The sequence below is a fragment of the Pleuronectes platessa genome, chromosome 13 (genome assembly GCF_947347685.1).
Source record: "Pleuronectes platessa chromosome 13, fPlePla1.1, whole genome shotgun sequence".
Lineage (NCBI taxonomy): Eukaryota > Metazoa > Chordata > Actinopteri > Pleuronectiformes > Pleuronectidae > Pleuronectes > Pleuronectes platessa.
The window spans coordinates 15,114,311-15,402,668 of record NC_070638.1 but is presented as its reverse complement, the minus strand read 5'-3'; the positions used below and the strand labels follow the sequence as shown (position 1 = coordinate 15,402,668).

At 42.2% G+C, this 288,358-nt stretch overlaps 15 protein-coding genes, 1 long non-coding RNA gene and 1 other non-coding gene across 33 annotated transcripts in view; 6 read left to right on the top strand and 11 right to left on the bottom strand.

Moving 5' to 3' along the window:
• nsun4 (NOP2/Sun RNA methyltransferase 4) overlaps positions 1-1,239 on the bottom strand; it is a 5,022-nt gene extending 3,783 nt beyond the window's left edge. Inside the window, exons 1-2 of the mRNA XM_053438733.1 lie at positions 1,104-1,239; positions 311-530 (exon numbers count right to left, since the gene is read on the bottom strand). Of these exons, the coding sequence (XP_053294708.1) occupies positions 311-530; positions 1,104-1,196 (313 nt within the window). The 5' untranslated portion in view covers positions 1,197-1,239. The remainder of the gene's footprint in view (positions 1-310; positions 531-1,103) is intronic.
• Positions 1,240-1,376: 137 nt separating this feature from the next.
• LOC128455097 (cytochrome b-c1 complex subunit 6, mitochondrial) lies at positions 1,377-3,008 on the top strand. Its single transcript, XM_053438735.1, has 4 exons — positions 1,377-1,538; positions 1,967-2,035; positions 2,354-2,515; positions 2,639-3,008. Exons 1-4 carry the CDS (start codon positions 1,491-1,493, stop codon positions 2,669-2,671), a joined length of 312 nt encoding a protein of 103 aa, XP_053294710.1. The 5' UTR covers positions 1,377-1,490; the 3' UTR covers positions 2,672-3,008.
• A 622-nt stretch (positions 3,009-3,630) lies between these two features.
• Positions 3,631-11,502, bottom strand: pif1 (PIF1 5'-to-3' DNA helicase homolog (S. cerevisiae)). The gene is made up of 12 exons (XM_053438423.1): positions 10,957-11,502; positions 10,468-10,591; positions 10,122-10,247; positions 9,334-9,487; positions 8,703-8,817; positions 8,101-8,207; positions 7,741-7,880; positions 6,829-6,935; positions 6,631-6,718; positions 5,562-5,707; positions 4,065-4,256; positions 3,631-3,855 (listed from the first exon to the last, which is right to left on the bottom strand). Exons 1-12 carry the CDS (start codon positions 11,500-11,502, stop codon positions 3,808-3,810), a joined length of 1,893 nt encoding a protein of 630 aa, XP_053294398.1. The 3' UTR covers positions 3,631-3,807.
• Positions 11,503-30,622: 19,120 nt separating this feature from the next.
• On the top strand, positions 30,623-33,079 carry ptger4c (prostaglandin E receptor 4 (subtype EP4) c). Its single transcript, XM_053438320.1, has 2 exons — positions 30,623-31,628; positions 31,751-33,079. The coding sequence occupies exons 1-2, from the start codon at positions 30,774-30,776 to the stop codon at positions 32,345-32,347; spliced, it is 1,452 nt and encodes a 483-aa protein (XP_053294295.1). The 5' UTR covers positions 30,623-30,773; the 3' UTR covers positions 32,348-33,079.
• A 571-nt stretch (positions 33,080-33,650) lies between these two features.
• Positions 33,651-39,138, bottom strand: LOC128454582 (artemin). Its single transcript, XM_053438001.1, has 3 exons — positions 39,109-39,138; positions 35,705-35,918; positions 33,651-35,236 (listed from the first exon to the last, which is right to left on the bottom strand). Exons 1-3 carry the CDS (start codon positions 39,136-39,138, stop codon positions 34,734-34,736), a joined length of 747 nt encoding a protein of 248 aa, XP_053293976.1. The 3' UTR covers positions 33,651-34,733.
• A 17,628-nt stretch (positions 39,139-56,766) lies between these two features.
• st3gal3b (ST3 beta-galactoside alpha-2,3-sialyltransferase 3b) lies at positions 56,767-106,805 on the bottom strand. 8 transcript variants are annotated; one of them, XM_053438236.1, is made up of 14 exons: positions 106,721-106,805; positions 102,913-102,976; positions 93,548-93,695; positions 88,336-88,398; positions 87,801-87,842; positions 86,519-86,561; positions 84,256-84,348; positions 80,825-80,919; positions 75,490-75,553; positions 75,272-75,367; positions 74,908-75,094; positions 63,429-63,575; positions 61,755-61,901; positions 56,767-59,621 (listed from the first exon to the last, which is right to left on the bottom strand). In XM_053438236.1, the coding sequence occupies exons 3-14, from the start codon at positions 93,654-93,656 to the stop codon at positions 59,532-59,534; spliced, it is 1,176 nt and encodes a 391-aa protein (XP_053294211.1). In that variant the 5' UTR covers positions 93,657-93,695; positions 102,913-102,976; positions 106,721-106,805; the 3' UTR covers positions 56,767-59,531. The 8 variants fall into 8 exon arrangements, with proteins under 8 accessions (XP_053294211.1, XP_053294212.1, XP_053294207.1 ...); XM_053438237.1 differs by lacking the exon at positions 106,721-106,805 and adding an exon at positions 103,262-103,280; XM_053438232.1 differs by lacking the exons at positions 102,913-102,976; positions 106,721-106,805 and adding exons at positions 96,811-97,015; positions 97,185-97,380.
• LOC128454731 (uncharacterized) lies at positions 97,903-107,626 on the top strand. The gene is made up of 2 exons (XR_008341641.1): positions 97,903-103,357; positions 105,282-107,626. It is a non-coding gene; the product is annotated as an uncharacterized LOC128454731 (long non-coding RNA).
• A 240-nt stretch (positions 107,627-107,866) lies between these two features.
• kdm4ab (lysine (K)-specific demethylase 4A, genome duplicate b) lies at positions 107,867-126,059 on the bottom strand. 3 transcript variants are annotated; one of them, XM_053438228.1, is made up of 23 exons: positions 125,894-126,059; positions 124,459-124,620; positions 123,992-124,167; positions 123,542-123,656; positions 123,177-123,370; positions 122,442-122,491; positions 122,226-122,329; positions 121,982-122,119; positions 121,665-121,882; positions 120,860-121,026; positions 119,934-120,601; positions 119,453-119,560; positions 119,138-119,261; positions 118,146-118,315; positions 117,731-117,944; positions 116,934-117,013; positions 115,440-115,495; positions 112,769-112,877; positions 111,780-111,971; positions 110,531-110,701; positions 110,257-110,376; positions 109,863-109,955; positions 107,867-109,227 (listed from the first exon to the last, which is right to left on the bottom strand). In XM_053438228.1, the coding sequence occupies exons 2-23, from the start codon at positions 124,597-124,599 to the stop codon at positions 109,090-109,092; spliced, it is 3,546 nt and encodes a 1,181-aa protein (XP_053294203.1). In that variant the 5' UTR covers positions 124,600-124,620; positions 125,894-126,059; the 3' UTR covers positions 107,867-109,089. The 3 variants fall into 3 exon arrangements, with proteins under 3 accessions (XP_053294203.1, XP_053294204.1, XP_053294205.1); XM_053438229.1 differs by lacking the exon at positions 125,894-126,059 and adding an exon at positions 125,414-125,746; XM_053438230.1 differs by lacking the exon at positions 119,453-119,560.
• A 1,035-nt stretch (positions 126,060-127,094) lies between these two features.
• LOC128455158 (protein ABHD8) lies at positions 127,095-133,843 on the bottom strand. 2 transcript variants are annotated; one of them, XM_053438834.1, is made up of 5 exons: positions 133,481-133,843; positions 130,139-130,965; positions 129,866-130,036; positions 129,521-129,737; positions 127,095-129,415 (listed from the first exon to the last, which is right to left on the bottom strand). In XM_053438834.1, the coding sequence occupies exons 2-5, from the start codon at positions 130,954-130,956 to the stop codon at positions 129,203-129,205; spliced, it is 1,419 nt and encodes a 472-aa protein (XP_053294809.1). In that variant the 5' UTR covers positions 130,957-130,965; positions 133,481-133,843; the 3' UTR covers positions 127,095-129,202. The 2 variants fall into 2 exon arrangements, with proteins under 2 accessions (XP_053294809.1, XP_053294810.1); XM_053438835.1 differs by lacking the exon at positions 133,481-133,843 and adding an exon at positions 131,433-132,444.
• A 2,566-nt stretch (positions 133,844-136,409) lies between these two features.
• Positions 136,410-137,656, top strand: mrpl34 (mitochondrial ribosomal protein L34). 2 transcript variants are annotated; one of them, XM_053437920.1, is made up of 2 exons: positions 136,410-136,556; positions 136,967-137,656. In XM_053437920.1, the coding sequence occupies exons 1-2, from the start codon at positions 136,507-136,509 to the stop codon at positions 137,283-137,285; spliced, it is 369 nt and encodes a 122-aa protein (XP_053293895.1). In that variant the 5' UTR covers positions 136,410-136,506; the 3' UTR covers positions 137,286-137,656. The 2 variants fall into 2 exon arrangements, with proteins under 2 accessions (XP_053293895.1, XP_053293893.1); XM_053437918.1 differs by having other exon boundaries at positions 136,964-137,656.
• Positions 137,657-138,967: 1,311 nt separating this feature from the next.
• Positions 138,968-142,694, top strand: LOC128454156 (DET1- and DDB1-associated protein 1). Its single transcript, XM_053437426.1, has 5 exons — positions 138,968-139,295; positions 139,542-139,622; positions 140,606-140,657; positions 140,974-141,035; positions 141,126-142,694. Exons 1-5 carry the CDS (start codon positions 139,287-139,289, stop codon positions 141,228-141,230), a joined length of 309 nt encoding a protein of 102 aa, XP_053293401.1. The 5' UTR covers positions 138,968-139,286; the 3' UTR covers positions 141,231-142,694.
• Positions 142,695-143,618: 924 nt separating this feature from the next.
• ano8a (anoctamin 8a) lies at positions 143,619-159,774 on the bottom strand. The gene is made up of 18 exons (XM_053438952.1): positions 159,540-159,774; positions 156,457-156,567; positions 154,734-154,866; positions 153,534-153,672; positions 153,268-153,364; positions 152,541-152,657; positions 152,259-152,386; positions 151,639-151,800; positions 150,192-150,344; positions 149,816-149,942; positions 149,058-149,113; positions 148,885-148,959; positions 147,773-148,270; positions 147,269-147,439; positions 146,992-147,183; positions 146,771-146,902; positions 146,363-146,473; positions 143,619-144,934 (listed from the first exon to the last, which is right to left on the bottom strand). Exons 1-18 carry the CDS (start codon positions 159,730-159,732, stop codon positions 144,284-144,286), a joined length of 3,246 nt encoding a protein of 1,081 aa, XP_053294927.1. The 5' UTR covers positions 159,733-159,774; the 3' UTR covers positions 143,619-144,283.
• On the bottom strand, positions 151,188-151,260 carry trnak-cuu (transfer RNA lysine (anticodon CUU)). Its single transcript has one exon. It is a non-coding gene; the product is annotated as a tRNA-Lys (tRNA).
• Positions 159,775-163,194: 3,420 nt separating the features above from the next.
• nr2f6a (nuclear receptor subfamily 2, group F, member 6a) lies at positions 163,195-191,188 on the top strand. 4 transcript variants are annotated; one of them, XM_053437087.1, is made up of 8 exons: positions 163,195-163,377; positions 172,213-172,406; positions 182,412-182,818; positions 183,157-183,915; positions 185,156-185,250; positions 186,548-186,879; positions 187,094-187,340; positions 188,735-191,188. In XM_053437087.1, the coding sequence occupies exons 4-8, from the start codon at positions 183,647-183,649 to the stop codon at positions 189,007-189,009; spliced, it is 1,218 nt and encodes a 405-aa protein (XP_053293062.1). In that variant the 5' UTR covers positions 163,195-163,377; positions 172,213-172,406; positions 182,412-182,818; positions 183,157-183,646; the 3' UTR covers positions 189,010-191,188. The 4 variants fall into 4 exon arrangements, with proteins under 4 accessions (XP_053293062.1, XP_053293063.1, XP_053293065.1 ...); XM_053437088.1 differs by lacking the exon at positions 163,195-163,377 and adding an exon at positions 171,374-171,610; XM_053437090.1 differs by lacking the exons at positions 163,195-163,377; positions 172,213-172,406; positions 182,412-182,818 and adding an exon at positions 182,832-183,042 and having other exon boundaries at positions 186,551-186,879.
• Positions 166,527-171,611, bottom strand: plvapa (plasmalemma vesicle associated protein a). Of its 2 annotated transcripts, none has more exons than XM_053437084.1 (6): positions 170,945-171,611; positions 170,552-170,621; positions 169,717-170,429; positions 167,594-169,004; positions 167,222-167,279; positions 166,527-166,874 (listed from the first exon to the last, which is right to left on the bottom strand). In XM_053437084.1, exons 1-6 carry the CDS (start codon positions 171,338-171,340, stop codon positions 166,841-166,843), a joined length of 2,682 nt encoding a protein of 893 aa, XP_053293059.1. In that variant the 5' UTR covers positions 171,341-171,611; the 3' UTR covers positions 166,527-166,840. The 2 variants fall into 2 exon arrangements, with proteins under 2 accessions (XP_053293059.1, XP_053293060.1); XM_053437085.1 differs by having other exon boundaries at positions 169,717-170,426.
• An 8-nt stretch (positions 191,189-191,196) lies between the features above and the next one.
• LOC128453975 (uncharacterized) lies at positions 191,197-208,487 on the bottom strand. Its single transcript, XM_053437091.1, has 15 exons — positions 208,272-208,487; positions 205,887-207,068; positions 204,123-204,331; positions 203,388-203,559; positions 203,132-203,182; positions 202,655-202,758; positions 201,897-201,898; positions 198,719-199,275; positions 197,628-197,831; positions 197,382-197,543; positions 193,585-193,739; positions 192,682-192,951; positions 192,236-192,407; positions 191,947-191,988; positions 191,197-191,716 (listed from the first exon to the last, which is right to left on the bottom strand). The coding sequence occupies exons 2-15, from the start codon at positions 206,997-206,999 to the stop codon at positions 191,615-191,617; spliced, it is 3,315 nt and encodes a 1,104-aa protein (XP_053293066.1). The 5' UTR covers positions 207,000-207,068; positions 208,272-208,487; the 3' UTR covers positions 191,197-191,614.
• Positions 208,488-216,726: 8,239 nt separating this feature from the next.
• kcnn1a (potassium intermediate/small conductance calcium-activated channel, subfamily N, member 1a) lies at positions 216,727-287,781 on the bottom strand. Of its 2 annotated transcripts, XM_053439006.1 has the most exons (11): positions 287,660-287,781; positions 284,973-285,097; positions 272,552-272,680; positions 242,061-242,534; positions 238,766-238,861; positions 237,486-237,904; positions 225,727-225,868; positions 224,511-224,621; positions 223,534-223,661; positions 220,824-220,893; positions 216,727-218,731 (listed from the first exon to the last, which is right to left on the bottom strand). In XM_053439006.1, exons 3-11 carry the CDS (start codon positions 272,612-272,614, stop codon positions 218,426-218,428), a joined length of 1,809 nt encoding a protein of 602 aa, XP_053294981.1. In that variant the 5' UTR covers positions 272,615-272,680; positions 284,973-285,097; positions 287,660-287,781; the 3' UTR covers positions 216,727-218,425. The 2 variants fall into 2 exon arrangements, with proteins under 2 accessions (XP_053294981.1, XP_053294982.1); XM_053439007.1 differs by lacking the exons at positions 272,552-272,680; positions 284,973-285,097; positions 287,660-287,781 and adding an exon at positions 256,932-256,997.
• Positions 287,782-288,358: the final 577 nt, after the last annotated feature.

Here is a 288,358-nt window from a genome sequence, read left to right as displayed (position 1 = left end):
TGAGACTCCAAGACTTATCCCAGAGCAAGAGATAAAAAAAGACACATGCATTAAATCAGGATTCAAAATCAGTGCTTAAAGAGAATGAGTATTTAATGTGTAATTATGTATGATTAAAGAACACAACAGTAAAATTCATGTAGTAAATTATAACGTAAAATTACTTTCGACGAACTCAACTTAAATGAATTCTGATCTTGATCTGAAAGATTCCTAAGCTCTCAGTAACAAAAACTGAAATCACAACCCTTCTTAAAAATCTCTTAAACTAATGTCAGGTTTACTGTGAACTCTGGCAACACACGCCTACCCTCTGTATCTGTGTCGTTGATGAAGTCTCTGCATCCCCTGGCTTGAAGGTCTGCCAGGACGTCCTCATGGGAGAAATTGTTGAGCAGGGCTCCGTATTTCCTCTCCGACAGCAAGGCCACTCGGACCGACGGCCACAGCTCTCCCAGATGGGCACTGTAGTTGGCATCAAAGTACTGCAGGGCCAGGGAGGAAGCTGGGCACTTGGCACGTGTAGTAGCCTGTGAACAAATTATTAAACATTGATTTTAAATGTTTTTTAGGCCTGGATGACATGGCCAACATTTTATTATATATCAATATCGATAATTATCTCGATAAATTCCACATTATTATTCATTTTTAAGTTTTAAGACTGATTTTGCTCCTAAATGAAGGTTGTGGTTTTAAATAATTGTTGTATTTATTGTCTTTTGTAAGAAAATGTACAATGAAGAGTTGAAGTTCGATTTATAATCTTCAATAAGATTAAAACAGTATATACATTATATTTTGATGAATCAGAGTAACAGTAGAAACACAACAGAGTTACTTTATGTCTTGTACTATTTCATGAATATATTGTGTCATATATTATATTCAGCTGCAGAAGTCACCGTCATTTGTTTCAACAGAGATAATAAGTATTTACATTTCAGGGGCATTTTAGTCCAGTTCTCTCTGACCATGGGGCACCATCACTGTCAAAAGGACCTTTGGCAGAGATTCACTTCATGTAGCTATATGGCTATTAAGAACTAACAGATACAAAATATGGTGGTATCGCTGTTTCATCCAATGTGCTAACAACGTACCCATTTCTCTTTCACTCGGTGTCTTCTGGGCGTTAAACTCCTCAAATCTTTCACTTTCCTCAGCAGCAGTCTGGTGTCCATGAGCAGCGCCATTACGCTGTGCTACAGTTAATTGGGTCCGACTCCGGTCCGACAGCCCAAAACTAAAGTTCCCCCACGGACGAACTATCACGAGGGGGTGGGCCTTAGACGAAAAGCAAGTTGATGATTGGACTAAAGCCACGTCAGTACTCTTTGTCCACCAATGGGAGGATACTTCCGGTGTTCCTACTCTCCGTTTCCTCTGTGTGAAAGACGCTCCGACCTCACGTCCTCACCGAGCAGCAGCAGCTCAGCTCAGCTCCGCGGCTCCAGCTCTCGTTCTCTGCGGATTCCACAGCAGCAATCATGGTGTTCGAGAGGAAGATGATCACGTACGACGACCCCGACGAAGAGGTAATGAAAACACAGCTTCATGTCCCTTAAATCATCATTTTACTCAGCGTATAAAGCCAAGTTACACAACCGCAGTAGCGTCAGCCCGACTCCGGGTCAGTTCTGTCAGTTCAGTGTCAGCTCTATGGAAGAAGCTCAGTTAAGTGTGAAGAGTCACATGTTGGAGATCGGTGAAAAAGTCAAATCAGCTTCTAGTTTCAGTCACCAGATGAAGTGGGCTCGTTTTTATGATGACTGCTCGAGAGCGCCCCCCTCTGTTACATATATATCACGTCAGCGAATAGTTCCTGTCACTATGTTGGTTTTAAATATCTAGTCAACAACAGTTAAACCCATGAGTATTATGTCTGTAATTTTAGCTGCATCATTACATTTTAAATTTCACATCCAACTAACTTAACATATTTGTATCTGTTGCCACTGAACAGGAGGAAGATCCACCTGCAGAGGAAGAGGAGGAGGAGGAGGAGGAAGAGGAGGAGGAGGAAGACATGGTGGTAAGTTTATTTTCTGTGTATTTCATTAATCTTCATTGGGTATGAACATTAACTAATCTCTCATCATACACACAAAGCTCCCTAAGGAGAAACTATGAATGTATGAACTTCAGTAGACACATACACAGAAGCACTGCTTTATGTATAGCTTTTTATGTATAAAAAAAAATTGTACTTTTAACACATGGCAGTTTGGCCCTAGTTCACTCAAGTTATATTTATATCTGCATACTGCTATGGGACTAAATAGTTGAAGTCGTGGCCTAATTTCCCCCGATATATATAATATCCAGCACATTTCTCTCTTTTCCGTCTCAGGACCCTTTAGAAACGTTACGAACCAAGTGCGAGCAGACTGAGCACTGTGTGCATCTCAAGGAGCGGCTGGAGGTCTGCGAAACGCGGGTCGGCTCCAAGTCCAGCACGACGGAGGAATGCACAGAAGAGCTCTTTGACTTCCTCCATGCACGGGACCATTGTGTAAGTGAGGGTGGACACTAAGAGCCACTATTCATTTAGATTATAAATGCAGATAACTTGTTTTGTGAAGAGCTCAATCGGTGCCGCACTGATAATGTGAAATGTTCTGCTTTCTCACTACAGGTAGCACACAAGCTGTTCCACATTGTGAAATGACCGGCCTGCCCACTTCCCAACCATTTGCAGAAACTATTTATCTGATCAAATTGTAAAATCTCCTGTTTATTAATGTAAAAGAGTTTGCTTGGGTCCCTGCAATAAAGACATGTCACATTTTCTATACAGCTTTCAGATTTCCAGACAGTGTCATAAACTGTTAGTAATTTATGAATCACTGCTTGTATGGATGATGGACTCACTCGTGTTGAATCATCACCCATAATGTAGTTGCTTCATATGCAAAAGTAAATTTGCTGCTCCGGTAATGGAGTTTACCTCATGTTTGGTCATAATTCAAAATTCTGACTAGAAAATAAAAAGGTGTTTGTTGGTTCCCAGTTTGTCCGAGTTCCTCTTCATCGTTTTTCCACACACCTTTGGTGAAGGTGATTGACTGTAATTTCAGTTTACAGAGCTACTAAATATATTAAGATTTCATTTTACAAAATCACTAGGGTAATAGATAAATTCAGAATAATCACAGCGATACGTGTTGTGGTTTTAAAACAATACTCCAATCTTATGAATTTCCCTGTTGTATGAATTTGGTGTCAAGTTTATTGAACAAACTTAACTATATTTCATAATGAGAATTACCTTGAAATGATGTGAGGATGGAAAAACTATTCACATGTTCCCCCAGCACTGTTAATATATTATCAAATGTATGGCTCACTTCAGAGAAAGCCTTTCACTTGACCCAACTAACATCTACATGATATAACCACATAAGGTGCCGCACCAAAAAGGCCCTCACACACTGATGTATGTTCCCTTTACTTGATGACCATTTACTGAAGGAATACATTTAACTTTACAACTCATGCAAAGCCAAGTATAATATCATTTTGTTCTTGTCAACTTAATAAAACCAGAGGCAATGATAAAATAAATACAGTTATGTTGATTAAAGTTTTATTTGTTTCCAAAAATCATAAATTAAAAATCAAGGCATTATAAAAATAAGTTCTTTAAAAACAAAAGTGTCAGTACTGAACACATGGTGGCAGTGTGACTTCAAGTTAAAACAAACAGTGAGGGACATGGTGAATGAAAACCATGATATCACCAGTAGAAGGACAAAGCTCATGCACACAGTGCACAAAATTAGAGACGATGAGGAGTTCTCCTTTTCACCAAGAGTTTTCTTTGTTGTTGTCAACAAAATCATCCATGGAGGCCTGTAGACAAAAGACGAGACAGTCATTTTATAAGATATAGAACAATAAGTTGAAGATCCCCCATGTAATATTCTGCTACAATTTCAAAATGAGGATATGTCCCAAATGCTTTGTGCTAAATTTGACACTTTAAAGTCATTGTCTTTTAAAAAAATATAATAGTCTATCCACGTAGAGTTTTGGTAAAAAATGTGAGCAGCTGTACCAACCTGCATGAGCAGCCTCTCCTTCCTCAGTTTCTTGTAGAAGACGAGAACATCTGGATCCGCACGCACCACACGGGGGTCAAAGTCCATGACCCTCAGGCCCTCCAGGCTCCGAGCACGGGACAACGCCACGTACGCCTGGCCGCTCTCAAAGACGCGTGCCAGAGAGATTTCCACACAGTCCAGTGTCATTCCCTGAGAAGACAGGAGACTTGTTCACAGACCAGAACAATATACAAACACGGAAAATTATTTAAAAACGAAGAATTGGATGGATTATTCAGCATTTAACCGGAACCCCCGACTCCAGGATTTATTCACATCTCATTCTTATATATAAATACGTAGCACATGTATAAGCTTTTAGTTAAAACCTGTCACCTTCATCTACCAAAGACAGAGCTTTTTGCAGGCCCATTTATAAATTACAAATTTGTGTGGGACTTCTGTGTACTGTCCCACTGCGTCGGCTTCTCTACTGCAGATCAAACCCTTGAGACACATTGGTCGCGATCAATGAACTCAGTTACCCACAGGGCCCCCTATACTCTCCTCTATAACCAATTTCCGAGTGTGAGGCCGGGATCTCGGAGTCTGGTGTGATATCAGAGTGGGAGGTACTGGTGTGACTGGCGATGATGCAGATGCAGCTCATGTAAGGGGAACAGTAGTGCTGGGTTAGTGATCAGGGTCTCTGTCCTTCAACACATAGCATTGTTACTCCTAAACTGCTTTCAGAAATGCACCGAAGTCGGGACATTTTCCTGACATTTTCTGGAGGGTTTTTATGTGAGAACAAAAACGCCAAAGTCAGTTGCTTTGGACATTTTCCAGAGCTTTTCTTGCCAGCCCCTGGTGATATACACGATGGGTAAGAAACAGAAGGAGAAGTTGACTTAAAGACTGATTCAGAGCTTTCGGTGATTAAGGGCTCTCGATGTGCATTCTCTACCCAGACTCCACCACTTGTCTGAATGTTTTGGACATTTTCCTGTTGTGAACACTTCGGACCCAGAGTTCATGTCTGCTCTAAACTCATCTAGCCGGAGTTTCTGTAATCATGTTACAGACTGATGAAAGATATTACAGCTCACCTTGTGGGCTACGTGAACGTCTGTTCCAAAGTGACTGAAGACGCAGTGACCTAATGCTTGTAGGATTCCTGTTCCTACTACTGTGCTGCCATTAGAAATGAGTTATTGAAAACAGACTATAACGACATTTGTCAGGAGAAGATCAGATTATCTTTATCTGATCACGGTCTACATTTCTGACCTCTCATTTCACCTTCACTGTATCTGAGCCCTGCACGACAATCTGAAAAGGACTGATCGTGCTCAGATAAAATAAAAGAAATGAATCAAGTGAGTCATTCTTTCAATATAATCACACCACCCAACCCGGGTGCTCCATGGCAAGGTCCTCCTCTAAAGCACAGTAAGGTTGTCATAGTGATGAGCAGTTTCTTCTTTGTATCACTGGTACTGAACCAGTACTCACCTGGCTCTTGTGGATGGAGATGGCCCAGGCAAGTTTGAGTGGCAGCTGCTGTCGACTCAGGTGGATCCCACCGCCGGACTTAAACACCCAGCGCTCTTGTTTAAGCACCTCTGTAACGCCGCACAGGAAACGCACACGTGGGAGACCTGTTGAAAAAGGAGGGAGTCAGTCGACGACACTAAAAGCACTACAAATTATTTTCTATTCTGTTCATCCTGAACGGACAATCCACATGAAAGACATTGAACTATGAAGCAATTAACATCCTCCAGTGACGTTTTTCGTGTGAATGGAAGGAGACTGGGACGAGGCAGCTCTAAGTTGTTGGTGTTTAAATTAGCATTAAGACAGATGGTTGTATTTTCTGGTGGGGGCTTAGGTATGACCTTGGAGTGGCCATGATCATGATTAACAGATAAGACTGTGCACATAACAACTCTGGTGTGAGGAACAATGGGTGTTGAGGTGGAGTACATCCTAAAACCCCCCACACAAAATGACAAACAAAATAAAATGGTGGCACATAAAAAGAAAATCAGCAGAGACAAACAAATAATATGGAGCTGCTCTGGGAACACTGGTAGAAAAAGTATAATTGCATGGGCAACAGTCAATAATGGAACCATATTTATATATAAAACGTTCCACTAACGTCGCCACGTGGCTCCATGGTCTAGAAAAATACACTTTGACATTTTGAAGGGAAATATTCTTGCAGTGGGTTCAGTTTGAGCACTGTTTCCACTCCTGTGTTTGCACATTACATATGAAGCTTGAGCCAGGAGTCAGTTAGCTTAGCTTAGCATAAAGACTGAAAACACAGGGGAAACGGCTAGCCTGGTTCTGTCAAATATTTTTCTAAGCCAGTAATCCTGTCAGTATTATTTATTGTGTACTGATTGAGCATATCGATTAAGCAAATTATATAATGTTTAAAGTCAGAATCTAGAAGGTACCAATATGAACCTCAGAATGTCACATCATTCCTTTAAGTAATCCTCTGTGATTCTCTCGCCATTCTAGACATGATTTCTCGCAGAGTTAAATACGTGATCAGATAATTACTGACCATGTTTTCCGGACTCAAAAGCCAGAACCACACCTCTGGCTCCGTTCACCAGACCTCGACTGACATCCAGGTTCTTTGTCAGCATGACCTAAGAAAGAAAAACATTTTTAAAGCATCTCGTCACTCAAACAGAAAAAAATGCAGGATTGTATGTGGCAACTAGTGCGACAGAGATTATTTTATGGATTGTGGTCAAACCTGAGCTCCCACTTTGAGTTGGATGAGTCTGTTGACTGGGCTGTGGATGTCTATAGTCTTCACCAGGCTTGGATCACTGTCGAGTGCCTCAAACACACACACTGAACCTGACAGATGGATAGAAATTCATTAAACAGGCTGGTGGGGACAATATAGTGAATGTAGACCGATTCATATACATAATATCATGGGATACAGACAAATATTCATGTAAAGAACCTAAAGATACCCACATTTTCTCGAGTTTGGATTATTTGCTAAAAAAAAAAACTGGAAAATGTAAATTGCTGCCACACTGGGCCACACGTATTGCCCAGAGTTCCCTGAAACAATTATAAAGTTATTATAAAAAGTGTTTTAAGTCAGAGTAAAATAGAATGACTCTCAGATGAGCACATATCTCCACACTGGCCCAGCAGTCCCCTAATAAAACCGCATTTAAACTAGCTCCATCTGGATTTTTATTTGAATCTTCACCAAATTACACTCACTCAAAAATGGTCCCCCCCCCCCATCAAGATCCATGAATTATTCTCTGTGAAATCAAAAAAATTATCACACATCTCACAATTGTGAAGACATTTTTTTAAATTCTGGACCCAGACTCTGATTTGGATCCAAACCAAAACCTTTCAAGTTCTTCCTTTGGTGATGCCTCACCCTCCCAAAAATGTCATGGAAGGTTTTTGCTTGTTTCATCAAAACTAAAACTCCATTGCGGAGGTAACCAGAACAGGAAACTGCAGTCTGAGAACAATTAGCGTCCAACAGAGAGTGAAGAATAGGAAACAGTTACCACACATGATTCAAACCCTGGAATCATGTTTTTCACCTGGTACCAAGCCACGTGAAGTAACAGCTATTTCAAGTAGAAAACAAAAATTAAAAATGATTGGATGGAACAGTTCAGACCTGGCAGCTGCTGGAGTTTGTTCTCATTCGTGAGCTCCACGTCATCCTTGTGTGTGCACAGCCTGGTGGCTAGAATACCGTCCCTCTCAATGTTATGATAGGCGCTTTTTAACAGCTTTGCAGTGACTTCCTCCGTCACCCTGTAGGGTGTAAGATTAAGATGCAACGCAAAAGTTATGTTGGGCTAAAAAAAAAAAAAAAAAGAATGTACCATTAACAGCTCTAAATGCATCGACCATTTATATATAAAATGTATAACACATCACCCTGCGCATTTGACATTAATCTATTAAAAATAATTGGTGCCTGGTGGCCACATTAGCTGGAAAATGGACAGTGATTATTGTATTATTATGTCACCTGCCCACTCTCACTGCCTGCAGCAGGGAGATGAAGGTCTGGTCCGTTTGCCTCCGCACTTCTGTTAGCTCCATGTTGACCTGGATGACCTTACGCCAGCACCTGGCCTGAGGGTTCACGGATGAGAAGCTCTTTTTCAAAAACAGCCATGAACGCTCTTTTAGGCAATAACCAGTCTGTAGAGTAGGTCCTTACTCAAGGCAACTGCAAAGACAATCATTGAATGTCTGAATGACTCACTGACTCCAAGTGATGTTTTCACTAGTGTGTTTTTTCTAAGTTGTACAAATTGTTGTTTTCTTTATCCTAGAATGAATCGTTTACGTTTAAATACCTTATATGTACTCTGGAAGGAGTCCTTTTATGTTTCTATGACAACCCAAGGGTACCAAAAGTTATCTTTCATGTGAGGTGAGGCATTCAGCTGCAATATGCAACTTCACCACTAGAGTTCACTAAACTCTGCTCAATGAACATTTAGGGAAAAAACTAGACCTATTTCAGGGCACTTCATCACACATCACAGTATTTATTCGTAATGCAAAATGCTCATAACAATATGACACAAATATAGAAAGCATAAATTTCCATGACGTTCTGACCTGGAAACAGAAGATGGCTTTCTCCTTTCCTTTGGAAACAGGAGGAAGCTGAAGGAAGTCACCACATATGATCATCTGGATTCCTCCGAACGGCTCAGTCGACCTCTTCACTGACCTAAAGGGGAACAGTGAAAAGTTGTAAATCACGAAAGATGAATTTGAGAATTTATATCCCGAAAGTGTAAAATGTGTCACACAAAACAAAGAAATGTTGAGTATCGTGTCAAGAGTTATTGGTTATCAAGGTCTGCGGAGGGTCAATTGTGATCATTGACACAGTTTCCTCTACATGATGAAATAATATCAGGAAAGCTTTAAATAAAAACAAAATTTTACCGTCATAATGAATTGATCAAGATCTTTTTAGATTTTCTATGAATTAAGGCTATTAGTTCTCTTAGAGTGTAAGTATCATAATTAAATTCAACAGTTACAGCCACCTCTGTAGCAAATCTCTGTTCTGTAGCCACAATAGAAGAAAAAGGCACAGAGGAAAAGCTCAAACAAAAAAAAAAACAGGAGTTTTACTGTATACAATTTATGCAAACATATAATATAGCACCATTGAAATGTGTTAATTTACACTTCAGCCAGATGTAGTGTCAACGTTCAGCTTTGACTCTCCTCTCACCTGGCGACTGACTCGAGCTTGTCAAAGAACTGAGCCTGCACCATGGAGACCTCATCGATGATGAGGTGTCGACAGGTGGTCCAGTGCGGCAGCACCCCGGGCCGCTGAGCCAGCTCGATACACTGCTCCAGAGGGGCCGAGCCCGAGCCGATACCTGGACGGATGGCCAGAGGGGACACAAACTAATAACACCATTCAGATACATAATTCACACCCTCTACTGTATATTCAGATTGAATCTAAAACATCTGTTAACGTGGAGAGACGGTCAACAGCAACACATCAATAATATTAAAGAGTCTTAATCTAAAATACACCCACACACATTGTTACACAAGTCAAATAATTTTGTTTTAAAAAAAGACTTTAAAAACAATATTGAATGGACGTGGGATGGATTAAATAGGTATATATTTATTCTGATTGGTTCAACGTGCGATTCTAGTATGATGCAACAGAGGTAGGTCTCTGACATTAACCTGTTGTTTTGGACAAACAAAACCCGAAGGTTAAAAGATGGACTCTGAAAATAAGATTGAATTATAAATAAATACATTTTAATCTGCAGCTCTATTGATGAAGATGCTGACTCATTTTCTTTTTTAGGACAAGAAAGAAAGAAAAAAAAGAGAAAAGGAAGCAGATGATTGCTCATCCTAATTGAGTTTTTGTGACATGCCCTTGTGGAAACCAGCAAATTTAACAATCACCTGTACAAGCGTTATTACATCTAAATGTATAAATAGATACACTTCTATTTAATTTCTATTTAGTTGACAATAACAAACCTGCAAAGTTGTGCAGCGTTGTTCCTCCAATGTGTGATGCAGCCACTCCTGTACTGGCTGTGGCAAAGGTACTCTTTGGAGGAAGAGATCCCATGATCCTCTTTAACAAGAACGACTTCCCTGTGCCTGAAAAACACAAAAAGTCAAACTATCTCAGAACTGACAATTAGTCAAAAGGACATATACACTTACACCTGGTGGTAGGACACCATAAATGTGCCATGGAAGCAGATTTACACCAGGTTTGGTGAGATGTTAACATGAATGAAAGAAAACATTGTGACCACATGACACCTGGGAAAGATTTGGTTGACGTACAGTTCATGCTATGAAAATGTCACATTACCAGCACTTCCAGTAAAGAAGACGTTCTTTCCGCTCAGCACTGCACTGAGAACAGCTGCCTGCTCTTTATTCAGCTTACGTGAGGGCAGAGACAGGATGGGCTTCTTACTGGGATTTGTCTTCACCTGAAAGAGTCAACTTTAAGTTAGTGACGCATCATCTTCAAGGACAACTCATGTAAAGTGCTGCATTCAAAGTTGACAATCAAGGCTTGTGTATTGAAAACATGTTGAATTCGCATAAAGATGTTTATGTCAAGCACTTAAAAAAAGCATTTACAACACTGATGAGTGTCTATAAGATAAATGGAGAGGTGTATTAATAGAACAGAGTCAGACAGAATTGAAGGACGCAGTGTTATTGCTAATAATGATAGTTATTGGCAAACATATAAAACCTATAGATGTAAAGGGTTCAATAACACATTAAAACCAGTTAAATTAGCCAGATTTGAAAGGGATCAGATCCAGTGAGCGAGTGTAGAACTCACAGGACTGAAGTTGCTGTCAGGCCTCGACCTCTTGACCTGGCGTCCAGCAGCCGTCACCTGGTTGGTGCGCTCCATGAGGCCTGTGGGAGCCTCTTTGCTCCTCATCTCGTTGACCTTCTGGATGTCTTTCTGCTGCAGGGGGCTGATGGACTCGAAGCTGCGGGGTCGACCCGCCTGTAGCTTCTCCCTGTGGCTCAGGGGCTTGCTGCTCTGCCAGGCCTGGTGCTTGATGCTCAGGGTCTTGAGGAAGAGGCAGAGCCGGTCGGGGGGACAGTTGGAGATGAGCAGCTGGATGTTCTCCTGCAGCAGCTTCACGGTGCACTTGCCCTCTCTGGCGAACTTGGTGAAGAGCTTGAAGTCTTTCAGGTGGAAGCTCTGCGGGACTTTGCCGTCGTGCAGCCGCAGGATGATCTCCTGGAACTCGTTGCGGCCCAGGGTGACGGAGGCTCTGCGGAGGAGCTGCCTGCGGGAGACCTGACCGGCGGAGTTGAGCTGCTCCACGGTCACACAGCACTGCAGTTGGGCTCCGTCCTCTCCGGCCAACATGGCTGCAGCTCTCTGATGATCCGACAGGGAATATTCACAAACGCACGTTATTCTGATGGTGCGAGAGAAATGTTTGTATGAAACAGGAATCAGTGTTTTGTTTGCTCAGACTGAACTGAGTCAACGTAACGCTACCACAGCTGCGCCCCATTCCAACAACACAAACATCACACATGTGGTCAGAAAACACATTTTGACTTTACTCCGTGAATCTGAAACCTTCTCCAGATCAACTCCCACCTCTTACCTTTGTGTTTTTAAAGTAAACTCAGCCCGGATCTCTGACTCGCTCCTTCCTCTTGTCTCCGCACAGCTGCTCTGAAGGAGAAGCCACCGATTTGAAATTGTCAGTGCGTGAGATCAGCCAATGGCAGCGCGACGCTTCCGGCCAATCAGAGGGAGGATATTTAACAAAGCGCCCAATGAGCGACAAGCAAAGATTCCCCCCTCATCGTCCTGACCAATAGAAAAGATAATGACTGGGGGCGTCATATCTGTGGATCCTTATGGATCCCTATGGAGGAAACACATGGCTATCCGGAAATGGAAACGATAACAGTGCTACTCCAGCCTAGATAACGGATTAATTTATTATAATGTGAATTATGATTAGTTATTTATTAATGTATATAGCTTAAATTTTGCAGATGCCAACTGGGAGATTATTTCATGATTATATTTTGCATCATTTATCTGAATCTGTAGAGTCACTTGTGACTAGAGATATAATACTACTACTATATGGAAAGCTATTATTATATATTTATTTATAGAGCACTTTCAACTCAAAGTACACAGTGTTACACAAATAAAACGAGAAAAAGGAAGTGCATATTTAATAATGATAATAATAGTAATAATTATAGAGATAAAAGACCATTAATAGCCCTTCACCCCAAATAATCCAGGGATATACTTTCCAAAATAGTTTTAGCTGAGGCTTAAACTGAAACTGTTTTACTTCCTCAGGCAATTAATTCCAGTGCTCAGGTCACTGGTGGCAAATGTTCTGCAGCCCCTTGTTTTCAGCCCATATTCAGAAATAGACAGCAGGACCTTGCCTGAAGATCGCAAGCTGCACAGAGGTCAACGGGGAAGTAAAAGATCGGAGATATAGCCTGGTGCTAGGCCATGAAGAGCTTTACAAGTAATCAACAGCATTTTAAAATCAGTCCTAAACCAGACTGGGAGCCAATGTTAAAACATGAGAAGAGGTGTGATGTGATCATATCCCTTGGTTCTAGTTAATAACCTTGCAAATAGCTGTGATTGATTAAAAAGTAATATGTGACAGGCAGGGTGAGGGTGTTTGATTAGTATCTGTAGAAATCAGTTTCACTTACACTTTGATTATCAGCCTGGCTCTAGTCAAAGTCTCAAGTAAAATGTTCGTAAGAAGAAAATAAGAAAACAAAGCAAATATCATGATCAACCTGTTTTTTTGTTTTTTTTTTATAATTTTTTTATTGAGCAACAATGATACAAAGTGAGAACATAAAATAGATATTGTACAATGCTCACATTTTTCAAATTTTTTACATTTTACATTAACAGCCCTTCTCCCGCATACCCACCCACACCTCCTTCTCCTGTAGAGGTCCCACCCCTATCTGCCTCTAGGTAAAGGGAAAAGAGAAAAGAGAAAAAGAAACAAAAATAAAAACTAGGAACAAAACAATAAACACAGAGAGTAAACTAAAGAAAAGGGAATGCAAATTTCAGTGGTACGTCAGCAGAACTCAGATATCCGACTCCTCAGGTGTAATATCCAATGAGTCTATAATGGACAACAAGGGGTTCCAAATTTTGCCAAATTTCCCCAGAGAGCCCTTGAGGGAGAATCTTAACTTCTCCAACTTTAAGTTGTGTAGAATTTCCTTAACCCATCGAGTGTAGGATGGGGGGAAGCTGTGCTTCCAGTTCAACAAAATTAAGCGCCTAGCCAACAGAGTGCAAAAGGCCATAGAATGTCGAGCCTCAGCCGTTAAAATGCCGTTGTGCGGAATACCAAAGAGGGCAGAGACGGGATGCGGGTCGGCCACAAAATGGTAAGCAATTTGGAAAACCCTTGAAAATCCCTTGTGCAATTATGTTAGCACAGCTGAAAACTGTTTAGCTGGTGAGAGAAGCTATAAAACTGGGCTTCCTTTGAGATAGTTGAGTATCTGGAGCATCACATTTGTGCGTTCGATTATACTCTCAAAATGGCCAGAAAATGAGAACTTTCATGTGAAACTCGCCAGTCTATACTTGTTCTTAGAAATGAAGGCTATTCAATGCAAGAAATCGCGAAGAAACTGAACATTTTCTACAACGGTGTGAACTACTCCCTTCAGAGAACAGAACAAACGGGCTCTAACCAGAGTAGAACGAGAAGTGGGAGTCCCCGGTGCACAACTCAGCAAGAAGACAAGTATATTAGAGTCTCTAGTTTGAGAAATTGTCACCTCACACACAGGTCCTCAACTGGCAGCTTCTTTAAATGGTACCCGCAAAACGCCAGTGTCAACGTCTACAGTCAAGAGGCGACTCCGGGATGCTGGTCTTCTAGGCAGAGTGGCAAAGAATAAGCCATATCTGAGACTGGCCAATACAAATAAAAGATTGATATGGTCAAGGAACACAGACATAGACAGAGGAAGATTGGAAAAAAGTGTTATGGACGAATCAAAGTTTGAGGTGTTTGGATCACACAGAAGAACATTTGTGAGACGCAGAACTGGTGAAAAGATGCTTGAAGAGTCCTGACGCCATCTGTCCAGCATGATGGAGGTCATGTGATGGTCTGGGGCTGCTTTGGCGCTGGTAAAGTGGGAGATTTGTAGAGGTAAAAGGGATTTTAAATAAGGAAGGCTATCACTCCATTTTGCAACGCCATGCCATACCCTTTGGACAGCGCTTGATTGGAGCCAATTTTCTCCTACAACAGGACAATGACCCAGCGCACACCTCCAAATTATGCAAGAACTATTTAGGGAAGAAGCAGGCAGCTGGTATGCTGTCTGTAATGGAGTTGCCAGCGCAGTCACCAGATCTCAACCATTGAGCTGTTGTGGGAGCGGCTTGACCGTATGGTACGCAAGAAGTACCCATCAAGCCAATCAAACTTATGGGATGTGCTTCAGGAAGCGTGGGGTGAAATTTCTACAGATTACGTCAACAAATGAACAGCTAGAAGGCCAAAGGTGTGCAATGCTGTAATCACTGCAAATGGAGCATTCTTTGACGAAAGCACAATTTGAAGAACAAAATTAATATTTCAAATAAAGATTATTATTTCTGACCTTGTCAATGTCTTGACTATATTTTCTATTCATTTTGCAACTCATTCAATAAATAAAAGTGTGACTTTTCATGGAAAACACGAAATTGTCTGGGTGACCCCAAACTTTTGAAAGGTAGTGTGTGTCTATATATATATATATATGCACTCCTGATCAAAATCTTAAGACCAGTTAAAAAATTGCATGAATTTGCATTTTGCACTGTTGGATCTTAGGAAGGTTCTAAGTAGAGCTTCAAAAAGAAGAAATGGGAACAAGAGACCAAAAGTTGTGAGCAGGCAATTTATTGAAAACAACAATTTAACTCAAATAGGCTGTTCATCAGCTGATCAAAAGTTTAAGACCACAGCCTTTAAAAGCCAAAATCTGTGCAAAAATTTGGATTCCATGTCATTTCCTGTCAAGTAATCACACTGTGAAGATCTCTTGATGGCAAAGGCAAAAAAGCTCACCGTCTTTGAACGTGGTAGGATTGTTGAACTGCATAAACAAGGCCTCTCACAACGTGCAATCGCTGCTGAGGTTGGACGCAGTAAGACAGTCATTTTGCATTTCTTGAAAGATCCTCAGGGTTATGGAACAAAAAAATCAAGTGGTAAACCAAAAAAAATCTCACCGGCGCTGAGCCGGAGGATCCGAATGGCTGTCTGTCAAGACACGGGACGATCCTCGTCCCAAATTAAGGCCATTACTGGTGCTGACTGCAGCCCAACAACCATCAGACGGCATCTGCGAAGGAAGGGCTTCAAAAACAAGAAACGTCTTCAAAGGCCACAAAACTGCCCGTTTAGACTTTGCAAGGGAGCACCAAACATGGGACATTCAAAGGTGGAAGAAAGTTTTATTCTCTGACGAGAAAAAATGTAACCTTGATGGTCCTGATGGCTTCCAACGTTACTGGCATGACAAGGAGATGCCACCTGAGATGTTTTCTACGCGGCACAGTGGAGGGGGCGCCATCATGATCTGGGGTGCTTTTTCCTTCAATGGAACAATGGAGCTCCAGGTTGTGCAGGGGCGTCAAACAGCAGCTGGCTATGTGGAGATGTTGCAGCGGGCATCCCTCATGACTGAGGGCCCTCGTCTGTGTGGTAACGACTGGGTTTTTCAGCAGGACAACGCTCCAATTCACAATGCCCGTCTGACCAAGACTTTTTTCCAGGAGAATAACATCACTCTTTTGGACCATCCTGCTTGTGTCCCCTGATCTTAATCCAATTGAGAACATTTGGGGATGGATGGCAAGGGAAGTTTACAAAAAAGGACTTCAGTTCCAGACAGTGGATGCCCTTCGTGAAGCCATCTTCACCACTTGGCGCAACATTCGCACTAGCCTTTTGGAAACACTTGCATCAAGCATGCCAAAACGAATTTTTGAAGTGATCAACAATAATGGTGGAGCTACTCATTACTGAGTCAGTTTTTGACACTTTAATTTCTGTTTTAGGAGATTTTTTTTTTAGCTGTGGTCTTAAACTTTTGATCAGCTGATGAACAGCCTACCTCCAGTTAAATTGTTGTTTTCAATAAATTGCCTGCTCACAACTTTTGGTCTCTTGTTCCCATTTCTTCTTTTTGCATTTTGAAACTCTACTTAGAACCTTCCTAAGATTCAACAGTGCAAAATGCAAATTCATGCAATTTTTTAACTGGTCTTAAGATTTTGATCAGGAGTGTATATATATATATATATATATACATTTCCACAGGTTTTTAACTATAAAGATTCTAGAATCAAACAAATATAATGAGGATATAAGCACAATTTATGGTGTTATATTCATTGTAATGTGTGGATATTATATTTTAAACTTACCATTGAGTTTGTCTTGCAAAGTCCATGACTGTTTATGTTTTCACCATTCAGGAGGCAGGCACATTATCTCATATAGAGCTGGATTCAAATGCGATTTAAAAGCGGTCACCTTCTTTGTTTTTGTATCTTAAAGCATTAGAAATTATAACTTCTAATTGTAGTGTTTGTTATTTCTTTCTTATTTCTCATCTTAAACAGTAAATGGTCCTTTCAATCTTTGCAGGACACACTTATATAAGTGCCAGCACTTCACTGCTCGTCCAAAAACAGGACAAGATGATGACCTGCAGTGCTCGCCATCTCCATGATACCGTTAAAGACCCCTGATGACCCCAGGACAACAGGGATGACGCACCCCAGTGCATCCTAGAGAGGTTCAGGTTCTCCTGATCTGTTTGGATGCTGCAGTCAGGTCCTCCAACCAGCCGCCGCATCCAGCTTCACCTCAGAACAGCAGCCGAAAGTATGGACAAGGACCATTATAATGGGATACTCAATATTCTATAGCTTCTGTTCTTTTGCCTATGTTTCTTTATAGAATAATAATGAAGAGCATTGGCCGAGCCTCCTTATCAGATACATGTAGAGTCTGAGTACTTCCACTTTAACATAACAATGTAAAAAAATCGGCTCTAACTTCAAAACGTTTTTTGTGAGTTTTAATACTGGTGATAGTCCGAAGAGGGGATAGATAATTTCCATTGAAATCACCTCACTGCAGGCAAGATGTTAATCAGTGCTCTTTGAAGGCCGACCTCCAGCCTCCAAAAAATTCCAGTGGATTAAAATGCGTCCAGCAGAATGAGGGGACATTTTTAAAACACTAAAAAGTTTTCCATTTTGGGGATTAATCATGAGGAATGACTTGTTCCTGTTATGAAAAACAACACTCTCTGCGTCAAGTGGATTAAGTCGGTATGTTACCGTAACAGCTGCTTGTTGTGGATTCAAGCCTGCAGGGTTTAAGGTGACTGTGCTGCAGCCGTGGAACATTTATAGTAAACACCGGGCTCTGATGTGACTGCACATATTACGGCCCATGAGTTATAAAGATGAGCACAGCAACATCACTCAAAACCGGTCCAGACCACAACAACTTTTAATTATTTGTGTTCCAGCTAAACAGAAGAGCAACAGTGATTTCCCGACATTATGTGAAAATGGAAAGATACCTCTAATGGGGAAATATTTAAAAGCCTTAAGTAATGAGTGCACAGCCTTCTTTGAGAGGCATTTTGAGCACACAGAGCCAATTATCATCAGCAGTAAGATGCATTAGAGCACATTTTCATTAGAATATGATGGCTCTTATCTTGTAGCCTATATTGAAATGGCAGAGAAGGAAGCTCTTTGCCACTTAAATTCTGACCACAGTCTGATCATTAATAGACAAATGGTGAATACTGGTGGATCTCAACTCCCATAATCCTCCAGTGACATTATGGGACATGTGATTGTATCAAATTATAAAGGGGATAACTTAATAAATGTGAGTTTTTCTTACACTGCGGCAGCGAAAGAGCTGGTTTTGTCATTGTGCTGGTCCATCTGTAATAAGCTTATTAAGGTCTGGACACAAAAACACAGAGCAAAGGTGCTGGTTTGTTTTTATATGAGGTTTGGGGTTGGGCAATTATCCCTAAATATCCTTGGGGATATTTGCATAATTTCTTTCTCAGTAATCTCTGCTCTGCCCCCCCAGCCTTTACCATGATGTCTGTCTGTACAGTAACAGATCTGCAGACGGAGGCAGAGACCTCATTGTATTCTGCCAAAGTAAAGGGCACATCCATTACCATCCCCATATCCATCCGCACACACATACACACGCACACGCACACGCACACGCACACGCACACGCACACGCACACACACACACACACACACACACACACACACACACACACACACACACACACACACACACACACATATTGTTACTCCAGAGCAACCTGAAGGTGCAGATCTTCTTCCCAGCTCAACAGCCAATTATGTCTAGCTTTTGAATATGAAGTCAAAGGTGGTATAAAGCGCAAGTACAGCTTTGCACGGCTTCTATTTTCACATCTTTGCCATATGTAGTTTGCATGTGGTTGATTCCTTCAAACCCTTCATGCTATAATAGGGGATTAAGAGAAGACGGGATTTGTTGAATGATCTGAACCTTTTTGTTGCCTTGCTCTGTTTTGTTGTGGGCAAGGAAAGGAAGGAGAGAATAATACAAATATTTTAATATAAAGACATCTTTTATGAAAGAGTTAGCTTTACACATCATAACATTTATCTTTTAATCTCCTAGTAATGATTTCAATAAATCATGAACACTTTCACTTCTGTAATAGGTGACATTATGGAATAACTTGGCATAATTGATAGTAATACTTTTTCACAGGAGTACTTTTACATGTTGGTTTATTTACTTAAACTTAAGTTTCCATTTATGGATTTCTGACTAAACTTGTACCTGAGCATGAGATATATCCACAAGATATTTGTGTTATGGAAGTGGAGGTTTAGTGAGAAAACTAAGTTCCTTGTACAAAATTAAAATCAAATAATATATGTGTTTTTCATCTTGACTCTGCATGTCAATGTTGTGATTGAAACGTAAACCCCACACACCTACAATTTGCATTGCACTATACAAACAGACAAACATGTGCATTTGCATTTTTAAATAAGCAGACAAAGTGGTCCAAACCAAACAGAAAATCTGAATCATGTTTTGCACATTAAATATACCTCATTCCAATTGCCCGCATTGCATTTACATGTAAGATGTTGATATTTCTAGACAAAGAGCCGAATCTTTTTCTGCAAGCATTCAAATCCAGCCCACTGCTTTGAGACAAGTAGCACCCTAAAGACTCATTATTTCTGGAGTGGAGCAATCCGGCCTATGACTCAACCTGGTGTTTCTAAGAACGCAAACGTAGTCTGTGACAGTGAGTCCAGTACAGCAATAACCCAATCCTTTACTAAGATATCGAGCTGGCTCTGGAAATTGGTCCCTTTGATGAAAAGGAAAATGCCTTGAAAGAGACGGAGGACATACAATAGGATGAATGAGAGGATCCTTCATCATTAACTACAAAAAATACAGGACGAGCAGCAGACTCCAAGTGAGATATATTTATCTGACATTTGCTGCATCAACAAAAATGCAGTCCAAACCAGACTGAAACCAACCATCAACCATCAAGCAAGTGAGTTTGTAATAAAGAGCAAATTTCTTCATTATTTTTTTATTTTTCAATCGTAAAGTTTGATTTCATCACAGACAACACATATGAAGATTTGATCAATAAGATTAAACACATTAAAATGCGCAAAGACATACATTAAGTATACATTGGAATTCAATCCCATTTGAAAGAGACTGTGACTGTGGTAAGTATCAGTCTAAAATAGTTATAATTATCAGTGAAAAATTTAATTTTAAACATGTATTGTTATATGGTTTGTTAAAATTAATCGACCCCTGATTTCATCAAGATTGTGTTTGACTCTTCTGTTGTCTTCATTTAATTGCAGCCTTGAGTAATCCTACACAATTATCAAGATGTTATCGCACACATCTAGTGCGATAACAGCTTCCTCCTTTCATTTGGCAATTGTAGAGCTTAAAAAAATCTGCAGTGACACAAGATAATATATACATATACAATGTAATACTGCTGGTGACTGACACAAAAATGTAAATGAGTTCATTAAAATCTGCTTATTAAACTATGGCTCAAGCAGATCATTAAAGGCTGTGAAATGATCATTTTGAAACCGTGTCTTTATCACATCAGTTTATCTAATATATTCTGTCCTTTCCTCCTCATGGCGTCCTGATGACAGGTGAGACTGTGACTTTGCATGTTCAGCAGACATTAATAAGTCAGAGGTGCTGGCAGAGAACTGACACTCAGTCTACAGTAATGAGGCTGCTGAGTTGTCACATTTGTGCGGCTGGAACACAACTGTGACACGTTTAAAACAATTACAGGCAAAATGGCCCCCTGTAGATGGCAGAACTCCGCCAAGGCTCAACGGACCCCTTAGATTCAGCATCGCAGACATCATGTTCGTTTGATAGAGTCCTGAGGCCGCAATTGTTTTAGAATGTAGGACAAGATGTTGAATGTCCCTTGTGTGTTTGAAGGTCTTCTGCACAATTAACCAAATACCAGTAGATGTTAGCAGATGTTAGCGTATACTAGCAGATGTTAGGGACATCAGTTGTGAGCCATAGCGTCATTTAGTGTTTTGGCCTTGTAATCAAGGATACAGGCTGAACGCGAGGGTACTCTGAGGCTAAAGATAAATCTGATTGGCTACTGCTATGTATGGCAGTTCTATGAAAGCCATGTGGCCCCGCTCAGTAGATCAGACATCCACTGACTAATATTGTAGGTTGATCAAACCTGGGTGTATGTCCCTTGCCTCTTGGAGCCTAGTTGGGATCTCACCTCCATTTGCTGCAGCGTTCTGCGGTGTGATATGTTTCTTTCACGGTCTGGTGCAAGGCTTGCCCGTGGATCCACAGATCTTTGAGCAACCTGATTGTGTGATGTTGCAATGAAACCCCTGCAGCCATGCACAGCAAGGTCAACTTTTGCTTTCCAGCCACTTCGCCTCAATCAGTCTCTAATTTCACAAGCATCCTGGTAATTTCAATTCTACAAAGTAGACGACATGCAGGGTGCTGGACCAGAGTACCAGGTTTTAGGCTTGTAGTGACTACATGTGATGGGACTGCAAGCCGCTGGCCCATGTCCACCGACATTTTCATCAAGATCCAGAAATGATTCCCTGAGGAAATCTGTGAAAAAAATCTGCCCTATCTCACAATGTCAAAGAAGGTGAAAAACAACCTGGATCTGCCCATTAGTCCGGATCCGTCCCCAAGTTTAACGGGTATTTTTTTGGCCCATGTCGCATCATTCAACTAAGTTTCGTTGAAATCCGTTTAGTAGTTTTTGTGTAATCCTGTAAAAAATCCATCCAACTAACAAACAGACCACGATCGACAGAGTTAAAATTATAACTTCAGCGTAGGTAATTAACATTCTGTTTGAGGAAAACAGAGACAGTAAACACCCTCCCATAGAAGAGAGAAGACACCTTCAGCGTCACCTCTCAGTGGTTTGTGTCCTCTGGTGGCAGAGATGATGACAACTGATAAATGACAAATTTTTCTATCAATTAATTACTTTGCCTGTGACTCCATGCTCTGTTTAACAGATGTCTCAAACTGCTTTTAAATGCCCGTGAAAATGATTTGCCTCATATTCATTCTTTTTAATTAGGTAGTCGATTTATTACCTTTGCAATGTGAATGCTGTTTTGTTGGTGTTTTGTTTCTTTCGATCTTTTCAGCAAAGGTATATATATTGTAGTTTGGCCAAATACATTGTCCTCTGTTTTTTCGGTAAAAATGATGTTTAGAGAGGCTGCAAACATCATAATAACAAATAATAAAAATATAGAAGACAGGAAATGATGGGAGACGGGTAAAGCAAATATAGTTAACAGACGTTGAGGTGGAGGCTTTTCACATAAAGAAATGTGTTGTTAAACGACTCGTTTTAAGACCAAAGATCACAGACTCGCGAGCTGAAACAGTTTAATAAATTATTTATTGTCATTGTCTTTTGGTTTGAGGGATGGATTTGATTTATTCATGGCCATTGGGAAAGGAAGAGGAACAACCATACTTTAAACCATAATACATGCATAACCTAAAGTCCTTAACATCTAACCTTAACCAGGACCTCAGAGGCTAGTATTGAGCTTTGGTCCACATTAGGTCTACTGATCCTGACAAGGTCAGTGTTTATACTGGAAAATGTCCCCAAAAAAACACACACACATAGGCACACGCAAACGCACACAACACACACACACACACACACACACACATTTTGGCTGGTCTGTACTTTCTGACTGTTTTGCTTTCGGGGAACAATTGTGGTTAGTTATTTAGTTTTGATGGTTAGGGGACAAATTATGTCAGTGAGAGTAAAAGCGAAAACGAGTACATTTCATTGTTTCATTATAGTGATAATACAAAAAACATATTATTGTTTTCATTTCACACAATGAAAGACGATGATACATTTTCTCTATTACAGAGATATGAAACCTGACACTCATCCCTCTTGGGGCAGGTTTCATTATGCCTCCTGGTTTCTCTGAACTCTCTGCAAATTCTGTGGATAATGTGGCTTTTTTTCAAGGTAAAACTAAAATCCTGAAAAATTAGTTCATGCCAGATGTGCAAAAAACATTTAATCGATCAGTTATAAATAAATGTATTGTCTTTGAATTGACAAACATTCATGGGAATATAAACAGCTAATTTGTTGCCTGAATATTGATCACAGTTCAGACAGACAGGGTGAACAAACTGATTACCCTGAACTTTTTAATTAGACTAATTAGTATGCACCGACATGTTGAACATTGGATCTGTTTTTTCAGAAAGTTGGTACAGATTTGTCGGCAGTTAATGGGGGGGGGGAATGGTGGTGGTGAGAGTGTGTGTGTGGTTGTCTTAGCAGTGGCTCATGATAAAAATGTTTAATAACCTACAGCAATCTGACCCATGAAGTGAAAGCCCATGATGGAGGACCATTAGCACTGATCGCGGCTCTCTGGCTGAGCATGGTGAGCCAGTTATCGTCTCCAGAGAGAGGGGGGGAGAGAGAGCACGAGAGACAGAGAAAGAGAGAGCGAGAGTGAGGGGTCTTCCCTAAGTGACGATAAAAATGTTGAAATTTCTCTTTGCAGAAAAACTAGAGGACAACGTCGTAACCAGAAGCATTTATTGAAACTCATTCGAGGAGAATCGAGATGTGCGATAAAAGTTAACACTGTAATATCTGCCTACTCTGAAAATTGTTTTTCATGCAGAGCTTGACACCTCCTGTCATATCCAAATAAGATCATTCTGATATGTCCAATGTTGCAATTCAGGACACAAAACCCAGTCAGACATAGAGGTGTTGTAAAAGTTCAAGTTGATTGGAAAACATTGTCTGAGAGTGGAGCAGGTGGAGGTCTGATCCATTTCACATTGGTTTTAACTGTTAAATACTATTAGTAGGAGACGACTACTGAATCTATAGGAAAATGAACTGTGGTGTTCGTACTGTGTGCATAGACTGATTGATCTGAATTGAAGGACCAGGGATTTTATCACGAATGAAGGAGAGATACTGTCTATCTGTGACCACAGCATTTACTAACACATCTGTGAGGATTACCAAAGCTTTAACAATGAATTCAACTGACCAGGTCAAATTTTATATTATAGTGTAAATATTGTATAATAATACCCCTATATCCTCTAAAGGAAAGAATGTTTACCTTTTGACCCTGAGGTTTACATGTATGATTGTTTATTCCCTCAACCGGAGGCTCGGTCCATCATATCTTATGACCTTGGTTGCTATGGCAACTGCAGATGGGCAGTGGACCAGTTGGATGGTTTCAGTTTCTTCACATTTATCCTTGAAACAGAAAATGAACTATGGCACAGCTTTAAGGACACCCTCTACAACATCCTGATACAAAAAAGCCTAAATAAAAATGTTGAACATATTTGAATTATATAATAATATTTGACCCGTACAATGCTCCTGGTAGACCGTAAGAAGTTGTGTGGGGCACCAGGCAAATGAAAGTGTATAGATATCCGTAAATCTGTGGCCACAACGGGACATGAGGCTACTCTTTAATTAAATGTTGCCGGTTTTCCACTGGTCACAGCTATTTGAGCCAGGGACACTCCCACCTTTATTTACAGCCAATTGCATTGATTTACCTTTTTTAACACATCTAATGTGATTGGTCGACCCTCAGGTACATCCGCCGTCACTGAGTTACTACCGCTGCGAGATGACCGGCAAAGATACGGCGACTCTAAGTGGAACTGCAGCAAGTGCACAGACCCAATCAACAGATTCAGCAGCAAGTGATGAGGACGAGCTCAAACCCGGAGCTTCTCCCGCTCTCGTTATGAGTGAGGTGGCTGACTGGATGTGGTGTAAGTAAAGCCTTTCATGTCTTCCCCTGTTGGCTGTTTCAAAGTGTGACGATGGGGGTGCGAGACCTAAAACTTCTCCCTGAAAAATGCAAACCGCATGACAGCTGCCACAGTGACTTAGACACAATGATGCTGCACTTTTGCAGAAGGCTTAGCATTGCACAGCAGCTCAATGAAGGCTACAGGATTGGCCCATTGTGTGGTGTGTTGTTTCAGTTGAGTCTGGCTTCAGTTTTTTGCCCCCCCCACCAAAAAATAATTAAACTGGAACCACCCCAAAACATTTTATCACCAGCCGCCACTGCTCACTGGTATCTCTAAAATCCCAAATACAACTCCACAGACAGTTTTTAGGTTGACATCTGATGTATTTTCATTCATTCTATGTGCAGCTTAATGTCAGAACCGTTTTTCAGCGATATTGTTGCCAATTGATTCAGTTTGACACAACTCAAATACCTTTTGAAGACATTTTGCAAAGTGGCAGTCAATGAATTTACCACTTACACTGCACTCTGTGTAATGACAATAAAGTGAATCTACATAGATCCAGGCTGAGGAGAAGAGACGAGGTGAACAATGGAGATGTGTGGGATGCACACACATGCATGGCATATACACAAACGGAAGGCTGACCTACACTGACATGTAGCAGGACATGTGTGGGATGTTAGCACGCAGAAGTACATGAGAAAACAACTGTCAAGTGATTGTGTCTTTGTGTGTGTATGTGTGTGTGTGTGTGTGTGTGTGTGTGTGTGTGTGTGTGTGTGTGTGCGTTTGTGAATGTGGGAGCAACAGATATATATTGCTCCTGGGGTGTATCACACCAGTACTGTTTAATAAACCCCAGAGCAGGCCTACAAAAACAGATGTTATTCATTTGTAACGTACCAGCTGGAAAAATAAATAACAGCCTTATAAACAAGCTGATAACACTAAACATAATTTTTAAAAAGAAAAGAGAGAAAATTAAGTCATATATTAAATGGAAGGACAAGAGACAAAAGAGAGAAGCCCAAGGAGGAAAAGGAAAGATTGAAGGCGAGGGTAGAGGGTCTAAATGAGCTTTAGCCTCCCCAGTGTAATGAGCTTGGCAGCCTGCAGCAGGAGCCGCGGTGTGATTGGAAGAAACAGTGGTGGAAGTAGAAAGATCATTTAGAGCTGGATGATGACATCGGAGAGACGCAATGCCCCCCCGCCACTGAGCAGCGTGATGACATAAAGACAGTAGCATCACCATCGAATTACAGCGGGTACGCAGACGTCACTGACGCACCTCATTCCGTCACTCTACCCAGGAAGTAAACTCACCGTCAATAGCTTACTCCCTCAGGAGTGTGTGTGTGACTGAATGATGGGAGTGTAACTACTATAAATACTATGGGGAGGTTGAATGCTTCCGCCCATTCAGCTGCAATGTACATCCATGTCTGTCCAGACACAATGAAATGAAGACTTTGAAAGATGTTTTCAATAGGAGAAGAGATGTAGCAATGTAGCTGTAATTTGAACTGAGGGATAGACAACTTTAAAACATAATGCTCCTGGCCACAGCTCTCACACTAAGACATAAAAACACCAAAAACTTAAATAAGGACTCTCCCGGTGCACCTTCCTCTAGTTTTGGTCTGCTACTCTGTTCTTGTGATTCTATACATGGGCTTCCAAACAAGCTCTTAATCCTTCAGGCGCTCACATATTTCTTCAGAAGAGAATCAACAGTTTATATGCAGGCCGAGAGAAGTCCAAGCCTTTTTAAAACATGTGACGTTCAACTGGGACTTCTCTGCTGTGACTAACTGCAGGTCTGTTAAAACAGCGGTGATGCAAAGCGTGGGCGTCCAAGAGGAGGGTTTCAGTCTTCAGGCAGTCACCACATCCAACCATGGACTGTAACATGACTACTTCCCCAATTTAAAGCATAAGAATCTCGATCGTCTCTTACAAGCAGTATACATAAAATATCTCACTTCCGCCATGTAAATGGATGGTAGACCTAAATTTGTTTTGTTCAAGGGCTCATATTTTCTGGTAAATTTGGTCATAATTCAAATCAAACTCTTGGCACAAAAGCAAATAACTGTAATTACCAAATTGTTTAAACCATAACCGTAACGCCTGTGTAAATACTAGACAGAAAGCATGTTGCTGTATTGGTTTGGGATAAGCTTTGCAAACACGTGCCTTTAATTTTAACTCTGAAGGTCATCGCTGGGATCATTTTCATCCAGATCACTTGATATCTAATTAACATGAAGCAAAATAATTGTTTTAATTGCGTGTCAGCAGTCAGGCCGGTATAATAATGCTTGTGACCTGATTACCTGCTGATCAATACCTAACTTATATTAATTTCCCTCAAGACCGAAAAATCAATAAATGGTGTTTTGTACATATTAAGCAGTGAGAATCTTGCAAAGCTCCTGTTCCAACCACAGCTAAGGAGGCACTTAAATAGCAGGATGAGACTTATGGCTCAGGCCATTAAATTTGACTCTGGATCCAGTTAAAAGGTCACATCCTGGGATTTCTTCACTTTCTTTGACAATTGCATTACCAAGCCATTTAACCTTTCTCTTCATTTCCCGGGAAAAATTTGTGGATTTTAATGTAAAATATATTTAAGGTTTTAAGAAATGTGACTCTGTACAATTGCTGCAGATGTAGGAATGTTTGGAGCCCTCTAAAAGTGAGTGTATCAGCACACATCAGTATTTCTCCTGACACCACATTCCTACAAGGACACTTGATTAAAGGCTCCAAGAAAAGTTCTGTTATATGACTGGAGAGTCCCTAAAGATCAGATTGCTCAATATAGGTGAGAAGAACAATTACAGTCACACACGAGAAATCCACATTAAACCCCCTTTGTATTACTATGTGGGTGGCCTTTCAAAAGAGAGAGAGAGAGAGAGAGAGAGAGAGAGAGAGAGAGAGAGAGAGAGAGAGAGAGAGAGAGAGAGAGAGAGAGGAAGATGGGTGTAGTGCAGCTAATAATAATGCTGTCGGGACCACAATCTGTTTACATCATGGGGACTTATCCTCTTTAAGAAAAATACAAGTCCTCATCTTAAAACAACGATTGGGATTTAGGTTTAGCTTTGAATTTAGGTTTAGGCTCAGGATTAGGTTCAGTCTAAGGACTAGGTCAGGATGAGTAAAGTAGTAGTTATATAAAAGCTAGAGTAAGTCTCCAGGAGTTGAATGTAAGTCAACGTAATGTCCTCTGAAGTCATAAAGACACTACTATGTGTGTATGTGTGTTCGTGTGTGTGTGGAAAGAGAGAGAGAGAGAGAGAGAGAGAGAGAGAGAGAGAGAGAGAGCATTTCTATGTGTGGGCATCAGAGCCACTGACGTCTGAATGCTTATTGTGTTACAGTGCATTGGGCAGACTGAGCTGCAAACACACACGTACCCAGGAGGCATCAGTCCACGAGAGGAGGAGAAGAATCTACTTACTCAGACAGAGACGGAGAACCCCAGCCTCCCACAGGCAGTATACAATTAGACAGAGCTTTCCCCCCAAGGTTATGATGAATTCTTTCATATCCACTGAGTAGATTATGCTGCTGCTGTGTGTGTGTGTGTGTGTGTGTGGGGGGGGGGGGGGGGGGGGTAGTATATTAGTGTACAGTTAAGATATATAGTGGCACACCTGTGGCCTATATGAAGACGCTACTCTATATTGTATTGTACTACTGATTATAGAATACTAAATAAATTGTGTAAATGTTCAATATGACTTCATGCTATGCATTAATCCATAATCCATGAACATCCAAATGAATGTGTTGTTCATTTGTGTGAAACCATCAGTTATACACATATCACAACAACACTACAACAGACAACATGGCACATACAACCGCCTGAGAGCAGTCAACTGTGGGACGCGCAGCTCACAACCATACATGTAACAAAGCTACATAAGATATACTAGAAACATGTATCTCTGAGATAGCCATTTTATGCTACTTCATACATGAGATGTATTGTGTTTTTAACTCTACTTAATTTATAGTTAACAGGCTACTTAGTTTGTTTCAGATTTATACGACTTACACAACAAGAGGCCAAAGTGAAAAAGTTTAACATTATTTGAGTATTTAGTAATATCTAATCAACAATAATATTTATTATTACAGTAAAATGTTGAATAAACATGAATGCATTTGTTATAATGATCTAATTAAATATGTGAATTGTCACAGGGAAGTTTTTACAGTGTATTGTTACTTTTAATTGAGTAGCTAAAAGGCTCTACTTCCACTGTACACCATTAACAGCTGTAACACATGCTGTGGGTTATACTCTAAATAAATCCCCAAGGAGAATTTCAACTGGACACTTTATTGTTCATTCCGTGACTCATCTTCACAATACACTGAGAACAAATCGATGCTGTTGAGACTCCTGAGGCACAGGCAGCAGATACAGGTATGATGTTATTTATTTTTTTATTTCATCCGTGCTTTCAGTTTGTGCGTAATCAGCACCACCTTAACTCAGGAGGCACAGAATCTGTCAGAGATTAAAGTGGAGTTTAAACAATCTTCAAAACAAAATCATGCCTCTGTTAAATTTCTTCTAACAATTCCTGAATTATTGATAAGAATACTCATTAAATTATAATCAGCTTCATGGACCGGAAAACACATGAAAGGAACTCTAGTGGAATTGAAAAAAAAAGAAATGGAAAGGCATCATGAAACCCAGAGAGGTGTAGAGCTTATGAAAAATATATATATATATGAAGTGAGAGAAAAGGATGAATGAAGCAATAGAGGTGTAGATGGTTATGAGGCTCATTTCACATTTCATTTAATTGAAATTAGACACTCCCAGTTTGTCTAAATATTGGACATTAACCGATCAATTCCTGTTTTGCTCCCCTGCTCCACTGCCACAGTCAGTTATGGATGACATGTGAATACAGGGTTTATAGCAGCAGTGTCCACTGCCTCTGTTCATGGTGCTGATTGTGGTGAAGGCGTTGACCTTGGTGCTGAAGTTGTGACACGATTTGTGACATCAATCCCATGGTTTTGCCTTTAATGCTGGGTCACATAAGGTTCCAGAAACTGATTTTATTTCTATCTGATCAACTTTGCCATGTTATGATCCACTTAGGATAGCTTACCTTATCTTAATCACCTCTACCAGTGAAGATATGTTTTCATCTACACTTTTTTTTTGTTAGCTAGTAGGATTAGGCAAAAGCTTCTGTACAGATTACCATGAAATTTGGAGGAAGGGTGCGTTGTGCGACAGAGAATAAGCCACTGAATTTTGGTGTGGATCTTTTTTGACTTACTTTTACATTGTGAGGGTGTTAACATTTGTACAGATATGGATAATGATCCAGCTTTTGTGAATCAAACAGGTATATTTAGGGGCTCATCTTTATTTAGTAACTGTATGGTAACAAATATCTATTTCATTTCTATCAGAGAATGATTATTTCACTGATTTTAATCTGAGAAGTTAACAGATCATTACAGTGTAAATGGTAAATGTATCTGATCTGATACTTAGGGCAATATTGTGATAAAGTGGCCAAATAGCCTTGGTGGAGGAGTGTCCTTCCTTAGCTCTATCAATCCAGAATACACTTTGTGGTTATTCATTATGGAAATGTAATGTTGGGCAAATCCAAAGCAACTCTGGGCTCATTAGCGCTTGGGGGTTTTGTGCTGATGATCCCAGATGTAGGAGTTTGGATCTTTGGGTTTTATTGAGCTGTTGGTATTTTACCCCCGAGGCTGCGACGTGGCGTGCACTGAGAAGTGTTGAGCATTGACACTTACAGGCTAAACATACGTGATCCTGGGAAACCTCGGTGACCGCGCTCACAGCCCGCACGTCACTGCCCTGACATCAGCACGCCGCTTAAAAACCCCGCAGCACCGTGCGGTGTAAACACAAGCTGCAGACACACCTTCATGTGGGCGCATCGAGGCACAGAGACGCTTCTGGCAACAAGAGAAGGACAAGATTCACTCCAGTGTGGATCACTTTAGGATTGTTTTCATGGTGGTTCAGTTTGTGTCACTGGGCATTTCTACAACGCGTTTGCTTTCCTTGTAAAGTTCTTGCACTTTCACCCATTGCGCGTTGTTGATTGTAATAATGAACAACGACTCTCTAGCGTTTGGAGAACTGGACGCGAATGTTTCTGAGCCGCTGCAGCCTTCTCTCGGTCTCAGCCACAACCACAGTGCGCTCCGGCTCGACTCTAAGTCTCTGGTCACTTCAGCCACGATGTTCTCAGTGGGGGTGCTGGGGAACCTCATCGCCATAGCCGTGCTGTGCATCTCCAAAAAGGAACAGAAGGAAACCACTTTCTACACGCTGGTCTGCGGGATGGCCATCACGGACCTGTTGGGCACATGCTTCACCAGCCCGGTGGTGATCGCCACATACGTCGCCAACCGCTGGCCTGGAGGTGCGCTGCTCTGCCACTTCTTCTCCTTCTCCATGCTCTTCTTCGGCTCAGCCGGTATGTCCATCCTGTGTGCCATGGCCGTGGAGCGGTACCTGGCCATAAACCATGCGTATTTCTACTCCCAGCACATAGACCGGACGATGGCGCGTTTCGCGCTCCTGGTCGTCTACCTAGCTAACATCGTCTTGTGCATTATGCCCAGTTTTGGCTTCGGGCAGCATGTCAGACACTTTCCCGGGACTTGGTGCTTTCTGAACTGGAGGGCGATGGACCCACTGGCAGCCTGCTACTCCTTCCTGTATGGCGGCGTGATGCTGTTGCTGATCGCAGTGACAGTGTTTTGCAACTTGGCGGTGTGCAGGTCGCTGGTGGGGATGAACCAGAGGACGGGGATAGTCCGGACGGAGTCGTGTGATCAAGGAGGTTCACGTCGCCTCTTCCCCCGGCTGCCGTCGGTCACCTCAGCGGCGGAGATCCAAATGTTCGGGCTGCTGATCTTCATGACCATCGTTTTCTTGGTCTGCTCCATCCCTTTAGTGGTGAGAACCATAATCCAACTGTCTTTACGCACGACGTATGTGTCAAACAAGTTGAGTTATTCTTTCATTTGATATTATACCATAATCTTTAACTTTCTCTTCCCTCGTGTTTTAACTGACAGGTGCGAATCTTCGTCAACCAGCTGTTTGACCCTGCCTATATTTCTGCTGGGGGGGAGCCTGACTACCGAAGCGACTTGTTGGCGATCCGCTTCGCTTCATTCAACCCCATATTAGACCCCTGGGTTTACATTCTGTGCCGGAAAAACCTGCTGCTGAAGGGCTGCGAGGGGCTGAAGAGGACGGTGGCGCACGTCAGGGATGGTCGCAGAAGCAACACGGGCTGGGTAGAAGGTCAACACTCCCCTCCGACTTTAAACAGCAACGACACCAGTTACGCGTCATTACGCACGGCCAGCTACAGGAACGACTTGGAGCACCAGGCGTCCATCAAGAATCAAAACTTTACAGACTTCGCAATGAGACAAGCGTGGGAGTACGATACCGCCCGGGTCAACTTTCACCCGTTCAGCGTGGAGTCGACCACCATCCTCGGGTGTGATGAGGAAGTAGCGGCTGATCCTCAACAGGAGGTGGCGGCCAAGTCTTCTCCAGGACGCAGCTCGACACAGCTGCTTTCCGGGCAAGTTATGAGAGTGGACATTGTAACGTGCACATTCAGCACACCGAGCTCCTGTCAGTCACAGAAGTGTCTCTGATGGACATTTGTCAACCCATGTTCTCAACAGCAAAGTGGTTCTTATTCATTTAACTGAGAAATATCAATGCTCTGTGATAAACTCTAAACTACACATCTATTGTATGATTTAATGCTGCAGAAAGGCCTGTGCATTTCATTTGAATGTTTTAAAGGAACATTTAACACAGCTTATTGTGCAGGATGACACATCTAGTTTTATATTTCCAGAAACAATCGTTGTTCACATGAGGCCAAGGAAACCGCAGGATTCCGCCTCAACTTAACTTGTGTCATTATGTTTACAGTTAACTTAGTAGATATCAAAAGTGGCAAAGAATCACTGGTAGCTGTAGAAAGATCTGTTTTGTAACTTCTACTGAAAGTCCACAGTCACCATTAGATGAAGCCTGTGGTGACCATTTCCAACCATGGGAATTTATGCTCAGTATAATCATCATACCCTGTGGGTACAAATGTGACTCTAGTAAGAGTTTGATACACTGTATGAATTCATATGTGCCATTTGGAAAACATGTTTTTTCCTGATGTGTGGTCGTTACACTGAATCTCATACTTTTTTTAAATGCTGCTAATTTGCTCGATGCCATTCCACAGTGTTGCATGTTGCAGGGACAACTGAATGTAGACCTCCTGAAACCATGTCAAATTTAGATTTATATTTCCCATTTCCATATGATGTTTTGATATGTGCACTTGTAAACAGCCAAATTAAACACATCAGTTTTTTTTAATAACAAAAATATGTATACATACATATATAGATTTATTGTTGGTTTAATTGATGGTGTTTAGGTGATTGCTGGATTTGTTGGTGGGTCTGTGCAGAGAATAAAGTGACACTAAAGACATAACCTGCTCTGTTGGCTGGAGATGAATGATCTGTTTTGAACCTGTTTGACAGACAGGTGGCAGGAGAGCCACACTCACTTCACTTCAAACTTGCGACCACAGGAGCAAATTTGACTTATTACGCCAAAAGGTGGCGCTATGACATAAAATGTCTCATGTGAGTTGACCGGGGAAAAGAAAAGCAGAGTTGTTGATACCACAAAAGTCACTGTAAAGGTCAGTTGGATTAAACACTTTGAATCTGCAATGGATAAAGTAGCAGTGATAACAAGATGTAAATATAAAAAACTTTATTCCCTTGGAGGATAATGCCATACAAAAATAAAGGAAACTTCATATAATAATAATAATAATAATAATAATAATAATAATAATAACAATAATAATAATAATAATAATGTGACACAACTGTAAAATGAGACACGTTGAGGTACTGTAGTATACATGTTTGACTTGTTTGCTGTACATACATTCTAGATGTGAAGCTGATTTTCTTTTCTATTTCTCTGTGGGAAAAACTATGTTATTATCCAGAAGTAACCACAAAACCTGAGCTTTGCTCTCAAGTATGTGAGATGGTCTCAAGGGGAAATATTCCTTGAGTTTACCACATCGTTTCAATGCAGGTCAATTTGTTTCTGATGTCACATATTAGACAATATCTGCACTTTTGGACACTTTGTCCAGAAACGTAAAGTGTATCCAATCATTAGAATCTAAAATCAGCCATTCAGCTCGGTCTCGAACGGTGTTAACAAAGGTGAAAATCAGCATTTTTAACAGATATGCACGTACTGTCTGTGAGCAGAAGTAACTGTCGACAAGAAAATCTGAGGCAATAAATAGATATTTATCTACAATATAGAGTTCATAAAAACAGCTCACATATGAAGCTATAATAAATAAATAATTTATCAGAAATAAATATATTTTACTTTTATACAGTAATACATGAAGATGCATGGCATCCATTTGGCTGAGTTCACCTGAACATAGAAACGGCCCAACGTAATGTCCCCGTCTTTGTGTGGGAAGAAAAGAAATATTGAACTTCTGGCGTTACTGTGAGTTATTGTGAACATCACATCAGTCTTTTCAGTTTATAAACACAGTGTCAGTCCTTTAACTGCGTCCTTTCTCTGGGTCTCTTGAGCTTTGTCTCGCCCATGTTACATCAAAACATGTTCCCATAAAGCGTCTCCTCTCTGAGTAATGACTGGTCTGCTGCATCCTGCCAGAACCAGTAACAATTATTCTTTGATGAGACGACTGTAAATCCAGCCTGTGATTCTCTGCTGACCTCCCCCTCAATCTCTGATTCTGACCTTCGCCCTCTATCATGCAGCTGCACCCACTCCTCCTTATCCTCATCTGGCAATGCACCACAGGAAGCCATAGAGCAGCCATCAGTATTTCCTCTGCTCTGTGAATAGGACAGTGCGCCCCTCTTGCTGCTTCCTACACCCAGGTCTCGACACCTCTCCCGTCAGGATGGATGACACCGGCTCTCATCAGCCTCTCCCTTGTTTGTATCTTCAGCCCATACACATGCAGCTGGCAGCAGATAAAGACTGGATAGTCCTCCATGTGGTCTGGGCGTCCATGAAGGAAACTGACTCGTACCGGTCGGGCCGGCAGCAGGGGTGGCTGCTGACTTTGCGCCGGGGCACCGACCCGTTTTCCAGCAGTGCCTTCAGGGCCAGGTCGTAATTTGTTCTTGAGGACTGACAGGAGCCCACACAGAACTTAAAGAGGACAATCTCATCCGAGTCAAACCCGAGGCCCAGGTCCCGAACCTTCATCTCTCTCTTCTCCACCCGGCAGTCCCTGCTGCTCTGCTTTGGCCGCCTGTTTTTACCTCTGCCCTTTTTATCTCTTTTCCCCGTCTCTTCCACTTCCTCCTTGTCTTTCCTCTTCCTCTTCTTCTTTTTCTTCTGTGATCCTGTGGGTTGAGGCTCTGTGGGGTCAGAGGAGCGTGGAGAGCGCCCCGCCCAACGACTACTGGGATGGTCATCCACCTCTTCTATTACAAATGGGTCTGGAACAGAGAGGAAATAGAACCGGTAAACAGAGAGTTGGCATGAAAGCATTTATTCAATAATAATAACAGGCAATGAGACTCAATTTCTCCTGCACTTTACCTTAAAGGGTTAGTTCTCCAAAAAATGAAAATTCACTCGTAATATATAAAGACACGTGTTAAAGACACAGTTTTGAGGAGCTGGATGGAGGCATTTGTATCTATTTTTCTGAATTTTTTTTCTGTTTGAAGAATCGGTCACCATTCACTTCAATTGTATTGGATTGGCTGCAACGTAGTTTAGCCCTGAAACTCCAAAAGTGTTTTGTGGACTCAAACACTTCACCACCCCTCCATAATGTGTCGCCTTTTAACTCACATACATATTTAGATGACTGAGATATAGAGCAGATCTCCAGCCACATGCTAATACTGCGTGGTGAAGCAGACGTGCTGTAAATGTCGCCTTCAGAAGAGCTTCAGTACCATATAGAGCGTGCCAAGTAGTGTAAGGGTCAATGTCGTCTTCCTGCTTCTCGTCCTCCACCACCTCTGGTAACGTCACAGGAGGCTCTCGCTCCTCCTGCCCTCCCAGCAGGCCCACAGCGTTGCCCGAGTCTGATGCCACACTGGCAGCACCAGCTTTCATATGAGCTCCTTCCACTAGAGGCAGCAGAGAGAGGAGCACCCAGAGCAGCACCTACAGGACACAGATGAGAGCGTTTATTTATCTGACTTTCTTCTGTGTCAATGTTGTATAAGCTAGGGATTTAAAAAAAAGAAACTATTTTCTGCCACTAGGGCATAGAAAGCAAAGCAGCAATGATTGATTTCTAAATTTTGGCCCAAATGTTTGTGGGCGGAGCAACATTGTCAGCTATCGTTTTGTAAAGTTGTTAAGATGAACCTGTTGCCCATTTACATCTTGACCAGATAAAGATCACATTGTATATTTGGTATTTTTCTGACAAAAGATATTTTTAATTATACCTCTGTTCACCTGCTGAAAGAAGGTCCAACGTTCATTTTAGTTTTATCTCTGTTTTGGTCTCCCTGCGGTATCAGCTGCGCTAGTTATCTGCTAACAATGTGTGTATGCTAACTGTTGCTGAACAGGTAGTGTAGCTGAAAACAGCTGCTTACTGTGGCTGATAAATCTGTGAGGCAAACAGTTAACACAATGTAAAACTGCAGAGTTTGGTGCAACTTCATAAAGCAAAATTAAACTATTCAGTCCATGTGCATCTTTTAGCAGAGACAGGCTAACTCTTTCCCCCCTGATTTCAGTGTTTATGCTAAGCTAAGCTAACCAGCTGATGTCAGTAGACGATGGTATCAAGCTTCTCAACTAACACTCAGCAACACTCAATTTTTTTTGATCTGTATTAAATTACTTGATTATGTGCAAAGAGGTACAAAGCATTTTAAATAGTAGCAATCGTGGTAATAAAATAAAAAATGTGACAAAGAGCTTTATAGATAAAGACAATGAGATAACACTTATAAAAAGCACATCAAAACCCATATCTCTGTCTTAGGCCTATTTCCTCAGAAGTGATCTCACTTAAACTTCAGCAATACTTGAGTCAAATAACTCTGCTTTTCTTTTTTTGCCCTGGATCAAGCTCTGTCCATTGGCTCATAATTTAGCGATCAAAAAGCATCTGTACCAACATGGTTTTAATGGAAAGCTTAAGTCTGAACCTTGTGGGGATGGGTTTCATTAACAATTCAGACTCACACATAACTCACCACCTGGTTTACAGAGGTCAGTACAGTGAAAATGAAAAATAAGCAGGCTTGCGGTTATTTGCAGTGATGGTGAAATGGATGGCAAATAGGAAGAGTGATGAAAAGAGATGGATAGAGAATAGAAGAAGCAACAGAAGATAAGAGGAAGAAAAATGCGGAGGAAGAGGAGAGTTTCATGGATCTCTTTTGGCATCAAGGTGTGTTTCTGACAAACCTTGGCCTTAGCTGACATTACAGAGGTAACCTCCTGTCTATCTTTCCTCCGAGCCCTGCATCTGGTCCCACCTGGAGAGAGAGAGAGAGAGAGAGAACAAGCGAGAGAGGAATGTAAGAACAAGAACAAGCCTTCACTGTGTCAACCTTCTTCCTCCCAGCACTTTGAAAGGACTAACATAAACTAAAAGGCACAACATGCGGGCAATATGAAGTCTATACATTCACAATTGTCCAGATACTGTAAAACAAAAACAAAAAATACAGCGCCGCGGGCCCCTGAGCACACTGACGGGTCACATAAATCACGTCTTCTATGCCCGAGGACTGTGTTTGTTGCTGCTCCAGTCAAAGACCAGTGTTTTCTGCCAGCCAGTGTGGCCAGTGGTGGCTTGTCGACTCATCGACCATGCAAACAGCCGCAGACCAGCAACAAAAGCCAGCGCCTGCAATAGACTCGTCAAAGGCATTCTTCAAGGTTATTGCAGTGGCTCACGTACAAGCAGGGGGAACCAGGCATAGCGGGAGCACTTCGCGGAGGTCCCAGACAAAAACCACAAAGATGCAGGACAGGTGATAAGAGGTGTCATGGATGCAGATGTTTATATATAGTACGTGCAGGGTGGAGGATTGTTCCGGCTGCCGAGAGGCCACAACGTGAGGTAATCTGGTTCTTTTGTGGCTTCGTAAATGTGAGAATGAGCAATGGGTAGAGCGTCAAAAACATAGGAACCTCATGTCCTGTTCCTCGTATGACCTGCATCAAGTCATTAGTCATCAAGTCATCCTCTGGATACTAAGAACATTTTAATGAAATAAGTCCAGTGGTTGAGATACTTCAGTGTAGACTGAAGTGGAACAACCAACCAATAGAATGTCAGGGCCATGCACAAAGATATGCGTCTCGCGTGGCTAAAGATAAAAAACATAAAATCTAAATTCAGTATTTATTCACTGTAACTTTTGTACCAAAAACAATGTCTTACATAGTAGTATCAGAGGGTGGTTCCAATATTTGTTTTCAACATTTCCTTTGATTTCACAGAAAATTGTTCATGAATCTTGATGAAAATAATCAGACATGTTGAGAGGACTGATATAAATTAGTGTGTATATTTTGGTTCAGATCCAAATAAAACTTTGGCCATAAAGAACTAACAAATTTAGCTTGATTTAACTTTAGAGGTCTGTATGGTAAAACAAAGAAATTCACCTGAAAAAATACAAGAATTTCGTGAAAAATTTGCATAAATTTGTGTAACAGATCCTTTGTCCTAGGACCAGCTCTTGTGGTCAACGAGAAATGACCATTACAATTTATCAGGGCCCAGTAGCTTATCTTCAAAAACTGCTCATGAAAGTGAGAATGACTGCTAATTGTTCATCTTGGAAACAGCAGTTGAAGAAACAGCACCGCGGCTCATTAGCATCGGTTCTGGAGATGTTGATCATATCAGAGAATCCTCTGCAGCGGGGACAGTTGCCACGTCCACATGGATTTAAAGGTGCTCAAACAGGTGCTCTACTTGCCATTTAAGGACGTCTCGTCTATAGATTATGTTACATTCATATATTTACATTGTACATCATTCTAACTTTAATATAAATGATGTGCTACATTTTAAAAGACTTAAAATATAGTAGGATGGTAGCAAAACCCCTGACTTTAAAGCTTTCTGATGGTTCAATAGTTAAAGTTAAAAAGGTTGTTACTTTGGTGCAGCCTCCTGCAGAGTCTCACATCAGCCAAATTAGTCCGAAAATACCACTTTCCTCTTGTGTTTCTTTTGGAACTTTAACTTCCAGGGTTGTGTTCTGTCTTTTTCTGCCCTTTTTAATTCCCCTCTTTACTTTTCTCTCTCTTGTAAAATACTTTTCACCCAGCTTAGTCAAAGGTTAGTCGGGGGGAAACAACCGTCTGATACCTCCAGCACCTTTGAAACCACATCTGCCATCTCTAAGAAGCTTTGTACAACCTCGGCAGTGAACTACAGCGATGCTGAGCGCACATAGCAGCGTCTTTGAGCATGTGCCGTTCGTAGATCTCACTGATATGTAGCGTGCCATGTTTATTTAACAGTCAAAGCAGCTCTGTCTGCGCTGCGAGATGGAAGACTGACAAAAAGTTCAGGATCACAGGTCGTGATAAGACCCGTTGATTCATTTATGCAATCGTGCATGTTCCAGCTGTGGTGATCCAGACACAGAGGGGTGGGAGAGGGAACAAGAGGACAGGGAGAGACAGACTGAGCATAATTCAGACCGACAGACGGAGTGCAAGCCACCCCTGCAACCTAAAACCAAACTGTGTCGACTTCTCGCTCCCTCTGACTCGGAGCTGATTTAAGACCTGGTGTGAGGTGGGACGCAGGGTTACAGATCCTCGCCGGCTCTCAGGAGAGGTGCCATTCTGAGTCACTAATACCACAGCTGGGAGTGTTTAGCCCCACTTAGATTAGCGAGCCGGGAGTCTACATATAGGCCCGTCTGCTGGTTCCTTTCACCTCGGTACTCTGGAGCCGTTTACAGCCCGATGCCTGCAGCCTTTTCAGGGGATGAGGTGCTTTGGGGAGCTGAGGTGTGGAGAGAGGATTACAAGAAGGAGGGGGACACTGGTCCTGAGGAGCACCAGACCGACCCAAGCTCACTGATGGTGTGTGTGCGAACAGTTTCAGATCCAATGCCGCATATGTGCACATTTCCAATGCGTGTTTAGAAAGGCATGAGATCCTTCCTTGTTTGCCTGATTAAAGCCTTTGATTTGTCCATCAGTCTGCACGTCTGCAGCAGAGAGAAGCAGAGGTCTTGTCACCTTCCATTTTCATTGTTGGTCCCCTGCGCCCCAGTGGTTCACATTCAGCTAAGTGAGTAAACCCTCCTGAAGCAGGTTCAGCCCTTAGAGCCCAGAGTCAGCTACTCTTTCCTTCTGCTTATTCTGCTGCTATAAGCTGTTGCTAATATGTCTTTTATGAGGTAAAGAAACAGAGGCTGCCACTACAGAAGTCAGGTCTCTTAATATAACATGCATTGAACATGCTTGTGCCCTTAAGCAGGGACAATATGAGAGTTTTTATTCATTATTGTCGGTACTTAACAATGAAAATATGACATACAACTTCTTCATTAGACCACCATGAAGCCAGAACAGAGTAAATACATATTCGTTAAAATTTCCTGTTATCAAAAAGACTTAAAGAGTTTTTTAATCCACATGAATCTAATTATAAACTAGAAAGTTCTGTTGCTCATTAATCTTGACTCTAGTGGAATTTACATGACTTCATGTGGTTAAGCAACATTTGTTTTACATTAAAAGATTAGTTGTTAAACGGGCTCAGTTACTTTGAACAGACGAGAGCAAGAACATTGTAGATAACTGTACTTCACTTCCATCCATCCAATCATCCATCCATCCATCCATCCATCCATACATCCATACGAGCCTTCAATTTTTCTCTCAAATGCTTAACATCAGCATCATTACACCACCTTGGCTTCGTAAGGCCAAATAAATAATACAATAATTATCTGTGTATTACTTTAAAAGACGTTATTATTGTTATTTTCTTAAAGCAGACACGGAAAAGAACCAGGGCAACATGAATGTGTTTCTGATTAGTGATCTACGTGCCTACTGTATACTATTACACCCTCAGACCTGAGCTGTGCCCGCAGAGCCTCCATAAACCTCTCAACATGTTAAAAAAAAAAATCTCCTGTTGTTTCACCTCCCTCTAAAAGCCAAACCTCTCTGATAATGACCACCTATTAGAGACGCACTCTGCTCTCTGCTGTAAGCGCGTGCGTGAAATGTTCTGACCTGGAGCTTTAACCTGTCACTGAGGCGGTGCCTGATTGCAGCGGCGAGGAGGAAACCTGGAGTACAGTAAATCACGGCTGGCTCAATAAAAGACACCTGTGGTGTAAGGGGAGATGCAGGGGAGAGAGGCAGAACACCAGGAGAGCCGTTTGATCACTACCAGACACTCAGAGATCGGTGGAGGTCCCACAAAAAAACGAGGCATGATGATGATATCTGCTGTACATGCATGTGCCCCAGAGCTCTGCATATATTCATCCAGAGCGGTGTGAAAATGGGTTTTGTAACTTTGCTTTAATCTGGCTTGTGGCGTTGACAGAGTTTAATATCTTTTCATGATGTCAATGAAGGGGCTTCAGGGTGCAACACCGAGTGCTCACATTCTGACTGGATGGCTGTTTTTAATCTAAATCAGTAGTCTAGGAAAAAGGATAAAAATGTGATCTAAAGCTATAAACTGAAAAAGGGAAATAGTTGAAGCAACTTTAACAAATAACTTCAATTGGCTTCACACAGATAAAATATATATATATTTTTTGAAGTAACAATTGTGAATTTCACGTCATGTTAATTTCATGTTTAATAAACATTAAAGTATTTTTCTCTAAACCAGATATTCTCCACTTTTCCTCTAAACCAATTTCACTCTTCAGCAGTTAACGTCTTAACTAGGCAGGGCAGCCGCAAAGTCAAAGGAAGAAAAAAGCCGGAGGAGGAGCGGTGGAGGGAATGAGATGTGAAAGAATCACATGATAAGAGTTACGGAGAATTAAAAACCTGAGAATGGGTTATCGTCCGGGGACAAATGGGAAAAAGATAATTGAGCGACCGAATGGGAGGGAAAGGTCTGACAGGAGAGACAAGTTGAGCACAGGGAAGAGAGGGAGAGTGCAGACAGAGAGAGAGAGAGAGAGAGAGAGAGGCAGAGAGAGAGAGAGGCAGAGAGAGAGAGAGAGAGAGCGAGCAGACTGAAGCCCGGTCAGCCTGTAATCCCATAATCCCTGGCAGGCAGGCAGGATGTAATTGCTCGTTAGTGCCAGTTTCCACTCTGAGGCCTGTCACTGCTGGAAAACCACAGAGCGCCGCCGAAAATGAGAAACAGATAGCAGGTCCCATGCCTCAGTTCAGATAGGTAGGCAGCCCCCCCAACCCCTCAATTTAAACCCCCAGAAAGTACACACATATGTGCACACACACCGGAGCACACAGCCATTCTCTCTGCTGCTCTGAACTCTCATTTTCTGCCACAAAGACACAGAGGTATTGAGCCTTTGTAAAACTCACACATATGTTTGCTTACGCACACACACAAATGTGCACACAGTCAGAAGTGAAGACTTTACAGAGCGTGGAGGAGGATGGTCAGGAGATGAGTGAATCTGTATGACCTCAGTCGTTTTATCAAGCGACTGACAACAACACGTGAGCCTGTAGGTGTTTGAGATTCTTTCAGGCCAGTATCACACTGCAAAGCATGAGAGAGAGAATAAAACGTGGTGTTCTGAGAGGACTGATCAGTCAGGAGCAGAGTGACTGACTGTGAATAACATGAGCTGCAGGGCCGGGCACCACCAGGACGGTGGGGACAGGTGATCCTCACTGACTGTTTAGTGCTGAGACAAATAATCGATTGATCAGTCAACAAATTAGATAAACAGATATATAAGATCATTATATTGCTTCTAAGAAAGAGAGAATATACATGTTATAGTAGATCATTAATATCCATAGAAAATTGTATGTACAAAATAAAAAATCCTGCATAGTAATGATGTCACATCAATAGTAAGTTCTTCATCAAGTGTTTGTCATTCAACGACAAGTTTAAAACCACATCCTTCACTCAGGAGCAGAAATGTGTCCTTAAACTATAGATAAATAATAATTAGATTAGATTAGATTAGATTCAACTGTTAATCCTGTTAATCTGGAAATATACTGGTATGGTATTTTAATCTCTTCATCATTTCTAGCCATATTAAGTTCTATATTGCTGATATGTTTAAACTAACTGGCCCTGGAGTTGAGGAATTACAGGTAGTTTTTCACTTGTTTCTAACATTTGTTAGTTTGAGGAATTAATCAATAATTGAACAATATAACTTGTTCATATTGAAGCCATGGATTTTGATTAATTGTTAATACTAGATTCAACTAATACCAATATTTAAAGCTGCTCAAAGTATATTTTTTTCTATAAACAACTGCTTAAATTATATTTCCAGGCTTAAGAATTATCAACTGTTTCTACAGTTCCTCTCAGGTCCTCAGAGCATTGGAGCATTCTTTGCTCATGTTTTCGGTTTCAATGCTACTTAAATGTTTTCGTTTAGTCTCATCACTCCCATTGGACTTCAATCGACACCTTTTTTTTATTATTAAACCCACTGCACACAACTTGCTCATCAAAGTTTACATAGCAGCTACGGAGCCAAATACTTCCCTCCAAAAAAGGTGAAGACCAAAAACAGAGCAGAAAGGAGAGGACATATTAAACTTGTGTTCATCAGGTGCAAAGAAACAGAAGCAGGCGACTGTCTGCTTACATGTTATCATAAAATCAACTTGATAACATGATGTGTCAGTTTTTCTGCAAAAAAAAGTAATAGATGCAGCTTTGAGATTCATGTTGAATATAATACTGAATATTTTGCATATCATCAGCATGTGCAGGGTTAACTCTTAGAGACAACAGTACCTATTTAAAGCCTTGCCTGTAGGGTCAGACATCCCACCTGGTCCATATTAAAATAACCTATTAGAGGAAAAACTTATTGGTTTGTTGATGACAAACCTGAGTGATTAGTGATTTACCTCACTGGCCCTGCAGCCTTCTCTCCACACCAAAGAGAAGAACTGCACAGGAACGTGTCTAATGGTGCTTTACTGGGATAAACGAAGCCCATTCAGCAGGGAGCTTTTTGTTTGAAGAGTAACAGTTCTGGATTAACAACGTCACACGTGCGGGTTCAAATTGCCAGAGGTGCTGCAGAGGGTTAGTGCGGGTCATCAAAGTGCTGGGATCAGCGGGTCACAACAAGCACTGCAAAACGCACATTTCCACGGGTTTTAAAAGTGTTATCCATGACCAGCACATTAACCCCGAGCTGCAGCCCTGATGGCATTACTACAACAGACAGAGAAGAAGAAGGACCTGCTGGGATCATCTTAACCACCGGAGCCACCTGACTCCACAAAAGGAAACATACTCTCACTGTGAAGAGTTTCTAACCTGATCATGTGTACAGGAATAACTGGAGCCCTCTCTGTCCTGTAACTGCTGATTCAGCTGCTCAGATGTTCAGACTCTCCCTTGAGGCATCCAGGCTGCAGGTTTCACATATGCCAATCAAATTTTTTCTTTTGTGTTGACATATGTTTGTTCTCCTTGCCAGACTGCGTGTTTGGTAAAATTGGTATTTAATAGCTGCCAATGTTCTGCTAGGATGTCTGGCTTCCTTCTAATCACGTCACTGTTTTCATCTGTCTGTCAATAGCATTACAAACTTGAAATAATTCCTCAGTAGGTGATAATTAGATTTGCAAGTTTCCTGACGCCAGTTGTGAGATAAATACAATCATTGAATAAAATAATCCACTAAGAGTTAGTTATCAAAGTTGATAGTAGTTTATTCATAAACTGTAAAACTTAAAAATTCTGTTCGATGAATAGTCAGGGTAATACTTTTCTTGTTTACTGCCTTAATTTTCTATTTTAAAAATGTTAAATTTAGCCTTAAGATTTGGGAATTGGTTCAATATTGTACTAATTCATAATTTTATGTTAACCATAGTTTAAAAACTCTGAAACTAAAAAGGTTTTTTTTCTTGTGACAAAATCTCAGAAAATCATCGCTGGACTCTGCTGTTCCTCATTTGCTGGAACATTTTATCATATTTGATTGAAATGTTTTGTTTTTCAGACTCAAAATCTGACTGTTTTATTTAAATCGTACATCAGGATTTATGACCTGTACTGCAGCCAGCCACCAGGTGGTGACTGAGATACTTTGGCTTCACTTTTGGGCAGCTGTCATGTCGTCCATCTTTGTATACAGTCTATGTTAAAAACACAATTGAAAGAAGGCAAATGTGTAGGCCAGACCTTTTTTTATATGTTTGTAATGGTCATTGTGTCCTGTTTGTTCTGCTGCCCCCAGGTGGCCAAACAAAATCAAGAAGTGCAGCTTTAAAAATGATGGGTGTTGGGTGACTGCTTGTGTTGCTGAACTTCTACTAAGTAATGTTGACATGTTCCCAGGTCTGAGCAATTAAACTGATGAATACAGGGTTATTATTAGAAGCTGGAATGGTGGCCAATAAGACTAAGTTGTAATCAAGCATAATTACCCGTTAACACACCATCATCATCATCAGCTTCAGTTACTGCAAAGCAGGGAGAGAGAAGAGTTTTTACATCAGCTGTAACTTCCATGTTGTACAAAGGCCTCTACAGGATTAAGTGTGCAGGGTCACTGGGAAGCTTAGTTGTTAGCACTAATTTTCCACAATGCAACGGACGAATATGCATCTTACTACCCCATCGGTAAATTAGTTGGGACACCATCCTCTCCGGGCCTATCTTTCCAATGAGCCCTGAGATAAAGACAGCCTCCATGATGTGACACATCTGTGTCCTCACCTTCTCGCTCTCCTTCACTTCGTTCCTCGGTCAGGCAACTTCCCAGTGTCCCTGACCCTATAACCCAAATTCCTGCCTGATTAAGTTGGTTTTAAAAGGAAGCCACACAGAGAGCGGTTGGGTGAGCCTCACCTTAAATGGGAACACATTTTAGCAGCAGTGTCGGAACGATGATCAGGGGGCTAGCTTTCACTTTCCGGTGTTTGTGAGGACGACGGTAAAAAAGGGTCCGTTAGAAGGACAAAGGAGAAAATAATTGAGAAGGATAATGAGGAACCGAGGAACCGAAAACACACAAACACATTCAGTTATATGCACACAGGACCCGTCACCTTTCATAGAAAGCCACACACACACACACACACAAAAATCCCCTTTATCGCTCCCTTAGCCCCCACCTCCACCCTCATGACCTTTTCTTGCTCCCATCTCATGTTGTTATTTCTCCAAATTAAGCCCACGCTGAGCCTGAGAGTAACATTGTGAAAAGTGGCCATCAGTTACACACACACACACACAAACACAACCTTGTACTTGTATCTTAGTGAGTCACTCACTGGCATAATGCATTCTCTTGCCCGTTACCCTAACCTTAACCATCACAACTAATTGCCTAACCCTAACCCTAACATCAATTCTACCTCCTCAAAGTAGCTTTTGAAAGTCGTGCCAAAAAGTCGTCACTTTGTAAGGTCAAGTCTCAAAATGGTCCTCACAAAGATATCTGTACAACTACTCACATACACACATACACACACAGTCACACTGACTTACATTGATTTACTGGAGCATTATTCTAACCTTAACCATGGTTAGTACTTGCCTTAACCTATCCTAAACCTAAGCCAGTCTTAACCGAAACCTAAGCCAGTCTTAACCGAAACCTAAACCAAACCTCGACCTAAGTTTACGAACTTTGTTACAGGGACTTGCTTTTTGTCCCAGTAATGAAGACAAGTTCCCATAATGCGACTTTGTAAACAGATTTAGGTTCCCACAACATAACAGTAATACCTGGGCCGCCTCAACACACACACTGGTCATTAATAGTGTGTCCCGGGTCTGGGTGAACCAGCGCTCTCCAAAGTGTTTCCGTGTCGCCCGCTCCCGCGCCCCAGACAGGCTGGGTTTAATGACCTGGCCTGATAGTTCAAAGCGGTGCTCAGACGCTATGATTAATGAATGTGACCTGCTAATTTCAGAAGAATACAGCTTATTGTATCAAAAAACTCTCCCACAAACACTAGTTAACATTCTTCTGTATTTTTGAAAAGAGAAAGTTGTTTCAAGGAGGGAGATTTGCTGATAAGGACAGGAGTTAGCTTTACGTTTCATCAGTGGCTCCGAACGTATTAACTGCTGCTTTGTTCTGAATAATCTCAGCTGTTTGAACTGGAAGAAGCCAAAGTGCTCGACAACAACAACAAAACATTTCAACATCAGACAGAAATCATTCCCCCAGCGCACTCACATCTACACGAGAGAACGTGTGATGAAAGAACCCATCCAACAAATTGAAACTTCTTTCTGTCAGATCATGCCTCCTTCAATTTGCCCCGGAGGAATCACTGTGGGTCGCTGCGTACTTTAAGCACTTCCAGATTGAAGTTGCCCTGTGGCACTCCAGGTTGCATAATCAATCTCTCTCTCTCTCTCTCTCTCTCTCGCTGCACTCTCTCCATTAGCGGCGGGACAAAACAAGCAGAGTAACGTTACACACTGAGGCGGGGACACGTCTGAAGACAGCGCTCACTGCACACAGCACACATCCATCTTTCTGTGACAGATTTCCACTAATCTGAAAAGACTGTGCTCTGCTTTAATTTCCCTGCCTCGACGCAAAGAGAAAAAACGTTGAGAAGTTGCCACAGGCTTGATGATGGTTTTTATAGTAATAGGCCTTTAGAGCAGTTTGCAAATTCCACCTTTTGAGTTCTAAAGAAAAAGGCTTTATTAATTAGTCCTAAACGCTTTTTTTCAAAGCGTTCAAAATATTTATTGAGCTCCAGAAGTGAATGAAGGTTTTCAGGTGACTCAGTCCTTATATGTTTCTCGATAAAACGAACGATAAAAAAATCCTTCATAGAATTACATTTACTTAGATTTATGGATTTTCTGTTCCTCAAATTTGTTTCTGATTGTTAAATTAAATAAATAAAACATGATATTTAAAAAATCAGGCTCTGGATTTTTAAGGACTTTCTGTGTCAGAGTGTGTTTGCAGCCCCAGTGGCTCATATTTTGATGAGGATGCTTCCATAAATCAGTGGTGATGATGATTATTATATGAGCATATAATTGGCTTGCTTTGTTGTTGTAATGCTGTGTGTTTAAGTGGCGTCTCAGTGAGCTTAAGGAGGAGCAAGAAAGAGTTAAACCCATAACACCAACCTACTGCACGCTAGCTCTCGTAAAGCTGCATGCTAGTTAAAACAAACCAGACCACACAACAGGAGGCTCCTGGTAAAGGGAACGCGCCGGGCCACAGTGCCTGACCCTCGGTGGAGCCGCTGACCTTGTGACCTTTGACTGGAGGAAGTGAAAGGCATGGCAGCGTGACGGGGGAGTGTGAGATGCATGAAGCGGAGGGCGACGCTCTCATGTTCGGCCTGAGAACAAACCGGAGATTTCAAAAGACACGAGCGAAGAAAAACAAGGTTGTTTCACGACATGTTTACGTGTTCACATTTTACAGGCATGCCGTGGGGGATGTGCGACATGTGTCAGGGGGTGCCAACGCTTGAGCACAACAGCCTGGAAAAGCAATGAGGAGACAAGAAAACACCAAAGTAAGATCCAACTCCAAGCAGCCGAGGCCTGCTGTCCTCAGACTGAGCCACTTGACTGTGTGAGTCAGTGGGTCACTGAGTCAGGGAGTAAGTATGAAAGTTCATCTCTGGATGCATGAGTCAGTGATGCATCACGTTTTTACATCAGCATCTCTGAATGGACAAATCCAGATCGTTTGCACAATGAGGGACCAAATCAACCACAAGCTGAAACCCTGAGAGTGTGATGAAGAAAAGAAACCACGTCTCCGTCACAGAGGTGAGTGACACAGTTTGATCTGAAGCTGAACAGGAACATGTTTGACTTCCAGCACGTCAAAACACCTGAAGCTTAAAGGACTTTATCTGCCCCTGATCCGCTCAGAGGAGGGAAATGGATACAGCTCTCTGTGTGTGTGTGTGAGACCAGTACTTTGATATTTAGATTTGCAGCCCATCACAGTTGACGGTCTCACTGGAAGACTTCCTGGCTGCCACTGTTTCCTCCTCAGCCACACACACAGTCATTTGATTTACATGTTTCCACCGCTCAACGTCACCTCCTCACACCTTGTAAACACTTGAGAACATAAATCATAAAACTTCTACTTCATAAAACGCAGAGAACCAATGGCCCCACCATTCTCCTCCAGGCTTACATTTCACCGACACTCCCAGTAACCACTATATTAAAGCACCTCACTGGATCCAGGTCCCAGTGACCCTGGGAGTCAGAGGGACCTGCAGCGGTTGGCAGGTGCGTGCAGGGAGGTTTGGAGCAAAAAAAGAAATCGAACATCAAACGGTGTTGTCAGAGCAAACACGAGAGACAAGAGCGCAGGTCCACAGTAAGTCTTCTACATGACCGAGACATTGTTTTAAAAACCACTACAGAGGGAATCTGAGCTGCGCCTTACCAGCTGTCCTGTGCGCAGTGCCCCGCTCCAAGTGCGCACCGGGGAGGGGAGGAGAGACGCTTCTTCCGAGCTGCGGGCAACCCATGTTTGTGGAAATCCATACGCCGCCGCGGTGCGTCATGTTTCACACCTCGCTGTCACAGCAGGTCGCGGGTGTTCAGGGCAGGCCGACTCCTCTGAGGCAGAAGCGAACGCGAAGGATCCATCTATAAGCGCGGGTCCGCTTCAGCACGAGAGGCGCCTCCTTCTCCCTTTTTTCTCTTTCACGCGGCCAAAAATTCCCTTTTCTCCCTGGCCGGTGTCCTGTCCGGGCTCAGCACCTCTGAACAAGAGGAGGAGGAGAGTGAGGAGAGACAGTTAACGGGGGAGCCAGAGTCACAACATCTTAGAAACTCCAGATGTTTAATGATGGAAAGTTAGATTTGACCTTTGGGTTGAAATACCCCAACTTAAATTTCTCAATCTTTCTGAAGCAAATGTTCTACAAAAGCTGCTGCACTCTCATGGCTCATTTTCTTCTTACGCACCAGTCACCTCCTGCTTATGTCTTGTTTCTAGTAAAGCAAAATCGTAATTGGCGATAGGTGATTTTATCCCAATCGTATTTTTAGTGGTTTATATTGCAGGCGGCACAGCTAGCCAGTTCAAGGAAAAATAAACTTTACAGCTGACTGGTTTCAAGCACTGCAAAGCCTATATAAAATACAATTATGTAGGAGTTTGTTTGGGGCGACACAAACACTCATGGTATAAGCAAGAGAGAGAGAGAGACAGAGAGAGAGAGAGAGAGAGAGAGAGTGAGAGAGGCACACAGGGAAAGAGACACAGGAGGACAGTCAAACAGACAGAAGTGTAAAAACTAAATGTCCTCAATTTGCTCTGCTCGTGCTGTCTCCCTGCTGACTCACGTCCAACCATGAACCTTAATGAAATGAAGCCAGTTTTTCAGGCACGGCTCTCCTCTCCTTACCTCCAGTAACCTGTTCGGTCTTGCCTCCAAACAGCTCATATAGTTAATAAGCAAATAACACCGCGGGAAATCTCTCACAAAATGTTCTGCGCCTCTTTCAAAAGTCAAGGTCGACACGGGATCGAGAGGACGTCCACGGCGAGGCTCCGCGCGGGCATCTTCTTCTCCCACGCGTCAATTGATCTGAAGTTGGCTCTGAATGCGAAGTTCAAGTGAAAAACTAAAAACAAAAACAAAAACTCCGCTGTCTCGGTTGTAATATCTTTCTTAAATATTACAAGTCCATGCGTCACGCCATTTACACGGCGACAGTCCGCGCGTCCCTCAAGCGAGCGCTTCTCCTGTTTTCTTTTTAAAGCTCGCTCTTAGTTCGGACTCAGGTATCCAGGCTATCACAGACCGTGCCGCTCCGGTGTCTTCTCAGGAGTCTACTACACAGCGACAATGTGTACAATGCCCCGCAGGACTGGAGGCTGTGCGTAAAAACAGCGCGCCCCGCTCCTCCGCCTGTCACTGGCTCTGTGAAACCGGAGCGCGGTGGCCTGCTGTACAAGTGCTGTGATTTTTCTTCCCCATCCACATAGCTCAGATGTCTTTTTGTTCCTGCGCTGGGAGGAGAGAGAGAGGGAGGGAGGCAGGCAGGGAGGGAGGGAGGGAGGGAGGGAGGACAGGGGGGGGTGATTGTCACAGAGGACGGTCATGGATCGTTCCTGGAAACGTGCTCCTGTGGAAGAAGGAGATGTGACATGTGTCCTTCAGTGTTGACACAGAGTGTGTCACTATGTTCCACTTGTACTCGCACACACTTGGACAGAGAAGCATGGAGAGACTCAAATGCATGGATCGTGAGGCAATGCACCCCCAGGCACAGACATGTAAAAGCACCGTCCCTATGAGAGCAAGATACCCATACTGGAAGGGTTTTTGCATTTCACTTTGGATGCCACGTATCTTTTCGTAGTGGTTTTGACTCTCTTTGTGGTCTTTTTCCTTTTCTTTGTTTTCGATTGGTTTAGGTTCCAACAAGAAATATTAACAGTCCTGTCAGATTTGCCCTCCTGACCCCTGATCCTCTGGGTCTGTGCCCAGTGGTCCAGTTAAGAAATCCTTCCGTCCACACATGCATGGCTGACTGTGAACACCTGTAGGCCTTCACTCTGTACACACATACACACACTTGGGGCGTGTTTGCTTCTGTACTTCGCGTGTTTGCTCAGTCGGTCGTTCCCTGGCCTCTTCAGTGTGAGGTACCACGCCAATGCTCCAGCTCGCTGCACCCCAAACACACTCTCTACTTATGGAGCCCCCAGATCTCGCAGGATTGTCCCGTGCTGTCCTGCCACCCCACTCCACTCACCCACCCACCCACCCTCCGACACACAGAAGGGCCCTCCAGCTGGGGCACTCCCTGCAGGGCAAACACTGAGGCCTGACGAGCACAAAGGCTGGGTAAACAGCTCCTTAGCTTTCCTCTCCGGGCCCACTCTCTGTGCAGAGGCAGAGACAAATGCAGGGAGGATCCTGGTCTCTGCCACGACGCTATTTATAGTAGCAACCAACAAGGCAACAATGCAAACAGCCGAGGTGCATGACATGTAGGAATGTACCGTGAGATAGTAAAGATGAGCTCAATAACTGCCGGAGGGAAGGGAACATCTGCTGGGATCATATAAATTGAATATTTGTGATCAGGATTATAAAAACTGAAGGCTCCTATACTCCTCGAGACACACTTGAAAGATTAACACACACATCCCGCTGCCTCTGCTGCCAAGGCCTGACACTGTTCTTCATAAAAAGATGAGATAAAAACCTCCATAGGGAAATAAGATCCTCCATAAAACGAACCATTGTGTAATCTTAGAGTCAACAACCGTTTCAGCAGAGGGCTCCACAACTTCAAGAAGTGTGTGTCTGTTTCAGAAGTGTGTGTTTCGTCATCCATCACAGTGTGCGCTGGTGATTAACCTGTTCAGCTTTGTGAGAGGGATTTGCACCATGACACTGTTTGTACACCCACAGTTAAACCCCATACAAGCACAACAGACATGTCACCAGCACACACACACAGACACACACACGCGCACAGGTCTTTAGCGAGCCACAGGAACATGATGTTTGAATTTTTAACCTCCTTGCAAGAATATAAGACAGATAACATTTTTTAAACATGAAAATATGACAGAAAAATAAAGTCAACTCTCTGTTCTCCAAAACATACTGGTGTCCCTTTGGGATGGATTGTGGTTGCCATGGATATAAGCCATTGGTCTGGGCCATTATTGTCCAAGTCCAGAGGGACGGGGAAGCGGGTGGGTGGTTTGGATTTTGGGTGGTGATGCTAAAGGGAAACCGAGAGGAAAAGAGGAGAGCGACTGTTCCAGATGTTAAAGACAGTTAAACTTTTTATACATTTTTTATTCCCAGTTTCTCTGGTTTCTCCTAGCGGCAGAGGTCACCGCTTTCCCCACTTGACCTTTCTCTCCGTCTCTTTGTGCTCTCGCTCTACCCCAAAGGTGACTTTCTTTTCTTGGGCCTCCTCCAGGTTTTGAAGTTTGTTTTTACGTTTTCAAGTGGGAACTCCCCTCATCCAGCACACTGTCCAAAGTCCCCCCGCCCCCCTCACCACACCACACCCCCAGCCAAATGTGCTGAACAGAGTTGTACTGTAGCAGGAGGAGCAAAACACCGAACTGCATAACTGTGTGTTTCCACATTAGCTCAGCGAGTGAATGTAGCACAAATAAATCTGCAGTAATTTATAATTCATCAGCGCATTTCAAAGCTGCGTTTCAAAACTGCATTCCTGCAGGCGTCCTCCAGGTTTGTTCTATCACTGAGCATACAAACAAATCCAACAGCATGGTGTCGGCACATGGGTTTATGATTAGAAGCCTGATTCTGTGGATAGATGAAGAGAATGCACACACCAGGGGAGCTGCAGAGGGCAGCAGTGCTGGAGCTTCACAGAGGCCCTGTGGTCTGAATTGATCAAAAATCAAACGGCGACAACTCCGATAGTCAATTCATTCTTCTTCTTTTTTTAAAGCAACAAGAGTAAGAGATTACAACCAAGCTAAGAGCTCTGTGAGGCGGTAGCCACATTTTTAACAGCATTGCTCTAAGCTAAATGCTAATGGTAGCATTGTAACAGGCAGCAGGTATAAAGTTGACCATGCTCACTATTTTTGTCTAAAATGTTAGCATGCCTATGCTATCAAACTAGCGCTTAATTTAAAGCTTCGGCTAAATTGGAATGTCATCGGTTTTCCATTGGAGTCGGTAGTGACGCCTGTTGATACATGCACAGTGGTGAGTCACTCTCAGGTGTCAATCATATTTCACCCTTTTTTATATCATCAAAAAAACTGATTAAAACCAAAACGAGCGCTGGACCAGACTTCTGCGTTATAAGAACGTCAGACACATCCAAAAATAATTTCACATGTATTTTGACATTTTATTTTAGTCTGCGTCCTGTCCACTGACATGGAGGAGGCAGGGTTTATGACCTGTACTGCAGCAGGCCACCAGGGGGTGACTGAGACGCTTTGGGGAGCGGCCATGTTGTCCATCTTTATTTACAGCCTATGGTTAGACCAGATAAAGGTCTGAACTGATGATGGTGCAAGAAAATTTAAGGCATTTCCAAACGTATTACCTCAGGGTGTGATACGGGCCAAGGAAAAACCACTAAACTTTTGGAGGGGTTTAGATAAAGGACTTTTCTCCCACTTTATGGCGTTTGCCTTGGCGGAGAGACGCACTCATACTCTACACTTCAAGTTGAAATTCAAAACTCAAAACTGTCAGTGGATCCACAAATTCATTATTCACAATTCGTAAAACAAGACTTGACAAAATAAAATGTCAAATCCAAGTCTTTCTAAATACCAGTCTTTTTTTTGTTCAGTCACTTGATCACAGTACAAAATAGTTTCCGACATCACCGAAGTGTCTGTTAAGGAGCTGCCTGGAGCTTTTTATCATCCTGCATGATCTTCATCAGCAGATGGAGATGCCTAGAGCTTCACATTTTTCATCCACGTTGGCTTTAAATAGATTTTTAAACTCGACTCTTGAGCTTGGAAGCAGTAGCTGCAAACAATCCCACCGCAGGGTCAGTTTAGTAGCAAACTTCATCCGCGGTTGAAGATCATGTGACATGATTGAACGCTCCAGAGACGGCCACCTCCCCAGATGAAGAAGTGATTTGAATCTCAACCTTCAACATCACCGACAAGAAGTCGTTAAAGGGAACCGCTACGGTTTCATAACAATGAAACTCCATCTGCTCATAAAGACGATGGGATATGACTGAAAACTCCTCAACAGCTGCACAGTGGAGCTTGTGGTGGTATTATTTTGTCAAACCAAATTTTCCGGGGGTTTTAGACTTTGCCCTCTGAGAGATTTCAATGGACACTTCCTTATTATTTCTTGATATTTTGCAGACTAAACTATCAATCAAATTTATTGGCTAATCAACAAAATAAAGGACAGATGAATGAAAAATATGAAACAGCTGTTGGAGACCCTAGAAATCCTTCTGCCATGTGGCTGAAAATTCAGGGAGTATTGACATTAATGAGCAGAATATTGTCATATCCGGACAGGACTCCAACTATGAGCAAGGGGTTCCAACATGCACCATATATCAAATTTTTTTGAAATGCATCTGCACCGTCTCCTCGTACTTCATTCTCAAGATCCCAAAGTTGACTGAGTAGTGTAATTTCTTTTTTGGGACGTACAGAAGTTTGAATTCACAGATGTTTTCGATTTTTTTTCTCTTGTCCGGGCGCTTTTTTGTAACAACCAGAAACTTCGAACACAGGGACTTGCTGACCTTTAAAATTAAAAGGAAATTTTGAATAAAGGTTTCTGAAACCATCTATGTTGATAATCACTAATGAGCCAGAAAGGATCATTGCTACACGACAAGTTCAGAGTGTGACAGGACAAGCAGAAACACTCTGCAGTGATATAGGTACATGACAGCCTGTAGGTGTGTCCCATCCTCACACACAAAGGCAGATTGACAGAATGTGGGACACGGTGCGGGGAAGGGAATGTTGTTTTCCCTGATCTCAGCTGACCCGGCATTAAGTAAACACAGGAAAAAAATGCCTGTCTGAATGGGTGTTTTCTCTCCCCATTCTAACTCTTTTTACGAGGAGTTTAGATTTCTGGCCCGGAGGTCGTGGCCTCTCCGTTCCAACCCTACTGAGAGGAGGTGGGGCGGAGAACCTGTCGCCAAGAATAAAAGGCCCATCGGCTGAAGAGGTGCAGGCATGCTCATACCCCTGTCCGCCGGACAAACAGGAACGGCCGCCTCCAGCAGGCCAGCTGCCTCGGGGGGAGATCCCCAGTGGCAAATATTCTCCTGCTGTGGGGAGTGAGCATTCGATCCCACCCTGCGGAGGTCAGGAAATCTGTCGAGTCAGAGTAGCCAGAGCTTGGTGGTTTTGGCCACCAGTGAGGCGTGACTAGTGGGGCCCGAAAAGGTTTCTGGCAGCCCATCAGCAGCAGGATGGGACCGTCCAGCGGTGCTTCAAGGGCCCTCAGGATTTTGTCCTCTCTCACCTCACACCAGCAGTGACCTACAGCAGCTGGACGGCCAGCTCTCCCTGGGCCTCATCAGAACTCCTCTGGTTTATGGTGATGTTGCGGTCTGTCAAAGTGAGTGAGAGTTTCACGGCTGCAGCTGAGTAGTCTGTGTTTTGTGGGTCTGTGTGTGTGTGCGCACGTGCACAACAGGTTTTGAATGGGTCCCTGTGGGCTTCAACAATGAAACGAGATCCAGCTCAGAGTTGAGCAGGTGAAGAGAAAGAAATGTGTGGTAAAGAGATGGGAACAGACGTCAAAATAGAGAGAAACGAGGGAAGGAAAGAAGAGGAGTGGGCGAGGGAAGAAAAGCAAGAGTCAGAAAGGGACACCGAGCGAGACAGACATAAACACACAGGAGAGAAAGAGATTACATTAGAGAGGAAGTCCAGTGGATGGAGGATTGAAAAATGATTTCATCTGGCTCTGCAGGTAGGAGATACAGAGTACAGAGCAGCAGAGGAAATCCCCTTCTCTCCCACACTCCTCCGCTCCATCCCTCCTTCATCTTTACTGTGCGCTTCCTGCAGTTGTTCACCTCTGAATGTGACTGGAGAACATCTGATGCACACTGGATTAACGCGAGGGCCCGTGACCCTGAGGGACACGCATCGTTCAGCAAAGATCCCCAGGTGATTCACATTATGACACTGGTGAAAAGGGAACGCCCGTCAGACGAGATAAAAACAGAAAGTCGTCTCAATACATCAAAAAATATTTACTATATAAACTGAAAATTCACAGTGTACAGAAAAAGGTTTATACAACAAGACAGAAATCTCAGTTGAGCTGTCCATATATCCAAATATATCCAAGTTGCTCAACAGAATCGAAAGATGCAAACATGCACAGGCAAATATCCATTACAAACGTATTTATTGAGTTGAAGATGCAGAAAGCCATATATATATATATTTATGTTTATATATATAAAAACAAACAGTAATACTTTTGATCACTGACTTTCCCCACTGATGGTGAAATGTAAAATGAAATTAAGGACAATCAAAAGTATATAAATACGATGAGCTAATACATTCTGCTTTATTATGAACAGATTATTAGAAGAGGCGATTCGGGTCCAATCTATTTGAACTCCTCCAGCATTCATTTAAAATTTCAAAACCTACTGCAAGAATAATACAAAAAAAAAAAAAAAACAAGGATCTGCTTAGTCTCAAAGCTTCAAAGAGCATACAGGTGGCTTGGTTCCTGTATGCTTCGATTATGGGCTTAAACACACAGAACCACCAGTATTAATATAGTACAGATATGAAATGGACTGGTCCCACATGAGATATGAGAAGTGACCCGTCCTGACCTGGAGCTGATACCCTATCAGCTGCGGTTACTTTTCTTGCCTCAGACTCGCTACAGTTTCCAGGTGATGAGGTGTAAGGCACTGAGAGCGCCTCGTGATAGTGCAATGGTCAGCTGTACTGTTACGCTCCAAAACACCCACACACACACACAAAAGGAATAATCCCAAACAGGGTCTAGTTTTCCAAAAATAATGATCCATTCCTTCAAACCCCGTGGGAACTGTTCTGCAGGGACTGGGTCGGACACGCGGCTCAACGGTCCCAGCAGTGTTTGTGGAAACGCAATCAAGTAAAGGAAGACGTGATGGAGCAATGCAACAGATGTACCAACAGCAGCTTTCTGATTGACAGTATTGGAAGCGAACCTGTGTGAGTACGATGTACAGTAAATATGCACTTCCAAAGGCAAAGTAGAAACAGAACAAAAAAGAAGATCAAAACCCTCTTTGACTCCAAATTTGACCAGAATGAGAAAATGCAACATCACCGTGTAAAGCTGACTTTCTGATCCATATGATAAAATGTGATTCTCACACTTTTTGAAGGAAATAACTAAATGTTTGTGTAATACTGAATGTTTTCTGTGTGTAAATGCAATTAATAAATACTGAAAAGCCTGATCAGGACACAATGAGGTTTGCGCTCAAGCTCGGCTATTATGACCTCATTCATGAAAATGTAAAGAACTATATTAACGTGAGCTGAACGTCAGACAGACAAAGAGCTGTGGACATCTAACACTGAACCAATAAAAAAACTGATTCAAATCTGTGGATTTAATCACAACACAGCTTTTGCCACAAAACCTTTAAGATGCAGTCAGAGGAAGCGCATGGTGGTGAAATCAAAAACACAAATTCAAACCTCTTGAGTTATTTCTGAACAAAATCAATGGAAAGCAGGCCTGCCTGTGACCAACACACATTGGGACTTTGTAACAAAATAAATTATCAAAATTAACCCTAAAAACAAGAGATATATATATTTTTTATATTCTACAATCCAAGATTTCACCATTTACTGAAGAACAAAAACAGTCTGCAGCAACAGGAGGTTTGGGAGAGGGGTCCTCCTCGACCGGGACACAACGTACGTTACCGTGCTGCACGTCTCCGCTGAGGCTCGAAGCCTCGCAGCTGATGAAGTGATGGGGACAGTACCGTGGCGTTAATGAACAGAAAGAGGAGGAGAAGAGAGATGCAGTGGCCAAATTGACTTCATGGCTCACCTGCCAGAGCTGGCTGCCTTTAAATAATTATGAGTAAAATAATTAACACATGCATTAGTCCTATCAATTGTAGTGAAAAACACTATAAAAGCTCAGATCTAAATAAAGATGAAGCAAATGGTTTATTAATTGAATACTTTCAAGTGATATATCTCCGTTATTCCTACTTTTAACCTCACATCTAAACCAAGCGGCCACATGAGACCTCAGGGAGCCACACAGAGCGGCTCTGTGCGGAGTCAACTGAACAAGCACCTGGTTATTGAGTCACGAACACAATCTCTCTACAGAAAACACTTCAGGAACTCAAGTCTGTACATTAATTTAACACTATGTCAATGAGTCAAAGTGACACCAGTCTGTGTGGCAGGTGCCCCTCACTGATTTATCTGCTGTTGGCAAGAAGGTGAATGAATGAATGGTTGAATGGACAAATGGCAGATGTGGGGCGGGGGGCTGCTGCAGCTCATTAAAAAGCACAGTACAAATCTTTGATATTTACACTGAGGAAAGTGAATACATTCAGGCGGCAACAAGGAGAGTAGAACGACCTCTCCCCTGTACGAGGTACATTTGGCACTGCTAATACTCAACCCATCTCCGTCACAGTCCTCTTTTTCATTCCTTTCTCCTCAGTCCCTTCGTCAAATTAGCCAGTAAGTCAAGCTGAACTTCTGACATCTGCTTTGTCAACATGTCACCTCCGCTCTTACTAGTGAATTAAGTGATGTGAAGTGGTAAACGTTGGAGCGCGGGGGCCGGTGGAGCTTCTCTGCGGCTGTCTTATGGTGAGACAGGAACAAGGCAGATCCAGTCCTCCCCGGGACCCCTCGCCACCCCCGCTTCAATCAGCAGGAGTCTTTGGTTCAGAAGGCACATGTGTGCATCTCTCCACAGAAACCCTCCTGTATCTTTTGATTTTATAATATTCTCCTTTGATATAAAAACCCCGGCAGTGTGCAGGCCACCCAAATACGGGTTGTTTTCTCTCTCCCTGGGTTGATCCTTTTCCCAGCTTCCTGATCTGAAAGTCCTTTGGGAAAGGTCGAGGGAGACTGTAGGAGGGTTGTAAACTCAGATACCATTGGTCAGGTCTGTGACGACGTTGGCCTTAACCAGTTTGCGAAGGAAGTCTTTCTCCTTGGATATGTTGTGTGTCCATGACTGTGGGAGAACCAGAGGAGAAGAGAAAAAATTAGTCGTACAACATCAGAGCAGAAGTAGGAAGACAACTATACAGACCACACTAAGCAGCATAACAAATGCATTGTTATATGCACTGAGACACAAGCGTGTGTTAGTTTGGGGTTTTCATATTCCCAGTATCTATATGTGTAGGTGTACATTTGAAAGTGTAAAGCCGTTTTTTCCTCCCTGCTGTGCTATGAGGACTCTGTCCAGTGGGTCAACATGTAACCTAAGCTCCTGGTTCCTGTGTGGTGCTTTGGGAGTGACGTTTGAAGAACGACAGACAGCAAAGGAAGGAGGTAAATGGTAGAGGAAGAAATATACAGGAGGGAATAAGAGTAAAACAAAGAATGAAGAAAAGAAAAAAGAAACTGCAGAAAGCTAGGCCTGGCCCTGCAAGAGTCAGACCCAGTTTAAGGCTCTTCTACAGGCTCAGACTCAAACCTCCAACCACATCCCTGTGTGATGGGTCACACACGGAACAATGAGCCAGTGTGATTGTAAATTAGCATCAGTTTTCAACTTAAAATCAACCTTTTCTCAGTCGCAATGAATTACAAATGTATACCTTCTTAATTTTTTGAGGTCAGGAAAGATGTGTTTGGAAACCTTTCTGCAAAATGGTTCTCTAGCCTTTAGCTTCTCTATGCAAGCAGGCCAAGTCAAGGACAGAGGTGAAATGTGAATGCGTGTTAAAAAACTGAGAGCTGGCACTATTTAGCATTTACATTAGGGCTTGAAGTTGTAGAATGTAAAACTAAGTAAATAAGTGTCAAGAACTGCAGGAATTACCAAGATTTAGAGTAAGATGATTTTGTCATTTGATCCATTATTATTATAAACGATAATGATAGCTGCATTATTAAATAAATTAAAAGCTTGTTTAGCTGTGAGATAACAGAACTTAAGATATACCACAGCAGGTGTTACAGGATTTGTGTTGCGCTTTGGCTTTTCTCCATCCAGATAGGAAACAAGCTCTTTCTCAAAGTAGTGGAATAAAAGTGGAGGATTTCACTGTTCAGCGACCGCATGGTCCCAGAAATTTAAACAACCCGAGGCACTGGCAGCGGTCAAAGTGTTCCCCTTAATTAGCCATGTGTGGCTGATGATGACAATGTTGATGATGAAGATGATAATAAATACCAAAGGTTCAGGGGGAGTTTAGACAAAGGTTATCATCATACTGAGCTCATGGTTTACACACGTCAGCACACGGGTGACATCTTTGATTCCACTGGGTTTTAGTGTAAACACAGAGAGGAACTTGACTGATGGAGCAGAGAGGGGTCCGTAATGAGAGCGTTTAGAAAATGCTAGTTCAAAACGTGCGCTAACAGCATTTTAATAAGTGACTGATAAATGAGCAGTAGTGCTTCAATCCAGGGATATTAGTTTCCATTTTTCTAAATGCGTTTACCTCTTATAATCCCATTTAGTTTAGTTTTTATAGTGTTAAAGGTTCAGTGTGTATAATTTAGTGACATCAAGTGGTGTAGTTGCATGTTGCAGCTGAGTACTAATAATTCATAATTTAAATGTAAATGGCCCATTTTAACACACAGTAGTGAAAACCTATTTTAAATTCAATTTCTGTCAATAAATCCCTTTCACCTAAATCTAACGCACTGAACCTTTAACAGTTGAAGTTTTTATTACATGGGCTATTTGGGAACATAGTCCCCACCATGATTTAAGTGCCCTTAAAGCAAAAGAATAAAGCAAACTTTAAGAATGTTTAATTTATCATTATGTGCCTCATTTAAACATAAGAAATATGACTATGCAGGCTGCACAGAGGCAATGTTGCGAACACTGAAATATCTTTGCAATAGCAGAGATTAATTGAAATCATGCATCATCATTCTTGGACCAATATTACATCAGCCCAAATAGAAAGTGAGTGAACTTTGGCTCCAGGCCTTTTCAATTCCCCCTCAACCTCCACAGGACTGGTGGTCCATCTTCAACAAAGATTAGTTTCTAAACATTTTCTTCATTAAACACACACGTTGTTCTCATTAGAATGTCGCACCACGTTATATTGAAAAATCGGACAATTTAAGAATATCTGCAATAAGGTCTGTTCTCAGATGTTCAGACACTCACCTCTTTAATGGCAGACATCTTGACAGTCTCGTAGTAGTGGAGAGGTGCATGGGGCGTGTTCATGTCATAGCCGAAACCGGCCACGGCCACCTCATCACAGTTATGCAGTGCCATCGTTATAGCCACTGTTCCTAGAGTTGGAATGTTCTATAGTGAAAGCAGAGACACATTCTGTCAGATCATTAAAATACAGACGCACACGGATGTTAACGCATTTTAACTAACACAGGCATCAATATGGACTAAACATATATGCAGTATTAACATGTCCAGCTAATTCTGAGACAGATGTCCACTCGCGCTAGTGTATCTGCTTCCCTTCCTCATTTATGCCTCTGTCTTTGTTCTGCTGCATCGCTGCTAACTGACTTTGAGCACTTGGTGATTAACTATTACCTTTAAGACACGACCCCTACAGACCCCTGCTACGACAGTGATCTACAGGGTTGAACTGTGCTTCCTAACTGCCCTGGGCTGCCAGAGATCTGGGGGGTATAGTGAATGTGTGTGTGTGTGTGTTTGTGTAATTATGTGTGTGGATGTTGGCGAACGAGAGAGAGAAAAAATGAGTGTGTTGGAAGAAAAAAAAAAAAAAAGCGGGTCCAGAAGAAAGAGTGGAGGGAGGCCCCATTTAAAACCATTACCCTGATTTGCAGCCCTCAGGGTAGGTGGAGCTGAACTAGCAGCTGGCTAACCCCCTACTGCGTGTTCTAATACAGATTAATTTACACACAGACTCACATTCACACTTGACATAAACACTTATATGATAAATAGACCTCCTCATTCATTTTCATGTACATAAACATACCCTCTGATGGTCACAAGAAAGACAGGAGGGTGTTGTATTGAGAGAACGCACCAAATCATACAACTCGGCAGCTTGTATGGTATGAGACAGCACTGCACGCAGTCACAACACACACACACACACACACACACACACACACACACACACACACACACACACACACACACACACACACACACACACACACACACACACACACACACACACACACACACACACACACACACACACACACACACACACACACGCACACACACACACGCACGCATACACACACACATGCCAGATGCCCACATGCTGAACACATGTTGCAGGGGGGAGTTCATGCAGGGGTGTTCTGGTGGCCCCAGAGGGCAGAGCTGCAGTGATACACTCATTTCTTTAATAATATTCCCTCCCTACCTCCCGACAGATCACTGCACTCTGTGGTGTTGAGTTTGTATTTTTCTGCTGTCTGCCCTGGTTGGTGGCCACAGACTGAAACTTCTATATCCAAATGTTCTTGTGTGTCTCAGGTCCGTAAAAACATGACTCATGAGCAAAATGCATAGATCAACTTCTAACAGTGTATTAAAACAACTTAAATGCTTGGTGGTGCTTATCATCGTCCTGCCAAGGCCACAGACACCGACTTTTATTTATGTATTTATTGATGGCTATCGAGATGTGAAGAGGATTTTAACGAATAAGATATAAAGTGTTTCAGAAACAACTTAACCCTAGCTTTAAATGACTCCAGAAAAACCTTTGTAGTCTTCCTGCCATTAATTTACGAAAAGAGGCTACTGTTCAAATCACGGTGCTGTTGCCATCTAACATTGCAGTACTCATATGTGTGTAGAATATTATGGCTGTTGTCTTACCCCTTTGCCCATGATGCCATTGTTGAAGGGCAGGCCAATGAACTGGAAGGCAGCTTCCTGGATGAAGTAGGGGTTCAGGATTCTAATCTCGGACGCCTCTCGAGGTACATAGTGAGCCACCGACTTCCAGAAACCCTCTGTGCCCCTCTGAGGAAACACAAAGAGAAGGCAGGAAAAACAGAAAAATTGTACATTAGTCGAAAGCACAGCACTGTTTTTCCCCTCTATAAGATCAAAGTCATGTACATAAAACACATTCACACGCTCACATGATGACACCTCCACAATTTACCAAGTCAACATCAAAGTGAGATTATCCTCTGTAACACTGACATAAAACACAGGAGCCAACCAGAAGCCAGACCCCTTCTAGCACTGATTAGGGAAATGGCTTTTTGGTCTCTTAATGGATGAAGTCAGGGTGAGGGGCTTGCAGGACATCGATAATTACGACCCCTAGGAGGGGGAGTCTAGCAGTGGGTGAGGGGCGCAGCCGGCCTGGAGTGCTCACAAGATTCGGCTTTGCATTCCCTCTTTTCCCCAAATTATATGTGTGCAGAGGAAGAGGTTTCTGAGGTAAAATATTCAAATAACATCTTGTGTATTATTCTTCTCAAATCAATCTCATTCTGTTGAACTTACATTACAACATAATACAATTGTTTATGTTATTACTATATATGTTCTTGTCCTGTTGATTTAGTGAGTCAGTCAGAAAAGTAACTAATATCAAGGTGACAATATCAATGATGATGTTGGCGATCAAATTTTAGAAAGTTCATGATGTCACACCCAGTGACACAGGAGCAGGATTTTTTCCCCTTTCTTCCCTAAATACCCTGATACTCTCAGAACCTGCTGCATTTTCAGTTTTACAGAGTGCAACAGTTGTACACTGCATTAATGATTAGGCTTGATGGATATATCAGTGGATTGCGTGATTTTAAGGTAAACCCTGAATGTTGTTGCAGTTGGGAAATCAAAAACCCTCAAAACGGGTTTGCCAGCCAACATCCAAGGTTAAATGTGGCATTTGACAGGAAATGGTCCAAATCGCACCTTGACCCGAGGCTGTTCTGCGAGACCTCAGGTCTTTATACAAAATGGCAATCATCATCAGTCGCTAGGGCAACCTGTCAGACAGGCCCACGTCTCCAGCTGAATAAAATTATGTAACTCTAATGAAACACACTTGGTCATCTCAGTCACACCAGAACAGGACCTGAGTCATATTCTGTCATATATGATATTTATTTTTAATTTAAAAAAAAAAAAGCGAATTTTGAACAAATCTAATCCTAATGTAGCGCCTATCAAGTCAAGCAGCGTTGAAGTATTACTTCAAATGATAAACAACATTATAGTGTAACAAACTAGCAGTGCGTGATTGACTTGACTGACCGTGTGAGTTCCTAAAAGGAAAGAATCCACAGGGTCAGAAGATGTGAAGAGGAATCACCTGTTCAAATAGTGAAGCACCCGCCCGTTCGCCTTTAATACAGCAATGCATGACCGTGTGTGTGTGTTTGTGTGTAAGTGAACGTGTGTGTATGTGTGTGCGTGTTGGCAGAGGCAGTAGCAACAAGTCTGCTGGCTTTGTGGCTTCAACAGTGGCGGCTCTTTTTGAACGCAGACCCAGCTCTGTGCCTTCGGCAAGCTGCAACAGGAACAGCAGCTCATCTCTCCTGTCAACACAGCTTGTGTTTGCCAGGAATCTATTTAGCAGCGCTGTTTGGATGTGTGCGCGGCTGTGTACGCTGAATAAAGAAAGTAATGCATTTTTTTCTTTATTTCTAGGAAGGGGAGAAGCTAATGACACACAACACACACCCCTCGCTTTACACAGCTTATGACCCGACCTGTACATAGACACGCATGTGATGGGGTGGGGTGGGGATCTCTTTCAAGATATTTCAGACCAGTACAGGTGGCTTTGACAAATGTTGAGAGCAATTAGTATGTAAGGATTCAGGTCTGCAGAGAGGCAGGGGGTGGAGGCGGCTGTTATGAGTTAAGGAATGTAAAACGTTGCTTACATTCAAACATCTCTAGCTCAGACTACTTGTTGTTGCAATGGTCAGGGAGAGTTAATGATAAATCTCAACCCTCCTTAGACGGCACATTTGGATCTCAAGCCACAGGAAGGAAGACTGTTGGTGGCTACTGGGTATGAATATTCAAATATGCAACATGGCAAGTTTTAATTAGCCTCATCTGGGTAAACTAGAATTCTTGCTTTGTGGTTTAAACCTTTGCCAACCATTTGAAGTGGAGTTTACAACCATGTCCGTCCAGACTCCGACAATAAATGTAGTGGAGACTCTGAAGTCATCACACAGAGAAAAGCATACAACAGTAGGGTTGCAAAATTCCGGGAATTTTCAAAGTTGGAAACTTTCCATGGGAATTAACGGGAATATACAGGAATGAACGGGAATAATGGGAATTAACGGGAATAAACTGGAAATTTGTGGGTAACTGTATTTACCTTGTCATATACAGACATAAATATAAACATTTTGTTTTGTCATAAGCTGATTTGAGCCCTGAGGAAACTTTGGGCACTTGACTATATGCTTCTGCGTCTTTGTGTAATTCCTAACATAGGTCTTTGCACAGTATTTGCAAATGAACATAGCCTTTCCTTCTACATTGGCTGGGGTGAAATGTCTCCACACATGAGAGTGCACGTGGCATTGTTCTGTAGAATCAGATGAGAAAAAATCTTGTAAAAAAACACTAATGCAATGCCAGAGATATAAATAGTTGGAATCGTCTTTAAAAATATTTTACAATTGATGGATAAATGAATAGAAATAGGCTAGATGAACAGATGAACACTCCTCAATCAGCATGCTAATATATTTTCCCCAGTAATATCATTAAAACTTACTTGACTAGTCCCGCACACTGCAGCAGGGCTATTGAGGCAATTATCTGGAGGGTTGAAATTCAACGTGCAGCGTGTGCTGCATTCCATACATCTTTAAAATAGAGTTTTGAATGATGTTTTTATTGCTCAGCGTTTAATTTGCGTATTTTTATTTTTTCAAAATTCCCGAGCTTGATATTCCCATGGAAAGTTTCTGGAAATTTTTCGCCCCTTTGCAACCTTATACAACAGTCAAATTCCTTCCTTAATGTTCATATCTGACAGATAAAACTGATTCTGGTAGAGTTGTACAGTTGCAGCCGTGACATCAGACAATGCTTCAAACATGCATGTTGCTGGAGAGAAGCAACTATTTATCATTCTTCAACCAGACAGTTAAGAAGTTCTATACAATCAGTTTTTAAATGGTGGGCACAAAGTTTGGTGTCACCGATTCAGAATGCGAACTAATGTGAACCATCTCCCCTTCGGTTCCTGAGTTCGGGCGTTGAATAATCGCTTGAAACGTGTTTGGCAGAACATCGTGATGTCACAGTGGAGTCAACCTTTGACGTTCTGGATACAACATTTCATAAGTTCATCCAAGTGGGACACAGAATTGTGTCATAATTAGGGTACACATTCTTGAGATATATATAATCTATTTAGGTATCTCGAGAATTGTTCATCGGATCAGCTTCACACTTGGCTTGATATTTGATGGACACCTAATGAAATGCACTATTGAATTTGGTGCGATTTGGAAACTGGATACATTCAATATTATACACTCTGATTAAAGAGACGACAGGCACTCTGTAGCAGCAGTGGCTTGGACTCATCAACGAAAGTGACATTGTTGATCAGGACAACAGCAAAGACACAGATTTTCCAGTTCCGGTTGAGTAATAGTTATCAGTGGTGGATCAAGCTGCAAGACTGCTCAAAGCTTTGGCAAATAACCTCCAGGGAACAGGATGTTGCTTCCACTGTGGACTAGTTTGTTTGCCTTAGTTTAGAGAAACAGCAATACGTTGGAAGCATTCGAACATGGACCGAACAGGAAGCCACAGAATGGTATACCGCTTACTCACCAGGCCCTGACACACACATGCTCAAAGGTGAACAGAAGTGTGCAGCTGACTGGTTGGCAGTGGTCAGAGAGGAAATGGCTGTTTCCCTTCTCCTGCACCAGCTTTATGGTTAAATTGGTCTGGATTATTAGATTTAAGTGTGTGCACAAGGCTGTGTGCTCCAATAAGGCACCTGTGAAAACAACCTTGAACTTGGAGACTTAATTGTTCACAAAGCGATGAGTTGGACGGTAGAGGGGTCGGCTTCACATAACCAGAAGGTAAAGTAGGGCAAACCAATTCTCCTCGTATCAACATTAGTAACGTTTTCATCCAAATTTAGAGAACATTTTTGACACTAATAAAAGAAAAATTATAAATAAGAAAATAGTAACATAGGCAAGTTTTAATCCAAATACAGAAAAATAGATGGCACAAATTTGACGATTAATTGCATAGGACGAGGACGCAATAAGATGCATTGAGAACGCCAGCAAAACTTCAAATGAAGAAAAACAATATGAAAAACATGTTAAAACGAGTGGAGGACAGCGTTTTCTTTGTAGTAGGCATCTTGATTCACGAGTATTCAGGAGCCATGAATAAACGGTTATAAGCTTATAAGGCACAAAATATTTCTAGAGAAAAAACATTATGCATTATCATGACAATCTATTGTAGCCTACTTTAAACCGGCTATTGGAATCATTGTTTATCTCTGAGCCTTAATTTGTGCCAAACCGAGAATTCATACTTTAACACACAAGACGATTAATCTTGACACTGCACAACACTGGACCAAGTGGGGTTTAAAGAGTTGGTCTGGAGATGAGTCTGTTGCCATAATTGCAGAGGCACCCTTAGTAAAAGCCTGGTGTTGTCAGAATACTGACAGATCTTGGCAGTGCTTCTGAGATTATGAGTCAATGAGGAGGAAAAATAGTTCTGATGAATGACACGGCACAAGAAAGGAACTGTCACAACCCTTTGCTTCACATGATGTTTCACAGAACCAGGTAGGCCACAGTGACAACTTGTGAAAACTTGTATCTGGATGTGACTGTTGTCCAAGAAAAGGCCCCACACCTCTGAATCATCGGAGCATACAAATCTGACAGCTTTAGAACAAATCCAGACACAGAGATCCTGGTTGAGTGGAATCAAAGTGGACAGTGGAAAATGGACGGGAAGACAAATTTGTACAATTAATCCTAACTTCACTTAATGCCTGAGTGACTGGCGGCTGCTACATTAGAGTACATCGGCTACAGCAGTAACTGAAACATTTGATTCCCGCAGATAACTAATAGCGAGGATACTTGGTTCTACATTTACGCTCGTGCATGAGTGTAATGTATGAACAGCTCTTCAGCACTGATTCTTCAATAGATGGGAGGTTAAGACGGTACTTCAAATGTATCAGACAATTACCTTAAAAGCACTGCCTCTTAATGTCACGTGTGTAAAATATGCCCACGGCTTTAAAAAGGTTAAGTGTATTTGTCTTGTGATTTTGCACCTGTAGGAGAATTCCAGCTACACACAGACCAACACCAAAGTAGCTAAACACCGGATTAGAAGGACAATGTCAGCAGGTGAGGACATGAGCTACTGTAGGCCGAGAGAAGTGACGGATCAAACGGACGGAAAAAGGGAGAGATTAAGATTCTTCAGAACAATGACCAGTGCCAAAATGGAAAAAGCACGACATATTTAAAATATGTGAAAATTACTAACCAACGCTGTTCCTACGCAACCGTTTTCAAAACATGCAGGCAGAACAAAAGATGAAAATATACCCAAGTTGCACGTCATTCCAAAAAAGCCCAATTAAGAAACAGCGTGTTTTAAAGCCTTCGGTTTATAGTTTTGTGTCAGTTTATGGCTCCTGAGGGACTGAGTGAAATGTGGAGCACTTTGTAGGAGAGCACTAAGAGGGGGAAAGAGGAGAAGAACATATCTGAAATCGAGATGACCTGCTGTCGAGTGTTGCCCACAACAATCTCATGGCTGGAATGATGCATCCCAGCTTCCTTGATAAGCAACCATCATATAAATTTGACTGTATCTCGGCTCTTCAGTCCTGTAAGTAGCTGTGTGAGGATGTGGTTTGTGCGTTTGATGTTTATAGAGAGGACGACTCGAGGTGGACTGGATTCCGGAAGGTAGACTTTAAGCAATTTAAAAACAAAAACGGCAGCCCCCAAACTGCTAACAATCACAATTAAGTTTGTCTGGAGGTCGTTAGCACTGTGTACATGTCGGACCTTTGAGTTTACAAGTTGCAGTGTCTCACCACATAAGTGCTCCACTGAGGAGGAACCGTTTCGGAAAAAATGTTTGAAGGGAAGAGAGGTTTTTCCAGAGTAGGTGGTAAATGGCTAGGAGCACAGTAGAGGGGATTACGACTATTTTTATATCCACAGAGGTAATATTTCTAACAGCTTTGGTTCATTTTTTCACTTTCAAATCGGAATCTGAACCATTCCCCAGTCTGCTTGTGCTTTGGCTTTTCTTGATGCATACCACGACCTCTGACCTCAGTCAGCGCTTTCTCTTTTACCCCGAGGTTATCCGCTGTGTGAAACTCTCGTCTCCACAGTCCCATGACGACAAAGGTAAAGACGGTGCCAACCCTTGACGACATAGTGACCTTGAGGACTTAAATGTGCAGCCTTGTCTCTAGCTACCAACAGGTGACAGGTAGGAAGATCACACAGCCATTGCTGCTGGCAGGACCTGCTGGTATCAGACTATAAAAGAAACAAATTTGTCTTTCTTTTGACTTATTTTGACAAGTCAGAGTCCTCCTTGAACTTGAATAAATACGGAGTTGCTGAACAGCCATCACACGACAACACACTACCAGAGGATCCCTGTGTGGGTGTGAGTGTTAATCATTGCAGGCTAGGTAGGTGACTCATTTTTGAAACACAACACTCATGGTAATCAGTGACATCCGGACACTATGTTAGTCACTTCATGTTCAGAATCTATGTTTACAGGTATGTAAATGTTTATGAATGCATGTATGCATGCTACTTTGGGCTTCTGCACAGATGTTGGGACTTTAAAAAGGGCCCATATAGCGGTTACTTCTGTCCCATAGAGCATCTGTGATGGTTACATTAAAGCTTTCTGGCTAAAATGACATGTCTATAAAGTGATTAAACTGGGTGTACAGAGTTAAACAAAAGAAGTGTTTCCTAACAATATTCCAGCCAGAAGCTGATTTGAAAATCTGTCAGTGATATTATTTAAACAAGCTATATTAGGAGTACCTCGCAGACTTGATTGTTTGGCAAGATGTTTTCAAAAAGATTGGCTTTATAACAATAGTTTGAAACCTCTACATAAGAACCCCTGGGTGTATTTCTCTTAACGAAGGAAAAACTCTTTTCTCAAGTTGTCTCCATCCATCATTTATCTCTCTGGCCTCTAGAGAGGTAGGGAAAGCTCCTGTAAACAAACAGAAGAGATAGAACACCGACACTCCACCTTCGAACTCTGTGTTTACCACCGGCTGTATATCCTTCACTGGCTCTGTTTGAAAATATCCCTGCATATACAAACAACTGTGGCTGTGTGTGCATGGACCGCGAATTTGCGCTGTGCATCGCGGCAAAAATCGAAACTGGTGTCATAGGAAAAAAGGAAATATCGACAATCGTGGAAATCATGTTTGAGCACAGTTGTAAACAGCATGTAATCAACCAGGCTGCTGCATACGTGGGGTCAGACTTTAAAGAGTGTCTAAGCCAAGTTGTAATCACGTTTACCTGCGGTAATGAGGGATTAGGGAAGTTGGAAGTCTTGTGATGCTACGGCACTCTAATTGCAGATGTAGCAGCGGGCCACACTGATCTAAAATGCGAAACATATTCAGAGAAAGACGTGTTCGCAAGCTGAGGACGTGATCAAGGTCAAAGTTTCAAATCTGGACTCTGCATGTGAGAGTGAGTGGGAGGCTGTGTGTTTGTGAGAGTGTACAAAACACCAAATAACAGATTGGGAAATTGCCTTGCTAATTTGTATTCGCTTCAGCCGTCCAAGACTGTGCTGGAGGCATCTGAAAAGCCAAAATAGCGCAGGACATTGAAGCAGACCACAGGGTCACCAGCAGCTGGACTACAACTGCGTACCACCCACTACCCTTTTCAAGAAGAAGGCAAAGAAAGACGCCCGCTTTCATAACCGCAGAAGGATGGTGAAAGGGGTTTTGCATCCCTTGCAGCTGTGAGTGTGCAGGTTGCACAAAGAAATCCGCTGCTCGACCAACAGATATAAAAGCTCCAGCAGGACAGTCGTCCGTAGTTACATTATGTCTCACTCGGGGACTGAATGGATGGAGCAGAGAGAGGGAAGCTTGCTGCTACTTCCTATCCCGACAGTATGCGGCTCCACTCTGTGAACCAGTCAGCAACATTTTATTGATTCACAAAATAGTTTACTTACGGACGCATTTGTAAAAACCAACAAAAAACAAATTTATGAGTCAATGTTTTGTGGAACTGTGTCCGCGAGTTCACAGAAGGCACATGTACATACACACATAAACACCTATTCATGTTTATGTTTCCACTGCATAGGCCAATGTGGGTGGATGTCAGATACAATGAAGCTACGATAACAGTCTTTTAACAGGACTTCAGTTCCTTTCATGTTGTTGCCCAGACTAACGATCCTCTAGTAAACATATCTTTCTCTGGAAACACGAGGCGCTTGACGGTATGTTAGAATAGACATGCCACTTATTTTACTGAGAAAAATGTACCTGGGAAGTTTGTGAGTTCTCCTGAAGTGATCGTTTTCAGTAAGTGGGAAGGCAAAATGGCTAAAGAGCCTGACGTAAACGACATAAATGCTTCTGTATCTTGCCAGGGGACTTCAAACTTCCAATTAACACTGAGGAGATATAGAGTGGGTCAAGATCCTCTAAAATGTTTACAGAACTCAACTCTGGCAAACGTATGGAACATTGGGAAGGACATTTTCCGATGTTTGCCATATTTCAGGTGCAAGGGATTGTCTGGCTTGTATTCGTTCACAACAAAAGGACTGCCGCCTGTTCAGAGAATGCAGAAGGCTAGACATGACGTGTGAATTCTATGCGTTTTCCTTTATCAACACTACTGTTGGCATCATCAGCCGAAGCTCTCAAATTTCTCACATTTTACAAGGGCGGCTGGCACGAAACGTTCCAGGAAATGTACCGAGCAACTGACTCCAGACATTTGCGTTCTCACATACAGGCCATAAGCAGCTCTAGATAAACACACAATTTACTGTGATAACGGCTAACAACACCAAAAGTCAGCACAATTGTGGATGCCAGCCAACAAGCTCGGACAAGTAAGGCTGAAATAGATTTTGGGTCTTTTGGAAACAAAGTCCATGCTACTTGAGACCAAGTCAACTTCAGTGCCATAAACTATTAAACTGGAATAAATTGGCAAGGACACATTTATATAGGGTGAAATACAGTATTTATATGGTAGTAAATCATCGTCTGAAAATGTATAAAACCAGAGTAAAAACCAAGGACTTTCCAGAGGTCAAACATGGGTCTCTGCACATCTGTCAGTTCTCTTCTTCTATATTATCATCAAGGCTTGAACCAAAAGACAATGATTTTCTTTTCTTTTTTGTTCCCCGATTTTTAACCCATGGGAAACATTCTTCACTCCTCAGCAGATCAAAGAGGGCTGAGTCAGATGCCAGGGGCCAGATCAATTATCCCAGGCAGCCATTTGCACTGTCCTCTCCCTCTGACACACCAGAAAAACCTGGGCTCTATCAAAGGCTGAAGGGGCCATCAGCCAGCCAAGCAAACTATTTTCCTCATTTGACTTTACCTTCCACTGCTCATTTTCTCTTCCTCCGCTATTATCCCTTTACCCTATTTAACTTCATCCTTTCCCATCTATCCTCCCTCTAATCTATCATCCTATAATCCAGCTTCACACCACTACTTCATTCAGCTTGCCCTTTCCATCCCCTACCATAAATGTATCCTTCTCTCGCTTTATTTTTTTATCCGTGTGTTTTCTCACTCCTTTTTATTTTTATTTTTTTAGGATAAACCTCCACTGCTCTCTGAAAGGCAGACATCTGTGGAGGAAAATAAGCTTTTAGCTATGAGGTACCTAATAAGAGGGAGGCATCCTGCCTCAAAACTTCTTTTTTTTTTTAAAAGGGAGTTTAGCTCATCAGCCTGTGTATGATAGGTTTAGTCCATTTCTACAATCAATGTACAGTATCTCGAATATAACCAGCAACATTTTTAAGTATACAATGTTATTTTACAAGGGACTGGAGTACTGTTCAAAAGCGGAATTCCTGAGTGCCTGTGAAACATATTAAAAATTCAGATTCAAAGGCTTTTATTGGCATGACCATATTGTGATAAAGTATCTCCAAAATGATATATAAAATTAAATGAAGTCAAATATCCTACTGTATTTATTTTGTATATCACATTTAGTATATTACTTCTGCTTTATATGTCCTTGTTTATATCTTGCATGTTTACGAAATACTTTTACTCGCCTCCTTGCTGGTTTAACAGTGAATTTCCCCGTTTTGTGACTATTACTGGATTAACGTAAATTATCAATTTTATCATTAATATGCAGTTATTTGCAAAATGCTAAGCAAAGATATAAAAGAATAAGAATTTGTATCAAATAGGCTAAAACATGTTGTAACAATGGTATGGTCCTTTGAATAGCACTACCTTTCTTTTGAAAGACTCTGGGATGATCCCTTACTAAGTGTCTCATTGTCCCGCAGTTGAAAGGACTCTCACACTGATACAAAACTGAAGTGAATGAAAGTGCTTATGAGAGCAATTTCTATGACAAAGGTTTTAATATGGAGGCGCAGGGGGCATTCAAAAATGAATACCTTCAGTAATACCTAAAACAGATAAGGGACAACCTGTTCCTTCATTCAGTTTGACCCCTGTGATTAAGTGGCCAGGTCACATCCTGTCATTTAACTGTTCCAATCATAACATTTCAAAGGACACCCAAAAGATAAGCTAAATTGTAAATGAATTCATAATTATAAGTGTGGCTGAATCCAAATGTGAATGAACAGGTTAACAGGAGAGCAGCTTACCTCCAGGGGAAATGGCAATGTAGCATTAAAGAGAAATCTCTTATTCGGAAACAGAGGAAATAAGTTGTCTAATGTTGCTTGGTTTTTCTCAACTGTCCTTTCCACATTTAGCATTTTAACCATCTGAAACATCCACATTATAAAGTAGAGATTCATGTTGTCCTCCTAATCCATTTTACTAGAAAGGTTCACATTTCCACAGAAAGGAATGTAGAGAATGTGATCACAGGTTAAACGGAAACTAAAAATAACCCATAACTCAGATATTCAGCCACATTCCAACACTCTGAAGTAAACATTCTACTTCTAAGTCTAATTTTGTTGTGCACCAGACTTCTGCTGTGAGTTGTCATCCGGGTTATCTTTCGGTGTGTGTTAAATATGTTAAAGGAAATGATTTTAATGTCCTTACCAGTTTCTCCTTGAAGACCATCTGTCTGAGCCACTTGAAGTCCAGTGGTTTGAAAGCAGAAAAAACAAAAAGTGAGTCTTTTTCATAGTTTTCAGGTTTCTGGATTGCTCCCTCGGGATAGGTAATCCTGACGGTGGTTTTGGTTCCAACGTCTTTGCCGTAACCACTAACTGGTGCCTCATTCAACCTATCGACACACAAAAATGACTCAGTCAATGGAATTCATGCCTCAAAGTTTCTTTCAGGTTCATGACGCAGAGATTGTAGTATTCAACATGATGCAATTTTCAATAATACATCTACGAATTAAAAAGTTCATCCAGTCATTATCATGGTGTCTTTTTTTTTTTAAAGGAGTTCTCACCTCACTACGACATCATAGTCATCGATTCGGGAGCCCAAAGACTTATTGGACAGGATGCCCCCATTACCCACAATGATGCATCTTTTACAGCTGAGACTGAAAGGCAGGAGGGTCATGGGTTAGTAATAATAAGAAATATAATATATAAAATAATTAATTTCAAGAAAAGATGTTGTAAAACAGGACTTCATGCTGATGTAGGTGAGTAGCAGAATTACCTGTCCAGCTCCTCTCCAAGTCCATAATTTTTCGTGATAGTTAAAATGCTGTCTATGATTCTCTCTGCATTGGAAAAAACAAAAAAACATCATGAGGAGGACATTTAAAACGTACAGTAAGTTGTTACACTGCAGTTCAAAACTAGAATGGCACTAAGGAGTGCATACCTCCCTAAAGACCCCTTATAAAAGCACATTTTAATTCATAGGTCTGCGTTTTTATCTGGATCTGCAGCATGTTCTCACAATGCTCAAGTGGAAAAAAGTAAACTTGGATCATGCCCTTTGTCCAGATCAATAAAAATGTATTGCGTTCTTCCCTGACCCAAAACACAACTAACAGACAAACGCCAACATCCGATGCTGGCCACTAACACCTGCTAACATCTACTGGTAGTTGGCAACTTGAAATTGTGCAGAAGACCCTCCAACGTAGGGATTTTCACCATTTTGTCCTAAATTTTAAACAATGTGAAGGTTTTTTCATTTACCTGAGCAGTTTGTGTAATACATCGGTGGATAATTGTTTTCCTAATGCTGAAGGTAGACGAGTGTCAAATTCTCCCCATTTAAAATACCGTATGAGATAATGCGATAATCTGGCAGGAGGTCAATAGTCCGGAAAGAGCTCAGTCTTTATGGAATAGAAGTTAAACATCACAGATTAGATGTTCTTTTATAGGGAAAAGAACTTGAGAACTGAGGGAACCGCTCCTTAAGAAGATATATAAGCTGCTGAAAGCTCCGACATACCATGAGAGATACGGCAATCTAGGTGGTCTCATGGACAGTTGGAGGAGAGAACACCTCTCTCCGTTTATTCAGTCATAGATAAGGAGTGACCAATCAGCCCTCAGGAGCAGCGGTGATGGGATGAAACGGAGAGGAGTGAATCTTGGAGAAACAGACATACAGGGTTCCGGATGGTATGTGTGTGTATGTAGAAACTCTCCCATAAAAGCACTCAGAGAGGAATGCTGTTTTCAAACAAGCACATTCTCCTGGTTAAGTGGGCGATGTTGAGCTCGTCTCCCTGCGTGGCCAGCACCCCTCTGGTCGCAGGGCGAGAAATGTGGATGTTTAGCCATAGCGCGCATTCCTGCCATGTTCTACAGGGCATTCTGGTGGAGTCATGCTTCCATTGTTAGATATTACATATATTTCCTTGCTCCTCTTGACCATTTTTAGGCCTCTCATACTTGGAATGCACCCATCATAACATCCCAAATGAACCAGATCCCATTTCCGTTGCTACTATCTATGATCAGAGGTACAACTGTAGTAATGCTAGCGCACCACAGAGGGACAACATGGATAACAGTACTATGATACCAAGTCTTACTTTCTGGTAATTGTTTCCCACATGAAAACAAAAACAAAAAACCAGTCGACCTGCAATAAATTGTTAAAAAATTAGTTTTTTCATTTCCTCCACTTCTTAACGTGATTCATTCACCATATAGCACATAGTCAACAGAGTAGGGGCAAGAGCAACACCAAACTAAAAGCGAGAGTAAGGGGAAGAGTGAGAAGAGGAGAGTTTAGACTGGGGCCTCAAAGCTGTTTGTAAGACATATTACAGCCTCATTCAGCAGACTAACGACCCTAATGATTAACCCGCTGAGGAGAGGCGAGCAGAGGAACAGCCCATTGTTTGGATGTGGTGTCGATGTCTGGCGTCAAGCATCACCCCGTGCAGCATAAACACAAGAGAGCGGACCACACCTGGATCCAAGCGGGTGAAAAGTGAAAAATCACAATGGGCAGGACTCTCTTCCAGAGGATGACATGGAAGCTAATTGTTGTAAGTACCCGGGGTAAACATTTCAGCAAACTATGTCTCGTGGCAGAGTCGGAGACAAATGGCTGTAGGCAGAGACGTTAGTCCGACTTGGAACCCTTGAAATGACAAAAATCTTACTGGCAACAAAGACGAACGACGGAAGCGTCGCATAATATGTAAACACAGACACATTGTTGGGAAAAGTGTAGCCTAAACAACATAATAGATCATGTGATAACAGAGGTATTTGTTGGGCCGGCATTTAAAATAGTCTGCCAGGGTGAAAAACATATAATTTGAGTGTAATATGAAAACGTATTCGAGGTTATTGGTCTGATCTGTGTTCAAGTTCAATAAGTCTCTGGATGAATCCTGTTTCTTCCAGCATGGGTAAAGTTGCATAACGGTCCGAGTGCCCTCATTAACTGAGCATGCTGAGAATGTACCAGTGATGATTTCATTTATTAGCTTATTAAACTTATACCTACAGAAGTTTCATTCCACCAAATATTTGCTTTACTTGGGTCAATAAAGGCAAAAGGACAGAATGGATTTAAATATAAATATGCATCTGGACTTGTCTACTTTCTTGTTGTGTCAAATTATCTCCCTAATTTATATGCACATTATAAGTGTGATCACATGATCTCTGGATATGTGAATGAGAGTATATTACTATACAAAGTAAATAAACCAGCATAGTCTGCAATCAGCTAAATTAAAAGCTGAATCAATCACATAATACAATCTATTTTATTCTCTTGATTTGAGTATTAATTGGTTTTATTAAATTTATTAGATTATATTTATATTTTAATTATTTGTAAACTTGTGTTGATATGTAAATCATGTTAAATGCAATCAGAAGACTTAATGACAGACAGTGGCAAACATGGGGACGTATTAATGAAGGCAGAGAGAACTCATGTCTTTTAGCATCATCAAGTCTATTCTTAATTTCTTTATCTAAAGTTTAAATCTCTCAATTTCCCAGAGGACTGAGTGAGATTTAGGAAAAAAGGAAAACAACAACATGCGGACAACGTCAGTAAGTTCACTTTGGACTGCAGAGAAGAGAGAATTTCATTTACAGTGTAGAATTTAACAATTAATGCAAAAAAACTAGAAACACATGTTGACCGTTAAGTAGCTGACTGGCATCCTGACAAGAGGCTTTTCTCTGAGACCGAATCAACACAGCTTTACTGTTCTCAGGCCACGGTTCATGTGTTCCAGTAGATACCTCCTAGAAGAATGAAAAAAGTAAAAATAAAACTCCCGCCCACCACCACCGCTCTATGTTCCCAATTTGGAATCCTTTGTGTCGTTCTATTCAAGATACACACGTATCATCTCTCCACATGGGTACCACTAAAAGGGAAACCCTGCAGCCGTCGCAGTGCGTGGAGAAAACAGAAACCAGGTGTAGCACTCACACAGGGAGTGTTCTTTTGATAGCAGCTGAGTCACGGTGTGTATGTATGTGTGTTAGTATGACAGCAGAGAACTTGCCAGGACACAAAGATAAAACTCAGTGGACCGTCAGCTCGGAGTCCTGGAAAATATGTGACAGCATGTGACTGAAGGCAGGTTCATGTTATCTCTTCACTTCCCATGCTATTATGTGCTGGTTTGATATCTGAAGTGTGTTAAGGTCAGAGAACAAGCAGAGTGTGTGAAGCCTTACAGTTGGAATGTGTGCAGACATGAGATTTGCCTGGTCCCAATATATGGATTATAAATAAATAAATATAAAATATTCTGACTTATAGGCATTTAATGAAAGAGTTTCAGGAGCTAATGATGACGACAGATGTCAAATGTCTCGTTGGATCCTTGGCTGGGACCAACAAGACATCACTGCATCTTGCCACAATGTTAACTTTAAGGATTGCCAATTTTTGGAGAGCAGGAATTATTTGCGATTACACATGCACCTCCAAATCGTCCTTTCTGAAATATCCTCAGGGATTGATAATGTGTTATTGATGTTCAGGAACTTGTTGTCAAAGAGCATTATGAGCTATGAATAAAACGAAATGACCAAGTGTGGACACTGTAAGATGAGATTTATTAATTGCTTGCATTAATAGCTGATGCTCGGGAACTTCGCCAGATGTATTGCTAAACAGTCCATGAATAAACTACTAGCTATAGTTTTCAAAAACACACCTACCACCTACATATGAAGAGCCAACTGATACCTGGTGAATAGAGAGTTGGCAGCCCTTCCTTGTAATTTCATCATCTGTATTTAGTGTAATGTTAGCAAAGCGGAAGAAAACCATGAAGAAAAAAAAACCTGCGCAATCAGATGGTTTATTACTGTGAGGAGTTGCCACAAAAGGTACTCAACCATGTACCCAATGTCCTGCCTCGAAACAGCATCTAAACCCCATAACAATCACTTCACTGAGAACACAGGATCGTTACGGATGTTACAAAGGGACCCTCCACAGATATTACACATAAAGCTAGGCTTAGTAATCACAACAAACACTACACCACATGAGAAAACAGGAGAATGTATTCTGTGTCTCTGGATGAAGCTTTTTAATAGGTTAATACCTCCACAGAGGAGGATGTATTTTAATCCGTCTTTGTTTATTCAACAATAATCTTTAACACTGTGATAAAGGGTGATTTGAAATTTTCACAGTATTTTCAGAGAACAATCCATGCGATCTCCATGGTGGTGCAGTGGTTCACTATGGTCTCACATCAAGACAGTTATGGCATTAAATCTTTGTGTGGAGATTGTGTGTGGAGTTTGTATGTGCCCCCCCAGTGTATCTCACCTAGAATTTGCTTTAGCCCCCCCATTAACCTTAAAGGATAAGCCATATAGATAATGGGTGAATGGAGTTTATTACATACACAGTTGTCATTATCCAGGTGTCATGTGCTCTGCTTGTTACACACAGCCGATCTACTCGTGCAGAACATGAAACGGTTTCTGAGAAGTGTTCTGTCTTGCCACCTGGCAAATCCACTATTATAATAGAAATCTGCCAAGATGCAAGCACACCTGGCTTTTAAAAAGAATGGAAGATGCCACTCTAATTGTTATATTACACATAGCACCCAAGGCACACCCACGATTAAGAGAGTAAGTACAACCTTTTAAAACATGTGCCCGGTGTAGCAACCTTTTTTCCCCTCCCACTAAACTAGCTAAATTAGATTTGGAAACACCACACAAGGACTTGTGCCAGGCACTTTAGACCATCCACTTAGAACGTTTAAATAGAGCCCAAGGTGTGGAGTAGGAGTAAAATAGGTATTTTGGAGGCAGGAGGTCTAAGGAAATATACAAGGGAATTGTATTAAGGGAAATGGAGTAATCAATGGCCTTGGAGCTTCATCTATATTTAGCACTACAGGGCTTCTCTGCTCCTGCTGATGAATTAACCTTTTTTTGTGGCTTGTTGTGTATCCTCCATATTAACTGTTGGCACACTCCTTTAATGCAAGCATGTATAGTCAAAAAGTTGTAATCGAAGCTGTTGTGTTTTTATAGACAAAAGGGTAAGTGACATGAGTATTTCTTACCTTGTGTTTTAAAGCCAAATGGGGGTAAGTAACTGCCAACTTTTGCAAGACGTTTGAAGTTCCGATCAAGAAACATGGGCGCTGGTTTCATGAACCTGCAAGGGAGGGAACAGAAAGAAAGAAGGTGAGAGAGAGAAACGGTTCATAAGCAGGGTAAGCACATCATATTGTAATATTAACTTTCCGCCATAGATTGGTCATCGAGAACTTTTCATCTTTTTGTGATTTCCCCCAGCACACTTTTTCTCCTCTCCAAAAACTCTTTGGATTCCCGTAAAATCTTCTCCACTTGTGACTACAGTGTTAATATCCTGGGCAGATTTAAGCCACCAAGAGATAAGAACAAAATTCACTTGTTCCGCTGTCATTATTCTAATAGCTTTCAAAGCTCCTGTGGCCTGGGAGAGTTTCCCAAAACAAGCACATTGGCATGGTAGATAAAAACTAAGAAGGCAAAACAAGCTGAGAGGCAGGGAGAGACACAACAGGCAGCTGCAGTGTGTAACCCCATCAACACAACCCCTCCACCAAAGTCTAAATCACAGCTGACACACAGTTTGGATAAATCTGCAGAGACAACATACTCCTGCCAGAATGCTAATCCTCAAACGATCTTCGGCAAGACTGTTCCTACAACCTAAATGAGAAGGAAGAAGAACCGTCTCAGAGGCTTGAGCCTGAAATATGAAAGGTCTGAATTCTCCCAAGATGGAGAACACGGCTTGAAATTATATCAAGCGAGAAGCCAGCCTCCCACAATTTTAAAACAAATTTAGCCGAATCTTCAAAAATACACCTGTGATCAATGTTTGAAATGCCCCATGAACTCCTGCTTCTGGCATCACCTCTTCCTCATCCTGTGTCTGTACGAGTGTGTGTGCGCGCTGGTCCCTCTTTGATTAATTGCTGCACTGAAATCAAAAGAAGCCATTTCCTCTTAGTCACGCCTGCGACCCGAGTGCTGGGCTACGTGTCACCCCATGCGAGTGTGGCTGCAGGATGGATGTGTGTTTTCATGACCCGCTGTCAGGCCTGGGAGGGGGCACAAGTGGAGAGCATTGTCTCTTTTCTGACATAGACATTCATAGATCATCTTTGATATACTTCTACAACTTGGATGAAAGAACTAAATGAACTTTCAGGACAGAGAAAACAATGATGGGCAGGGATCGATAGAAATGGTGTGTCTTATTGTGCTGATGATAAAAGACAGTTACAGGGATCGTTGTACAGTTGCATTAACTGGAACGAAAACTAATGAGAACAAGACCAGTGCATCTTGCTAAAGAGCTGATGGTTGGCTGCACAAAACACACCAATGGTTTATCATTCACATCAACCATGAATTATGTGTGAGACAGCATGTACTCGTTAGTTATTCAACGCAACGCTGCCGTTGGTTCACAAGGACGATGTGGAGATTTGAGGCACAGTGACCAAACATGGATGACATTATTGTGAGGCCCTCCGGACAACCTCTTCCAAGCACCCTAATAAGTCTTTGATCCCCTCATTATCCCCCCAGCTTTACAGCAGCAAAGCAGAGACTCAAGCGGAGAAGTATGTATGGCTCTCTGGTCTCCTCATATCACCTGATACACACACACACACATCAATCCTGCCAAAACAAATGGAGATTCATTAAAGCCAAGACCGAGGCCGTGAGGGGCTATAAATAACACAGGATCACTGAACCCTGACTGACAGTCAGTCACTGACATCCTGATAAAGTAGAGAGACAGGGGGCTGCTTGTTGTTAAATAAAAAGTGAGGGCTCCCAAAACAGCCAACAGGCTGGGATGCATTGTGCTCGCTTCCTTTGCCGGGCCAATCTCTCACTGGCAATATTTTTATAACCGTGCTGCTTCAAGTTCACTGTCAAGACTTGATTTAGGGCTCCAATGCAAACAGTTTTGGGTAAAGCAGAGGGGAGGTGTGGAAAATAAATTGGACTCCAAGGGGGCAGGGGGCTTCGGAGAAGGCGAACACGGAGGAAGCAGGAGATGATTAGAGGGGGGGAGCTATAGGACCTCACTGTGAGAGGTTAAGTAGGTTTTCTCTAACAGCTGAACTGTAGACCACTCCTATTTAGATAAACTGCTAACAGGAACATTTTCACAGATTTGTTTTTGTCTAGTAAAAATAAAAAGTGGGTTGAGATGACAAAAAACAAGTTGTTAATTGTTTGACTCCTCGCAAATAGGACAATAAATCACAATTACGCATTCTGCATGGCTGTGTACATTCTAACACACACTCGTGCATACAAATACATACACATGCACAGCGTGGAGCAGTGTGCGGCATTAATTGTCCTCATTGACCTGCGTGTGACTGAGTTGAAGGTGGTAGTAATCACAAGGATCCCATTGGGGGTTCTGTGTTGTACAGAACTTTGATCCGACACGTGCGGCTGATTAGAGGAAGTTGTTATGAGGGAGGACATTGTTAACATGTAGCCTCTCAGATATAGGGAGAGGGCAATGCTACGAAAAACTGCTTTGTCCGTCTCGTTATGCAGCGCTGCAATTTACCGCCAAAAGTGCTGCTTATGTTTGTAAAACATGCACAATTAAGTCCTTCCATACTGTGCATCACATGTGTGTTGAGGTGTATATTGTTATTTATTGTGAAACGTTTTCCTCATCAAATGCTTCGGTTTGCATCTTAAGTCAAGAGATAAATCAGATTCAATATTTGAAATTCTAATTTCCCAAGTAACTAGGTCAAGAGCTGCATTGAAGTGCAAGTGGATATTGTTCAGCAATGCGGGAAATTGCCCCTCTATTAGCTTAGCTCCAAGAGTGCTAATGGGACAATGTCCTATACATGGAGCTGAGATGGGCAACAAATGGAGGCATGGAGGAAAATCAAAAGAGTTGATGACATCAGAGAGGCCCGTGGAGGACTGTGTTAATTGTGTGGGCCGGGTACGAGAAAACTCATGATGAGTCAGGACAGGAAGTTAGTCGGTGCTGTTCATAGAGGACGCCTCTTGCGCTCTAGGATATGACAGAGGAAAGATGTGAGACCTTGTACTCGAGCGACAAAGGTCCTTTTGTGAGAAGGGGGAGGAGATCACAAGGACACAGTTGAGTTTTTGTGGTGGAGGAGAAGATGATAGAAACATGACTGAAACTGGGGGAGATTGTACTGGAATGTGGAGGCTTCTCGACTTCTGACTCAAAACCCCTGAAGGCCCAGTTGGCTTGAGAAATGACATCATGCATCTTGGTATGCTTGAGTCAAAGTTTTAGCTTTTCTCGTCCTGACGTGCAAATAAAATGATTTGTTTGTGCAGCTCGATGGTTGTGTATGTTCTTTTATTTCAAAAAGGAGTCTAGGTTTAGAGAATGTACACTTGTGGACAATCAATGAATTTCCACCCCATTTATCTGAGATAGTGTGAAAGAGCAGGCGATCCTCCTCACTTAGGATAGATGGTGGTCATCTTGGCTGCTGCGTATCCTGGCTTGCACACTCCTTCGCTGAGGTTACCATACTTGTACGCCAACTCCAGCGGCCTGCACATTCACAGAACAGAGAGAGAGAGAAATGAATCAGATGCATCATGATTAACTGATTATCAATCAAGCTGACACATTTCAAAGCCTCAAACGCTGAGCTTGTCAAACAATCCGCTTATGGAGATAGGGAAACGGGTTGCTGAGGAAGTTGGAGAACTCAGCAACAGCTCAGAATATCACCTGTGTGTGGCGAGACAAGGCAGAGAGGCCTTGTTCAAATAATCACACTGGCAGTGCTTAAACTCGAACCTCCCGATTACTAGTGTGATCATTAATAACCTGATGAATGCCATGGATCTAGTTCAAATAAACAGGGAGAAGGGAGAGAGGCCCTGTCTTTGCACTATGAGAGGCCCAAAACCAAAGATGGCACATGAACAATCTTGACTGGGGCCTGCTCATGCACAGTTTGAAGTGGTACATGGACAGCATTGATGTTACTCTTGTTGACCAATAAAAGCTCTTTAAACTGCAGGTCACAGTCATACAACACTTCACTAAAGCCGTTTTCAGACATGAACCCTGGAAAACGTGGGCGGATGTTTCTCGACAGTTTGCCTTCCACATATGAAGAACATCAGATGCGTTTACAAATACAGAAAATTCTCATGAGTGTACAGGCGAGTGGTGGCACAGAATACAGGAGGCAATACATAAATTCTGCTGGAGGGATCCCGTGCTTCTGTTTCCAGCACATCAACACCTTCATTGGCCAGTATCACCAAAAGCTATTAAACCTTGTTTTACCCAGTTGACAATTTCTTTTGCGTCTTCTATTTGTAGGACAACTCCGTTTTATCCCGAGACATTTGTATTCTTTGTGTCTTTTCTTCATCCGTTGCATGTCAGAAACATAATCAACACGCCCCCTCGCTCACAAAAAATCCTCCAAAGAATTTCCGGTTGTGTTCTCGCACGCGCTCAATTAGAAATAAACTGGACATTTACCAAGTTTTTACTTGGGGGGGGGGGGGGGGCTGACAGGAGAATGTCGGGAGCAACTGACTCAAAGCAGCTTAACGCACACAAACACTGTGTCTATCTTAGTGAGGACACTCATTAATATATTGCTATCCCTGGTTCCTAACCCTCACATCTAAATCCCTCACCCTTACTTAAAACTAATTCTAACCCTAATACTTAAAGCAAGTTGAAAATGGGTCAAAGTGAGAACTGCCCAAAATGTCCTCACTCCATAGGTTTTAGGCTCAAAATGGTCCTCAAAGATATCTGTACAAGTACACACACACACGGGCCAGTTTGCTGTTCCCATGCTAATTGGAGGAGCTGCGAGTGGAACTATGACCTCTCGATGAGTGAACCACCCTCAGTACCTCCTCTCCCACAGCCACATTTCAATCCTGCCAATGGTTTTCACTTTCAGCTTTACTGGTTTCAAGGTGGTAAACAGTTTGGTGAGAAAGAAATATATGGGGCACTTTTATATCAGTCAGTCACAAAACTAATTACTGTATATAAGATGAATTGTATGCATGTGCAGTAATGGTGTAATTAATGACACTGTAGACCTGTAGGGAGCTGTATTAGATAAACTCAACCCATGTGAAAACCACCATAAGTGTGTAGTGACATAGTGCTTACACTGTGTGTGCAGAGTGTGGACAGACATGCCCTCCGAGAGCCGGGGTGGTGATGGCAGCGTATGATTATTAAGAGTGTCAAACCAATTCAGGGAATTATACACATATCAAGAGACATGCTGACACAATGACGGCTACACAATGACTCAAGGTAGCATGTTCTTACTCTGACAAACCACAGCCGCTCTGGGAAAGAACTACACCAACTAAATCACAATTCAAACTAAATTCGAAATGTATTACTCAGACCACCAATCACATTTGAGCATTTGTTGCCAGGCTATGGTTAGGACTCCAGATAGATGCTGCATGTTTATAAAAAAAACTCAAGTGAGATGAAACGGCTGAAGGTTTACATCTTCATATTTCATGTTTTCCCATTGATCAACCTGAGATTGTATAAAATAAGTGTTTAGCTGTAAAACATATGTTAACTAATGGGAGTTCAAGTCTAACTGGGGATTCAGCTGGTCAATATATAACACGTATCCCACACAGTACAGGATGGAGCTAAATGTTTTAAATTAAACAGAAGATGTATTTATTAGAAAAGAATATATACTCACAATTTTGTGTCCAGCTGCAGCAGAAAGCCCTGCTTATCATACACTGGAGAAGAAAGCAGACACAGAAACACACAGTTACCACACACGTCTAAAAGGGAAGTACATCGAGAAATAAATGGCACCTTTGGGGTGGAACACTTGATGTAGTTGGTTCATGAGCATGGGTCATCCAGGCTACCCAATTTCAACTATCAGCTCATTAGCTGTAGTTAACAAATCTGTGCATCTTTCACAGAGGAAAACAAAATGGCAAATGTCAAAAGTAAAAGCATTAGAAGTTGTGACAAACGAGACAAGCGGAGGTTAGGGAGAAGCCAGCCAAAACAATCTGTTGAGTTTAAAATAAAGTTAGAAAAGAAGTTAAAGAGATCACCTATGGTCAACCAAAGGGGCAGCCAATAGGTGCCTGGTGAAGCACGGAGGTAGAAGACAGAGAAGCACAGAAAACTAGGAGATAAATATTGAAATGTTCAATTACATAATTTAAGCATCTGCAGAAGTCTTTACAATGATGAGTACATTGTCAAAAGAAAACGCTTAACAAGTACTATTATATTAATTTCCATCTATAAACTGCTGTAATAGCATTAGTATGACTAGGTTTAACATGAGTATTAGTTGAAAGTAGGAATAGACCCGGTATTACTCCTGTGGTTGCGGATCTCGTCTTCACAGAGAAGCTGGAGGAGAAAGATAAAGAAAAAGGACAATGGGAATGCATGAAGGCTGGTTAGGGAGGGATCCAAGCACTGCCCTGGATGACGGGGACTTTGCCATAGCAGCCAAGATGAGTGCGTGACTGTGTGCGTCTGTGTGCATGCGAGTGTGTGTGTGCATTATGTGTCTGTTGAGAAGCATAAGGCAGCCAGAGGGGGGCTGAATCAAGGAAAACAGTGTAGGAAAAATTAAAGGGGCTGCGGTCCTTACAGTAAGAAAGATTTCGGCCTTTGGAACCTTACAGAATTATCGCATCAAAACTCCTGCAAACTGCTTCATGTGCCAGAGATTTGTTACTGAGCTGAGACAACAGAGGGCAGTGGTGTATCACACACCGCAGCATCAAAAGGAGGACGATGACTGAGCAGAAGATCGACCCCTCACTTGTTGTCATATTCAGCATTTGAGGAATTGACTCAGCTTTCCATGTTAGGAAAGTATGAGAATGTCACCCCATTCCAAATGTGGCAGCTGAAGTATTGCAGGGTTTTAAAATACTGTAATTTTCTTTCGAATGGCAGAGGGACAACAAAGATGAGTTAGGTTGGTGGGGCTGCCGAAGTACCTGAGCCTACTATTCGTCCCACGCTGATGTCTGGTTCCACCTCTGCAACACAAAAGCGCCAGTTAGCACCGTTTGAGGTCTGTCTGTTATGGCAGCACCAGTGGAGTTGAGAATTAAGCCAACCGCAGATGTGAGACATTACGGAGCCAGAAGAGGACGAGGAGGAGCAGAGGTTAGTAGCTTAATCCTAGTAGGTTAAATTATAATGCTGCCACCCAATCTTTATTCAAAGATGAAAAGCCCAATGAAGTGGAAAATTAACTGCAGAAAGCCCCCGTTGTGATTTTGCGATTATTATGGTGGTACACCGAGTTACCCATAAGGATTAAATGAGTGACCGAGCACAAACATTTTGTAAAATTAAACAAAAGGTACAAATGATGATAGGCAGGTGAAAGTGGAAAAATGGGAAAGCGTTCATTGTTGAGTTAGCAGGGATTGTAATTCCATAGGACAAAATATCTCAGCAGCCCAGTTTAAATCACCCTCTTCAAAGAAGTCAACCAGTACATGAAGGCAACCTCATTGCCTCTACCTGTAATTCTTTTCACTTCAGCCCCTTTAGTCAGGACTACAGTTGTCTCTTCTGCATCATAGTCTGTAAACAAAAGGGGGTTAAGACACTGAAGTAAGATTGTCATCACTGTAGAAGATTGGAAGCCACTATTAATGATAACCATACAACTATTAAACAACACCAAGTACTCAAAATATAACAAATTCAATAAACGTTTTCAACATCAGCTTCAGCAAAACACAGACAGTGGCTGTGCACAAAAACAGATGCATACAAACAGCAGGCGCACACACAAACAAAAAAAGCCAAAAGTAACGATATCATATCAGAATATGATTAGAGGTGTGTTTGTTATGCTGAGACATTTGAAACTGTCGTCTATTCCTTTTTATATTATCATTTATTTGCCTAAAAGGATATGACAAAGGACCTTTGATTAATGTTTTTCGCTTCAAACAATAACCCACACAGATTTCACAGGACAGCTGCACTGTCACTTCCCAAATACCAACAAATGTGTATGACGAAACCACTGAGCCCTCTTCAAAACAGATCAAGAATGAAAAGTTCTCTTTTAAAAAAAAAAAAAAAAAAATCCTAACAGTCTCTCCATGTGAGGGTTTCTGGCAGCTCATAATTCCCCAGTCACAGTAAACCTGCCTCAGGTAATTCTGTGAAGACTCATAGCTACAGTTCAAAGACAAGGGAAGGCAATGATCAATGCTTAAACCAAGCAGAAGATATTCACAGTAGCGCACTCTCCTTGAGCCATTGCTGACATTTCTGCTAAAGAGGAACTGAAAATGATTGATGAAAAGATTGTTTTGATCATAATTCCCATGAAGCTATTTTGGAAAAATGACATACTCAGAATCGGTGACTAGGTTTACATGGACACCAATATTCATTGACCTTGTTCTGAATGAAACATTATGTTAACTTGAGTTTCAAATTATATAATAATATAATTATATATATTTAATTCCTATTCCAGTTTACATGTTGAAGTCTGATTATGACTCACATCAGCATTGTGTACTTCTTGTTTACGACTGAACCCAGAGCATTCAGTTTCCAGCAGTCGGTAACTGATGTGTCGATGTCACAAAATGTTGAGAAAACTCGCATAGTTGTCTACGCAATGCGACTAAGGTCAGAACCACCACATGTCTTAATTTGATTATTACTTATTCTGAGTGGGATCTTAGACTATTGTTTGTACTGATTTCTGTTAAGACAATTAAACTGTTATAAAATAGTGATGCATCCCATAAATGCTTCATTTAATAATAATTATTATAAACAGGGATGATATAAAGTTTGCTTCATAAACAACCTGATCATGTTTGTCATTTTAACGCAGTGACAGATGATTGTGTGAATGTATTTTGTCAGAGCTGACCAGGCTTTAGTTGTATTTTATTAGAATTGAACGAGACTGAAAGAAAGAAGAAATAAAAATAATAGTACAACCAGAGAGAAGTGGCAGGTAATCACATTAACTGAGAACTCTACTGGAGCCGCGACTTAATGAGTACAACTTTAAAAACATAACAGGTGGAAAAAAAGAAGTCTGTTGAAAGGACACAGGTAAAGTGGACATGAGCCCCTCATCACTCGAGCACTACACGGTTCAAATATCCACTCCAGCTGACAAAGGAATGACAACTGTCACATGAAACCGCTGTGCAACTGACAGAGGGGGGCAAGGCAGTGTCAAAACAAAGTGTGACACAAATAGCCACAGGACTACCTCTGGTTAGACAACAGACAAAAAACCACAACAATTAAAAGACCACCTGGGAAAGCCAATTCAGCCCTGATCAGATCAAGACTTCAGGCGTTGTACCATAGGGGTTTTCTCTGTCCCAGAAAGAGGCTTCTTCCATCTACAACGACTAGAGTGACTTGCTATCATAAAGTGACAAGACAGACTGCAACTATGGGTAAAAGCTACTTGTCTAAATTTAACCCAATCATGGTAGGCCCAGGCTTTTACACACCTCGGTTGAGAAAACAAAATATCACTCGACAAAACCACTGAAGCCCTAATCCTGACCAATGCAGAAGGGGGGCAAGGTTTGATCTAAACTGGTAAGAGGAAAAAAAGAGAAAGAGGAAAGATAGAGGCTGTCACACCGGGGCTAGTTAGCACACTAACTCGCGAAGAAGAAAAGAACATGTGACACGGAAAAAAGACAACAGATAACATTGATGTTCATCTTGTTGGGTAAAAAAAGTTAAATTTTATGCTTAAGTCATATTTCTGCTGGACTGGTCAGGAAACAGGTCTTAATGCCAACATTGGCGTCGGTAATCGCAAAAACTTAAATACAGCCACTTTAAACCAGTCTGGATTTATCATGGAGACTGGGGTTACAGAAGAAGAACAGGACAGGGAACAACTCCTGTCTTGTGGTGACCAGCTGGTGGATACAGCAGCTGGTTAAACCCAGCTCCTGTCACATCACATGTTTACAAGCACAACACACACATTTTCCACAGTTCAGCTTATCATGACAAGGGCTCGTTGACAATAAAATTAACACGTGATTAAAGACTCCGTCCTAATATGGCTCATCATTCAACCAGTACGAAGATAATTCCACCAACATAACTGCAGGGGTACTCATTATGATGTATATGGTGAGCAGGGTGTAAGCCTCTATATGATCCATTGAGCAGCGACTTATTCTAGAGCACTATAAATCAAGAATGCGGATAAGAGATTATCCACATTTGATCCCCTCACAGAAACGGCGTAGTTTAGCCGACCAGGGGCGGAGGGCAGGAGAGACTGTCCACATGCTCATCTTTCCACTTTGACCCTCTTAAAGCCAAACATCTGGCACCACTGTACTGCAGAAAGCCAATATTTCACACTGCAATCAAAGCTGCTCTCCTTTCTGCGCCGCTGGACCGAGGGCTGGGGAGAAAACACGGCACATTCTTTTGGCTCTCTTCACATCAAAGGGTATCATGCGGTTATTAAAATAAACTGATAGCAAAGCATTTCCATCCGATGACAGTACAAGGTTGAAAGCATTTCACTGCCCTCCTTTAGAATTGTGAGCACGAACACTGACTTTAGAGAAGTTGTTGCAACAGAAACACTCTTGTCATAAACTGCTGTGTCGTGGAACACAGCCAAGGTCTTTTTGTTGATCAGGGGTTGTCAGTGAAAAACTGGGACTTTCTTCTTCTTCTTTTTTAGGGAATTTTGAAGAAAACTATTTCCCAGTAACGGAGGGGACACCAGAAAATGAATTCAAATCACATACAGTATACAAACTGTGTACTCTAACATTACTGTTTGGGGGCGGTTTGTTACAGACACTAAAATTGGACAGTATTATGAATAGTATGTCACACTCTGTGCTTGGCCGATCAAAGTCAAGTACAATACAGACAGTTTGAAACACTTAAGTTGACAGAGATGCATGTACACTGACTGAGAGCCTACATGTCAAGAGACCACAAACAGGCATGGGTGGGTTAAAATGATGGAGGTCATGTGTAGGAAATAGGTTGTAGTGCTTGGAGAAGCTGGAAATAAATAAGTATTAGTTGACACTGGACATGGTTCATCACATACATGTAAAGGCTTCTCTCTTCTGGATGATCAGCCCTGTCCTAATGTCACAGAAGTTTACACAGGTCAGTCATGAATTGTGTTGTTTTGCTTTACAGTTTTTCGCCATGACTTACACAGGGGTGAGTTAAATGTCTGAATGGAGTTTACAACCAATATTCGTGGTACAACAGCCGAAGCCCAGTCAGTTGTTGATGTGAGGTACTTGGTGTGAAGTGAAGGAACTACACCTGAGCGTCCTGGCCTCAACAAGCTATATAAAATCAATACATTGCCAAAACAGAAAAATAATCCCACCAAAGCATTTGTAATAAACATGACTGTTTTGGAGTCGGGTGAACTAAGACAGAAATAGGTGCATTACTCATCCAGAGCAAGACTGTTCCAAACAGGGGAGGTGGACTCTGATTACAAAGTTTCCTTGGCTATTTTCTTTACAGCAAAGCCAGTGTGAGGATATCAAAGTCAGAGCACTAAGAGGTTGTGATGGGGAGAATGCCCGTTGATGTTGGTTACCACCCGCAAATAAACCCAGCAAAGAAGAGGAGGATAAACATTTCCCCCCAAGCTTCACCCTTAAGACAGTGTTGTTCCTATCAGTCTTGTTCTAAACAGTAACATTTTAGTTTTCTGTGCCAAATACTGCCCCCTGAGATTTTTCATAGAAAATAAAGAAGGCAGACGCACAAAAAGTTTCACAAATCTTCCAGCCCCCTCTGCTGGACTTTAACAGCTATTTTTTTCCAGGGTGCCCACAAAGTATGACATAACCCCCCCAGCCCACAAACATCATCAGTTTGTAGAAAAGGACTCTGATCATCTGTTTTTCATATAATAATTCCAACTGAGCCAAATAGCAAAAATATGTAAACGTCCAGGTCCCATATAACTACCTTTCTTAATATGGAATAAAAAGCTCAGGATATTCAGCGTTAATTGGAACATTTAGTCATGTCCTACGCCGGAACATACAATTCATGTTTTAAGTTAGAAAGTGCAGGACCTGCATGCTCGTGTTATAAAGGGCCTTGTGAAACTGCATTTCCAGTTTAGTGCATTGGGTTTCATTTTGTGGGAGAAGAAATTTCACAATACCATTTCCTCCCATCTACAAAAGCAGATGAGAGAATAAGTAAGATGTTAAAGATTGAGTAAGAAAAAGCTTTAATCTAATCGGTTATCTGCATTCTATGGTAATCACTTTGGTTTTTATACAGTAAATTGAAGCTGTCAGATTTCTCTGTCAGGCAACATACTCGAGTGTATCCCCTCATTTAAAGTGGCAGAGATGGAGTAACTAATGTTGGATGCACAAGGGAATCAGATTAGGCTCTCCACACAACATCCGGTGGTCTGGTGAAGTGGAAGAAAAACTCATTAAATATCGGACGCAAGCAGGTTTTGCGGCATCAACACAGACTGATATCCTAACAGTTTAGCAGAGAGGCTACAAATGCTCTAAATGAAAACACGGAAATAGATGGACGGGTGACTGGCAGTCAGCACAGAGAGGCAGACGGCAAAACGGAGACAAACAGACATGCTCAAAACAAACAGAGAAAACAGTCTACATTTCATAGGGGCTATGACAGCTGGATGATCAGGTGATGAATGAATCAGACTGGTGATGTCACTTACGAGGCTTCTGGCCCCACACGTGTAGATGTAGCTTCCCAGAAGAGTAGTAAATAAAGCCCAGGACCAGCATGGGGCACAGGATGAACAGCACCTTGTGTGTGGGCTTCATGGTCTTCAGTCATTCACATCGCACCATCCAGGTCATCACCTGAAACGAGGAGAGCAGGAAGTGGCATTAGCACATCCCCAAAGATCAATCCATCTGTCAACAGCACAAATCTAACTAAATCATTGGTGCAATGATAGAGAAAAACATTAGGATACAGGTAAGAGGGAAAAAGGTATAGTCAGAATTGAAGACAGCTTGTGGATAAAGGGATTACTAATGTAGTAAGAGGAAAATATGATGCGTGTAAACCACGAGGACTGAAAGGCAGCGTTAGGAATTGTGGTCGGACTCCATCTTGGTTGAATTTGGACTCTCTTCCTTTAGCTAGATCCTCTCGCCTTGAGAAATAGGTGGAGTTTGGAGAATAGACTATAAACACGGTTAAAAAGTACAACCAGAAAACAAATATGTATTTTTCACATTTTTGTGTGACATGTGGATAAACTTCTAAAGCAGGAGAAGCAGAAAGAAAGACTCCATGTCTGTGGTTATTTTGGTCAAACAGTGGACGATACACTGAGTGGAGATAAGTGCTGCACATATATCAGTAGTGGACGTTGTGTCTGTTGCACACGTCTCAAAAACAGTAATGTCCTGACTAGGTTACAGAAAACCACACCCTCACTGCTTCAAAAAACATGACATGACAACATGATAGCATGTGCAACACCTAGCCTTTTTTTAATCCAAACATGATCTGCAGCTTCAACATGGCCAGTTATGACACAGCATGCTTTGCAGAATTTCCTCAGATGAAATTATATGAAACACATTCCAACTGGGCCATCTTTTTTCTATCCTGAGGACTGCTAGGTGCAGACGAAGGACTGTAAGAGCTTTGGCAAAGGGAGGTGTCTGAGCCGAGTTGAGCTCAGATAAGACCGCTGCAAACCCTTGCATATTTAAAAAGCTACAGAGGATTGATCCTCTCAGATGAAATGCAAATTGTCGATGATACTCTGCTCTATATGAAATCAAACATCAACCAATAATTCAATAGGTAAACTAATAAGACAGTAAATTGTTAATACTGTATAAGTTACCTGCTAAACAGTAAGGCATTTATAATAATCAATCTAGACTAATGAAATATTGTCCCCCTATTGCACGTCTCTCTTCCTCTCCCCTCTCCAGTCACCCAAACCAGTTGAGGCAGGTGACCAACGAGTCTGGTTCTGCTGGAGCTTTTTCTCCCCCCAGTCGCCAAGTGTTTGGTCACCTTGGGGAAACTGTTGGGTTCCTCTATATAATTGTAAGGCCTCCACGATATGATGGGCCTCGAGAAACTGTGTGTTGCCATATGGCATGATACAAATTCAATATATATTTAGTCAGGGATGAGGGATATGGCCAAAAATTATCAGGATAAAATTGTTTCTGGTTTCGTTTATATATGTTGATATCAGTAATATCCCAATAAAAGTCACGTGATGGTTGTGGTTTTAAAATCTTCATTAATGTCAGTAAATGACGAGCACTTCTTAAACAGCTAAACGCTTTACAAAACTGTTGTAGACTTGTTATGCGTTATACCTCTTCACTGTGCTTACACATTACATTACATCACATGTCATTTGGCAGTAGCTTTTATCCAAAGCGCCTTACAATTAGTGCATTCAACATCTACGGGGGCCCATTTTAGGGGTTCAGTGTCTTGCCCAAGGACACTTCGGCATGCAGATGGGGAAGAGTGAGGATTGAACCGCAAACCTTCTTGTTGGACGACCACTCTACCCCTAGGACACACCGCTCCTACACAATGCATAAGAGTGTATGCATGCATTTCGATGCATTATTCATTGCTTATTTTGTTTTTTTACCTTCTTTATCTCTTGACTGTTTTTTCACTGTCGATCCACTGGTATTTATATCGCAGTTTTTCTAAAGTTAGTACTTTGACAGACAGGGAGCCAAAGTCACGATCTGAGGCCTGCACTGATACAAGCCACTCTCTCGGTGTTAGTGAGGACTCCAAGAGCAGGGATCAAAATAAGCTGCAGCTTACAGATCGATTTTTGGAGAGAGTTCTGTAAACACAGCAGTCCACTCCACTGAAGAAAATGAATACATGACCAAGTTTTTCCAAATCCTCATGAAATACAAGTCCTGTAATCCTCGATACGTCCTTTGTAATTGTGTTAAAGGTCTACACCATATTTGTATGCATCGTTCCTTGCATTACGTATCCCTTATTGCGTCTTTTTTAATCTTCTCTATCTATTTAGAAACATTAAAATCATTGGCTCCTTGATATATTTGGGACTTATGGTAATAACTGTTGCTGCTGTTTATAGTTTAAATGTTCAGTAAACAAACCTGAAGTTACAGTCAACACATGAACAGTTAGAGCGAACGTGACATTATTAGGTTACTTGTGACATGTTACATTACATTAAATGTCATAATCGAGTTAAAATTACAGACTAATTTAGCAACAGATGACAAATGGATAAGTCGCTAAACTCACCACATCGTTGTGGTTGGAGCAGTCCCCTCCACAACACACCGTTACTCGTGGTGGTTGTGTAGAAAATGTCGTGTTTGTTTTACATCTGAGTTTTTAACGTGTGGGTCGTTGACTGAAAGTTGGGCGTCTTCTAATCAAAACAAACATAACGGAACTTTGCGGTCTCGCAAATCAACACAGACAAACAATGGCTTCTCGCCGCTAACACCCTGGTTCATGACTTTAACCCTTAGAAAAACGCTGCGTTTGAGTTTTTTTTTTTACAGCCACATAGCGAGCAGAGCTAAGGGCTAACCCCGGGTTAGCATCGCAGCGTTGACGCCAGATAAACATCAAACAGCTAACCGTTAGCTTTGTGTTAGCAGGCGCTAGGCTAGCAGCGCTACGTTGGCATAGGGGAGAGTTCTCCATCGACAGGCCCCCAGCCCCGGAGCCAAAGCGGGGTCTGTGGAGACATGTCACCCCTCATACATGAGCTCGTGTGCCGCAGTCAGAGCTGTGAAATGCCTGGACCTGTCCACACATGCACGGTTAATGATGGTGTGCCACCACGGCGAGGGGGGGCGAAGTCTGACGAGGTGTTGATTCAGCGGTAACCCCGCGGCTGGTGGACCACCGGTTCGCCTCTAAACCAAATAAAAGAAATTAAATAAACCAGCAGCCAATGTGCACCATTCTACACGTTACCTTGTCTTCTCCCCTGAGTCCTCGGGTCAGAGACGGCAGCAGCAGAAGCCTCAGTTCAAACCACGGACTCGTCGATAACACAACCGTGTGCTCCCCACTCTCCAAGCCATCTTGGTTCAGAAAAAAAAGGAAAAAAGATCCGTGGAAGTAGCAGAGCCCGACTGAGTGCGAGTTTCTCCCCCTGCCTCAGCAGCTACACACACGGCTGGCAGAACGAGAAGGCAGACCCTCCATCAACACCTCCATCATCACCAGCAGTCACATGAGATATTTCGGTGAGTTACGATGCACCCCCCCCACTTCTCGCCCCCCCACTCCCTCCTCCTCCAGCAAAACTGAATGCATCCTTTTTTCTTTTTTCCCCCTCTGCTCACCCTCACGTGGTGTTCCTCCTCTCTGCTAGTCAGCTGTTAACATCCCTTTCGTATGCGGGGTTTGCATATATTAGTATTTGACTCTCATTGAGTCTAATTGAAACAGTATCTTCCATATCAAAGCACTTATAAAAAATATGGCAGCACGTCTTTAATCCATTGAGCACTTGCCGTCCTGTGTATAGACTCTAGTATCAAACGGTCAATATTTGTCCAAATCAATACAGACCTTGAACATTGCTGACAGTGATTGGCTGTGTGTAGTCTTTGGAGTGTTTACTGACATGTTTCTAGTGGTACCCAAGTAAATAATTATTACCCTGTTAATCTGTTTCTTTAGGATACATCACAGGACGATGATGTTCCTCTCTGCAAACCTTTAAAGTTTTGGTTAAAGTGATGAAATGGAATCATGGCTGCACACTCACTGCAACGTCCCAAAAAAGAATATGACTTTAGCTGGTGATTTAAATTACGATAATGGAAAACCACAGGGTGTCACCCATTTAAGGTTTGAATGAGTCAATTGTTCAAAGTGGGATAGTTTGGAATATTCCACCCATGCACATTCAGTACTGACGGCACAGAACATTTTTCCTTTTAAAAGTGGTAAAAAAGGACAACAGTGATGTATGAAGTCATTTATCCAAGATAAATATTTGGAAAGCAACTTACACTTACATCATTCACCCATTTATCTACACACAGACACACACACACGGAGTAGTGTCTCCGTCAATTCAGAGGACATTATATATACTTACATTGATTTGCTGTAGATTTACTCAAACCTTAACCATAATTACTACCATAACCCCTACCCTATGCTAACCTTAGCATAAGCCTATTGACCTTAGCCTTAACTTAACTCAAACCTTAACCTAACCCGAGTCAAAACTTCAAAGACAAAGCCTAAACTTAGACCTAATTTTATCCTTAGCCTAAACGTAACCCAGGCCTAAACTTAGCACCAACATTAACCTAACCTTATCCTAACCTTTACCCAAACCTAAACATAACCCTTAAAATGTGATGTTTTTTTTAAATCGGATTTTGCTTTTTGTCCCCGTAATATGCTTGTGTAAATAGATTAAAGTCCCCACATTGTGAGTAATACCTAGACCACACATACACAACACAATTGCAGTATGACATCACTTATATTATTTTAAGGGCAACACTCTGTCAGTGTGCAATAAATACCAGCCGCCAGCTCATGTTCCTGAGTACACATGTACTGTACAGTCGAGCTCGGGTCTGGTTGGCTCCGCCTTTTTAAAGCTGCTTCCGTTAATCCTATGTTTCATTCACATTGTGAAACTCAAAGCACTAAAACAAAGAGCAGCATTAAGCGTGTGAGACGGTCACACACCGACACCTTGTTTATCAAGCGTCTAAGAAGGGACTTAAGGGTTTAAACCCTGATTCTTTACTCCGATGCTAAGTAAACATGTTCCCTGCAGACCTTGTATGTCATCCGCGATAGCAATTGGGTTTTTAGCCTATCATGTGTCAGCTCACAGGAGATTGTTTTATGGCAGCAGATCCATAGTGCTGTCCTTCACACCTGCTCGTGTTACGTGTTAATTCAGTTTTCCCCTCGTAATATGCATCTTCTTTGTGCCCTGACATTCACAAAGTCTCACATCCTCTGTAAGCAGTTGTAGGGCTGAGAGCCAAGGTAAGGGAGGGTGGCCGTGTGTGTGTGTGTGTGTATGTGTGTATGTGTGTGTGTGTGTGTGCGTGTGTGTGTGTGTGTGTGTGTGTGTGTGATCCCTGCAAAGAGTGTGGCAGAGTAGCATAGAGATCTATTAATATTGAATCAAGCAGGAAACCCCCCCGGAGACTGGTGGTGGGCTGGTAGCACCTCTTGGTCTGTGGTGCACAGATCACAGGTTTACAACGCTCTTACAAGAGGGAGTGATCAATGGCCAAGAGAAAACAATGCAAGGAGCTGGAATGTTCCATTCTCTAAACATGTCTGGGAAACACACCATTATTTATTTGTCTGCCAGTGAGTAGCCATGTTCCTGAAGGGGAAAGCCTTGTTTCCTTTAAACGTCCACATATTGTTGTGCGGTTGCTTTACATCCTCAACTGACAGCATGCAGCCACATCCATCTTCAGCAGAAGGGACACAGTGTGGTTTTCTTACTTCTGCTTCGTCGTGCCCCAATGAGCTAATTATTTTGGAACGGGCATGGAGTGAGTGACAGATGTGAGTAGTCTTGAGTGACACTTCTGTCATGATAATAAAATAGACTTCAAAACAAACTCCTTCAGCCTGGGCGTACTGCTGAATCAGTGCCGCTAACAGTGATACCATCGCGCCAACTGCAGGAATTAATATTCCATCTTCTTCGAGTCTAGTCAGACAGTTTCCACTGTGCACAAGCTACCTCCTCCAGGAACTTAAAGGGATAACAGGTCAGTGGGTGACGGAGACAGTCTTGGGCTTGTATTAATTGAGGCTTTAAAATAGAATACAGTTTCTTCTAATATACGTTAAAGACCTGTTTGTAAAAGGAAAATAGGTGCATTACAAAACTTCTCTCAGACCTGCACTGTCTCTGGTTATCATTAAGAAGGGAGTCTCGTCTTTGTGGGTATTTACCAAGGGAAGTTGCTCCGAGTGCTGCCTCCTTGTGAAATAGTTTTGAAAAGGAATTACGAGCCGTTGGACCGAAAAGCGACTTGCATGTAACCCGGCTTAATTTATTTATCATTTTATCTTTGATGTTTTTTTTTAAACGTGTTATTTTTATGGAATTGTGAATGATGTATTTATTCATTGATAGAGAGGATTTTATTGTATTTCGACCCTGAAACGTCGTCTTATTCTGAGGTTGTTTTTTTTTCTTATGGGAAGAAGCTCACCAGAGATTGTCAACCACATGATAAAATCTGTGCTTACTTTAACCTTTCACACTTATTTTGCTTATGCTGACCTTAATTCAGGTTTTTATTTTTTCCAACTCTCCTCAAACACTAATTCCCATAAAAGACCAATAGGGAGTGGGTCCTGCCATTACCAGTGTATCTTTTTGTGTCTCCATCTTAATTAAAAGCGCTTCCACTTCCGCATTTACTTTATTTAAAACACTGTCTTATTCAGCAGTTCCCCAAGCAGAAGAAAACCCCCCCACAAACACTCATGCCTTCCTCAATCAGGAGTTTACTCTTAGTGTTGCAATAATTCTGTTCAGTCGAGTTTGTTGTCGAGTTTGCATTTGCTCTCTGTGTCTGTGTGGGTTTTCTTTTGGTTCCCCCCACAGTTCACAGACTGGGGTTAGGTTGATATAGACTAAATGGACTGCATGTGTTTGAGTGCTACATATGTAACCAAACATATGCTGTGTGGACAACGAATAGGTAATTCCTACATTTCCCTAAGTGTACTTTTACACAACATGAATTGAAACTGAATATTTTCACCAGGACGTAACTGTCAATTGAGCTAACTTAGAAAGTTGTCCCACAAGCTGCTGTGAAGTGCATATTGATGCACTTCACACTTTTTTTGAACTGTCACACCACTTTTCTTTCATTGTACTGTGGTCTATGTGGCTTTGGGTGTGACTCCTTTAGAGGTAATACATAAAGAGGAAGTTCTGTAACATTTTGTTTCAGTAATTTCCTCAAGATATAAAATACAAAAATAATGCTGACTAATTGAACGTTTTTCCTTAAAGACCTTTGGGTAGAAACAGACACTAACTTTTTTTCAGAACGGCTGAATGACTCAACGCTCAAACACTGATGCACAATATTTCATGGGCAAAACCAAAGGCACAGTAAAGTTTTAACAGTGTTGTCTGCAAACATTTGCTAACCAGTTACAAGAAGGGTTGCTAATCTATAGGAATGTGTGACACTTTAAAAAAGCAGCAAGCTATTCTAACGTATTAAGTTATGGTCTAACGGCTGCCTGGCTGTCCAGTTATTTCATAAAGGGGTCTGTGAATCCGATGCACTGTGGTGGAAAACAAAGAGATAAAAGGATGAACAAAGACTTAAGATATTTTGAGGAATTTGGATCCTTGGTGCAGTGACTAGCATATATATCTAAACAGCAGGATTTATGGAAAAACACAATATTATAAAACTATATTCAGGGAATTAACCCTCATATAGCATAAGACTGTAAAATGCCCAATACAAGTCCTGTGTATATACAGTATTTACATATTTAATGGTATTTGCACACAATATGTTGGTTATACATACCAGGCAAATATTATTCAAACCGATCTTCAATCTGAGCTACTGAATGTCAAACTCTATTCAAAACTTTTTTTTTTCAGTCAAGCTCTTCAAAAGCGTTCCATACACTGACATAGTCATACCACGCATTCCGTTACAAGGCGTTTAACTCTCGCAGAAAAAGCACGTGCTGATTTTTAGGACATTTGCATTATGGCAACTACCTTCACCTCGCAGCTATGACTCCAATACCCACAACGCACAGTGGCAAACATAAGGTCATGCAGACCGCACATTCAACCACAGGAGTTTCCCACGACCATTTCGAATCAGTGAATGAAAACCCCTCGAAACATCAAACGAGATCTTCAGAAATTCCAGTTTTGTCTTTTCGCTGGGGCGAGAGCGGGCACAAGATTGCATGCTGGCAGACACAAGATTGCTTTGACGGTTATGGGCTCGATCCGTCATGTGAGATCTCGGGGCCAAAGTAGAGCCTCTGGGAAACCTATAGGCTTAGAACGCTGCAGGCTGCTGCTTAATGAAGGGGCAACAAGGGCTGGTCCCATTAGAGAAACAGAGATAGAGCTGTGTGTGACCTCAATAGCAGAGTGATGCATTTAATGTATGGTAGTACAGCAAAGGTTTTTGGCCAAAAGACTTAAGATGAACAAGCAACACAGCAGAACATCCTCAAAAAGCACAATATATTATATATTGTGCTTTTTGAAATACGTTCTAGAAAACAAATGGCAGCCTGAACAGCTTGTGAGTCAACTTGGGAAACAGTTACTCTGTCTCTCGGCAGGGTCACACACAGAACCACTCATCTCTCGATGTGTTAATCTACAAACCAACTTGGGCTTTCACGCCCTCACACATAGACTTTCTGTCTCCGTCGAACTCATAAGCAGTTCTTCACCCCTGTGTGTGCTCATGCATGTACTTGGCGTCTGATGTCTCCCTGCAGCGCGGCCGGGTGCTGCAGGAGATCAGCAGAGCAGCTCAAGAAGTGCTGCAAAGGTTTCGATTGTGTGTGAGGGGGTTTGCAAGCAGGAGGAAGTGGAGCAGCCACAGACACACCGTTTCAAATAGTGATTACATATAAAGGCCATTTTTATGGCTCTGTCACCACAAGACATTCAGCTTCACACATGAACTCAATACTTCTATTGTGTTAGGGTTGTCATAGTGGTATGAACCAGTCTTGATGGTATTGCAGATGTATTTGAAGATCTTATGAGCGATAATTGTGCCAAGCAAATTGATTATTTTGGTCGTCTGCTTCACCTAAAGCCGATTTAGAGATTGTGTTAGCGAGGTGGCTTTAGCTCAGCTTTCTAGAAACTCTTCAATTATGCAAGACTGGAATACATTAGAGATAAAATTAGATTTTCCACCCCTGTTTACTTAGAACGGCATTTGCCGTGTGGATTTTCTGTTAGAATCACCCGTCAATGCAGGATTAAAATTGTGACAGACAAACTGCAGACACTGATAACACATAAGAGTTGCGTTTACTCACTGAGGTTGACGGAAATCTCTGACTGTGATCTCGTAGCTCTGAATCCAGCACAGCAGCCTGCAGCCTGAAATGTTGAAGCATACAAACAACTGTATTCCACTGTTAATGGACAAGTGGCTTTCGTACGACCTTCATGAGGGGCTGTGGGTAGAAAAGTCCACTGTCTCTGACACGGTAATGATTAATGTGAGTGCGAGCAGTTTTGACAAGCACAGGCACCAGATCCAAATCCTGAGAGATAATATCAGCGGACTTATAGATTTGAGATTCAGATTCAGCAGATACAGCAGACAGAAACTGTTGCAGGAAACTACCTAGCATCCTACAGCAGTTTGTGAGTTATACCAACCAAACCACAAGCCTCTGTCATGAGGCTGCTTTGCCACCGGGATGATGTGTTTCACTAAAACCGAGAGGGCTTTGCCAGCAAAACAGCCCCTGACAGGTCTGTATCACGGCTCAAAACCTCTTGGTAGTCTTTAATGTGGTAAAGATTTTAAGTTTGTGAATGGGCAGAAAATGAACTTTTCTGTGATTAAAACCTTAGACCAAGAGGCTCTCCCTGATAAAGCCTGGTAATTATTATTTTAAATGTATATATTAGCTAGTTCGTGGCTATATTTTAGTTCTAACATTTAGCAGATGTAGTAAACAGTAATATATGTATATATTTATATAACTATAGTAATATATTAAGTAATACGGGTCATGTAGTGAGGGAGAATCGTGATAAACACTTTAAACACTACAACCTTGTTAAAAGCACTATAATATATAGTAATTAAGTAAATAATAATGTGTTGACTTTACTTAAAAACACATGCAAACTCATAACCTTAAAATAGGTAAAGTAAACTTAAGATCGTGATATAGAAATAATTTATTGTTTTTTAACAATGTAAGCACTTAATGTATTTTAATGTGGTCGACTTCAATTTAAAAAACGATATATATATACTATAGGAAAGTGAAACAATTTTAACTTTAAATAAAGTTCAGTTATATAGCTAGATGAGGGTCTACTGAGCTAAGCAGAGGAGCTGTATGACTTCACTGGTTCGACATCACTGGCTATATTCATTCTGTCCTTGAACACACAGGTATGTCGACAGGACAGGACAGGACCAAACATGCTAAGAACCTAATACTGCAACATTCTCTTTTTATCTCAGGCAACTTTAAACTATTTGATGGAAGATAAGAATAATGGCCATGCACCAAGTAACAAATGTGTTGAAACACGTTGCCTCAGAACATTCTAGGAAGCTCAGCTCGGAAATTCCGAAAACTCCCTTACTTATTAATGAAACCAGTGTGTGCCCTTAGCCTTAAGTGTATGCACGGTGTACGCAAGTAGAATAAATATATAAATAGAATTTAAGCAATGACATTGTTTGCTGATACGATGTGTGTTTGGGAAACAAGCTCAGTAAATTATTGGTTAGGAATAATCTCTGACATCCACAGCACAAAGTAACCTGAGCTGTGTCACTTGACTATCATGTGACTGGCCTCTGAGGCGATGGCGGACAATAATACTTGACTGACAGAGAGACCTGAGGGAGCCACAGCTGCCGGGTCACAGACGACGCATGGGAACTAGTGGGAGGGTTTAGTTATGGCGGCATGCTGAGAGAAACTGAGAAAAAACATTATTAACTGAGCCATTCACACCATTCTTATCATTGTAGTAACATTTGGAATCAAAAGAATTGCGCATTTCTTAAGCCTCATATATATAGCACAGAAAAGATTTATTGATATATCAATATGGCTTGTTTTATCACATTAAATTATGAGCATGATAAGATCTAAAGTGAGCTTCTGTACAGGCCAAACTGAACAGGCTGTATCGAGGCAAGGATCGAACTCTCCGTTGGATTCACATGGTCCTGGTGTGTTTGGTCATGATTCATCACCCTTTAAAAATCCCTTTGTTCCTTGTGATGATCCACTTCAGCGCATCACATTGGTTGAGTAGTGCTTAACCACACAGTGGCTCTTTTATTTAATTTGAACTCTCACAGACTCTTTCAGCACACCCACTGCTGCAGAAAACATTAGAACAGCAAACCAAGATACAGCAGCTGATCAAATATTCCAACATTCAGCCTTGAGTCTTGGGTTTCTGCACTGTACCACAAATAATAAACCAATGACAAAGACTTTTTTTTTTTATCTAAATGATGAAAACAGTATATCTGTGTTGAGCACCTCTTTTCTATCTGGTAAGGCAAATCCTCATTTAGCATGTAACATCCTGACTATAATGACCAGCCCAAATGTGAGGGAAATGGAGCGGCTGCATGTTCTTTTTATAGCTTTTACAACTTTGTACACGTAACCACTGACTTCTAAGCACTTGGCAGGAGGCTCAGGGACGAACAAAGCAGCTCCAGCTGCCACATCTGTCAGCAGATGCAGCCAGAGGCAGGATTGGCTCCAGGCAGATGGCGTAATCCTGTGTGGATGTGAAGCAGGGGAGGGAGAGGACACACATCCAGCAGGCGTCTGCTGCAGGTGGCTTACTGACAGTCTTTGTTATTAAAGTGTTAAAGTGGTAGCTTCGCATCCGGCTCTCTCTCACCACACAGAGGTTTCTGCTTTCGTACCACCTTTCTGTCAAGTGATGGGTCTTTTTCACTGACGTCAATTTAGTTCGGTATGGAAGCTCATTTCTACCGGGAAATAATTTTTCAAAAGAATGAAAAGATGACATTTTCTCGTCATAAGGAGGAAGTGAGATTGAGGGCAACATTAAAGCACAAACGTAAAGCTGGCAGGATGTTGATAGTCCTTTCTTACAACCTGCCCACATGTTAAGGACCACACTCAAATTTGTATTGAAATCAAGTCGACTTTCAAGGTTAAGTTATTTAAGGGGAACTGAAATGGCACTTGGGGCATTTCCCTATTCTAACAGTGCCCTTGAGTCATTTCCCTAAAGTGGAACAGACACAACTGCAACTTGATTCCTTTCAATAGAATTTCAGAGAAATGTTTACGTCCTCAGGGTAAACGAAAGCAAACCCACAACGCTTATACCCACTGTTCCTGTGTGATGCCTCCATGCTTACCTGTAAATGTGGACAGAATTAGAAAAAATGTTTTCAACCTTAATGTTTGGAATCAAATCTGAGATTATGTTCATAAACCAAAAATTGGTTGTTACTCTGCGATTATGTAGATGGGAATACGGCATATTAAGTCAATTTAACTAATTTAACTTATTTAGAATTTATGTTATTTAATTTCTTTATTTCTTTATTATCATCATCATTGCTATATGTCAGCAACTTGTGACTGCTCTTGTGAAATTGCTGTAATAGATAGGCAATGATTAACAATAAAACACAGGTGTAACCATATATTCCTATTTAGGACAAAATATGACCTTTATAAATGTTCATTTTATTTGAATAAGTTCTCAACAAATCTATAAATAGTGTTTACTGTTTTCAACGTGAAAGCCCTACCAAGGTCAGAGTGTCCTCATTAGGTTTTGAACACTTTTATAAACCTTTATTTCACACTCCGGTACATGTTTAAAACATTTGTATAAAACTGCAACTAAACGTTGTATAACCTGATGTTATAGATTGTGTGTATCATTACATGTTATTACAGCTATATTATTTCTTCCTATCAAATAATTATTTGCCAGTTATTGCTGAAAACTGGCTGATATGGTTTCAGAGGAAAAGTTAACAAAAAATGAAATCGTCTGTATCTGTTTACAAATGTGTTTTGTTGTATGTTCCACACAGTCATATTATCTAGAGTGTCATCCACAGCAGAGATTACATACCTGTGGTCTTATCCTGTGACTTTAGTCCTTCCCGTCCATGTGATCTGATGTATACTCAGGAAATAGGACTGAAGCTATGATGTTTTTTGTATGTGGGAGTTGAAATTATTATATAATTATTAAAAGGAGCTCAGTTATCTCATGTGACTGGAAAGTTGGAAATTTCACTTCTGTTAATTTTTACAAGAACTAAATTCCCCTTCTTGTGATGATTTTGCACAAATGTGATACTTAGTTTTTTGTATTTGCTAAACTACTTTATATATTGTTTAGATGAATGGCCTCCTAAGTGATGCTTAGCTGTCAACCAGTGTTTAATATAGTATGCCTTCATACATTTTACACAACATTTGAAACTCTTGTGAATTTTACAAAATTTGTATGAAATATTTATATTAAAATGCAAGAAATGATTTGTGTATCACTACATATTATTACAGATGTTTATTCTTATTATAACTAACTAAACACCAGCTATGGGCGCTTTATAGGAAAAGTTCATCTCAAGAATAAGAGTTATCCCGATGACTTCGCACAGACGTGATATTTGATCACCTCAAGCTTAAGTGCATTTGTAAGGCTGGAAGTTTTGATAAATCATGAAGTGATTATTATGACAGTGCGGTTCACAGAGGTTATAAAGTGTGCAGAGATGCTAAGAACCATCCATCTTATCAAATTCCAGCAGTGGCCCCCGCAAGACTAATCCTTCCCTGGCACAGCTGCAGGCCCTCTGGCTCCCACATCCAACATCAACACCGTTCAAAACGTGAGAACAGTTGCAAAGTGCTGTTCTCGGATGCTGATAAAATGGCTCCAATAGAAATTCTGCCTGAATGTTGATGCTTTCGTCTGCTTGTTTTTAAGTGTTTGGTAGTTGCAGAGAAAATAAATTCTACAAGGGTCTTTTCTGAGCTCAAACTTTACTCAAAGAGTTGCTTTTTACAAAGAGTACACAGATGTAACGCCGCCTTGGACATAAGCCCAAATGAAACCAAATACACAACAGTCACCATGACATGGACAGAAGCAGCCAGGTGTCGCCTGCAGCCAGCATCTTTTCATAAAACACTAAAGACTATTTCAAAGAAGATACAAGGGACTGGACATGAAAGAAAAACTTGCATCAATGAAATCTGAAAGTCATCCTGTTACAGTGGGGTTGTTTATTTGGGATCAAACTATGACCTGGTAACATTTGTCTCTAAGCTGAAGTTGATCAAAAACACACACAATCTAAACTCAGGAGTTCAAATGTCAAGAAATAAAATGCATCCCACAGCAGCAGGTTACAAGAAGTGCTTTTGCTTAAAGAGGGACTTGAGTCAGATTATTCACACCTTCAATTCCAGTTAAGGAAAGGCGAGCCTACAAATTTAAACAGAAACCAATCAATATAATAAATATAAATACATCTCAGGTTTTCTACAGATCGTGAAAAGGACATGACAAAAATAGTTTTGTTCTCAAATGTAATGCACTCGCATAAATAAAGTATAATAACAATAATTACAAGTCTTAGATAAACCTAGAGCTTTAGGAAAACCAAAGTACGCTTGACCCTTTCAAATGTAAGGCTCGGGCCACTAACGCACATCTAGTTCTCTTCACAGTAGATGCACACTGAAGTTCCTATGAGAAGAAAGGCTTGTGAATCATGTTAATGTGATGCATGAAGAGACTGGTACAATCTACAGATGCCTCAGCATGGGACCTGAATGCATCACTTCATTTCTTTGGGGTCAAAACAGAATCGAATTGATCAGTTATATTGTTTTATTGTAGGTGGTAGTCAACAGCTGATTGGCTAAAATTGTACAGTTATGACTTTTGTCTTCGATGAAAAAAAAACAAAAAAACTGACCCATTATCGCACTTCCTTTAAAGCCACATTACCAAGCACTGGAAATGACAATAATTATGAAAATAAAATGAGTCTTAGTCAAGAGCAGAAGAAATATCTGTACTAGGAAAACTGTCCATTGTCAACCATGTGTTTACTTCTAAATTTGGTGGTGGAGAAAAAGTAAACATCCTGCCTCAGGTAGGTAGCACAACACTTTCCATATTTAATTATCACTGCATGGCTTCATCCTGAGAAAAAGAATAAATCTAAATGAGAGGGAGTTCGATGTAAAACAGGGGTCTTACAGGTATGTATACAATGCAAACAAAAGTCATCTAAAGTCCCAGCCGTAGTTTATAACTATGTAGCCAGACAGGCTGTGGAAGAGGAGGTTGAGGATGGAGTGGCCGTTCCTATCAGCAATATCCAGAAGCAGGGAGGACTTCTAGCTCTCCGTGGTGAGTTGATGAGGTGGAAGAGAAGAAGCGGTGCTGATGGAAAGCAGGAGGTGAGAGAAATGCCATTACTCCATGATGGTTCTGTAAATGACGGGCTCAATGTAGTCCCCTCTATATCGAGAGCTGATGACCCGTTGCCTTTTGGAGTTCTGCTTGACGCCGCTCTGTGAGAAGAGCTCAAAACGCATGTCTGACGCCACGGACTGAGGAACAAACACAACAGGTAGAGAAAATCAGCGCTTATTATTGTTACAGATCTCAATCACATAATTGCCTAATTCAACCCAATAAGACCTGAGGCATGAAATAAAATTGTACCACTTGAGCGTTAACAGAAAAACTTGAGTTTCTCTGTCTCCTAAGCAGATAGGCATGCAATTAAAAACATTTGGCTTTCATTGTAAATTCATTTGTTTTTTCTAAATGAAAAAAAGCCAGGAACATCGCTGAGCTCTCGCTCTCTCCTTCCTCCTCAAACATGTCTCCTTCATGTGTCTGAATCTTCTTCATTGTTATCATCTTTTCGTCACTGAAGAACAGCTACTATATGTTGCATAGACAGTCAGCCAATGTCTGAAATGCATCTTTCACAAACTTTATTTCTTATAATGCCTTTCCCAAGAGCATTTCATTGAGTCTCAATGCACTTCATTAGTCACATCTTGAATACTATGACATCATAGAGAAAACAGACATTTAATCCGGCTCTAGTTGGAGAATCATGCAACCAGTCATAAAAGTGACTGTATATACATGCACCAGTTGCCTCAGGTATATAAATGTTAAGATTCCAACATCATTGAACTTCTTCTTTGCCAAAAATGAGATTTAAATTTACCATTCGTGACTTGACTCGTTTAGGCAGATCCTCATCCAAAGAGTAGATGTCCTCTCGCTTGACAGAGATTTGTGATCCATCCTCAAACTCGACCTTAATGTACACAAAAGGTACAAAAAAGTACAAGTTATCCATTGACATTCAAATGATGTGCATTCAAATTCAACCACATGTATTTGCATCTATGCTGCTTTAAAAGACTCATTCTATCTGACTGGAACTTCAGCCCTTAATACACATGCTCCCAACAGTTAATTTTTAAAACACAAAGGCCACCCACAGATTTAGATTGAGGAACATAACCCAGTTCCTGTGATATGGTTTTGACAAACTGAGTAACCCTGTTAGATACAGTATATGCAAGTCAGAGACTCAGAGGGAGGGGAGAGTTTACCAGGTACATAGGGATGGAGTGTGATGCTACAAATTTGGCTCCGTATATCAGCCCATCTGTCCATCGCACTTGAACAGGATCACCTTCAGTGGGTGGACCGAGACGGACGCAGTCACGGTTCTGTAAACGCATCACAGCAAGCGGTGAACTCAGGCTGTACATTAGATATATGGAAAATGATCTGAGGAAACTTTAGCTGCTGTGGCTTATATCCGGCACTTGAATTTCTGTGATCCACTACCCATAGTTACTAAAAAAGGTTATTTTTACTAACCTCGATGTCCTCAGGGAAAAGGTTATCGCTGTAAGACCCGTCATCGAAAACAACCTCATAGAAGGAGGCTGTGGTCAGTTCCACCACGTCACTGTGGTAGTAGCGGGTATTTCTGTATTTACAGATCACCTTCTGTCCTACAGTCAACTCCCTCATTGATGCCTTGTTGCGCTAAAGGACAGAAACAGAATGTTTGTATGAAATGTTCATGATCACAAATGGGTTTATGTCACAGGAAAGACAAGACAGTGTTTATAGAGTATTAAACATCACAGGTCTACAAAGATTAGATTACTATAGTGGCTAAAACAACATTTAGTCAGTCATTTGTAAATGAAAATATGCTGCTCTCTCTGCTTCATGGAACAAAGTTCATGGAACGAGTGCCTCTGATAGGAGCAACCGGATCTGTCTCCCTCCAAGAATGAACCAAGGTAACTATTACTACTACTATTTGTTCGAAAAGTACCCATAACTTTTAGTCACAGGAACCTTTATCAAGGTATCTTAGAAGGGGACATGAGGCAACCTGATGATGTATCAACAAGCTCCAGTCCACCAGCTGGCAGTAATGCAGAAGACGATACAACAAGAATGAAGCTTTATCAAGCAACACAACAAAAACAGTAAAATTGTCAAGTTGAGCGGTTGTTTGTCATGATTACAATGATAAGAGCCCTTCTATCAAAACATATTAGAAAATGCCCAAAACGCTCTTAAAGACACAGATTTTTATAAGCTATTGCTGTGATGGATCGGCTGAAATGAAAGACTAAAGGAGTACTCGACCAATCAGGCATCTTCAGCAGTGTGAGCTGTAAAGGTTCCTTTTAAACTAGTCCCTCAAGCAGGGACTTTTGGTGGGTAAAAGATTTCCCATGATCTTAACTAAGATGCCGGTCCTTGTTCCTGCAGAGGTTCCCATTTCCCTGGGAAATTTCCTAAAGTGGAAATGCTGCGATTTGTACTCCCAGAAGTAAACACAGAATAAGCATGGATAAACTTGGGCATTTCCTACAACATGAACGCCGGGTCTCGAAACAGAGAAAGGGCATATGATCATTACATTACTAATTTGCCAGCTTCCCTTTCAGCTAAACATCTCATTGTGACTTGTGCACAGAGTTCAGACACAGAGCAACAGCTTGTAATCAAATTGGCACAACTACATGAAGTAATGCAAATGTTAAGTTAGCTTTGCATCTAATAAATAAGTATTGGCTTTTAAGTATTTTTTTTACTATGTTACCTCAGGTATGACAGGCGTTTTGTGTCTGTTGCAGGTGATGAAGACTACGAAGGGCCAGTCATCTGGGTGCATGAGGACCCCGGCTGCCTGAGCACATGTGGGGTGAAATGCTGTGGAGCAGCGCCCGTGGGAGCACTGGACACAGCAGCCCATCACTTCCCTCTTTATCCGTTTCCTGCAGTACACACACTTCTACCAGGGTGACAAAGACACAGGCGAGAAGGGTGAATGGAGGTCAGGAGGAGGAGATAGCAGGTTGAAGTTAAAGGATGTACGGAGGAAGTCAAGGAGGAGAAAGGAAGCAAGCCCAGTGGGGAGGAGGATGAGACCAAAAAAAACTAAATATCAAGGGAATTAAAAGATGCAGACAGACGTAAACTGGAGGACAGATATGTTGGAAGGAAATTACACAGCTTCCTTTTGATTGGCTCCTCACATCCTATGTACTTATTTAGAAGTGGACCCACTGAGATCGAGGCCTAAAACAATGGAAACAAAGCCGACTATTGTGAGTCAAGTTAGTTCGTTTTGGTGAGAAGCGGAACTGTAAGGATAGCCTTATGACTGGATATCAGTTTCACTTTGGAGATGTGCTTGTCCTCACGGAGCATCACAACCAGACGCACACACAGTACACCCTTGTTTACTAAGAATCGCATTTATGTATTGGCCTGAAGTGTTTGGCAGTAGCAAATGGGAATTAACTAATCATGCCAAAAGAAAAAGCAGAAATTATATGAATGATAAGAGTGGAATGCAACAAAAACAAGTTAATAGGCTTGGTTGCAACCACATTAAATCAATGTAGTATTTGCTGACAGTCAATATATGTATCAAAGAACTTTTTTAATGAGAAACAGAGCTAAAAAGCAAGGTCGCCGTTTAATTCCAATATTTTGGTTATAAAACAAAAATCAACAGGAAGTACCCCATGCAGGAACCTATTAACCTCAGATCAAACATACAACCCAAACTATTAGGGGACCTACCAGTCTGAACCGTGGCAGTGGTATTGTAGAGAGGTCGATGGGGCTCCGCTCAGTGATGTTGACAAAGCATGCTTCCAGCACAGTGATGGCACACAGCACATGAACCCACCTGTGTAAAAGACAAACATGAAGTCAATTCAGGACAAATAGTTCAACGTCCAGGGCCAAGTGTTTCTGCACACACACAGCTGCACCACAATCATTTAGTAGCCAAGTGCCAAATGAGGCTTGAACCCATTTGGTTCTATTTGAAGAGCAAGATCTCCCACACTTTTTTTCTACATTGATGTAACCTATATTAAAGCTGAGACACCAGTGTAGTATCCATTAATTTACTTATTTCAAAATGAATGTACAACATAAAGCCTGAGATAAAAACATCTTTGTAACTGTCCAAATACTTCTGGCCTTGGTTGTATACACCGTAAGAATCTATTACTACAAGGACCACGTTGGAACTTCGAGAATTAGACTTTTTACAAAGTGACAAATATATATTTACAAATAATATAATCAATGCCAATTTTATTCTAAATTAAAATCAGCAAAATTGTTGAGTAAATAATCAAGAAGCTTCAAACACAAATTCCCTCAATTCATGACTACCAGAGTGTAAGAACCTTCTTGACCTTTTGAAGAGTAAATTCAACTCCCACACTTTCCGCCCTGTCTACCTCAGCAGTTTTCTCAGAGACAGTTTTCAGCATGATAGCTACTTTGGTCAACATGAGATAGTAAAAAATACACATCTGTCTATACAGTGGATATAAAAAGTCTACACACCCCTGTTCAATTTCAAGGTTTTTGTGATGTAAACAAATGAGACAAAGATAAAGCCTGTCCAAACTTTTTCCACCTTTAATGTGACCAATTCAGTTGAAAAACAATCTATTTTAGGAGGAAAAATTAAAAATATAAAACTTACCATAACCTGGTTGCATAAGTGTGCACACCCTTAACCTAATACTTTGTTGAGGCACCTTTTAATTTTATTACAGCCCTCAGTCTTTTGGGGTAGGAGTCTAATAGCATGGCACATCTTGGCAATATTTTCCCACTCTTCTTTGCAAAAGGGCTCCAAATCTGTTAAATTACGAGCACATCTCCTGTGCACAGCCCTCTTCCGATCACCCCACAGATGTTCAATTGGAATCAGGTCTGGGGTCTGGCTGGGTCATTCCAAAACATGAATCTTCTTCTAGTGAAGCCATGCTTTTGTTGATTTGGATGTATGCTTTGGGTCATTGTCATGTCGATAGGTGAAATTCCTCTTCATCTTCAGCTTTCTAACAGAAGCCTGAAGGTTTTGTACCAAAACTGACTGGTTTTTCTTAACTGTTCATAATTTCCTCCACCTTGACTAAGGCCCCTGTTCCAGCTGAAGTAAAACAGCCCCAAAGCATGATGCTGCCACCACCATGCTTCACTGTGGGTAGGGTGTTCTTTGGGTGAATGTGCAGTGTTGTTTATGCGCCAAACATACCTTTTGGAATTATGGCCGAAAAGTTGAACATCGGTTTCATAAGACCATAACACATTTCCCCACATGCTTTTGGAGACTTCATGTATGTTTTTGCAAAAATTTAGCCGGACTTGGATGTTTTTCTTGGTAAGAAAAGCTTCTGTCTTGCCACCCTGCCCCATAGCCCAAACATATGAAGACTACGGAAGATTGTTGTCACATGTAGTACACAGCCAGTCCTTGCCAGAAATTCCTGCAGCTCCTTTAATGTTGCTGTCGGCCTCTTGGAAGCCTCCCTGACCGGTTTTCATCTGGTCTTTTCATCAATTTTGGAGGGATGTCCAGTTCTTGGTAATGTCAATGTTGTGCCATATTTTCGCCACTTGATGATGGCTGTCTTCACTGTGTTTCGTGGTATATCTAATACCTTGGAAATTATTTTGTACCCTTCTCCTGACCGATGCCTTTCAATAATGAGATCCCTTTAATGCTTAGGAAGCTCTCTGCGAACCAAGGCTCTTGCTGTAAGTTGCAACTAAGAGAATGTCAGGAAAATCCTACTAGAACAGCTGAACTTTATTTAGGATTAATCAGAGTCACTGTAAATGATGGTAGGTGTGTACAGACTACTATTTAACATGAGTTTGAATGTGATTGGTTAACTTTAAATACAGCCACATCCCCAGTTATAAGAGGGTGTGCACACTTATGCAACCACATTATTTTCGTTTTTTATTTGTATTGTTCCCTCTAAAAGATTTCAGTTTGTTTTTTCAATTGAAATGTTCACGTAAAAGGTCACATTAAAGGTGAAAAAGTTCAGACAGGATTTATCTTCGTCTCATTTGTTTACGTCACAAAAACCTTGCATTTTAACAGGGGTGTGTAGACTTTTTATATCCTATGCGTGTTGTTTGTGTGTGTGCATTTAGCTTGGGGTGCTTGATCCAGCAGATGGACCTCGGCAGTAAACGACTGAAGAAACAGGCGGAGTTACTCCGGTCAAACTAAATGAAAAGAGGCCCCTGGTAGAAATCTGCAGTTTTTTTATATATTCTACTTCTTCCAAATGAAGCATTATCAACAAGATATGATAGCAGCTTAGTATCACAGACATCTTTAGAGTGCCCTCATGTTGCAATCCTGAAAATAATAATGGAGCCAATTCTTCTCTATGGTGGTTGCACTATTACCTGCTGTATTACTTACTTGTCATTGTTGGCTCTCTGCAGAGCTCCACCTCTGAGGGAACACAGACAGCAGTCCTAAGGGAAGAAACACACAACAATGAAAATGTATGTTTAATAGCTTAAACGGTGATAACCGACTGAGATATACCGGCTATATAACGCTAAATTATTAGCTTTCTCCATCTCAGCCCCAAAACTCTGGAACCCTCCCATCATCTGATTCTCCTCCTCAATAGAAATTTTCAAAAGTAATCTAAAAGCACATTTTTATTCTTTAGCCTTTCAATGTGTCCAAGTTGTTGTGTTGTGTAGTATTATGATTGTTGTAAAAGTAAGTGAACCGACTCAGTAATGAGTGGCCAGGTTCAGAGAGGGGGTTCGAGAGAGATGAACGCTGATGTCGCTACTGGTGGGCAAGTGTTTGTGTCACTACTTGGCCATATTCCCAGAATGTGTGTCTATTTTTCAGAGCAGACAGAAATGCTAAAGGCAAAGGAAATGTAAAAGATACATTTTACAAACAAGGTTGGGAAAAACAAATCCCCCCCCCCCCCCCCCCCAACCAATGACACCCAAAGGAATGGAACAACCTCAGAACAAAGGAGCCATGTTTCCAACATGAGACAAACAGCATTGTAGCAATACAATTGAATGGATGTTGACTAATTCTTCAAACTCAAAAACGGCGTCATTTCCAGCATGTTTTTAGCCTAAATGTCTGCTGCTATCCTCTTCCAGAGCCACATTTGTGTGTGGATCACAGAGGACATTTAGACAAAACCGTGGTGTAAATGTACTTGGTGGCCTCTGGACACTTGTATGACACCACAGGAGCAGTATTGAGGGATTTTACATTTCTTTCTGTTTTTATTTATCTTTGAAGGAGTGGTTGACATTTACTTAAATTATATTGGATTTTGCTGCAATGCTGTTTAATCCTAAAAAGTGTTTTGTGGACACTTCACCCACCCCTCCACCACACAAGTGGTGACCACATGAGTGAAGTTTCATTTTTGGGTGAATTATCCTTGAAGCTTTTTTTTTTACTGTGGAAATCAGAAAAACAGACCGGCAGACTTCAGTCACAGGATGCAATTTTCTGTTAGAGCCTGAGAGAAAACTAGCTGAGCCTGTCTCAAACCCAATGTTTCCCCTGTTACAGTGTAAGAGAATCAGGTAAGCAGCCCTGCCAACATAATCAAAACTAACTGAAACCCAAACATAATTTACATCAAAATTTTGCACTACTGTAGATATTGCACATCTAAGGCCAGTACATTATATTCATCAGGAAAAGGTTTATTTTTGACTGAAACTTAATTAAAACACAGATGTACCATTAACATCTCTTGGCTTTTCAAAGTAATTTTTTTCTGTTTACGCCTTTTCATGATTTCATGACAGTGGAATGGGAAAAACCAACTCTACCGTTGTATTTATGAATGTGTCTCTTCTCAATATGACAAACAGTGAAAAAAAAATTTGTGTAGACATTTGGGACCAATGAACTGACCTCGGTGATGGCATTAGCCTCACAGCGAGCACACAGCCAATCGTCCAGCTCTGTTGCATCACCAGACACACCATAGCAACCTGAACAGGAAGAGAAATGTACAAGTCACACACTAAGTCCTCTGGTGCTTGATTTCTCAGCTTGTTATCATGTTGGGCTGAGTATTTTTCAAGAGCAAGATTTATTAAATATTTTTCAAGCGGCATGATTAAAGTAAGAAAGAATTGCAAAGAAAGCTCAACTTTAACTTAACTACCAACACCACTTTATTCAGCAAAACAACAAATTTGTGCTGTGTGTGCAAGAGCTGTTTGCACTGATTGCTGAATAATTTAATGTTCCACAGTTGTGTTTATGTATTCATCCATAATGCACATATGGCCTTTAATGCTGTTTTTGATACAACTGTAACAGTACTTTTCAGAGTAACTGAATGTGTTGTATTTACAATATATTTCATAAAACCTCAACGCAAGAAATTCAACAATGTATGGGAGAAGTGTAAGGCAGCTAAAATCCACTAGGGATTTCACCACCCATCTCGCTTCAGGAAAACGTCTGTTTTAGGTAGTTGCCTAGGTATGTTGGAGTTAATGTTTTAGTTTCTTTTGCTCTTACAAAATTTAAACCATTTACATTCTTGAATTTGTTCTTCTTTGACATACGTTCCTGAATCCTTGTCCATTGCTTAAAAGGGACATTTCCTTATTTTGCCTTTATGTGAATGCAGCCACTGTAATGTGTACATATTCGCTCCTTAAACCCCGCCCCCAAAAGATACAAAAAACTGAGCTTACTGGTGTGCACACGGACGTAGCACTTAGCACAACTGACTAGCAGGCTGGTCCCGTCCTCTCCCATGTGAGGGTTCGACAGCTGTCCCTCCTCAATCTCATTGGTCTTGCTGGTTTGGGTGTTGAAACACATTTCAGGGATGAGCGGTTTGGACCATTGGCGGCCACCTCGGCGGTTCACTAACTTGATAGTAGAACTCCCACTACTGGACTCAGACTTGAGCGGGAAAAAAAGAAAACATCCAGGTGCTTGTTTATTTATGATTTCCAACAGCCATTGCATTATTTTCTATTGGTTTTTTAACATAAATGCCAGTATTGATAAACTATGAATAAATACAGATGGAAAAGGGTGTGAATAACAATTATGATTAAACAGAAGTAGTTTTATGACCACATGACATTTTTTAGTTCTCACTTGATGGTGAGTGTGGAAGATTAGGCAAATGGAGCAGTAGGGGGCCTGCTGCCCCATGCTCTTGTTGTACTCCTTCTCTGCCTCATGGTTATAAGGCCGACACTGCCACAGCTGGGTTAGTGGCTTCGCCCACTCCTCCTCTTGTTCGAACTCCACATCTACAAACAATTCTACATATGAGAGAAGGGGGAAAAAACATTATCAACATTAGAAATCATACAAGATAGGGTCAGAACTTGATATTTTAGTCCTCTACCAGGTCAGTCACAGAGGGGTAACTCTCAAAAAAGTTCTGATTGGTAAAAAATATCTAAATAAATTCTCAAAATTTTTTACGGCAACTTAAATATCTATATTTTCTGGAGAAATGGCAAATTTTAAACATTGCGTGATATTTAACATCTAAATTAGCTAATGTGGAACCTAGTCATCCACAAGGGTTTATTTTATTGTGAAAGCCGATTACAGCACCTCTGACCACTTAACTTCAGCTCAATTAACTGTCACAACTAGCACCAAACTAGCCAGTGCATTTTAATGGTGCTGGCTAGTTATAAGACAGAAACAGCCAGTAGTGAATATGTTCTCAATGGCTTTGTTGCCACAACAAAGTATTAGCTTTGTGATAGCCACAAGCTAGACACATTGTCTCGGCAGGAACAGACAGCTGCAGGATAAGAGGTGCTGCAACAATAGACAGATACTTTCACAAGAACACAACTCAGCCACTGCAGACGATGCGAGTGTCTGTAACATGTGTTTTAATCATGGGTGACGGATGGGTTGCATGTCATATGTTAACTGGTCAGGGACTGTCCATATTTGACTTGGAGCTAACGGGTTAGGTCCAGTTTGGGCTTTGTGGGTGTAAGATTTAAAAAATGTATCCAAGCCGGACTCAGCCTGATATCATGAGATAATTTTTCAGTAAATTCAAGGTACTATTAATGAACTATAGACAATAAACTAACTAGGATCAATGTTGTGCTCACCATCATCACTGTGCACCTCTTTGATTAGAGGGTGGTGGCGAGGCAGCTTACAGAGCTGTTCCTGTGGCTGCTTCGCCACTGGCTTGCAGTACGACTGCTCCTCTGACACCTGCTGGAGCAATAACTGTAGAACAAAACACAAATTAAAAACAAGAACAATACAGTATCAAAAACAGTCTACTTAAACATCAGCTGCTATGAAGTTTCCCTATTTGAGGCATGTTGAGAGCTCTGTACTGTATGCATTCATTTCCTGGTAATCATTAGGTCTAATCATCCTTTTTGAGATCTTGATCACAGCAGACAGCTACTTACTTGATGATTCTGAGGGACCACCTTCGTCTCTTTGTAATCTGGTTCCTGGAGAGGAATGGTGTCTCTCAGGATGGTAATGCCAGAATCAGCAAGCGGGCATTGGTTACTCTGTAGTTTGAACAGCATTATTAACATCCAAACTTTGTGGTGTATTGCAGAATAATGCCTGATAAACAGTTTTCTGCGACCACCAGATAAAATCATCCAAAATTATTTTGTTAGTGGTCAACTGAGCTGGAAGAGATTAGTATGCAAAACACCATGCAAGGAAATTGCATCAGTACAGAGCTTTCAAAAAGTGTAGCTGTATTTTCCCTTAATGCAGACTTAAACATCTGTATTGCAAAGTAAGAAGAGGGTGAACCGCAGACAGTGAATGCACTATACACCATGATCTGTGCTAAAACATGCATATGCCACTCATGCACACAGACTATGTCAGATCCTTCCATGAGTCTGTAAGAAATATACGAACACAAACCTTTCGCTTGTTTTGGGGAAATTCTTTCCCCACGTTGCTCAGCGGTGGTGGTGGGTGAACCTGAGGGGAAGCAGACTCGGGCTCAACTTCTGGCTCCTCCACTTTAGGCTGAGCCTCAACGGACGTAGATATTTCGGGTGTGTCCTCCTCCTGGTCCTGCTTCTCAGGACTCTGTGCCTCCAATTTAGTTGGTGCCATTTTGATAAAAATGATTTTAGATTCCTGCTGTTGCTCTGCTGCTTCACAGCTCGGGGACTGAAATGAAGACTGTACCTGTGTGTGAGACTGTGTGTAGGACTTGTGCTGTAGATGACGTGGCTGATGCTCTCTGGCATAGCTGTGCACCTGGAGCTGTGTGTGAGGTTGCCGCTGCTTTTCTAGAGTGTAGCTGTGAACCTGGAGAGCGTCTTTTGGACTCAAAGTCCTGTGGAAGAGCAGGCTGGCGACCCCCATTTTGCGAGAAGGCTGTGCTGACGCTTCTCTCCATACAGGAGGTGCTGATGTAGATAGATGTCCGTTTCTGGTGTGGGACTGAGAGGAGATGGCAGGTGCTCGAGTCTTGGTGTAATGAGGCGTACGGCCTGCATCACTGTTACTTTGGGTCAAGCATCTGTGAAACGGATCCATTAAAGTGAGCTTGGTCGGCGTGACAACCAATTTTGGTGGACCTGTAAATTAAAGTCAGAAGTCTTTTCATGAAGTCAGGATAAAATATGAACTCGCATTTCTTTCTCCAAAAAGCAAAGCGGTGTCTGAAACTTTCTATGAGACTGACGCAAAATTTAGACATTCAAAATAAAATAGTACATCACTAAATCTAGAGATTTGTTTATTAAATAGGAGGGAATATTTGATAAATCCTTAATATAATGGTAATACCCGGTCCCTATAAGGAACTAGTAAAATGAAGAAACAGATAATAATACCTTTATTTCTCCTGCCATCTTGTGGAGTAGTACGTGGAGGTATGAGGCTTAGCCTCGGACGTTTCCCATACTGCTCCTCTTCTTCCTCATCTTCATCCTTGGGAGCAACCTCCTTAGGAACCTCCAGGCACACCCTGTGTCTCTTGGTCTCTATCCTCTGTGTCATACTGAGAACAGACCAGGTACAGACATTGGGCAGAGAACAGAAAAGCTTTTCATTAGCAAAGTACGGTACATGCTCACTTACAAATGAATCAGTAGGGGACATACAGGATGTAACCATTATGTTTTGTTCATCTATTATAAATACCGATTAAAACAAATATTTAACACTAAAACCCCAAGATGTATTCCTTTTACAGAATAGATAATAAGATGAACATGCATATCACTGAAGCAATAAAAGTTGAGAATCGAAATTAATAACATAGAGAGAGGATCTTGGTGACATGTCAGGCTGTGAGGACTCAAAGACCACTTGACGAGTTGTTACTGCCATCTGCTGGATATCAAGGAAAGTGAAACTGGACTTCAGCTATGTGTGCCTCAGTTAAAGCTCTTGCACACACACATAATATTTGAGGTTGCGTCCCTAAAATTTCAAAAAATAAGTTGATGTCAAAAACAGAATTAAAAAAAATTCTAAATAATTTAATTATCAAAACTATTTAGGTTGCTTAAGACTGACGCACCCAGAAGTATATCCAAAAGGAAGTGCAAAACAAGAACTAAATCTCACAGGATAATCCATCAAAAAGACACATTCATACACAAGGATACTCTTTATCAGCTGCAACTGACTCACCTCTTCCGCTCTCCTTCCTCTCCAGAGTTCTCCACTGAGCAACTATTGCTGGGGATGTCACTGAAAGAGTCCCCCAGGAACTCCTTAGCCTCCGGGGTGGGTCGCGAGTGGTCGATGGGTACATTTCGTCCTGCCAGCCACTGTTCGTAACGATCCGGCTGGAACTTCTTCACAAATACATCCATGGAAATCTTCACCATGTCCTTACGGCAGGAGCACTAAAGATTCAAATGATGTAAATTCAATCTTAAAAATACGTATTCCATTTTTACTTGAAAGATAACAAGTCTCTTATGCTTCCGTTTGGCAGTTCTCACCAAAACTGCTTGTTTGCCATATTCAATCCATCTCTCGGTGGCAAAGTTGGTGGACTCGGCACAGTTGAAGCCGTGGTTGAAACCAGCATGATAGGCATAGGGGAAAGTAACCATGAACTCGCCAGCCTCCTGAGTTATCTGAGGATTAAGTAACAAAACATTTACTATGGTTTAAACATTTGGCTTTTAGCCATAGGGACAGATCCCTGTTGGAGATGCAAACAAACAGTTACTCTTCACCTACCTTTTCAAACGGAATGCCATATTTCTTCAGGATAGAGGGTGAGAGGAGTGTCATCTTGTGCCGGAGAAAGGCCTCACAATTTTGGGCACTACCAGGAAAGAAGCCTTAAAGAAAAAATTGCAGATGGATTTTGAACTGACATTAGATCACTTTGAGGTTCAGGAGCTTCGTACAGTTAAAAGATTTATAAAAGAAAATATTCCACTGCTCTCCTACCTTGAGCCAGACGCTCCAATCGTTTCCCATGCTCTGGGGGTACACAGTACCTGAAGACAGTCAAATAGAGTTCTTATTAAACTGACAGATAGATCTTAGATCAAATACAACAAAGACATCATCCACTACAACACTGTTTATATGACAGACGGTAAGTTGGTGGTGCCCCTATAGTAGCTGATTGGCTAACTGCTTGGTCTACTTATTAAATGCTATGTCAGGCCATTAAATTAAGTAAATTTCCTTTAAGTGTGCAAGGTTTGAGCTCTTTCAATGTAGCTGGGACAGTTGCTGGCTTGGTTTAGGCAACTTCAAACATAACATCATCAAACAGTTCAACTCAATATTTGGATTTTATTGGTTAGTGTGGTGTTTTGATGTTCTAATAAACAAGTAGAAAAGGAGTAGGAGCCAAATGTAAAAATGTATTTTTAAACCCAATGCATTCTGGGATAGGACACCCTGCTGCTTTAATGATGTACTGTCATTGATGTGAAACAGGAAGCCTGTCTTCTGGTTGTGAAAGGGTCTTTACTTATGTAAATTACACATTTCCATGTGGAAGATAAGGTTTAGTTCAGAGCTAAAAGCAGACATCCTGCCACAGGTTTCAAGCAGAGGTACGAAAACAACTTCATAACATTTTTGAGGAATATGAGAATTCTATAAGCATGTGGAAAGATTCAAATATTTCATTATGCATCTTATCAAGTAGAAAACTCTTTGTATTTTTACCATGATTTGGGCTGTCCAAAGTGCAAGTAGTTAATACTGTAGAGGTCCATGTCCTCAGTATGCCATGCAAAGGTGGTCTTCCACATGCCAAAATACAAGTAGGGTGTATTAACCCCCTCGATGGTGATGCCACTTTCATGTTCAACAGTATCCAAGATGGTGTCCAGATGGCAAATGTTCCAATCTTTGACATCCTACAGAAAGACAACAACAACACCTGATCAACACATGACAAATAAAGGTGATAAAACCCAATTTGATCGGTAACATAATCAGCGCCCTAGGTTTATCAGGTCAACACAGAGAACCCATCACTGCTGATAAATATTCAATACATCAAGAACTCTCAAAGGATGGTAACTCACAGGGTCATACAGGCTTCCATTAACATCTGCTCCATAGATTGGAGGATTAAATGTCACATTCTTCCAGTACTTCCTTTCCAGCTCCTCAAAGTCATCATAATGTGGACTACAGAACCTAGACAAGGAATTAGCAACAGTTAATTAGTCACAACACCATAAATGCACTTCAGTGTCAGAAGATGTTAAACAGTGGAAAGTATCAACGACAGATTATCTAGTACAGTGGCATAAAAAAACATTTGAGGACTGAAGGCTTAAATAGATTTTACTGGGAACAGACAGCTAAGTGAGTAAATCATGACCTGATTTCTAAAAAGCATAAATGTGAAAATTATATTTTCTTGAATATTTGTTTCATTTTAATCTTCTAAAGTTAAAAAGTTAAAAAATTGTTATTTAAACTGTAAATAAAAAAAATCATTAAAATTATAAAAAATCTGCACTTCTTACTTGTCACTGTTGGCAATCTTGCGGAACTCTCTGACGGTCATTGACTTCTTCTGAATGTTGTACTGAGTGAAAAGGCCCGACTGGCCTGTCACCACCTGCTGGATGGGTGCTGGTATCACCAGGTCATCTATGTTATCATAAGATTGTCGAGGTTTCCATTCCTTTGGTGGAACAATCTTTCAGGGGGGGAAGTTAACAGTGAATCACTCTGTTTTCTAAACACTATTTCAAGATCATCTACAAGCACACGTTGGAGCATTACATTTCCATGACAAGTACTGGTATATGACAAGCAAGTGTTGACATGTTCATGAAATAGAATATAACGAAACGTCAAACAGATGATACGGATATTGTGCTATTCTAAGTTTTTAGTTTTACATTTGAGGAATTACTTTTTGTACTAACACATACAATCCTATTAACTCCACAATGGAGTGACCATAAATATGCACTTCAGTACTCACTTTAGCCATGCCTGCTTTATGTGCTCCCTGGGACTCAATATAAGCAATGTAGCGGCTGAAGTTCTTGAATTGCTCAGGAGTCGGGTAGAAAGTCATGATCCCCTTGGAACCATGGTTTTGGGAAACCACGTCAGACGCCATCCCAAACTTCAGTGGCCAAGCCTGTACATTGTAAATGGAGAAACTGTGATTTCATGATATGCCATCCTTATATATTTATGTTTTGAATATACTATTCCATCATAACCTCAGCGAGGGAGGTTATGTTTTCGTCTGTGTTTATTTTATGTTCTTTAGAAGGATTGACCCAAACCTAGTGGAGGGATTACCACAAAATGTAGTGGAGAGATGGGGCATTGGTCAGGGAAGAACCCATTAAATATAGCATTTCAGAGCCGGATCAGGGGGCGGACACAGTTTTTTTTTTTCACTTTCCTTAATTTATCAGAGAATAATTGATTATCGATGAAAACAAATCAACCATGTTTGTAGAACTAATATTTACGAGTGTGTGCAATTTGATGCTGCTTCAACCCACATATAGTGATTTGAAACGTAAATAACAGAGCCAAACAACTTTAATAGCTTAGCGTCAGAATGTGACCTGCATCTTTGTGGCTTAATTAAATAATACAAACTAATTCTGTGCGTCTGTAGTGAGTAACATGTCCGTGGGGGTCTCCTCGGATTAGCGGGGGACGGGCTGGCCTGCACGGGGCAGGGAGAAGCTTTCACTGGCCCTGATTGGTTAAACCTGCGGCTCTTTAATTCGGCCTGAGGTGCAGAAGCTAACATTAGCTCCTCTGCTCACCAGCTACAGAAACATGAGCTACGGGTAGCGAATATCCACTGACACATAGCACATCATTAGCTATCCTGCTAGCATAGCAACGGTGCTCAAATCCCATTTAGTTGCAGCCACGTACATGACATCACAAATAAACGTTTACATTACCACCGTGCGTCTGTCAACGTGTATTCACGACGCCTCCAAGAAGAACAGCAGCCACAGCTAGCGTTAGCTCGCTAGTTCACGTTAGAATCAGGACGGGATGGGACTACTTCCTGCGTTACATATTCCACCTAGGCTTGATTACGTGCCGTCCAACTCAGTCGCTCAGTGAGCTGTTCGCAAACTTGCACAGAAACCGCAGCCACGTCCTTGTCAATACACTTTATCAGTTACACAATGTCATCTTAAGTATTAATACACGCTCAGTTCGACAGTTGTTGGGTTTGGTAGAAGATACAAACAGTGAAACCACCATTGGCCAAGTCAAGCGAGACTGTGCCAGGAAATAGACTCCGCCCGACCCCTTGCACCGACATTAGCTGTAGAGCAGTTCCGGCTAGTTTAGCCACCGGGCTAGCATTGTGAGTTGAGAAGCTAACAGTGCGCGGCGGCCGTGACATAACTCGACATGGGGACACTCACCACCTGCTCTCGGTTGATTCAGAAGTTGTACCCGGCGGTGCAGTCGCCTCGCGGTCAGTGAAAAAGCAGAAGTGAGGAGAGGGGACAGAAGACAGCTCGCTAACTCAGCCCCCTGAGAGGATCCTCCATTAGCACGTCTACGCCAGCATACGCTCCTCGGATCTTGTTTACCACAACACGCATGGGACACGCTCAGCCAATCACAGCGTGGCTCTCATGGCTCCACAGTTCAAATCAAAGTTATTTGTAATGAATGAAATTGTCGAATTAATTAACCAAAATAATAAATAGTCAACTATTTTCTATAAACATTTAGAATAGAAAACCTTAAAGAAACAGAAATACAATAAATACGGTACAGTGAGTCTGAAGTTGTGACCATTTGAGGTCAAAATACTAGAGTAGTAACATCCAAGACATACAAGAGCAACATAAGGCTGACAGAAGATGGAGATGCTTCTCTTTTCCATGGATTCGCTGTATCTGTGTTAGTCAGTAGAACATTTTTCAAATGAACTAAACAGAGGATGTGACGCATCTTTATATATATATATATATATATCATGATATATATTCCGGAATCGATATTGTGTTGCTTTATACACTGTAGATCACTATGTAACTGTTCTCAATCAGCACTAGATTATCTGTTTTATTTTAGTGTTAAGGCTAATGTTGATATAACCTGGATCTGTCCTTAGGTGTTGTGCTTTCCCCTGCAGTCCATGTGTAATAATAACAACAAATAATCTTGTCTAACTACTTTTATCTCCAAAGGTGCCTGTATTGTGTGTGTGCTTGCTTTTGTTAATGTTTTAGGACTTATTCCAGTACACACACTGATCTTGTCAAGACCAGTGGACCTCATGGGGTCTAAAGGTCAGCCCCCATGAGGCAACCATAATTTCTGAGGTCCTGGTGAAGGACACAGGTCATATATGAATTATGGTTAGGTAAAGGTTAGGCATGAACTGGTCATAACTAAGGTCAGTGATGCGGTTCTGCTTAGGCTCTCTACAATGAATAGAAGCCCATGCTGTACCCTACAAGTATAGCAGTGCAAACATGTTGTTGTGTGTTGAATGTAAATGCAAACGTGTATCATTTTTGAATTTGGTACAAGATTATTATAATGCTTTTACTCACTGAAGAGAAACAGACCATACTAGTGCAAATAAACAAGTAAGCAACACCACCAGTAGACTGTGAACATCTGTTTTATTTTGAATGGTACATTCATACACTGACTCCAACTGTTTTCACAGGATATATAATGTTATATGCATCTGTACGGAGGTAGTGCATATAATATGAACTCCATGAATAAATGCAACAACAACATTAGCACATTTTAACGACAAAAAGATATAGCACATATGAGCACTGACAATTTGTATATGCACACTTTTAGCATAAGAGGAAGTAGATGTGCACCCTGTAGTCCATACAGTTTTACTGATCAATCCCACCAAAGAAAACATACAGTACTTTGCATCAGCAGCATTTGTTGGTTTCTGTAGAGAACAGATAATGTTTTAGAAGTGTCAGGGCCGGGCCAGTTTATTTCCATTCTATCTCTCTTTGTGCCATTTGCATAGGAGCAATCACATTGCATCCGCATTCTGTCAAAATGCATATATTACAACCTGCATGGTCAGAGCAAATGTCCCTCAGAAGGGGACTTTCTCCTTTGCATGATTCATAATAGATTTTTTAGCATCATTTGACCCAGTTTCAAATCCACCACTTTGCACCGTCTGCAATTCCAAACAGTATAAACCATCCAGTCAGCAGATAAAGAGTAACAGGGGAGAGAAATACACTGTCATTTTACTCGCACCTTACTGTCCCACTATGAGACAAAGCAGCACCCATAAATGAATGTCTTTCAGTGAGCATAATTCGTTCAGTCTGACACTATTAGATAAATAGGGTGGACTGCAGAGTAATAGGAGAACACACACTTGGTTTGCATTTATCAGCTTCGAGATACAACAGCATAAAGCGGTCAATACAACCACAATTTGTTATGGCAGTTGCTGTTATTTCAGAATAAAGGCAAAAATAATACTTACACACTTAGAATAACACTCATTTGATTAGAGAGGAGTGCACTGGGAAATCTTTTTTTTTTTTCAATATGAGAATATACTGCAGCTGTCTGAAGCCATACCTTTTCCTACTCTGAAATCATTCAGGGCCTCAGTACTTTGTATCCTTAGGATATTATATAGTTCTGTTGAAATGGCTGCTAGATTAAGGAGGAGAATCATTATTTGGCATCCATGTTTGTTTACATCTGTCAACATCTCCTGTTGAATATTATTTAATTTCCATGCAACTATGAATGTATGAATTGATTACATTGTGCTTAGTCACATGTATTTCTTTCTGGATTTAGTTTTGATATAAATTCAATATATGGAAAGTAAAGTGCTGTTGTTTAGATCAGATGAGTCAATGTCCCTTACACTTTGTGTAATTGTGAGTCTTCATGTTGGAGATGGTGCAGACAGTGAAAGGGGCTGGTTAAAAGGTTCACAGGTGATCATTGAGTTTTTGTTTTTCTTCCAGGAATAATGTTATTTATTTATAAAGGTGATGCAATTAATAATTGCATTTTGCACGTATATCAGCATATTAATGTTATTATCTATTTTATTATTATCATATCTATTATTTTACACTCCAGTCAATATTTTAAAATAAATTAATATTATCAACAGTGTAATCCTATTGTGAGCCATCATCCTGGCATCTGTAATTCCTCAATTCAATACATTTGCCAGGTTCTCACTCAAATCAGATGTAAGATGGGCCCAATGATAAAATAATATCTGTTCAACAAGGGCAGAACAGAAGCTCGACAGTACTTTACAGAGTATTTAAGATGAAGGTGAGGAGCTTCAGACACCATTTCATGGATCATATGCCTTATGCATCTTGCCATAGTCAGTTCTTCACAAGAAACATTTCAAACACACATCACAAGTGGACATAGTCCTTTTGTTTTCCAGATATTGTCACATTTTGCAAACGTAACGTGATGGAGCACAGACTTGTATCAAAAAGCAAAGCAGACACCGACTTTGAATTTGCATCTGTTCCTCTCGTCTTAATGTTTGTCCCATCGTACTCTTGTTGGCACCACGCCCTAAGTCCTGCTTTATCTTGAAGCACCAGCGGCCGCCCACATCCTTAAGATGTGGCCCTGTATATAACAGCTCTCAGCCTGGCAGCAGCCTTAAGAACACACGCCAACATGCCATAAAAGGCCTTCTGCTTGATTAAACTAGACGTCCTTGTTGGTTATTTATCCATCGACTTGTTGATTTTCAGCGTGTGGAGAGTGTCACTGGCAGCCACTGTCTTCCCTGTGTCTGTCTTGCTGCTGTCTTTCTTGGACATGTCGGGTTCCCACAAGAAGAACTCATGGAGGAGAGTGTTGACAGTGTCGGGACACTCCATCATAACCATGTGACTGCCTTCCTCAATGACTTTTAAGAAGGCAAATAGGAGGATCTAAGAAAATGAAAGCAGATCATTATATTATATAATACCGCAGCAGAAACAGGACATTTTGTATCAAAAATTATGATACATCAGCATAAGGAAGATGTGCTATACCTCTGCCATGCGCTGATCCTCATCCATGGGCACAAACTTGTCACACATGCCATGAACCAGAAGGATGGGAACGGTGAGTTCAGCATGGTAGACCTCATCCCCCTCTGGCCAGTACTGGCCGCTCATCATGGCTCGCAGGACGAACGGTGACACGTTGAAGGCATTGCCCTGCTTCAGCAGCTGCTTTTCTTTTGTGCCCTGACGAGCAAATCCCGCTCTAGAAGGTGTAAGAGAGAGATAAAAACAATTGTGTTAAATGATATGACATTTAAATACACAAAATGTTTAGCCTGCAATCAGAGAAGTTGGTGACAGTTTTCTGCACCACACCAGTGCAGCTCTTACTTGAGGAAGCTCCAGGCCAGACAGGGTGACAGACAGTGAAGGACGCAGGATGGCAGCTGGAATATGGAGCAGAGGCTGGGCTCCAGAGCTGTGGGACCTCCTCCATTGATCATCACCACCTTATGGACTAAATCGGGATATTCATGGGCCAGGAAGGTGCAAAATGACACCCTGGAAAAGATGGAGACAGCATGTTACCAGGATGTTGTCAAAACGACTACAAAAGTTACTGGTGGTTAAAGATTTGAAATAAAGCATCTTGCAAAGACTCACCCATATGAGTGGCCGATGAGAATGTTGCGTTTCCGAGCGTATCTCTTGAAGATGGCGCGTAGATCCTCAGCCAGGGCATAAAAAGTATAAGCTGCTGCAATCTGTGGGGCAGTGCTGGCGCCGTGCCCCGCCAGATCCGGCGCAATGACCTCATAGCCCAGCCGAGAGAAGAAGTCCAGCTGGCTGCCCCAAATGTCCAGAGAGCCTCCCACGCCATGCACAAAGAACAACGCCACGTCTGAGTGCGTCCCTTTGCAGCTAGCGATCACCCTATTTGAGTCTATAGCCACTGTGCGCTTTGGCTTGCGACGGCGGCGGCGAGGAGGCGGAGCAGGCTTCTGTTCCCCATGAGGCGGAGGAACTGGAGGAGGAACAGGTTTGGGGTCTGGAGAGGAGGCTATTTCTTTGTAGTCTGCCAGCTCCACCTCCACTGTGCTGCATGGCTCCAGATCCCCATCCTGACACTGCAGGATCTCAGAGTGCAAAACGTCACCGAGATTCTCAATTACCAACTGGCCGTTGCGGTAGACAGTGATCTTCCTCTTGCAGTGGACACTGCTGCCAGTGTTGCTCTCATTACAGCGAGGAGAGCCTTCATCAGCGCGGTTCCCGTCTGTTTTCTCTTTGTCTGCAACTTGGTCCTCTGTTACTATGGGCTGACGCTCAGGGACGATGTGCCGCACTCGCAGGACTCTTCCAGGTTTCACCTCCACAAACTCAAACCCATCAGAGGGTTCTGACGACTCCAGGGGTAAGACCAGACTGGCAGCCTTCCCAGTCAGGCAGCAGAGGATCCCCTCAGTGATGCTGGTCAGCATGACGCTCACCTGCAGAAACAACCACACAGATACAGCAAAGCAGATCATGAGTCAGATGCTCGATTTGAAACATAGCACAAAAGCCGAATATCGAATGTACAAGATGTATGAACAGATGTGTGGGTCAGTGAAGTTTTTTTCTCTTCTCCTACAAGCATCATTTTTTTTCACTAGGATTCAAACTTTAGATTATTATACAGTGTATAGAGTCCAGGTTTGCAGTGTTTGCAAAATGTCAACAGCTCACCAGGATGAGATTTGGTCCCAGCTGGATTCCTATTAGATTGGGCCCAAGCTGTTTCCTAGCAACAGTTACAATGAAACCATCCCCTTTATCCTCTCATTGGACCACACACGGTGATGAGTGAAACGCAACACACCGAGATGCTTTCAGTTTAACAGACTGGGAACCACTATGCAAATTCAAAACACCACAGACAGTGCAAGTCCAGCTAACGCTCCACTGACACACTCACCTGGGTGACGAAGCATTAAGCACTCATGGATCCACATCGACAAACAGAACAGCATGAAAGTAAAACTTGTTCCCTATGTCAAGCCGGCCTCCATGTTTTCTATTAATAACCTGTCCTTTTCACATGGGCAGAGTCAGGATATATAAATAGAAAACAACCAGTCATCTGGCATGACCGTAAACATGCCTGCATACAGCATGTCTCCTCGCAGTGTGATGGCAGTTTTCCAGGATATCACCATTTCCAGTGGAGAGTAGACGAATAAAACTCTCGGATATCTTCCAGTCACAGCTAAACTACAGTATGTCATGTTGTGTAAGTGAAGCATCACTAGTCCTCAGTTTTAGTACAACCACAGGCTGGTTATCTCCAGGAAACAGAGTGGTAAGAGTCACACTGTAAGGCTTTACTGTTTCCTCTTAAGCTGAGCTCAGTGTGCACCTCACCGCCTGCAGGGCTGATAGTCACATCAATGCTCAAAATATTCCATGTTACATGTTCTGTAGATCATGCCTGTGTTCCAACTACATATCGACACAAGACAAAATGTAATACCTTACGAGTTTGAACACACACATAACTGAAACTAGAGGAGATTCAATCACCTTATCACAAATACAAGGATTCCATGTTTGTGTTTGTTAAAATTTTGCTCCATATTTCAGTCAATTGTTGAGAAACATCCAATTTATAACCACTAACCACACAGGGGGGGGGGGGTTCATGTGTGCATGTGTCTGTGTTCTCTGCAGGATTGTCTGAAGGTCAGTGCATCAAGGGCTCTCCAATTACATCCTGCTGGAGCTGGGTGAATGTCAACCGACTGTCCCTTTTCCACAAACATCAACATGGAGCGCTGGCACAAGAGACACATGAGCTGCGAGTCTGATTGAAACTACTGCAGGCCTAAATGTATCTGACTATTTGTGAAGGTTTTTAAATGTCAGCTCAGCTGCAAGTAGAGCCCGACCAATATCTGTTGTTACATTGTCCTTTCCCTATCACAAAATAAATCAGTATCTGTATATAAGGCAGATAAAGAGAAAAATAATTAAGAAATGTCATCATTATTTTTCCTCGAGAAGAATGATAGTATTTTACAGGTGAACAGTTCAACACAAATCAAAACATATGATCTGCATTACAAATGCAACATCAACCTATGCCAATCTTTATAGCGTAAGATTATCTGTGGATTCCTCCAGTATCCTTTGCTCTGTATAGCTACAAGTGGTACATGATAAGACATGGTCACTTACAGTAGATAGGATGTCCCTGACATAAAGCTGCAGGTCATTAATAGAAAACAAACTAGAGCTGTATCAGGCAGCTCTGTTTAGTTTATTAAATCATGGACTCTCCTCCTGACCTACTCTCCCACACTCTACCTCCAACCACGATTTAAATTTGGCATCAGAGATCCACAAACCCTGACAACCAACAGGCTGAAGGTTACTCAGCCATGTTCAAATGTTGGTCTGCACTGCAGAATATCTGGGTTGATGTGTCTTTACACTAATATTTGGAACACCGTGTGCTGCTCCATTTCCAAAAGCTAGACTTTTACGCACAGTACAGTAGAGCGACAACATGTGACATAATGTGATCACATTAAATATTTGCAAAAAAACAGACCATTATAACCCACTGCAAGGCCTAATGCAAAGATGTCCTATGTTGTGGCTAGTTGTGGGAGCCTGTGACCACAAAACATGAAAGCCATACACTGCAATAATAGGCTGCAGGGGTCAAATATTTGACATAAATCAATAAGTATCATGTTTCATACGTAGCAAAAAATTGTTTTGCAATTCTCATATAGATTTACGCAGGGTATATTTGCAAGATTCAAAGTATAGCAGTCTTTTGCAGCATGCCATACCTGCAAACTGTATATTATTGATAGACAGATAGCTGATGGATGGATTGTTTGTGCGCTGTCACAGGACAAATGCATGAAGCAATGGTGCAGCGGTTGTAGTGATGCTGGTTGCACAATAAACATCAGCTACTTAGACAGAATAAAGCAATTAAAATCCATCCCTTACCTGCAGAATTACTGGTGATTCAGGTGATTAGAAATCTGCAGCAAACGGCTCAAGTCCAGGGCTGACGACGGTGACATGAAAGAAACGTTGAATTTGGTGCAACAATTTGTCTACGCTGGAGATTCTGCTGCAAAAGAGTCAACGTTTCTTAATGGCCTCATCACACTGCGATCACAGGGGTTTGCATTGCTGGAAATGGCGCATGCTTCCTTAAAAATACGCCACATGCATTTCAATGAGACACCCATTACGTTTCAAGGGAAAAAAAACATCAACACACACACTGTTGTGTTGTTCTCCCCAAGCATCCACTGCGCATCCAGGCCGAGCCCTACCCTGCTGCCCTTGTATCTGCAGCACACACAGCGGTCTCTCTCCGAGTGGCAGCGCGGAGGGCGAATAGAGGAGCAGCGTGTTCAGAGAGGAGGCCAATGGCAGAGGCTCGTTCCCCTGTTGCTAAGGCTGACAGAATAGCAAACTGTGCGCGTGCGTGTGCGTGCAGTCAGGTAGAGAGTGATGGAGAAGATGAACCGAGGCTCCAGCTATTTTTCTAAATGAGCTGACACATCACAATGTGTGGTCCCATTTCAAATTCAGAGTTTTTTGTATATAATCAGAATCTGGTTATTTTGCCAAGCAGGGCTACACATACAAGGGAATTGTTTTGGTGTATATGTGCAAGATTACATATAAGAAAGAAAATATAAAACAAAAACTTAATATAAACTACGGCTGCTAGCAGCACTTTGTGGGCCCGAGCACTTGCGAACTCAGGAACTGATACGTTGCAGGAGAGAGCTGTCGGGGACCGGTGTAAACCGGCATCACGTCAGCTAATCACGTATTACGTTCCACAAAATCTAATGCAGACCGCACAATGACATTTTTATGTAAATCTAATTTAAAGGGCCCATATTGTGTTAAATAAATTTTCCGGGCTTTAATGACTTGAAGGGGGTCAGTAGGTACTCTCAAAGTATGAAAACGTTTTTTTTTCGACTTTAAACCACTGATGTATCATCTGAGGAGTACCAATAACTCAAATTAAATCCCAGAAGGTTGTAAAATACCGGCCCTTTAAGTTGCAAAATGAGGCTGACTTCCTGTTACCAGTAGGTGGTGCTATCACTGCATACAGTCTTATTAGATCTGTTCAGGTCAAAAACCCTCTTGTATCTCTTCAGATCGTATAAATCTAAGACATCATAGACGAATATATGTCCACTGAAACTGACATCATACATATACAACGACCTCGTGATTTGATAGCGTGTAATCAAAATCTAAAATATGAAAAAAAACAAAAGCACTAGGAGAGGAATCGTGCAATATGTGCAATATGTTGTTCATAAAAACCAACATTTGTCTTTCAACAACATGATCTGACACCTGGAAACCTTCCTGTCAGCAGAAATGACCTTTGTTGGATGAAGATTTGCTGTTTTTTCTCTGTTACCCTTGAGCTCACATCCACCAGTCTGGTGCTGCACTGGGAGCAGTGCCTGTCACCGCACAGCTATGACAGTGATGCGGTGGGGGGAGCCTGTGAGCCAACAGTTGTGTACTTACTGTTATTGTGTTACAGCCACAGTTAATAACAAGTGTCTTTATGCTACTGGTTATCGCACTGGCGTTTTTTAAGTAAATGACTCAAAAGCCAGTTAGGCCAATTACCATACCAGCATATAGCTTATGTGGGAAATACCGCTCTCAAATTCTCTAGGAAAACAAATTAGTTTGTGCAATCCAGATGGGCTCTGATTATCAGAGAGCAACAAACAACTTCCATACAAACACATACAGCATGTGCATCTTGTATTGCACTGTGACTAGACAGACCCTTTGATTTCACATCCTTATATGACAAAAACATTACATTTTCTCATACAAACCTACAACCTCTGTGTTTAAATATACACTTCTGTAACATACACTGTTAGGGCATTTGCTGGAATCTTTAAATCAACTAAAGCTCTATTTGATTTTTTTCCATGTATGTAGAAACCAAAGACGGTAGTGGTGGATACTCCTCACCAGACTCACGCCATACTACGGAATATCATTGTGACCAACACAGAGTCTAGACGGACAAATTTGTCTTAATCAGAATATGATTAAGAATATAGGTCGTACCAGACCTCAGTGTGCATGGACACAATAACATTTTGGGGTTCAAGAAGAGCGGGAGATGTGCATTCCGTTCACAAGTAATTCTTTATTTGAAAATTGAATGACTGGAATGGAGCACCCAAGAAATAAAAAAGATAGGAGGATTATAATTAAAAGTCAATAACTTTTATTTTGCTGATAATTATAAAAGCTTAATAACTGAATGCCAGAGACCACAGAGAAACAACACACTTTAAAATAAATAGCGTACACAATTATGTAGCTAGCATATTTACCAAGGGAAGATTGTGTCGCAAACCCCAATAGACACAGCCCGGTGATCACTACCACTGCAATTTTCACTGCAAGGACAAACAACAATACCCTGTTGAAATGACCAACCACCCATCAGGCCTACCACACTGCATGCAAAGATGTGTGCATTCCAAGGCTCCTCCCCGCAGGTCGTCCAGCTGACAAAAAACAGGAAAAGAGAAAGAGTGTCCAGTCAGTGAGACTCAGTTGTAGATATTATTTGAGGTGTTGTTGTTTTTATATACTGTATTTGTTACGATTTTATTCCTTGGGTAAAATCTGTCAGACAGAGCCTCATCTCAGGCTTTATACTGGTGGAAATCTAGACCTTTACTATCTAATTTTCATCAAACACTAACCTCAAACCAGGACCTGAAAAAACAAACAAGTGATGCTTCTTTCAAAAAACGTGTTGTCAGTGAATGAAGGTGGTCGGTTCACTGCCTGAAAGACAACACTCAGGGAGGAGTTACTGCAGTAAGAAGCGTTTCAATTGGGTAAAACGTCTAAGCCAATCGTTGTTCTTCATATTTGCAGGTTGTCTGGCAGACCTGTGACATTCACTGATCTCATGTCAGTGGCAACTGTCTAAAATTCTCAAAATGAATACTTTACTGTCGTCTATCTCCAGACTGAGTGGAATAACTCGCAGGTAACAGGAGTTCTACGTGTGTGTGTGAGAAGCAAACGGCAAAGCTTACGCTGTTTGTTTACGATGCTAACACTGGCTAACTAGCTTTAGCAGTACGTTAGCAGCGTGGCTAGTCAAACCTTTCTGGCACCTCTACATGTTTTGTGTTTATATTGACCTTACGTGTTCGTGCTCTACAACATTATCTTTAATCTGATTTCACGCAATTGTGATTATAGGTATTACGTGTTAGCATGTTATAAATCAAAGTAACTGTTAAATATGCTCAGTTTATACATGAATGAATCGGATTATTATGGTGAAAAGCATGACATTTGATGTGTAGCACCGTTACTTCACTACAATGCGAGTGTAATCGCAGCAGAGGCATGATATTAAAGAGTAACATGTAATCTGTGCTCTTTCAGCAGCATCCCTTCAGGGAGCCTTGCAACATCGGGCATCCCCCATCTCAGATTATTTAGCAGCTGGATTACGGCACGAGCAACTTCAGCACCTCTGATTTCCAGATGCGGACCAATTTCTTCACAAGCTGAGGGTTCGGGAATTTTCCAGCAGCTTCCCTGCCAGTACCAGCAGATTCGGACAAAGAAAAGAGGCACAGAGTATCAACCCAAGAACATCAAGCGCAAGAGAACCCACGGGTGGATCAAGAGGGTCAGCTCTCGAGGAGGCATAGAAGTTATTCTGCGGCGCATGCTGAAAGGACGGAAATCCCTTTCACACTAAAGGTTCCTGTTGGAAAACCTGGTGGGACTGTCAAGAAATAAAAGACATTTGTTCTGAAATGATGGAGCTGCTCAGCAAATGGGAAAGAAACTCTATAATGTGTGACCTGGTGATACTGGTTGTGGTTTAGGTTTGGCTTTCCCGCTACATTGATAATAGGTGGGAGAGTTGAAACTGGCCCTCGACAAACAAGAAACAAGTCAGGCAGTTTCACCCAATTAGCGTTGATGGACCTGATTCCACCCATATCAAATAATACTCAAAATCTCTGTAAAGTTATAATATCTAATGTAGCAGATTTATTAATTTGGCTTGTGATGTGAATTGAAGAACAAAAAAGCATCTTTAATAAAAATGCTCTTGTAAAACCACTGTCATTGCTAGTTTTTAATGTAAACACCACATTCTGGTTAAGATACAAATCAAGTCGGCAGAATTTATGGTATTTTCCATGTGATCTTAAACAAGTGTGTTGCAGTCATAAATCTTGACCTTCAAATTTAACTGCCATATATATTGGTGGAAAAGATAGTTTTATTCACCTAAAGGAAGTATAGTAGTATAATGTATTAAAGTAGAGCGTTAACTGGGTATTTGAGGAGCAGGAGGAGAGGACTACTTTCAGTGAGCCAGGTCCTTGTGGTCCTGTGTTACATCAGGTATTCTAATTCAGACGTCATCAGTAGAGGTTCGATTATAGACTCAGATAGAGTGGGAAATGAGAAGTTGTGACAAATAAAAATGTTATGCAAAGAGACACTTGCATTTCCTTACAATTATATACATGCCAGCAAATGGCCCATAGAAGTAACAGAAATATATTGCAGTATCTCTTAAGGTGCCTGGTATTAAAACAATTATACACAACTAAACTACAGATTTAAGAGACACATTTTTCAGTAGCTAGTTTAGTTTGGAATGGACATGGTTTGTTCTTTGTCTATAAAACCTTTTATTTGTCAGTTTTTTAATTTAGCTTTTGTACACATGGTTAACTCAGGTTGAAAAAATAATAGGCCACCTTATTAGAAATCCTGAGTCGTGACATATATAGTTTCAGAGGAGAGCTGCGATTGCTCTTATTCAACATTTTGCATAAATTCAGTATTTTCACGCTGTTCAACATAAATGTAAATAAAGTACATGGAGTTCGACATAACAGAGCATTCAGGTGGTGTTGGAATAATCGGAAAACGAGTTGTTGAATGGGAAAATTGGAAATAAATGTCACATGTTACACTTTGTTTTTTTCTGCAAACTAGATGAGTTTTACCATCTCTCATAAGTAACTTACATCAGACTATTTGGTCCATACAAACGCATTTATAAATATTATTTATACTTCTGTCACACCTGGATCATTTTTATTTGCTCTTTGTTATTATGTTTAGAATTTTAAGAGTTGTCAAATGTTGTTTGAAAGATTTAAAAAGATAAATATAACACATTTGTTTTATTAGCTTCCTTTTGTCCCCTCATTCCCCCCCACGTCAATACACCGAAGAAACAAAAGAGCACGTGAACGCAGCACCAAGGACTTGCGCTGTGTTCGCTAAATCTGACGTCACAAACCCCCTGTGCTCGAGGATTGGTCTGTTACATAATCACATTCAGCCAATCATCGCGTCGCCCTATCCTCTGTCGACACACATCCGCCATAGCCCATCCTATCGGAAACGTGGAAACAATGAGTTTACCCGCCCCCTAAGATCCGAACAACAAAGATGGAGTCGTGAGTTACTTGCGTTAAAACCCCGAGGAACGTCAAGTTTCAGCCTTTGTATCATCAGCTTTACACGACGGGAACTTTCTGACTGACTGAAGCAACACGATGAAATCAGTTCACACGTAGCTTATATCCAGCGACCATTGGTAGAAGCTGTCGAGCGGGGTAAACAAACTGGCCGAGACAACAACATCAAGCTCCAGCAGCTAGCTACTAGCAGCTAACAGACTAGCATCTGATCGGTTTCACTGTGACTGAGCTGATCATCAGACGAAATGGAGAAGGTGGGTGGATACATCGTATTATCTTTAATAGTTGTGTAAACTACCTGTTGCTTACGGGGCGACCGACATGACACAGTACAAGTCGTTACCAATAAGATGTTTTGCTAAATGAGAGGAGTAAGGTTTGTTTTATGGCAGCTCGTATTAAATGGCTGTGGTAGCTGCCGACACCACGCGTCACACAGGGACTTCTCTCGAGTTGGTTAAACGTTGTGTTTATATGTCTCTGCTGTGTTCTGTCCACAGGGGGACTTTCTGAAGGGACTGCCGGTCTACAACAAGAGCAACTTCAGCAGGTTCCATGCGGACTCAGTATGCAAAGCATCGGTAAGTGATCCCGTCTGTCGTCCACCAACGATTACATCAAGATTAAACCAGGCCACTTCAAGGTGGAACTTAGTCGAGACAGATTAGTTTATATAGCACATAACATATAGAATATCTTGACCAAAAGGTATTTGCAATCATGACAAAGGAAGGCAACACAAGCATCGATAAACAGATGAGATGTACAATCTTGATAATAGTGAAATAGAGAAAGTAAATTAGATTTAGTGCCACTCAGTAGCAGAAAAACTCTCCAGCAATGTTAGGGAAATTGATGAAGAAGTCCCTGATCTGCCCCCGAATCCGGATCAGCACCACATTTAATGGGCTCTTCCCTGACCCATACCACATCCTTCTACTAAGTTTTGTTGTAATCTGTCTAATAGTTTTCTGGCTTTCAAACCAATCGTTACACAAACAGACAGAAAACATAAGCCTGGGCAGAGGTAATAATAACTATTGATAGTTGGGTGGACCTGATATCAACTGGGAGAATGCTCCAGAGCTTGTGGGCAGCAACAGAGATTGGAAAAGGGGACAGAGAGAAGTTGGTGTGAAGATGACACAAGTAACATGGGGGTAGAATATGGAACCTCGAGATTAGTGCAGTCAGTAGCAGTAACAACAATCAGGGTTTTGTTAAACGAAAAGTAACATTTTCATATCAATTCTATATTTAACTGGAAACCAGTGTAGTTCTGTCAGAGTAGGAGTGATATGTTGCCTGTTTAATGTCAAGCAGCTGCGTTTTGAACCAATTGTAATTGGGACAGGATGGATTTAGACAGCCCCATATAAAGGGAGTTGCAGTAGTCAAGCTGAGAGATGGCAAAAGCCTGCATTACCTATTCTAGGCCTATAGAAGAGCTATGTTTTAATTTGGCTTGGGTCTCAAATTCAACCATGTCAGGTCCCGTGGTACGTATCAATTTGTATGTGTTGGGTGCATTAACACACTAATGTGGATCTTCATACTCTTTCAGAATCGTCGACCATCTGTGTATCTACCAACACGAGAATATCCATCGGAGCAGAGTAAGTACATTGAGTGAGAGGATGTTCTCTGAGCAGGAGGAACTATAATTGTCAGTCAAATAAAATGTCTATCATTGGTTATGTGTAGTTATTTCTGAGTTAAGCAAGATTCTCCAAAAACACAACAATGTGTTTGTTTATGTATGTCTTCAATTGCAGTTTTCAATTCGAGCAAATGATCTTTACTTCTCAGTTGATGTTTAGAAATCACGGCTTGATTTTTACTCTCTGTGAGAGTAGCTGATTTCAAATCACTTGTGCACCTTATAACTGTGTCTTTCATAATCTAATACGTTTCTGTGTTGTCTGTCGTCAGTCATCGTCACAGAGAAGACAAACATCTTGTTGCGATATCTTCATCAACAGTGGGACAAAAAGGTAAAGATACTTATTATCACTGTCAGTAGATATCATGTTTATTAGCGTTACTTGTTGTTAATAGTCTTCTTTCTTCCCTTGCGTTATCAGATTGCAGCAAAAAAGCGAGAGCAGGAACCCACAGACGGGGACAATGCGGCACCGCCGAGAAAAATAGCCAGAACTGACAGTCGAGAGCTGAGCGAGGATTCATAAAGCAACATGCTGCCCGTGTTCACCAAGCAGAGACTGACCCACTGAAATGCACAGATTCAGGATGTGTGTTTGTCAACCCAGGCCTGGACACTGATGCACAGAAGGATCAATACATTTCAAACCACAGTAACCCCAATGTTCAATTAAAATTCAGACAGATTTCCTTGCTACTTCCTTTACTTCCAAGAAGCTATGCCTCAGACTTTACTCTTTGTAGTTTAGAAAAATAACATACATCTACCTCCTTTTACCTCAACTCTTCTGGTTTTCAGTCACTCACGCTCACAGTTTTCTTCTCAATGTGCAGGGAGGGAAGTCATCGCTCCTCTGCTGCCATGTAAAGCTTTGAAGTTGACGTCATTCGTACCATCTCTGAGATATGCATATCTTAAGTTAAGTCTGTTTATGGGATTAGTGGCATGTCATCCTTTTTAGGTCTTACTCCAATATATAGATAAACATTTTTTTTTCAGTTTTAAATTTAAAATCTTATTTTAGCTCATCCTTTACATGATCACTGTCAGCACAGTGAAATTAAAACTGCACTGTGGTCCTTGCTTAGATTGATTATTCAGGGTTTTGTTATTGAAGAAGAAAAGTGTTTAAAAGAGATACGTCTATTTTGTTCCGGACAAGTAACTGCTTTGCCTTAATTGGAAATAAGTGTGTTTTCACTGTTTTTTTTGTAATTGTCCCTTTTGTCAATGTTGTTTCAGGAAGAAATTAACCACTGCTGAACACAGTGGATATTAGTATCAGTGAGGACACATTAAAGCCAACACAGTCATACTAGATGACGTAAACAAAAATGTCTTTGTATTCTGTAGCTGCTTTCTAAGTTCGATGTTCAATATTTGTTTAATTGCACGATCGGCACAATATTTAATGAAAGGGGTCATTTGTTGGATAGCAGGGCTACGTAAACATTCTGTCAGCTGCTCGTAAAGATGTTGCATTACGCTCCACACGTTTTGTACATTTGTAATGTGTGAATATCGTGATTGTTTTGACCCTTTTTATCAGGTTATAAGACAACTTAATTCTCTATCTTCCCCAGGTCAGCCTCGTTGTATTTTCACTTCGTTTAGCCAAAGAACAAACGGAAGCATTTGACCTAATTAGCTTTGCACCTTTTTTGCAAATGTATACAAGCAATCTGTTGCTAATTGTATTAACCATATAGTCAATGTCTGGCACATCTTACCATCTATCCATGTACATTTTTACATGTTACAGTTGTTCAGCTGTTCAAAGGTTTACATAGCATGTGTTTTAACTCCGCTAGTTCTGAAAGTCAATCCAAGTAGAACCAACACTTTAATTTTCTCGAGTAAGACATAAAACTAGAGACATGCAGTGATTTAATTCCCCCGTCTCTTCATAGAAAAGTGTGTTTATTTTACTTTTGTGATAAGATTTGTATCACATCACCTGATAAAGTTCTGAATGTGTTTATTGTATAAATGTGTTGTCGATTTCAGATCTTGTTCTGGCATGTGTACTCTGTAAAATACAGTCAAGTCTAAAACTCAGTAAATCTAAAAAAATTCAGGGGAAGCGAAGAAGATCTCATCCTTCCTATAAAATGATTGAAGCCGCTTCATCGTATTGAATGAAATGTAATTTGAAACTATAATTACTGCACCTTGGTCGCACACCAGCCACCGACCGGTGCAGTTTCAGTCAATCTATTTCTAGGCTTCTATGAGTTCACCGTGTCCTTTGACCTTTTAACCACGAAAATCTAATCTGTCAATCCATGTGGCAATTGGTCAAGATGTGAAGAAATTCTGCGCAGGCAGACTTGAAACATCACGTGAGGTCAACATTACCTTTTACAACCACAATCTCATTAGTTCATCTGTGTCTTAAGTGAAAATGTGAACCAACATAAAAGTATCCCTTTGAGACGTGAAACACGTTCATGAGGCAAAGGGGTTTTGTGAGGTCAAAGTGACCTTTGACCTAAACTTTTCCACATTCTAGTTCTATAGTCTAAGTAAATGTTTGTACCTAAAGTAATTAATTCCCCTTGGGTGCTCCAGATTATCACCACCGCAAGAATGTCACCTTGACCTTTGAGCACCACTATCCAACAGTTCATCCGTGAGTCGAGTGTGAACAGTTGCACCAATTTGAAGAAATTCCTTCGGAGTGAAAACATGGGGCAGACAGACAACCTAAAAACAGAATTCCTCTCGCGACTGAATGTTGTTGGCACGGAGCCATAATTATCTCCATAGGAGTCGGTTTCAAACCAAAGGAGTTTGATTTCATAGGTTACAATTCTCCAATGAAATTCACATTCAGTAAACCCAGCAACAAATCAACCCAGTAACACGCTCTATCATCCAGTGGTGTTTATGAACAAAATCAGCTGATACATCGTCATTTGATGGACGTTTATTCAAGTGAGATTTGTTTTGCATCTTAGAAGTACATTCGCTAATTTATGTAGTAAAATAATTCATAGAAAATCAAAGTTAAGAAAAATAGAATATTTTTTCGTGGTCACAGTGAATATAATCGGACCTATTGCGGAGGAATAGAATGGCTTTGAAAGTGCACAACTCAAAAACACATGGTGGACATGCACATGACGTAACATGCATTCAAACACAGGCATCGGAAGGAGACGGACGTGGAATGGGAAGCTGCTGTTCGTGTCCTTCTGACAAAACGAGGTCATCGACGATAAAGTTCTTTATATGTTTCGATTTAGATTTTTAAAAAGATCCTAGACAGCAACATCATCTGTTCTGGCGCTGTTGGAAAACCAGGCAGTCATGCAGTATTTCAGCTGTACGTCAAGAGGTTTCTCAATCCTCCATTCAAACACTTACTGTACATAGTTAATGTGGAAGCTAGATAATCAAGTGTTAGTGTTGTACTTTGTGCGGAGTAAGTTGCATCCAGACGGGAAATCTAACGCTCACTGACTTTACATGTGGTCCGTGTGAGTGATATGTTCTCCTACAGTACCGTGAATGTCGCCTGAACATTTGTACATTGCTCTCGGTTAGTAATGTTACATTGGCACGGCTGAAAGTTCATTAGCTTTTCGAGCCAGAGTTTTCTAAATCAGTCTGTTGTCTGATTGATTCTCCTTTATCGGACTCGTTAGAGGCTAGTTCCTCCAGCGACGTGTTTAAGTCATACTTGTTGGGCTGAGTCGCTGGTTGTGTCCCGTTGGCACACACAATGGTACCCTCCGATTTGCTGAAACTGAACAGCTTCCCAGGACTGAATGTCCTGTTGGGGGACTGTGACCTCTCCTGGCCACCAGGGAGAACTGAAGAGGTGACTGTTGAGCCTGGTGCTGCTCCTGCTACCACCGCTGGCTCCTTTTTCATCTCGGGCGACTTCAGGAACTTCAGAAATCCAGGCAGCTTGGCCTCACCTCCTGTCGGGGACTGAGCCGGTGAGCGTGAGGTGCCAGAGGAGAACTTCCCCTGGAGAGGGATGATTTGTTTCAGCTTCATCACGTTGTTGTTTCCCAGCAGAGAGCTGGGTCTCTTGGGCTTGTCCCCCGACTTGCCCCCCGACGATTTGTCGTGGTGATGCTGGTGCTGGCTTTCGGCCTTGTGATACTCGCTCTCCTGACGGGCCTCTGCCTGCAGCTCGGCCTGGCGCTGAAGATCCTCCTCCTCACGCCGGCGTCTGAGCTGCTGTTGGAAGTGTTGCTGGGCCTGCAGCTCATGTTTCTAAAAGGGGGGAGGGCACGTTAAACAGAAGATACGGAGGAGGAGATAGAAAGGGTTATAGTAAGAAAGACACCTTGAAATAGAGAACGATGAGGGAGATAAAGAAAAGCATGAATACATGTGTGGTGAACAGAGCACACAGCTGGAGTAGAAGTCAGAGTTCACACCAGAAAGCTGTTTGGTTGTTGTTCACACTAAAAATGCTGACATTTGGTCCTAACTGTTAACTGCAGACTCTGTCTTTTACACGTCAACAAGTGCAAAACAAGAATCTTACATCGTTTTAGAACAACACAGTCATTTTGACGTCAGTGGCTCAGTGAGTTTGCTGTTTTATTCTGGGCGCATTTTCAAAAACACTAAAGTTTCCCTACAAAGGTTGGTGCACAACCCACACGCACTTGGCCTATTAGACTTAGGTCTGGCTTCTGTGCAAAGTGAAACCATTTCCTCTGCAGAAAAGGTCTCTCATTTCATACCTGGTGTTATTATAGTAATCTGCACCTAAAAGGGACTGTGAAGCTGCTTTCAGACATCACTTAACATTGGAGATTCTTTGCACTTTTTTAGGGAGGGGGTGCATGTGTGAATACAAATGTCAGATTGAGAGCCTCTGGATTATCTTCAGACTTTCTCCACCTGGAGAATTCGATGTGAGAACACAGCAGGAGATCCCCCCGGTGGACTCACCCCTCATCAGAGCTATGGCTTTCAGGACGTAAAGCGGATTGCAACAAATAAGATAAAAAGTGTTTCAGAAACTTATTACTAACCCTATATCTAAGTAAATAAATACAACCCCTTTACTACCCATGCTTGGTGCAGCAACCTTTTTTCAGCCATTACTCTAGCAAAGTTAGAATGGAACACATGCTTAACACACTTAGATTTTTAAAGTCCCCCTCCCGTAGCTTATTTAACAACCTAAAACTCTTCTTTGAGTTACACATTAAAAATAAAAAACAAAATATCCCGTAATGGCTTTAAAATGACTTAAATGTAACGCTACGCATTTCCTGACTTGGATCTATGAATATGCTAATATGGCCCTGTTCGCCACCCTCACAGCGCCACCTGCAGCCGAGGAGCTTTTTCCAGGTACTGAGCCCAACCCACATGTCTACAGTATTGGTTGCTTAAGTTTGTGACATCACAAATCTGGGCTGTTTAGCTCAAAATCTGTCTTTTTCATGTAAAAGTCCCAATGTTCTAAAATATGATTTTCTTCAGCAGAGGGCCACTGATGTGATACAACACTATGCAGACAATCACTTTTTTCTCATGGAGAGTCAAAAAAGAATTGCTCTAGTGTACATCTTTGGACGATGCACACAAACAGACCAGAGGACACAAGGAGGTAAATATAATACATATATACAGCAGGCGTAAAGTTGACCGAAGGTCTTTCAAGCTATGACACGACTATACCTTGAAAGCTTCCCTTCGTCGGTACTCTAGCTTGGCCATCTCTTCTGCTACCCAGCCAGGGATATCAGGGATGGCAACATGGATGACGTACTTTAGGAGGATTGCAAAGTGCTGTAAACCACCAAGACCACAGAGGGACAGACTCAACACACGGTTACATAAAGACACAATCACGTTTCCCATTCTGTATTTTTCCTCTACAGAAAAAACATCTAATCTCATACACACACCACAAACTCTTACGAGGTTTGTTGTTCATTAATGAATCTGACTGATAAAATTAAAAATATTTGTATTAAATCAAAACAACAAAAATTAGCAGGCCATGCACATTTGTTTTTTTTAAATCATAATTTTGGGAATAAAACAGCCTTTTCTTAAACTTCGAAACTACAGAGCATGCAGTACCTCCAGTAAGACAATGGAGATGATGGTCATCTCAGGACTCAGCCAGGGGAACAGACGCTGCAGCTGCCCACACTGACCAATCAGGTAACAGTTAACTATGATGGCTATCAAGCCCATAGCCTCCATAGCAGTCTGGTGTTGAGAGAAAGAGACACAGAAACATTAACAGGCTCCGTCATCAGACGGTTTATCTCACATCCTCCGAAACAAGACACACTGACCTGCCACTGTCCAATGTTCTCCACTCTCTGGCCAAATGGCCTCTGAAGGCCGGAACAGAGTTTTAGGCCGTCACTGCGGATCTCGATGATGTTATTGATGAGAGCGCACATGGCTGCCAGGGGAAACGCAGAGGAGAAGAGCACCACATAACCAAACTGAATGAACATCTCCTGGTAGTCCTGAAGCGTGTCCTGCCGGATACAAACATCGTGAATTTTGATGAACTTTGGCTTTATTAGTCAAATGGTAATTTCTCTGACTGGATCATAGTCCCACCTCATACGTCTGCATACAGCTCTCAATCTCAGCCTGGGTCAGAGTCACAGTTTTGGTTTCCTCTGGAGGATCGATCCACGACTTATTGTCCTCTTTCTCTTCAGCTACATTCTTCCTTCTATGGCAAAGGTTGTCATTCGGAGAGGGCACAGTGGCGTTCTCCTTCGTATCCTGCAGAAGCAAACCAACATGTAAATGTTAAAATTAGTCTATAAAATACTTTCTCTGGTGAGACGGTGAAACATCGGATTTGCAGTGGATAGTCTCTCATCTATTGGTGAGAAGTTGAGGTGTGCTTTCAGAGAGATTGTCACTTGAAGCTACACTTTTTTCAGAAACTAAGTACCAACCATTCCTTTAATACATATAACTACATGAAACACATTCATCTGTGTGGAGATTATTCAAACATAATGAGGCAGGCAAGGATTGTTGAACAAATTTAGACTGAATAGCATAAAGCTGCAGTGTGGGATGATACATTCTAATAAGAAGACAACATACCTGAGACAGCAGCTCACAATCACTGTCCTCGTCACAACTGTCAAAAATACTCGATCGTTCCATCCCTTCCTCTACCATTGTGGGACTGTCCTCCAGGGAGCTGCGGTCCCGCGCCTGCATCTCCGCTGTGACGTCCTGGTAGTCAACCTTCTCCGTGAAACTGACTTTACGTTGTTTCAGAGCACTGTCATTCATGTCCCACTCTTCTTCTGTCAGCCTGAATCCGGCTTTCAGGTCCCCTCTTCTCTTCGGCTCTGGGTTACCGTTAGCGCTGGGACTGACCGACAGCCCTTTGGGACCCAGGAAGGAGTATGCTGTCATTGAGGCTTGAGCCTTCCCAAGAGCCAGTCGGCCGTATTTGAGCGTGATGGCTTGGATCAGCTCCCAGAGCACCTTCGGGGTGAAGACACCCAGCTTGTTCTGCTCATAGAGATATGGCTGGAGGACCTCTTTGATGTTCTGCAGGAACTGGCGAAAGATCAGCAGGGTGGCGAGCATCTGTAAGAAATGCAAAAAGTAAAACACATGCTCATTTTCGAAAGTGTTGGCAGAGAGACACAGCTGTAATTAAACATGCTTCCTTTTTTGTTCAGCTTCATAATTTTGAGGACACTTCATAATGGAGTTATTATGTTTACTACCCACAGTAGAAGAAGACTGAGCATTTATTCAAAAGCCAAGAAGCATATTATGAAATAAACTACATATGACCTTTCCATGTTATATCGTATTGCTTGAGATGGTGTTAAAGGTTCAGTGTGTACAATTTAGTGACATCTAGTGGTGAAGTTTCATGTTGCAGCTGAATACCCCTCCCCCCTTCCAAACATGAAGGAGAACCTGTGGTATCCTTCAGTTGTCATAAAAACTCAAAAGGTGTTTAGTTTGTCCAGTTTGTAAAAAACATGGCGGCCTCCTTAGAGAGGACCCGCTCCTGATGTTAATATAGAGTTTTTAGTTATAAAGGGCCTATTCTAGGGGAAAGAAGAAAACAATTTGTACAATTTAGATGAAAAAAAATAGTGAAAACATCACTAGGATTATTTTTATTATAGCCAATAGATCCCTTTCAACAAAATCTTACACACTGAACCTTGTACAGTTGTTGGTACCTCTTTCAGCCGCTCCATGTCCTTGAGGTAGAATCCGATGTAAAAAAGGCTAAGGTAAGAATTGATGAATTCAAACTGTAAAACAAACAGAAAATATTGCAGGAAGTCAAACGCTTATCGGTCAATCAGAATGGATCATCTCTATTCCAGCGTCAAACTAAAGCAGGACTCACAAAAACCATCTTGATGATGAGATTATTCTCGTAGGCACTCTGAAGTCTGTAGTTCTCTGGGTGGAGAAAGAAGAGACACATTACTCCATGTCCAGATGAATCACAGCAGAAAGTAGAGCCTGACCGATATAGATTTTTGGGCACTGATAGTGATATTAGGTAGGATTTTTTTTTGCTTTTACCAATATTTCGCCCAATATATATATTTATAAAAAATGGCAATGATTCCTAAGAAGTCGTTAATGAGTCCCTTACTACAAAGAAATGTAATTGAAGTTTTATATTTTACAGTTAAACCATTAACTTTATTATTAATACTATAAATGAAAGATCAAATACAACCAAACCTACACAACATGAAGAGGAATAACCAGGAAAATAACTAAATGAAAAAATAAAAAAAATTCACATATTGCGGCATTGTTTATTCTGAAAAATAAAAGTTTTCATATCAATAAATATAAATACCAATACCAAAATGTATGTGAAAGGCTCATATTGGCCAAATTTGTATTAGTAAATCATTCAGGCTCTATTGGAAATGCTCTTCCTTCCTGTTTAACCTTTAATTGCCCCATAGAGCTATTTTGTGATCTGTATCATTATAAATATAAAAACCCCATGAAGGTACCTGGACTAAATTACAAATCATGCCTACATTACATTTAAATACAATTTATTATAGAGTAATTTCCTCAATTACATTGTCTGTGACAGAGAAAATAATTTGCCCAGAGAGTAAAAGTTGTGCTTCTCACCCATGTCATTGAGCCAATAGGCGATCTTCTTATACACCTCATCACATATGGATACAGTGATGGCCAGAAGTATCTTAGGAATGAATCTTGTAATACTAGGTAGCTCCTGAATCTCCATCACCACTTCCTGCAAGGTCAATCAACATGATCAATTAGCATGATACGTATCTAATAGAGTCCCATTTATTTGTTGCTAATCTGTGTTGGAAAATGTCTTCTGACTGAAATTAATCTATGGTATGATGCAACATTTTAATTGAATGCACCTAAGAAACAAAATTGAGACGTGCAGTATTATCCTCATTTATCATCAATAGGATACATCAACTACATTTGTTTGTAACCAGTGATTTCTGGCTGTGTTATCTGTTCGGACCTGCAGTTCCAGGCAGAGGAGCATGGCGATGAAGACGAAACAGAGGCAGAGGAGGCAGATGGGCAGGCTGACCAGCCACCTGAACAGGGCTCTCTTCCAGGGCGGATAGTAGAACTCCTCACAGCCGGTTACGGGGCTGCAGCGCTTCACGCCCTGCAGAGACGGCAGCAACAGAGGACAAAACAAAAAAGAGAGTGTTAGAGACCTTTGTTTTGATCTTTGCAATCATACTCAGTGGAACATTGACTGAAAACGTTTGTGCATAAGAATGTGCCTAATGAATGTTTGCTTGATAATCGCCAGCAAGGATGTTAAGTTTTCACTCCTGTCCACTTGTTTTTCGGTTGGTTTGGTTGTAAGATTACACAAAAACAACAGAACGGATTATAATAAATGCATATTTTCGATTAACTACTGTTGAGCTAGTTTATTGTGGAAACAAATAAAACAGACACAGTACAATAAAGCACTAATTTACAGTATAACTAGATCAAAGTTGCTCTACAACTCTCTAACATCTGTGATCAGGCTCTGGTAAATGCCACATAGTGTTTTTAGTCTAAATCTTCTTAAAGGGATAGTTCACCCAAAAATGAAAATTCACTCATTATCTACTCTCCACTATGGCGATAGAGGGATGGGTAGGTTAAGTGTTTGAGTGCACAAAACACTTTTGGAGTTTCAGGGGTAAACAGCGTTGCAGCAGAATCCAATACAATTGAAGTGGATGGTGACCAAAGATTCAGACGTAAAGAGACAACAGAAAAATTTAATTAACATGCCTTCTTTCTGATCCTGAGGTTTCCTACGAGTGTCAGGAAGCCCGACATTCAAATTCGACTCGAAACGGCGTCATTTACACCAAGTATTAATCCTAAAGGTCCACTGATATCTTCTGATGTGGTGCATTCAGGGACTGTTGGAAATGTGAAAACTATCCCATTAACTGTTCGGCCACTACTGGAAGTTCCTTCATCCTTAGGTAAAAAGATTGATAGCCCAACGTGGGGCTCGAACCCACGACCCTGAGATTAAGAGTCTCATGCTCTACCGACTGAGCTAGCCGGGCTTACTTCCAGCACCCTGCATTCCTCTATAAAGCAACAGGCCTACCCAGAGCCCACTCCCCTCGTTACCAACCCCCCATCCCATTCACTGCACTCAACATGTCACAGTTCCCACAGGCCCCACCCCCGCTCCCTCTTCCGAGGCCACGCGGGGCATGAAAAACACCACTCTTCCTTGAAACTTGAAACTTGAAACACTTCCTGGTATTGTTTCCTAATATGGTATCTGCAGAGTTGCGCAAGTTCTCAGAAACAGCCGTAAACTACAGCCTGATATGACGTGAGTGTGACTGACTCATGGAGATTTAGGTTTTCACTGTTTTCACACAACTATACCACACTGGTAACTCGGCATTTTCCGCTCAGGCAACAATCCTCACCCTGAACTGTGGCCTGGGCTCCTCCAAGGACTCGGTGGGGGTGTCCAGAGTGCCCCACCTGTAGGCCAGCTCGGCCTCCCGCCTCTTCCAGCGCTCCAGAAACAACGTGGCCCAGACAACGTTGAAGAGGGCGAATACCACGCAGCAGATATCCTGACTGGTCTGTGCAGAACATGAGAGAATCAACGATTAATTCCATGTCAAGGTTTTCAGTTTTAAGAAGCAAAAGGAAACATGACATATGAGAAAACAGGCAGAGCTGATGACGTTTCTAACTCAGGAAGGAAGCATAAATGAAATAACTAATATCTCAGGATGAAAAAGCCTTGCCACACATGTAGAAGACACAGAAAAAGATGTCAAGAGAGTTTGTGGTGATACGAGCTGACGCCGGCGTCGACATGCTGAAAATAAATCATGTGATCTCCGCAGCAGAATTAAGTCTTTACTTACTACCTCTGCCAGAGGATTTTTGCTGTTGTGAACGCATCTGAGCAGAGAACCCCCCCCGCTGCATTGTGCATGTGTGAAAGGCAAACTGCAGAGAAAAGTCCGATCCCAAATCTCCAGAGATCCTCTGCAGGACATGTCTGAAAAAGGCGTTTAGAACTTTCAGGTACCTGGTCGGCCTCTGCTAGTATCCAGAGCAGGAAGCCGATGACAGCAGGGTACAGCATGGAGTTGGTGTAGAAGCCCAGCCAAGCAAAATACATCCCGATCTTCACTCCAAAGTAGTCACAGATATCATCTACAGGGAAGAGGACATTGTAATTAGGTAACACTGGGGCTCTGGCGAGAATAGGATAATTTGCATGACAAACAGATAAGTGTCAGTTAATGTGACTGCATAACTCAGACCTGCTGTCTACAGTTTGATTTTCTTCAAAACTGATACTTCCTACCCAGCGGCTGTCTTTCACATACGGCCTGGACCCAAGACGTCATCAGCTGGTTGAGGATCCTCTGTTCGTGGAGAGGAAACATTTGATGGATCACCCCCCGAGCTACGAGCTCTGGAACTGGAAATAAAGGGTTTACTTAAAAAAAACATATTTTAAACAAAGGCCGCTCATCACCACGTCTTGTTAAAGGGATTCTTGGTAAAAACCATAGACTAAATATAAAAAGTGAAGCCAAAGCGTTTAGATCACCACCTGGAGAGTGGCTGCAGTACAGGTCATAAACCTCCATGTTAGTGGATGAGACGTGGACCAAAAAGGTCAAAGTACACATCCAGTACATTTGCTTTTTATCATTTTAGGTCACTTTTATCACACCTGTGTTTCTTCAAATGCTGATAATTTTGCATTATGTTATTTAATGATAAATAAATGGGCTGAAATATGATTGACAGCTGAGACAGACTCGGGATTGATTGAGCGCATTTAATCGTTAGGACCTCGACACCACGGCTCGATCCCCCGATCACTACTGCCCATCTTTATTTCCAGTCTATGGTAAAAACACTGTAATCACTGTTTCAAACACCGCAAGTGGAATCCACTGCACATGGTAACGATGCTATATCAAAGGCCACATTAAGGATTAAAGGTTTTAGAAATTAGAGCAAGAAGAAAAAGAGACATAGAACAGCAAGAAAAAGTTCCCTCATAATAACCAGGAGCATACTGATTGGCTGTCCCTCCAGGAAGTGAATGTTGTGAAGGACCTCCCCCTGTTTGGCTCGCAGGTTATCCAGCCAATACTTGATGATGCTCTGACGCTCCTGAGCACAGTGACAGAAAGAGGGAGGGAAAAATAAGGAATGATGTGTTTCAATTGATAAAGAGACTATTACTATTTTTTGAATATAAAAATGAGTAACCCCTGTTATTTAATATCAGGAATATTCACAGCTATACTGACTCACACGGGCCAGAGTTCGGTCGTCTAACCTGTGAGGTAAAGAAGCACAGCTCGCTCTCGATGTTCTCGTAGATGTTGTCCTCCTCACAGGAGAAGCGCCGCATCCCGCCACCAAACTGAGGTTTGACCGCCTTGTACATGCCCATCTGCTCGGCACCGCGCAGTAAGCTGAGGGTAAATGAACAGCAGGATTAAAGCTGATGGAGCACTAACTCCGTGCAGAGGCCGGGCCGCACATGCTGGATAAATTAAGAGCATTAGGGGCATATAACAACAACATACTGTCACACACAATATATACTGCAATAAGTACGACAGCGAAACAGAAAGGACTTTGTGTGATTTCTCTCCGCAAGAAGGCAAATAAGTGCATCATCCGAAATGCACAACATTAGAGGCACTAAGTGTACTCACTCCCGCTGTTGCCTATCTTTGCTGTTCAGTTTTAATCTTAATAGATTCAAAGTTTAATTCATGATCCCAGTGAGTCACGATAATGTCTCACTCGGAAACCTCCTCAGATCCAGTTACATCTGGACTAGACGTGATGAGGACAACACAAGTGCTGCGATGATAACTTGACCGAATGTCTCCTTGTGAAGCCACATTTAAATTGACTAGATCTGGATTTTATTAGTTTTTGTTTCACAAATCAAGATCTACGAAATATTAAGTGATGGGAAATGATGATCAACGCCCCATCTCACTTTCTTAAAGACAGTGACAATAATTCCTGGATCTGAGCCCTATTTGGGATCCAAACCGAAAATCCACAGGTTCTTCTGACGCATGCCTCAACCTTCCACTAAGTTTGTGTCCAGTACTTTTTGCGTAAACCTGCTAACAAACTAACAAAGGGCGGGGAGAATTAGTGCTTTAGACAATTGGACAACAAGGTTATAGTTGCCAGTTGCTGCTAAAATGAGACTAAATGTTTTTAAGAATCTTTTTTTAGTATGGGATTTTAAATGGTTTTATAAACACACTTAAACCATACAGGAATATGAGCAGGCAAGGTACTTGTTGCTGCTAGTGTTGCCTTAACATGTTGCAGGATCCTGTGTATATGCAGTTAAATAATGGAGAAATGTTACTAAACCAAGAACTCATCAGCTGTTTGGAAAAGTACGAATCAGGTTGTTCTCATTTAAAACAGCTCAGACAGAAACGGGCCCACGTGTGCATGCAAACAGACGGACAAACATGTACACACACATTCAGAGTCTTACTTCTCAAACGTTGTGGTGATGAAGAAGGCGTGGGCCTGGGTGTGTTTATGTTGTCGAATCTGAATGCTGATTTGAGGGATTCCAACACGGATCTGGTTCAGGAGCCACAGCAGTGTGTGGTCATCGATCGTATCTGGGGGGAGATTTGTTTAATCAATCAAATTTTATTTGTATAGCCCATATTCACAACTCACAATTTGTCTCATAGACATCCTCTGTCCTTAACCCTCAGCAAGAGGAATGAAAAACTACTAAAAACCCTTTTAACAGGGTAAAATTACGTAGAAACCTCAGAGAGAGCCACATGTGAGGGATCCCTCTCCCAGGACGGACAGACGTGCAATAGATGTCAAGTGTAGGAAAACATCATCAAGATAAGGGTTTTAGCAGCAATGAAGCATAGATTTAAAATCTATGCTAAGTTTGATAGCACACCTGAGACGAACTCACACTCCAACATTTGCTTTTGGTCCTCGCATGTTTGTCAAAGGCAGTAACGGATTTGTTTACTGCACAAAGAGGCTGAACCAAACCACTGCTCACCACCAAAAGGCCAAGCAGCATCAGCAGGAGGGTGGTGACAGTAAACGGCCAATCCACTTAAATACAGACAAAATGGCATCATCGCAACCTCTGTTTTAACTGCTGCCTTCACCATGGGTCTGCCACAGCTCTTTGAAGGAGCGAGTGACAGAACGACACAAAGAGAGTCCTGTGACCTCGCAGGGTTCCAAACCCACACCCAACGAGCTTTGGTGAATTATATCCTCATTGTGTTCACTACAAACCTATTTAATCACGTCTCCATTTGATATCATGGTTTCTTAAGGACTTCTTTCCTTGCATGACCTCAGCGGCTGCACTCTCCATCTCTGCGAGGGGTGTTTGGCCCCAAGCTGTCTTCCTGGTGTATAGTTTCTTGACATGATGGCTTTTCAAAAATGATTATGACATTAAAAATAAAACATATATAATGTAATATTACACTAAAATCTGTTTAAGACTAAACTTAACTTGTGCTTCATGGTGGGGTAAAGTGAGACAGTGTCCCACTTTACCCCACAGCATTTGTCCCACTTTACCCCACAGCCACCGTCTTAGAAAAAACAACATCTCCTAGCAATTCAGGCTAATCTTAAGCTAGCATCAATCACATGGTTTTATATGTTGGAAGTTCACCAACATGTATGATATAAGTTTTTCTACCTGATTCAATTTGTTTTGACACAACAGTGGATTAAGTTCAAAGCAAGAAAATGTACTTTTACATGCAAAAAACACATTTTTCTCCTTCATGGCAAGGGGGGAATGGGAGGGGCTTGAAAACTTAAGGGTCACATGACCACAAATGTGTTCCATTGCCTAGATACAGGGGGTGTCTCACATTACCCGATGTCTCACATTACCCCGCTCTCCCTTCTTGTAGTATTTTTCTAGATTTATTAGCCATGCAGACTGGAGGAGGGGGTATCAAACCGCAGACTTTCTGGCCATGACTATTCCAAATGTGATTGAAGTTTGTCGGACTCAAACTGCGGCTAAATGCTTCCCGTTCACATACCATACCCACAATGGCAGCTTCCTTAAAAGATCCCTAATAGATAGTACTGTAAATGGATACCCTCTAAATACATTTAATGAGGATGCAGCATCTTCTTGGTGGTGATTGATTCATCACCGGGCGAAGAGGGCGACCAGGAAGGATGAGCGGAGCTGACCGTACCTGGGAATGCCATCAGGATATCACAGTTTTCGGTTGGCACCATCTTCAGCCAGGACCTCCGAGACATGATGTAGTGTCTGGCCTGGAGGAGGCGCTTACCAAACAGTTTGTCTGAAAGGAGGAGAAAACTGGGATTAATAATGTTGAAAGTGATTACAGAGAATAAATGAAGAGGACAGTGTGTGTGTGAGAGAGAAAGGGGAACAGGCAGATGGTGACAATTCCTCATCTGGTGACAGGTTATTCTTTGCATCACTGATGTTACTGCTTCACCATATTTTCTGCCCTTGTTTTCTGCTCCGGTCGCAGAGACAAGAAGACAGAAATGTCCAGAGCATTTATCAAGACAGCGTGAAGGTTGACTGTGCAGCACTGGGTCATATGACTCTGCGCAAATAAACGCTATGTGCAGCAAACAGATGGAGGATCTGGAAACTGGCTCTTGTGTTCATAGACAAAGACAAACCAGCTTTTCAAGTCTGTCACCAAAACCCCTGATTGTGGAAAAAACTCAAGAAGCAGCAGTTTAAAATGTGAAATCATCATTTTTTTTCTTCTTCTCCTTTCACATGTTGGTTCTTATTCTGCAGTCAAACCCACACTCGTGCAGGCACACAGGCCACAGTGGCCGAGCGACCTCCTCACTGTTCACTGAATCGTAGCATCAGGCTCTCTCTCATTACTGTGATCAGATCCTGCAGTGAACAGTGACTGTATTATCACAACAGCTTCCACCACCACGTCTCCTCCCTCCTCACCGCTGCGGTCATCTCCACGTTCTACAGAATTACGTTTAACACGTGCACACCAACACAGTGACTGTAAGGAACACTTGATGAACTGTAATACATGAAAGAAAAACAGGAAAAACAGGGTCGTGATCTTGTTATCATGGAGGAGAGCTGCACTGCTGATGAAGGAGTGTTTTTCCAGAGATATTATTGGAAATGGAAGTCACTGAGCGGTTCTGTTGATTGAACTGTGTGCATATGTGTATGAAACAATGAGGCAATTCAAGCCAAATTACTGACACCGAGGGGCCTTTTCTCTTCAACTTGCCGGCTCTTCAGACTGATGGACCCTCTGACTGTCACTGACATAATAGCTCATTGAGGCTGGATACTCAGGACACGTAGCTCCATCTGACATGTTCATCTCTCTGCCAGGCTGCAGCTCTGTATCTACTTAGAGCCACATTATCATGTCTGATGAGAACATTCAATGCCTGGGTGCCGGTTGACGTTGCAGAACTGTATATATATACTGTATTTTCTCTATATTTTACTTTTGTTTAACAGTTGAGAGGGAAGCCATGCAAAAAAAACATACAATTTCTTATAAATAAACATAACAATAACATTATTGGCAGAGGCTTACATATAGATATTCAGGCAGTTTTTTTTTCATCTGCTGGATGATGTGTTTTGCAAAAGTTAATGGTTAATCACTATAATGACTATATGATTTAATTTTCTGACTTCTTAGTGATGTCATGAGGACACCAGGATGATGTAACTATTAACAAACTATGCACAAAGATCCTGACTTTTGTCACTTCTACATGACATCATTGACTGATTAATGTAGCTTTACATTGTCTCTCTGTTTCAGCTATTATTTTACATATGATATGTAGGGAAACCGTATTTTGTTGACCTTGACCTCTGGCCTTTGACAAATCAGCTCCAATATGTTGATATCCCACCAAATTTTGTGTAAATTCATCCATTTGTACACACACACACACACACACACACACACACACACACACACACACACACACACACACATTTACATCTTGAGAATATACGTGTAGTTAAAATCTGTTACCCTAACAGACCAAGCGGATGTGGCCATCAGCAAAATTGTAATTCATAACTCAAAGCATAGGTTAGATAGATTTTTATATTTATTTTCAATAGCTTTTTGTTGGCTTGAAGATTAGATGCAAAATAAAGCAACAGCAAAGTGCAATGCAGTGACACTGTTCATGCTTAAGAGTATAACGGTTATATGGTCACATGCAGAAGGCCCCACTAATACCTGACTCTCTTCTCTCAACCAGAACAACCCACACTCTGGGATCCCTGTACACTTTACACTATGCACCGGGTAAAGTAAAATCAGATAAAACTGCTAAAACCACTGGGCCTCCCTGTCTCCAGGGGGGGCACCAGGGGGGGACGTGCCCCAGCTGAAATCGTATTGTCCCCTTAATTGCACCTAGCCGTTTCAGAAGTATTTTTCTTTGAAAGAGATAAGTCTAACCTCTTTTTGAAGAGCACATTGTCCTTGTACAATAAATAAATTTCAAAATATATCCAAGGATGTGTGGACTTTGCTAAAAGCTTGAGCGCTAACAGTAAAAATAAGGAATGAAACTAATGTGCACCGTACTGAATCAGGAGTTGTGCATGGATGTTGGTCATATAAATGGCCCCTCTGTGTAAATGATGGCCCCTGATTTAAGAAAAACCTAGATCCACCCCTGGCCCAGAGTGGCACAGGCCCAGGACCATGGCATGGTGAAGCCAATAAAAAGGGTTGCAATGCACAGTGATGCCTTATATCCCTCATATTGTAATTCCAGAAATAACCATAACATGTATTTTGCTTACTCACCAACGAGACGAGTCTCCTCTTAAACCCTCAAGTTTCCACCAACCTTCGACTAGGACTGACATCGGAGCCTGCATCATAGTGTTGACTCTTCTCAAACTACAATGTGCCACAGCCCGCCGGGACGTGCACGTCCGCTGCGTAAAAACATACCCGCTGCATGCACCTGTGGACCACAGAGACCGACCGGACCGACCGACGGTTCACGGGCCTGCCTCAGCCCGACTGCGCACAATAAGAAGCGGGTCAAGGAAAGACGCACCGACACCACCCAGCACCGCCGATCCTCCCTGCCTCCAGCCAGTGGAGTGTGTTAATTTATCAGCGAATGCACCATGTTGCTTATGCACAGGAGCACAGGCAGCGTGCACATTAACACGCACATAAACACGCTCACACAAACACACTCGGATTCCACACGCAGGACACCGACTGTTTGCATCGTTTTTGTCTGAGGTACCCACCGAGCACACCGGACGGGCTTAAGGACATCTGCTGCTGCTGGGTGTTGTTGGTCCTGTGCTGCTGCTGCTGCTGCTGCTCGCTTGGCACCGTCCTCTCCATCCTCTCCTCTGCCCCGTCTGTGCCGTCGACGTCTGTGCTGCTACTGGTCACAGCAGCGTCGGTATCAGCTGCTCCCGAGCCCGCAGCCTGCATGGTGCTATGCAAACACTCCCGCTGGCGAAGGGGCTACCAGAAAAAGACAACACTTAGTGCATGTGAGAGGGAAAAGCCTGTAGCGTGTGTGACAGAGGAAGAGGAGGAGGAGGAGGAGGAGGAGGAGGAGGAGGGGGTTGAACATGATCATGGCATCTTCACGCTACGCGCACCAGTCGTGACTGAGTAGTGACGACAGAGTTTAGGGGGAAACACCGCGCTACAGGCTGCAGATCTGTTTACATGCGGAGCTGAAGGTGCATCTATAATGTTTCATAACAAATATTTAGATAGATACTCATCTCCCTCGCTTATCTCCCGCTTTTTCACTCATGCTTGCCCAACCGGTCGAGGCACATGGAGTCTGCTTCGAGAGGTTTCTTCCCATGTGAGTTTTTTTTTCAACTTTTGGGATTCTCTATTATATTGTTAAGTGCCCTGAGATAATGCATTTTGGGAATTGGCACAATATAAATAAAACTGTATTGAATTTTCTATTTGACACCAACAGGACACTGTTAGAAACATTTGTTTTGAAATATCTTTGGTTCTTATGGAGGATATCATTGCAAGAACAGCCTGAATTCAAAAGCACACGATAGATGTCTCGCATATCCTAAAGTTCATAATGCTTTTCATGTCAAGTGATTGACTGTGTCAGACTTGATGGCTGCATTCTCCAGATAGGATCTGGCTCCTGGGCAAACATTTGTTGACCACCCACTTCCACCCTTTGTGTTCATTGATTGCCTCCAAGTTCCTTAACAGAACAAACAAGGTTAGACAGTATTTGCTGGATAATGTTACCAGGCTAGCTTGGCTTTGTTTAAAAGTAACATTATCTGTCTCCCAAACGCCTCTTAGGCCGGCTCACTTACATGCAAATGTCAAGTGAGGATGCCAGAGAAGTAGTTAATTGCGGCTCACTCCATCCAGCTATGAAAAAGTTCATCGCAAACACCTCATGAAACCACAAACTGCCTTCACACCTGTTTAGATTAAATAAACTTGATATGTTAATTGGTTGCCTAAGATTTGGAAATGCTGGTTGGCTCATTTCATTCTGAGTGAGCCACATTAATGCTCTTAGCCCTAAGCCAAGCTAACCTGCCTTCTTTTTAATGTCACATACAGACCTAGGTGGTATCAACCTACTGACTGGCTGCAACAAAGATGATTTCAAAAGTAAACCTGTCTTGGTTGATGACTGGTTGAAGAGTATTTTAGGGCTATTGTCATAGGTCCTAGATAGTGTTGCTCACTTGCACTTTCAGATTTACTCAAAACAAAGAGTTATAGATATTTTGCATATATCAGTCAGCACTTGAACGATAATGAAATCAAATTTAGCCAACAAACTGATGAACCTGACTCGTCAGATTTTCCATAACTGCATCCTTAAAACCGCTGTGAGAAATATTGTAGACTTATTTCTTTATACATTATATAGAGTGATTAACTTGTAACTCTCTGAACCCTTCAAACCTGAAAGAATTATGTTTTCAGATCAATTTCCCTCCAATTCCACTAGAGAAATACACTACCATGGCCACTAGATGGAGGCAGCTGACTGCTTAAGGCGTGAAGCCACCATGGAACGTCCCGGCTGCTGCTACATAAAGGAAAAGTGTACCTGAAATCACTCAATTATAACATAAACGCTTAAATCAAAACATTAGCAGGGTTTATTCCTTTTTTTGTATTTTTTCAAAGGCTGAAGTGGATCCTCAGGTTTGCTTACCCTCCAGGTTTCCAGTCAATTAGAGTCTCAATATGTATTATTGAAATATGATTGGAAATGGAGAAATCAAAATCTGTGTAACCTTCTGGGAAAATTCTATGCCTTTGCATTACAAGTATCTTCCCTTAATGTTGACAACATGTAGCTGTAACACACTTCTTCAAGAGCTTTGTTCAACGACTGATGTGTCTCTCAGTGGATTTAAGGGCTCAAACCCCAATGACTGCAGTGGCTCTGGCTCAGTTACTCTTGCTTGGCACAATTGACGACCAGGAATCTTCTCTCGATTGCCTGTGGTGTAGCCCCAGTTAAGGTTGACAGAGTGTGATGGATAATCAATGGGATAGATAAACAATGCTAGTCTGGGCTCACAGCAGCTCAGCCCAAGACGGACACTAAATGACTTTGGAGGAAATATTCATTTGTTTCTTAATAAAGATCTTGTTTCTAGTTTTGTATAGAACACAGACAGACCAATGGATAACAAAATAATACTGTGAGCATGTTAGCTACTGATGTTTTCACATAGTGTGAGATATTGCTATGCCTATATATGGCTCATAAAGTGCAGCATGTGATGCCTTAGAGCCGACAGCATGGCTGTAGACTCGTAGGTCCAAACTAAATATCAACATATTATCAATTTAATGTTATCCCCACACATGCTGGTTTAGAAATTGAAGAACTAGAGAGTCTGTTGAATCTGGTGAATAAGTTGTGTGTTTAATGCTGTGTCCCGGACAACTCGGATGTTTGATATTCTGACTTCCAAGCATTCCAATGCAAGTTGATGGCATGCAATCACATGTAAACAAACATGGCTGACCGTGAGAAGCTGATGTTTATCTGGCTCGGGATGAGATGGTTCAACTGTGACCAGTGCAGCCTCCGTTCATACTTAAACAAAGCAGAGGAGGGAAAACGACTCATCATTGTACATTGTACATTTACTTTACGGAACTTTTATACTTGGAAACACATTACAATACATAAGATGGAGAGAACACGCACACATGCACTGTCACAAACAAGGAAACATAGAGTCCGACAGAGGGTAGACGGGCCTCAGCGCTACAGTATCTATGTCTTTATGAGTGTCGCGATTGATGTGTGATGTCAGACATCTGTTTCTCCGTGAAGTCCGGATAGATCGTTTTATCCAGCTCACAAGTCCAAACTCCGACTTTGAGTGGTGTTCGACTTCACATTTTCAGGTGGGAGGTTGGAAAATTCCAACATCCGAGTTGTCTGGAATGCAGCATTAGTCACAAGTGTGCAGCTGACTACAAACTGTTGTGAACTCAGCTTTAGAGTCACATACATATTTTACGGTTCCAATTAAGGTTTGTATTGTAATTTTTGTTAAGGTAATTATATTCAGTAAATAAATTGTATTGTTGAGTTTTGTTGAAACTTTTCTTCACATGCAACATAATGCTTGCAAACATTAGAGCTTCACTTTGATTGATGCCAATCTGTTTGTGGTATTACAGTAACCACAGGAAAAGATTTGTCCATAAATCTGAGGATATGCTGTAGCTTAAGGTTACAAAGTCAAACCCATCCTCTTGGAAACAATCGAATAGACCAATGTTTTCCTTTCCATCACTCAAAGAGGTCAAGGTGAAGGTCAGGGTAGCGCTCAAGGACTATGAAAACAAAAGGACGCCCAGAGCTGGGGGATATTTTGCCTCCCAGCTGTTTCCAGGATTTACTCACTCCCCTGCTTCTACGCTGCGCCGTCTGCAAAAGGGAAGGGGTTTTACCCCATGATGTCTTTACCAGCCTGAGCAGCCATGGGGCCGCGAGGGAGCCCAAGCGGATCGGATACGCAATCAGAAGTCACAGTGAAAAGGGGACATTAGCAGCAACGGACAAAAGAGGTCACAGTCCTGCAACCCCAGGTGAGGAAGGAGGTCGTAATCATTAATTACAGTTCCCTTTCCTGCGTAGGGAGAAGGAGGAGGGGGGGAGGGAGAATTGATTTTAATGACTTGTAATGGGAATTTACCTCATAACCACTCTGCTTATGCCTACAGCAGAAGGTTCCATCTAGTGTGCGGCTTGATATGAACTTTATACATTTGTTCATAAACATATTTTGCAGAAGTAGTTAAACTGTCCTGGATTTTGAGGAGCCCAGTTAGTTTCAGTTTGACACCTTTTGGGCGTAGGCCCTGTTCTACATGATAAAACCCAGTTTGTATCACTGATTCTACATCACATGCCTCCCAAGCTTGTGGCGTCTGGTTGTGCTTCGATCCTTTCTCGAGAAAGCTCGGCAATGACACTTACAAAGACAACTTGTCTCAGAACCTCATTTCAAGATTTCCACAACACACTACACAGGCTCATTATATTTGTGAATTATTGTGTCCACTGCACACGGTGAGATCTTTATGGTCTACTGACCAAGGGCTTCTAGTCATACCGAATTGTAGATCAAAAACTAAAGGTGACCAGGCATTTTCTGTCAGGGCTCCCACCCTCTGGAACCATCTTCCCTTTGTCATAAAAAATGCAGAGTCTGTCACAGTATTAATAGGTTCTTAAAAACTCACCTATTCTGCAAATATTTGAGCTTGGTCTAGCTCTTATGTCTCCATTGATTTTGCTTGCCCTCTGTATAGTTCTGATTCTTCTATTGTTTGTGTGATACTCTGTGATTTCCTGTTTTTATCCTAATATTTGTTCTGTACAGCACTTTGTAGCTTTGGTTTTGAAAGGTGCTTTATAAATAAAATGGACTTTCCTAGTTTTTTCCCGCTCATATTATGGATTCATATTAATTTTATATATATTTCTGCACTATAACTAATTATTATTGTCACTGCACTGTAGTTGTTGAAATGTTTTCCTATTTGGTGTGTACTACAGTCAAAAGTACAACTGAAAAAATACTTAATTCCCGCTGTGTCAGTTGGAACATTGGTCAACTGTGTCACTTTCGGTACGGGTAAAATACAAATGACATGAGTTGACAGGAAAGCTTGTTGAGATTACAGGAAACATATTTGCACAAAGGAACAGCATCATGATGAGTTTTCAGTATTTCAACACATCCTGTGTCTCAGTTAGTCTGATGAAGTGATTCCCAAAGATACCCAGGCAACTGACCCTCAATATCCTCACAACTACTCCTGCAGTACGCTGCATCCCAAATGTGGAAAAACATTTGATGTTAAACAAAGGATATCCTTTAGGCGGGAAAGACCTCTCCCCTCGCTCAGGTTTAAGTGCTGTATTTATTGATTGGCACCGACACAAGACACTTTTGGGTCATGAATTAACCGCGTGTTCCTGTCCTTTCTCAGGACAACGAACAGGATGTTTGTCTGCTCTCATGATGGTTTGCTTCCCTGCCTCCATTTTGGCTGCATAGCAATATTGTCCTGCTCTAAATCACATTAAAGGTTAAGTGTTTAGAATTTAGTGACGTCTAGAGGTGACTTTTCATATTAGAGCTGAATACCTCATCTCACCCTTTCCTTCCAAATATGAAACTGAACCTCAGTTGTAGTAAAATCTCAAAAGGTGTTTAGTTTGTCCAGTTTGGACGATTGTCAATAACATGGTGGCCTCCATAGAGAGGACCCTCTCTCGTTGTATATATAAAGTATTTAAAATATAAATGGCACAATCTAGGGCAGGGGTCTTCAACGTTTTTCAGGCCAAGGTCCCCCAAACTGATGGCGAGATGGAGCAGGGACCCCCTACTATATAAATTGCATAAAATAGTGTTTATATTATTCTGGGCTTAGTGCCATGTATAAACATAGCTACCCTGTTTTTTGTGCATTCAATACTACCCTTGTGGGTAGTAGCATGCTAACATTAGAAAGGTGGCTCAGACACCTCGCAAATCCTCTCAGACTTATTTTTCAGTTACAGTAATGTTTTTTTTACATTGTAGAGCGTCTATTTCTCAGTAAATTAAAAAAAAAACTAAGCAAAAAAAGGTCAAACTAACAACTTTTAGGTACAAATACGACCATCTACGGAGTTTTGTCCGCCATCTTTTATCTTTGAGCTTAGCGCTCTTTAGACGTGAGCATAAACGCGATCTGTTTGGCTAGTGCCTGTGCTGTCGTATTTGCATGAAAGGTGCTGTGAACCGGTGCCCAGCTTGAGAGAGCTCCTGTGTGTAGCTGAATGTGTGCATTGCTGACTGAAAGATAACGTCTTCTGCCTCAATTTATCTGTTCGCTACAATATGTTGGATTCATGTCAATGTGTATCTAAAGACAATATATACAATTCTGGTTCTGAAGACATGAATTATGTGGGGGGGGGAATTAAAAAAAAGAAAAAAAATTGTCTTATCCTCCAAAAATTTTGCGACCCCCCCTGCAGTACCCCCGCGGACCCCCTGTTGAAGACCACTGATCTAGGGTAAAGAAAACAACAATTCTTACAATTTATATAAGCCACACTAATGAAAACACGGCCCATATCCCTTTCACCTTAATCTTGCACTAAACCTTTAAATTAATTGAGTGATTCTATTATCCAACATGTAAATACATACTGTAAAACTCAATTCAAGTATTATAAGGAAAATATTTTCAATTCATATCTCATAAATGGTATTTATTTCTTAACATAAACAAACAGCCCCGTTAAATTTAGTCTGATTAGAATGTCAGAGCTGTCATCAGATACAATACAATATCCATACCCCCCCCATCTCCATGTGTTTTTCCTAAGATGTCTGAAGTTTTATTGTAGGCAATGGATATCCGTGTTCTCCACAGTTAAGAGATGCAACATTGTTCTAGCAGCATGTATACAAGAACATTTCCAAAGGTTCCGCCCATCTGCCTCTGCCGGCCTGCTGACAGGTTGACAGGTAAACATAAACATGGTGGATGGATTAAAAGGCGGTGCCAGCAAATCTCAGTGGACACATCACAGGAGGGGTCGATAAACTCACTTGTGGACAATTAGCCACACAATAGGTGACGCACATAAGGGACAAACAGTCATTTCCGGATCTGAATAGGATAATATCTTGAATAGCTTTGTTTTTCAAAGAAGAGATAGGCTCAGCTGATGTGCTTACATTAAAACAAAGATTTTATTTTCATATATTTACATTGCAAAAGTACTAATTATTCTTGATAAAGTTGCTAACTGTGTGGATACAAATCATTGAGAGACACATTTTCACATTTAACATTCAAAAGGGCAAAAGTTATTTAAAACTTTTTCTTTAATAAATGCATATTGAAGTATAAACAGTCATTAACTGTATATTATATGGTACATTTATTTAATATCCAATGTATGAACATGATATGCTGTGTGTAATAGAATGGAGTATACACCTCTTGATTTGTTTTGTTTGGCTCATCAAGAGAAGATGATTCAACCCAACATCCTGGAGAGATCCTGCTTCTCCCTGGAGACAGAAAAAAAGATAGAAACAAAGAAGACAATTATTGTTTTCTTCCTATAATGCTTTGAAACGTGAATGCATCACAGTTCTTCGGTAGGCTACAGATTATGTGATTCTCTATGTGACTCTTGTCGTTTGTAACAAATCCCATGAAATGACCGAACTCTTCAAGGAAAAAAGTGCACACAAAGCTTGATATTACTTATTATACAAATTAGTGTGAGGCTCCATATGTCCATTGTGTCAGATGAGAGCCATAAAGAGGACGTTTTTAGACAAACAACATATAGAATATCAGCACTGAGCATGCTCTGACTGAAATAAAAGAGCCAAGAATACTTTATACTCACTCTTGACCAGAGGGGTTGATGAGGCGCTGCAGATCTTGAAGGTGCTGAGCGACATTAACTGTAAAATAAGTAAGTAAGGACAGGGATTAGATCATACGTACTTCCATAGATCTACAGACATCACAAATCAGAGCTATTGATTAACAGTTTGATTGATTACATCATTATCGATAACCAATCCATTTATCGTGAATGTAATTTTATTTAAAAAAAGATCTGCATCACTGGATTCCACTTGAGGTATGTGAGCAACTAGTTTTTTAATCTGGGTAAACCAAACCTATAGTTAAAAGAATGTGATTGAATGGAACTTAACTAAAACTAAAAACTATAGATAACCCCACTCCAGCTACTACATTTTTAAATTCTTACCTGAGCCACCTCCCAGTCCACTTGACCGTCCTGCACCAAGAGCGGAGCCAGTTCCACCATTACTGTTCCCACTTGTTGGTCCTTTCCCTGTTTCACTTCCTGTTTTACTTTGTCCTGCATTATTATTCCCAAACCCAAACCAGGAAAATGCATTTGGCGCAGTTTTGCTTGTTGATCCAGTTGACCCGGAGGATGACCCAATGCCTGAGGAGCTCCTCACACTTGATGTTGGCTTATTTGAGCCGATCCCACTTGAGCCAAGACTCGAACTTGACCCAGTAGACCCAGAGGACGCCCCAAGGCCTGAGGAGCTCCTCACACTTGATGTTTGCTTATTTGAGCCGATCCCACTTAAGCTAAGACTTGAACTTGAGCCTGCTGATCCTAAGTTTGATGAAGCTCCCCCAGTTGATCCTGGCTTATTGAGTCCTGACCCTGTGGAGCCATGGCTTGAACTCGACCCAAATGATGAGTGTGATGAGCTTGAAGAGCCGGTGCCAGTTGATCCTTGCTTATTGAACAAGGATCCAGAGGAGCCAAGGCTCGAACTAGACCCAGATGATGAGTGTGATGAGCTTGAAGAGCCAGTGCCAGTTGATCCTTGCTTATTGAACAAGGATCCAGAGGAGCCAAGGCTTGAACTAGACCCAGATGATGAGTGTGATGAGCTTGAAGAGCCAGTGCCAGTTGATCCTTGCTTATTGAACAAGGATCCAGACGAGCCAAGGCTTGAACTAGACCCAGATGATGAAAGTGATGAGCTTGAAGAGCTCTTCCCAGATGATCCAAACCTATTGAGGCCTGACCCGGTGGAGCCAAGGCTTGAACTTGACCCAGACGAGCTTGAGGAGCCAGTCCCAGTAGATCCTAGCTTATTGAATATTGATCCAGAGGAGCCAAGGCTTGAACTCGACCCAGGTGACAAGAAAGATGAGCTTGAGGAGCCCGTTCCAGTAGATCCTGGCTTATTGAACAATGATCCAGAGGAGCCAAGGCTTGAACTCGACCCAGGTGACAAGAAAGATGAGCTTGAGGAGCCCGTTCCAGTAGATCCTGGCTTATTGAACAATGATCCAGAGGAGCCAAGGCTTGAACTCGACCCAGGTGACAAGAAAGATGAGCTTGCGGAGCCTGTTCCTGTTGATCCTTGCTTATTGAATATTGATCCAGAGGAGCCAAGGCTTGAACTCGACCCAGGTGACAAGAAAGATGAGCTTGAGGAGCCCGTCCCAGTTGATCCTTGCTTATTGAAGATTGAGCCAGAGGAGCCAAGGCTTAAGCCCAACCCACCTGACCCTGTCCTACTAAGCTGAGCCCCATTAGCAGAGCTGGATCCACCACCACCATACCCACCCCACGCAGGCTGACTTAATATGCCTGTCCGAGAGTTCGACCCAGCGGCAAACCCTGGCTGAAATTAAAGGAGAGCACTGTTAAAATAGGAAAAACAAATCCATGGACAGAACATCTCACCAGGCAACATGTTTTGAATTGACACATAAATTACTATATTGAGTCAGTTTAATCATGTAAACCTGATTCCTAAAAGAAACATCATAGGGCTAAATCTAAATCTAAATCTAGGCTCTTAATAATTCCTTTAACACAGCAACTGACAGTAAACATAACAACAGACCCTGCTCTCCTCTTGTTCTCTACAGGCAGACATGCTCCCTCATCCGCCTCCTACTCTGCACTTGGATCTGGATCATTTCCATTAATCTGTCAGGCTGCTTCGATCTGTTACGTGTGATCTTGAGAGCATAAGTCTGATATGGGCTTTGTTTGTATTTATGTATTTCAATAGGTGTTATACATTCACATTTTGACCCTGCAATCTAAACATTGCACACAAAATGACAATATTTCAACCCAAATGTAAGAAGATAATTACATATAACAGGGTGGGTTATAATAGAATTTCCACCAGCATGCAATATGTGCTGCAGCAGCCTAAAGCTTGTTGTTGGTGAAAATGTGAATATTAGTTTAAGATATGACTAAAGAATGTTAAAGAGCTCAGAAAGCCCAGCTTGAATACCCTACAGGTCATGCTGCTCCTTACACCCTGAAGAGCTAAAACATGTTCATATCTTTAGTCATGGCTGGTTTTTTTTTCTTACCTTAGACATGCAGGACATGTTGAGATGGTTGATTTGCTGTGTGAGGTGATCCACTTCCTTAATTTTGAATTTGACATTGTTTACCAGGACTTCCATTTCTCCATTTAACCTCATCTTGTCCATCAGGAGTCTCTCCTTTTCCTGGTCGTGTTTCTGCTGAAGCCTGTCTAACTTCTCTCTGTGCTCCTTGATCAGGCCCGTGCGGTTCTGGGTGCACACGCGGTAGTCACTGGACAGGCGCCAGTTCTCTGCCTTCAGGCGGCTGTTCTCAGCCTGGATGTCCGACAGCTGGCCTCCCACACTGTTCAAGTAACGCTGGAACTTGTCCTCCACTTCTCTGGACAGGCTGGTGCAGTTGGTCTGGATCTGCTCCAGGTAATCCCTCTGTTTCGTGCAGGTGAGCTGGAAGGCAAGGTGTGTGGGGAAGAGGGATTCAATCTTCATGAGGAAAGCCTTGGAGACGTTGGAGACGCCACTCAAGGACTGGAAGAAGTCACCTTTACATTTTTCCTTGTTGATCTGCAACTCTTTTTCCTGTATGGATTTTTCCCTCCTCAGACGGATGGCCTCCAGGTTAATGTAGTCCCTCTCTTTGGCGGTCTGCTCCACTTCTATCCTCATCCTCTGTCTCGTTTGGGTGAAGTTGGACTCCACTAACTCAAGCCGAGCTTTCAGCCGCTCAACCAGCAAGCCACAGTTACAGTTATCTGATTCTGATTTTAAAAAAAAAGAAGGTGTATTAAAAAGTTTTTTACAGGAAAGACAAAACAAGTGAGACAAGTGAAATCATTTATTTGTCGCTTTAATATTTTGGGATTTGGATTATCACACTTACGTCTTGTTGAGCAGTCACAAGGAAAACGGGGCGAGGCGTTGCACATGAAGAAATCATGTTTGCACTGTTGCTGTTCATATTAAGAAAAGAAAAGTCATCAGTGTTTTAGTAATTAGTTCTAGACATGTTGGGAAATATAAACAAACATTGAACTTTTTTCAAAGTTTAACACTGTCTTGTCTTACAAATATGTTTTGAGTGGTTCTTTAACTCATATAAAATATAATCAAAGATGTATTTGAAATAACAATTAGTAAACCAGGCTGACTCGGATATAATCACATCTGAATTTCTATAGTGGTCGAATAATGATAAAGGGAATAAAATGACACAAGACAGGAACTTGCATATTAGATTTACAATGGGGAAAAAAAGCTTGATTTAGTTTCTCACCAGTTTCCTTTCAAAGTCTTGGATGATGAATGTTGAGATGTTGGTGTAGTGGCGGAACCTTTCCAGGTCCCAGTCGTTGCGAGCCTTGAGAGTCAGGGTCGTGTTGAGTAAGTTGGTCAGGTTCTTCCTCTGTTGCCTGAGGGCCACGTTCTCTATGGAGAGTCGGCTGAAGCTCTCCTCCAGGTCATGAATGCGCTCTGTGGACGCCGAGTCCTGCGTCTTACCGTAGACCAGAAAGAGCACCAGGCTGACTATGATCAGGGACTGAATGAGCGAAGAGAAGAAGAAGACAATGCGCATGTAGTAGCCACAGCTCTTGCCCTTGGAGCGGTACTGCGTCCTCTTCAGGGCGCCTGGGCCGTGCTTGGAGACCTGGGAGTAGCCGCTGCTGTACATGGTTGCTGAAAGCCAAGGAGGGTCGATGAAGAAATAGTCTCGTACAGTCCGAGGCTTGAGGATAACACTGAGCAGCTAGCAAAGTTTAAATGAGGTCCATCACTCTATCAGAGGATGGACACGTTCCTGCTCAGCACTCCAAATGAACAGAAGCTTGTGTTGCTTCCTCTACAGAAAACCCAACACGATGCACATGTGGGCTACACCTTTTCTCTCAGCAGTGTTGACAGCATGAGAACTGATCAGATTGTGACCAAGGTGTAGATATGGGTGAGGATTTATAAACTCTCCATGCCTCACACAAGTGCCTCAATCTCCTCCCTTCATCAGCTGCCCTCCCCTGCTCTCTCTCTCTCACACACACACTCACACACACACACACACACACACACACACAAACACACACACACACATTTCTCTCCCTCCCATTTTGTCTCTCACATACACACACTCAGTTGGGTTTCCATTACATTAGTTTAACTTAATACATTTTATTAAAAAACTGCAACTATAACCAATACTTTACCTCACACCAACCCAGACCTTACATTCAACATTTCTTCACCTTAAGATGTACGTGGACTTGCTCTTTGTCCCAATCAGTCCCCGTAACAAACATATACTTAAGGTTGAGTTTGTGTTCGAAACATTAAGACATTTCACTGTTGGTATATCAAGTTTCATGCGCCTCGTAAAAACAAAAAAAGCAATTTAGATTTATATTATTTCCCTACCATAAAATCTGATTTCATTTACATTTCAAAAAGTGTTATGCAGCTTTAAAACACAGGTGCATATTTGAAACGTATGTTTTGTCATTGATCACAAGACCTTAAGGTTGACAACACCTTCCTTTTCCTTTGTGCCCACAGTTCCACGAAGAGCCCACCAGAAGAGCTGTGCGTAACACCTCCACTAACGTGCCAAAAACATTTTTTTATGGGATCATGGACAGTGTTTTCCGGTGCACAGCGGGCCAGGAGGACAATGGCTCATTTTGTTCTCCTGACGTTCTCATCCAGTGGCCCTTTGATGCTGCAAGTCTCAGTCCAACATGATGACGTGGGTAAGTTGCCCTCTGTCTCAGAGGACACACACATACACACACACACACACACACAATATAAAGTGAAATTCAAGAGTTTGACAGTTACAGTCGCAACTTTTTCCTGCCAGGCGTCGTTGACGTGCCAGGTCTCATCTTGACAGGAAGCAGTAATTCATAGAGGAACTGTTGACGGCCAAACACGAAGCAACTTTTAGGATGAGATTTCAGATAAAAGGCGCCAACAAACGCAGGATATCAGAGACAAATAGGAGCCATAAACAGCCTGAGTGTTGATTTAATTGAGATTGAAGTGGGTTGTTTATATCTTCATATCTATAAAAAGGGTAAGGGAGTTTTTTTTTGTTCAATAGCTATATTTGTATTTTGGATCTATTCGTGGGATGTTGCCAACATAGCTAACACAGCAAACTGAAATTATTAAGAAAGGCTATTGAATCATTTATAACGCTCTTATTTTATCAATTTATATTTTGAAGCAATACGAATATTATTGCTGTTAAAATGTATCTAGTGTTTTTCCCTGAGTGTTGTATTAAATATACGTAGATTTGACTGAAAACCAAATACTGAAATAGACGATCTATTGATTCACAATCTTTACCTCTGTTTCTGTAAAGGTCACAGTCGGGCTGGAGCTAATCCCAGTTACCGTGAGTTGTCTGACTTGATATTCGATTTCTAGGGGCGCTGAGGTTTAGTGATAGTTCTTCAAGTTAAAATGAAGGTTCATTGTGTTTGTGTTGCTCAAACCACTGAAAAACGACATGTGGAAAACTCAACAGCGAAATGCCTTCCCAGTGACAGTGCTCTAATTAACTACTAGAATTACTGGTCTGTAGCTATGCCTCCCCCAACCATAAATACATACATACATACATACTTCTACATACTTCTAAATACTTTTACCTTTGACCACCGAAACATAATCACTTTACTGGAATGGGACGGACAACCCCAAAACATGTCTGCCTCTGGCTGTCGCCGGCATGGAGGCATAACAATATGGATAATCACAGATACCATTTTAAACTATGCTCATTAGGACATATAAGGGTTGATAATTATAGAAACTCTATTTTAAAGATGAATTTTAGCTGGATATGGTTTATTTCTCAACTGTAGAAAGTGTCCATGTGGTTTTGAGACGGCCTCATTTCAAAGCATTTCACAGGTGAACCAGCCACTCCCACACACCACCGGCCGCTGCTTCTTTAAAAACCTTACCCGAACCCTTTCAAGAGGTTTTGGAGGGGGCTCTGGGCGTCACCCTTCATGGGATCAAGTATTGCGGGAACAGAGCCCTATTGTGTCTGCGGTGTTTAGATCTGAAATGTTCTGGTAGACACAAAACAAACTGAAGAGTGTTTACAGGGATGGTTTCCTGTCCGGTTTGCTTGCCCTGGTTTGGGAACTCTGTTTTGAGCAGGAACTGTGTCCCTGATATTGCTATTTCCCATTGTACATTGTGCTGGAGAACATTACAGTGCTTAAGGAGAATCTACAATACAAATAATCACAAATTATTACACAACCATAAAATGTAATTCATCAGGTCATTCAGTTTTGTTATATTGAAACTTGGAAGAAAACACCTGACTTCAAAGTCAGTGAACATTCCACTCCATTCTGCTCAGGGTATGATCCTGGTATGTGAATAAAACAAACACCAACACAACACACACTGAGGTTCCAGTGAGATCAGCCTGTGTTAGCTTTAAATGTAAAATAATATGGCTTTAAATGGCAAGCCTGAGACTTCAGTTCTAAAACTCATTAACCCTAAGAAACAATAGTGGCACACTGAACTTAGCCTTCCGATAAACAACTCTGTTCTTAATTCATCAGAATTTTACTGAGAACTCCATTATAACAAATTCTGTGAATTGAAAGACACTGTTGAGACATAGGAAAAGAGAAACAAACACATCAAGTAATGTTGCTCCACACACACACACACACACACACACACACACACACACACACACACACACACACACACACACACACACACACACACACACCCACACACACACACACACACACACACAAACACACACACACACACACACACAAACACACACACACAGAAACTGACCTTAACTTTGGTTAAGGCAGGAAACTACTTTATTTAATCATCAATTGCAGCCTTGTAACTGTAAAGCTCATGTTTAAATGCTCATCAGAAATTTTGTTTATTGAAATAACATCCTCAAAGTAAACATACACATTTTTTCCCTCTGTTTTCACTTGTACTGATAGTATAGTTAGACAACAGCCTCAATGCAATATTCAACACGCACGAACAAACAAACACAGAGTAATTGTCATGGAACATGCTGCCACCTAGTGGGGAAATATTGCTTCAGCAGCTGAACACTGATGAAGATATGTAAATAATCTTCATAATTTCAGAAATAAATGAACCAAGTAAAACAGAGAGAATATCAAAACATGGTGGAAGACAGGGGACGATGTATTTTACATATTGATGGCCTTTACTTTTTTGATCTGATATTTGTATTTAATATTTGATGGACTGAGTCTCTCTCACACAGTGTATGCTCCTGAATTGTTAAACTTACAACTGTACTACAAGTAAATATGTGACATAGACATATGTCTGAAATGTGCATTCAGTGCTGCAGATTTTTCTCACTAAAGCATATAACCGTATATTTGATTTTTTTTTTTCATATTAATTGTAGGAGTATTTCAAGCTGCAGGCTGAGGTTGAAGAGTGCTTAACGTAAAATATATTCTCAAAATTCAACACTTAGGAAATTAAATTAACCACACCACAGGCCACTTTATTAATATGGTGCATGTACTGAAATAAGACACTTATATGAACACAGAAATCCTGCAAAGATCCTATATTAAACACAGGCAAAATATCCATTCTCTGATATAGTTGAAATCATTATTTGTTACCCTTCTCTAAAGCTGATTTCAGATATGGAATGAACTCCAGATATTAACTTGACTTTTTCTGGAGGGTCTGTATGTGATAACACAAATGTCAGTCGCTCAGGACATTTTTCTGCCGCCTCCTAGTAAAATGTTGATGGATGCCGATGTCAAGTTGGAAAGAAAAGGAGTCAGACCCAACAGCTTAACTGAAAAAAAAGCACTCTCATGAAAATACTTATTTTGATCAAGGAAAATCCGTATTGTAGCCAGATCTGCACAAAATGTCACCACTTCATGCTTCAAACGTTGGTGTTTCTTTTTCTGTTTTAAGAAAATTGGTTCATTTGTTTATTGCATAATTCTGCTAAACGACAGACAAGTAGCAGTGCAAATGTTACCTCCTGTAAAGCTGAGAAATTAACATGATATATGTCATCAAAAAACGAATTTTATTTCAAATATTCAATTATGTGCCACTGTTTTTTTCTTCATTTGTTCGTAACAACCTTTTTCTTTCCTGCTCTTATGCTTAGCCTGGCTACAGCCCCATATAAGCATCTGGTGACAAATAAGCCCATTGCTCTTCTCATCCAACATTTGGCTATCACCAATTACCACATTTATTTTTTCCATAAGACGTAAAAATGACAATTGGTCTTCTTCTTCGTGGTGAAGCCTAAACGACACACTCCAGAGATGCTTATAGCTCTGAAAGATCTGGTTACTCATATCACATCCGTGTACGATATCAGAGGCCCGACCAGAAGAAAGAGCTCTCTGTTAGGGGGTGAGGGGGGGGCAGAGGGGAAGTGGTAAATGCCTGAGCTGACCACCAGACTGGACAGACACAAATAAACAACACGGTGCTAAATAACTGCACGTGTGTTAAGTAGAGAAAGGAGAGGAACGCTTTCTTTGTTATCTTCGCTCCAGCTACTGAGTGGGCAGCGTCCCGTCAGCCTGAATTTAAATGATACTGTACTGCTTCAGAGGGGGTTTAAAAAATAAATGCTCAGACACTCATTTATCATGACAATGCATGATGATATCAAAGCCAGAAATGGTTCACATGAATTTTTCTCAACAGCCCCTGTGATGTGCAATCGTCTCAGATCATTCATTCGGGCTCGCATTTAATTTGAAATTGAAAGACTGGCTGTGACCAGTGGCTCCTGTGGTGATGTGATAAGAGGCGAAGAAAAAATTCCCCCTCACATTACATTTATCTGCATTTTCTTTTTAATCAATTTCTGCCGCTGAGCCAAGGAGGCAGCTGGGGCATTAATGGGTGAAATAAGGAGGATTTGCGTCGTAATCATGTGATGTACAGTGGCTTCCGGCGTGTTCCCATCAGCCACCTCTCATCGGAGGTGGCTAAAAGACCAAATGGTGAATGCCCGAGAGTTAACCCCCCTCTTCTCTCTGTGTCCTCAGCCCAGCAGATGTTTTTCCTTTGAGCCAGACAAAAGGCTTCTGTTTTTGTTTGCAGCCTTGTCCATTCCTCGGAGGTCACAGGTCACCCTGGTCTCCGGGTGAAGCTGTCACAGCAAGTCTCAACATTTGACGGCCATCGGAGCGTGATGGAAACATCGTCCCCGCAAGAAGGCTGCACTAACGCCTCATGATTACTTTAAGTAAAGACCTACTTTCCATATGCTGATGCGCTTGAGAGCACGCTGCTAACACCCTGATATTGAATTACAGTGGTTGCTGGGGATGCCTCGGGGAGGGGGCCGGACTAGCTTAAGAGATGCAGACGTGTGGGTGGTGGGGGTGTGTGGGAGAAAGGGGCGAAATAGTATTTGTTATGGGATGATCCTCTGTAACGGACCTTAAAGGTTAACTTCAGTGGTGGAAATGTTAACTGAATCAATGGCCGGGTGGCTCGTGTTTGGGCCTGCCTGAAAATGCCAAAGGGTGGGGCTTGATGACCCACCTTATAATCATAGCTTTGAAAGAACGTCCTACAATTTAATGCCAAAGGGAAATTTAGGTTGAATTTAAATTTGAGTTATAGGGCAACTGACAAGTTCACCAAAAGGTCCATTGTACACAACATCACAAAACACAGGCACTCAAGATTTTGGATCATTAAAAGGTGTGATTCACATTTGAGCAAAACTGGGATGTGCTCCAATAAACCGATTTACTCAGTTATCTGGATTACCATAAGACCCTGAGCCCCCTTTAATCTGGCAGAGAGGCTGATGCAAAAATATTCTTATATGTTGAAACAAAGTATTGATCGGGAGGAAACTTTGAATTAAACATGAGAAGTCTATGCCAAATGTGTAGCTCTCAGCTAAGAGCACACACTTGCCCGCATATAACAGTCTGAAAAATGTGAGGGATGAAAGTAAGAAATCAGTCAAAATGTATTTATATAGCACCTTCCAAGCATTTGAAAAATAAAATAATCAATGTAACAAAGGATGATAAATAAAACTTGCATGAAGGCTTAGTTGTGACATCTTCAGGGTTAGATGTTAACAAAAGGCCACTGAACTTTCACACACTGCGATAGAACAGTAGCTCACATGCTATGATCCCAATCAGCTCAACCTCAAAGAACGGTTTCAAATTACATCCATGACTAGTTAATTATGTTCCTCCGGTTACACAACACACTCGGGGACCTTTCACCCCAGTAAAGACCTGAACAAAGACAGTTTGGACAATGGACCAAGCGGTATCTTTTGTGTGATCAGAATGCATTGGCAAAAGAAAAATAAGGAAACACCAGTAGTAACCTTCTGTACAAGACAAACATGGCGGAGCCCGGAATCGTGTCTACTTGATGCTACGCAGACGAGCAGGAGCTCTAAAAGTGTGTGTCACCAAAATTTGACCTGGGAATTTTCTGGAGTTTGCCATCCACATACTGTGTGTAGAATGAAGCAGCTGTTTGCCTGAGTCAGACAAGTTCAGAGCAACAGTAAAGTGCGATGTGCGTTTTTGTTTACATCTAATCGACAGCATCGTCAGGCCTCATCACCAAAAGCTCTTGAATCTCATCATCCTTCCAAGTGGACATCTACAGAGAACGTAGACCGCTCTTTTTTTCATCCCGAGATATTTTTGGTCTTTTGGATTTTTTCTTTAGTTTAGCATCCTTCTCCTGTTAGAGATATCATTAACACGCCCACTCGCTCGCTGTGCATTTTCTAGACTCCTGCTGTATTGTCATGTGGGCTCATGCCCGGGAGTAACTGACTGATTTGCGTTCTTACGTACATCCTCTTTACAGGCTTTTGATTGGTCATCAAAATAGCTCAAGTTCAACACATTGAAGTGGTTCAATATCTTATATTTCTTTAAAAAAAATTGCTCAACATGTTCACGTAAAAATAAAGATACAAAAAATATGAACCCATCTGTCAGTAAAGACAATCTTCTAACAATAATAGAACTGATTTAACATAACCATAAAGTAGTAGATATATTTATACAGGTAAAGGAGAAATCCGCCCCTCTTATTGTGGGCGCACATGGACTATCCCACCCTGTTTATATACAGTCTATGATCCCAGACAATACCAGGTCACTCAATGCATGGGGGGAGGGGGGGGGGGGCTGTTGGCTGGAATATTAAACCACAATATAACACACAACTGTTTGCAGGATGCATAGCAATGGGTAAATGAATATTGAATCTGACAATTCATGTATCATTTTTGCTAGTGGACAATTGTGGTACTGCAGCAAATGTGAAAACAAACATTTACACAAACCTTTTGATTAGTTTGATCTGAAGACTGTTTCGATGAGACTGTTGAGCTTCAGTATTTGCCCTCTCTCCTCTGTATCTACGTCAGTGAGATCAGATGTGTGTGTCAGGTTGGCAGCTTGGCCGAACATCTTTTGCTGTCTTTGCTGGATTCCTCACTCCGGGCAACCAGATTCTTGACTGTCGGTTCAAAGGTCACATCACTCGTGCCCCCAGTGGTATCTCTCAAACAAACACACACACCCCCACACACACACAAAGGCTGAAATTACAAGATATTCACAGCATCCCTTTCATCTCTCTCTCTCTCTCTCTCTCCAATCCAAAGTGTACCATACTTTTCCCTCTCTGACTCCGTCTGTCGAATGCTATTTAAGAAATCTGATTAAATAATTGCCAATATTGTTGCAGTTTGTTCTGCTTTTGCATTTACAAATCTTTTTAAAAAAGTGTTATTTTCGTCCGCAATAGCGAACAATCAACTATTGAAAACTTTCCATTTTACATCTACTAAATGAATGTGTCACTGTCAGGATGATAACCTGTTGTCAAACTGCTGCAGTTTGTTGAGCCCCAGCTAAATGACATTGACAGAGGCACAGGAAGTGAGATAGAGTCGGACGTGATTGTGCGAGAGGGCGACTATAACTCTCTGATAGTGATCGTTTCTGACACAGAAGTCCTTTTCAAACAGAGGCCCTGCTGTTTTGTCATTAAGAAGAGCCCCTGGTAATACTGGCTTTACTTGTTTACACTGAACTAAAAACAATCAGACGTAATGCTGATGGCTTATTGCAGGAACAATGCTCCCCCATTCGGTGTATCTAGCTTTTTACACTGTACGCCTTGTCTACACTAGTACCAATATTTTGCAGAATCAAGTTTTTCTTCTGCATTTCTCTTTTACACACACACACACACACACACACACACACACACACACACACACACACACACACACACACACACACACACACACACACACACACACACACACACACACACACACACACACACACACAAACACAAACACACACAGTTGCTTTGTGTAGAACAACACTTTGGGCCCTGTACCAGGAAGGTCTTAGATTAGCTGATGAAACCAATGTTATATAATTATAAGGAAAGACAGACATTTAAAAAAAGATGAGCTGCTCTCAATGTTCTTCTCTGGTATTTTATAATAAGAACTTTATTAGTATAGCACTGACTGCAGCCGGCTCACTCCCGTGATGTTTTAAGGTCACGCGACCTGGGGATGTTTTGCAGCCCTGAATAAAGTCGGACAAAAATTCTAACCAGCATGCATTGTGTTAGGACCAGCATGCATCACTATAAGTCAGCGCTGCACAGCGCCGCATTACGTCGAGCGCACCTATTAACTACTTGAGTAGGCTGTGGAGGAGCGGCCGAGCTTGCTGACACCAGTGACTGTGCTCAAATTAATTTACATTACAGAAGATCTAAATGTTAGAATAAACACTGAAATTAGGTTTACAGATAATCAACCAGACAAAAATGGCCTCCGGCGCTCTAATTAGAACATGCCACTTTTCAGATATTTACTCTAAAGCAACAACAAATAGAATCAATTAACATAAATATGCTGATTTTCGGATACACAACAGTTGGATATCTCATCTTGTTACACACACACACACACACTGAGGCACACAGGGCTTTACAAGGCCCCTTTATTTGACAAGCCTAATCTTTCCCAACACAAGAAGTGACAATAAGCAGGCACAGTGGCCTAATTAAAGGGACTTTCATTCAAATTAACACACACACACCCCTCTGATGATCCATTAGCTGCACAATGGTCAAGACAATGCTTCTCTGTCACACACACACACACACACATTCTATGCTCAGGGGGGTAAAGCTGGGTTTAGATTTAGGGAATGCCATAAAAATGTCCACGGGGGAAAAGAATGCCTATAAAATCTCTGCTATCGCTCCCTAGATAAGACAACAAGTCGCATATAGTGAATCTCTGAAGGCACCACCACTTTATCTGCGGCTGCAACCCCCATCCACGCAGAGCGGCACATCTACAAGCAGATTCATCACTTTATCTCTTAAAGCTCTTATCCAGGGTTGTTGTGTGTCCTCTCCTCTTCTTTATCTGCTTTTGACCCTGGGCTTTTTACCGTGACAGGGGTGTGAAAGTCAGCTTGACCTCTCGGGGTAACCTCGAACACAAATCACCATGTGCTCCACAAAGCGCGGAGACAGACGCCCTTTGAGAAATGAGCAATGACCACAAAACGGTAACCTTTATTCCCAGCACAATAAGCTGCTCTGGAGCAAGCCGCTTCGCACGTATACCCAGGATCAAAGCAGGTTTTTTCTTAAAACGGAGGAGGACGAGGAGAGCTGCTCTCCCTTTGAAGAAACAAAGCTCACCTCTGCGCTGCTATGTAAAAATGTGCGCTGGAGTTTAAGAACTTTGGGAGGCAGCGTTCGGTTGCTTTCTAAAAGACAAAGGGTGGGCAGGCGATTGGGCTTGTTTGTATTTGTTGCAGGGCTTCGGGGGAATCTGGTATTGCCAGAGTGGTTTTTGTGGCCTTGGGGTCACGCTTTCTGCATCTCTGAGGAGAGAGATCCTCCACATTCTTCATGTGTGTGTGTGTGTATGCTGCCCCACACAGCCCACTCTCTTTGCTCTTTGACTCCAATGGCCATATAAGGCAGCCGGCACCATGGTAACCGCAGGGCTTGAATAGCAGTGTCAAATCCCTGGGAGCACACACACACACACACACACACACACACACACACACACACACACACACACACACACACACACACACACACACACACACACACACACACACACACACACACACACACACACACACTGCCCCCTCCCCCTCTGCATGCACTCCCTCCCACTCCCTTGCTTTCCTTGATCTCTCTCGCTCTCTCTCTCTCGTACACACACAAATAGGTTAGAGGAAAACAGGCAGGAGGAGAAAAGAGCAAAGGCTGAGAAATCCAGCCAGTCTCCGGCTCTGGCCATTTTCTTGAATCAGAATTTGATTTGTGGACTTAGAAGCTGGAAGGGGAGAGAGAGAGAGAGGGGGAAGAGGAGCACCCATCCTTTCCCACCCCCACCTCCTACTAGCCTGAGCCAAAGGGAAAGGCTTCACACACACACATACACACACACAGGGACGGAAAGCAGCACACAGGGCTAGGCCGCAAGTCATTAGTTCTTGGTGGGCAAGCATTGACAAAAGGTTGGAGGGAGAAGCCTGCATGAGTGCCCGGAGAGGAACCACAGGAACCACGGAGGGCTGAGCAGGCGGACACTCTGCAGCTTTATTTCTTTTTTTTGTTTGTTGAAATTTCCTGAAAAGGAAGCAGCACAGAGGATACTGTCACAGCCGAGCACCCGTGCTACAACTGGCGCTGAAGAGAGAGAGAGAGAGAGAGCACTTCCTTGTGTTGGGGGATCTACTCGCGTTGTGTATTTCGGTCCACGTCGCCTCGACCGCTGCCGCTGCAGCTGGCTGAGCCCTGAAGGAGCCCGCTGCCCCCATGACAGGGATGCTGCTGCTGTGTGGACGTCAGGTTGAATTTGCTTGAGCCGGTGTCTTCATTGTGGGTCAAAATGCTGCAGCTGCCGCTGAGAGGATTACAGCACGAGAGGAGGCGAGCTGCCCTCTCCGCCTCGCTGGATGGAAGGAAGATCTAGAACGAGTGGAGCATTGATCTGCCAGCGAGGGAAGCCGGAGACGCTGCACATTCATGCGCTGACCCCGAGGTAAGCTTGACACCATTTCTCGGAGGCGAACGTGTAGCCAGACAGTTCCCTTTTAGAGAGGGAGGATCTGCGCGAGCGGGGACACATTTCGGTGTGCGGGTTACTTTAAGGAGGGGTGGTCAAAGCCTCTCCAGGCATGTGCTAAGGCGAGCTACACCGAGGTCCTTTTTCAGCCATTACGGTTGCTACACAGGCAGAGCAGGAGGTGTGAGACTGTGTTTACGGTAAATGATTTTCACCTCGAGTGTTATTTGCTTGTAAATACCCCCCCTCCTTCTCTCGCTCTCTTGTTCTGTATCATGTGTTCTGTGTGTTTGACTCATTGTTCCCTGTGAAAGGTTCCTCGTCTGAGGGCGTTCGACCGGCCGGCCGTCTCTTCAACCATCTCAGGGAAGAACAGAGGAGGACACAACACGCAGTGGTGGAGTTGGATAAGAAGAAGAAGAGGAAGAAAAGGACAGAGTTGGACTGGGGGAAAAACCCACACAGGCAGGCAGAACTCAAAGTTGCCACAGTGAGGACTGTTTCCAGGTCATAGTGAAGTGGGAGGAGACTCGACTGCTCTTGTTTTTTCTGCCGAACACCCTCCTCCTCTACACCAGAGGCTTCCCTCCTTAAATCGGCCTGTTCAGTCTGAGCACTGGTTTCCCCTCCGACATAATTAAGCAGCCAATGAGAGCACAGCCGGGCTGATAAGACTGATCGTCTCCAGGTGAAGGCCACGCGCACCTTCGGGACTTCTCGGGTCTCTAGACATTGATGTTACCCTGACAGCACCCAGGAATCTTGGCTGCCTGTTTTCCTCCGCGTTGGTTCGGTAACCAAGCGATGGCCATGGTGAGTGGGGGCTGGGGAGATCCAAACGGGGGCACCAACGGGCTGGGGGACAAGAGCTACCTGAGGGGGGAGGAGGAGGACGGCTCCCCGCAGGCGGGAGGCAGCGACATGGAGGCCGGGGACGACGACAAGGCGTGCGTGGTGGACTGCGTGGTGTGCGGGGACAAGTCCAGCGGCAAGCACTACGGCGTGTTCACGTGCGAGGGCTGCAAGAGCTTCTTCAAGAGGAGCGTCCGACGCAACCTGAGTTACACCTGCAGGTGAGCGGGGCATCGTGGGTAATGGAGTTCTGATCCGTGGTTGTGCAGTTCATAAACGTCCTGCAGAAAAATGACTGTTTGTGTTCGAGATTCACACACACCGTTGTGTACCCATGTGTGATGATAAACAGATGATGCTGAAGGAGGATGTGAGTCATATAATGAGTTGTAGTGTCTGGCTGCTGTCTCTCTTGCACGTACACGAGCTTCGTGGCTGTGTCCAACAACATACTGATGTCAGTATATTTATTCCTAAACATTTCTATAGCTTGTTGATTTAAATAAATGGTAAAATAATCTGTTGATTCAGTTGTGGATCTAGGATTTTTCTAAACCAGGGGCCATATATTTATAGACAGGGTCCAATGATCCAACATCAATGCACAGTTCCTGATTGAGTAAGGTGCACATTTGACTGCTGGCTCTATAGTTTTGAGCAAAGACACAAATCATTTAAAAAAATTTTTTTAATGTGTTCCTTATCCAAGCCATTTTGTTAAAAGATTACAAAAAGTAAATGTATAAATGAAATACTGACAGGACAGGCGCCAATCAGATTCCATTAGGGTTCGGTGCCCCCTTAAAACCCACCACTGGATACACCCTTGCCCCAAAAGTCTTGGGCCCAAAAATATTCAGAATATACTAAATCTTTATATTCATTTATCAAGCACAACATATTTTTGTTTTCACCTTATGTCAAATATGCAGGATTTTCAGATTGTATTAGTCTTTTATCATACTGCACAAAATATTTCATAAAGGAAGCCAAATATATCATCCAGCCTTAATTCATAATATGAATCAATTATTTTAGAGTCAATCATAGACCTCTGTCATTCATTAGCCTTTAAAGGGAGGAAGTGTCATATTTCATATGCAGATTCATTCAAATGTATTAATTGTGATTGAGTCACCTCATACATTTATAGTTCTAGTCTTAGGGCTACTGCAGCTAATGGCTATTTCCTTCATCAGTTCAACTGCAGTCATATTTATCACCGCAACACTTCTTTTCACACATTCATAAGCCCGAAAGAAACATCACTTACATATTTGTCATGTGGTTTTTGACAGTTTCAACACTGTCACTGAAGCATATTTCAATACCAAGAAATTGTTGAAGTGTAGCAGGTAGTAGCTACCAAACTCAATGTACTAAATGGGACGACTGTTGCAAACGTGCAGGGGGATTATTTCTACCTTCACTTATTTGAAATTATCGTGTGTGTGTTCACAGGTCGAACAGAGAGTGTCAGATTGACCAGCACCACAGGAACCAGTGCCAGTACTGTCGCCTGAAGAAGTGTTTCCGTGTTGGCATGCGCAAAGAAGGTATCTGTCCATCCCGATCCATAAATCTTTCATCCATTATGATCCTGTAGAAGGGGCGAGAGGCACTGTATCTGTAAACATCGTGCACAGGAACTGTTGCAAGATCTCTAGTTGATCTGATCATGGGAAAAAGGAATATATTTGGTTTAGTGAATAGCCTCAGAGACTCTCCTCATTACTCCCATCAGCTGTTTTTAAAAAAGGAAACCGAAAAATCAATCCTAGTTAAATTAGCTTTTGCCATTATCTTGCCTCTTCAGCTCCGCGAGCTCCAAGGAGCAGGGAAAATGCCACACATGGGCGTCTTGGCCCTATCATGTCGGAGCTAGCCATGCGTGTCAGCTCAATGCCATGTACTAAGTGGCTTAATCTAGTGCCTGCGTAAGAGTGACTGAGAGGGATACAGTGCTAAGACACCTGCGTCCCAGAGCCTTAAGCCCCTGGTTGAAGCTGAAGCAGAAACCCTCTGACTTGTTGGCTCGATGGAGAAGAATCCAATATGGGGATATTTCACCTTAAGTGGCAAAGCCCTGGCAACACATTACTCAATATCCTGCTGGTAGAAACAACAGACACCAATAATGAATACATACCTTTCAACTAGATACAGATAGAAAATGTATTTCTGTTAATGGGGCTTTTTTTTTGTGATCTTGTGATGCCTTTACGTAACACTCACAGATCATAAACATGCTAATTAGACACTTTATGGCTCCCTACAGAGAAATTCCCTGACACTGACCGCTCCCACAGGGAGGTCAGGGGTCGGATTCAGTTACAGAGCAGGATTCCTCTGCCTGGAAGAGATTCAGTGTCTTACTCAAGGACACAGTTGCTTACAACATGAATTCATAAACCTGAATGGATGAGTCTTTTTTAATTTTTTTATAGAAACAGTCTTCTGTGGTTAAAAAACTGCAACAACATGTTGTAAATTCTCCTTCAGAATTATATCGCAGATGGTAGAAGTTCTAATAGAAAGTCAATTCTTGCCTCATGCATGTAGATTTCTCTACAATTTCACGATGCGGGATCAGTCTTTTCTCGATTGTGCCTTCTTTTAATCTAAGTGAGTAGTTTCCTAATCGAGTCAAACCTGTCTGCTGATAATCTGACGTTCACCACTCGATGAACTCCGTTTTAACTTTTTTTCCTTTTTATTTTTACCTCCAAATCCCCCCCCCCCCCCCCCTTATCCTCCCCTCGTCCTTCACCATTTTCTCTTGTCCTCCTCATCTTCTCTACTTCTCTTCCTCGCCTCTCCTCTCCTCCCCTTTGTCCCCCAACCTAACTACAGCAGTTCAACGCGGTCGCATCCCACCTCAGCCGAGCCTCAGCCCCTCCATCACACCCCTAGGGGGTGCCGGTGGCCTTGGAGGTGGTGAGTTTTACAACAACAACAATGGAGGAAGTGGCGGAGGTCAGCCGGTGTCAGAGCTCATCTCTCAGCTGCTGCGAGCTGAGCCATATCCCAGCAGTCGCTTTGGGCACCAGTACAACCAACAGGCCGGTCCAGATAACGCCATGGGAATCGACAATATCTGTGAGCTGGCTGCTCGGCTACTCTTCAGCACCGTGGAGTGGGCCAGAAGCATCCCTTATTTCCCTGAACTGCCTGTTTCCGACCAGGTCAGTGGATTTAATCTCATATAAAAGTATAAAACAACATTGATGAGTTTCTTCTGTTAACAGAGAGCAAATAGGCTACAGGAAAGCAACTGTCAGGAAAAGGGTGGAGGAATCATGTTTACATCAAGAATGAATATACAATGAACGCAGTGAACATTAAAAATGGATGATAACAGTGTAGGGGCATCTGATTAACATGCAAACAAATCCACAGGTGGCTCTGCTGAGGCTGAGCTGGAGCGAGCTGTTCATCCTCAACGCCGCCCAGTCGGCTCTGCCGCTCCACATGGCTCCCCTGTTGGCAGCAGCCGGCTTCCACTCCTCGCCCATGTCCGCAGAGCGCGTGGTGTCCTTCATGGACCAGGTGAGGGTGTTCCAGGACCAGGTGGACAAGCTGACCAGGCTGCAGGTGGACTCCGCTGAGTACAGCTGTCTCAAGGCCATCGCTCTCTTCTCACCAGGTGAGTGTCTGTTCTCATCTGGTCTCATTGTACATGCCAGGAAGCCCCTTTAAAAAATGTTTCTCCAGCGAGTGAGTGTTACACGTCTATAAATTTGTTGGATTTGTGAGATACAAATGTAAAATAGACCAGAGGCGTAAATATATTGGCTTTTGTACCTCCTTCACACCAAAAACAAACGCACTAAAACCCGAGGAGCTCCCTCATGTGACTGTAACAAGGTAAATCTGTAAACTATCTATCACCTATTACAAAAAATATTTATTGGATAAACATACTTAAAGGGAAGGATAAAAGTAATAAAACTAAGTCTGGTTATATATATCCAGTACACCTCAATCTTTCCTCTCTCCCATTTTCACTGCAAGAGCAAATGCACACAGACATGCTCCCTGCGCACTGGACATTCAATTTGCACGGTCCGCCTATGTTTTCATTGACTGGTAATTGCAAACTGCACTAAAGTTAGACTCGATCCGGCCTCAACAGTGTGCCCGGCTGCCCTCGAATGCACAAGATTCTCTTTCTTTGTCGTTTTACATTTTAAAGAATGTAATTAATAATTTTATTATGTAGGATGCCTGCTTCACCCACCTGAACCAGCCTGCTTTTAATCTGAAATTTCAATTTTTAAGATCCTACCAAGCCGACCCGAGGATCAACTGCAATCCCTGCATCCCCATTCTCTAGTGTGTCAATATAAAACAGTGCAGGTTAATGTCATTAGACTGCCCCTGTCTGGGGAACATGTGTTTTGTGTTATCCAAGCACAGGATTACTCAGAGCCCCAGAAGACATTTAAATATTAAACCATTAAACTAATCCTCATGTGAAGAGTATTGGTAACAGTCAATAGGAAACCTGCTATGGCACCATCTCCTGGCATACTCATGAACATGCAGTAAAATGTAAATGCTGTATATTTGGTGCTGTCCATAGACTGGACAATATGAAGGCTTCCAAAAAGAGAAGCCAAAGAGTCTCAATTGCCATCTGGTGGTTGCTTGCGGTATAGATGATTAATCCCACCTCCTCCATGTTTGTGGATGGGGCATGCAACTCAAAGTCCAAGCACTAATGCCTTTTTCGTAAAGATGTATAATGAAGTGCTATTTTTAGTTTAATTATAGCAATTTGCATCTAACTCTTAGACATTATTATTGTTAGCACCCCCTTTATTAAATACTAGGCTCCATTTGGTTTGTTTTTTAATCTAAATGACCACTGGTAATAATTTGAAGTTATGTTTTGGGTTAGTAAAGTTTGGTTTCCTTACACAACATTAGTCTATCAGGTTATTGTCTAGGATTTCAACGTGCCTCTCAGCTCATCACGACGCTTTATGTAACCTGCCCACACTATTAAGTAACCGTCTCTCCCTCCCTCCCACTCAGATGCCTGTGGTCTGACAGACCCCGTCCACGTGGAGTCTCTGCAGGAGAAGGCTCAGGTGGCTCTGACGGAGTACGAAAGGATGCAGTACCCGAGCCAGCCACAGCGCTTCGGCCGCCTGCTCCTGCGCCTCCCCGCCCTGCGCGCCGTGCCCGCCAGCCTCATCTCCCAGCTCTTTTTCATGCGCCTGGTAGGAAAGACACCCATCGAGACGCTGATCCGTGACATGCAGCTCTCCGGAAGCTCCATCAGCTGGCCCTATGTCCCAGGACAGTAGCGTCCCCCTCACCCTCCTGATGGACGAGGTCTCCCTTTGGGATTAATGACGACAAGGACCCACAGGAAACCTCCTGACTCATCATTATCCATCTGTGTGGTTAGCAAACTGCAGTGCCAGCTGGCCTTCACACATACTGTACTGTAACTGCTCTATTCCCCCCCCACCCCCTTATGAAACAAGCCCTCTGTCTCCACCCGGGCCACCAGAGGAGACAAGGGCGCCAGTGCCAGGCGGGATCTGACTTGTTGCCAACCTGGTTGTTTCGGTGCCAGGTCTCAGGCCAGAGAACAGCTCCTCATGCTGTGCTCCGATATGGCCTCCACAGCCAGTCATGTCACCACCTACGCACCATAGCGACTAAAGACGCTGCAGTTGTCATGTAGAGGGCAGCACCACCCTGCTACAAACCCATCTTGAGTACAAAACTGCCCCATCACTAAACGTCAGCAGTCGGCTCATTTTCCATGACTCGCCATTTGTGAAACAGTGATGTTTTTAATCACGACATTACAATTGTAATCATACTGACTCTTAATCGAACAGTTAAACGTATCAGAAAGCCGTGGTTGTGCTATGAACATGAATATAAGACACAGGACGGGCCTCGCTGTTGAAAAGAGGATTCTGAATCCACCGCTCTCTTACCTCAGTGCTGGAGGAGGAAGCCGACGAACTGCTCAGAAGAATCGGAAACTTAAATACAAAACCAAGGAAAAACTCACCAAAGTCTAACTAGAAAAATTAGTACAGAAAGCAGAGTGAGAGAAATGGAGCTGATGGGACTCTTGTGACTGCCTCACCATCCAGTGAACCATGCATTTACCTTCATTCACAGGGCTCCCTGTCGCTGTACGATTTTTAAGAACGAAAAGCCACAGTTACACGAGAACGGACTAATACCTCACTAGACATCAGAATGCTTTCGTCTGATATTTCCTAAACACAAACCTCTGTAAATGTCGTTCACCAGAAACCGCCTTCTTTTTTGACAACTGCCTTGTTATTCAGTCTGGATTTGGGACAGCGACAAAACAGGAAAAGAGTCCTACGAGTGTTACAAACATTCGTCTCGTACCTTTAAAAGAAACCACACCCAAAGTGATTTTCATTTGTGTTTTGATTGAGTTTGACTGAGTTCAGCTATGACTTTTTTTTTTTTCTAAAGAAACATCAGGCTGACTTGCAAATTTAAGTTCCAGTACGTTATCACGAAATCAACATAATGAGTACAACAAATAAAGCTGGTGATTCGAGAGTTTATAACTAACGCAACCAGTCAACCAGTGCTGTTTCTGGAGGCATTGATCTCCATGACAAATGTATTGAAATCTGTGTGTGTGTGTATATATATTACAGCCAGCTTTGTCCTCTTGCATGTTCAAATGTTGTTTTGGATCTCTGCTAAGTTGAGACTTTCCTTCTTTTACATTCTGTAATTCAAGATTCATTTGAAAGTGTTGCTTTCTCTGTTAGTTCCTAAACGTTTTTCTTTTTTCTATATGTATTTACATAAATAAAATACCTCTGTCATCTGTTCAGATGTCAACACGGACTCTGACCGTCATGCCATTGTGACAGCGGCCGTGACGTAGACATGATCTCATATCTCAGACATCGGAGTCGAAGCTGCAGTGGGTGACGACCTTGTGATGAAAGAAGGTGCACTTTGAGGATATTCAATGCCAAAATAGATCACATGGTCTGTGACGAGTTAAGAGAAGACGGGGCTACTGATTTTTGCCGGTCCACATTGATTTTTACCTCAGTTTACGAAGTCACTTGTTGATTTTAAACCAAATAAAATCAACTCTGAATAGAACCGTGTTTCAGCATTTACATGAAAATGACAAAAAAATGAACAGATTGGACGTCTTGATCTGCCGCCGCTCTTTCTGAAAGTTATTTGGGTGTTCTTCATTTCAGGCAGCGATTCACACAAACACAAGTCGTAGAAAAGAGAGAGAAAAAACAAAATAAATATACTATTAATGTTTTCTTATCTTTGTGTTACTGAGTTCTTGAGTTTTAAAAATTTCCTGTGTATGGCAATGTTATTAAAAAAAAAATCAAAAGATGACAACGTGTCTTTTGTTACGTTTGTTTCTTTTTTCAAACTACTTGAAAAATTGTAATTACATCTGTATGAAGAATGCCAAATAAACACTGCAACATGTACCATCGAGGTATTAGTGCATTGATAAAATTGTTTTAATTCTTATTTACATGATCAGTGGTAGACATCTTTATCCTCGTTCATGTCTATTTTCACACTATTTCCATACAAAAAACTTTAATTAGATCCTACAATACGATCTCAACTGCTGCTGAAATGAAACAAAGGTAAATGTGCAAGGTTCGACAAATTCCAACGTGAAAACTGCCAGTTAGACATTTACAATCACACAGGGTAAAGTCTACAGCTCGCTTTATTCTGATGGCTGCAAAGCTAATAAAGTTAACATGGGGGCTGTAAACAGAGTGTCAGAGCTGAGATTGAGTTTCTGTCTTGTTGGGTTGGGCTGAACTGTCACAATTCCAACAGCAGTGGAACTGTATTGTACTGTCAGTGTTCCTCCTCCGTCGTGTGACCTGATCACTGACACTAACAAAGACCCTGGTCGTAGATCTTTACCAGACGCTTGATGTGGAAAAGCTTTTGTCGAAGTTGTTTGCTCTGCTTCTTTTTGGCTTGATAGTCCGGTGTCTATAGGAGAGAGAAGATATTTAACCATTAACATGATCCACTCTAGTCGAAGTAGCACTAGAGATGTTTTCAGACACAAACTACGATTGGGTCTGGATATTTCCATGAGGTTGTAACATATGCAGAACACACCAGGAGATAGTCCGGTTCAGACACATTCATAACAACACTTAACATGTCTTTAACAGCTTTATAGTTTCACATGATGCCACAGATCTAAATGCGCTCACCCTTTTCAGGTACTTCAGTCGGTTATACTCCTCTGCCACACCCTGACAATAGAAACACACAATCCATCAGAAATTGTGTCATTAAAAATGTAAGTACTTTTGGAAAAAATGTAGCACATGATCTAGTTCATCTTCAACCCTAATGACGAAAACACACAAACACGGATGAATAAATAAACCATCTGCACACAACTGAGGGAAAATCTGTCCCTGTTATTCATGAGGACTTGATGTTTCAGTCCATCTGACAGACAGCTGTGAGAGCAGACAGTCCCACCCTCCTGCTCACCTGGTATTTCATGGAGCTCTCGTCCAGCGCGTCCAGCTCTCGGCTCAGCTTGTGCATCTCGTCACTGACGTTGTCCATGTCGGCACAGAGCCTCTTGTACCGGGACAGATCAGAGTCGAACTCCCGCTTGTACTGCTGCCGCTGCTCGTCTGAAGTTATCTCTGGGTACAGTCTGCAGTGGGATATTAATGTGGAGACGTGGAATTATTATTAAATAAAAAACCATTGTGGGGGCTATGGCAAATATAGAGGGGAAAGTCTGATTAACTTAAAGTCAATCAAACAGTCGGCCAACTTAAAGACGCTGGTGATAATTAAAAGTGTTTGTGCATATACAGCATTTTTGTCAAATAGTATGAAAACTGACAATTGATGCTGTTTAATAACATTTTTGTTCATATTCAACATCCTAGTATCTCAATGTCCAAAACATCCGAACACCCCACCTGTAGAGATGAGCTGTGTGATCCTGGTCCAGTTCATTTCCGGTGTCCCCTGTGGTGTATCCGGTTTCGTACTGGGACTCAACCATCTCCTGAGCAGCGGGCCGCGGCTCTCGATCTCTCCTCTCTTTCCTCTCTTTCCTCCTCACATGCTGAGTCGGAGGTTTTCGGACACTGTCAGGCTCGTCCGAGGAGCTGCTGGAGTAAACCGTGACCCTGCTGTTCTGGTACAGAGGCTCAGCGCTCACGGGTTTACTGGTGTCAGCAGAGAAACTGGGGGAGATGCCCCATGTGTGGATGAGTAAATGCACATACGTGGTTGGACGTATATACAGCCACGTCCATACACACTTTTTTACTAAGAGCTGGAAACTTGGGGGAAAACATTTTAACCAGAGATACCAAGCATTATTGGTTGTCATGAATAAGAGACCATATATATAACATGCTGTAAAATGCCAAAATTCTAACCTGCTGGTGGTGCTAGAGTAAATGTCAGGAAAGCAAGTCTTTTTTGGCTCTATGAATTTTCCCTAAACAAGTTTCATGACAACCGTCAAACAGCTGTTGAGATATTTAAGACTGGACCAAAGTAGATGACTGACAATCAAACAACAGGCCATCATCACCAGCATCACAAGATTTCACCCAAAAACTGTTCACAGAATCGTTTACTCAAGTGTTTGTATATAAAAGTGGAATTATTATGAAAGTATCAGTGCTGAGTTATACTAATGAATATTTCTGAGCCCATTCTGTGACTTTTTCCAATATGAATCGAAACATCACGACATCCTTCTTTCACACAGCTTAAGAGTAAATAAAAATAAACAGATCCTCATATTTATCCTCATTGTGTCGGGGTTGAATCATCCCCACCATACTGCGGCTGTGACCATCTCTCACCTGTTGCTGTTATATTGTCCCTCGCTGTGGATGCTTACTGTGGCGTTGCTGTAGGAGACCACGCTGTTCTCCACCCTGAGGTCAAGGGCCCCTCTCTCTGACGCAACAACAGTCGGTGCATGCTGTGTACTGCGCATGTCTCCATCAGCATTCACCTGAGACAGCGTCAAGAAATTCAGCATCAATTTGTTTAATGTCGACCCTGGATCATTTGATTCTGTTTATGTGCAGACGATAGAAAATCAACAACATCAGATAATACAAATGATCTGGTTTTCAATATTCTGAGGCATGAATCCATATTTAGCCTCATGACGTACACAAGAAAATCCTGCGGAGGATTCAAATGCATTTTTTATGCTGGTAAAACAAGAGCAGTTTCTCTACTCAATCTGTCAAAAGAGCAGCAAACGGAGGAGTTGTTTTTATACGGATGAGCACAATGATGAGAGAGACCGTGTGAGTGCCAGACATGTGCCCACGTGGCCAGACAGATACAAGGACACACACCGACACACGGCAGTAGAATAAAAGGCACAAATCAGCCCTGCAGAGCAGAAGTCTCCTCCTCCAGGTTTACCAAGATCATTGGTGTCTCATCTCAAATATTTTCTTTCATCAACTATCAGAGAAAAATGTGAAATTTTAAAAACTGTATTACCCTGTGTGTGTTACAGGTTGTGTGCCTCTATCACCACGATAGGTTTTGATACTTTGGTATCAAATATTATTGCTTTTCCATCTTTTCCTTCTTCATCAGGTAAACATGCAGCAGAGAACCAGGGCTCTTTTCTCTCTCTCTGTGCTGATCAAACAGAACAGCTACATTAAACACACACAACATTACAACTACCATGCATGGCCTAAAGAAAACACCCTTTAAATGAGACAGGCCAAACACCAGAGCTACATTGTACCTCACATATACTCTGCTGTCATACTGTCTAATGCATCATTAATGACTTCTAGTCTTTGACCTATTTCTGGATCGGAGTGGAGCCACAAAGGATGAGGATCTAGTGAGCTAATGTGAGCGTCTGGCAGAAGCAGCCTGTGATACGGATCTCATGAATGTGCCGGCGGAGGACGATCCGCCGGGTGGAAAAGAAACCTCACAGAAACTGCAGGGAATGTGTAAAGGGGCTGTGACTGCTGAGTCCACTCAGTGATTGGGAAATATCACTTTCTGCTAAAGCTAAAATCAAAATCAGAAAGTCTTTATTGTCATTGTGATTGCTAGTAAATCAGGAGCTCTCCCTGTCTTGAATTAAAAAGAGAATCTACTGAAATACACAATATCACAAAAAAATATATATCACACAAAACTATAAAGCTAAATATAATGTGATATGGAAGTGAGGAATGATATAGTACTGCCCTATGCCTATTAAAAAAAAATACTATAGTTTTACACGTGAATGATGATAGTATAGAGTATTGCACAGTGAAAAACAGTCTTTCAGTGTATATTTGAGGTCAGTGTAGTGATGACCCTGGGGAAGAAACTATATCATGTTTATCCCCTTTAGTTCTGTCCTGCTTTTTGACTTTGCTCATATGATTCAATGCAAGCAACACATGCAGGAAAATTATACAGTGCTTCTTTATAATGTATGTATCCCACGCTCCGCTCTCATTGGCTACAGTTTCCGCATGCGTTAGATGAAAATGTGGCACAAGACACAGGGAAATTGATTCTTTGCCAGGTGTCTCATCCGCACCAGTGTGTGCCGGCCGCCCCACAAACTGAATCATTTAGCACCAGCGTGCTCTGTCGGGTCTCCCACGGCAACACAGAGGCAACTCAAGCCTTTTTATTCATTATACATTCCACATACATTATATATGCCTCCCTGCAAGGCAAAGCATCTTCCCCGAGATACAAGAGTGTCCCAGAATGGGGCGTGCGTCTCGATGTGATAGACACGCTCTACAGTGATAGGCAGTATGTAGGCCAAGGCCTCACTGGATAAACTGAGTGAAGATGTTTCTCCCCTCTCCGTGATGAGTCACGATGGACATGATACATTCATAAAACACTGCAACGCTAATAAGTGAATCGCTGCTAAATACCACTTGAGGCTACGGCTGTGAAGAGCAAACAGCACAGCTTTCACAAAGGTTCTACAACCATGAGTACTTGCTAAAGGTGGATGCTCCTGATAGCATTTAGCACAAATATTTAACAAGATATTTCTGGAACACTGAGTCATGCATATCTTTTACTGAAAGGAAAGCGTTTTCATTTAAAATACTACCCACAGGCCAAAATGCAAAAAAAGGGAAGATTCTTTTTTGGTTGAGGGCATTGTTTTCATTTGTACATATCTTTTCAAATGTAGCTTTTACAGGCACCTGCATGATACCCATCTGTTTTATGTCAGTCTCCTTCGTCTCCTTTGTCTACAAAGAGATTTACATTTGACCTACAGCATGTTGTACAGAGATGATTTGGCCCGAAAGCTGAAAACTGGAAAATGTCTTTAGAGATCCTTTAATTCTCTTGTAAAAAAATCCCCCTTTTCCCATGTGGATATAATATTTCAATGCTTGAATTGGTTTTACCAACGTCCTACGGATTCACAGAAGCACATTTGCAGATTCCCACTCACAAGTGCTCACTGCTGAGTGGGGAGGTGCCCACCTGTGATTAAAGGGTGTAATCCTTCCAATATATACGAAGATCATAACATAGAGGCTTCCCGAACATTTATCTCTATGTTAGCTAGGTTCAAGACAGTTTGAAACACTAGGTGGCGTTATGAGCCATTTTCAACCCACAGCTTTTGAAAAAATAAATTTGGTAATAAATGTGCCATAAAAACCAGCAATAAAGTATTTCATCAACTAACGATCATAATACATAACATATCAAACTAAATTAATCATTACATCAAATAGGATTCAAATAATTTAAGGGTTAAAATGTTAAAAAAAGACTCATTATCTATTTCACTTTGCCGATGGAGGGTTGGGTGAATGTTTGTGTCCACAAAACAGGTTTCAGGGGTAGGGGTCACATTTACCTCAATTGTGTTGGATTTGGTTGTTTACGCCTGAAAATCCAAAAGTGTTTTGTGGTTCACCAACCCCTCCATCGACATAGTGCGGAATAGATAATGAATGAATTCTCATTTTTGGGTGAACTATCCCTTTAAGCGTTTCCTCTTTAGATGAGAAACACGATGACTCATTTACACAGTTAATCACCATCCTTTAAAAACGTGTGAGCAGGAAATGTGTGTGAGATAAAAACCTGTTCAAACAAGGTGTAATTTGACACCTGGCTCATTACTCAAAAGAGTGTCGTGACCTCTGTCCTTTCTCAGGAGGTCCTGAGGTGTTTCTTGTGGATATTATGTGGTTTCTGTGCCGTCGTTATCACTTGTTGGGTTAATGATCAGTCAGAGTGAAACCTGGGTGTGCCGCAGATAAACACCGACAGTCTCTGAGTCAACAGCAACAAGTAATGTGAGCTGGTGAAGCCCTGCAGTCACTAAAAAGATACAGATCATAACAACAAGTTCATATCAGCCCTGAGACTAAATATGTGCTGGAAAAGACCAAAGATGAGTCTGCAAGAAGTTATGTAACTCGGCCTGGAAGTAACACAGAATTTTCTTAGAATTTATGAATGATCATAAGAGCCTGTAAATTAGATCATAAATTAGTGTCATTCAGGGTCCAAGTGTGGTCTAGAGCCTATTCCCTGCTGACAATGTGTGAGAGGTGGGGTTCACCCTGGACGGGTCCCCAGCACAAGAAATACATTCTGAAGAGGGAGAGCTTTCACTAACCCAGTCCTGCACGTCTCGCCCCTCCGCTGGTCTGACCATCGGATCGTCCCAGTAGATGTTAGGCTTGCCGTGGCGCCAAATCTTGCTGCGGGTCTTGTAGGCGAAGTAAGCAGACAGGGACAACGCCAGCACCACCATCAGACCCAATACTAACGCGACCGCCTGAGGGAAGGAAGTAAATGATATGGACCAGAATGCAATCGAAAACATAGAGATACTAGAATAAAACAGAGCAATTGAGCAAACCTCTTCAGGGTCCATGTAGCAGTAGTGGTGCAGGTATTGATTGTACATGGGGAAACCGCCTGGAAACCCTGCTCCCAGGCTGCCGCTGAGGCTGGGGCTGCCCTGGATGTTCTGGCACATCATCAGCATGGGGTTGTACAACATGCTCTGTGAGCTCTGAGACATCGGGTTCACACCAATCACAAAGATGATGTCGATGATTCCCTACAACGACAGACAGGCTCCATCACACCATTGATTTGTTCAAGTATTTTCACATTGGACACTACCTACCATCACATTTTTACATTTTCTTCTTTTCTTACCAAGTGTTATATCTGAAGGTCAAATGTAATAGTATCACTGTGTCTCAGTGTCAGCTAGTGGAATACGAGCTATGGGCAGACCAGCAGTGAGATTTGATACGACTGGGTTTGTTGACCCGGTCATTTAGATTTTTCCGGCTGAGGCTAAAGTTCATGAGTTCATTTCATCTTTCCTCTCATTCTTTTCATCAACAGTGGATCTCATGACCAAGTCTATTGTTTTGTTTTTATAACCATCCCACAGCTCTCATAGAGTAATAGCTGCATGGATCAAGTGAATATTGACCAGATGACCAGACACACATTGCCTTGTAATCTGCTGGTAACTGGGAAAAAGGCAACTGTTGGATTTTTGTTCAGCAATAATATTTAATAATATGTCAATGTTGTGTTCCCAGCTGGTTTCCAGTTACTACAGTAGCTCAGAGTGGACAAACCAAACCAAACTATGAATTGGTTTGTGTGTTTTGTCTGGTGTCTCATATTTTTACGTACCCTGAATGCCACTATAGTTTTCCCATACATGCTGGGAAGGGGAGTGTGGGATGAGGGATGGAAATATGCAACTTCACCTGTAATGCCTCTGAACTGTACAGACTGAACTCAGTGGCAGAGATGAGGCTCAATAGATCAGAATGCAAAGCGTCTACAGCATGGGTACCTGTGTAATGAGTAAGAGTCTAGCAGCTCAAAACACTGGAAACACCTTATCTCTCTTCCTCTTATTACATCTCTGTGGACAGTATAACCTGTGATCAGTCATCATTTCGTGCGAGGCAGACTCACCTGAAGCACGGCTAAGATGATGTCACAGATGAACACAGTCAGGTAAAACCGGCACCCCCTCAGCGCCCGGGACCGCGAGAAGCTCCCCACCAGGAAGCCCAATGAAACCAGGAAGTTGATGGCGGACATTGAGATCATTGCCGACTTGGCGGACTGTGGCGTCATGTAGGAGCCGCCATAACCGTAGCTGCCTCCGTAATATCCAGACCCGGCCCCTGCACCGCCACCCGTAGCCCCAGCAGCGAAACCCCCATACCCAAATCCATTCATATCCCACACCAGGGTGGAAGCCACGCAGGCGAAGATGAGGAAACACATGAGCACGGTGGCGCCCTGGAAGGTTTTGACAAACCCCGGTGGTGAAAACCAGCGGTAGAAGTGTTGAGGCCTCCCCTCCATGTGGTGGGAGTCTGGAGGGAGATGGTAGTCGTACGGGACATACTGGCTCTGAGGGGAGTGGAGGCTCCTGGTGGGATAGAAGCTTTGAGACGCGGTGCTGTACGGTGGGCTGTAGACCGGGGGGCTGTCATACATGGTGGATGTTGCTTCAGTTTCATCTGGAAGAGAAAGGAAACATAAGATTAAAACAATTCTTGGTAAGAGTATGTCCTTGTTACACATATTGTTATACCAATGCATAACTCAAGCCCTTTTTAGACATAACCTCTAGAGGTTTTCTAGAGTTTTCTCCGGGGAAAAAACGTTCACAACAAAGACATGACATATAATTTGGCTGTAGAAATCACAGTGTTCTGTGTACAGCATATTGCCACTAGTGGCGGCTGCTATCTACTCAGATCTTGTTGTCTTTTCAAGTTTATGTATTTGTCAGTATCTTCTTCATGTATGGCTCATCTTTTCATACAGAGATTTCTTTTAGTTTCTTCTATTTTCCCGCCTCATTATCACATGGGCTCACTCTGATATTTTACGGACACTTTATTGCAGGAAAGGTTCCAGAAAATGTCTGCAACAAGTGACTCTGAGATTTGTGTTCTCACATATAACCCTCTGCAACGTTTCTGGAAAACTCCTGGAGTTCAGTGCATCTCTGAAAGCAGCTTTAATATTGACATTTACAGCTTTAAAGGGGCCAAATAATTAAATTCTAACCCTGTGCTCTGTTATTCCTCTGTTTTCATGCATAAATTGACTTTTATAGTTAATTGTGCAAATAAAAATAATCATAACTGACTCCGAACGCCAATTTTTTAGTTTTTTCAGCACTTTGTTGATTTGATGTAACTCAATTAAAGTTTTCAACCCTCTGTCCTTCACATTATACACCCCCGCCTTTCGTTCACCTCAGCCCATCCCTGACCCCTCTGTTCAGTATCGCTGACCCTCACTTCATAACTCCTGAGCAACTCATCCGGCGGCCTTCAATAATTCAGACCGACAGCCGATAAGAGGCGAGCCGGGGCAGCCATGCGTGGTGTTTACTGCAGGGGAAGAACCGCAGACAGTGTTCCCTCCATGTGCCGCAGCTACAGTGTGTAAGTTTACCTGTGTGTACCTGCTGAGTGTCAGCACCCTGACAGAGCGCGCTGAGGGAGCCATGAACTAAACCCAGTCAGCCGTGGACAAGCTTGTTTGTGTTGTTGATCATCTTCTCTCAAGAAGGAAAAAAACATATAACTTTCTTTTTAATTATTTTGGAAATTGGTTAGCTTAATAAAACCAGTCGATATGAGCCTTTCACAGAGATCATCTGAGCTTCTCTGTTTGCCAATTTAATTTTACATAAACAATGTAGAAGAGATGCATTTATGTTTACCTTAATTCAATGTCTATGTATTTGTGTTCTCTTTTTATCTAGACCTAAATCTGTGATTAATCTGTCAATCATCAAGCCTCAATTACATTTCCTTGTATCATTGCCAAATATTGTAAATATATATCAGATTTTTTTTAGTCTTTATCATTATAACATTGACTAGGCTCTATTTTTAATATATCACAATTCTCTCTGCTTCACCCTCATGAAAATACATTGCAATAATATGGATGTTGAAATTCTACCGGTTTTCCGAAGGCTTTTAAGGGTTAATTATTAACACATGAAAGTCCAAACTTTCAACAGGTCTAGCTGAGCAAACACAACGGAAAATATCCATTTAAATGTTGTACGACTTCACAAAACAACCATTAAGAACTTGTTTATTACAGAACTTACCCAAACACCAGAGGAAAATGATCTTCTGTGCACCAGTCCAGCTCAGTCGCCCTCATACCTCCTGATTCATGTACGTCTGTTTAAAGCTATATACTTCACCTACTGTCATAAACCTCATCATTGTCTATGGTGGAGACTTTCTCCTGTAAAAAAAAAAGCTTGTAAAGTAAAGTTACTGTTCTGCCTGAGTCCCAGCGGAGCAGCAAAGTGACTGAGTCCCAGCTGAGAAACTCTTCACCTGCCTCTTACTCACCTGCTGCTCCCACTGCAGCCTCTCTGACACTGACACAGACTGCTGATCAACACACACAACACTCCAGTCTGCACAGGGACTATCTGAATTACTTTGTGATATTGTAAACTTTCTATATTTATGAAATACTGAAACAGTTGATTGATTGGTGGATCGTCAAGTATAATTAAATTGATTAATAGAAATAAATCTAGACTTTCATATTTAAACGTTTTCCATTTAAACTAGCTAGTGCAGTGCCCATTCTAAACTTGCCTGTTTGTAATAGACTGTTCTCTTGTCATGTGGAATATTATGTGCAGAGCTAGAAAGTTAGAAAACATTCATCCTACTTGGTTTATCTGCACTGGTCACTGGTTTATTTAAATGTTACACATCTTAGTATTGAAGGTATCGCATGTCCAAATCACACCAAATTCTGAATTGCAATTTTCACGATCAATGAATGAATGCTCCCCACAGAGACAGAAATGTTATATAATTTATCACTCTTTTTACGATTTACAAAATTCAGATAATTTCATTGTCCAATGAATGAATTGAGAAAATAATTTGCTGATAGAAAACTATTTTTGGGTGGCATGGCTTCTCACAGCCAGAAGGTTTACGGTTCGTTCCCCTGGTCAATGTGTCTTTCTGTGTGACGCCTACCAGATTACTTAACTGATCCTTTTCATTCATCACTTTAACGGTTTTAAATACTTCACAAGTGCCAGTTATCACAACCTTCAAATGACCTCATGCTGCACCGCTAGTGTTTATCCTCCAGACATTTGAAGACAGGTAGTTTGTGCTAAAATTTGAAAAAATAAGGTAAAGGACAGTGGACATTAGAAACTGTTAATAACTAAAAACCCATTGTGGGCCAAGTAACTAAACAAAGCAGATCACGTTTTGTTAACATAGGAACAACAATAATACAAAGTGAAAATAATAGACGGAACACTAAATGCAAGTGCAAACAACTTTATTGTAAAAAAAAATTACAATTGCCTCATGTAAAAAAAAAATTGCGACACTGGCGAGTTAGTTCTGGCAGACAACTCGAGCTGCGCTGCGCCAATCATGTTACATATATCATGTGACATACATCATGTGACATACCTCACTCTCCACAACCATCTATAATACACACCCACCTTATCAGGTGGTCTATTTAACCAGAGAGACATTTCCCATCAACCCCTCTTGCTCGCACTGCTGCTGCAGTATTGCCACGTGTTGCTTCAAACCCTCCACCACCCCAGCATCCACCTGTAGGTTCCAACGGGGGATTACAAGTATTTGCTCATCACTCCCATCATTCCTGTGTAATCATATGGGGGAGTGATTCAGTTGGAGCCTAGACGCCAAACACTAAATCTGTTGTAATAAATATATTACATGATCGAACGTGAGTTGTCTGACTGAAATGTGATTATTAGCGGAACTTGAATCTGAAAGCATACACTGAATCAACAAGGACACGGGGGGCGAGTAGATTTGATGGGCCTCCCTTTTTCTTCACTTTGTCATTGTCTCCTGGTCAAAAGTGTGGATCCTTTTTTTGAGGTGGCTTAATTTGGCCTTCAGATAGTCACAGCGTTCCTTCTTCTCCAGGAAGGCAGGGTCCTGTAAACCAACAGACACACAAAACAATCTAATGATTAGTGGCTGCAAACTTAATTACCCAGATCTGTCTTTTCAATTTCTCTCTCTCTCTCTCTCTCTGTCGGCTGAGGTCTCGTCTGATTCACTCTGTAATGTAGCTGCAGCATTAAATGACTTTTTCCAGAGTTAACCACATTTCATAATGGAGGCAGCATTATTTGCATCAGTGGGCAGCTTTATTGAAAAAGAGCAAACATTGCACCTGAGTGTTTACACAACAGTAGAAATCCTAATACAGCTACGATCTAACCGTCATGATTGGAAAATAATTATTTCATTACTTCAGCGTGAGTAGACTGGTGCCCCTTCATTTTTCACAAAATCCATCACTTACAATCTTTTTCTGCCGATACTTCTTCAAAAGGCTTTGAATCCTCCGCCGATCCTTCAGGAAAAACAAAATGATACACAACAGAATGTGATGTGAAACATACAACACTCTGCATTGTACAGAAACACATTTATTATCAGAGGTCATTTGTAAGTTAGCGACCATTTGACCACAAATTATCTCTAGGAATCATGTCAGAGAAATCGACTATATAATATATGCAAGTAGTTAAATACAGTTGATCACTTATCCATCTCACCTCGTGGCTTCGTCCCTCTCGGAGGACTCCTGTCATCATGGTGTCCAGCTCTCGGAACTTACCGAGCGTGGTGCTGATGTCCCGGTAAAGGTCTTTGTATTCCTGATACTGGTCACCGAAAACTGCTTTGTAATTCTCCCGTTCTTCCACAGAGCTGATCTCTGGATACTTCCTACAGAGAGATGTGGCATCACATGGGGACAACAACAGACCATCAAGTATATGTGGAGTGTGTGAAAAACAAAATTTTATGTACATAGAGAAATCCTGCACATCAAGCATTTAAAGCAACACTGGTCAACTATTTGACCTAAAATCAGCAGCTTCAAAATAAGATTGGAGGTAGTTGGTTATTCCCACTCCTCCCCCTGACAATGATGATGATAATCGCAGCTTAATTCAACAGATCTGACCAAGCAAGTTGAAGAGCCTAATGCTGAACCGTAGATTAGATAAAAAGACTTTGAAATCCACAAAAAAAACTGTGATTATCTCAAATATTCAGTTAAGAAACTCAAAATATAAAGATTTCTAAACAGAGTTTGGTGTATTTGTTGTAGCTTTCTGCTTCAGGAAGCCAGTTATCATGGGGAACATCCACCATTCGATTGTTTCTCAGTTCAGCGAGTGGGACATGATCACTCGCACACAGAGCCCAACATCCCGACATGTGGCTGCAGAGGGCGCTGTTGCTTGGTAAAAAGCTACACAGTGTTTCTTTAAATGTTCACTCACATGATGTAGTCTGCGATGATGAATGTTTTGGGAATGTATTCAGACGTCGTGTCTCTCTTCAGACTGACTGGGTTCTTGTGGACCTCAGGGACAAGTGCATGTGGACCGATATGGTCTTTACTCAGAGATTTATCCATTTCATCCCTGAACGATATCCGTTTTGTTTTGGTAGTGGCCAGTGGGACGGACTGGTGAAACTCCTCCCGACGCTAAAGGTCAAAGAGAGAGAGCATTAGTCGGAAAACTCTAAACCAACAAATGAATAATGCATGTTGGCTGGTGTCATTACAAGACGCTCTGAGAAGCCAAGGGTCAAATTATCGGTTACATTGTCAGAGAAAATATAAATATATAATTTATAAAAAAACATAGTCAGTGAATAAAAATAATAGCCCCCATTCTTTTGCTTTGACAAGTGAAACCTCGGAAGCTGCATTCCCTCGGCAGAGAGATGGAATTAATGATTGTGCTGCTCGCTCCTGACCTCTCAGCCTCTTATTTCACATCCAATATTACAGCTGACCATGCTGTTTCTCACCCATAGGTGTTGACTCTGATGCCTGATAACAAGGACTCCATTTGAAAACAGTAATGAGCCTGGTATTTGTTGAGGGGAACAATCAAAAACACAAGGACTTTTTAACTTTGTATTTTATATCTGTATAAAAAAACTTTAATGCAGATTTTTTTTTTACCGAATGTATGTTGAATGGATCAGATCCCTCAGTGTCAGTTACTTGTAGTGGTTCCCTCTGTTAAAAGCAGACTTCTCTAGTGATAACAGCACTTACATGTATGACTGTTTCTTATAATTCAGAATCTGCACAATACCACCACCTTTTTGAAGTTATTATAAAAGCTGCATTGATGAAGCAACGTGGTATCAGTAGGAAATCTACTGTATCTTCAGTTGGCTCTCACATCTATATATTTGTAAAAAGTGGACAACGTGGTCAACAAAGTCAAGAAAAACTGTTTGTAGCTTTGGGACAAATCCTGGCCGACTGCCACAGCATCACCCAGCAGGAAAACGCTGACATATCAATACTGACGGGCAGCATGCTCCCTGCAGATTGTCTTGACTGACTCAATTTATTGGATTTGCTCTGCCACTGTTATTTGTGGGGGCTGTTGCAGACGCATTTGCAATCAATATTAGTATCACTTACTGTTGTCTGCAATAATGTGGCATTTGACGTGACACAAATACCTGAAATAACACCATAAGATGATAAACCGCGCAGAGTTCTGCCAAAACCCCTGTCTCACTCTGAAAGGCAGGAATCGAAGACAGTTACGAGGTTCACAAGAAAATAAATAACATGGGCAGAATATTTACTGAATCTGAGAGGGAAACCTGCCAAAGTGACCAATTTTCAAATTTTCCAAAGGTGTTTCTTGGTTGACCATATTTCTGAAACTGGACACAGTATGAGCACCTACAGTGGCAAAGACATGTCACACCAGCCACAACATAATCATTAAAGCCATGACACAAATGCAAAAGCCACACAACAGAAACACTACCACAACGGGAGTGATTGACAAAAGATGTTGACAATGAAAAGATAATAAAAGATAAAGGAAGCGAACAAACGTGTTTCTGTTGTCTGGGTTTAGGGTTTTTGTTGTGACTTTTACATTCTTGTAGCTACATGCACGTGTATGAGATGTCTCGGCCCTCGTAAGCACTTCCCCGTATAGGACCCTTGGAAATTTAAACATGACAAAATGAAAAAATAAGGCCTCATATTTGAACTCTACCTTATTCCCAAAGTGCTCTCTCTCCGTACGTGCAGCCTCATGCCTCCACATCTTCAGACAAACCAGGAAGCTTCCCAGATACAGAGTCATGTTGATGAAGACGAAGGCCGTTCCCGCCATCTGTCCTCCATCAACCCGACACAGGTTGGCCATGATGGGGTTGACGCCTATCGTCATGAAGCACAACCCCCCACGGTTCAAGTCATTCAGGTATACAATTCCCGCCGCCATGTAGAGCAGAAACAGCGCCACGTTAATGAAGGCTTCCGTCAGGGGCCACCAGGGGGCGTCGAGAAGGATGGTGCGATAATACATAGTCATCCCCACCGCCAGGAGACAGAGGGTAATGATCCAGGTGACTCCAACTATAGCCAGGACGAAGGGAGTCATGGGGCCTTGGTAGCTGTATCCAGACATTCCGAGCCCGTTGTTGTTATAGAGTCCGTACATGCTGGACCACTCACTGTCTTTCTGGATGTAGGCGATGACACAGGCCAAGACCATGCCCCCAAACAGGAGCTGAAGTCCAGCCAGAAGTCGAAGGAGGCCTGGCCAGGACTTCAAGTAGGAGTACTTCTGTCTGTAGACCTCCAGCTTCTCAGCGTAGTGCTCTGCAGGATGGATGCTGCTGAGCAGGGACTCCTCTCCTGGGCCTCGTCCAAACAACTCATCAGTGGGGCTCTCCCTGAGCAAAGGCTTATGGGAGTTCTGGCTGGATTCGCTCAGCGATCCCGCCCAGTTCTTGCGCTCAAGCAGTGGACTTACAGGAGGACTCACCCTGGTCCCGTTAGGAAGGATCTGGATCCCCGTCGTGCTGGTCTCAGAGTCGCTCTCTCTTGTCCATCTATGGAGGATGCCCCCCCATGACTGAGGAATGAGGGACTTCAGCTTGTCCTTCATGCTCCCTTTTTTGTCCTCATCCTCTCCTGCGTACGGCGGAGTGCTGGATGTGCGGCCTGTGGAGTTTCCATCCTCTGTGATATCATCTGGTGGGGGTGTGTGAGTGACCCACACAGGCACCGGAGGATCAGGGATGGAGTTCCTCTTACTGGAGGAGGACCCGGCCTCACTGTCAGGCTCTTGTCCCTTGAATCTGCTGCTCCAGCTCCTCATGCTGAAGTCTGATGATTCATCGAGACAGACGTAATCATAGAATCCTTATGAGACATGGGGAGGGAGAAACTGCACAGGGAAGAAAGATAAATTAATGTTTCTATGTTGTAAGAACACAAACATATAATCATATGCTCTGAAATCTATCATGTTTAACAGCACAAACCTTTTGGTTTATTTGATTCAAAGCAAAACAGGGCAAGAGTCAGATTATGAATTTAATTCGACCTTCCATAAACCTCGGTTGTATAAAGAAGTGAGACATGGTAACCCTGATAATTTTTTATCGTTATATTCCATATTTCAATTGCCTAAATAACACATTTATAGACCATTAATTCAAAACAAAATGCTGAAAGACACTCGAATGCTGCACGGAAATTCTTTGATCATTTTGAGAAAGTCCTCTCACATACATTATGCTCATCTGATCCATTGTTCGTAACAAATTATTGTTTATAGGAGCTGAACACTTGAAATACTCAAAAAACTCTTCTACATGGCCTGTATAAAAAAATTACTTTTTAACTCAAGACATACACTTTTTTATTTGGATCAGCACCAAATACAGATCATTCCCCTAAACATGTTTAATTTATTTTGATCAAGATCCATGAATTATTGTCTGATAGATCAGTGAAAATGTCTCGCAATGTGTGAGAGAGTGAATAATGATTCCTGGATCAACCCCCTGATGCCTTATTTTTGCATAATCCTGCTAAAAAAATAAAAATAAAAAGCAGAAAATCACAAAAACCCTGGCAAAGATAACAAACATCTATTTCTTTGGACAATCTTATATCAGCTTTACATGGTTAAGTCATCTAACCAGTCAAATATAAAAGAAATACAGGTCATATTCATAGTCGAACATAATGTGACAAGAGGCAAGTTTTAAAAGTGTTCTTATTGAATGGGATCCAAAGGAAATCTATGATGCCTGCAGTGATTGAAAAAAGGAAAGATTTCTAAAACACACATGCACCGTTTGTGAAATGGTTACCTGCGATGTGAAGTGTTGCGTATGTGATCGGCGGCACTTGGCCCAAAACAATGTAACAGTGTGTGTCACAGTGTGTAACTGCAGCACAGCTCAGACTGCACTAATGACAGGAGAGTTTAAGTTGAGCTGTGACTCAGAGAGCTGCTGCGTGAGCTCTTAATACACAACAGTCATGACACTGTCACAGCATATCACCGTGGAAACACATTAATAACACACTCATTAATAACCTCAGACTCCTGATTTAAAAGAACTCCAGCCTTCCTTACCCGTTTGACCCCGACTCGCCCCTCTGGTTGATGGTTCTCGCAGGACCTATGACTGTTTGTTTTTAATGGAACAGGAACTGATACCTACTGTAAAATGGCCGCTGTGTTCACCAGGCCCACTCAGCTCAGCCTCTTCAGTCTCTCAGGTGACTCACTCCGGGTGCTGGACACTGTGTTCAGCACACACAGAGCGATTGGCCAGTGTGTGTGTGTGTGTGTAGGGGGGGGGAGTTAGAGTTTAAACATTAAACCTGAGCCGCCCCTGTGCTTGTGGTGACTGGCACTACTCGGTTAATCTGTGGGAGAGAGAGAGAGAGAGAGAGAGAGAGAGAGAGAGAGAGAGAGAGAGTGTAGGAGAGTAAGAGGTTAAACTGTTGACATTAATAAAATGGAGGCGAGTAGGTGGTAAGTTAACCTGAAATGATGCATGTAGCCCACAACATGAGCTTCAGAAGGGCCTGGGCGTCCATTTAGGCTGCTGGGACCTCGATTCATGGCATTTCATTGATAAGAAATTGGTATAAAGAAGTATAATCCACTCAAACATTGAAGTTCTGCCTCTGGAACTCTGTACTGTGCATCTAGCAGCCCAGCACGGTGGTACTTTACGCATTAAGGGTATCACTTTAGACCATCAAAAAACATCAGGGAGATTACACTTACTTTTAGAGACAAGCGTGTGTTTGATATCAGCTCAACACGATCAATTACATCTCATATCTAAGATCTGTGAAATACTGCTTTATCATCCTGTTATGAATTATTCATTCTTATCTCCACTGTGTCAGTGTTTTGTAGCCAGAGAGAGAGAGGGGGGGGGGGGGGGGGGGTTGCGGCAGTGTTCGGCACTAGAGGGCAGCAAGCTCCCATGTGTTCTCTCTGACTGCTAATGACCAACTCTCCCTCCTACTTTTATTTCATCCATTTTCCATCTTCACCATTTATTTGATCTTTTCTCTTCCGTACTGTTTTCATTCCCGGCCAGTGCACATTAAATAGAAATGTGCTTTCTAATGACTTTTCATCAAGATTGAAGGTACCGTGTGATTTGAAGAGTTGAGTTCAATGCAGAGGCCAAATATAAAAACCACCACAACAACCCAGATGGAGTTTTAGGTTGATTGATTTATTTTTCTTTAAAGCACAATGATCAATATGCAGCTCAAACTGTGCTCCAGCTGGTGGAGGCTCTAGGCAAAGGAAACAGGATGGTTAATTAAGAGTTCCAGTGTATTTGCCTCCAGTTACTCAACATAAAGAGGGAAAATGCTGGAAGGGAGCCCTTCAAACATCTCTCCCTCTCGGGCTGGTTCTCCTCATCAGGTTAGCTCGGTCTCATCCAATGGCCCCCTTCTTTGCCGGTGGTCCCTGCTGAAGAGATCCACACATTCCACTTCACAGAGGGTTACGCAACGCCACATACAAAAGCTCAGAGACTATCATGTCCAAAGTAAATGTTACAAATCAATCTCCTCTTTTAGTTAGAATCACGACCCAATCTCCCAGTAACTCCACAAACGCCCAGCTTTCCTTCTGTCCGTATGTTGAATGCATATCTCGCCCACCATTCACCTTAGGCTTCACACTGGGAAGGTCTTTTGTAAAGTGTACAAGGAAGTGTGGTGCCGAGTTGGGTGCAATTTGGACACCGATACATTCAATATGAATGAAAAAGTAATTGATGGGCGACCATTACTATATAGTTTTGTTGTTAAAAGTCGAGAAATGGTTTCTGACGATTGTGTTGATTTCTTAACACACCTTATAGCCAACATGTAACATATGAAAAAATAACACCAGTTCCAACATATATGATCCACATCTGAACAACAAAGCAAATTCAGTTTCATTACCAAAAGCAATGACTATGAAATGAATGAATGTGTTTCAAAAGTTTTGTATGTGAAAAAAAACTTAAAATTGTAATCATTTAAAAAACACGAAAAACTGTAAAATATAGATAAATAATCTGTAGTAGTTCAGATTTGTTTAGTGGTCTCAAAAAAGTCAGCTTGAGCAGTGCAGGCACTAATCCTTCCCACTGCAAGTCTCATAACATTCAGACCATGTTTCTTCAATCATGTGAAAATAATGGAATGAAATAGCAACTAAATTATTACTGACACTGAGATATTGTTAAGTTTCCAACAACCAAACTTCACCAGTATCTTGTTTTACTGCAGCACTTTCCCCTTCAGCGGTGACGCTCATGGATTCTCCCCCAGCTAAGATTGAATCCTCCACATCTGACTCCGGGAGTAGCTCCTGCTGTATACTGTGACGTCAGCCTGTGCCAGCGATTCCTCCAGAGCGGCGCTGATTTTCATGCAGAGAAAAGCTCAGGGCAAGGACATCTGTAGTGTCCCCCCCTGCACCACCACCACCACCACCCCCAACCTCCAGCAATCTCTTTCCACTCTCTCTCTCTCTCACACACACACACACACACACACACACACAGACACACACACACACACACACACACTGCAGTACATAGCTTCAGTACAGTAAACACATAATGCATCCAACTCTCTCAAGTGAGAAGCGAGTTCCACAAGTGGCCTTGGCCTGAGGCTACCTCATCTGGTGCTGCCGTGCTTGTCCCCTGCCGCCGGCCCAGGTGCCTGTTCAGCTGCAAATAATATGCAGAACAATGCAGAGGTCATGCAGAGGGAAGGTGTAGATGATATATACTGTAGCCTGTATATAAAGATATTATTAAACGGGCTGTTTGCAGGCGATACATTTAATATTTGATCGAATATTTTACATTTCATACTTCATTGTGCCATATTCCGAGTCATTTCAAATTGAATATTTCAAATATTAAAATAGTTCAGGTTAAATAATGTAAGTTGTGCACATTTACTGTTATAGGACCTGATACAAAACACAATTATTTACTCTTAAGGCATATAAGGAGACTGACACTACTCTCATGTGTGTGGACTAAATATGAATTTATATCTGGTTAAATTATTACATTGTTTTTCATTTTCTTTGACTGTATGTGATGTTTATGGAAAAAACATCTTATGAAATCCTTTCAAATATGACATTTTCATATCAACCAATAGCCACTCAATAGATTAAGTTCAGTGGCCGTGAATAGAAGGTTCATCTGTTTAACTGATAACATTTTTTTTTAATGCAGTTCATACTGTACCTCCACTAAGGCCCAGCAGTCCCCTTATGAAACCACATTTAAATTCACTAGATGGGGATTTTTATTTGGATCTGCACCAAATTCATAAATATCGGTCCCATAATCTTTTTTTCATCAAAATCACTGAATTATTCTCTTTGAAACCGAGGAAAATGTTGAAAAATCTCACAGCCGGCCCCTATTCTAAACCCACTACAATATTTAATGGGCTCTTCCCTGACCTGTGCTGCATCAAGTTTTGTGGTAATTCATAGTGTTTGTGTAACCCTCATGGCCTGAATGTCCTGCTGTTCAATGTGATGGGAATTTCCAGCCAATAATAAGCTGAGGAAACATGTGAGGCTGCACACGTTATGTATGTATGTGTGTGTGTGTGTGTGTGTGTGTGTGTGTGTGTGTGTGTGTGTGTGTGTGTGTGTGTGTGTGTGTTGGGCTTCACGTCCACATTCAGCTCAGCACATGTATGTTCACTTTCATGCTTGAAGTCCTGTCACATGACTCGAGGGCTCTGAAAAAAAGCCTTTTTTTTCTTCCTCTACAGCTGAAAGAAACAGAGAAGCTACGGCAGCCTCCAACAGACATCCTCGTATTTATCAGTTCATTCTGCCTCCCATCTCAGCAAGAGAGAGACAGCGAGAGGGAAGACGTGCAACCGAGTAGGAGATGCAGATAGAAAGATAGAGAGAGAAAGAGTGGAATGATTGAATGCAGAAACGAACGACACTCAAAAAAACATTTGATGAAATGAAAAGGCCCTTCACACCCACTCTCCAGCATTACGGCAGCGTGCATTACGCGAGGCCAAAAACCAAGATCAATACCCCTCTGATTTCCCAAAGTGTATGCCAAACCACGTTAGCCGAAAGTGATAGCGAGGGCATTAAGCATAATGCAGCGGCTAGCTATTAGCTCCCAGGGCAGACCGACAGGGGGAAAGTGGGGCCGGTTAGAAATTCAATAAATTACTTCCCCTAGCTGCTGCCAGCTGTCCAAGAAGAACCCTCTGACTCCGAGGGACGATCTTCCACACTGTACGAACCGATACCTCCCCCTTGTCCTTCCCCCAGTCCAAGGGTCGTCTTCAATCCTCCGCAAACCGCTTTTTTCTCTCGTCTTCCCTCACCAGAGGCTGATCTTCTTCTTCTTCAGTACCCTCTATGGGGGATCCCTGGTAATTGGATCCCTCTTTTTCTTGCCTTTCTCACTTAAAGAGAATAAGTCTTGGCTGGATGACTTAACTGTGCTCATTAAGAGACTGAAATTGTTACAGAGGGAATAAAGGAAGACTTACCTGCTCAGGAGACAATGGGAGCAGTTTCCCTTCTTTTTGTTTCTCTATTAGTGCATATTCGAAATCATAGGTGATCTTTATCACGTCACATGATAAAAACAATTCGGAATTGGAATATTCTGTACTCGTGGGAGGGATGAGCCGCAGAGGAGCTGTGCCTGCTGTTTTTCACTGATGCATGTCTTTGAGGTTGTGTAGCAACAACTGCAGGGTGACTGGCTCTGTCACTCTTGTAGGATACGGGTCTGCTGCCAAGTCCCTCCTGGATTGGCTGTAATTAACCAAGCTGAGCCTTGTTTGTGCATGTGGACATGGATAGTAGCTTGTTATATGACCATTTAAGACTGTGCGTGTGTGTGTGTGTGTGTGTGTGTGTGTGTGTGTGTGTGTGTTTGTGTGTGTTAACCTTGGAACAGCACCTCAGCAGCTGTGTGTCCTCTGGCGTGGTGTTCATGTTTATACCAATACATCATCCTGTAATCATGTTTTAGGACGTCCCTGTTCCACAGTTTTACAGCAGGAGACGTGTGATGTCTGTGTCTGTCGACAATTGTGCCAACCTAACTTTTGGAGTCACAAGTGGTTCCAGTTTCCCCTTTATTTTCACCTTGATAAGGCCTCAGATTGGAAGACAAGTATGGTAAGAGTGATTGTAATTCTGTTGATTTCATGGAAAACTAGAAGGCACTCAGTATATCAAATACTTCCATCAAGGCCCTACAGCCCCCTTCAATTGAAACAAGCAAATTTCAAACCCTCCTAAATATGGCGGATTTCTCTCATCGAAAGGAATTATTCTTAGAGCAAATAGTGAAACTGTTGAAAACCCCCCGATCGCACTGTTAAACAAAGTGAAAAAAGATTCCTACCGTTTGATCTGGATCAAATGTAACAGATTCTTCCCTGACCCATACCACATCCTTCCAACAAGTTTCGTGATAATACAATCAGTAGTTTTTGTGAAATCGTTTTCACAGACAAACAGACAGGGGTGAAAACACAACTTACTTACGGTGGCTGAGACATTTCACAAAAGCGCAATTATGTAAAACACAAATGCAAACGCCACAACACAACTATAAAAGGGACAACGCAAGTACAAAAGCCTGACCATGGGAACAGGGTCCCTTTCTCACTGCGAACTACTAAGCTCGTCTCTTTGAAGAGCTACAGTGCAGTACAGGACACATTGCGTTCTTTCTTTTCTTCCCAAAAAGAAAGATCTCAAACAGACAAGCATCAAATTTTAAGCGGTTACTGGCTTGACCAGGTTTTTACAAGCGACGCCTCACAGAAGGACAGGACAACAACACACCTGGTGGTTGTGTTTCCGTTGTGTGGTCACCGCGCTCGAGTGAGACGTCTCAGCCACCTTGGTCCTCAGCGGACGTGATAAAACATGAGAAATCACTGTCTGCCAACACAGAAGAAGCGAGCGACGGTCATAGCTGAAGATAGTCTTTAATGATTTCACCTCGGTGTCTCTCCTTGCTAGGACAAAAGTTCACCTGCAAAATGAAGGAACAGCGAAACAGTTTACAGAGAATATGTTAAACCCATTAGCCATCCATTAAAAGTTGATTTATTCCAGTGCTACTACGTACATTATGCATCATGTGGCAGTGTACACAGAACAATGGTTGGGTTACATTTCTTCACTTTTGGTTGGGGAGGGGGGGGGGGGGGGTTCACTCTGTTATTGTTCAGTGGAAGTGTGTTCTGATGCCTGCTCTATGAGGAAAGCCTACGATTTTTCTGGATAATAAAAGACTCTGGGTTTATCACTTTGACTCATCTACCATCATCAGAATAACATCATGAATGTCCCTCACGTCACTACAAAATACCATGTGTGTTTTTTATTTTCTAGTGGGTCACTATTAAATATTGGAATGGTGTTTTGGCAGGTCTTTGTTAGTGACAGGAAACGGACTGAAGAAAACAAATGGATACAAAATTTTAAATACAACTTAATATCAGGACCTGATCAAACCTCCATCAGAGGAGGAGAAGAAAAAAAGAAAACGTGTGGAACTCATCAAACATTATCTTTTAATTTGCCAGAACTTGGAACCCTTCAGGTTCAACCTTTCAAGGTTTTCTGCTGCATGTACCTGCAACATGCTGTGCATTGGATCCGACCACCTTTACCCCTGCGGTTCACCATTTGTCCCGTTTACTTGGCGACATCTACAATGAGGTCATATTTACAGGACACCCAGCCTCGCTGTTCACAACCCCCCTGAGCCAAAACAGATGTCTGTCAGTAAATGAGCGATGGCTCTCATCTTTCTTTCTTTTTTTCACTCTTTCCTGTTGCCTGATGGAGGAAGTCCTCAACACCGTTACCTGGACACCCCAGCATTGAGGAGTGTTACTGAATACTACAAACTGAGTGCAACGTGGAATAAGACCTAGAGGTTCCCCTGCTTCTTCCTTTCTTAGTGTTTTTTTTCTTTCATTTGAACCAATGTCTTTGCTGCGGGTCATTTTGTGTCCATGTGTGTGTTCGGGGGGGACGGGTGATGTTCTTAATGATGACAGATGACAAACACAAGGCCGAAGCTCTGATGTAATGAAGTGGTGGAAACCCTAGATACGAACAGGCAGGTGAGGTCGTAATCAAGCAGATAGTCCTCCATTAGCCGCGCTGACTCATTGGATGACACTGATTGAAACGGAGCCTCGAACGGCATGATAGATCCCCTCATACCAGGAGGGTGGGATGTAGCACGAGAGGTGCATGGCGAGGAAGTAAAAAGTCATGCTTCATCAACTCAAGTTGAAAGGAAAAATAACCCATATTCATGCTTGATTAAGTTGTAGCAAACTCAGAGTGTTCTTAAATGAAGTGCTCTCTGTCCAGTCCAGAAGCTGTGGGAGGGCGAAGTCGCTCTCGGTCTCACAGGCTCCGACTTGGACCTGACTGGTCCCAAAGCAGCTCGGAAATAATTAAGATCCAAGAAATAATGATTCTATTTGCCTGTCAGCTTAAGGGGTCATTAAAAGATTTTTTTTTTAGCACTAACATCCATATGGGATTATCTACCATTCAAACTACCTTAGCACAGCATGCTAGCCTGCTAACCCGCTGACTTCCTGATCTGCTTTTCATTTTCAACTTTTTCAGAGCAGAAGTTTTCTAGTCGTTATAACTCTAGGATGACTCATATTCCATGCTTTTGAAATTTCAAATGTTCAAACTTCTTCTATGTCACAGTGAATGTACTTCAGTGTCATTTAGAAACAAGCCTGGCGTGTAGACTGTAGTTGTAAAGAAAGAATTTGCCATTTTAGGAATCCACTTGCAGAGAGTTGGAGAAGACGATTGATATTGAGCCTTTCCAGTAAACTGTATATAAAGATGCAACATGACTGCTCCCATAAAGTGAAGCCGAAAGGACTTGATCGCCCCCTGGTGGCCAGCTGCCGTATAGGTCATAATTGCTTCAAAGTCACTAACATCCTTCATGTTAGTGGATGGGACATGGACCAAACTCAATAGTCAAAGCAAACGTTACGTTTTTTTCAATATGGTTTCTGTCATTTTAGGGCCCATTTTTGCTTCACTTCTGGATACTGGGAGGAAGTGGAGACATGTGGTCCATCTATACATGCAATCTATGGTCTGTACGGTAAATATAAAGCTACCCTTAGCAGCCAGCTAGATTAGCTTAGCATAAAATGTAAAAATGTATTTGTTTAACCTGCACATAGTTTGTATCAGTCTACAATCTTAGTTTATGTACAGATTAAATAACTAAGATATAATGTGTGCTAATGTTGAAGAGGGCCAGTAGAGCTTCTTCCGCATTTCCAGACTGTATGCTAAGCTACGCTAACGGGGTGTGAGCAATAGCTGCATATTTACCTCAGAGATATGATATCGGTAGTGTTTTATCTTTCTTAGCTTGAAGGTGGACAGGCATAAGACCCCAAAATGCCAAAACTCTTCCTTATAACTTGCTGAAGGAACAATTCACTGTGATGTAACCATCAAAGTTTCATCAGCACTTTTATTTGTAGCCGTTCAGGATTCTTTAGTAGTATTGACTCATCTTTACCTCATATATCAAACAGGGAATGCATTACAGAATCACGTTAGTGCAACTCTATAGGTTCTGCAGCTCAAAAATAAAAAGGTATCTTAGCTTTTAAAAAAGAAAATTGTAGTAAAAAAAAAAATGACAAAAGAAAGAAATGCAACAAACAAAAGTAAAAGCAATTAAAATCAAAATCATGAAAATCATCAAGCCATCCTAGAAAGAGTGTGTTCCATTTTTGCACAGAACCATGCAAAGGGGCAGGGATGGTTCCTCAGTTGGACCGCTGATATGTGCCTGTGTGGCCGTGTGTACCAGCAGGCCTCAAGCCATGCCGTCATCTGAAGACCACAGGAAGCTCGAATTAGTGGTGGTGAGAAAGGTAGACTACTACATACTGTATTTCTCAGTCGTGTGCATGAGTTTGCAGCATTAAGCTAAAGTGAACTTGTTCTCCGACAAACACTCATAAATATTCTCTCAGTCTGTCTCACTTTCTCTCTGAACACTTTTTCGTTTCTCATGGTGTTAGTAGAAATAGTGTATATGTAATGGAGGCAATGCTATGCATTACATTAAGACATTTTCTTTCAATTTTTGGAGAGGAATGTATCTGAAAAAGGAATGCAATGCTGTATTCAGACTGTTAACATCGTAAAAAAGCTCTGAAATTAGTAATTAAATAACCCTCTACTATTTATACATTCAGGCACTGAAAAATCACATGTCAATATGTAACTAAAAAAGATAGTCGCTCTCGTTTTTTCCTTGGTAAGAACAAGGAAGCTGTAACCTTGAAGTTGGCAATTGTGTAAATTTTTCCTACCCAGTAGTAATGCCATATGTGTCCCCTTTGCTCTTCTGTGTAGTAGTTTCCCATCCCCCCAAGTGCATTTTCAAACACTGATGAGAAGTCGGAGCTCTCCCAGCCTTTCCTAAATCTTCCAGCCTAACCAATGGGAAAGAATCCATGACACTTGTCTTTTGAAAGGGAAATCCAGTGGTTTGTCTCGCTCCCCAACCAGACAGACACAGACGGACGGATGGGTGGACAGATGTCCTCCATGGCCTCGGAGGGCCAGCAGGCGAGCCGAGGCCCTCAGTTCCACAGACCAACTTTCCCCCCTCGTGGTTAAGGACTCTCCGGTGTGATAGCCAGCTCTCACCCCAGCGACCCTGAACTCAGTCATTTTTTAACTATACAAGGGCTTTTACAAAAAAGCTAACTTGAACAGCCATACAATGGCTAAAACATAAACCATATCTCTACTTTATCTCGGTTTTTCTGTCATTTTTTTTTTTCTTTCTCTTTTTCGGTTTTTGGATGCATTTGTGTTTTTACTTGGTTTAAGTCTTCATTTGCCGTTCCTTGTTCTTTTGGAGTAGCTCTGATCCAGCCCTGTGCTGATAGGCCCAGTCACAGAGGAATTGGATTTTGGGTTTGATGTTGATTGCGGAAGAAGGCAAGAAGGGATGGGTGGTGATGGTTGAGAGGGAGAGAATAGGGTCAGGGATCTGGTCAGGTGTCAAGATATGGGTTTCTTCATTCGTCCAGACATGGACTCTCCAGTGGTTACAGGGACGGTTTTGGATGGGACAGAATGTGGTGACAAGTTGGTTTGGTAAAGAGGGGCTCAGAGGTGATTCGTCAAGGTTATCCACTATCTGAGGAGGTGTGTGGTGCTGTGGAGGGCGAGCGCCTCCTGCGGGCGGTGGAAGTCCAGGATCGTTCCGAGCGCTCGGAACGCTCAGAGGCTAGCGAGGCCGGCCGAAAGCGGTGAACAAAGCCGTCCAGGAATTCCTGCTGCTGCTGGGTTATGGCTTGGGAGATGAGGCACGGCAGCGCCTGCAGGCTGCCCGTCACCGAGTCCAGCTTTTCCTCCAATGTGCCGATGCGCTTGTCCAGCTCCTCACTGCGCTCCTGCAGCTCTGCCACCAGGTCGTACATCACATTCTGGGTCTAATGGAGGAGAGAAAGCAAATGTGCTTAGGAGGACAACCAGACAAGAGAGAGAAAGAAAAGCTGTTTTACAACTTAATATCCACATGGAGAGAGGCACGAAACGAAATTAACCAAAGATACAGTATGCTCTCATGTAATAGCTCATTGTGGATTACATAAGCAGACATTTCTGACTTACTCAGCCTGAAGAGAAAGAAATAATGACAGGAAGCAGGGTGCAGGGGAGCTGCACAGTTTCAGCAAGTCAGCATAGATTTTATCTTCCCACTGATTTAACAAGCAGCTTCTCCGGTCCATTTATAGCCCAAGAAGGTCCTCAGTGCTTAATGGATTTGCTTGACACAACTCATTCACGTAATGAAAAGTGTCTTTATTACTCAGGCATTTATTGTTCCAGCCGTAGATGCAGTGGGTTCGATGTTAATATATGTGCTAAACTACTGTATATGTAATGTTTCATGTATAATAACAACCTAAGGTACTATATTCTATTCTATTCTTTATGTCGACTTTGTGAGGTAGATGTTACAATCGTTTCAATATTTGCATTCCCACTTCGGGCATTTGTGCACCTCAAAATGAAATAATTTGTATAAATATATATATATATATATATATGACAGAAATCAAAGGTTTACTTTTCCATAAGGCTCGAGAAAGTGGCATTGAACAAGTGAAGGGTGAACACAGATGGATCTGACCATCAAGCAGCGTCAGGGCAAGAAAGCACACATTAAAGGATTTGGCCTTAAAACCTTTTAAAACACACACTGGAGTGCAAATGTCATCCACATCAAATGAGACTGCGGTCATGCACGTCCCTTTGAACCCCCCCCCCCCCCCCCCTCTCTCTCTATGCTTCGGGCTGGTGGGTTATCTGACGTCTAAACTGCCTGACCCAAGCTGCTGAGCCATGACTGTAGTCACACGTCTATACAGCACACACTGTTTACCATGGCATGCATGTACAGTATGTTAGCGTCAAGTTACTCAGAGTGAGCAGGTCGTCTTGTAGCAGGACTTGGGCTTAGCTGAGACATGGCTGCCAGTCAATGGATACATTTGGTATCAATAAAGAAGCATGAGCTGCTTTTAAATATACACTGAAATCCAGGTGTTCTGTATGTATGAAAGCAAATGTCCGAACCAGTTGCTCCAGATATTTGTAGGAACATTTCCTGCCCGCTCCCCTGAGAGGTTTTTTGTTATAAGAACGGATGTTGGTGTCGATGTGCTGTAAACATGGGATTTTCACAGTGGAAGTTATCTGTCATGGTTGAGCATTTTTCTGTCTGGCCCAGATAATATCCTGCTGCATTCTTTAACAGACTGAGACACTATCGAAGTATTTTAGAACTCCTTTATAAATGATGTGTATATTCACTGGCATTTGACAAACCCAAAACGTTACAGATCATATTCACATGAGCAGTCGGATGCGACAAATTTAAGGGTAATGCTGAATTGAGATCACAAGTAACGCTATGGAACAATGTTTTTGAGAATATGGCCCCTTGATAAAGATACATGCGATACAGAGTCGAGCCAATAGGTTCAGGTAGGTTGCTGTAACTTGCCAAGAAATTCAGTAATGTGATAAAGGTGAGGATCAAGAGAACAATATGAAAGTAATTCAGGTCTCAAATGCTTTCAAATTCACCAACGCAAATTTATAATGTAAAAGGACAAATTAGGTCTCAAAGAAGGGAAACAGTGAACATAAAATGGACTAAAGTGGTACTTTAGTTTTAGGGTTGCGCTTCAAACTTAATAGAAAGTCTGAAATTGTCCTTTTTTACAGGACAATTTCCTACCATATATCAGATTATATGTGACACCAGAAAGCTCCCTTTACATTACAGAAAATACTTAAACTGGTGACACACAAATGCATTTATTTTTTTCACATTAAAAGTGTTATTGTAAATTGTTAACTTTGACTTTAACTCTAAACGTTCATTTTAAGTTGGTAAACAGTTTTCTTTTTTCAGTGCAACATTATCGCTTAGACCTGCTAAAGACAAAGATTCCAACCATTCAAAAAGATGTGATGATAATGTTGAACTTTTTTAGGGCGAGACAGCCTTACCTTTGCCAGGTCCACCAAGGTGTTGGCCTGGTCATTGAGTTTCCTCTGCTCCATCTTAACACTGCGCAGTCTTACAAAGGCAAGAGAAGGAGGGGGGAGGAGGAAAGAGATTGAGAGGGGAGGAGGAGAGGAAGAGTAGAATAAGGTGAAGGGGAAGTGGAGGAGAGGGGCAGAGAGAGAGAGAGAGAGAGAGAGGGGGGGGGAGGTTTTTTGAGGGGACAGAGAGAGAGAGAGAGAGAGAGAGAGAGAGAGAGAGAGAGAGAGAGAGAGAGAGAGAGGTGGTTTGAGGGGACAGAGGAGGCCAACAGGGGAGAAGGGAGGAGGAAGAACGACACATTGTTTATCAGGAGGGATCTCTCACTGATGACATGGTGAAGAGAAGACAGCCTGCATGCATCATAAATGATTGCAATTTACATATCTATATGTATATACATAATGTGTATATATGTATATATATAGAGAGGCATTCCTGGTCTTCGTCAATGCAATAAAAACCAAAACATGCAAAATTGTGGAAGCATACTACACTCACAAAAAAGCTGTTTTATAACAAGACCTTTGTCTGATAATGGTTCGAGGCTTTCAGCAGCAATTCTCTTGTGTTTCACTGCAGCCTTGATACAAAGAGATGCTCTTGTTACAACCTAGAAAGAATCTGTTTTTAAATAGGAAGAACAAAGTCTCAATATAATGCCCCAAAAAAAGAGCGTAAAATGCTTCCACAGGAGAAAACCTCAAAATTCATGTTTGAAATTAAAACATTCGCATGTCGTTCCACCCAAAAGTAAGACATTAAAAAATGGAAGAGAGATGACATGCCCTTTTGTCAGTGCTGCACACTTTATAGAAATACACACTGGTCATTCAGTAAGCGTGCAGTGACAGTGAGTGACTGTGCACAATGAAATGTGCCTTTGAGTGCTGCCCTTTGTGTGTGTGTGTGTGTGTGTGTGTGTGTTTGAGTGTGTTTGTGTGTGCGAGTGTCGCAGATAAAGGATGCCAGAAATAAACCATCTAATGACACCGTTGAACACACTGCAACATAGATATCTCAAAGAACTTGCGCGGTGATACATTGGACGTATTTTTACGACGCCTCAACATTTGGCCTCCTTATCTCTAATCAAATACATTATGGCGCCGTGTGAACTGCTAACGCTGAATGTGAGTAATGTGGCATCGTTAGCGGCGGCATCACGCATCTGGGTGGGTGAGAGGAAGAATTTCCCCTGTTCGGCAAATTATGAGACAGGATGTCATTCAAGGGCATTTATTCATGTGCAAATCGGTATATCAGAGCAGAGTGAGACAGCTCGCTTAGGGCTCCATCGGTGTGGGAAACCGTCTCAGCTGCTATGTGTGTGTTTGTGTGTGTGTTTGTGTGTGTGTGTATGTGTGTTTGCTCGGCCTTTCTTATCCCTTATGTCTGTCGAGGAATTTGGGGCTCAAAGGTAAAAGTGCCACTTACTGGTGTAAAACATTATTTGTGCGATTTTAAACCTACGGCCTACACGTTTCAGGCTATGTCATCAATGGCACATGCAAGTTTTGGTGTTTGATCTCATGTAAGAAATGGAATATAAAGCAAAAATCAATACGAAAAGGAACAGCAGACATTTCAACCTCAGTGGAACTACAGTGCATTACAGTGTGTGTGTGTGTTCACATCATCACAAAGACCATCAGGAGTGCAGGATGAGTTCTGTTGATGGAGGTTAATATAGCCTCCAGAGCAGCTATATTAATCATGTGTACAGTACACTGTAGATGATCATGAACCGCTGGCCGGGCCAACAAAGCTTCAAGCTCAGCGCATGATGCTGTTTTTTTCTCTTTCACACGTTCTCTCCAGACAACCCTCAACATCTACTGACACTGGTGGCAAAATGTGGATGCTTGTGTCTGTTTCATTCAGTTCGAAGGGGGATGGGAGGGAGAGGGACGTAAATGGAACACAAAATTGAAATGATAAGAACTCAAAACAATCCAGCATCCAGAACTTTCTGTCTTTCTTTTTTTTTGTGAGTTAACATAGGCTTTTCTTTTTTTTTTGGTTCATGCATGTCAAACGCAGACATGAAGAGAGGAGGAGGAGGAGGAGGATGTAGAGGAAACAGTAGGAGGAGGATACATAGAAGACTCAACTTACTTTTGAGCTCTGCGGTGATAGAGCAAAACAAAGACAGAACACAGTACAGAGTTTTAACCTCACAACATTCACGAAACGAGTGGAACCATTACACTAGTCACTGTAAGCACGGGGTCAGAGGGGGTCGGAGGGAGAGGGGGACAGGGAGGGGGAAGAGGAAGGACCATTACACTAGACCGAAGTGTGTGTGTGTGTGTGTGTGTGTGTAAAAGTGTGATTGTGGGCATAACAATTAAAGAAATTGTACTTTAGGAGTAGATTGTAATAAACGATACAGGCGATACTACCAAATACTGAGAGCTACTACAACATTTTAGTAGTTTAATAGCAACATGACTGTTAACAACAGATAAAAAAGTTCTTACCTCAAATAACAGTAAAGATTAAAGAGTGTCACATGGGCAGAACATCTCAATAGGTTTCTTTCAATGACATATTGTAGTTTGCGTTCTATAAGATAGATTCTCCTCGGTGGTTTCTGATGAACAACTCACTCGTTTTCTGTTCCACGTTTAATTTGACATCAGATTCACAGAGAAATCACACTGCAAGACTTACTGGTGAATGGCTTGGAGAAACTTGCGCTGGTGTTTCCGCACCTTGGCGTGATCTATCTTTTTGACCAACTTGGTGTGTTTGTAGATGAGCCATGTTTCCCTGAGTACATTGGCAGCTGTGTTCTTTACCTGTGAGGCGGGGGTTGAAGACGAGGCTAAATGTTAACACTGCAAAGACATTGTAAGATTACCATGGAATACAACAGGAATTTAATGAGGTGGTACAATATTCAATCCAGAAAAGAAAGTGAGAAATCAAACAAAACAAAAAAGCAGTAAAACTCCTAAATTATAAATATTTCAGTCTACAGACATTTTAAAGTCTATAAATTGGGAGAGAAGTGGACCTTAAACTGAGGGGGAGCTTACAGCCCTGACAATATAATATATTATTATTAGTATCAATGCAGGACATATACAAATATTTAGAAACGTAAATTGGCCAGTTCAATCAATCAATCAAACTGTATTTATATAGCACCTTTCAAACAAATCAAATGGAGTTCAAAGAGCATCACAGTTGATTGACAAAAAATGGGATGTTAAAAATGAATAGAAAATAGAAACATCAATAAAATAATATATATATTATAATCAACACTTGCATTTTACTAAAACAAAACAGAGTAAAGTATATACCTAATTTAACCACAAAATTATAAAACACTACATAAAGCCAGACTGAATAGGTGGCTTTTAGATCTACATTTATTCTTTAGCTCCTCTCAGATTATGTGAAAGTTCCAGTAGTTTTAGTTTTAGATTTTATTTTTTATGTTGGGTGTATAGCTTACTATAGAGGTCTTGTTTTATTGCACTTCTTTAGGTCTCTATTCAGACATACCAGCAAAAAAGCCAATGTGGTTGAACTTCTTACAAAACGTAGAGTATCCTTGTGAAGAAAGTTGTGAGGGGACCTTGTAGTAAAAACCAGTAACATATCAGTCCCTCAGAACGCAGGAACATGCAGCGACTCACTCGTTTGCAGAGTTGTGTGTCCATCATGAAGTTGTGGACGTGCTTCTCGGCCTTGGTCAGCTCCAGCTTCCTGGCTACAACTGCAACCACCAGCGCAGTGCAACCGGCTCCCTGTTGCACAAAGACATGGTCAAACACACAGTCTATGCTCAGAGTATGTATTTAAAAGAGGGAAATAGTATAACTTTAGGTCATGGGTCATTTTAAAGGGGAATATCAGAGGTTCTGCCTTGTGCCTGTGTTATAATGGAGAACATGGTTAGATGTTGTGCTTTAGTAAAGTTATTACTATTAACAAAATACAGAATCTTTTGGCTCATCAGCAGCACATTATCATAAGTATCAGGACTTAACGAGTCAGAAACTGTGTCTGTTCTGAAGAAAGAACCACAGATATCGAGGAAGTTTCCTCTTTTGTGGAGGAGGAAATGTTTGGTCCTGGTCGAGTGTAGAGTTATCGTTGGTTACATCTGAGTGATATTCAAAAGGGTTTCGTAGTTTCTCAAACACGATTAGACTGGTTCAAGATTTTGGAACCAGAGGGTGTGAACTCTGTTGAATTATGCTAAAAGGTTTTATTTCTTTATTCTTAAAAAACTGACTTATTTCTCATAAAATTATGGCTTCATTTTTGTAATATTATGAGTTTATTTCTTCAAGCTATAATCTTCTAATATTATGAATTTTTCATAATAAAATTTAAATTTGTTCTTTTAATATTACGACTTGTCTCTCGTAAAATCTCAATTTAATATTTGTAATGTAATTACCTTTTTCCATTAAATTATGATTTTATTATCATTTTACTGTACGGTTTTCTCATTAATAAACAACTTTATTCTTGTAATATTATGACTTTCTTCTCATTTTCAACTTTATTCTTGTAATACTATACCATTATTTTCTAAATCAAGAATTCTGTCTTCAATAGGATCCTAATACTCCCTCATGGATTCGTTAACCTTATTGCATGAATACAAATAAGAAATTGACAACCAATCAAACTGAAGCTTTCGAATGCATCCTCTTTTAAACCTGACTGCTGATCACAAACTGTTTAGAATCTTCACATATTTAGAATATCTATAAAAGTACACAAAGAATGATCGGAAAGTTGCGTTCTTGTTTTGTGTGACATGTTGTATAGTACATGGAGCTGAGGTTTGTCATGCCAGAATGTCGTGCATTTATGTGAGCGAGGAGGAGAGGGACCCACCATGATCCCTGTAAGCAGACACACGCCTTTCCCACAGTACGTGTGCGGTACCATGTCCCCGTAGCCAATGGAGAGGAAGGTAATCGAGATGAGCCACATGGCTCCCAGGAAGTTACTCGTCACTTCCTGTTTGTCATGATACCTGAGGTGATGATAGATAGAGAAGCAGAAGTGGGGGACACACAGTCAGAGAGAGACTGCACACGTTCTGGTGAACGCGAGCATGCTGGAGGATGACGTGGTGCTGTGTGAACCAAACAGAGGTGGTGGGTGGAGGAGGTGAAGATTGCGGAGGAAGAAGAATTCATGGCACAGGGTGCTACACCCGAGTTTAAAGCAACAAACATTTATTCAGTGGACGCTACACTTCATATCTATTGTTCTTTGCTTTTATGTCTTTTTTTATATGTGAGACAGTTTAATGGAGAGATGTGTTGAATGGGTAAAAAACGTCAAATGCGATGTAGCAAAAAAAAATAGTGTTAGTTAAAGAATTTGATGCAATGATTTCAAACTGAGGGATCAGAACCACTGTCAACATGTTTCATGTTCACTTGTTTACATTAACATAGAAATTTGGATTTTCAGAGAGCGTTTTAAATGACAAAGAGACGAGCCACGTCGCTGTAAGTGACTGGATAAAGAGCGCCGCAGGTCAGACTTGATTTGAATGTCACCACCCAACAAATGTCATGTCAGTGCATCCACAGATGCACACACTGCTGCGCTTAATCCAACTAAGAATTGGCTTATTGGTCACGATTTGTTGCAGAGTTTACGCTGCCCCAACGGGGAAAAAAGGTTTGGCAATGCAAAACATCACTTCAAACATGTTGTTGGCTGAAAATAGCTTGACAGCCATGCTTGAGTTGTCGGTCCAAAGGCCGGCTGTGCATATGCAAAGCTATTTCCACAGAAAAAAAAACACACAGTGCAAAGCTGGATTGATGATGACATTCCCATACCTTTTCAGCAAGACCAAAAAAAAATCCATCACAGAGACAAGTCTGCCTCATCCACCCACCCTCATTCAACTCGCCTGATTATTCCCAGTGGGCTGTCTAGGAGGAGATCAGATACGATTTAATTTTGGAGTTAGAATCAAATATTCATTAAACACTTTGAGACAACATCTCAGAAACATCCTTCTGACAAGACAGAGGAGATGGAGTGTAATTTCTTGGGATTTTGCTGAGGCCTCTCTGAAGGGGATTCTCACTGGGCCAATCAGGAATTGTTAACAACTTTAAACTATCCAGCAGTGACCCAGCATGTGGACTTAAAATGGCTGGAGCAATCACCTCCAATTAGTGCACGAGTACAGACCGGAACACTCGGGGCCAGACGATGAAAGTTTATCTTTCCACCAAAAAGAGAAGAAAAAAAAAACCTTGGTGGGCGGTTTTGTGGCGACGTCTGCTCCTCCTTCTCCTCCAAGACAGGACACTGTTATTGAATATCATGAATCATGCCTCCTGCAGGTCTCAAAACTCCCACTCCTGAGTTTCTCTTCATGCTCAAAGTCAGGGGGTTAAAAAACAAAACACAACTTTGACCACTTCTCTTCCCTCAGAGTGACAAAACAAAAACAGTGTGCAGTCTGTGGGATTCAAGCTTCAGAAATGACATGCAGAGAAGCAGTCTGTACAACACCATGCAGGAATCAAGAATATCTGCAACCTGCATGCTACAACAGCCAGTATATTGAGAGCAGGGGAGCGCTGGGTAAACCTGGGGCGGGGGGAGGGGATCCACCTGGGACAAATTCCGCAGTTATCACCAGGTGGAGGGGGGGGGCTGTACGTCTTCTCATTCTCAAACAGAGGGGTAGGACCGGATGATCAGCAGAGGAAGAAGCTCATTGAATTTGACACCCCTGTCTCTTTTACCTGCATCCCAACACGTCAGCAGCTGCCCTTTGATGGCTGCCAGGGGGCTCAACTTGATCAGCAGGCTAAATATTGTAATTACAAGTGACTACTATGTTAATTTCATTCATCTTGTCATCGAGGCGTCCAGAGAGGGAGTCACGTCTCGGAGGCAGACAGAGATGTGTTACAGTGGCCTTCTCTCTGTACTCAACGTAAGCCCTAAATACGCCTGACGGTGACGGAGCCGGCGTGGTTCTTTATCATGAGAAATCACTCTGTTGAATTATGTTTTTCGTGTTTCTATGGTGGCAATCATTTTGTCAACGCACACATTTCAATATTTGAATTCAAGTATTTCTATAATTCTCTACCGTGGAATAGAGACAGCAATACGGGAACAGAGACAGAGGCTGAAATGGGGAGCTGATCAATAGCATTTTAAGGCTCTCAATATACTGTGTCAAGTTTTGGAATAGCATGGAGAAGAGCTGGCACCACTTTCAACCAATTCCAGGACAAGAGGTATATAGAGTCCAGAACAGACAGTTTTATCCCCCACTGTTAAATTCTCTCTGACACACACTAAGCAGTGAAAGCATTAACCTGGCATCACTTCCCTGGTCAAATGTTTCAGAAAGGACATTATTTATCCAGTATATCCACAGATGTATAAAATGATAGTTTCGTTTATTCCCAAATGAGCTCTGACACGTTCCGTCTGTGTTAGGTCAAAGGAGCACGGCAACCTTTACACAACGTCAGACCAGTAAGGCAACATGGCTAAAACTACAACCAAACAGGTCAACAACAACAACCACAACAACAACGACAAGGTATGAGTCCCCTCTTTCTGCTCTACAAATGATCAACATCGAATTCAGCCCTGCACGGTAAACGAAACGGATAAAACTGTTTTCTGTTTATGTGAACTAATAAACGATTCCCAGTCAATTTTTTTGCCGCGCAGCCCAATCTGAAAACACAAGCTCTGAACAAACAGAATGGTAATGATGAATCCAGCGTGCCACACACTTCCCTCTGCACACGCACACAAATCAATAATATTTGAGAGAAAACCCCACACACACTATTAACAATTACAATAGCCTTTGTTCATGCAGGACCTGATAATTCATACAATGAATGCTGCACAACTGCATTTAGCCACAATGCTTTTTAGAGGAAGTGCCAAGTTCTTCTTCAGTCATTAGTTTAAAGATGGAGGTGTCGGTGAATACTTGGTGCCTGGTGCCAATATGAAGTGACCGAGGGGGGCTGTTTAAAAAATGCCCTAAAATAAAATTACTTGTTTTAACCATTCAATATCCTCAAAAGGCTTAATAACAACTACATTAAGCTACCTACTCAAAATTTAAGTAAACAGCGTTCGTGTGAGAAGAAGGCCTATAGCTCTATTTTCCAAATGAATTAACACTTTGCTTTGAAAATCAGGGGCGGGGGGGTCTTACTTAAAAGTAAGACTGAGGTTAGCTTGACTTAGCTTGTTGTTGAGTGAAACCACAAACACTCTGTGCCTCAGTTTGGATATAATGAGGCACAGCATGCTTCCTTAGAAGAAAGCTGACCGAGGCATCACACAGATTAAAGTGTTTTTGTGACCAAAATATACATCTGGTAAGAAGTAGGAAAAAAATTGATGCAAAAATTGATCTGATGTTCTATTTTAAACTTCCTCCAGACAGCCTCATCCTGACTTCTGTCTGTTTCTGCTCTCCATCACCGGTCAGCTGCCACAGCGAAGCATGTGACTTACTCCACATTCAAAATTCTGCAGCTATCGCCTGCGCCCAATGGAAGCACTTCCCCTCTTCCCCCTGCATTTCAATAGCAATTTAACCAATTTTTCCCGAAGATTATTCAGGACTGCAGGTCTTGTTGATATAAACGAGTTTGAGCACAGGCTGAGACAACTCGGGGACAAATAGGTTGGGATGCTCCACTGGTGGGGGTGGGGGGTGTATTAGTTGAAGTAAACATGAGCAGATTCTACTCAGAGTGATGATGACCTAATTAAAATTGTACAAACCCCACAGTGTTTTTTACAGCGCAGCCAATATGCAAAGCAAGCGAGCGAGCAGGCGGCAGCACATTCAAAGTTGACTTGGCACACATAAAATGAATGGGCAATCTTACAATATGTGCATTTTGTAATGTGTTTCCAAGAAATAAAAAGATATATACTACTTAGTTACACTGAGCTAAAATCAACAGGCGTTATTTTAACAATTACAATATCTAAAATTTAGGTTTAAATTTGAATGTAGCGTGAAAGTTATTATTAGTCACACTAGCCGCATGGTTGAACTGTTAAATTAAATGCCATGAAATCTGCAAAGACACTCACTAGCACATTTTCAAATTTGCTGTTTTAAGTTAAGTGTCTAAATCTAATCTACTGGAAGAAATTTATAACACAAATTCATGCTCCCCTCAGGATGAATTACTATATTGCATCCACTTTTCATCTAGCGCCATCATCAGATCAAACTTTCCAGTGATCTCCTTCTACTTTCTGTGGTTTTAATTTATGTCTAAACACCTGAGGAGCTACTGACATAACCAATGCTTACTCTGAAGGCTCATTTTGTCCGTTACTGGTGTACGTTTGCTGAAAGCTTACAGATATAGATGGAACAGAGCACTACTACCAGAAATCATGGGGTGGGGGGGCAGTGTAGCTACAGTAATAGCTCAAGAGTCACAACCGTGAGACACAAGGATGAAATTTGAATAATGGCGCAACATCTTTGAGGAGAGACTTGAGAGGCAAGTCTGTAAAAAACCACAGGCATCTGTGTGATGTTACTTTGCCAAGTCACAGAGACAAATAGCCGCTTTTGCCTGTTTCTTATGAGGTTCGTAATCACAACGTTCTCCCCTGTCGGAATGTTTGTTCTTATCAATAACTGCTGCCCTCTAGTGGAGGATGTGGGTAGGGACGGTTACATCGTTTGAAATGGCTGCATCTCAATTCGTACGTAAAGGCAGTGTGAATGAGCCTGAACCCTGACAAGCATGCGGACACACTCAACCAAGATAACACACTGTCTTTGTTAGCATGGTAATTAGCATTAGCTTTTAGCTCAAAGCTCCATTGTGTACAGCCTCACAGAGGTGTTGGCATTGCCGTAGACTTTCTTTGAAATTTTTACTACATTATTTCCTTATAGAATATACGCCACATGAAGTTGCGTTGCCGCTCCATCGTTTCAGGCTTTATGCCTGAGTTAAACAACAAATTAATTCCTAAACCCCCCCACACACACACACACACACACATCTGAAATTCAAACATGGTGGAGCGGCAGTGTCACGAGGTGTAATGTAATTGCACCCTGGCCAATTAAAAGACAATGGCAAAATGATTGCATTTTAATAATGAGCTACGCGTAATGCATTGCTGTAAGACAACTGAGACGTGAATCCAGAAGTAAAGAACTGCTTTAATTTGCTGACTTGCAGTTTTGCCAGCGGAGGCAAACCTTCAGGCTTCAGCTGCAAGAAATTATGTAAAGCGTGTGTTTGTGAATCTCATCATGACTAACTGAACATCCAGTGACGGCACCAACACCACAGGAGTGTTTCTATTGAGATTTCCTGCAAGGCATTCTGATACAAAGGAAGCAAAAGATATAGCTAAATTAAGGCACTGACAAAATTTTGTGACGCTTCTCTTTCACATTTAAGCTGGGCCCTTCATTTAGGCCCCGTCTATGAACTGCTGTGTATGTCCTTAATCTACAAGGCCTCCGCACAATAAGCATCATTCACAAAAGCCCTCACAGTTTTATTTCATGTTTTCAGTATTCCCAGGGAACTGTACACTTAAAAGTATATTGTCTGCTGTACTACTGCTCACAAGATTGTGCTAACTACCTGTAAGTCTACCAACTGCCTTCTTAATGTGCCCCATTTAATACCTGCCCTAACTATTTAATGTTTTCGCATTTCAATTACTTCCTGACGGTGTCAGATAAATCTTTGGGGCATAAAGGTTTATAGCACTGATTAAGTTAGCAGTGGGTAACAAAGCACATGTGGAATCAAGTGTTTCAATACTTTAAGTATAAAAATGAGTCCAGAGTTTGAATTCCATTATATGATCCATTTGTCGGTTTCCCGGACCTACCAATACCTTTGGTGACATCTTGTGAGGTTGCATATACTAAATAGGAATTATGGCATTTTTCAACCATGGCACTAAGTGTATACGCATACTAACAAAGACTTTTAGAGTAAATCGCCTCCATTGGCAGCCAGGACTCAGCATCATTATTTACAATGTAATCTAATGGGGCAACAGGGACAGTCCATGAAAATGCACCTGCTACTGCTCAATGTTGGTGGTCTTAATGTGGCCACAGACGATACCTCAGACACTACACAACGCTGTGTGACCAAGTCAGAGGACTTGTTGTCTTCCTGTTCAGCGAGACATGTGTAATGTTGCTAAAGATCCAGAATAACAATTTGAGCCTTCGTTCGTGGAAAAAAAGCAAATTTTGCGAGACTGTCGCAGTTGCCCCATAAGATCACATTGTAGCCACTGCGGCTGTGTCGCAGCAGCCAATGTTTTTGTAAGTTCTCTTCAATTAGACGCACACAATTATAACCATAGGACCCTGGTTGAAAAATACAATAATTCCCCTGTCACACAACAAACATTTTAAAAGGTGAAGGACTGTTTTTGGCATTTTAAAACCTCTCTTCATGGAAGTGAGACCGAGGTGACGGAACAACTCAGATGAGATCATGTTTATCAGGGATAGTTGGGTTTTAGATTATATAGATTTTGAAAAGATTCTTAAGGCATTTGACACATTCATGGCTTAGGGGGAATTCTTGTTTGAACCGACCTGAAAAAACGTAGTCCTATACACTACTTTAGATTCCTAGTCAGTGAATGTTGGTCCCCATCTATAAGCTGTATTGTAGCTGTTATATTGCCAGATTGACAGATACAAACTTGAAGGGATGCAGTACTCACAAGAAAGTTGTCAAAAACACTGTAGTCCTGGAGTCTAATAGTCAAGTGCTTACTGCTACTCAAGTTATTGAATTGATCCTATAGACAATTAGACATCTTCTCCTCCTCCCTGCCATTGAGGAAATGTCACATCAACACAGACTAGTTCGGAACATAGTTCTTGATCTTCCTACATGTTGATGGACATAAGTAACTTCCTAAAAACAGACTAAAGGCAGCTCTTCATAGTAGCTACAGGAGAGCAATGATTCTCATTAACTGGGAGGAATACTCATACTCAAACATTTAGTATGGCTTCCAGTATGCTTTTTGTAACCTTCAGAAAGAAAAGATTGATGAAACTAAATGGTTTGCTAGGACTTCATGACAACAGTAACGTTTTACTTTGAGCTACAGCGACCTATTCTTTAAGAAAAGAACAGCACTGGCTCAGCTCATTAACCAGCATATTCTGATCATATCCTAGTACATTTATCACTTTCACAATTGTCAACATGCTTTGCGGGATCAGTGTACGACTTTTCCATCGGCTATAATCAATACTACGCCTGCATAGTCTAAAGTCACGTAATCGGGTAAAGTCATCAAACCATAGAGAATCCACCTGTCCTTGAAGTCACTCCATTAGCATAAGATCCATTCGTCTTTGTTGAGGAGATGCTCATTTTTAAACATTAGATAAAGGTAAGAGGTATTTGAGACACTTAGTTTGACAGTGAGTAAGGGATTGCATCTATACAGACAGTTCATAGTATACAAATGCATTTACTTAAAGGAACATCAACAGGGTCAGATTTCATTTTAGTGATGAATCAGTGTTTTATGAAAAACCTGTGGTTTGTGTGAGAACATTCAAGTCTCCCTGTTGTGTATTTCTCTGGTTAGATGTTCGGACAGTCTGTTCTTGTTTGGCACTGTTTTTAAGCGATGACACAACCTGGACGTCAAACTTTGGGTGTAGGTGTAGCCGACTATGGAAAGGCAGCGAAACTTTGGCAGAGCTTGTATTTTTTAACGTAGCCTATGGGGTCTTCCCTGGAGAGAGAGCGAGGTGAGAAACCGCATTTTCACATCGCCTCCAAACAGCGTTTTGTTTCAGGTAACAGAGTTAGAGCGGGAGAGGAAGAGATATTAGATAACAGTTAAAGAGACAAAAAGAGTGAGAAACCAAGGAGGCAGGCAAGGCATGCATGCAAGTGTGTAACTGAATTCTGGCCTGATTGTCTTCTTATGGATGAGGGAAGGTAAAGGGAATCAATAGTGGGGAAAGATGAGGAGAAACTGTAAGACATGCCACATTAGATGGCCACAGTATGAGATCAGCAAACCATCAGTCAGGAGATGGAGAGAGAGGGAGAGACTCTTATGTTACTCAGGGAGAAGCCAAAAGAGCCACGTTAAGGTGCTTAGCTGAAGTGGGTTCGCTCTGAAGATGGAGTGGGTCCAGAAAGACGGGTAAGTGAACCAGGGACCAAAATCTGTCCACTGTCATATTCCTCCCAGCTCCACCTCCACCCCACAATCCCTCTCAATCTCCCTGCTTGTGACTTTCATTCCCCCCATCTAGGCATTTTCCAGGTGGACTCCATGCTCGTCCAATCTCACATCGTGCTGCCATTCGATTGGCTCAGGAGCCGTGAAAGTGTAAGTGTAGCGCATTTAAAAAAAGATACAAGAATTCACACACAGCACTTTGGGAAACAAGCGCCTCTTTCTCCCTGGGATTGGTTGAAGTAAACATGAAAACTCTCATGCTGTTTCGATGTTTACAAGAGGAGAGGACGAAGGGGCGTGAGGACATTCAGTTCATAGATGTAAACAAAAACTGGAGACACTGCTTTCAGCGCACAACAGACTCCTTCTTCAAGAGTGTCTCCATTTAAGAAACTGTGCAACAATGGAAAGCAATGCCCTCATTTACCTCCGTAGCTTTGAACTGTGAAGCGCTCTATACCAAATAGTTGCCGACCAAATTCACGCAGTGCTCGATACTGAGACACAACCCAGACCAATATGACATTGACATCTGTCCTCTCTTTGGACACTCAGACCTTCGTTTGGCTACAGGAGACCATGTCTAGAGCAAAATCCTGGCAGGAGGAGCGACAAGAGTCTGTGGGAAAAACCACTACAACACTGTTCACTTAATTTTGTGAAGGGGGACACATAATGGGATGGTAATGTGTGAACACAAAGAACAGAGAGGCTCTTGCTCCTCGGCAAATCTTTGGAGCTGCTGCTAAAAGGACTTTTTGTGAAATATAGATCTATAACAATTGCATAAGGAGACGGAGAGAAAAAAATGAGAGAAGACAAATTGCCCTCTGACAGACACGTGAAGGTGACTTGAAGGAGCTGTTCCATTTTAGCACAGATTTCCTCCTCTTCATCCTCCACCACCTCCTCCTCCTCCAGTCCCAGCAGCCCAACACACAACAGTTAGCAAAGAGACGCTTGCTTCAAAGTGCTGCTCAGACCGTTGATCTCTGCTGTTCTCCTATAGCCAGTAAAGGCCTGTTTTCTTAGCAAAAGGACGGTGCCAAGTAAAGGGCCTACCTAATCCTCCTTTGCCATACTGAGTTTGGAAAGGCCAAAGGGTTAATTGTTTTTGAGGGACCACCCCTTCTCCCCGCTATAAACCCCCCCACCCTCCAATCCCGACTCGGGACAGCAGTGGCGCCAGCTCGGTGCAAAATGGTAAGTTTTTTTTTTTCCACGGCTAGAGAACGAGGACTCACATGGTATCCCTATGGAGCAGCATAGTGGGGAAATAGAAAGTACAACAAAACATTATACAAACACACACACACACACACACATGCACGCACACATACCTACATGTGCATGCTGGCACCTATCCATAGTAGCACACACAAACACATATCCACCCAGCTGTTCTTCTGAAACTAAAGGACTAATAGCATGCACTGCTCATGGAAAGTGTTTGTGTGTGTGTCTGTGTGTGTGTGTGAGCAAACAAATGAAACACGGCTCTGCTCGAGATTACTGTGGTTCTAATCTAATCATGTGTTTACATTCAAATTTCTAAACAGACACCAGCATACTGTGGACTAAAGGGTCAGATATCCAATGTGGAGTTCCTGTTTTGAGTTAGTTCAGACCAAACCATGGCGATGGCCAATTCATCTTTAAGATTGTGAATGATAAAGAAAGAGTGTAGCCATTAACTGCAGTTACACTACTGAGACTACGTCTGTACCGCTACATTTTAAAACGGATTTTTCAGACTAAAACAATCACGGTAAAGAGTTTTGGCTCCATTTTGGTTTTATCTCGTCCAAATTAAAACGCGACCATCATGGGACCACTCACGTGCACAGGGCATGTGTGATGGTGTAAACGGGAAGGCATCCGGTGCCGGGGTACACAAATTGCTCAATTAAAAGCTTGTCTCTCAAATGTAAACAGCAGAATGTAACTGCACTAACAGGGTCAGCAATGCTTGTGATTGATTGTCCATGTTGTATTCTGGAAGAATCAGTGAAGGCTATGTCGTGACCGGAAAGACCCAATCAACAACTGGTTGTCAGTGTCTAAGTTATTGTTCAAAATAGATGCAGCCCCAGACTCAAAGTAAAAAAGACTTATAATTTCCACATGTCTCTGGTTTAGCTGCTCTGAAACACCAGAGAAGTGTGGACGTCAGGCGTATCCTTAACAGAGTTGATGCATTTTTAAGCGAAAACATAGTAGTATGGATTAGGCCAGTATTCAAACTGTTAGCGGGCCATTGTGTTGTTTGCAACAGATGTAAATCTATAGTTAAAGGTGATCTCGGACGTCTGTTACACCTCACTGCCCTGCCTCTCTGTTCAAGTGGAGCTGGTGGCAAAGATCAGCTGGATGGGTTCCCCCAGCGAGGGTCAAACCCAGCGTTCAACTGTTAAGAGGTGCTGAGGGTTGGAGAAGATCCGGGGTCGAACGTGCGAGGGGGGGGGGGGGGGGGGGGGGGTCAAGTTAGTGACAGGTGTTAACTTGGGGGGAGTGGGAGTGGGAGTGGGGTAGTTAAAGGAAGAGGCGCAGGATGGGAGGGGAGGTACTTAGTAAAAGCAGGCGAGGCGAGCTGCAGGAGGACGCTGAGCATCTGTGGTAAATGTCCTGGCTGAGAGACCGAGAGCAAAGCCTTCCTCTGAGCCGAGGCTTAACTTCCACAGTGCAGCACATGTACAGTAGCATATCAGGCCTGACAGGAACTGCAGCTATAGATCGTCCACGCCACCCACCCTACTCAAGTCCCCTTCCCCACCCCAACCAGGCAAAAATGACTTTAAAACATCAAAGCTGGCATTAATGTCTCATTTCCCTATGCAAATGCCAAACGAGAAAAGAAAAAAAAAAAGCTTTTCATTTCTCCCTGCCTCTTTCATTTTCAGTGAGAATCATTGCTGCCCCCTTGAGACGAAGCCCGATGCGCAGTTTTGGGGAGAAAACGGGTTAGGGGATCCTGGGGGCTGCTCTGCATTACCAAAACAAACCACTCAGCAAACAAACAATTAGACACTCATGAATTATGGACAAGACATCTAAAATAGCAGTAGAAACGAAAGAACAGGGAGAAGCGGAGCGATTGCTGAGCTAATGAAACGTAGGTCAGGGTGTTTTTAAACACTTAGCTGAGTAGTAAGTGTCTGTGTTTGCCTTCCTGTGTGTAGTATCGCCATGTAACCTATCCTGATGATTTCACACCAGTGTGGATGAGTGACAGAAAACAAGGTAACACTGAGAGACACAGGACAAAACAGTGACAAGAGTGAAGGAGGAGAGGGTGTCTAGTAATTCACAACGTGTGATTGTGCATCCGAGATTTAGTGCATCCATATCATCCATTATTCGGCCATTATTGACAACCCTGTGTTTACCTCTCGCAGACGCGCACAGTCCATGCAGCAATGATCCAGGAGGATATACTGAAAACCAGCAGGACAGTTCCTGGACAGATGGTCATGAGGGTCTTCATGACAAAGCGTGTGTTGAAGTTGATCTTGTTGAGTGCGCCGATGCTGCGAGACGAAGCGTCCGTGAACAGCTTGCTGTGGAGTAACATGACCCTGCCTATCAGGTAGAGTCTCAGGAACATGGGGATGGAGAGGATGATGTCCACGTCAGCGTCGGCCACTGACGGCGTGTAGGTGAAGGCCAGCCGCGCCGTCCAGGTGAACACGTACTGGCCTGGTATGGGATGGATGGCACACACCAGCAGCTCTAGCACAATGAAGAAGATCCGCTCATACGTCATGGCTATCCTCCAATCGTCCGCACCATTGTCGACCATAAACAGCTGAGAGAAAGCAAACACACACCAAGGACTTGTATTAGAACTTCCTTTTACTTCCTCTACAGCCAAATTAAAACATGTGTTAGGAGCCAGGTATTTTGAAATTCTAACCAAGGTGCCCAGAGGTCATGCCCAAATTTGGTAAAAGGTGAAAAATCTAAATAATGCAGAAAGCATCTTGTTCAGTTTTGTAAAAAGTGATAAGTTTGATGCAGCTGAGACCAAACATAACACTAAATGCTAAATATTGGATGCACTCCAGCAAAACCTCAAACCAAACTGAACAACCAACCTATTATTATAAACGAATGTCTAGTCATTTTTTGCAAAGGAAAACACTCAATCAAATATGCATTTACATTTGTAAGATACTTTTGTGTGAAATCATATATGACATTAACCACAATTAATGCTGTGCAGTTTTAAGCTTTTGCCGACTAGTTCAGTTTCATACTGATACATGATTACTTGAGATATAATTTTCAATAGGCCTAAATCGTTGGTGAGGTGGATGACCTTGACCTTTGACCTTTGCTCATCCATATCTGATCATTTAATCTGTGAGTCTAAATGAACATTTGTGCCAAATTTGAAGGTTCCCCACGAGGTGTTTCTGAGCTGTTGCACAAATAAGACCAAACACGTGATGTGTAAGGTCCCTGTGACTATTCAGAATCTAATCAGTTCATCTTTGAGTCCCAGTGAATGGTTGCACCAAATTACATATAATAGAAAACTGTGTTCACATTGGCTCAGTTCTTCCTCATTGTTAGGATTATTGCTACCATCATTATTAGCATCCCCATCCCAAAAGCTGTTGGTATAATAAATCAAATAAAGTATTTTTTTCTGTGGCAGACTCACCTGGATTTCCCGGGCATGGTACATTATTATAAGACCAAGCAATATAACAGTGGAAAGGCTGATAAGGCATTTCAGTGCAAATGAGTATGAAGATTCCTACAGTGAGAGAAAAAGAGAAGGGAAGGAATATCAGCAACAATGAACACACTTTATCATCACATACAATCTATACTTGTGTATGGGAATACAAAGGATCTCCTTCTATTCATTGTCAATGTGCATTTCAGCTATTTTCTATATTTAGCATCAGTAGACGGCAATGGTGTCTTGTAACTGCTTAGCAACAAGGTGAAATCAGGTAGTTAAGCAACGTATGTAGAAGTGAAATCTGAGGGTATTTACTGGAACTCAACATTTCATATGGTGTAGATTTAAAAAAGGAACACGAGCAGCATAAATGTCCCCAAACAACCCATTTAAAATGGTTATACAACAGTGCATACACACAACAGACCACACACACACAAACACACACACACACACACACACACACTACTTATTACTTTAAACTTCTATTTGAGAACAGTTAATGGGGTTTTACACACGGTGCAGTCAGGATGTTACTAAACAATGCAGCTGCAGGTGTAGCCTCATATTATCCATGGACACTGTTCCCCGCCAACCAAACTACCAATTAATCAAAGTGCGGCGCTAACAGGGGGACTTTCCATTTAATGGTAGGTGCAAAAAAAGGCAAGACTAGCATTAGCAGGGAGGCCACCACAGCGAGTGGGGCTGATGATAAATAGACCAGCTGGGTGCTAATGCGGCTTGTGTGTGTGTGTGTGTGTGTGTGTGTGTGTGTGTGTCTGTGTGCACACTGGGGCCATAGATCAAGGAAATGAGAACCTGTACTACTCAGGCCCCCCCACCCTCTGTGTTGGTAAAATGCCATTTGATAAATCAATTTAACAACCATGATGTAAAAACGCCGCTCTGCAGCGGGTTAACGATCATGGGGTTGTCATTATAATAACAGCGACAAACAAATGACAAAAACAACAAGTGGAAATATCACTCATAATTGTCAGTGTGGTGACAGTGAGAGCTGCTCAGCACTACTCCGTCCTTCGATGGTCCATATTACAGAATGTATTTTTAGCTATCAACTAGATTGCTTTGCCCCTTAGGTCGGCGACATGTTCGCAAGACATTCTAATGTCTGAGATTGTTTTGAGAAGTCCCCGGTGAAATAACATTGAGTAAACCAATTAATCCACCTGCCAGAGGTTCAAGGATTTTTCAGTCCCAGCGCTCACCGTCTGTTAGAGTGTCTCCCTCCTTCAGGACTTAAGAAAATCTAGGCAGAGCCTCAAGTGTCTGCGGCGCGATGCGACCGTCCGCAGCACATGCTAACTGTCGGATGTGACCTCCCATCTCGGTGCCACTCAGAGATGGGAGGTCATGTCCGTTTCAGCTGAGGTCAGCGTGATGAATTGACTGAACCCCGCTCAGTAACACTCAGACAAACCTATTGACTTTTTTAAAACCCCATAAATCGTCCTATAGATTACCACACTGATTTACTATTATGCGCGCAACACACACACACACACACACACACACACGTAATCAAATATACATTTACAAATTGTAACCACTGTTAGACATTAGTGGGGGGGGGGGAAATCCACTCCTATCACTTGTGAATGGAACCTATATCAGTGGTTTGTATGTTTTAGTCCTAACTTACCATTCACATATACATATCAATACTGACATAATTCTACAGCGCACCACAGCTTCCATTTGTTCCCAACATCTGAGTGCTGGCAGACAACATATCTGACAGTATAGATAATGAATTTAGAGTCTTTTTTCTTGCGACTCTCAAACTCATGTCAAAGCATTCTTAAGAGCACATAAATTGAAAATGGTTCCTTCTTATAGCTGCAACACCATGTGACCACTCCTACTCGTCAAATAAAGGTGACTTCATAATAATCTTAGAGAATCATTACCTTAAAGTAAGATTCTGTAAAGAGGATGAAATGCTCTTACTCTTCCAATTCTAAAATAAGTGTTAATAATAAAGCCTCTGATTCTGTAACTTGTCGGTCCAGTTGTAGTTAGATGTGTTCTATGGAGTAGTAGTTTGTAGTAGCCTAACTGTATATCACAGGTTACGTTACAAGATTCTACATCATTTCCACACAACGGGGAAATAAATTGAAACCAATCGTAGCCAAAGGCTGAAAATGAATATTGTGTTTTGTGTAAGACAAAAAGCTCATAAAAATAATGTCAGAGCTGGAACATTAGTGGAAAGTTAGAGCCGGCCCTTGTAGAAGTGAATATTCTGATGTATCGTTATCAACCACTGATGTGCTTTAGCAAAAAACTGAACAAAAACAAGAGTTATTATTCAACTAAGAGCCAATTCCCACAAACACCAAAACAAATTAATCCTGTATGTAAAAAAAAAAATGCTTTGCTATTGGATACCATGTTATAATGCCATCACACGTCAGGTGTCTGTGATGTTCTTCTTGTAACGTTTCCAGTTATCGATCATAAACAATTAGTAGGCTCAAGCTTTTAAAGCCACCACAACCACCTGCAGCCCTGTTCAGTTGTTTCCTCATAAGCAGATGCAGCTTCTGTGACCTGTCACAAACTGCAGTGTAATGCAGTGTCAGCTCCAATTCAAACAGCCCAGTAAATACTGTGGCAGAGGCGGCTCTGAGGGCTCAATATTCCTCCATCAAATACCCTGACACAGCAGGGACCTGAGTGGCTGACACACAAGGACAACAACAGGTCAACAGGTGGTGACCTGGTCACCGTGACCTTAAGTGTAAACCGCCTGCTGGTGTCCTTGCTCAAGGGTCCTACTTGTTCTTATATCTTGCTGCGTAGTCTCTACCCTGATCCACTCAAAGTAAAATAAATTTAAAGCATCTGGAACTTCATTCTCATCTTTTATTCTATTGATGTTTCCCTTGAACTCTACTTGTTCATTTCTCTTCACACACACATTCGATTTAGATAAAGATACAACCAGACTGGTGCGAAATGACGCTAAACATTTTCCACTAGTAACCTAACCGGATTTATAGACAAATTTAAAAAGAGATGGAATCCAATTCGCAGACTTTTACTCATTATGCCGATCACATGACACACATTACATTTGTGCCCTATTCCCAACACTTTGTTAGATAATGTACGTCAGAGTCTAATAATCACTCTTCATGAATCTGACAGCTGCCAACCCCACACAACTCAAACATTAACAATAGCAGTGACAGTAGACAAAGCTCCCACTCATTCATCGCGCACATGCACAACCTACCTTAGTGTAAACCCCCCATGACAGTTCCGTTTCTGTCACCATGACAACAATCCCAAACATCCCGAAGATGAGCGCGTAGTCGCTGAGTCGCTTTCGCTTCTCAAACAGCGCCCTCCGGTGGCCAAGCCTGTAGCCAATGTCCCTATTCTTCTTCTGCGGCGCCCTGCCACCGACTCGCACGCTGCCCTCCCTGACCAGGCTCTCGTTGGACGCCTTGCTGGGGTCTTCGCCGCCATTGCCCTTGGACACCACCACCTCCAGGCCGGAGCTGTGCAGCGTCTGCAAGGGCTGCGTCTCCGAGTCGAGCTCCGCGAGATTGCGGCGCGACGAGGACGCCAGGCTGCCAACTAGTGGTCTCACCACCCCGCCATTGTACTTGCAGGAGCTCATGGCTATCTGAGGGAGTCGGCCGCTGCTCTCGGAGAGGGAGGGCTTGGATCCAGCATGGCTCAGCTTCTTCTGCTCAGTAGTGGCCTGTGAACAGAGGGACAGAGGAGCGCGATGAGCACAATACTATCACAACAAATAGGGAGTAGAAACTCGACAGTTGGTTGAAGAGCCCAGCACACTGATGGACTTTAAATAGAGCATTGATGTGGGAGTTATATCTCTGTGGCTCTGGAGAGGCCAAGGAGAGGCAAGGATCTAGCAAAAACAATTTTGGTTATAAAAGCAGACAGATTTAGTTCTCAGCAGGACACGTGGCCAACATGCAACCCAAAATATCAACAGTTCTCGTTTCAACCTCCCAAATAACCACGGTCTACTGAGCGCTGGTAACAGAGAGTTGGTCGCTCATGAATCGTGTTTTTTTTGGTCTGTGTTGGTGAACGTTGAAATAGTCACAGTTTTGCAGCTACACCACAACAGTGGGGAGCTCCCCGTGTGTTTTTCCTTTATTTGACAGTATGGTTCACAAGGTTTTCCTTCAAGAAAATGGCATCAAAAGTAGATGGCTCAAAAACAAATAAATAATGTATGGGCTTTGATGTATAAATAAAGCCATATAACCAATAGAAGACCCTACAAAGTGCAGAAAATTGAATCTTTGCGCTGCACAAATTTAGATATGAATGATTAATGGTCGGCCTGACCCTGTTTCCCGGTCGGAGAAACACTTTTCCGTCGCAGAGATGAGCAGAGGGCTTCCCAAAAGAGAGCAATGACGAAGAGAATGCGGAACTTCTCAAACCAGGCGTGCCACAGGGATCAAATGTTAGAATCCATCCCCTTAAAGAGGAAACTAAGAATACACTTTCTTGTGGAACTCAGAGGAAACCGAGTACTGTAAATGTAGTGTGTTGAGGTAAAGGGCAACTTGGGGGCCAGTTGAGGGACACAGAAGCTCAAATGTGATGTGAGAGGACACACCACAAATACTTCAATCCGTTGGACATTTATTAAGGGATACTGTGGTATTGTTATTTTACCATCCAGAGCAGAAATAGCCAATGAACCATGGGTCTTCAAATGAGGTGTGGTCAGGTTGGTGCATCGCTGTATTGTTATTTTATGGACATTATTATCAATATACGAACCTCCATCTGTATTCATTGGTAAACTTGTTACACACGGATGATCTGCTCCTTTCTTCTGCATTCTCTCTCCTACCTGGAGAATCCACCAGCATAATGGAAATCACCAAGGCATTTAAAGAGATAGTAGCACAGCAGTCTCAACTGGTTTACTGTGTGTTACGCCCCAAAAGACACCCAGGATAAATGAAGGGACTGAGTGGATCCCCTTTTGAATCCATGGGCCTGGCGAAGTGACCTTTTCTACAGCCGTTAAACAAGCAAAAGTGGATTTGGACACACCCTGAACGGACATGCGTCACGAGCCATAGATCATGCTCTCAGATCATTCCTGCCCTCAGTCGATCTTTTATCGTTTCTGCTCTTGTTGGCAGAGAGTGAGGTTTTTTTGTGGTGTTTACACAGAAAATGTTCCGTCCATGCAGAGGCTGTGGAGCAGTCCCCCAGCAGCATCTATCTGCCTGTCTATCCCCTGTCCTTCAGAGACTCCAGCAGATTATCATAATGGCTTATGAAAACTTCACATGGAACAGTGCTTTTCCCGAAACAAGTCGGGGTGTGTGATAGCACTGCCGGCCCTTTTTATTAGCCTCGACAAAGCATGCCTAATGCCTTTAAATGTGCTGGTGGGAATAAAGAAGGGCGGCCCTAATGGAAATTTACTAACTCGGGTCCTGTGATACTATCGTCTCGCACATATTGTGGCTCCATGAGAACAGGACTAAAGGTTAAGGATTAGTGCAGCCCATAGTGTTTCTAATCCCCTTTTCTGTATTAAATTGCTTTTTAATCTGTGCCATTAGGACCCCTCTACACTTTGAAGACTGTGCAGCGAGTGAACTTTCGATTTGAATGACAGGAAATACTGTCGAAGAAGATACTGATACGTCGATAGTGGCTCAAAATGCATGGAGAGCGAGATATCGCAAATTTGATTTCAGTTCTAAAGATATGCTGAATAAATTAGAATTTACTGGAGATGTAACGAGGCTCGGTCAGTAAATAATTGAATCTTTTCATTATCACAGAAAATTACAAGTTTCCACACAGATATATTAGATTGTGTCAGCTTCAAGAACGGCACACATATTGACAACTCAATATCTAAACTATAAATAAGCACGGATCACGGATGTGCAGAGGCTATGACAGAAGTCCTACAAACAGCAAAATCATGCAGGAAAAATATTGTTATTACTGTAGCCAAATACTGGCTAAGCAAGATAAGTCTCACCTGGTATAAGAAATCAAAACTAATTTCAGTAGACTACTTTTATAGGTACTGAAACATATATATTAAACTTTTCACCGATGCGTAAAGAGCTTGCTTTTTATCCCTGCATCACGACCAACAGTACATCAGCCTGTCAGTCGTTTCAAAATGTGTCGAATCCACGTGATATCTAAGCGACTGCAAAATGTCATTATTCCTTTGGTCTTCAGTGTCACAACATCATGTCATTCACTCTGAGAAGAGAATTTCCTGCGTCGCCGTAGGAAGTAAATAACTCTGTAGTATTTTTAGTCCCAGTCAAAGAGAGGTTCTGAGATGCTTGATATGCAAATGTGGCTCCTGGGCTATAAAATATGAGAAGAAATCCAAGACAAACACCTCAAACAAAGGTTCGCAGAAATGTTATTTATATCGTTTTGTGTATTTACGAGTGTATTTTTTACTGTTTGTTCTACTATTGTCTTATCACCACACTGGTGAGTTGCAAACCTTTGACTCATATTACATAACATTAATTTGGGAGAAAACTTGCATCTTTTCCTCACACACAACAATTTGGGGTTTAATATCCGGCTCAAGGACTGAACCATTAACCCTTCTAATGACAGGGGTTATTTTTCTACCACCTGACACACTGTGTATGTATTTCTAATGCAATTGTACTATTACATTGTTTACATTTCACAACAGGCCTGTTTTTGAGTAAACTTTCCCAAGTCAAGAGACAACAGCAAGTCAAAAAAAAACATAACACATCCAAAAATCATTGGTTGTATTAGTGGATCAATAGATCACAGTGACCTCTGACCTCTGACCAAGTGTGACCTTACGTTAGATAACTGACAGGTTTCTGTTAAACATAAATTCAACCTGCACCACTAACAAAACCATTGAAGCTGCTTTCGGACATGCACTGAAGCCTGTGTGATCCCATGATATTATCCGGAGGGGCTGTGTGTAAGAACACCAATGTCTGAGTGAGGCTACCAACAATCTCAAGATTTTACCCTTCTAACATCTTATTAAAAACTCCAGATAATGTCAGAGTGACCCCATCCGCGAGCGAGTAGGTGTGTTGATGACATTTCTAAGTTGCAACAGATGCAAACCTGAGAAAACACAAAAATCATACAAATACCTCAGGATGAAAAAGAGTTGTCGTACACAAAGAAGACACGGACAAAGATGTCAATTTAGAAAAGACGAGATAAGCGAGATTTGAAAGGTCTTGGCGATAAGGGCTGATGCCAGGTGTCAATGTGCTGTAAACAAAAACACATGACCTCCACAGCAGAATTGATTTGTCCTGAGCTGCCTCCTGCACCATCCCTCGTCTGAACAAAATGGTCACTTTCCTGTTGCTGTGAACGCGGCTGACTCGTAGAATGTCCTGCTGCTTTTCTCAAATTTAAAAGACAAACTCCGAACAAACTCTGGACACCATTGTGTGGACAATATTATATATTTTTAAACACATTCTAATGCATTGGGTCCTATTCGCAATCTAACTTTCGGTTACACCAGTTCATACACAAACTTTGAGTCTCTGAAAGATCATATTCCCTTCAAATGTTTGAAACTAAAGGCTGAAAAATTTGATTTGGTTTCCAATGACTGATTACATGTCGATAAATCAGAATCAAGTCGCCATGTTGTGACATTGGCAGGACAAAGTGGGAGCCTGAGACGTAAAAGGAGAACATCCCGGGAAGTGTGGCTCCAGTAACGTAACTGACGAGGATTGATGGACACGGAGGGAGAAGGTCTGCTGTTACAGCCTCATCTTTAGTTACTTGTTTCTGGCCAACAGTTGTCAGTGAACCAGGTCAGGACTGACCCCAATATGGACAATCCGTCCGTCCGTCAGTTCATGTGAACACGGACACATGTCTAGACACCCGGGAAGGATTTGGTGGAAAGAAACAAAACAACAGGGAGAACGCAAGCGTATCGAAGAAAGATAAATCGGACACAACATCCAAAAAACACCAACACGCACGTCTGACTTTTTCCTCCCCTGTTAATCTCCTCTCTTTCACAGAGTTTGCGGCAGGAGTCCTTGCATCCAATTCCAAAATCTCAAAGCACTCAATCACTTACCATGCTCTCGCCCACTTAGCCAGCTACCCAAGCGTCTCTTTCTGCATTTCCCCTGCAACCCGACAAAACAGTGCGGCGGAAGGGCACGGCAGGCCAGCGTTGCCCTTGTTGTCCCCTGATGCCCTCACAAGGAGACACAGGGGCAGGCGGCCTATTCAGTCGACCAACGGCTCAATTTCATTCTGAATGGCACCCGGCTTCCAGGTTGTATGAAATGGAGCCTCATAATAAAATTGAAAAGCCTCAGTGCAGAACAGTTTAAATGACGGCAACTCTCTGCGTCGTCCTTCTCTTTCTCTCTATCTCTCTCTCGCTCTCTCTCTCTCTCTCCAGCCGGCTCAAATCTAATAGAAAACCCTCTTTCTTTAGTCGTGCACACACTCTGCCGCAGTCCTGAAGGCTTATATGCACCCTAAAAATGGATCTGCGCTTTTTCAAAATCAAATGTCGTCCCTTCTGCGTGTGTGTGTTTGTGTTTGGGAGTTAGAGCTTGTGAAGAACAGTCTGTTTAATTGTGTGTGTGTGTGTGTGTGTGTGGGAGGACGTGTGCATATGTGTGCATATGTGTGCTAGTTGAACAAGTTGAGCCTCAGCCAGTCGGTGGATTGGTCAGATTTTGACACAGACAACGGAACAAACACAAGGAGGTATTGTTTGGGAAGTTCCACGTAAATGTGCAAAATTCGCGAACAGCGCACGGATACGGACGAGACGGGTGAAACGTAGAAGACGGATCACAAGAGAGGGAAAAGAGACAAAATAAGGCAGAAATCTAAAAACGGAGGGAACATGAAAGATAGAGGGGCTGAAAGAGATAAATGAAAGAGAGGGAGGACAGTTCCCTGTGGGTGTCTCTGTCAGCCCCTGGAGTGATTGAGAGCTGCAGGCTATATTCTCCGGTTTGTCCCCGCACACCAGACGCTGTCACGTTTCTCTGACAGGCCAGCGGGCATCAGGGCTCCTCCGTCTCTCCCTGACCAGCATGTGGATCATTACTCAGCGCTGGTCGAGACAGAGGGAAAACCAGGGGCTGCAGACCCACATTCATGTACAGGAATATCCTCCATCACATCTCTCCGTGTTCGGGACATAAACAATATACTATATTTCTCAAAGAATTTGGTTGCACAACTGTCTACAAATGAATACCATAGGGATTCATATCATATATCAATATGTTGAAGGTCACTCTATCTAAAAAGGGTTCTAGATCCGCCCTTTGATCCAGATCTGCACCAAAAGGGAATGGGTTCTCACCTGACCCACAACACAAACTTCCACCAAGTTTCATGATAATCTGACTTGTGGTTTTTTTTGCAGAATCCTGCAAACTATCTAACACACGCAGATGAAAACATACTGTGACCTCTTTGGTGGAGGTACAATAATGATTGTTTCATCATGACCCCATCTGAGAAGTAATGGGTGGATGCATTTTGAATTTAACAGCTGCAAACGTTATGGATCAAGGTTAATCTAATTGTTAATTAAAAGAAGATATTTTACTGTACTGATATCTTTCACCTCAAACGAGGCACTGGAGAGTCATCAGAGGCAGTGGAAGCACTGGAGAGCCACATTCATTCTATAAAGCAGGTTAGGATTTGACTCAATAGATTTGAGTTCAGGAAACATACTGTACATGATTTGTTTGTCTGATCTGGCTGATCTGGGTGAAATGAACAAATCCAATTTTCCTATATTTGTTCTCAGAGTATCCCCACCCTTAGTTTAGATATTAGAATCCATCACCACAACCAAAACACTGCTGCTTTCTCAACATTTTTTTTTAAACACAATAATGATACAGGTGTACTGAATGAATCTGCACTACCAGTTCAAAATGTTCACACCTGATATTCATGCCAGTGTATTGTTTCTCCTTACAATATGCTCCTTACTTATGGTAGCATATAGATACATATTTGTTTATAGAGTTGCATGTTATATTAAGACAACTCAAAGCCTATGGATAAGGTAACAGAAAGCTCATTGTTTTGGTGAAAAACAATTGTCAGCGCTGACTGGAAGCACAAGATGGACCATGATGCATTTTTCAATAGTCAACCAGAAACTTATTGTTTCCTGAGCCACATGTCTTGGTAACTTAAATTTAAAAAGAGACAAAAAATCTGGACCTCTTCTGTCTCAGTCCAGTGCTTTGAACTGATGACGTTCTTTCCTGGTGTGGTCTAAAACAGTTCTCTGAGGACTTTGTGTGGGTTGAAATCTGAAATATATGAAACATCTGTGACAGAAGATGCTTATTTCATAACATAGCTGGTAAGACTTTAAAGACCCTCACCACCAGCCAGCTTCAACACACTGAGGACAATCTATGTTCACAACAATGTTCAGGTAATTAATTACTTAGTTTGATTACATTACATTACATTACATGTCATTTAGCTGACGCTTTTATCCAAAGCGACTTACATTTTTTTAGAACACTCAGCATTTATGATTAGGTTCTTTTTTCACTGTCTTGACATTAGCTTGGCAACACTCAACCAATGACTGCAGCCAGAATTCCTTGACAACAACAACATGACAGAAATTGCCAGTGTTACACCTACAGAGAGTCAAACACCTACTTAAGAAAAAGGTATGGTTGGCTGCCGATCTTCCAGGGACCTGCAGCCTATTGGTTCAAATGTGAACTGTACCCACCCCTGAGTGGAGACCAAACCCAGCAGCTCAGCAGGAGAATGAAAGACAACACCATCTGTGGCAGCATTTGAAAAATTAAGTTCAGCCCTGACAGTCGCCTCAGGGAAGTCACAGCCTTTACTGAGGCTAAGAACTAGACCAGAGGAAATATGGACAACTGCAAAAAGAGGGTTGTGACCACATATAACAGCTGCTGATTACTATCAAAGCAAACAAATGCATATTTACATCGGAACTTTTGTGCCTGAACATGCACTCATCACACAGCTGTAGTTAAAAGTGATGGAGGAGATGATTATTGGCTTCTAGCGTAGCTCGGTCTACCTCATTTTTCCTCTCTATTATTCTTCAATTAGAGAAGTAGCCAAAAACAAGATAAAACCTCAGTGGGGCGAAAGGACGCAGGTACATGCCCGTGGGACTGTGTTATTATTAGGACTAAAAGCACACTCTGTCCAATAGAGACACAATGCTATTTTAATTAGGACCCAACAAGGTTACTGCGTGTGTGCTCGTGTGTCTTATAAACTAGGTCCTGGGGAGATTGGGGTTAGAGCTGAACAGGGGGAGGGGGGTTACTTTCCCTATGGGACAGCCCTGCCTCATTAGAAGCAATTTTAATTTTCCAGCAAATTAACGGAGGGGGTGGTTAGAAACCTGATTTGTAGATCAGGGCCATAACGGATCGGTTCTGGTGAAATAGTTAACAAATTTAACCTTGACCTTGATTTGTGAATCAAATTAACCCTCTAAACAGTATGTATATATATATAGACTAGTGTAAATAATAGTAAGTTGTCCTGGTTATGACTTAAGGCAGATGATTTTAATTGGACTTCAAACCTACAAACTTCTTACTCCCTCTGACTCAATCAAATTGGAACAGAGCATAATTAGACTTCCCATTGATACCAGTGTCTCTGATGTTCATAACCAATGCATGTCCAATTAGAAATCACAGAAAAAGATGCTCCTTGTATCTCCAGAACTTGTCTAAGCAGCATCACACGTTCCAGTGACTTATCTGAAAATCTGCATCAGTGAACAGCAAACACGCATTTCTAAAAGCTGATTTAAACTTGAATAATCCTGTTCCATGAACACATAACTAAATATAAATAATTATTGTTAATCTTTGCAATGCAGCAACAGCATTATAAAAATGTGGAAAGATGCAACCAAGACAAAGACGTATGACTTGTTAAATGTCCAGTAGAGCCACTCACAGCTCTCTAAGTTCCTTTGCACTCACTACAACAACCTCTCATAAATGACATAAGTGCAGCAGAGGCAGTCACGTTTAAACTCTAGATTTTTTTCTTGCTTGTCGCTTAATATCTTTTTACAAATATGATTAGAAAATGTGAGAAAATAAAAAATTCCTCCAAAGGTGAAGTGAAAGTGCTTTTGATGTTAGGACTGGAAGAGCCCCGTACTTAAACAATATTTACATCCTTACTTTATTTGTCCGGGGAATTAAAAAATACCCTCCAGGTCGGACTCCTGATGGCACAGTGTAATCTCAGATCCTTTTATTGTCTGTGTTGATATTGAATGTGTTAATTCCTCCATAAAAGCTGCTCCTTGAGGTGTCACATTCTATATGGAAATGGAACTAGAAGTGCATTTCAAAGTTGCACTAATCAAAACTCTAAACTACCCTTTTTATTTTAACTACTCAACGGTATTGCCCCTTTCACCTTCATAGTCTCCCATTATGGCTGATTGCTTGATTGATTCCTGATCTAGGCTGATAACCCCCTCACCAAAGGGCAGAACCTGTCCTAGACACATGCCCACACACAAGCAGATGGATGAGAGGAGGTTGACGCCGGAAAACTTTGCTCTCATGTACCTATTGTAGACTGCAGCCACTTCACTGCAGAGTAATGTCAGGTACATGCGTCCATTATGATTCGCATGTACAGTTATCCTCTCGTATGTATATTTATACGGAAGAGTCTAAGATGAGTGTAGTTATGTGCTGGAGATGTGAGAGGTATAAAGTGTTTGTGTGTAGGAGAGCACAGTGTAACATTATGTAACGTTACGATCCTGTGAGAGAACAAGTGCGAATTAGGACCTAAAAGGCCTCATACTCCAGTCCCTTTTTCCAATTAATCAGATTTCCCAGTAATGCATGTGGCCAGGGACACAACGTGCACACACACACACACACACACACACTCAAACTGAAAACACACCAAACCGAGGGGAGCTTGAAATACAGCTCAGTCTGTGTGGCCCCTGAAGACTAAACCATCTTGATTAGGTGACTGTTCCCCTGGCGGCTATTTGACTTCCCAACAGGACCTGAGTGGCCACATATTCCTCACAGAGATTATCACCCTTAAGTGCTCCATAACCCACAACTCAATCCCACAATCCCCCCGCCCCCCATCAAACTGAACTCACTGCTGCGAGGACCAGCTTCAGCATCGATGAATAAATGCCACCACCGGACAACCTCTATTTTCATTGTGAGGTGATTGTAAGTCATTTGAAAACGAGCCCCCCCATAAATTTAGGCTGAGGCAGTTTAGTCCCCCCCCTCCCCCTCCCTCCCAAGGTAAAGACATCGATAGCGGTGCGAGAAGCCAGGACAACCTAAAGCACGGGATAGATCGATAGCGCAACAAACTCAGTAAAGATTGACCGGAGAGTTGCCTGGGTACGCTGCGCTTCAGATTTATGACGGGAGGAGGACACGAGCCAACGGGAGAGGCTGGAGGACAGGAGGGAGAGTAAGAGGGAGAGTGATGGGGAATCAGGGGAGTTTCCTTTTCGGAGCAATGTCTAACAGCGGATATATATCAACTGTAAATACAAATTAATTGACGTCAACAGTTTTCTTTACACTGGCGTTCAGATTTGTGTGGAAAATAAAAAACACCAATAAAGTATGATGGTGTCTCAAATTGCGCTAATCTGAAAAGTATTCAGTCTCCCTCCCTGTGTTTGAAGTTATCTCCCATTTTCGTTTTCCAAGAAGAGACCTTCACAATGAGAGAGAGAAAAAAAAAAAAAGAAAAAAGATATCTACTGAAGCAGACAGTATAGGTTTGACATTCCAACAGGAAGATTACTGAAACAGTGACAAGATGAAATGAGAAGATATCAGGTTTCTTTGCTGCTCCACTCTAACAGAGAGCCCTTACCATATGTCACCCGGCTGCTGCGCGCTCTGACTGGTGCAGCCGTCTCCCATAGACTCGGGCTAATTGAATATCCTTATCTGGCTCTGAACCCCCAATTTTTCTCTGGTGAAGTGAAACAGAGGCCAGTTGGAAACGCAGCACATTTGTATTCAGCCACAGAGGCCTCGGGAAGAAACACACAGACACACACACACACACACATACATATTATTGTACTTCCATCTGAATGAGGACAGTCATTGGTATAATATATTTGCCAGCCCCTTACGCTAACCTTAACCATCACAACTGAATCCCTAACCCTAACCTTAACCTAATTCTAACCCTCAAACAAGGTTTTGAAAAAGTGACAACCGGCCAAACTGTTCTCACTTTCCAAAGATATCGTCACTCCTTAAGGTCTAATTTCAAAATGGTCCTCACAAACATACAAGTGCAAGTACACACAAATTGCATGCAGTCTTGTTTTCGGTGGGTGAACCATAGAACCATCACACTGTACTACACTCAGGATTTCGTGCTCGTCTCTGACGTCTCACATGATAAAAGTTCTGGGTATTGTGCCGACAGCCTCCAGCTACAGTTTCCCTCCCTGGCGTTTTTTTTTTTTTTTTTGTCATGAAATTAAGTGCTGCAGTTTTCTAATGCCCCTTGGGCCCTTTAATGTAAATTGATTCAGCCTTTTAAAAAAGCCTTTTTCCTCGTCTGACAAAGAAGAAGAAGAGGTGACTGGGGAGCGGAAACGAGCGCTCGAAAATGGACTGGAGAAGAAAGGGAGAGGAGGGAGATGGGAGGCAGCCTTGTCCGTGAAAGGGTTAAAGAGAAAATGGCAGTGACAAAAGGGGAAGTGCGCAGGCCGCCGGACCATTAAGGGGTTAACAGTCAGAGGGAGGCCGATAATGGAAGCTGGCGGAGCTGTATAGGAACAACAACACGCAGAGGGCCAAACACCATAGAAACCACTAACATAAACCAGAGAGAAACACAGGGAGGTGGAGAGAGGGAGGAAAACAGGCGTTACATTTTCCTAATGTCAGCGTGTCAGCATTGTGTGTGAACGCTCACAAACCAAATCCGATGAATAAAAAATAGCATTCATTTATTGTTAGAAAAGTGATGCTTTTATCCATTCACGCACCAAACAGTACAGATCCGCAAAACACACGCACAGCATCTAACACACACGCTGCGTTCGCTCTCTTAGTAAACACGACTGTGGATGCATAATTAAGCACGGAGCCCAGATGCTGCGGCTCAAACAGGAAATCGTTCCTGGAGAAGACGACAGTTCCAGCGAGAGGGTCTTCCACATGACTAGAAGCTGCAACAGAGCTAATGGGGCCTCTACCATCAGAAGGCCGTGATGTCCACATGATAATGATATGCTAAAGAGATCCTCCCACTCGCTCGCTCACTCCGCTTCCCTTTACACAATATCACAGGTACAAATGAACACGCACATCGGAATAACGCCCCACAGATGTTTTTCTGCAGCGTACAACGCCTGCAGTCAACTTCAGCAGACCCTGGTGTTGTGGTGAAGGCTGTTTCATAGTCTCTGAAAGAAGGTGGGGAGGGGGGGGGCTAAACAAAGCTGAAGGAGAGCAGATTCATTCAGCGCATCTTCTGTTTCAGTGTAGGAAAGCTTGTGTGTTGGAGAAGAGCCACTATGGACGGGGAAAGCAGAGGACTCCCACATCCCTGCAGCAGAGCCCAGTTTAATGAAGGCTGTTCGAGGCAGGAACGTGACAGCTTCAGTCTGCCACGTCGATCTGTGTGAAAGGTGTGAGCAGCGGTAGCATCGGAGGGGAGCAGCAGGGAGCTCGGTCCGTGTGTGCATGAGAAGGGAGAGCACGACACGACAAAGCGCTCATGATGCCCCACATCACGCCGTGTCCCAGTTCACGGTCCACGGAGGAGGCCGTCTTCTAGGACCGTGAAGGCCGAACCAAATGAGACGGCCTGCAGAGGATTCCTGTGATCAGTGTCACCAGCTTGTCCCGCCCTGAAACCCGTCGCCTAGCAACAGAGCTGCAGTTGAACACAGTGAGAAAGTTTGAGCTCAATCCCCCTTGATTATTTAACTTGTGTATCATTCAGCTGAGCTGAAGCAGAACACTTTAGCGCCGGACGTCTCGTTGCTTGCCTGGCGCCACTTTCTCTTTGAACACCGGTTCAGCACCGAAGCGCAATGAATGCTGGGATAGGTTGGCCTGAGGCGTATCAACCCGTTTGAGCCTTCGTTTCTCGGGGATGGGATGAGGCATGTGTCCGCCACGTTTGTCTGAGCCTTCGAAAAGGGACAGTCTAGTCGCAGCACATCCTCTGAAGGGAGGCTGCACCAAACAGCAACATGCTATTTGAAATCACACATGGGGAGAATATAATGACTTCTTATTTAATTCAGTGTAAAACGCAAAGGGGCCATGACAAGGGGTTCTCTTGGTGGCATTTAAACTCAGAGACAGCAGACATACATAAACAAAACACTGCTGATCCAAGATTTGGCTAATTATTTTCATTTCCATACTATTAAATATATTTGTTTGTTTGAACATGGTTAACAAATAGAACTCACATTTTATATAAACGGCGAAAAGCAGAATAGATCTGATTAGATGCAGATAAGCAAAGTTTTTTTTTGTTCTTCCCTGAATATGTATCAGTGGACAGAGGAGGCTGTGATTGAGTTTTACAGGGGGGACGGTTGTGTATCATGTGCTGTAAATTAAGTCGTACAGCCGCTCAGGGGATCAGCAGTTAAACTCTGACCTGAAGGCATAAAGACCTGACAAGAGAAAAAGGGGGGGAAGCATATCCAGTGAAGGAGCACGCAGGCCGAGCGGGGGGGGGGGGGGGGGGGGGGGGGGGGGGGCGCATCATGAATATACACACATGTGTTTTCATGCATGACTAGCGCACACACGCACACACAGCCTCACGAAGCAAACACTCTCCGTATGGAGTTTCACAATGGCATGGAGAGCCTTTCCAAACGCACATCTTCAAGGGCAGGCTGCTTGTGTGAGCGAGGTATGATGAAATCACACATCTCTCCAGTATCTTTAATGCTCTCTGCTCTCCCACCCGACACCGCGTTGAACCAACTCAATGAGCTCACACATCCACGGCAGTTACAAGATCGTGCAGACGGACGCACGCCTGCACACACATCCACCACGCAGCCATCAGCGGCCGTCTGAATCGGCCCCGGCTCCGTAATGAATGACAAATATCTGCTTACAGCTGCATTACTCATAGTCTTTAGTGTTGTGATCATACCCTAACGCAGAAACAGCCTCCGATCAATAACCTAATTAGCCATAAAGCATATGCATAGCGGTGATACGTTATATGCCTGGCATCCCTTGGCTAGAGCCTCACAGGAATTACCATATAAATGAACTGTGGTCATTTATTATAGCAGGCACGGTGGGGACTTGGCACACGACGGCCTACCGAGTTTAAAAAAACATCGTAAGTTACTACACACATTAGAAAAGGGGAAACATCGTGAGCGATCGAACGGTCCGGCTACAAATTGCATCGACTGCTGGCAGGGCGAAAAACCTCTGCCATGCTGGGACTCCACCATTGGAGGAGGTGAGCGACGAGGCAGCTCACGGCGGCTGAGGGAAACCCCCCCAACCCACCACCACCTACCCACCCCCAACACTCTTTCTTTCCACTCTTTGTATTCAACTGGACTGCAAGTAATTCAATACACCTCTCCTTGTGCCGGCTCACTCAAATGAAACGCAAAGCGAATGAACTGTATTAAGTGGAGCGGTAGTTGAACACCGGTAACAGTCACATCAGTGTTTGTGTGGGCTGCCCTACACTCTGTGTGTGTGTGTGCGTGTCTGTGTGTGTGTGTGCGTTATGTGGACATGTGTGCAAGACCATACTGTACACGAGTGTGTGTGTCGGACGCGAGTGTGAAATGAATCGTAAATCCAAAAGGATAATCTTGTTCTGCACACGATTCCTTTGACCAAACCCAACACCCCGGAGAGAGACGGCTACACAATACCAGGCTGATCGCTCCATAGCAACACATGGTAACACAAATCTATTTCAGAGCCGCAGCGCAGCCTTGCACTTAAACACAGCACACACAAAAAATAGGGAAAACAGCAATCAATTATTAAAAGAGCTTCATGTTCATACTTACTGCCTGTGTGTTGCCAGCTGCAGCCGAAACTAAGAGGCTCCCACTGCTCACACCTACCCCCCCTCTTCATGCAATTGTGAGCGCTATCAGAGATCTACAGCAGTGCCACTCCTCCATCTCAAACAGGGGCTGTGAGCTGGGATCTGCCCCTTGTCTGACATTTAATTGTTCAGCAGGGGTGTGTTTATGTTCAAGGTGTTGGCTGCCCTCGCCGACTCCAACGCAGAAGGCAGTGGAAACCCGGACGCCTAATGAGAGCCGAACAAACGCAGGCCCCTGTAACAACAGCAGAGAGATGACCGATAGAGAAAGTTTAAATCAACATAATGTTTCTCCTGGCATCCGCCTGCCACTAAATCAAAAGGCAGCGAGCAGATCTGTCGGCATCAATTGTTCCGAGCTCCAGCGCTCAGCGTTACCTCAGCGTTACTGCGGAGCCAACACAAACACACAACTGATAAGACAAACTACTTTTTTAAAGAGAGACGGCAGCTCAATTCCCTCTGTACTTTTCCTTAATTCAGACAAGACCAAATGCAACTCAAGTAAAGGATCTGAGTGAGAAGAAAAGCAGCACATATTCCAAACTCTTAAAATAGTGTTTGCTTTGCCTTTTCTTTGCTGGAAACGCTCGTCAGTGTTGCCGTTCATGTTTTATGGGGAAAGAAAATCATTCACACTCTACTGCAAAGCTTTTACACACACACACACACACACACAAACACCACTAAACATCCTAAATCCTACAGGAAAATGTCCGAGAGACACTAACTTGGTTGCAAGTGGCACTTTGATATATTCTGTGTTGACCCTTGTTAGATCATATAGGGTGATTATTCGCGTGTTGGGCTGCAGTTTGGCAGGAGCGGCACAAAAGGCTTTAATGTAAAAGCTATTCTCCCCTTTCAAGCCATCCATTCTGCAATGACACATACAACCTTATGTTCTCCAGAAAGGTGGGCTGGCACCTGTCTGACACAAACACACACTCACACACACACACACACACACACACACTCAAGCACACACTCAAGCACACACTCAAGCACACACTCAGTTACGGGACAGCGATGGCACTAGATCAGGACTTTTCCTGTTTGTTCTTCTTAATTTGAACCGTAGTTCTGATTTCTTCTGTTTGGTTTACATAATAACAAACATATATTTATCTGCTGACTCGTTAATATTGAATATAAAGCACAAAGAGTTCTTGTGTTTGTAATAAATAACAGCATCAGAAATCAACTGATCATTTAAGTCATTTTTTTAAGCCGAAATATAAAACGTTTTCCAATTCAAGAAAGTTCTTCTTTTGTTTTATGAAAGTAAAGTGATTATTTGAGTGGAAGGGCTGGAGTGTTAATTGGACAAATCAAGCAGTTTAGGCAAAGGGAAATTGTGAAAGACAATAATCACTGTTTGCTCACATTTTGATCAAATGATTTATCAAAAATGATGATCAAAAATTATGATCAAATGAATCAAAAATGAAAATAATTGCTGGATACAAAGCTGAGTAACAATCTGAGACCTTCTGTTCTATTGTGTTGTGCCTGCTTAGTTGTCCTTTTAAATAAATAAATAAATAAATAGGCTTTTCACCAATTATTCCATTGATTGAAGACTTTTATCGCCAACACTTCTTCTCCCATTAAATCTTTTCACATGTTGCGAGATTTAATATTCGAAATAGCTAATTTAATAACTGGAGGTTTTAAATTAAATCAACCATCAGAAAATGGCCCATTGACACAACTACCACTACAATTTTGAAAAGGAAATCCTTCAAGAGAGACATTGCATGATGCACTCCTGTATTTACAAACAGAATAATCAGTAATGAAGGTGTTAGCTGGAGCACTAAAAGATTGGTCCATTTTGTCAATAACAGTTCACCAGGATGGATTCATCAAGCTCGGACCCCCACACAGAAAGCCCACTTGATGTTACTGGGATTTGTTTCCTCCCCTTTTTAACCTTGCACGCATTTCTTTCACTTTCAGAAACGCCCTGTTCATTTCAGGCCCTTGACGACATCAAATCTGACAAACGCTACGTGTTTAATCAACGCGTCATCGGTGTATCCTTAAAAAAAAAGAAATCTGCCTTGTTCAACAAGAGCAAATCCACCCATGTTTATTTAGTACAGTGTCCCTGCAGGGGATATCACCATAGCAGTAAGTGGCAGGCATTAGAGTACTTACACAGCCTATCACAATAGGAGCAGCGATGCACCTTTCAAAGCACAATGTTACTGAGGCCGGACACAATATCGTACTACCTGCCACCAGTTCAGTGGGGCTGGCTATCGGGTTCCAGGGCGTGCTGTGGGATCCTGTAATCGTATACACTTTATCAGGCTTGTTCTGTCACAAGTGTTTTGTTTAAGGGATTTCAAATGGGAGCAGGGGTAGGGGCCGTCTCATTAAGGGCGAGTCAATAAGATGTAACCGCGATCCCACAAATATCCATGAATGGATGAGCATGTCTAGCCGTATCCGAATACTTGGCGCGGTCCGATCAGAGCGAGGGGGGAAACGGTTTGATACTTAAGGCAGAGTCTCTCATGGGAGCACTTCTAAGATTTTTTTTGATTTCCGCTTTCATGACCGGAATGGGATTATGTCATACTTGCGTAATAAGTAAACGTTGTGTACAGCAGCTCCACCGTAAACTGCTGCATGTTGACGTCTCAGATTGTTTCCCAGCTTTTTATTGCATTTTTGCCTTTGAATCAGTTTGGAGAGGACAAAGAAAAATCTCCCGGTATGACAAACTGAGTGGAGTAAAAAGACGTAGCAGTCCTACAGGGTGTTCAAGTCCCAGCTGCTGATCTATTTTAGTCTTTGTAATGAGGTTTTACTCTATAATTAGAGCAATATGACTATTTCATTGAATAGTATGCATTAATAATAGTGTCAGTGCATCCTGACGTTCTTACCACACATGTTGTAGTGGTGTGTTGCTGTATGTGTGCAGTTTTGTTATTAGGCTAAACAAAGTGAAGGTGATAACTGGTAGACTCAGTATACGATGTTACTGGAAAGAGCACACACCTCTGCCGAGGCCCAGTCCCCTTAAATTCAATCAAGCTGCACCAGCACACTGATAGATATCGGCCCACTAAATATATGTCAGATTGTTTTCTATTAATATCCATAATTTGGAAATTAGCAAAAATGTAATGGGCTCTTCCGTGAGCCAAACTGTAACCCAATTTCAAACGCAGTTGAAAACATAACCTCAGAGGAGGTGAAATACTCATTATTTCAAACATGAGCAATATGTTATCTCAAGATCTGGCTGCACTATTCTAGATTTATCTGGTTCTGTTTTGCTTGAAAAAGAATGGAGCAACTCTAAGAGAAAAAAAACGAAAGTTTACTTTCTGTTCAGTCGTTTGGTCATTTCACTGTTCTGCTGATGCTCTAAAATTGAGTCAAGTTCAGAACAGTCATGTCAAGGTGGTTTGATGAGCCACCTTTAGCTACTGGTGCCAGCTCAGCCCCTGCTGCAGCATTTTAAAGAGGGAGTGTGGTGGTGGTGCACTTATTTAGATGCTGCACCCTCATCAAGGCCTCCTGTTCTTTTCTCTCCTGTAAAAACTTCACCTCGGGGAAATGCAGAGGAGAAAACTAAAAAATATGTAAAAACGACTTTAAAGAGCAAAATGAGAAGCTGCATGACAAATGATTAGCTATGATTTGACAAGACGTTTTCTGAGGGGCAATGACAGGTGGTTCTTTGGAGGAAAAGGGTTTTTAATATCCTCTAATTAGGTTTTGAGTTAACAACGATGCATTTGAACCTTTCTCATAAAGATCCCAATCGACCAAATAAACTTGTTGTCTTGGACACTAACATTCTTTCTGAGGTCTCTATCCACAATTAGTTAAAATAGACTACTTTCATTTTGCCTCTTAAAATCCATCCTTTGTCTTTGTCCTCTCTCATTTTAACACATTATTGACACTCTGTCAATAATTACGCTGACACTCATTTTAAATAGGTTACCTGTACTTGGAGGTCAAAAAAGCTTGGTCCTTACACATTTAGCTTATTTTCAGTGGAGGAATGGACCATTTCCCCACTTGTTACCACACTAACCTATGATTTCGTTTTCTTCAATGATAATTAAAAAAAAAACATTTTTACAAACTTTGCTTGACATGATGTCCTTAAAATATTTTCAATTTTTCACGTATGACTCTGTGATCCGATCAGCACGCCCAGCCTCTTGCTGTTTGAGCCTGATGTTAAAAAGGGCCTTCACAGCCACACAACGCCTTAAGTTCAGTGAGAATCCGCTCGACCGACATGGCGCTGGACTGCTCCAGCTCTACAGGTAGAACACACTGCTGCGGAAAGTGAGTTTGGAAGTGTGCTGAGCAGCGGCTGCTCGCACCGACAGGCGACCTACACGGGCCTGATGGTGCGAAGCTACAACCGTTATATCAGAATCGGTGTCTGGAAGCAGCAGAAAGAGGAGAACGCCTCCCGTGCGTCCTCCGCTGTGTGCAGACAGCCGCTCGCTTTGTTTTCTGATTCCGCTGCCAGGCGGCGTCATCCGAATATTTGCACTGAGCTAAAGCCACAACAACACTGCAACATGGAACAGGTGTGTGTGCACGAGACCGCGGTATAGCGCGTGCTCGTTTGAGCAAACCAAACACACAGAAGGTTGGATGAGGAATAGGCGATGTCACGCGCAAGGTTACAGTAACATCCGTGCGTTTTTTTTTTTTTTTTGGTGGGGGAGAAGCAATGACGATCCAAACACCCGCCTTCACATGCAGGCTACACACAAACAAAACACGCGCACGAACACACACACACATACAGGCTAATGTTCTATCAAACCCATATGACAGGCGTGGTCATTGAGTGAAAACGTTTAAACCACTTTGTTTTTATCACGGGGGGGGGGGGGGGGGGGAATTAACGGAGACACGGCACCGGGGAAATGTGCAAAAATCCAGGCTACCTGATGGAGGTCGATGCGTATCCTCTCCTCGCCTTTATGCGGGCTCTCCGGCCACAGGTGATAGCTGGAGCCGTAGTTGGGGCTGTCTTTGCTGCTGTTGCTCCCGGTCGCCGAAGAGTTCCCCGCGTACGCCTGTTGTGTTACCGGGGGGGTGAAGCGCGTGTCGCGGCTGTGTGGCTGCGCCTGCTCGCCGATCCTCCCAGACTTATTGCGGTCTTGTTCACAGTGCTGCTGCTGCTGCTGCTGCTGCTGCGGACGCTGGGGACAGAGCTCCAGTGCACCTTGTTGCTGCTGCCGCTGCTGCTGCTGCTCTTGCTGTTGCTGCTGCAGCAGTGGAGCCTGGTGAGTCCTACATAGCTCTCCTGAGCTGCTGGCGCAGTAGTTGATAGGCAAGCTGCTCCCCACCAGTAGCTGTTGCTGCGCTCGTAATTGCGGGATCTGCTGCTGCTGCAGGTCCTGAGACTCGAGTGCTCTCCTGTTAGCCTCGGTTGACTCACATACATTTAAAGAGCGCCCTTTCTGTGAGTTTGCACGGATTCCGTCAGGGGAGGGGTCACTCTGTTTGAGTCTTACATTACTGTGTTGCTGCTGCTGCTGCTGTTGCTGTTGCAACTGCCTGTGGTCTCGGTGCCCTCCTGCTCCTCCTCCTCCCCTGCAGCGTTCCACGATGCTTGCCTGTTGGTAGTAATTATTAGCGCTGCTTTGGAGACGATCCCCCCTTTTAGATTCTCTGGAAATCAGCAGAGAGGAGGAGGAGGAGGAGGTCGGCGGTGGCGGTATAGGCGGCAGAAAAGGTGGGGAGGGCTGCGGTGGGAGAGGAACGACAGGATGGTGCTGGTTTTGTGAAAGGCTCGCCTCCTGCTCGGAAAAACTGCAGTGGCAGCTCGGAAAAACAGGCGGCTTCTCCTGCGTCTGCGGCGGCGGCGGCTGCTGCTGCTGGGAGCCGGCCGGGGCCCAGGGATCCTGCTGCAGGTGCGCCGGCTGCCCGGTGCTGGGTTCACTGGCTCGGTGTGAAGGTCGCTGGGCGGTGTCGTATCGCGCCAGGGGTGGAGGGTCGCCGCTGTGCACGGGTCTCCCGGTGGGCTGGCTCAGACAGGGGAGCTCCTGGAGGCTCTGGCGCTGGGCGGCGGTGGTCGGAGTGCGGTCTCGGTGGTGGTGAGAAGAGGGCGGGGGCGGCAGGCTGAAAACAGGCGCGTCTGGGTCGCGGCTCTTCTTGCTGCTCGCTGGCTTCTCGTCGGGCGTCTGGTGCTGATGGACAGCTCCCGCGCACCGATGCCGCATCCCCCTGATCGCCGCGTCTCGCTGTGGTCGCTCCTTTGCCGTGCACAGCTCCGACACCCGCTCATCGCGATCGGTCCCAGCAGAATAGGACCGACTTGTATCATTGGAAGGTTTGACCGGGACCTGCCTTAAAACGTCACTGTACAGCCAAAACACCGCCTTCGACTGAATATCGCTCCATTGGCCGCTTTATGCGCACAGGTTGCAGCGGATCGATCACTCTTTTTTAAGGGGGTTACAAGAACGGGACTGTGCATGTAGACAGGTGTTTAAATCCACCTCACATGGTCGATCACCATAATCCACTGTGGACCCGATAGATCGACTCTGTCAATGTTGCCATAACCACCCTGCATAATCAGAAATCACTTTTACTGCGACGTCACCCAAACACATCCACAGGCCTGCCAAACATTATGCTTTGTCTGGATATACCCCGAGTTTATGATCAACCCGGACTCATTACATTAACTTATACGTCCAGGAAGTGTCAGCATTTCAAAATGTGCGAGAGGGAACAATAATCACAGAGTATTTAAGCACATTTCCACTTGTTGGCCAATAGAGGAGCATTACAATGAGCGGGGCTGTACAAGGATTACCTCATGCCATGTACAGCCCATGCCCCAGTGTGGTATTTAATAATTGATCAGAATATGCCTGGTTTTGTATTACCAGGCAGAAATATTTAGAATGGGTGCTGCATACAGATCCTGCAGTCGGTTCAGTGGGTGCGTGTGTGTGCGTGTGCGTGTGTGTGTGTGTTTGTGTTGCATGATCTCAGAGAAACACACAAGGCTTCCCTCTCACAGCGGCTGTAGATAGAGACAGAGAGACAGACCGGGCGCAGCCGGCGCTGTCCGCCATCTAAAATAGCTTCTGTTGCGGTGTCAAGTAGCCAGAGGACGGACAACTGTCCATCTGACGAGGGTCAGAAATGTCTCACAGCTCTGAGGATTTGAAATTTCTTAATAGGCTTGAGTTTTAAGTACTGGATGGGCCAAAATAGCTTTCCATGCAGACCCGTCAACAGGTCTGCTCTGTGTCCCCAGAGTCAACTCTGAACATGAAGAAGCTGCGTTTAGGATCCAAGTCCCAGTGACGTGCAGGTCTGCTGCAGCTCATAGTACTTTTAAATCAATGCTGGATAATATCCTGCCAATGCCTTTTCCTACATCAAATAATTACTTATTTCCTACACTTATTTTAACTGTTATATCATCTATTCATTTATTATTCTCTATGCGACTCTTTTAAATTCCTTTTTTAAATTCTTATTTTCTGTATCGTCATGCATTTATAATTTGTCTTGATGTCTTATATATTTTGTGGAAAGCACTTTTTTTGTCTAGTTAATAAAACAAACTTACCTTCCCATATGCAAATTGAAAAAAAAATAAAAAAATCTTTCTTATTTTAGTCCTGTTCACTTAAAATCTTAAAACCGAAAGATTGTGAACAAAAATCTATGATCCACAGTGTTTCATGGTGAACTGGGGGGGGGGGGGGGGGGGGGGGGGCAGTAACACAAAGTGGGACTTCACAGATTAATTCCCTTGAGGAATGTCAGAGAATGGTCAGAAATCTATAAATAAAACAAAGAAACAACATAAAACAACCAGAGTGACAGGTTCTAATAAAGGCCTCATGAAAGAAGTACAGGGTTTTGAAAGCTTTAGTTTATAATATGGCACGAGCTCAGATAAATTACTGAGCGTTCATTTCATGGTGGTGCAGCTAAAACGGTAAAAGCATGGTGGTCTTTCCATTTTAGAATTAAGGGGTCTTTGTGCTGAAGTAACAGTTAAATTATTAAACACATAACAATTTAGAAGAGTGATGAGAGAACTAGATTATAAGAGCTGTGGTGAAGGTCCAACTCCGTGGAACAAATTTAAACCTCAACTCCAAACCTATTCTTCTGTGCAAGTTACTTGTTGCATTTGAATGCAGAACACAGGCCTTTACGAGTTCATTTTTGCAAAGAAGGAGGACTCTCTGTAACCTGTCTACATCCTTCTCATCTTCAAGCTGCGCAAGAACGGGTGAGCATGAGGAAATTTGGGCCTAAACCACACAAACACTTCATTTTAGAGGGGGAGAGAGGAGTTGAGGCTGAGCCAAAGAGACAGGATTGGATAGAGATGGAGAAGGAGCCAACTTTTACATCATACATTAGCCATTCTTAATAAGTAATAATCCTCTCCTTAAAGCTGTCTCAGCCCTTTGGAGTTTTGATGCGTCTAAAGACTGCAGCGGTGGCACACTTTATCTAACCACTGGAAGAAAGCTGATGCACACTCTCTTTTATGGCCACGTGAAGCGAAGCAGGAATCGGGAGCATACGGAGCTCCGGCCAGGGCCGCGTTAGAAACCCGATCATTTTCATTAAGTAATTGGTCGCTGTGACCTGTGTGAGTTCCCTGGCGAGATGGAGTTTCATTTGCTGGTTTGGGAAGCAATGTTTCTGCTTCCACATGAATAATTAAATCAAACTTTACAACTAATGGACACACGCACACAAATGCCCCACACACTCATTCACCAAAGAGCCATATATGCCCCTCTGCACGTCCCACATACCCACAATCATAATAATGCTGCTCACTCAAACGGACTCTTTCTAGCAAAAACTGCCACCAGAATTTAGTGCCGCTTGGATGTGTTCCAAACTTGGCCGACTCCGGCCGTGTGAAAAAAGCATACTGTGTGCCGCTGTCCCTGTTGGCTGCTGGAGGCACGAGCAGCGGAAGATCTGTCACATTCAAATGGTGGAGGAGCAAACATGGTGGAGACCGGCGGCTGCAGCACGTAACATAGGAAGTAGATAAGGAGCCTGTAGTTACACAGAAAGAGAAAACCAAGCAGGGCGACACAGGGAGATGTGTGAGTGTGTGCGTGAGGGAAGGACAAGGAGAAACCGATAGCGTGCACATTCCTGTGTGTGTGATCACATGTGAGCAACAGGACAGAGAGGGAGACATGTCTGAAAAGAGAAGGTGCACCAATACAGAAGAGACCAAAAGAGTTAACTTGAAAAGAAAATGTGTTTTACTGCCAAGAACACCAAAAATAATTACACACAGGTACAGAGATCAGCCAATTATCTTAAAACAGGGAGATAAGTGTATACGTGTTTAAATAATATCCAGTCCAACAGTCAGTTCTGTGCCTCTCAGAGGTCTGGGGATCTCACTCTTACTCTGATTATCAATCTGAACGGTGCACTCACATGTTTAAATCAAGTGCTGTCACTTAGGCCCAACCATTAGGGCTGGGATGTGTTGCTCAGAGACACCAATGACTGTTTTAAATTGGATAATTTTCTTAAGCCATTAATAACACAAATTGTTGACAATTTATCTGACTAATTCATAATCTCCAATTCTGTTTTAATGTGATATAATACTGTACAATAGCGTATTACAGGGTTATTTGTTTGTTTACAATTTGAAGCTATGTTAAACTATAATAATGAGGCCTTCAGAGTTTTGTGTATCCACTTTAGTTTGGACATAGCACGTCATAGCAAGTGAGGATGCCTTTGACTTTATGTGCCTTCTAAATTACTGCCACAAAGTAACATTTACTGCTGAATCTCCAGGCCAAACACAAAGTAGAGGTAGAAACACAAGGACGGAAGAAACCAAAGTGTACATGTGTTGCTACAAACACAGCAGAGGATGTCCCCTCGGCTCTGAATGCAATCCAGAGCAAAGTGAGAGTCTACATTGTTTTTGTTTGCCTTGCAGTGTGTTGGCCAAGGAGTGGAAGGCAGCCATCTTGAATTAGACAGCATGTCATGGCTGTCATCTCTCTCAGCTATGACTAACTGGACTTATGCCTCAAGGATAGAGTGAGTTTGAGGCTGTGGGAGCGAAGGCAGGCCACGATGCAGCAGTGACTAGTGACTAATGTGACACATATTCAGCTGGACTGATGCGGCTGGTCTGTGTAAACGCTGATATGCTCCTCACACGATAAACAACCTGTGATCCTAGAGATAAGAGCCGAGTCGTGACTCAACCCGGGTGCAGGCTCGCTCAGTGCAGCCGCTGTGAGATGATACCGAGGGCAGGCTCCAGACGGCACATTCGGTAGACACAGGCGTGCCTGACACAGCGGCGGCGGGGGCAGGGCCCTGCGCCCAAAGGTGGAATTTATCTCTGACAGCTCAGATCATTAGTTAGATTTGCGCCCGCTACTCAAATGACTAAGCATCTTTGCCATCATTCAGGAAGAGGCAGGTACGGCAGGAGTCATCGTTATATATCAGCTGACATGTGAGCGTCCCAAAGTCCCCAAAATGAGTGGAAAGAGCGGCGCAAGGCGGACGACTGTGATGAAGTGTTTTCTATTACTGCCACAAGGAAAGCCAAGGTGCAGGGAATGATAAAGTGGGACACGGAGGCGGCAGCTGTAATGCACGAGCATGCCAGGCAACATCCGAGACGAGATGTGATGAGATCCCATTGAAAGGAATAAGGGGGATACTCAAGAGGCATCCTGGGTAATTCTGACACGCAGTCATAAACTGAGAGGAGCAGAGAGGCAAGTGTTCTCATGCACCTCAGAGGACGAACAAGAGGGCAATTAGTCACCTTAGTCCACACAAAGTGCCCCGCCCCCCCCCCCCCCCCCCCCCCCCCCACCACACATGCCAAAACACACACCACCACCGATCTATGAATTTACTACAATATAAGGTAAGATAAGTATTTACCCTTATTTGTAATTTTGGTAGTAAATGAATTGAAATATGGGGGAAATCATATTGTCATTAGTATTTATTTCCACAAGACTAACCAAATTATTAAGCAAGACAACAGCACTAAAAGAAAATCATAAACTAAAATCTTCCAATAGACACAATGAAAAAGACCAATCCTAATAGATTCAAAGCATAAGCAAAGATGTGTTTCTCATTTCCTATCACTTGTGTATCTGAGATATGATCTCACTGGCTTTAAAACGCCACAAGTCAAACTCTCTCCTGCCTCAAATCAAGGTGTGGCAGCGGCGTTGATGCAGCACAGACAGAAGCGTCTCTGGGCTTTCTGGCTGTACATGACATATTCTTGCTACGCAGCAACAGACACCTGCTTGGTTTTTGTCTGTGGCGGGGCCTTCACAGAAGCATCGGACCATCAACCTGTGTTCACAGAGTACAATGATGTCCCTGAACAAAATGGAGCCGTTGATGACGAGGGGATTTGAAGCGGACAAAGAGAAAGAGGGAAAAAAACAGAGCAAGGTTCATTTATAACAAAGTCTAGTGTATGTATGTGTCTGTCGCTGCAAGACTGTTATGACATTGTGTGTGTGTGTGTGTGTTCTAACATGTGACTCATACACGTGTGCATACCTGTGTGGGCGGATGGGACCAGCGTTTGACAAGAGAGGCCACGTTTGCCCAGTTTGTAAAATATGGTGATGAGAGATAAAGAGAGGAGAAAGCTCATCACTAATGCAAAGGTTCAAAGACTCGGCCCCTGTCTCATCATCAGAGCTGCCACACACACAAAGGAGATGACCAACTGACCCCCTATATTCACCAGCAGCAGGCAGAGACACACTGTACACTCTACGCTATATAAAGCATGAAACAGCCTTCAGAAACCATTTCATGAAAAACAGACTCTAAGATGCGTTTTCCGCTTAGATTGATCATTTTGCTATATTTGCACGAGGACTAAAATACTGTACGTAGGCAGCACGGCGGCAACTAATCCAATGCAGAGGGAAATCCCTCTATATTCCACTGCACTGCTCAGCAGAAACACAGATCCAGTCCTGTTCCCTCAAGGTGTAGCTCTGACAGATAAGAATCAGCCCCTTGCTAAAAAAGAAGAAGTCATTCACTTGTGCTGTTAGGTGTGAAAATGCTGTAAAGGTTATTAGCTACAGATATTAAAGCCTGCAATTGCAATTTCATCATGCAATCTATTCACAGCCGCAGAAAGGAGGATGAAATGCAAGGCAAGGCGACGAGGAAGTGACAGAGAGAGAGCAGAGGAGAGGAGAGAAGGAAAGGAAAGGACGTACCTTTTACCAGATGGAGGATGCACATGCAGCCTCTCTGCTTGGAGAAGGCACATCAACAATGATTATAAATGACAGCAGGACAATCAATGGTCCCTCACCAAGAACAGGGGCTCTCCCAGTCATTGCAGCCTCCTGTCGCTTGTATAGAAAAAGCAGGAATATACACGCTCTGAATTTCTCCAGCTTATTGTTACAGCTAATGGCTGCTCCCTCTTCTTTCTATCCCCCTCTATTTTTCTCTCCTCTCCTCCTCCTGCAATGATAAAAACCTGCTTTCCCCCATACATGTAAAGTCCTTTCTCTTTTTTCTATTTTTGATATATTTCTTTTTTTTTTTTTTTTTTTGCAGTCAAATCTCATTTCCACCTCTGTGTCATGAAATTAATTATAGGGAGGTGGGGGGCGTTTAATGTGATTTACGAGGGATCGATACAATTTGGACTTTTTATCAATTCGGGACAATAAAATCAAATCTGACATGGTAAGAAGAAGAAACAGAAGAGGGTAGCAACGCTGATGGGAACTGTGACAAATCAAGAAAAGCACTGGAGGGCGGTTTTATGACCTTGTGTGCGCTGCCTTCCCCACATACACACACACACACACACACTCAAGCAAGCAAGCAAACACACACACACTCACATCCTCCTCCTCCTCCTCCCCTCCTCCTCCTTCCCCTGAATTGATGCGGGGATTCCTGATGCTATTTTTAGCCCGCTGGTCTCGGAGAGCCGAGCGTGGGTGGAGGAGAGAAAGAAAGAAGAGGAGAAGGCAGCAGGAGGAGGAGGAGGAGGAGGGAGGAAGACAGAGTAGCAGGGGTAGAGGGGCGGGTGGGATGGAGAAGAGGCAGGGATGGAGGAGAGGAGAAAGAGGAGGAAGGAGAGGAGAAAGAGGGAGGGGGGGGGGGGGGTTCCCATGCAGACCAGAGCTGCAGCAGCATCAACACAAAGATCCCCGCTGCGAGGGGCTTTGAATCGTGACCAGACAGCCAGGGGGAGAAAAAAGGGAGCGCCGTGTCATTGTCTCCACACTGGACGGTACTGCTTTCCCTGATTTACCATCCTTTTATTTTTTATTATTATCATTTTAACGTCATGTCTTCAATGAATAAGACGGGGCGCAGAGAAGAAATCATGCAGAATTATACAGTGTGTAATTATAGTGTGGGGAATGAAGAGGCTGATCAGGAAGAGTGTTCTGGAGGGGGAAAAAAGAACATATAATAATAAACCTGCAACGGCATTTAGATTTATAGTATAGGCTGCTGTATATATATTCACAGCTGTTATATAGATTTTACAGGCCTATATATCACATCTGTTAGCCATTTGTCTTTGTTCCATGGCAATGAAGTCACAATTAAGCAATATAATAAGCCTATTTATTGGTTAGGGATGAATTTAAACAGGCTATGGACATGTAGACCTGATGGTGTTTAATCTTAATACTTAATTTAACCTTTAAAAAACTAAAATCATGAGTATTTATTTACATTAAACGTATTCTATTAAGTTGTACAAAGATATACTGAGGTACAGCTTGTTTGTTGGATGTGTGAAATAAATATGTGCTTTTTTTTATGCTGTTTGGCTCGTATTGTTTTGTCAGACATTAGGTTATATAGTTAAATACTATACAACATAGTTAAATTAGAAGCTACAATCAAAATGTCTTTAATTTTAGGGGATTACCTTTTTAATCCTTTTACATCTGATATTCTTTGGTCGTGTGCATTTAGAATTCTCAAAATCCATCTAATGCCACACCATTACCAGCCGGCAGCACTTACACTTCTTTACAACACACCCTACAAATTAAGTCGTACAATTAGCAGCAGACCCACAAACACACACACACTGAAACTGGGAGGAAAGGAGAGGGAAGCTCGGCATATGGGCAGAGGCTTTATTATTTATCACCAGCGGATTTATTTTTAGCTCATGCTGCCATGTTGGCGTCGAGGCTTTCCGGGCACATTGATGGCAGGTTTCCCCGTCACCTGCAGGTCACACGGCAGGGGGAGACCTGGGCATAGCCTACCATACCACGAGAGACAGAGACACACACACACACACACACACACACCCACACACACCCACAGGCGTCAGCGAGGACTCCTCCAGCTGGTTGCATTATTCACTCAGGCACTTATTCAGAAGCGTATAATTACAGAGAGAAACACGAGCAGACGAAACTGCCGCAGAGGGGACGGAGAGAGGTTCCTCGTGATGAGGGAAACATTTAGGAAAAGGATAGTGCCACACCTTGGAGCTTTTAGCCACAGACGTACCACACCCATGGCCGCACAACAGACTAATCAAATGGGGATATTGCTGTTTAAGCCTGATTGAATTCTTTAACCAACATTCCGCATCAATGCTCTCCAAATGTGTTCAGTTAACATTTAATAATAAGGCAAGAGCTTGGTGCAAGAATAGACTATTTCAAGATTCACATGGTTACCACTCATTTAAAAATATTTGGTATCTGCAGGCAGGTTTCTCTCTCACTGCTTTTTGTCTGCAGTATAAATTCATGTGGTTGTTTTTTATGTGCAAGTGCTATTAAACCTTAGGAACAGGCCAACAACAGTTTGCTGTTTCATCATCGTTGCATCATTGACACAGCTAACTTCCATTCTCCTGATTTGCGTTATAAGCAGGTTTGTGTTTCTTAATGCACGGTGAAGTGGGAATCCCTCACTGTGTTTCACTCCAAGACATTTAGCCCTCGCTTCGACATCCAGTAACAATGATTAATCAAGTTCTCACCTTTTAAGAGAATTCAAGCCAACGCTGGCCAGAAAAGAACAACCAAAACGATATTGAAAATAAACTGAATGGTTGAAGAGAGAGCAAAATCAAACCCTGTGTGATTGAGAGGGAGACGTGGGGAGGAGAGGAAGAGGGGACGGAGGGAGGTGCCATAGAAATGATTGGAGGGGTATGCGAGTGTAGTGGACGGGGGTGAATTCAGATGTTCTGGATGATAATGCTGCCTTGTGGCCTAATGAAAAAGAAAAAAAAACAGATGCTATCTGTGCTGCTGGAAAATGCCGGACCTCTCTCTCCCCCTCTCTATCTCCCCTCCTCTATCTCTCTCTCTCTCTCTCACTCTCAAGAACACAGCACGTCCACTCTCTCTGCTCTTGAAGGGCCCTAACTCGCCAAAAACAGTGGGGGATAGGCTTTAGCTTCTCCTTACGGCCAAAGTGTCCTCGAGGCGGCAGGTCTGTCCCTGTCTGTCAACCCTCCATCTCCTCTGCCTGGATTGTGTGGATGTCCTTCTTCCTGTCTGTCGGTCAGCGTACCTGTCTGTCTCTATCTGGCCAGCTGTTTGTCCAGGATGTGTGCACAGCGCTTCTCTCTGACATCCGTCTGTCTTCAGGTTGGCTCTCTGTGCGACCACCTCCATTTTGCTGGATGTCCTTGCTGCCCGGCTTCACCAAAAAAAAAACAACAGAAGAAACAACCCTTTTGTTATTCACAATGCAACATTTATGTTTAAAGTATGAAGTGGAGATGAGGGGAATGGACAAATACAATGCATTTATAATTTAGGAATTAAAGCAGCTTTGATTTAATTTTTAACAAGGTGCATTAGTCAGAGAATGAACCCAGCTTGAGTTGGCTGATATACAGAGGAAGCAGTATTTCAAACCCATAGGCTGCATATGTTCAAACCTGACATCACGTTCACAATCTTCACTGGAACAACTATCAGCTATTGGCAGATCTGTTTTAACCTTCCAGGGACATGGTGACATTTTAAATTTTGCTCTCTGGTATTTTTTCACCGAGCCCTTATGGCTGTAGAGTATTTTTAGCAGCTGCCCTGGAGAGTCACTGTCAGTATCATTTCCTTTTATTTCCATTTCTCAATATAAAGCCATGCATGTAAATGAAGAATTACCAAAAGAAATAAAGTAATTTTATTATATTATTATTATTAGATCCACCTCAGTGTAAACTGTAATAGTAGAAGGAAAATCACCTTGCAAAATATAATCTGAGGACAGAAATATTCAAGGTGATGTTTACATGTCTATAACCTGTCTATTGCTAAGTGCACCATCTGCATTTTCCGGGTGTTTAATGGGTAAAACACAAAGTTGTGGGTTGCTGGAGCCACTCCCAGCTGATGCAGTGTGAAAAAAACAGGGTAGAAGCTGGACATGTTGCCAGCCTTCCACAGGCCTGACATCTACTCACAGGTCTCAGGATCTGGGCAACACATTGACCAAAATGCATCAGCAATTACATTTTTACTTTATCAATTCATAATCTGCCTGTATATGCAGAGAGCTGTAAAATACACGTTAGCTGACATGTTGTCTGGACCGAAGACACTTACGAAAAATAAAGAAACGTCAGATGGTTAACTGTGAATGGGACATGGAGGACAGAGTCACAGCCCGGATACCTGCTGTCCACAAGCCCTAACTTTTTGGCCGTTTCCGTCAGGCGATAACCGATAGCCACCGAGGTTAGCTTCTACTTGACAGAAGTGCAACTCGCTCCTCCTCATTCTCTCCCACTAATATTTGGAGAATTTGTATTTGGTCTGTTTGTTGGAAACGTGCAGGGCAGATGTGCTTGCTCTCCATCAGCCCACAACATCTAGCACATGTCACCAAGGGTCAATTACCCCATAGTCCTGCCTCTGGCATATTACTGGTCCGATTTTTTCCACTTCTTAGGGTGAGTGGGACATGATTTCACAGAACATTAAACGGAGGGGACTTAAATGGAACAGTGGAGGGACTGGGGATGGGGGTGGCTGTGGCGCTGGTGGAGAGCGACAGAGATCTGGCCTAATTAATTCCTCTCTCCCCCCAACACCCCCCTGAACAACCCCTACCTCCAGTGCTCTCTGATATGCTGGTGACTTTCACCGTAGAGTGTGAAGGGCAAAGGAGTATTCCTCAAATCATAATCCGCCCGACTTTGAAGGGGAAGGGATTAGTCTAGCAGTAGCCAGATCAGCCATGCGGAGCCACATGCATCAGCATCCTGTGCCTTTTTAACCCTGTATGTCATCATATAGTGAGGACGCCAGAGAGAGAGTAAACACGCAGGTTATGGCAGCGGAGCAGTAAAGGTTATGGCTTCACGGTCTCTGTGAAATGGTGTCAGGCGAGGAGACCACAAATCAAAGCGTCATCCAACCACTTTCACCCACAGTGCCATATAATGTGATCTGCTGTTGGTTTTTATGATGCCAGACACTTGGGGTTTACACGCATTTCATATAAAGTCAACACCTCATGTTTTCTGAATCGCTCCGACCCAAGTATAAGTGCCTGGGTGAGTGGTGTTTCCCAACTGGCCTGCACAATTATTGCCCGATCAGTATTACAGTGGTCATGCAGGGAGGAAGGGTCCACATTCAAAACGCATGCTCTAAACGCCACCATTCAAATGACAAATGACTGTGAGTGTTGGCGACTCCGTCATGGAGGCGCGGGGGAGGCGGAGGGCAGGGGAGCGCATGGCCGGGAGGAGGGAGGGGGGGCGGGTGTCCTGCAGCTACAACACATGCCCCCTCCTGCACATCGGGCACAGGGCTCGAGCAAGTGCGGGGTGATTGATAGCGGTGCCAAGACAACATCTCGTCAGGGGCCCGGTGGACGAGGGTAGCTGGCGGAGCAATGATGGACGAGCCCGTAGACACTACATAAAAATCGAACCCGGCATATATAACACATTCCCAGCTCCCTTTCTTAACCTGTAATGTATAGTGATAGAAATTTGTTTCGCAGTCCATTGCCGCGGACAGTGATGGATGCAAAAAAGAGAGAGAGCGAGGGGTGGGGGGACGAGAGAGGGAAGGGTCTGTGTGTGTGTGTGTGTGTGTGTGTGTGTACGGGGGAGCGGTGAGAAAGTCTGCCGTTGAATGATGCACTTTTTGTGTTTGTCACTCATTCTTACAAAGCCTATAAGAAAACATAAGGGGCAAGCAGTGCCAGGCTGCAATGATTTCAATATAACTTCTCTGAGAACATTGACTGTTCGGATTGATTAGGAGGGAGATAAAAGCATTATCCCAGAGAGAACCATCAACCTTGTATTACCCAACCACATGGTGTTTGCATGTATTTGCATCTTTGTAACGACTTACCAGACGGTTGAGGTGCCCACTATGTATCAAGATGGCACATTTCAGTTCATGCCATAATCTTCTTTAATGTCGCCTTTATGGTACTTCCTTATTACTATGTTGTTGTTTTATAAATGGGTTCAGGTGCTCCCGGACGGGAAATTAGTCAAGTTAACGCACCCACAACGAGGGCAGGGCAGTTTTTATTTGTCAACACTTAAAAGACAGACTTAAAAGCTCAGAAGAAAAAAATCCAGGAGCAAAGGAAAAGTCTGAGAGCACATGATCCACGAGCGCACAGAAGAGTAGAACAGCTGGAGCTGGGGCGCAGGATGTTTGTCCAAGAGTCGAAAACATCGGAGTGCAAGCGCACTAGCAGAGCAAGTACAAGCACAGGCAGGGGCTGTTTGAGTGTGAGCGCAGGGATTTGAGTGAGAGCGTCACAAGATCGGAACGTGAATTCAAGAAGACCTGATCTCAAACTGAAAGACCACGCTCCCTAATTAAGAGAGGAAAAACATACAATGTCTGTTAATGAGAGATGAGTGGTGCTGGTTTCGAAATAACTGGGGGTGTTGTCATGGGTGTTACATGAGTTGGCCACACATTTACACTGGAAACACATGGTGTACACGTGTGCTGCTACATGACCCATCATCACATGTCATACGCGGCCAAACACACGCATGCCCTTAAAGGCTTGAGTATGCATTTAAGAATTATAAACTATTCTTTAAATTGTGGTAAATTATAAGCAAATCAATGTGCTTCAAGAAATTAACGACATTTCTATTTGAAAGGCAAAATGCAAATATTGTATTTGCTAAATAATGATTGTAAGCTGTCATTTATACATTCATAGATACATCATTTATCTTATTCTTAGATTTTTTTTTAAAGTGCTGTATGAATTCAATTCATGGTGCCATCATGCACATGCCCTACCATGTGTGTACTGCTTAAACCTCGTCAATGCGGACTCACATACATGCATGTGCACACAACAACACGGACCCCCTCAGTGCATTGTCGGCCTATCAAATCGACTTGTCCTCGCCAATCTCCCAGTAGCTGATGAATATTAGATGGGAGCGGATAATGCCTCGACAGAGGAGGCCTCCCCCCGCCAAGGAGAGCCAGGCTGCACACTCAGCAGTGAAGCGCTGCCCACTGGGACCAAACCAAGGCTGCCGAAAGAATCCCTCGCAGTTGTGAGCAGCATCCTGTGCTGTTGTGGGTGGATTTCATGTAACAGCGAGAGGAAAATGTGTCCATGTGCGAGTGTGAGTCTGTGTTTGTGCGTTGGTATAACAGAATGAAAGAGAGAGGGAGGGCAGAGAGGTGCGTTCTTCTCCATCTATCTTCATAAACCTCCAATTGGATTTTTACAGCTGTTGGTTCTTCATCATGAGGGGCGATGGATTGTATTCCAAAGCCGCAGCAGTAAGAGGAGGATTTCAGGGCTTAGGTTCTTCTTTTTTGTTATGTTTGAGAATGTCAAGGAGGAGAGGAAAGCTATGTGTCCGATTCTGAACATACATATTTATGCATGGTTACGGAATAGAATCCATGCGTGTGTTGGGTTGTCTGTACGTGCACATATGCAGTTGTGAGTATGAGGATGAATAATTCCATTTAGAATTACTGAGAATATATTTGTCAGCGGGCATCTTTGTCAGGTTTGCTCATTTCAAGGACTAGTACGTGATGCAACTGTAAACAAACAGGTGACCCAACGACGAAGAATTGAAGTCAGATAAATAAAATGATTAAAAAAGTAAATCTAACTCATTAAAGTTTTCAGATGGTATAATTATGTATATAGTCCAAAAAATGACTGATTGGGACTATAAGAGAAGAGTTAAGGATTGAGGTTGTTTTGACAATGTTCCCATTACGTCAAGTCGGTCCTTTTTTTAGAAGCTGACTAAAGCTCTTGCTGGAGATTTAAAGTGCGGTGGTAAAACTGTCAGAAAACATGGATTGAAACTGAATCCAGACACTCAGTGTTATTTATTTAACACAGTGATGTTAAAGTTTGATTTGTTGACATCATTGCTTTAATTTGCATCACGATCAGGGAGGTTTGGACGCGAGCAACTGACGCTGACACTCTGCAAGAGTGTTTCACTGGATATGACTGACAGGTTCTGCAAAATATGATGCAAGCCCCATGTTATTCACCCATGAGGCGAAAAACTTGAACCAGTTTCCCCCTTCACAGAAGGAAGAGGGGTGACTGATCACTACTCTGCACTAATCCACATCAGTCCAACAGGACCGTGGCACTCTGAGCAGGGCTGTGATTGAGTTGTGTTAAAATACCATTATAGGACTAGTTCAAATTTTCCGATATTCACATATTAACCACCTTGCTGAGAGTATTGATATAGACTATTATAAAATTTAGCATCTGTATTATATATAGGAAGGAAATGTGCCTATTAGCATTTTTAAGGCTCAATAATTAACAGATATCTTGTCTCTGTTTTAATTAGTGCAAAAATAAAACATTTCTTACTGGGTTATTCTTTGCTACACTAACGATTTCTGCACGGTTTTGTGCTAAGGTAACTGTTAATTGTAATTTTAAAATTACCGTAGAGAAATAAGTATACATCAAGAAAGAAAACCAGCACCTCATACTGTACCTTTAAGAAAACGCAACATCCTTCAAGGTAACGAGCCATCTTTACAAGATAACAAATAATATTTAAGGCTGGACCCTTTATAATGAACCAGTTTAAAATAATACAACAAGCCACAATGAGCTTTATTGTGCACAATAAGCAACAACTATTCCCAGGCTATTGCACTGGACTCCCATGTACAGTGCCTTGCAAAAGTATTCACCCCCTTTGGACTTTTCTACATTTTGTCATGGTATAACCACAGATTAAAATTTATTTCATCGTGAGTTTATGTAATGGACCAACACAAAATAGTGCATCATTTGGAAGTGGGGGGAAATATTACATGGATTTCACAATTATTTACAAATAAAAATCTGAAAAGTGTTGAGTGCATATGTATTCACCCCCTTTACTGTGAAACCCCTAACAAAGATCTGGTGCGACCAATTGCATTCACAAGTCACATTTGCAAGTCACATAATTAGTAAATAGGGTCCACCTGTCTGCAATTTAATCTCAGTATAAATACACCTGTTCTGTGACGGACTCAGAGTTTGTTGGAGATCATTACTGAACAAACAGCATCATGAAGACCAAGGAGCTCACCAAACAGGTCAGGGATAAAGTTGTGGAGAAATATGAAGCAGGGTTAGGTTATAAAAAAATATCCAGAGCTTTGAACATCTCTCTGAGCACCATAAAATCCATCATAAGAAAATGGAAAGAATATGGCACAACCGCAAACCTACTAAGAGGAGGCCGTCCACCCAAACTGAAGAGTCGGACAAGGAGAAAATTAATCAGAGAAGCAACCAGGAGGCCCATGGTTACTCTGGAGGAGTTGCAGAGATCCACAGCTGAGGTGGGAGAATCTGTCCACAGGACAACTATTAGCCATCTACTCCACAAATCTGGCCTTTATGGAAGAGTGGCAAGAAGAAAGCCATTGTTGAAAGGGATCCATAAAAAATCCCGTTGGGAGTTTGCCAGAAGCCATGTGGGAGACACAGCAAACATGTGGAAGAAGGTGCTCTGGTCAGATGAGACCAAAATTGAACTTTTTGGCCTCAATGCAAAACGCTATGTGTGGCGAAAACCCAACACTGCCCATCACCCTGAGCACACCATCCCAACAGTGAAACATGGTGGTGGTAGCATCATGCTGTGGGGATTCTTCTCTTCAGCAGGTACAGGGAAACTGGTCAGAATAGAGGGAAAGATGGATGGAGCCAAATACAGGGAAATCCTTGAAGAAAATCTGATGCAGTCTGCAAAAGACTTGAGACTGGGGCGGAGGTTCATCTTCCAGCAGGACAATGACCCTAAACATACAGCCAGAGCTACAAAGGAATGGTTTGGATTAAAGAATGTTAATGTCTTAAAATGGCCCAGTCAAAGCCCAGACCTCAATCCAATAGAGAATCTATGGCAAGACTTGAAGATTGTGGTTCACAGACGGTCTCCATCCAATCTGACTGAGCTTCATCTTTTTTGCCAAGAAGAATGGACAAACCTTTCCATCTCTAGATGTGCAAAGCTGGTAGAGACATACCCCAAAAGACTTGCAGCTGTAATTGCAGCGAAAGGGGGTTCTACCAAGTATTGACACAGGGGGGTGAATACTTATGCACCCAACAGATGTCAACTTTTTTGTTCTCATTATTGTTTGTGTCACAATAAAATTTATTTTGCACCTCCAAAGTACTATGCATGTTTTGTTGATCAAACGGGAAAAAGTTTATTTAAGTCTATTTGAATTCCAGTTAGTAACAGTACATAATGGGAAAAAGTCCAAGGGGGGTGAATACTTATGCAAGGCACTGTATGTGTTGTGTTAACGCACGGCGGTGAGCGTGCCTCATGCATGGGGCTGGAATGATAGTCGTAACGGCAGCAATTACAGTTGAAGCTCAGGACACACAACATATCTGGCTTTCGTGCTAACGTGCTGTGCTAGCTACTGATGTAATGATAAAGAGACTGAAATCAGAAAACAGACAAACAGGTTCATCAGCTGCCTCTGCCTCTTCTTTCGCATTAAGAGAATTTGAAAGTGAATGAGCAGAGTCTCGGTCTCCTTTATTATTGTATGGTCCATTGTTTGTTGTGTAGTTTTAATTTCATTTTAAAATAAGGGGAATATGTTTTGTTCACAGGTAGTTTCCAGTCATAAAGAGCAAAGTTCCTAAGTGAAAGCGACATGAATTTAAGTCTCACATAAACACGAGGCATCCAAAAACTCACACAGGAAACAGCACGGTGGCGTTACATGTTTGTAGTTCAAAGAAGTAGGTGCTCACCACAGGCACATTTGTATATCAACTAAAGGCATCTGTAAATCTATCTGTGACATAGTACATCCCACTATTGTAGATAGAAGTGATTGCCACAACCCAATTAGCATATCGTTGGATCTACCCAACATATGGTCTTGGACTATATTCAAGGCTTGGCTCAAATTAGTGCAATGGAAATGTCTGACACAGGAACTGCCTCCCTGTGCTCATGGCTACTAGATACATGTCATAATCATGAATAAACACTCATCTGATCTCCAGTGAAGGTTTTCTTTGGACAGGCTCCAGTACAGTAAAGTTAATGCTCACATTTTAGTGCATTTGCAATACATTATGTCGTCTTTTGCTTTATGCCTCAGAGGGGGATTATGACAGTGGCTCTGCCAAAAATATTATATAATTTGATAAAGTCCAGACACATGGAACGACTTCATCACGCCTATGTAATGAATCACCGATATCCAACCCTATGCCGGCTATGTCTGAGCAGCCGGGTACATTACCAGTTTAAATCCTATAAAGCCTAAAGATGGTGACGGGGCCACCAGTGGGTCAGTGGTACAGTAGTTGCTTGAAAATACATTAGCTAATAAGAAGCACAACCTTGTGTAAAAGTAATGTAACGGCAGAGGCTAACAATCTAGTCACCCTTAGTTTCCAGGGTCAACATTAACATGAAAACTGAACCTGCGATCAAACGTGATCAAGTCAAGCTAACACGAATCCCTACAGACAGGGAGGAAACTGATGTTATACATAAATTAGAACAACTAGACCTATGTGATATATTGTGTTAACTATTGCGTTACAATATTCAGTATGTTTCCAACAAATATGCCGACGCCTGCGAGCTAGTTCTGGCAGACAACTCGAGCTGCGCTGCGCCAATCATGTTACATACATCATGTGACATACATCATGTGACATACCTCAATCTCATAGACCATTTATAATACACACCCACCTTATCAGGTGGTCTATTTACCAGAGAGACATTTCCCATCAACCCCTTCTTGCTCGCACTGCTGCTGCAGTATTGCCACGTGTTGCTTCAGCCCCTCCACCACCCCAGCATCGCCTGTAGGATCCAACGGGGGGGATTACAAGTATTTGCTCATCACTCCCATCATTCCTGTGTAATCATATGGGGGAGTGATTAAGTTGGAGCCTAGACGCCAAACACTAAATCTGTTGTAATAAATATATTACATGATCGAACGTGAGTTGTCTGACTGAACTGTACTTTACGGGGGAAACAAATTTCAACCAAAGAAAAACACAGGTAGCTAGTTAGTCGGTTGGCAGTTGTTTTTTTCCTTCCATCGTTTCCTTTAGTCCCTCATAGTGGATCTCGTTATTCATTACCGTATGCTTCGTAAAGTGAGAACAACTATGATGCATTACTTCATACAGGAACATAATTTATGCCATCCGGGTCGATTTCACATCTTGTACCTTTAAATGTCCATCAACCTCCTGGTAATGAAGCAAACAAGCCGACCACTCAGTGTATCAGTAATGGAGCATCACTGGATTGGTACCTATAATATAAATACTGCATTTTTCTTGATCCCTTACACTACACATGCTACTGAAAACAGTAATCACATTACCGTAATGGGATACTGCCCAACACTGTCCATCCTAGTAGATTTTATTATATTATGACTGACAAAAGGCAAAAGCTATTCTTTCAATATATCTGGTTTTAAATGAACAGAGTGAATTAAAGTGCAGGGTATTTGCTTCAAAAGATTACCAGGCGGAAGCTCTGCAAGAAGAGTGTCAGCAGCCTCGTGTCTTAGGTCAGTAACTTACTTTTTGGAGTTACAAACATTCACACTGATAGAGCGATAAACCACATGAATAGATAATCTGAGCACGTCTCAAATTTACTGTTTCTGTAATACGCTTCACTGAGTAGCCAGAATGTGGGAGTGAAACCGATCAGACCAGCAGAATTTGACCCCGTGTTTTTACTTGCTGAATAAATGAAAAAGACATGAAACTGAAGCAAAGGAGGAAGTCTGATACTTCGGACTCATTAACATGATGTTGGTCAGGCCCCAAACATCACCTCGTGTGACGCTGAGAGAGAAATACGCTGGCTGACGGAGCTCCTGCATTGTGTATTGATGAGCACGACTGGCTAGGATGACAGCGCAAAGTGAAACCAGAGAGCCCCTCGCAGAAGGAGGCAGGGAGGGAGGCGGTGACAGTGGCGGCTGTGCTGGTGTGATTTAGCATTTTAACATTATCACTTAACAAGACAGGCCTGGCACTCAGCCCCGGCGGAGGCCCGAGGAGAGTAACAGGTGGAGGAAGGAAGGAAAGAGGGAGGGAAGTGAGAGAAAAGGAAAAAGTCCAGCGCTCCTGGGCCAGCTTATACTTTATACCCTATTCTCGGGGGGCAAGAAAGAAAGACAGGATGATGTGGAGAGAAAACGGAGAAGGAGAAAATCCGAGAAATATGGAATGTGGGCGGGGGGGGGGGGGGGTATACTTCTACACCAAACTTAATTATGCATGGTAGGTTAGCTGGAGCAAAAAAAAAGAGAGGAAGAGAGATGGATGGAGTGGGAAAGAGGAGAGTGTCCACCTACACAGAGGAATGAGGCGGCAGGTGGAGAGGAGGGGGAGTAGGGAGGGCAAAGGAGATAAAAATGAGCAGGAGGTGGTGGTGGTGGTGGTTGGGAAGGGGGGGGGGGATTTCTGTCATGCTTGAGGGTGGATGTAGGCGGTGGAAGTTGCAAGTAAACAAGAGTCGTCCTTTTCGTGGACGGAGCTGCAGGTGGCTCTGCAGTAACTGATAATCTGCTCAGAAAACAGAAGAAGTAGTGATATTTGATCATTATAGTGTCAGACATCCCTGCTTTAATAAAAGTATTATTATCGTCACACGTGAAAGTCTGCAATACATAACAAGGTGGAAACAGTAACTTACCCATATGTATTGAAAGCAGACCACAACTCGCTAACTTACCAAGCGTAGAACTACATTTAAAGTGCGCTATAGGCTACACTGCCCCCCCATGATTTTCTGTGGTACTGCTTTGTTTTGACTGTATCGTCCAAAACTGGAAGCTTTCAGAAGAAATGGACAAATATGCAAAGGATTTATTATTTTGACCAGTGTATAAATCTTCTGTAAGGCTCAGATTTACAATAATGTGACACAAATGTCAAAAATGGGTCAATAATCAATTTCAGTCGAGCCGCCGTGATCATCGCTTGTTGACATGAAATGAATTTGTGTTGATCTGTTGCATAGTTTCAATGTATTGACCTCTGACAGTCGCAAATCGTCTTCTCGGTGTTGACCTTTCGGAGAATGGAGAGTCCAACATGGAGGATGCATATTAGTTTTACTGCGTGATTCTGTTTTGTATAACCTCGCTCTATAGAGCTTTCCTCTTCAGATCCATTTAACCACAAAACAAACCAGTTACAACCAACAGGAACCACAGCTTCACCAGACCAGGCGACTAGTGCCAGATATTTTCACAGTGTGTACAAATTGATTTAACTGTAGTTTTTGAGGATTTCACTTGAATGCTAAATATGAGACCTGAGACTGATTTAAGTAGAGCGAACATTTAGCTCTATTACACCACCCTCTTCTTTTGGTTCAGGCACATTTGCCACAGAAGAGGCCGAACCCTGAACTATGAAACCTCTGTATTCACTAATGGTTCCACTTACTGGAAGTGATGGAGAATCTTTTCAATTTCTTAAAAAGCTGCCTAACTGCTGCTGTTCTGCTCCTCTGGGCTTAGGTATCCCACTGAGTCACACATACACACAATAGAGAGAGAGAGAGAGCGAGAAGCAAACAAGTGTTACAAGTTCTACACAACAACACACATGCTCGGACGTTCTTGACCACACACACACACACACACACACACACACACACACACACACACACACACACACACACACACACACACACACACACACACACACACACACACACACACACACACACACACACACACACACACACACACACACACACACACACACACACACACACACATTGCCAGGAGACCCTTGCACCCTCAGTCTGTCTCCATCACACACTCTGATGGGGTGGAGAGCGGGAAGATACACAAGCAGCTCAGCCCTGATTAGGTGAAGTGTATTGAATGGACTGCTCATGTTTTAACAGCAGCCTCCCCCTGAGATGCACCCGGCTGATAACAGTGACAGGAATATTGAAGGAGGCAGCGGGCTTGAGTGTGTGTTGCATGTATGCATGTGTGTGTGTCGGGGGGGACGGAAAAGTTTTTTTCCAATGTTGAAGGGACCAAAAATCAGAAGAAAAAACTGAAAATGCCTCCATCCAAGTGTCTCTAAGCCCTGACATTCAAATTTGACTCCATAATGCATAATTTACACCATGTTTAACTTGCGATAGCTGCAGCAGTAACTAGGAGGAGGATATCAGAGGACTTTTAGACTAAAAACATGGAATGTCGGGGCTTACAGACACTTGAATCATACCACAGGAGCAGGATGGAGGCATTTTATGTTTTTTTCTATTTGTTTTCAATGATGTTTATGTCAAACACTTCACCCACCCTCCATCGGCATATTGGCGAGTAGATAATGAGTGAATTTAAATGTTTGGGTGACCTATCCCTTTAAGGTCACAGTAAGGCTTAGACCAGTCGTTATGGATTTACATTTACAGACTTACATTGACCCAGAGACGATGCAAGCCAATGTGATGTCCTCTGAAGCCTTGGAAACCAAGAAGAGTGTGACCCCGTCTGTCCGCACTCACAGCTTAAACACCGACCTTGTCCGGACCAAAGCCCGGCCCTAATGAGACAAAACATCATTGGTTGAGGTTAAGGGTAAGATTTGAATAGTGGTTATAGGTTGAAATGTATGAATTGGTGAAGGTTTAAGTGGAAGGAAATCAGTGCAGTGTCCTAACAAGGATGGCTACACAAACGTGTGTATTTTCCTCCTCACTTGCATGAGCCATGAATACATTTGATGTCACTTTACAATATTTATTGGGAGTGTCAAATTAAATACACTAAATAAACCTTTTTGATACGTGTGACACGTGAAACAGAAAGTGATGGGTGTATCAATAAACGCAGTAATTCCTCCACGACAGCATTTAACTAACAAAGTTTTGCCGTCACATCGAATGGTCTCCTGGCCTACATCTTCACAGCAGCCTCTCCAAAGTGCCAGCTACAAGCGGCCCAGTCACACGTTAGAGTGTGGGGGGGGGTTGGAGGGGAGAGATGGAGGGAGTGATGGACGAGGAGAAAGAGGTGCGACGGCGCAATTGGGAGCAGCTGTGAAAGAGCAGCTGGAGTAATCGTTTTTCTGGACCTGCCCACTGCACCGTCTCTGCACCGTCTCGTTTTTCTCCTCTGCGCTTTGTCATCCACACCCACAAACACACACACACACACAAATACACACACACAATCTTTATCAATTCCCTCTCATTTTTAAATACACTAGTTTTCTGTTTCGTGGTTATTAGTCAGGTTGTCAACAAAGAAATTGATGTTTCTTCCCACGATGTAGACGACACACAATCAGGACTGTGGCCAAATATTTAGACTTGCAGATGATAAAGGTGAATAAAATGCATGAATGTAAAAAGTTATAGGAAAGAGACATAATAACAAAGTCAAAAACATTCTCTCATTCATTTAGCGATCAAGTAGCTCATAGTGGCTTGTATGTTAAACGGTTCCAAATATTCTCATTACAAATCTATTTCAATTGCAGTGTGTGAGCCAATATACACACTAACTGTATGACAGTCTAGAACTAAGCTGCTACTACAGGCTCAAAAGTTTCAGAATGAAATCAACACCTCTCTGGCACTATCCGGACTAAACTGAACATGAGCAGCATCAGAGTGGAAGTGGTAAAGAGAGGTTAAACAGCAGGAGCAGAATAATATGCAATTTACAATAAATTGACATTGTTTTTGAGTCTAAGCTAGAAGGTACAAACCCACATACAACCAGTTGTGTAAAACTGACATCTTTCCTCATCGCAATAATAAATTGTATTGTATTGATATCAAGCCATCATTAATCAAAATAAACAACACAAAGCTAATGTAATTGTTCATGATGATTAAGCGCAAATCCTTGAACACAAATTATGGGATGTGCCTGTTTATTCAAGGCTATCAAAATCAGAATATCAAAACACACCTTGGACTAAAAGCCAGTTCTTTGCTCTGATTAAAATAAAATGTTGGCTTTTTGAAGAGTGAATCAGTGAAAGTTTGGATGGAGCGATAGATGTGTTTCATAATTGTATTAAACACATCTAGTTAAATGCAGAGTGTAGTTAAACACACACAAGTTAAAAGATGTATTTTGGTAAAAGTTAACTGCAACATTTTCCGAATATCCTCATAACCGTCCAGAAAATCTAACAAAACAGTCTCAGAAAATGAAGCAAACTATAGATTCTCCATTATTCAACACACCCATCCTCGGATTTGGCCGTAAGCAGCAGAACAGAGCGTCACATTACCTGCGCTGCTCCGAGGCCTCGAGCTCTGCAGCTGCAGAAACCTCGCCTGCGGTGGGTTTAGCTGCTGCTGCCACACTGCCCTCTACCAGCTCAGCTCTATTAGTTCAGCTCCACCACCTCCCAGTGGCCCCGAGGTTGTGACAAAGTGATACTTAATGTTTGTGTGTGTGCTGCTTGCATGCAAGTGTTTTTAATTCTTTCACTGGACAACGGTAGGAGATATAATGACATGCACGCTATGTTCAGTCTGCAGACATTACAGTTTTAGTCCAACTAAGGAAAAAAACTGCAGTAGAGGACAAACATTTCAAAGTCCACTCTATGAATGCCACATATGTAGAAAACACAAAGTGACAAGAGTGTCCTGTTTTGTGTTCCTGGAAGAACAGGTGGGTGTGGAAATAAATGCAAATAAGCAAACTAAAAGTCCCATACTGAACAGAGTGTCACAAGGCCCAACAGTCCACCATGAAAACACAGTTAAATTCACTGGTTCTAGATTTTAATTGGATCTGCAACAAATAGCACACTCACAGATATCCGTCCCCTAAATGTGCTTTTTCCACATGAATTGTTCTCTGTGAATTTAAAACTGTTGAAAAATGTCATATCATTATTTTAAAGAAAGTGTTAAAGATGTCCTGGATCAGCCCCCTGATCCTGAGCTACACAGCAATTTGTATTAAATCTTCCTCGGGTCATGTCTCAAACCTGCACATAGTGAAATAAATGCTAACTAACAAACACGGATGAAAATATAACGTACTTGGTGAAGATAAAAACAACTACAGGAAGCAAATCAGCAAATCAGGGAGAAAGAACTGAAACATAAGGAAAGAGCAGGAGAAGAAAACCAACCAGCAAATCTGCAGCACGTGGAAATCCAGGGAAGTCAATACAGAAACCGACAGAGGAGAGCGAGAGGAGGCAGGAGTTAGTGAGCTCAGGTGAGACACATGAAGTCAGGTGATGACAATCCCAGGTAAGGAAATGACACACAGACAGGAAGTAAAGTTAGAGAGACAGTGGAGGAAAGAAGCTTCAGTGTAAAACATGACCTAATGAAGTGCACAAAAAGATATAAATCCAAATATACAAAGTCAAGATTATAAATCCAATCCAATTGAATTATTAGTCCAGCACAGAGGTTAACAAAAATACATCAAAAGTCTAGAGACAAATCCAAATCAATCAATAAACACCCAATTGAAAAAGACTCGAGGAGCCGAGGAAACTTTATCCCATTTTCACAAGTCCCCATAAGCAACTGAAGAGAGACCTGAAAAAGACCTCCCTCCAAACAGGAAGTGAAAGTCTTTCAAAAGGTCCATAAGTGTCTATTCAAAAGCACAACAAGGAGCAGAATCATGACAAATAAAACAACTGTAAAGTGATCGAATAATTAAAACAAATGGGACGATCACTGAAGAAAAGGGATAAGGTAAAAGTTCATCTGTACACTGTGGCCACAGTATCAGCCAAACAAATCCTTTCTATTAAGCACAAAACACACAGCACAGAACTTTTATATACGGCTGTATTACAGATTTATTCTAA

Excerpts from the sequence above, each read along its gene's own strand:
- LOC128455097 (XM_053438735.1), top strand. The coding sequence starts at position 1,491 with ATGGTGTTCGAGAGGAAGATGATCACGTACGACGACCCCGACGAAGAG. Across the intron at positions 1,539-1,966 it reads ACGACGACCCCGACGAAGAG|GAGGAAGATCCACCTGCAGA; the intron begins GTAATGAAAACA and ends GCCACTGAACAG. Across the intron at positions 2,036-2,353 it reads AGGAGGAGGAAGACATGGTG|GACCCTTTAGAAACGTTACG; the intron begins GTAAGTTTATTT and ends TTTCCGTCTCAG.
- mrpl34 (XM_053437918.1), top strand. The coding sequence starts at position 136,507 with ATGAATACTTTACTGTCGTCTATCTCCAGACTGAGTGGAATAACTCGC. Across the intron at positions 136,557-136,963 it reads CTGAGTGGAATAACTCGCAG|CAGCATCCCTTCAGGGAGCC; the intron begins GTAACAGGAGTT and ends GTGCTCTTTCAG.
- plvapa (XM_053437084.1), bottom strand. The coding sequence starts at position 171,340 with ATGTACAGCAGCGGCTACTCCCAGGTCTCCAAGCACGGCCCAGGCGCC. Across the intron at positions 170,622-170,944 it reads AAGACTTTGAAAGGAAACTG|CAACAGTGCAAACATGATTT; the intron begins GTGAGAAACTAA and ends TAATATGAACAG. Across the intron at positions 170,430-170,551 it reads TTGTGACTGCTCAACAAGAC|AATCAGATAACTGTAACTGT; the intron begins GTAAGTGTGATA and ends TTTTAAAATCAG.
- st3gal3b (XM_053438236.1), bottom strand. The coding sequence starts at position 93,656 with ATGAAGCCCACACACAAGGTGCTGTTCATCCTGTGCCCCATGCTGGTC. Across the intron at positions 87,843-88,335 it reads TGAAGTGAAAAGAATTACAG|AGGTGGAACCAGACATCAGC; the intron begins GTAGAGGCAATG and ends TTTGTGTTGCAG. Across the intron at positions 80,920-84,255 it reads ATGACCACCATCTATCCTAA|GTTCATGAAACCAGCGCCCA; the intron begins GTGAGGAGGATC and ends CCTCCCTTGCAG.
- nr2f6a (XM_053437087.1), top strand. The coding sequence starts at position 183,647 with ATGGCCATGGTGAGTGGGGGCTGGGGAGATCCAAACGGGGGCACCAAC. Across the intron at positions 183,916-185,155 it reads AACCTGAGTTACACCTGCAG|GTCGAACAGAGAGTGTCAGA; the intron begins GTGAGCGGGGCA and ends GTGTGTTCACAG. Across the intron at positions 186,880-187,093 it reads AACTGCCTGTTTCCGACCAG|GTGGCTCTGCTGAGGCTGAG; the intron begins GTCAGTGGATTT and ends ACAAATCCACAG.
- pif1 (XM_053438423.1), bottom strand. The coding sequence starts at position 11,502 with ATGTTGGCCGGAGAGGACGGAGCCCAACTGCAGTGCTGTGTGACCGTG. Across the intron at positions 7,881-8,100 it reads CAGGCAGTGAGAGTGGGCAG|GGTGACGGAGGAAGTCACTG; the intron begins GTGACATAATAA and ends TACACCCTACAG. Across the intron at positions 6,719-6,828 it reads AACTCAAAGTGGGAGCTCAG|GTCATGCTGACAAAGAACCT; the intron begins GTTTGACCACAA and ends TTTCTTTCTTAG.
- kcnn1a (XM_053439006.1), bottom strand. The coding sequence starts at position 272,614 with ATGTCAGAGAGAAGCGCTGTGCACACATCCTGGACAAACAGCTGGCCA. Across the intron at positions 242,535-272,551 it reads GGCCAGATAGAGACAGACAG|GCCACTACTGAGCAGAAGAA; the intron begins GTACGCTGACCG and ends CTCTGTTCACAG. Across the intron at positions 223,662-224,510 it reads ACACACAACTCTGCAAACGA|GTAAAGAACACAGCTGCCAA; the intron begins GTGAGTCGCTGC and ends CCCGCCTCACAG.
- ptger4c (XM_053438320.1), top strand. The coding sequence starts at position 30,774 with ATGAACAACGACTCTCTAGCGTTTGGAGAACTGGACGCGAATGTTTCT. Across the intron at positions 31,629-31,750 it reads TCTGCTCCATCCCTTTAGTG|GTGCGAATCTTCGTCAACCA; the intron begins GTGAGAACCATA and ends TTTAACTGACAG.
- kdm4ab (XM_053438228.1), bottom strand. The coding sequence starts at position 124,599 with ATGGCGTCTGACGTGGTTTCCCAAAACCATGGTTCCAAGGGGATCATG. Across the intron at positions 121,027-121,664 it reads GAGGAAGGAGAGCGGAAGAG|TATGACACAGAGGATAGAGA; the intron begins GTGAGTCAGTTG and ends GTCTGTTCTCAG. Across the intron at positions 120,602-120,859 it reads AGATGGCAGGAGAAATAAAG|GTCCACCAAAATTGGTTGTC; the intron begins GTATTATTATCT and ends TTTAATTTACAG.
- LOC128454582 (XM_053438001.1), bottom strand. The coding sequence starts at position 39,138 with ATGGCAGATGTGGTTTCAAAGGTGCTGGAG. Across the intron at positions 35,919-39,108 it reads TGGTTTCAAAGGTGCTGGAG|GTGCTGCTCTGGGTGCTCCT; the intron begins GTATCAGACGGT and ends TGTGTCCTGTAG. Across the intron at positions 35,237-35,704 it reads TACTTGGCACGCTCTATATG|ACCCATTTGTAATAGAAGAG; the intron begins GTACTGAAGCTC and ends TCTCTGTTCCAG.
- LOC128455158 (XM_053438834.1), bottom strand. The coding sequence starts at position 130,956 with ATGCTGACCAGCATCACTGAGGGGATCCTCTGCTGCCTGACTGGGAAG. Across the intron at positions 129,738-129,865 it reads CTGGCCTGGAGCTTCCTCAA|AGCGGGATTTGCTCGTCAGG; the intron begins GTAAGAGCTGCA and ends TACACCTTCTAG. Across the intron at positions 129,416-129,520 it reads AGGATCAGCGCATGGCAGAG|ATCCTCCTATTTGCCTTCTT; the intron begins GTATAGCACATC and ends TCATTTTCTTAG.
- LOC128454156 (XM_053437426.1), top strand. Across the intron at positions 140,658-140,973 it reads AGAATATCCATCGGAGCAGA|TCATCGTCACAGAGAAGACA; the intron begins GTAAGTACATTG and ends GTCTGTCGTCAG. Across the intron at positions 141,036-141,125 it reads ATCAACAGTGGGACAAAAAG|ATTGCAGCAAAAAAGCGAGA; the intron begins GTAAAGATACTT and ends TTGCGTTATCAG.
- LOC128453975 (XM_053437091.1), bottom strand. The coding sequence starts at position 206,999 with ATGAGGAGCTGGAGCAGCAGATTCAAGGGACAAGAGCCTGACAGTGAG. Across the intron at positions 203,183-203,387 it reads GAGAGGGACGAAGCCACGAG|GATCGGCGGAGGATTCAAAG; the intron begins GTGAGATGGATA and ends TTTTTCCTGAAG. Across the intron at positions 193,740-197,381 it reads GGCGAGACGTGCAGGACTGG|GTGAATGCTGATGGAGACAT; the intron begins GTTAGTGAAAGC and ends ACGCTGTCTCAG.
- ano8a (XM_053438952.1), bottom strand. The coding sequence starts at position 159,732 with ATGCAGGCTGCGGGCTCGGGAGCAGCTGATACCGACGCTGCTGTGACC. Across the intron at positions 152,658-153,267 it reads CCTGGAGGGACAGCCAATCA|TTCCAGAGCTCGTAGCTCGG; the intron begins GTATGCTCCTGG and ends CTTTATTTCCAG. Across the intron at positions 148,960-149,057 it reads TCATCATCAAGATGGTTTTT|TTTGAATTCATCAATTCTTA; the intron begins GTGAGTCCTGCT and ends TTTGTTTTACAG.